At 41.5% G+C, this 288,358-nt stretch overlaps 11 protein-coding genes and 1 long non-coding RNA gene across 21 annotated transcripts; 4 read left to right on the top strand and 8 right to left on the bottom strand.

The window, feature by feature from the left end:
• Nucleotides 1-50,273: 50,273 nt before the first annotated feature.
• On the top strand, nt 50,274-65,425 carry LOC118362085 (guanylate cyclase soluble subunit alpha-1-like). Its single transcript, XM_035742290.2, has 8 exons — nt 50,274-50,711; nt 50,964-51,025; nt 51,392-51,486; nt 51,722-52,512; nt 54,995-55,480; nt 57,389-57,532; nt 61,869-62,023; nt 63,101-65,425. Exons 1-8 carry the CDS (start codon nt 50,469-50,471, stop codon nt 63,294-63,296), a joined length of 2,172 nt encoding a protein of 723 aa, XP_035598183.1. The 5' UTR covers nt 50,274-50,468; the 3' UTR covers nt 63,297-65,425.
• Nucleotides 65,426-74,431: 9,006 nt separating this feature from the next.
• Nucleotides 74,432-134,107, top strand: LOC118362896 (guanylate cyclase soluble subunit beta-1-like). Of its 2 annotated transcripts, none has more exons than XM_035743617.2 (13): nt 74,432-74,593; nt 74,921-74,994; nt 76,768-76,793; nt 77,037-77,155; nt 77,660-77,857; nt 79,517-79,747; nt 79,984-80,100; nt 80,299-80,432; nt 83,170-83,367; nt 94,707-94,944; nt 111,295-111,435; nt 130,439-130,593; nt 130,823-134,107. In XM_035743617.2, the coding sequence occupies exons 1-13, from the start codon at nt 74,591-74,593 to the stop codon at nt 130,953-130,955; spliced, it is 1,767 nt and encodes a 588-aa protein (XP_035599510.1). In that variant the 5' UTR covers nt 74,432-74,590; the 3' UTR covers nt 130,956-134,107. The 2 variants fall into 2 exon arrangements, with proteins under 2 accessions (XP_035599510.1, XP_035599509.1); XM_035743616.2 differs by having other exon boundaries at nt 76,768-76,868.
• Nucleotides 134,108-141,685: 7,578 nt separating this feature from the next.
• Nucleotides 141,686-143,708, top strand: LOC118362082 (fatty acid-binding protein, intestinal-like). Its single transcript, XM_035742289.2, has 4 exons — nt 141,686-141,853; nt 142,252-142,424; nt 143,000-143,107; nt 143,414-143,708. The coding sequence occupies exons 1-4, from the start codon at nt 141,787-141,789 to the stop codon at nt 143,462-143,464; spliced, it is 399 nt and encodes a 132-aa protein (XP_035598182.1). The 5' UTR covers nt 141,686-141,786; the 3' UTR covers nt 143,465-143,708.
• A 3,312-nt stretch (nt 143,709-147,020) lies between these two features.
• Nucleotides 147,021-194,428, bottom strand: LOC118362895 (inactive ubiquitin carboxyl-terminal hydrolase 53-like). The gene is made up of 19 exons (XM_035743615.2): nt 193,943-194,428; nt 188,225-188,415; nt 187,623-187,798; nt 187,264-187,356; nt 186,691-186,825; nt 184,806-184,919; nt 184,155-184,237; nt 173,766-173,871; nt 171,417-171,563; nt 170,005-170,154; nt 169,487-169,649; nt 165,467-165,577; nt 165,016-165,138; nt 162,669-163,482; nt 162,185-162,249; nt 156,244-156,322; nt 155,272-156,149; nt 154,888-154,976; nt 147,021-152,709 (listed from the first exon to the last, which is right to left on the bottom strand). Exons 2-18 carry the CDS (start codon nt 188,289-188,291, stop codon nt 154,900-154,902), a joined length of 3,381 nt encoding a protein of 1,126 aa, XP_035599508.1. The 5' UTR covers nt 188,292-188,415; nt 193,943-194,428; the 3' UTR covers nt 147,021-152,709; nt 154,888-154,899.
• Nucleotides 194,429-198,392: 3,964 nt separating this feature from the next.
• On the bottom strand, nt 198,393-207,040 carry LOC118361843 (myozenin-2-like). The gene is made up of 4 exons (XM_035742057.1): nt 207,035-207,040; nt 200,592-200,703; nt 199,010-199,196; nt 198,393-198,624 (listed from the first exon to the last, which is right to left on the bottom strand). Exons 1-4 carry the CDS (start codon nt 207,038-207,040, stop codon nt 198,393-198,395), a joined length of 537 nt encoding a protein of 178 aa, XP_035597950.1.
• On the bottom strand, nt 206,689-218,008 carry LOC118362893 (synaptopodin-2-like). 2 transcript variants are annotated; one of them, XM_035743613.2, is made up of 3 exons: nt 217,822-218,008; nt 212,012-214,162; nt 206,689-208,825 (listed from the first exon to the last, which is right to left on the bottom strand). In XM_035743613.2, exons 2-3 carry the CDS (start codon nt 213,797-213,799, stop codon nt 208,286-208,288), a joined length of 2,328 nt encoding a protein of 775 aa, XP_035599506.1. In that variant the 5' UTR covers nt 213,800-214,162; nt 217,822-218,008; the 3' UTR covers nt 206,689-208,285. The 2 variants fall into 2 exon arrangements, with proteins under 2 accessions (XP_035599506.1, XP_035599507.1); XM_035743614.2 differs by having other exon boundaries at nt 217,835-218,008.
• Nucleotides 218,009-228,927: 10,919 nt separating this feature from the next.
• On the top strand, nt 228,928-231,048 carry LOC118362081 (uncharacterized). Its single transcript, XR_004821144.2, has 6 exons — nt 228,928-229,038; nt 230,064-230,099; nt 230,222-230,257; nt 230,414-230,431; nt 230,550-230,603; nt 230,906-231,048. It is a non-coding gene; the product is annotated as an uncharacterized LOC118362081 (long non-coding RNA).
• A 76-nt stretch (nt 231,049-231,124) lies between these two features.
• On the bottom strand, nt 231,125-233,978 carry LOC118362080 (uncharacterized). Of its 3 annotated transcripts, XM_035742286.1 has the most exons (11): nt 233,901-233,978; nt 233,703-233,768; nt 233,566-233,610; nt 233,347-233,406; nt 232,783-233,025; nt 232,494-232,556; nt 232,082-232,207; nt 231,745-231,771; nt 231,540-231,623; nt 231,332-231,396; nt 231,125-231,199 (listed from the first exon to the last, which is right to left on the bottom strand). In XM_035742286.1, exons 2-10 carry the CDS (start codon nt 233,760-233,762, stop codon nt 231,361-231,363), a joined length of 744 nt encoding a protein of 247 aa, XP_035598179.1. In that variant the 5' UTR covers nt 233,763-233,768; nt 233,901-233,978; the 3' UTR covers nt 231,125-231,199; nt 231,332-231,360. The 3 variants fall into 3 exon arrangements, with proteins under 3 accessions (XP_035598179.1, XP_035598178.1, XP_035598181.1); XM_035742285.2 differs by lacking the exon at nt 231,125-231,199 and having other exon boundaries at nt 231,266-231,396; XM_035742288.2 differs by lacking the exon at nt 231,125-231,199 and having other exon boundaries at nt 231,266-231,396; nt 232,783-232,944.
• A 1,781-nt stretch (nt 233,979-235,759) lies between these two features.
• Nucleotides 235,760-238,477, bottom strand: LOC127913425 (collagen alpha-1(VIII) chain-like). Its single transcript, XM_052485365.1, has 7 exons — nt 238,333-238,477; nt 237,934-238,080; nt 237,638-237,700; nt 237,217-237,300; nt 237,035-237,085; nt 236,761-236,848; nt 235,760-236,654 (listed from the first exon to the last, which is right to left on the bottom strand). Exons 1-6 carry the CDS (start codon nt 238,342-238,344, stop codon nt 236,786-236,788), a joined length of 420 nt encoding a protein of 139 aa, XP_052341325.1. The 5' UTR covers nt 238,345-238,477; the 3' UTR covers nt 235,760-236,654; nt 236,761-236,785.
• Nucleotides 238,478-243,815: 5,338 nt separating this feature from the next.
• On the bottom strand, nt 243,816-249,912 carry LOC118362892 (uncharacterized). 5 transcript variants are annotated; one of them, XM_035743609.2, is made up of 9 exons: nt 249,771-249,912; nt 247,842-247,895; nt 247,529-247,564; nt 247,161-247,274; nt 246,364-246,543; nt 246,174-246,245; nt 245,935-246,009; nt 245,411-245,464; nt 243,816-244,345 (listed from the first exon to the last, which is right to left on the bottom strand). In XM_035743609.2, the coding sequence occupies exons 2-9, from the start codon at nt 247,884-247,886 to the stop codon at nt 244,223-244,225; spliced, it is 699 nt and encodes a 232-aa protein (XP_035599502.1). In that variant the 5' UTR covers nt 247,887-247,895; nt 249,771-249,912; the 3' UTR covers nt 243,816-244,222. The 5 variants fall into 5 exon arrangements, with proteins under 5 accessions (XP_035599502.1, XP_035599504.1, XP_035599505.1 ...); XM_035743611.2 differs by having other exon boundaries at nt 247,842-247,892; XM_035743612.2 differs by lacking the exon at nt 249,771-249,912 and adding an exon at nt 248,071-248,574 and having other exon boundaries at nt 246,424-246,543.
• On the bottom strand, nt 248,698-267,573 carry LOC118362891 (SPARC-like protein 1). Of its 2 annotated transcripts, none has more exons than XM_035743606.2 (11): nt 267,336-267,573; nt 257,488-257,543; nt 257,289-257,354; nt 255,938-257,119; nt 255,537-255,648; nt 254,918-255,039; nt 253,699-253,816; nt 253,327-253,463; nt 252,790-252,938; nt 251,308-251,456; nt 248,698-251,063 (listed from the first exon to the last, which is right to left on the bottom strand). In XM_035743606.2, exons 2-11 carry the CDS (start codon nt 257,539-257,541, stop codon nt 251,035-251,037), a joined length of 2,118 nt encoding a protein of 705 aa, XP_035599499.1. In that variant the 5' UTR covers nt 257,542-257,543; nt 267,336-267,573; the 3' UTR covers nt 248,698-251,034. The 2 variants fall into 2 exon arrangements, with proteins under 2 accessions (XP_035599499.1, XP_035599500.1); XM_035743607.2 differs by having other exon boundaries at nt 255,938-257,095.
• A 12,339-nt stretch (nt 267,574-279,912) lies between these two features.
• On the bottom strand, nt 279,913-283,705 carry LOC127913424 (glycoprotein hormones alpha chain 2-like). Its single transcript, XM_052485364.1, has 3 exons — nt 283,615-283,705; nt 280,184-280,359; nt 279,913-279,981 (listed from the first exon to the last, which is right to left on the bottom strand). The coding sequence occupies exons 1-3, from the start codon at nt 283,703-283,705 to the stop codon at nt 279,913-279,915; spliced, it is 336 nt and encodes a 111-aa protein (XP_052341324.1).
• Between the last annotated feature and the right edge of the window lie 4,653 nt (nt 283,706-288,358).

Raw genomic sequence — 288,358 nt, 5'->3', positions numbered from 1 at the left:
AGCTATGTCATGACTGTCCTGTGAGGATCCAAAAATCAGGTTTACAATGGATCAGCTTCTACCAGACCCGTCTCACCCACAGAGGTGTCTGGTAGAAGGAGGGATTGATGTGGGGGTTTTGGGACAACTCACGCCCGGTCGTGAACTGTATGCAGCAGATTGGTGATTGGAATGTGGCTTTATTACAGATACTTTTTGCCGCTGAAAAACTCTAATGTCCAAAAGTGAACACTGGATCAATATTCCTAACATCCGAATGTGTGGAATGATGAGAGGAAAACTAATGTCTATTTTGTGATGTCATTAAAAATGGTATAAAAATATTATAATGAAAATATTGTAACTTGAACAGTATACACACGGTTTATGTCAGGATTTCTTCCTGAAATATCAAAGATGATTAGAGTATTGTTTTTAAGTTAGGAATGTGATTTTAGATTTCTAACGAGATCATAGTTTTGATGATACTTTGCCCCAGTAAGTAGCCACCGCCAAGGGAGCTCAGAGAGCGTGTCAGCATGATGGAACAGCCCCTTTTTACCAGAGTGTATAAAGGATGAGTTGATAATTAACATATCAGACCCGAAGGACTCAAGCTGCAGCTTAGGCCTCCACAACCCTGAAAATCAACACGAGGTGAAGACGATAAAGTAGCCTCTCTAACAATCAATGTTATGGCTGAGTAGCTGTTCTAAAAACTGTATCTATGAAAGGGGATTTAAGTAGGACTATCCTGTTACTCTCTTCAAACCATCGTCGGCTACACTGCTCTCATTACCCCACTGGGATCATCGACACGGCTTATTAGCTGTCTTCAGAGGACCACTCTTCCAGAACGAGTGAATGTAAACACCACCCTGTTAGCTCTGCTTTAGACTACAGTACAAGGCATTGAAGCCATGGACAACTAAGAAGGACATTGTGACCTCTTGTGGACAATCAGAGCCTTACACTTAAGAGCTCGGTGGTAGGCCCAACGGAACCCTTTTCACAAAGGCCTGGGTCGATCCGAGATAAACAACGAAGGAAGACATTCAAACACGTATAGACATTCATTATTTCTTACCCCAAACGGGCGGCAGTTCAGGGGCAAAGTATTAGGATTACCGTGAGCGTAGTTACAAGTGTATAAGTGTTGTATCGCTTTCCTTCTCCCTTTCCCCTTCTCTACTCCTCCCTCTTTTGATAAGCAATCAGTCATGTTGTTGCTAGTCCGACAGGGACCTGTTTCCATCATATTAAGTTTCTAATCAATAACCTATACTGTGCGTATCCTGCGTTATTATTTAGTTAGTTAGTAAATAAATAATTAAATCAATTTGTGTGGTACGGAATGATCAGTAAAGCTGCCGTTTGTGCATATGCAAAGAGTATGCGACATTCATAATTTTGAGACTGATATGAGGTAATGATTAATAAATGACTTATCAATATACATCTTATGTATCATCTAGAGTTTATTCGGGAGATGGTAACTCGGTAAACAACTTCTTCCGTGGTGCCCCCAATCCTAATGAGTTAATTATTACATTATTAATTTAATCGAGTAACAATTAAACCTAGTTAGTTGTTTCGATACATAACAGTCATCAGATTAATATAAAAACACATGTAAACCGCCACTTTCTCAGATAGCTCCAGTCCTCCTGGGACTGACCCTTTAACAGTATTATTACCTTCATTAGTGCAAACCGTAGTGTAACGGCTGTTGTCGGGAGAAAGAGAGGACCAAGGTACAGCGTGGTAAGTATTCATTGTAATTTATTAAAGAATGAATACTTTTAAACAAAAACAATACACGACAAACGAACAGTCCTGAACGGTGCAACAAAACACAGAACAGAAAATAACTACCCATAGTGGGAACACAGGCTGTCTAAGTATAATTCTCAATCAGGAAAAACAATTGACAGCTGCCTCTGATTGAGAACTAAGGTCAGAACGTGACACGTAGCTAAATATTTTGCTAAGAAAATGAGTGTTTCTTATTAGGTGCCTTATTTCAGCCCGTTTGCCTCCGTTTGGTTTGTAGTGAATTCAACCCAGGTGTTTCACTGCTGAGCTGGGACAAATAGCTGGACCCTGTCCGAATACTCTTAAAATGCATCCTTCTTTCCTCTCTTCCTTGAAGTAACCACTGGGAATGCGTACAAAGCCGGGCAGTACAGACGCTCTCTCCAGGAGCCGGATTGAGAACGACTAGCCTAAGCCAGCTAGACAAGAACAAGTCGTAATCCTACCATGTCCACAAAGTGAGAGGGCTCAGAGGATCAGCTCTCCCCACTGCTGTAGCTCTCATCCGTCTCTGACCTGTGGCGGAGCTTCCTGACAGGCTTCTTGCCGTGTCTCATTAGGTACGGGTTTCAACCTTGGCTTAACAAAAGATAAAGTCAGGAATACCGGCACTGGAACCGGGACGGGTAGTGTGATGGGCATGGGTGTAACCTGGGCGTAGAGGTTCATGGGGACGGGGATGAACACGGGTACAGGGATGGGCACGGGAATGTACTCCCACTTTTAAAGTTGGCAGACTTTGCCAGATCATTAGCAAACTCTTAAAATCTCTGTTTTATGGTACATTTCTGTAATTTGCTTTCAAATTACAGTCACGAAACAAAGGCTTCCAAAATCCAACTGAATTATATGTCAGTCTAGATAAGAACACAACCTGGTAAACAGAGGATGTGAATGCCTTTAGTTTTGTCTGTATTTTGTGATTTTTTATTTTGCCTGCATATTGGAACACTATACTGTTGATGTAATGTATTGTAATGCACAGGTGTCAAAATCATTCCATGCAGGGCCGAGTGTCTGCAGGTTTTTGCTCCTCCCTTGTACTTGATTGATCAATTAACCCTATCAGCCCTGAGGCCCCAGCAAAAGTTGGCTTTCCATTTATCTGACTTTCATTTATCTGCATGTCCAGCCCCTATAATTAGCCTCACAATTAAGTGTTTTACCATTGTATTTGCAGGACAACCAGGGCTACAAGTAGAACACAAAACAATTCGACATAAACAGTTGCATTCATGAGTTTTATTGACAAATGTCAAAAGAAATAAATACGTCTCAGTGGCAAATGAATATCCAACTGTGTAGAGTTTGGAGTTGACAGAAACTATGTGACCTTATTACAGTATTATAGACACTTGTAAAAAGACCCGGCCCCGGTCCCCTTAAGGATCCACCTTTGTCTCACAAACGCTGCTCTAGTTCAGCCCCCATTAATCAGAGACAAACGAGCAAGGCACCCCCAACAACAACTGGTCATGCCCTGACCTTTTTATGTCTCTATTTTGTTTGGTCAGGGCACGAGTTGGGGTGGGCATTCTATGTTGTGTATTCTATGTGTTCTATTTCTGTGTGTTTGGCCGGGTGTGGTTCTCAATCAGAGGCAGCTGTCTATCGTTGTCTCTGATTGAGAACCATACTTAGGTAGCCTTTTCCCACCTGTGTGGTGGGTAGTTGTTTTCTGTTTTGTGTCTTTCTGCACCTGACAGGACTGTTTCGGTTATCATTCATTCTCTTTGTTATTTTTGTTATTTCAGTGTTCAGTTCTAATAAAGTATGAACACGTACCACGCTGCATTTTGGTCCTCTCCTTCCAACAGCCGTTACATGCCCCCCGGGCACCGATGATGTCGATTAAGGCAGCCTCACGTACCTCTCTGATTAAGAATTGGTATCTTTGGATGCAGAAGAAATAGACACTTCCAATGGTCAAACTCAGAAGTCTATAGTTCAAACACAAAATGTTTAAAAGGGGATATAAGTCCAAAATGCACCAGCATGACAGTGGAACTCATTGAGTTAAGGTCACTGATTAGTTAAGAACTCCCCTCACCTGAAATGAGTTTGACACCCCTGCATAATGTTACATGCCCGTTTGCTGCTACAGTTGAAGTCGGACGTTTACATACTGTCACGCCCTGGCCATAGAGAGGCTTTTTATTCTCTATTTTGGTTAGACCAGGGTGTGACTAGGATGGGCATTCTATGTCCTTTTTCCTATGTTTTGTATTTCTATGTCTTGGCCTGGTATGGTTCTCAATCAGGGACAGCTGTCTAGTGTTGTCTCTGATTGAGAACCTTACTTAGGTACCCTTTTCCCCCACCTGTTTTGTGGGAAGTTAACTTTGTCTTTGTTCAGGGCACATAACCCAAAGCTTCACGGTTTGCTTTGTTCTTTGTTTTGTTGGCGTCATTTTCAATAAAGAGAGAATGTACGCTTACCATGCTGCACCTTGGTCCAGTCCTTCAGCCAGCCGTGACACATACACTTAGGTTGGAGTGATTAAAACTTGTTTTTCAACCACTCCACAAATTTCTTGTTAACAAACCATAGTTTTGGCAAGACTGTTAAGACATCTACTTTGTGCATGACAGAAGTACATTTTTAAATATTGTTTACAGACAGATTATTTCACTTATAATTCACTGCATCACAATTCCAGTGGGTCAGAAGTTAACACACACTAAGTTGACTGTGGCTTTAAACAGCCTGGAAAATTCCAGAAATGGGTGTCATGACTTTAGAAGCTAATTGACATAATTTGAGTCAATTTGAGGTGTACCTATGGATGTATTCCAAGGCCTACCTTCAAACTCAGTGCCTATTTGCTTGACATCATGGGAAAATCTAAAGAAATCAGCCAAGACATCAGAAAAAAATTGTAGACCTCCACAAGTCTGGTTCATCCTTGGGAACAATTTCCAAACGCCTGATGGTACCATGTTCATCTGTACAAACAACAGTATGCAAGTATAAACACCATGGGACCACGCAGCCATCATACCGCTCAGGAAGGAGACACGTTCTGTCTCCTAGAGATGAACGTATTTGGTGCGAAAAGTGCAAATCAATCCCAGAATAACAGCAAAGATGATGCTGGAGGAAACAGTTACAAAAGTATCTATATCCACAGTAAAACGAGTCCTATATCAACATAACCTGAAAGGCGGCTCAGCAAGGAAGAAGCCACTGCTTCAAAACTGCGATTTAAAAAATCCAGACTACAGTTTGCAACTACACATGGGGACAAAGATCGTACTTTTTGGAGAAATGTCCTCTGGTCTGCCGAAACAAAATAGAACAGTTTGGCCATAATGATCATCGTTATGTTCGGAGGAAAAAGGGGGAGGCATGCAAGCCAAAGAACACCATCCCAACCTTGAAGCACGGGGGTGGCAGCATCATGTTGTGGGGGTTCTTTGCTGCAGGTAGGGACTGGTGCACTTCACAAAATAGATGGCATCATGAGAAAGGGAAATTATGTGGATATATTGAAGCAACATCTCAAGACATCAGTCAGGAAGTTAAAGCTTGGTCGCAAATGGGTCCTCCAAATGGATAATGACCCCAAGCATTACTTCCAAAGTTGTGGCAAAATGGCTTAAGGACAACAAAGTCAAGGTATTGGAGTGGCCATCACAACTCCCTGACCTCAATCCTACAGAAAAAAATGTGGGCATAACATATGTGGGCATAACTGAAAAAGCGTGTGCGAACAAGGAGGCCTTACAAACCTGACTCAGTTACACCAGCTCTGTCAGGAGGAATGGGTCAAAATTCACCCAACTTATTGTTGGAAGCTTGTGGAAGGCTACCCGAAATGTTTGACAATTTAAAGGCGATGCTACCAAATACTTATTGTATGTATGTAAACTTCTGACCCACTGGGAATGTGATGAAAGAAATAAAAGCTGAAATAAATCATCCTCTCTACTATTATTCTGACATTTCACAATTTAAAATAAAGTGGTGATCCTAACTGATCTAAAACAGGGAATTTTGTACTAGAATTAAATATCAGGAATTGTGAAAAACTGAATTTAAATGTGTTTGGCTAAGGTGTATGTAAACCTCCGACTTCAACTGTATATTGGCCAGGCTTCCTTTGGAAAATACATTTATAATCTCAATGGTAATTTATAAATAATAAATAGATAAAATAATAAATACATGAAGATAAGAAATTGTATGGCTCATTTAAATTTTGAGATAAGGATATATGGGATTCCTAAATAATTAGGAAATAAATAATACAATTTTGGAACCTTTGACCCGGTGGCCTCCCTGACTCTTCCTCGCTTTCATCTTGGCTCTGGTGATAGCCATCTTCATCATTATCTGCTCCTCTGCCAATGACGCCGTGCGGATGTCGCTGGAGCTCTTGGAGTTGATGCTAGATTCCTCCTTTGCACCGCTGTCCCCCTTCACCACCGACTAGACAGGTAAGTGAATATAGTTTAGAACTCCTACAAATATTATAACAGACCATGGTTAGACATGTTTTTGAAAGTGATTGCCACTAAGAACATGAATGATGAGGATCACATTTTATGTGACTACTGTTTGTTCTAAATCTGTACTGTATTGTATAAAAACAATTGGAATTTTAATGGACATCTTTAGGATTAAATCATAGATCTTTATTTCGAATTTCAAATAATGATGCTTCCTTGACATTGATTAGGCCTCAATCCCAAAGGACCCCAAGCCTGGGCAGTTGTATTGAGTGGCTAATGCCAAAGTGGCATAAAGTAGAATGACGAAGCCACACAGACTTTAAAAAAATATATACATATTTAACTAGGCCTACCCTAACGCCGCTGGGCCAATTGTGCGCCACCCAATGACGGCCAGATGTGAAACAGCCTGGAATCAAACCAGGGTCTGTAGTGACGCCTCTAGCACTGAGATGCAGTGCCTTTGACCGCTGCGCCACTCGGGAGTCCCTAATAATAAAGTACTCCTTGCCCTTTCGTTGTGACTTTACCTTGACCTGGGTAAAGGGATGGGAAAAAGTCAAGAGAAAGGGTAAAATACGACAGTGGGTTATTTTCATCAGACTGTCATTGACCATGCCTTTCTTACAGCCATTCACCAAATAGCCTCACCATTATCATGTCTACCTCTGATTTAATGGAAGATATGCTAGAAGACCAGCTGCTCCTGTCTTTGGCCTCAAAGCCATGACCCTTCTCCTCGGTCCTCGGTTGAGGTATCACCACCGGACCTCTCTGTACCACTACGTTGCTCTGTCTGTGGAGCCTCCGGCTGGATGTCTGGCTCCTTTCTAGCCTCAGAGCTTATTTCACTCTTTCTTTCGCTCTTTGCTGATGCTGTCAAAAAATCACCGTCGCTGTCGAAAAACGCGTGATTCACTTTCGCCCTCCAGTTCTTTGGGGCTGTACATAACAGGTGTCTTCCTTCAGCACTCTGGTCGAGAACTGAAGAGAGATAACGTTTTTTAAAATTTATTTTTATATTCGATATTCTCAGCTGGTTAATACTTCATTTAAATTCCAAAACGGTAGCCTATAGGTGACCCTTCAATCATCAATAATTTACATATTTAATCAAACCAGCATTAGCAATGTTTAGGCTATATGCATTGCATTTGTTGACAAACTAACTGCTTCTTACAATCTAGCTACCTACATAGTGTTAGCTACAGTAGCTAGCTAACTGTGAGTCTAAACCGAGTCTAAAAAGCACTTTTACAGTACCCAATGCCAAATGCATTTAGCTATTTTATTTGACCACAGGACAATGCATATTAAAGTAGCACTTAATTGCAGGTTTTATTGATCAAGTAAAACTTCCACATTTCTAATGGAAGAGCTAGTAAAACAGTCCATGGGTGTACGGTAACAAGATGTGGAAGTTCCTTGATATCACTAACGTTAGCTAGTTACTGTTAAGCTAGCTAACGTTAGTAGTTACCTAGCTAGTAGAAAGACACTTTTACAGTCAGCACCAAAAGTAACCAAGGCATTCTGGCAAAGTTATTTTATTTCACTACAAGACACTGTGTATAACACTTCAGTGTAGGCTTGATTGATGGGGAAAGCCAGTAGTAGCTTGCTAGCTCAAGTAAAACATCCACATCTCAAATGGAAGCGTTAGCTAGCATAAAGACAGACAGTTAACTTTATTGTAACGCTATCAAGTCAGTATCCTACAAAAGACCGTATCAAGTCAGCTGATCCTTGACCAGAAATATCTGCTAACGTCAGCCACCTAACTAGCTAGCTACAATAAAGCACACTGGCTATGTTTTATTTTACGACCTTGCCTGGCATGCACGCTAAATGTATGACTCGATACAAATCAGTTGCTTAACATTAATTAGCTAGCTTTGTTTTTTAGTCCATTCCATTATAACCAAGCAGTCTCCATGTAACGTTACTTTAAATGGCATATTGAAAGTAGTTTGCTAACGTTACATGAATCGACGCGATGCTAGCTAGACTAAATATGTGTGGGTTGAATAGCTACTGTAACTAAGCAACGTCTTCTTTTAGTGTAGCTTTCCGGTGTTGTGCCAAAAAAAACTCCCCCTGACAGAATCCCCCCCTTCGCGTGAACGCGCACGCACTCAATTATTCGAGACTTGCCTGCTAGTTGAGATTTCTGATCACGTTAGGCTGCGTTTCATTGGATTTTTTTTTATATCGGTTAATAATGACTGCAGCTTTCGGTTTGGCTATTTGTTTCAGGTGTATTAGTCTATAAATAAATGTTTTTGCCAAAATTGGTAATCTGTCCTATGTTTTATTCGACTAGTAGTTATGAAATGTTTATTGCTTGCCCACATTTTACTCCCTCCTCTATGATTAATATAACACACATTCATGAATTATTCATTTCGGTTGCCTATCCTGATGTGAAGTTTGTTCTATTGAAAGTACTCGACTCTGATGTGTGCCACAGAAAGTATTTGACTAGCCACAAAATTAAGGAAATTAGAAGTGGTGTGGGTTTCAGCGAAGGCCATTTTCTTGACTGCCGAACCCCCCCCTAGCATTTAAGAGCAGTTAGAGGCCATGGAAGGAGTGTTGTATCGCGTTGAAGCACGTTTGGTGGTTTGTTAACAGTGTCCAAAGAAGGGCCAGATGTATACAGAATAGTGTCGTCTGCATAGAGGTGGATCGAAGAATCACCCGCAGCAAGAGCAACATCATAAAGAGAAAAGAGTCGGCCTGAGAATTGAACCCTGTGGCACCCCATAGAGACTGTCAGAGGTCCGGACAACAGGCCCTCCAATTTGACACACTGAACTCTATCTGAGAAGTAGTTAGTGAACCAGGCGAGGCAGTCATTAGAGAAACAAAGGCTATTGAGTCTGCCGATACGGTGTTTGACAGAGTTGAAAGCCTTGGCCAGGTCGATGAAGACAGCTGCACAGTACGTTCTTTCATCAATGGCAGTTATGATATCGTTTAGGACCTTTAGTGTGGCTGAGGTGCGTCCGTGACCAGCTCGGAAACCGGAGTGCATAGCGGAGAAGGTACGGTGGGATTCGAAATGGTCAGTGATCTGTTTGTTCACTTGGCTTTCGAAGACTTTAGAAAGGCAGGGCAGGATGGATATAGGTCTGTACCAGTTTGGGTCTAGAGTGTCACACCCTTTGAAGAGGGGGATGACCGAGGCCACTTTCAAATCTTTAGGAATCTCAGACGATACAAAAGAGAGGTTGAATAGGCTAGTAATGGGCCAGTAATTTTAGCTGATTGGGGGTGGATCAAATTTTGAGCTGAACATCAGGTCTGGATTTAGGTGAAGGAGAAGCAGGGCGGGGGGGGCTTGGGCCAGTTGCTGCGGGGGGTAGCTGATGGCCGGGGTTGGGGTAGCCAGGTGGAAAGCATGGCCAGCCGTAGAGAAATGCTTCTTGAAATTCTCGATTATCATGGATTTACCAGTGGTGACAGTGTTTTCTAGCCTCAGTGCAGTGGACAGCTGGGAGGAGGTACTCTTATTCTCCATGGACTTTACAGTGTCTCAAAATTGTTTGGAAATAGTGCTGCAGGATGCAAATTTCTGTTTGATAAAGCTAGCCTTTGCTTTCCTACCTAACTGTGTGTATTGGTTCCTGACTTCACTGAAAAGTTGCATATCGCAGGGACTATTCGAAGCTAGTGCAGTACGCCACAGGGTGTTTTGTGCTGGTCAAGGGCAGTCAAGTCTGGAGTTAACCAACGGGTATATCTGTTCTTAGTTCTACATTTTTTGAAAGGGGCATGCTTATTTAAGATGGTGAGTAAAGCACTTTCAAAGAACAGCCAGGCATCCTCTACTGACGGGATGAGGTCAATATCCTTCCAGGATACCAGGTCGCACTAAGATTGGTGACACCTGGAGTGGGTGGAGACAGCACAAGGACAGGTGAAACAGATCAGGGTTTGACAGATGAGCTGTTCCAAGTTGTCAAATGAGGGTTTGTAAAGTCATGGAAATGTGTTTAATCATTTTTGTTCATGTAATTCATTAACACACTTTTTCACACTTTTAAATATTATCAATAACTTAAAAATTTATATATTAGCCATTACCGTAATGACCCTTTAGTGTTTGTCTGTGTCTGTGCTGCGTGTGTGCCACTGTGAGTGGGCCATTACCGGAGGAAAGAGAGCACGACATTTCAGCAGCAGGTATAAAATAATGCCAGACAACAGACAAACTAGATAGCCAAACCAAAACATACTTTGTAGCAGTTTCTCGCTAGTTAACTATAGCTAAAGCATTAGTGTCGTTGTTGCCTTTCCACCGGCACTGGAGATATATATTAACGCAACGTGCAACAACTTCCAAGATTTTGCTGAGTTACAGTTCATATAAGTAAATCAGTCAATTGAAATAAATTCATTAGGCCCTAATCTGTGGATTTCACATGACTGGGCAGGGGTGCATTCATGGGTGGGCCTGGGAGGTTATCGGCCCACCCGCTAGGGAGCCAGGCCCAGCCAATTAGAATTAGTTTTTCCCCACAAAAGGGCTTTATTTCAGACAGAAATACTGCTCATGGAATGGGATTAGACACAGCAGCCTTCCTGTGTCAATAATGCTTACTTTTTCATGTAGGCAATAATAATCATCATGAAATATTGGTTGAAAGTCATGGAGAAGTCATGGAAAATGTGTATAAATCCTTAACAGTAAATAATCAGAAGTCTCTATAGCATAATGTAATTTGTAAATTTTGGTGAACATAGTCTATTGCAATGGTTCCCATACTTTTTATTGTCTCGTACCCCCTCCAGCACCAGGGTCAGCGCCCTCTCAAATGCTGTTTTTTGCCATCATTGTAAGCCTGCCAAACAAACACTATACGATACATGTATTATACATAATAATGAGTGTGAGGTTTTGTCATATCCCGGCTAGAGCTCAAAGAGCTCTTATAGGAACAGGGCACAAATAATAATATAATAATAATAAATAATTTTGCTCTTTATTTAACCATCTTTTATATAAAACCTTGTAAATTTGAAAAGTATGAATAACTCACCACAGGATAAGGAGAAGGGTGGGCTAGAAAATATGCACATAACTGCAATGTTGGGTTGTATTGGAGAGAGTCTCAGTCTTAAATCATTTTCCACTCACAGTCTGTGCCATTTACATTACTTACATTACATATAAAACAAAACATAAAACAGTACATCATATAACATTACCACAACGCTACATATCCACAATACAAAATGTATCATACAACAATATTATAATGTGTGTGTGTAGAGTGCGTGTCCTAGCGTCTGTGCATGTGTTTGCACCTTTCTGTGTGTCTCTTCACAGTCCCTGCTGTTCCATAAAGTGTATTTTTACTTGCTTTTTAAATCAGATTCTACTGCTTGCATCAATTACCTTATGTTGAACGGAGTTCCATGTAGTCATGGCTCTATGTAGTACTGTGCGCCACCCATAGTCTGTTCTGGACATGGGGATTGTGAAGAGACCTCTGGTGACATGTCTTGTGGGGGTATGCATGTCCAAGCTGTGTGCTAGTAGTTTAAAAAAATAAAAAATATTTACCTTTATTTAACTAGGCCAGTCAGTTAAGATTTTGTATTCTTAATTATCACATTTGTCACAAGTTTATTTTGTTTGGAAATAAACATGTAAGTTCCATCAGAGGATATATTATTTTGTAGCCCCTAAGGTACTGTATGTACTTTGACATTGACAAAGAAAGTCCAAGACAGGAAACAGGAGACGAAGGGCTGTGAGACAGAGGTTTAATCCTAGACACATGAAAAGTGGGATGTATGTATACGTAGGGTGCGGGGCAACATAAGACTGACAGCAGAAGGGCTAAGGATTTTAGAGATTGGGAAAGGGCCGATGAAACGGAGGAACGTTTACGGGACTCCACCCGGAGGGGCAGGCCCTGAGTGGAAAGCCATACCCTATGCCCGAGCCGATAGCGTGAAGTAGGGGTCCGGTGGCGATCCGCCTGTCGTTGATACCTGGATGTGGTCTTGAGAAGAGCAGCCCAGACTCTTTTCCAGGTACGTCGACAATGGCAGACAAACTTCTGGGCAGAGGATATGCTGACTTCCTCTTTCTCAGGCACGAGCGGGGGATGATATCCCAAGGAACACTCGAACGGCGAGAGACCAGTGGCCGAGCAGGGAAGGGTGTTACGGGCGTATTCCACCCACACAAGTTGCTGGCTCCAGGTAGTGGGGTTGACGGAGACAAGACAATGAAGAGCCGTCTCCAGGTCATGGTTGGCCCGCTCCGACTGGCTGTTAGGGGTGTAGATGGGGGTATAGAACGCCTTCCAGAACCAGGACGAGAACTGAGGACCTCGATCGGAGACCATGTTGACCGGAAGTACATGGATCTGGAAGACGTGCTGCACCATGAGCTGATTTGTCTCCTTGGCTGAGGGTAACTTGGGAAGGGGAATAAAATGGGCGGCTTTAGAAAACCTATCCACCACCATCAGGATTGTGGTGTTGCCATCTGACGGAGGAAGATCAGTAACAAAGTCCAGGGATATATGGGACCAGGGGCGGTGATGAACAGAGAAGGGTTGAAGAATGCCAGCCGGAGCTTGGAGAGTCTTGTTTTGTGCACAGAGTGCAGGCGGCAACCGATGCGGAGACATCACGAAACATGGAAGACCACCAAATGCATCGTCGGATGAAATCCAGGGTCCGACGGGAGCCTGGATGGCAGGTCAGTCTCGAGGAATGTGCCCATTCCAGGACCGGGGAACGGGCAGAGTCCGGGACAAACAACTGCTTAGCCGGACCCCCCAGGAGCAGGCTCTCTATACCCCAGACGAGTGCAGCCGCTAGACAGGAGGTAGGAGGATGGTCTTAGGGTCAGACGGAGTAGCAGCAGGGCTATACAAATATGAGAGTGCATCAGGCTTCACATATTTGGACCATGGGCATTAGGAGAAAGTGAAATTGAAACGGGTGAATAACAGGGCCCAACGAGCCTGCCTAGAGTTGAGGCGCTTGGTGGTGCAGAGATATTCCAGGGTCTTATGGTCAGTCCACACTAAGAATGGGTGTTCTGCCCCTTCCAACCAGTGCTTCCACTCCTCCAACGCCATCTTTACGGCGAGGAGTTCTCGATTTTCCACATCATAGTTCCTCTCAGCAGGGATAAGACGATGGGAGATTACAAAAAGTGCAGGGGTGCAGCTTTTGGTCCTGGGCAGAACACTGGGACAGGACAGCCCCCACTCCGACATCTGAGGCATTGACCTCCACCACAAACTGACGGGACGGGAGGCTGTAGTGAATCGATGTTTGAGGTCCGGGAATGCCCGATCAGCTGCTGAAGACCTTGGGAGAGGTGAGTGCTGAGAGAGTGTTGTAACCCCGGATGAAGCGGAGGTAGAAGTTAGCAAATCCAAGGAAACGTTGCAGCTGCACTCTGGATGTGGGTTGAGGCCAATCCACCACTGCTCTCAACTTGTCTGGATCCATCTGTATATGTCCTGCATCGATGATGTATCCTAGGAAGGAGATGGTGGAGCGATGGAATTCACACTTCTCCACTTTAACGAAAAGCTGGTTCTCCACGAGACGCGGAAGGACCTCTCGGACATGGAGGACGTGCTCTTGAGCTGACCGGGAACGACAAGGGGCTCTGGATAGGTAAGGGGCTAGGTGGTGGTCGCCCATCCGCCTGGGCCCATCCCCTGGTGGGACTGCGAGTCAGGTTGGGACTCGCTGTGGAAGTCACCAGAAGGAGGCCACCAGGTGCACATGTTAAAGGCTTTCCTTACCATATCCAAACTAGATGGTAGGCTGTTAGGAATTTTATGAATAATGACTAAACAATGTGTACATTTAAATAGAACTATAACTAATTAAACTCTACTCTGTTTTACAATATCTGATTAATAATGTTAGTTCCTAAGAAATAGGTTATGTAGTATGGACAAGGGTTAATTGGAAATGATAACCATTGTGGAAGAAGGAATGCATGTGTGTGTGTCTAAAGTAAGCAAAGAGAATCCGACCCGATAACTCTGTGGACATAAAATAAGACAGCGAGAGCCCCTCCAGGTTTTCCGTATCTGGGGGGGACTGGAACTGTCAGCTAAGTGGTAATAAACTGTGGTAAGACTTCAGGAGATAATCCAGATATTGTGTGTAAGGTATGTGGGTTAGGGGGTTGGAATGGACTTCTGAAGCTGCTTTGCCTTTGTCGGAGAAAAGGAGGGACATCTAAAATGCATCTAGAATTCTATTGGACGAAATGTGAGGTATATAAACTAATGTACATGGTATTATGACCAGAGCTCTCGGGAAATAAACGGTACTGATTAATTTTAAGACTGGTCTCTGTCCATTGTATGCAAATAAGTATCTTACAAATTCTTAGAAACGGACAGAGTGTTTTAATTGAATCGGTTAATGAACATATAGGAAATAAATTCCTCTAACACGGGCGTTCCGAAGGTCCAACTTTGGGAAGATGGTCACTCCCTGAAGAGGTTCGAAAGCCGAGGAGATGAGTGGTAGAGGGTAACGTTTTTTTAAACCGTGATGTCATTAAGCCCCAGGTAGTCGATACACGGGCTCAGGTTTTTGTCCTTCTTCTCCTCAAAGAAGAACCCTGCACCTGCAGGAGAGGCAAATGGATGAATAATCCTTGCAGTGAGAGAGTCCTCAATGTACTCCTCCATAGCCTTGGTCTCCGGACCCGTCAGGGAGTAAAGCCACCCCAGAGGTGGTGTCGTGCCCGGGAAAAGGTAAATGGCGTAGTCGTAGGGTCGATGCGGAGGGAGAGACGTAGCATGGGCATTGTTGAATACCTCCCAGAGGTCCAGGTACTCCGCGGGAATGGCAGAGAGATCCGAGGCTTCTCCCAAGCTTGCAGGAAGACGTCCTGGGGCAGGCTGTGCCGACTTACACACCGCACATGGAAGAACGGGCTCCACCCTACGATAGAACCAGTAGCCCAGTCAATTAAGGGATTGTGCTTCTGGAGCCATGAATACCCCAAAGCCATTGGTCATTGGGGTGATTCTAATAGCAGGAACTGCATACACTCACTGTGATTTCCTGTTACTAGTAGGTTGATAGGAATCGTATTGCGGGTGACTCTGCCAAAAGTGAGCCCATCCAGCTGTCTGACGTCCATGGGAATGGAGAGGGGTTAAGAGATTCCCAGCTCCGACACCAACGTAGCGTCGATAAAGCTCTCATTGGCCCCAGGGTCAATGAGCACCCGGAGACATTTGGCCTTGTTACCCCACAACAGGGTAGCATGGAGAGGGGTACGAGTAATGGGAGTTTGGAAAATCTCTGTACTGCTCACTAGAGTACTCATACCTACTGATGAGCCTGGTCTTTTTAATGGACAGGTGGAAATATAATGGCCTGTAGTCCTGCAATACAGAAAGATCTTGGTGCTCAACCTGCGTAAACGTTGTAATATCTAATAATTTCACGACATACCCAATACACACAAATCTAAGTAATGGAATGGAATTAAGAATATATAAATATATGGACGAGCAATGTCAGAGTGGCATAGACTAAGATACAGTAGAATAGTACAGAATACAGCATATATATATATATATATGAGATGAGTATTGCAAGATATGTAAACATTATTGTGACATTAAAGTGACTAGTGTTCCATTTATTAAAGTGGCCAATGATTTCAGGTCTGTGTATATAGACCACAGCCTCTCTGTGCTAGTGATGGATGTTTAACAGTCTGATGGCCTTGAGATAGAAGTTGATTTATAGTCTCTGTGCCAGCTTTGCCCCTGAACTGACCTCGCCTTCTGGATGATAGCAGGGAGAACAGGCAGTGGCTCGGGTGGTTGTTGTCTTTGATGATCCTTTTGGCCTTCCTGTGACATCGAGAGCCCTGCGGTTGTGGGTGGTGATACAGCCTGACAGGATGCTCTCAATTGTGCATCTGTAAAAGTTTGTGAGGGTTTTAGGTGACAAGCCACATTTCTTCAGCCTCATGAGGTTGAAGAGGCACTGTTGCGCCTTCTTCACCACACTGTCTGTGTGGGTGATCCATTTCAGTTTGTCAATGATGTGTACGCCAAGGAACTTAAAACTTTCCACCTTCTCCACGGCTGTCCTGTCGATGTGGATAGGCGGTGCACCCTTGCTGTTTCCTAAATTCCATGAACATCTCCTTTGTTTTGTTGATGTTGAGTGAGAGATTATTTTCCTTGCACCACACTCCCAGAGCCCTCACCACCTCCCTGTAGGCTGTCTTGTTGTTGTTGGTAATCAAGCACACCATTGTTGTGTCACCTGCAAACTTGATGATTGAGTTGGAGGCGTGCTTGGCCATGCGGTCATTGGTGAACAGGGATTACAGGGGGAGGCTGAGCACACACCTTTGTGGGGCCCCAGTGTTGAGGGTCAGCGAAGTGGAGATGTTGTTTCCTACCTTCCCCACCTGGGGGTGGGCCATCAGAAAGTCCAGGACCCAATTGCACAGGGCAGGCTTCAGACCCAGGGCCTCCAGCTTGATGATGAGCTTCAAGGGTACTGCAAACTTTCTACTATTAAACTCGGACAAAACAGAGATGCTTGTTCTAGGTCCCAAGAAACAAAGAGATCTTCTGTTGAATCTGACAATTAATCTTAATGGTTGTACAGTCGTCAAAAATAAAACTGTGAAGGACCTCGGCGTTACTCAGGACCCTGATCTCTCCTTTGAAGAACATATCAAGACCATTTCGAGGACAGCTTTTTTCCATCTACGTAATATTGCAAAAATCAGAAACTTTCTGTCCAAAAATGATGCAGAAAAATTAATCCATGCTTTTGTCACTTCTAGGTTAGACTACTGCAATGTTCTACTTTCCGGCTACCCGGATAAAGCACTAAATAAACTTCAGTTAGTGCTAAATACGGCTGCTAGAATCCTGACTAGAACCAAAAAATTTGATCATATTACTCCAGTGCTAGCCTCTCTACACTGGCTTCCTGTCAAAGCAAGGGCTGATTTCAAGGTTTTACTGCTAACCTACAAAGCATTACATGGGCTTGCTCCTACCTATCTCTCTGATTTGGTCCTTCCGTACATACCTACACGTACGCTACGGTCGCAAGACGCAGGCCTCCTAATTGTCCCTAGAATTTCTAAGCAAACAGCTGGAGGCAGGGCTTTCTCCTATAGAGCTCCATTTTTATGGAACGGTCTGCCTACCCATGTCAGAGACGCAAACTCGGTCTCAACCTTTAAGTCTTTACTGAAGACTCATCTCTTCAGTGGGTCATATGATTGAGTGTAGTCTGGCCCAGGAGTGGGAAGGTGAACGGAAAGGCTCTGGAGCAACGAACCGCCCTTGCTGTCTCTGCCTGGCCGGTTCCCCTCTTTCCACTGGGATTCTCTGCCTCTAACCCTGTTACGGGGGCTGAGTCACTGGCTTGCTGGGGCTCTCTCGTGCCGTCCCTGGGGGGTGCGTCACCTGGGTGGGTTGATTCACTGTTGTGGTCATCCTGTCTGGGTGGCTGCCCCCTTGGGTTGTACCGTGGCGGGATCTTTGTGGGCTATACTCAGCCTTGTCTCAGGATGGTAAGTTGGTGGTTGAAGATATCCTCTAGTGGTGTGGGGATGTGCTTTGGCAAAGTGGGTGGGGTTATATCCTTCCTGTTTGGCCCTGTCCGGGGTGTCCTCGGATGGGGCCACAGTGTCTCCTGACCCTCCTGTCTCAGCCTCCAGTATTTATGCTGCAGTAGTTTATGTGTCAGGGGGCTGGGTCAGTTTGTTATATCTGGAGTACTTCTCCTGTCCTATTCGGTGTCCTGTGTGAATCTAAGTGTGCGTTCTCTAATTCTCTCCTTCTCTCTTTCTTTCTCTCTCTCGGAGGACCTGAGCCCTAGGACCATGTCCCAGGACTACCTGACATGAGGACTCCTTGCTGTCCCCAGTCCACCTGGCCATGCTCCTGCTCCAGTTTCAACCCTGAGCCCTAGGACCGTGCCCCAGGACTACCTGACATGAAGGCTCCTTGCTGTCCCCAGTCCACCTGACTCTGCTGCTCCAGTTTCAACTGTTCTGCCTTATTATTATTCGACCATGCTGGTCATTTATGAACATTTGAACATCTTGGTCATGTTCTGTTATAATGCCAGAAGAGGACTGGCTAGCCCGGTTCCTCTCTAGGTCCTCTTCTAGGGAGTTTTTCCTAGCCACCGTGCTTTTACACCTGCATTGTTTGCTGTTTGGGGTTTTAGGGCTGTTTCATATGTATGATTTGATTTGATTTATGGAACGGTCTGCCTACCCATGTCAGAGACGCAAACTTGCTCAACCTTTAAGTCTTTACTGAAGACTCATCATATGATTGAGTGTAGGGAGGAGTGGGAAGGTGAACGGAAAGGCTCTGGAGCAACGAACCGCCCTTGCTGTCTCTGCCTGGCCAGTTCCCCTCTTTCCACTGGGATTCTCTGCCTCTAACCCTATTACAGGGGCTGAGTCACTGGCTTACTGGGGCTCTCTCATGCCGTCCCTGCAGGGGGTGCGTCACCTGAGTGGGTTGATTCACTGTTGTGGTCATCCTGTCTGGGTGCCCCCTCCCTTGGGTTGTGCCGTGGCGGAGATCTTTGTGGGCTATACTCAGCCTTGTCTCAGGATGGTAAGTTGGTGGTTGAAGATATCCCTCTAGTGGTGTGGGGGCTGTGCTTTGGCAAAATGGGTGGGGTTATATCCTTCCTGTTTGGCCCTGTCCGGGGGTGTCCTCGGATGGGGCCACAGTGTCTGCTGAACCCTCCTGTCTCAGCCTCCAGTATTTATGCTGCAGTAGTTTGTGTCGGGGGGCTAGGGTCAGTTTGTTATATCTGGAGTACTTCTCCTGTCCTATTCGGTGTCCTGTGTGAATCTAAGTGTGTGTTCTCTAATTCTCTCCTTTCTTTCTCTCTCTCGGAGGACCTGAGCCCTAGGACCATGCCCCAGGACTACCTGACATGATGGCTCCTCGCTGTCCCCAGTCCACCTGGCCATGCTGCTGCTCCAGTTTCAACTGACCTGAGCCCTAGGACCATGCCCCAGGACGACCTGACATGATGACTCCTTGCTGTCCCCAGTCCACCTGGCCATGCTGCTGCTCCAGTTTCAACTGTTCTGCCTTACTATTATTTGACCATGCTGGTCATTTATGAACATCTTGGCCATGTTCTGTTATAATCTCCACCCGGCACAGCCAGAAGAGGACTGGCCACCCCACATATGCTCTCTCTAATTCTCTATTTCTTTCTCTCTCTCTCGGAGGACCTGAGCCCAAGGACCGTGCCCCAGGACGACCTGACATGATGACTCCTTGCTGTCCCCAGTCCACCTGACTGTGCTGCTGCTCCAGTTTCAACTGTTCTGCCTTGTTATTATTCGACCATGCTGGTCATTTATGAACATTTGAACATCTTGGCCATGTTCTGTTATAATCTCCACCCAGCACAGCCAGAAGAGGACTGGCCACCCCACATAGCCTGGTTCCTCTCTAGGTTTCTTCCTAGGTTTTGGCCTTTCTAGGGAGTTTTTCCTAGCCACCGTGCTTCTACACCTGCATTGCTTGCTGTTTGGGGTTTTAGGCTGGGTTTCTGTACAGCACTTTGAGATATCAGCTGATGTACGAAGGGCTATATAAATACAATTTGATTGATTGATTGATACTATGGTGTTGAATGCTGAGCAGTAGTCAATGAACAGCATTTTTACATAGGTATTCCTCTTGTCCAGACGGGATAGGGCAGAGGGCAGTGTGATGGCGATTGCATCGTCTGTGGACCTGATGTATCTCTGGAAGGCAAATCCTTGCTCAAATTTCATCTACCTTGTTGTCAAGAGACTGGACATTGGCGAGTAGTATACTCGGGAGCGGTGGGCGATGTGCACGTCTACGGAGCCTAACCAGGAGGCCGCTCCGTCTGCCTCTTCTGAACACGGTTGTTTTGGGTCAGCTTCTGGGATTAGGTCTATTGTCCTGGTTGGCGGTCCAAACAGAGGATTCGCTTCGGGAAAGTCATATTCCTGGTCATAATTAGAGGTTGACCGATTAATCGGCATGGCCGATTAATTAGGGCTGATTTCAAGTTTTCATAACAATCGGTAATCTGCATTTTTGGACACCGATTATGGCCGATTACATTGTAATCCACGAGGAGACAGCGTGGCAGGCTGACCACCTGTTATGCAAGTGCAGCAAGGAGCCAAGGTAAGTTGTTTGCTAGCATTAAACTTATCTTATAAAACACAATCAATCTTAACATAATAACTAGTTAACTACACATGGTTGATGATATTACTAGTTTAACTAGCTTGTCCTGCACTGCATATAATCAATGAGGTACCTGTTAATTTATCATCGAATCGCAGCCTACTTCGCCAAATGGGAAAGAAGCACAATTGTTGCACCAATGTACCTAACCATCAACATCAATGCCTTTCTTAAAATCAATACACAAGTGTTACGAATCCCTTTTGGCCCGACAGTCTAGGGGGGGGATGGTAATGAGACCCGTAACATAACTCATGCAAATTATAATTGTGACAAAGTAAAAGTGAGAACGAAATAACCACGACTACTGAAATCTACCATCAAACTCAGGGTTTATTAATAAACACACGGTAATGGGGGGAGCAGGAAAAGGGGCTGAGCTGGACCCAAGGAAAGAAACAATAAGTATTCAAAAACACCCCTAAGCTAGACTAGCCTACTTTAACAACAGCTAACTAACTAACCAAAAATACAGTGGGTGGTCCGCCCAGTTCTAACTAGTGTATTTAACAAAGTCTACCTCCGGGTAGTGTATGCCCATGGGCGACTTGTCTTGGTTTCCCCTTTTCCCACCAGCAAACAAACACAAACACCATAACCAAAAACAATACTCACAGGTGAGGACAAAGTGCTATGGAGGTGCTCAAACAAAAGAGAGGTTCATACACAAAGAGAGAGAAACACAGAGACCTATAGACATGGCATATACAGAGAGATTGAGCTCTAGAGCAAACAACTGACAGGGTTTTTAAACCAAGGGAAAGGAACTGTGATAGGGTAGGAAACAGGAGGAGGTGTGTCTTCTGATTGATTGGATTGGTGACTGATTGGGGAGTGATGATTTTCACCTGTGAGGGGAGAAGGAGAGAAAATAACACAGGATACACACACACACACACACACACACACACACACAGGATACACTCACAGGATACTGGTTTCCGTAACAACAAGGTTTTTTTTGGGGGGGGGGGGCTAGAGAGTGTGCTATGGAGTAGACGTGCTTTGCTAGAGCGCCGCTCTATTTTGAAACAAATTAGTATTTATCTTAACCTCTCACGACCAATAACTGCAAACAAATCTGACAAAGGGAAAAGTCACAAAAAAAGGGGGCGCTAAACAAGATAATTTGAATGAGATAGACAATGAACCAATTTCAACGTCACCGACTCACGAGGAGTTAGCTGAAGAGGCTTGCTTCCAAGAGTCCCCCACAGAGCCTACTCAAAGTGACATACTGGCTGCCATAAACTCACTAAGCAAGAAGGTGGACACAAGGTTGGCTGATATCTCAAAGAGTATTGGGACTTTGGCCGAAACTGTGAAGGCAACTAAGGGAAGGGTGCATGAGGTTGAGCAGACGACAGTCGATCACGAGGCCACGTTCAAAAATGACAACAAGGCCTCCTGGGTGGCGCAGTGGTTAAGGGCGCTGTACTGCAGCGCCAGCTGTGCCATCAGAGTCCCTGGGTTCGCGCCCAGGCTCTGTCGTAACCGACCGGGAGGGTCCATGGGACAACGCATAATTGGCCTAGCGTCGTCCGGGTTAGGGAGGGCTTGGTCGGTAGGGATGTCCTTGTCTCATTGCGCACCAGCAACTCCTGTGGCGGGCTGGGCGCAGTGAGCGCTAACCAAGGTTGCCAGGTACACAGTGTTTCCCCCGGGACATTGGTGCGGCTGGCTTCTGGGTTGGATGTGCGCTGTGTTAAGAAGCAGTACGGCTGGTTGGGTTGTGTATTGGACACATGACTTTCAACCTTCGTCTCTCCCGAGCCCGTACGGTAGTTGTAGCGATGAGACAAGATAGTAGCTACTACAAAAATTGGATACCACGAAATTGGGGAGAAAAAAAATAAATAAATAAATGAGAACAAAAAACCTGAAAGCCAGACTGGAAATGCTCGAGTCGCATTCAAGACGCCAGAACATCCGAATATGTGGGATCCATGAGGACACTGAGGGAAACCCACTGAATTTGTCTCGGAGCTGATACAGGCATTGCTGGGGAGTGAACACTTCAAAACGGCCATCCTGATCGACCGCGCACACAGATCTCAGGCAACGAAGCCGGCCAAGGGCGGGCAACCAAGGCCATTCATTGTACGGTTGCACTAAATCAAATCAAGTCAAATTAAACTATCCCCAGACCAGGGATCTCATCCTCAAGCTGGCTAGTCAAAAGTTCCCCCTGAACTACAACAGAGCCAGGGTGTCTTTCTACCCAGATCTGAGGAACCAACGGAAAGAGTATGATGAGGCACGCAACAAATGCAGGGCGGCCAACATCGGATATGGATTCCTCTTCCCAACCCGGTTTAAGGTGACAAGTTGAAGGATCAACACGTACGTTTGACAACCCAAAAGAGGCCGATCTGTTCTTGACAAGAAAGCTCCCTGGCTGAGGATACAGAACGTCTGTGTCAGCCGGCTAAATGACCAAATACAGGCCAGGAATGTGTTTGAATTTTCGGCCTATGTCTTTTCGATTAGAAGATCAGAAATTGGGACTTAATATGATAGGTGAGATGTTGTGGCTAATATATCATTGTTTAGCATATCATGTTTTAGCGCCACTCACCCCCTAACGTGAGAGTTCAGTGTTGTGTTATTTAATATTAGTTTATATGCGGAGCATCTATAGGCGACGAGTTAGTTCAAGCTGTATGTCTAGACACCCTAAGGTTTGTGTGTTAGCCAAGGAGTGCTTCGTTTGGGGAAGTCACTCAGAAAAGGGACGGGAGGGGGAACAAGAGACATTATTTTAAGAAACTAGATTCAATAGTAACTCCATTTTTATGGGATAACAAGGCAGCCAGAATTTCAAAGAAGCATTTATGCAAGTACAAGATAGAGGGGGGCTTTGGCCTTCCTCACTTTAAACTGTATTATTGGACTGCTAATCTGAACATTGTGTCTTTCTGGAGGGAAAGTTTACCTGCGATGAGACAGAATGATATGCCTTCAAGGCTTTTGATTGAGCAGGCCTCCTGTCATTGTTCCTCACGCCCTGCACTTGTTAATAGCAGATCATATGTGAAAAAAATCCAGTCAATTTTGACTCTAACCCAGTCATTTGTCATACGCTTAGGATCTGGAAACAGATTAGGTATTTTCTTAACATACCCACTGTATACATTCACAGCCCAATTTGCCTGAATCATGCTTTCCACCCTGCATTGGATGATGTGGTATTTTCACAGTGGAGGGAGAATGGGCTCACAACAATTGGTAATCTATACATAGATGGTCAGTTAGCTTCATTTCAACAATTACAAGGGAAAGTTCAACATGCCAACAACACATTTTTTCAGATACCTACAAATCAGGAATTCCATAAGGACACATATCCCACAGTATGGCATGAAGCCAAATAGTCCTACATTAGATAGCTTGATCCTTGTCAAACCCCATTCAAAAGGGTCGGTCTTTAGACTGTATGATGTGTTACAGGCCCACATAGAGGTATCTACAGACACCATTAAAAGGGCTTGGGAACAAGAACTTGGTTCAGAAATCTCAGATGAGAACTGGGTAGAAGCTCTCAGGAATATAAACCACAGTTCAGGGAATGCCAGACACAACCTTGTACAGTTTAAGGTTTTTTACAAAATTTGGCAGCCGATAGTGGATAAATGGTCTAGTCCCGCTTCATAACTGGGTTGACAATCTGCTGCTACTCTGTGCTGTACTCCACTCAATATTTATTTTTAACTTAACTACACTGCTTGTAATGACTATATGCTGTCTTCTTATACATGTACCACCTAATAGGATTTTGTATTATTTTGTGTATGTGTGAGTTAAGTTTTGTTTTGTCCTCTAAATTGGCCATCCCATTCAACAGTACAATGAATGTCATTGTTAGTATTGCTGTCTTTTTTATTAGATTTTTTATTGGAAAATAATAAACTGTCATGGCTTGGTCTTAGTATTTTGTGTTTTCTTTATTTATTTGGTCAGGCCAGGGTGTGACATGGGTTCTTGTGGTGTGTTTTTTGTCTTGGGGTTTTGTGGGGTGTCTACGTAGTCTATGGCTGCCTGAGGCGGTTCTCAATCAGAGTCAGGTGATTATCGTTGTCTCTGATTGGGAGCCATATTTAGGCAGCCATATTCTGTGAGTGTTTCGTGGGTGATTGTTCCTGTCTCTGTGTTTGCGTTTGCGTTTGTACCAGATAGGGCTGTTTCGGTTTTCGTTATTTCATTTTGTTATTTTTGTAGTTTCTGTATGTTTCGTTTTCCTTCATTAAAATATCATGAATCACCATCACGCTGCATTTTGGTCCGATCCTTGTTCTACCTCTTCATCAGAGGAGGAGATAGAAGAGAGCCATTACATAAACATATTACTTAAAATATATATTTTTAAAGTATATATTTTTAAAACTGCCTATTTAGTTAAAAGAAATTCATGTTAGCAGGCAATATTAACTAGGGAAATTGTGTCACTTCTCTTGCGTTCAGTGCAAGCAGAGTCAATGCAGCGGTTTGGGCCGCCTGACTAGTTGCGAACTGTGTGAAGACCATTTCTTCCGAACAAAGACCGCAATTAATTTGCCAGAATTCTACATAATTATGACATAACATTGAAGGTTGTGCAATGTAAAAGCAATATTTAGACTTAATTAAGGTTGCCACCCATTCGATAAAATATGGAGAGTTTCCGTATTTCACTGAAAGAATCAACGTTTTGTTTTTGAAATGATAGTTTCTGGATTTGTCCCTATGAAGGACCTAAGTCTCTTATTTCTGTGTGTTTATTGTATTATAATTAAGTCTATGATTTGATATTTGATATATCATTCTTACTGAGCGGTGGTAGGCAGCAGCAGGCTCGTAAGCATTCATTCAAACAGCACTTTCCTGCGTTTGCCAACAGCTCTTTGCAATGCTTGAAGGACAGCGCTGTTTATGACTTCCAGCCTATCAACTCTTGAGATTAGGCTGGCAATACTATAGTGCCTATTAGAACATCCAATAGTCAAAGGGAAATTAAATACAAATGGTATAGAGAGAAATAGTCCTATAATCCCTTTAATAACTACAACCTAAAAACTTCTTACCTGGGAATATTGAAGACTCATGTTAAAAGGAACCACCAGCTTTCATATGTTCTCATGTTCTGAGCAAGGACCTTAAACGTTAGCTTTTTTACATGGCACATATTGCACTTTTACTTTCTTCTCTAACACTGTGTTTTTGCATTATTTAAACCAAATTGAACATGTTTCATTATTTATTTGAGACTAAATAGATTATATTGATGTATTTTATTAAGTTAAAATTCAATTGTTCATTCATTAGAGAGCCTTTTTATGTCTCTATTTGGTCTGGTCAGGGTATGATTTGGGGTGGGCATTCTGTTTTTGTTTTCTATGATTTTGTATTTCTATGTTTTGGCCGGGCATGGTTTTCAATCAGGGACAGCTGTCTATCGTTGTCTCTGATTGGGAACCATACTTAGGTAGCCCTTTACCCTCCTTTCAGTGTGGGAAGTTAACTTTGTTTGTGGCAGTAATGCACTGTAAGCTTCACAGTTGTTTTTCCGTTTGTTGTTTTGTTGGCGTCATTTCTAAAAAATAAATAAATGTACGCTCACCACGCTGCACCTTGGTCTTCTTCCAGCAACGGCCATGACAATTCAGTACAGTTGTAATAGTCATTATTACAAACATATATATCAAAATCGGCCCATTAATCGGTATCTACTTTTTTTGGTCCTCCAATAATCGCTATCGGTATCGGTGTTGAAAAATCATATTCGGTCGACCTCTAGTCGTAATGTTGATAAGTTGATGTTTCTCTTATATTCAATAGTTCTTCCCGGCTGTATGTAATAAGACTTCAAATGTATTGGGGTAACAATGTAAGAAATAATACATAAAAAATAAATACTGTATGGTTTCCTAAGGACTCAAAGTGAGGCGACCATCTCTGTCAATGCCGCCTTGCTACGAGAAGTCTCCCGCTCTCGTCTGTATTCTTACTCTTTCACCTCAGCTAATACATTGTCAAACTTCCTCCCATGTTCTATTTTTTTATCATTTTGGGGGGCACAAAATGAAAAGGTTGGGAGAGTAACAGATGGAGAGAGAGGAAATAGAAAATACATACAGTGAGCTCGAAAAGAGAGTGACACATTTTTGTTGTTTTGGCTCTATACTCCAGCACTTTGGATTTTAAATGATACAATGACCATAATGTTAAAATGAACACTGTCAGGGGGTATTATCATCTATATCAGGTGAACCTTTTTGAAATTACAAACGCACAAATGTCATACCACCCAAAAATAATGACTTCTCCTGTTATTGTAATAGTGAGAGGTTAGCTTGTCTTGGGGGTTGGATATTTGTGCATCTGTAACTTTCTCACTCATCATTATTCACAATTAATTTGGACAATACGTAATCATGGTAGCATCCTCTGCAATGTAGAAGTGTTTAGAAACATATTCTATTCTTATTTACAATAAAAGTGACTCCAAAATGACACAATACATTATTTACCATTCATTTACAAAACAAACTGTAAAGGCATTCAAGTTTGTAGTCGCAAGCTTGATGTAATCATTGCGTGCTAGGGATATAGGACCAAATATTAAACTTTTGACTACTTTAACACATAAGTGAATTTGTCCCAATAATTTTGGTCCCTTAAAATGCAGGGACTGTGTACAAAAAGTGCTGGAACATATTTTTGGCCAGAACTGCTGAAAAGGAATGTCCAAACATGCTGGTATGCTGTCCTCACAGTTTTGCTTCAGGCCTGTATATGGCAGCCATACATACTGTACTAACCCAGGCAGAAGAAATGCACCCATGGTTTCAGATATGGTCTGCTACAGTAAAGCAGCTCAAGGAGCTTTCTAGTGATGAAGCTATGTAGAGTAACTACATATCTACGGCATTTGTACTTACGCTGCAGATGTGGTATAAAAATAAATTTAAAAAACATGACATTTCAGGATCATACACTATTGTTTACAGTGATAATAATATTTTGTTTATTTGATAGACCGATACAATATAAACATTGCTGAGCTTAAAATTCGAAATTATTTTAATTTATTGCATCACATTTTATGCCTCCTGATATTTTAATCTTCAAGTCAACAGCAGCAAGCACGTAGAGACACAATGTAATGATACTTTTTACCATTATTCCCAATGGGAATTCAATGTTTTAATTATTCCCAATGAAATGTATCGGTTATTACAAATATATAATTACCATTTTATCATGTTATTGTTTTAGTAAATACCTGGTCATTTATGTACAGTAAATGAAAGTGCTACTGGTTTTCCTATAGAATAGTCCCGTAAGTGAAAACCCCACCCATCTGGCACATCAGGCAGGCTCAAGAAAATTCTATTTCAACACAGGTCTGATCAGCAGAGGGCAGCTTTGCTGTGCTGATAGAACACAAGTCAATTTTTGGCTGGGACAAACTCTAGACAGTGTTTTGTAATATGGTGCAGTACATTCAACCCAATCAATTATTTATGCTTGGTGAAATAAATGAAAAACTGAAAGTCCTGGATGTCCTTAAAATGCAGAGAGTAGATTTTCTGCACTGCATTTTTTGGAAGTACCATTTGCACAGCAGTGTGTCCAGGGTGAAGGGAGTTGATTTAGAAATGGTTTAACTTGTAGCTTGACCCGTTCAGTGCTGAGGGTTAACCTGGCAGAGAAGTTGTTTGGTGCACAGAACAGGGCTGTCGATTCCTAAATGTGAGTGTGAACTCCCTCCGTCTGGGACATGCTGCAGTACAAATCAAAGATACTTGAAAGCACAGTGCAGGAGAGTCAGTACTGTGCATAGTGTTAGTAATGCACACTGACAATAAACTCTCTAAGAGATTGCCACCGACCTGTATTCATCTCTCAGATGGTAAACAATAAAATAAAAGTGGCTTAACCATACCAAAATAACCTTTGTCATTTAACATAGAGCCACCCCTCCCACCAAGCATCTACCCTGGCCTAACTCACAATGAGAGAGATGGAGGCAGATTGGAGTGGATTGACCAGAATAGCAATATTCATCCCCTCTCGATGAGCCAGCCTCACACATCATCACATCATTTCCCCAAACAATCCAGTTTAATTGCCATGTCACTGACTGTAGTCTCTGTGTAGTGCATAACAAACAGGTGCTCGAGTAGCCTGGGGACCAGAGTTGGATGCTTAACCCTGAACTGCTGTTGTGATTCATTTGGCACCACACCTTCTTAAAACTTTCCCTTATTGAAAGCCAATTATAAGACGAATTGCATGAGAGCTAAGATTATTTTCTGGCACCACGACAATCATGTCTGTGTTGCGTATGTATACAATGATCAGTAGCTTGTGAACTGGTTAGTTGTCAAAAAGGGACATTTCTCCGAAAAGTACGATCTTTGTCCCCATGTGCAGTTTCAAACCGTAGTCTGGCTTTTTAATAGCAGTTTTGGAGCAGTGGCTTCTTCCTTGCTGAGCAGCCTTTCAGGTTATGTCGATATAGGACTCGATTTACTGTGGATATAGATACTTTTGTACATTTGTCCTCCAGCATCTTCACAATGTCCTTTGCTGTTGTTCTGGGATTGATTTGCACTTTTTGCACCAAAGTACCTTCATCTCTAGGAGACAGAACGAGTCTCGTTCCTGAGCGGTATGACGGCTGCAATTCTTTTTCTGAGGTCTTGGGTGATTTCTTTGGATTTTCCCATGATGTCAAGTAAAGAGATACTGAGTTTGAAAGTAGGCCTTGAAATACATCCATTGGTACACCTCCAATTGACTCAAATGATGTCAATTAGCCTATCAGAAGATTCTAAAGCCATGACATCCTTTTCTGGAATTTTCCAAGCTGTCAAGTTAGTGTATGTAAACTTCTGACCCACTGGAATTGTGATACAGTGAATTATACGTGAAATAATCTGTCTGTAAACAATTGTTGGAAAAATTACTTGTGTCATGCACAAAGTAGATGTCCTATCTGACTTGCCAAAACTATAGTTTGTTCACAAAAACATTTCTGGAGTGGTTGAAAAACGAGTTTTAATGACTCCAACCTAAGTGTATGTACACTTCTGACTTCAACTGTAACTATCTGTGGGTACAACCAGACATGGGCTCACCTCAACATTAAAGAATGTGTTAGGTCTGAATGTATTTGAACAACAATCCATTTCAGTATCTGAGAATAACAAGTGTGGTAGTCTGTGTTAGAGCTATTGCAATGTCAATAATATTAGTGTGTTGCCAGCCACATACAACAGAGTTTGCTGAAACACTGAATATGTGAATGTTGTGTTCTTTCCAATGTACAGGTACCCGAAGAATTATCTTGACACAATCACACAGGACGAGACTGAACATCTGATTAAGAGGATTTCTTCTCATCACTGACAAACAATCGGTCAGAAGGTACAGGGGAGTTGGGGAGTATCTTGCTATTCCATCGGACAAAATGTATTTACTTTTTTTTGTTTCCGTACATAAAGAAGTTGTCCCTCAAACTCAACACAGGCCTGCCTGCATCTGCCGCCTGTGAACGTCTTTTCAGCTGTGCTGGAATACTCTACACTGCAAAGCGGGCCAGGATAGACTCAATTAAATGAGAAAATCAGCTCCTACTGAAACTGAATGGCAACTTCAGAGAGAAGTGAAGTGAGTTAAGTGTTCGATAGGTAGTTCCACAAAAAATATGCCTTTTGAACATTCATTTGAACCTTTGTGTATGTAAAGTTGAAGATTTAATATTAAAATCAGCTGTGCTGGATCTTATATTGTTGGTTATTTTCTGGTGTTTTATGGAACATTTACCCTGTCAAGCATTACATGAAAACAATATTACATATACAGTAGTATATAGAAAAGTACAATTTTTTGATATTCATTTGTTTGTGAAGCTTGCATCCAATTTGAACACCCTTTTCACATGAACTGCCATTCTTGTAAAAGGAGAAAAAAATAACCATCAAAATTGAAATAGCAAATTATTTTAGAAGTAGTAACATTTACTCTTGAGTACTTTTTAAATGTGCTACTTTTTACTTTTACTTTTAGTAGTTTTTTTTACACCTGTACTTTTACCTCTACTTGATTACAATTTCATTAAAGTAACAGTAGTTCTACTTCTACGTTCTAGTTCAACTTTCCACCCCTGTCTGTACTTGGCTTTACGATTTATATTTTTGACAACTTTTCACTACATTCCTAAAGAAAATGATACATTTTCCCTGACACCCAAAAGTACTCCTTACATTTTGAATACTTAGCAGGACATTGCCTAATTCACATACAAATGAAGAGAACATCCCTGGGCATCCCGACTGACCCTGATCTGGCAGACTCACTAAACACATGCTTTGTTTGTAAATTATGTCTGAGTGTTATGTCGGAGCATGCCCCTGGCTATCCGTAAATGTATTAAAAAAACAAAATGATGCCGCCTAGTTTGCTTTTTTATAAGGAATTTGACATTTTATACTTTTACTTTTAGTTATATTTGAGCAATTTCATTTACTTTCGATACTTAAGTATATTTTAAACCAAATACTTTTAGACTTTTACTCAAGTAGGGTTTTACATGACTTTCACTTTTATTTGAGTAATGTTCTATTAAGGTATATTTACTTTTACTCAAGTATGACAATTGGGTACTTTTCCACCACTGAAAACGCATTTGAGGAGAAGATTCTAGATTCCACCACTTGGATCTTTTCCTCAAATGTGTTTTCAGGAAGAGGCAATTAATCAAGGATTTGAGGAATCAAGAAACATTTGAGATTCACCCCATTTTAGTTTCCTCTCGATCAACTTATCCTCCCCCTATTGTCACTAAGAAAAACATGAAAACCTTATGTCAATTCATAACATGCATCTTGGTGTACTGTAAAAACATGCTATACATTCCCCTACAGTAGGTGGGTGAATAGGAATTCTCCTGAGGTAGGACTTCCCTCAGGGAAGATAAAAAATGTATATATAAAAGTCAATTTGTTGTACTTTTACCTTTGCGGTATCACATGAATAGTCTACTATAGCCTATGCCATTAACATCACAGAGGCCTCAAAAAAGCCTTTTGAGGACAGTCAGGGATTTGCTATAATCTTCCCCCTTAAACCAACCTGGTCTCAGAGCATTTCATCTGATTCTGTACGTGAAGTTAGATGGCTAAGTAGCTAACATTAGGTAGCTGGCTAGCTAATATTAGCTACTTAGCCATCTAACTTCACGCTAAAGTTGTCTGTGATGAGATTTGATGTCACAACCCTTGGGTTGCTAGACGTTTGTGTTATACACCTACCCAACCACCCTATTTTCATTTTTGCCTTAAGTAACCATCTGTCTTATGTAACCATACCAAACATAACATATCATACAAATGTTGTGTCCTGGATTTACATTTACAATGTTATGTCTAGTCTATGAGAGCAGGCTGCCTAAACAACAACCAAACCATGACCCTCAGTTTCCATTTGACACCATATGAAATCTTTTTTAACCTACTGATAACCTCCCAACATTATAGTGAATTTCCTTTATCGTCTACATCTTGTTTAATCTGGGATAGAATCCTTGAGGCGAAAGAAAACAGATGGCGCCACATTTTTTTCCAAAAGTTTTGTTGACTATTAATTAGGCCTACCCCCAACAGATGATGCTTTTAGTCCACAGACTCTCTCAATACAAATAATGCCTTGCATTTGATCAGGACAAGAAAGATAAGCCGTAAGATAGGGTTTCACAATGTAATTTATGCTCTTTTATTATCTTAATTAGTTGTGCTTTGAAGTCTTGGAATTGTTCTGTTTATGTACTTCAGTAAAGCTACAATATCTGGGGATCAGTGCAGATAGTTAGCCTGCGCCACCAGATTGTTTTAGGCCCCTGAGCTAAAGCTTATAGGGTATTAGCTCGGGGAGCTTACGCAAATCTTTGTCTCAGGCAAGGTTTCTCATCATCATTTACTCAACCACCTCCACTACACATACATGAGCACACCTAACAGGCTGAACTCTTAAATGCTCTACATATAAGGATTTGGAAACTAACAAAAGCAAAAATGGTATAATGAAATAGATGTCTGTCTTTGTTCATGAACATGTTAGCTAAAATACCCAGGAGGCTTTCTTTAATCTAAGGCACCATTGTTTCCAAAAATAGAGTGTGCAGCGTCAGCCAACAGATGCTTCAATAATTCAAATGGATCGTTTGGCTTATTTGGAGGCTTTGTGAGTGAAGTTGAATTAGAAAAAAAAGAGTCCCAAAAAAACGAGTTTCCCTGGCTTCTGTATCTGTTATGAGGAGAAACAAAGGATGCCGTCCAAATGCTTCCTTTCCCAAGGAGAGATGGGAAAACTTTAAAGTGCCGGCCCCTCCTTCCCTGCTTGTTTATTATTTAAACTCTGAAAAGTGTTTTAATGTCAGATTTTAAAATGGCTGCTCCAATGGAATTGTCTCTAGGCCATTTCACTCCAAGCTTCCACAGTGACTCATGAGCCACTGATGACAAGTATTTGCTATAATTGTGAAGATTTGACAGAGCAGGTAGTTTTCATTTTAAGAAAGAAGTCACCCTCCTTTTGTCACCAAATTACATTGACCTCCATGATTCCCTGGTCCAAGTCATCGATGGACCCTAAGAGTCTGCAAAACTAAAGCATGACTACATTGAGTAATGTCTATTCACTATTTAGCATGATCAATTAGTGCAAAATAATGAGAGCTGTATTGGACCACTGTCATCAAAATATTATGGGCCTTAACTTGTTGCTTTCTTCTATACAATTCAGTTCAATTCAATTCATAAAACATGTAGCCAAGATAGTCAACCCGGCAAAAAAAATCAGTTATTCTGGGAGTCAAAGGATCCACTGAGAACTTCTTACAAACTGAATTGTTTGCATTCATCAACGTAATTTAAATTACATATTTCTATATTACCTCTGAGGCCCGAGGTAAGTCTGGTAAAGATGTGGTAAAGATCCACATCATAGGATTCTAGTGCCATGCACAAGAGTCCTCACTTTTTTAAGAAAACCAATTCTACTTTCTGACAGCAATAAAGGTGTGGATTTTACCAAAGCTTGTGCTGATATAGGAGAAGCAGCATACCTACCTGTCTGATAAAAATGAATCTTTCTGGGTAAGATTAACAGTGAAGACTGGAGCAGTTAATCACAGACTCTAACCACATCTCCATTCACAGTTTTTATGTGAGAAAAGTCACTGTATAAAAAATATATTTTTTAATTACATTTTCCATTTCACCTTTATAAAAAATAATCATGACAGCTGTGATGGAAACAGGAATTTTCGCTACAGTTGAATAAATGCCGAAAGATCATTTGTTTGTCCGACATGGTGGGATCTTTTAGTGTCTGTAAAATATATTATGCAAGAAATGGTGGTGTAAACTCCTTTATATACAAATATTGATATTACAACCACCATATCAAAGTAAACTTGGAGTCACACGATGACATGGTGAGTGGTCTTCCCACTTGAGTAACTTTCTATTAAGGTATGTATACTTTTGATTATTGCATATTTTTATCAATTTCCCATTAGATGTGTAACCAGTAGGCCTAGTAAATGTGTCGTTAAACCCTGGAATTTGGTTACAGTTACAGGGATTTATTTTAATAATGCATGTATTACAGTCATTTACCATTCTCATTCTCGAATTTGAAACGGTGTTTGCAGAGTTCAAAACCTGCTACACTTGTGAGAAACAAATTTGTGTTTATTTCATAATCATCATTAAGGAGTTTTGTCAATGTCTTATGTTTGTATTTGTATTTACCAAGGCAGCTACCAAGGCAGCAGCTACTCTTCCTGGAATCCAGCAAAATTAAGGCAGTTATACCATTTTACAACGTTAAAAACATTCACAACAGATTTCACAACATATTAAGTCTGTTCCCTCAGGCCACTATTCTACAACCACATAATCAACACAACATTTTTAATGAATTTATTTGCAAATTATGGTGGAAAATAAGTATTTGGTCAATAAGAAAAGTTTAACATGGCATGTCGTTAGTAAAGATTGAAAAATGTAATGGGCGTAGACAGCTTGCCTGGGGAATTCCTGATTCTACCTGGATTATGTTGGAGAGGATTCCATTAAATACCATCCTCTGTGTTCTGTTAGACAGGCAACTCTTTATCCACAATGTAGCAGAGGGTGTAAAGCCATAACACATACGTCTTTCCAGCAGCGGACTATGATCGATAATATCAAAAGTCGCACTGAAGTCTTTAAAAAACAGCCCCCACAATATTTGTATCATCAATTTCTCTCAGCAAATCATCAGTCATTTGTGTAAGTGCTGTGCTTATTGAATGTCATTCCCTATAAGTGTGCTGAAAGTCCGGTGTCAATTTGTTTACTAAGGTTTACTAAGGGTTGGTAACAGGATGATTCATTGGCTATTTGAGCCAGTAAAGAGTGCTTTACTATTCTTAGGTAGAGGAATAACTTTTGCTACCCTCCAAGCCTGAGGGCAAACACTTTCTAGTATGCTTAAATTGAAGATATGGCAAATAGGAGTGGTAATATCATCCGCTAAGGAGTGAAGTGTTCCATGTGAGCAATGGCATGTGTGTGGTTTCTCTGTTCTGATAATGTTGAAAATGTTGAACCTAAGCACACCAACCTGCTGAATTGATACAATGTTGCACATCACTCGTGATAAATCAAGTCAAGACAGATATAGTTCCATGGCGTAGCAGTTGGACGTCTGTTTGTCTTGTCCTGTCCCATCCCATGTTTATATTGTTTTCTTCGTATATATTTCGTATATATTTTTAATCTCAATTTCCATCTACGGACTGAACATACTCTCACCCAATGTGGTACGGATCTGCTATTTTTTACACTTTAGAACCGGACCCCCCCATCAGGAGCTAGCCAGCTAACTAGCTACCAGCTAGTAGGCAGAACCTTTTACGACTAGGGGGCGATATTTACATTTTTGGATGAAAAACGTTCCCGTTTAACCTCTTCCTCCTACCCTCTAATTTTTCGAACATTCTGTTAAAAATCGCGCAACATTTCAGCGCCCTGCTACTCATGCCAGGAATATAGTATGTGCATATGATTAGTATGTGTGGATAGAAAACACTCAGACGTTTATAAAACTGGTTAAATCACGGCTGTGACTATTACAGAACGTGCGTTTCATTGAAAAGTGCAGGAAAATCTGATCACTGAAAGTGGAAAAATATATCCATCCGCCGCTTCAACCCATTGTTATGGGCGAAAGACATTAAATAGGGCTGATGTTGCAGTACCTACAGCTTCCACACGATGTCAACAGTCTTGTCATTTGCCAATTATTTGTTTCTTGGTCAAACGAACAAGAGACAGGCTTTTTCTTCACGTCTCCGACCGGATATTTTGGTTGAGAAATACACGGACAGTATTTCAAGACGGACCCCTATAGAAAACACTTCATCTCGTGATTAATTTGATCGCTTATTAACGTTTACTAATACCTAAAGTTGCATTACAAAAGTATTTCGAAGTGTTTTGTGAAAGTTTATCGTCGACTTTTTGAATTTTAAAAAATGACGTTACGTTATGAAACGCTATTTTTTTCATAGATCGATATCTAGGCTATATATGGACCGATTTAATCGAAAAAAAGACCCAATAGTGATTATGGGACATCTAGGAGTGCCAACAAAGAAGATGGTCAAAGGTAATGAATGTTTTATATTTTATTTGTGTGGTTTGTGTAGCGCCGACTATGCTAATTATTTTGTTTACGTCCCCTGCGGGTCTTTTGGGGTGTTACATGCTATCAGATAATAGCTTCTCATGCTTTCGCCGAAAAGCATTTAAGAAATCTGACTGGTTGCCTGAATTCACAACGAGTGTAGCTTTAATTCAATACCCTGCATGTGTATTTTAATGAACGTTTGAGTTTTAACTAATACTATTAGCATTTAGCGTAGCGCATTTGCATTTCCAGAGCTCTAGATGGGACGCCTGCGTGCCAGGTAGGAGCAAGAGGTTAAACAAGATATTTTGTCACGAAAAGATGCTCGAATATGCATATAATTGACAGCTTTGGATAGAAACCTCTCTGACGTTTCCAAAACTGCAAAGATATTATCTGTGAGTGCAACAGAACTGATGCTACAGGCGAAACCCAGATAAAAATACAATCAGGAAGTGCCGCACTTTTTGAAACCGCCTCATGCCAATGATATGGCTGTGAATGAGCTACGAATGAGCTTACGTTTTCTACATATTCCCCAAGGTGTCTACAGCATTGTGACGTCTTTTTACACATTTATTTTGAAGAATAGCCGTAAGGGACCACATTTAGCAATTGGTCACATGGTGTCTCCCGCAGAAAATCTTGCGTAAAATACTGAGGTAGCCATTTTTCCAATCGCTTCTTATGAGAAACCAATTGCCTCGACGGATATATTATCGAATATATATGTTAAAAACACCTCGAGGATTGATTCTAAACAGTGTTTGCCATGTTTCTGTCGATATTATGGAGCTAATTTGGAAAAAAGTTTGGCGTTGTAGTGATTACATTTTCCGGTCGATCTCTCAGCCAAGCATGATGAACAAACGGGAGCTATTTCACCTACAAAAAAAGGAACATTTGCTATCTAACTGGGAGTCTCCTGAGTGAAAACATCCAAAGTTCTTCAAAGGTAAATGATTTAATGTGATTGCTTTTCTTATTTTCGTGAAAATGTTGCCTGCAGCCAGCAGAGCCTAGCATAGTATTATGCCATGATAAACTTACACAAATGCTTGTCTAGCGTTGGCTGTAACGCATATTTTGAAAGTCTGAGATGACAGTGTGATTAACAAAAGGCTAAGCTGTGTCTCAATATATTTAATTTGTGATTTTCATGAATAGGAACATTTTCTAGGGGTATTTATGTCTGCTACGTTATGCTAATTAGTTTGAGGCTATGATTACGCTCCCAGATCCGGGATTGCTAGTCGCAAGAAGTTTTAACCACTGCTAGCGGTCATCACCGTTAACTCGGACATGAGCCAACCTCAGCCCGGTCAATTCCTGCCAGTCTGCACAGTGCGATATCAACCCAGAGCATATCGGACTGCTTTTTCTTTACCACATCTCCAGATTCGGGGTGGCAGGGTAGCCTAGTGGTTAGAGTGTTGGACTAGTAGCCAGAAGGTTGCAAGTTCAAACCCCCAAGCTGACAAGGTACAAATATGTCAATCTGCCCCTGAACAGGCAGTTAACCCACTGTTCCCACATCAAGCTCTGAACCTTTACACTGGATCATTGCAGCTGGCTAGCTTCTGTCTGAGTGGCTACCTGGCTAACGTCTCTGTCCCGAAGCAAGCACCAGTTAGCCTGGAGCTAGGCCCATCTCCCAGCTAGCTAAAGTGGTCCATCAGCCAATTATTGGGCTACAATACCTATTTTGCCAATTGGCCTGGACCCTTTTTACTGCCAACAAGGAGCCCCGCCGATCTATCACGACTGGTTTGCCGACGTAACTGTTCGAGGGGGTTTCAACAGGCTCTTCCATTGCGACATCCCTCGGAGGCCCATCTTCTAGCCTGCTAGCACCGGCCCGCTAGCTGTCTGAATCGCCGTGTCTCCAGCTCGCCTAGCTACTCACTGGACCCTATGATTACTCGGCTTCACATGCCTCTCCCTAATGTCAATATGCCTTGTCTATTGCTGTTTTGGTTAGTGATTATTGTCTTATTTCACTGTAGAGCCTCCAGCCCTGCTCAATATGCCTTAGCTAGCCCTTTTGTTCCACCCCTCACACATGCGGTGACCTCACCTGGCTTAAATGGTGCCTCTAGAAACAAAACTCTCTCATCTTCACTCAATGCCTAAGTTTACCTCCACTGTATTCACATCCTAACCTTGTCTGTACATTATGCCTTGAATTTATTCTTCTCTGCCCAGAAATCTGCTGCTTTTACTCTCTGTTCCGAACGCACTAGACGACCAGGTAGCCTTTAGCCTTTAGCTGTACCCTTATCCTACTCCTCCTCTGTTCCTTTGGTAGAGGTTAACCCAGGCCCCTAGCTCCACTCTCATTCCCCAGGCGCTCTCATTTGTTGACTTCTGTAACTGTAAAAGCCTTCATGCAAGTTAACATTAAAAAACATTAAAAACATTAAAAACCTCCTCCCTAAGTTTGTTATATTCACTGTTTTAGCACTCTCCGCCAACCCAGATGTCCTAGCTGTGTCTGAATCCACCTTTCCAGAAACAAGTCTCTCACCGTTGCTGCTTGTTATAGACCCCCGTCAGCCACCTGCTATGCCCTGGACACCTGCTATGCCCTGGACACCCGTCAGCCACCTGCTATGCCCTGTATAAAGTGTGCAAAATGGATGGTACATTTATAGAATGTACCATTCACCTTGACCCAGAGTTGGAGAGCATGGAGAATCTTTTTCGGTGGGTAGACCACAGGGGTTGCGTCTGGGTCAAGGTGAATGGTACATTCTCCTGGGAATAATCCTATTCCTGTAAAAACATCAGCAAACTCCTCCAGTACATTGTATGTCTCTACTGGTGCTGTCACTGATAAAACAAATATGTAATATTCATATGTGTAAACATACTGAATTGTAATTGGATACATTTTACCACCATATCATACTGTGCTATGATTGGTAAAGACCACCCAAATGGTTAGGTCAGCGATACGCAAACATGCCAGTTATAGCTAGCTAATAAAGAGCTACGTTAAGAAATATCCTGTAGTACTATATTGTATTATTTTGTACAAAGAGTGCAAAACAAGACATAGTGTCAGAATAAAAGGTCTTACAAGATGGATTTTTCTGGAGTTCCTTCACCTCGAATGGACTGGGAGTCTACAAACCTACCCGATGCATGGCGTAAGTACATGTGGAGCTAATGTCCACGGGTCCTCTGAAGGACAGAGGAGAAGAGGGAAAATGCAGCTACCTGCTCCTCTGGATCGGTGAAAAAGGGAGAGATATAAACAACAAATGGACACTGACCGTGGCTGAATCAAAGGTACTGAAAACATACTACGATCATTTTGAAGCATATGTGAATTGTTTACCCCCCATCTATCTTCAGAGTTTGTATTGTTAGATGACCTAAACTGGGACATGCTTAAGACCCCAGCCATCCTACAATCTAAGCTAGATGCCCTCAATCTCACTCAAATTATCAAGGAACCTACCAGGTACAACCCTAAATCCGTAACCATGGGCACCCTCTTAGATATCATCCTGACCAACTTGCCCTCTAAATACACCTATGCTGTCTTCCACCAGGATCTCAGCGATCATTGCCTCATTGCCTCATTGCCTGGTGCGTAATGGGTCCACTGTCGAACGCTATCTAAAACACTTCAGCGAGCAGACCCTTCTAATCGACCTGGCCCGGGTATCCTGGAAGGATATTGACCTCTTCCAGTCAGTAGAGGATGCCTGGTTGCTCTTTAAAAGTGCTTTCCTCACCATCTTAAATAAGCAGGCCCATTCAAAAACTTTTGAACTTAGAACATATGTAGCCCTTGGTTCACCCCAGACTTGACTGCCCTTGACCAGCACAAAAACATCCCGTGGAGTTCTGCATTAGCATCAAACAGCCCCTGTGATATGCAACCTTTCAGGGAAGTTAGGAACAAATATACTCAGTTAGGAAAGTTAAGGCTAGCTTTTTCAAACAGAAATGTGCATCCTGTAGTACTAACTCAAAAAAATTCTGGGACACTGTAAAGTCCATTGAGAATAAGAACACCTCCTCCCAGCTGTCCACTGCTCTGAGGCTAGGAAACACTGTCACCACCGATAAATACACTTTAATTGAGAATTTCAACAAGCATTTCTCTACTGCTGGCCAAGCTTTCCATCTGGCTACCCTGGTCAACAGCCTGGCACACTCCACAGCAATCCGCCAACACCCCCACCATTTCTCCTTCACCCAAAACCAGATAGCTGATGTTCTGAAAGAGCTGCAAAATCTGGACCCCTACAAATCATCCGGGCTAGACAATCTGGACCGTCTCTTTCTAAAATTATCTGCCGAAATTGTTGCAACCCCCGCTGCCACGGTCATCCCCCTCTTCAAAGGGGGTGACACTCTAGACCCAAACTGCTACAGACCTATATCTATCCTACCCTGTCTTTCTAAGGTCTTCAAAAGCCAAGTTAACAAACAGATCACCGACCATTTCGAATCCCATCGTACCTTCTCTGCTATGCTATCTGGTTTCAGAGCTGGTCATGGGTGCACCTCAGCCACGCTCAAGGTTCTAAATGACATCATAACATTACTGTGACATTACTGTGCAGCCATATTCATCGACATGGCCAAGGCTTTTGACTCTGTCAATCACCACATTCTTATTGGCAGACTCGACTGCCTTGGTTTCTCAAATGACTGCCTCGCCTGGTTTACCAACTACTTCTCAGACAGAGTTCAGTGTGTCAAATCGGAGGGCCTGTTGTCCAGACCTCTGGCAGTCTCTATGGGTGTGCCACAGGGTTAAATCCTCGGGCCGACTCTCTTCTCTGTATACATCAATGATGTTGCTCTTGCTGCTGGTGATTCTCTGATACACCTCTACGCAGACGACACAATTCTGTATACTTATGGCCCCTCATTGGACACTGTGTTAACTAACCTCCAGACTTCAATGCGAGCTTCAATGCCATACAACTCTCCTTCCGTGGCCTCCAACTTCTCTTGAATGCAAGTAAAACTAAATGCATGCTATTCAACCGATCACTGCCCGCACCTGCTCGCCAGTCCAGCATCACTACTCTGGACGGCTCTGACTTAGAATACGTGGACAACTACAAATACCTAGCTGTCTGGCTAGACTGTAAACTCTCCTTCCAGACTCACATTAGTATCTCCAATCCAAAATTAAATCTAGAATCAGCTTGCTATTTTGCAACAAAGCATCCTTCACTCATGCTGCCAAACATACCCTGGTAAAACTGACTACCCTACCGATCCTTGACTTCGGCGATGTCATTTACAAAATAGCTACCAGCACTCTACTCAGCAAACTGGATGTAGTCAGTGCCATCTGTTTTGTCACCAAAGCCCCATATACTACCCACCACTGCGACCTGTATGCTCTCATTGGCTGGCCCTCACTACATATTCATCACCAAACCCACTGGCTCCAGGTCATCTATAAGTCTATGCTAGGTAAAGCCCCGCCTTATCTCAGCTCACTGGTCACCATAGCAACACGCACCCATAGCACGCGCTCCAGCAGGTATATTTCACTGGTCATCCCCAAAGCCAACACTTACTTTGGCCGCCTTTCCATCCAGTTCTCTGCTGGCAATGACTGGAACAAATTGCAAAAATCGCTGAAGCTGGAGTCTTATATCTCCCTCTCTAACTTTAAGCATCATTACCGATCACTTTACCTGTACACAGCAAATCTGTAAATAGCACACCCAACTACCTCATCCCTATATTGTTACGTATCCTCTTGCTCTTTTGCACCCCAGTATCTCTACACATCTATCACTCCAGTGTTAATGCGAAATTGTAATTATTTCGCCTCTGTGGCCTATTTATTGCCTTACCTCCCTACTCGTCTACATTTGCACACACTGTACATAGATTTTTCTATTGTGTTATTGACTTTACCTTTGTTTATGTGTAACTCTGTGTTGTTGTTTTTGTTGCACTGCTTTGCTTTATCTTGGCCAAGTCGCAGTTGTAAATCAGAACTTGTTCTTACGTAACTAGCCTACCTGGTTAAATAAAGGTTAAATAAATAAAAAATATATATAAAAAATATAAAGGGAGGCAGACAAACGGAGCAGAGAGATTAATGTGATTGAAAGAAACTGTATTTTCATCAGGATATTTTTTACTGTTTTTTTTGTCGGCTTTAGGCCTTTGTATTTTATTTAGTTGATGATGGAAGTTATAGGCTGCTGCATTGGCCTGTAGGCTATCTCTGAGTTTCGTGCGCTAATTTCTTTAGCTGCCAATGGATCACAGTGTATGCTATCAATGTGTCCACATGGCGAAGGCTGGTGCTCTTGCATTAGTTGAACTTAACATTTCAGATTTTTTACAATTTAAATTCATATTTTTATGCCACGTGACAATAAAACGTTATTATTGAAATTAAGCTGTTCCACAAAAATGCGTATATAAAAATAGTCATAACTGGCACACAGATAGATCGAAATGGTAGGATAAATTGTACGTTTCCCTAAACTTGAAATGCATGAGCTGCCTATGGTCTTTATTATAACATCCACAGGAGGTCTCGTAAAAATAAAAAAAAGGCCCAAAACAATAGTAATCAAATCCCCATCCAACTGATTCCTTCTGGCGCCAGCACTGGTTTCAACATTGATTTTATATCATGAAAATTGTATGAAAACATTCAGGAGCATAGTATACTGGAAAAATAATATAAACAAATACTTTGCACTATATTGACCCTGATATTTGTTCTGTTTTTAGCGTTAAATCCTTTAGCCTGAAGGAATAGACTGGCACAGCACCGCAGAAAATAAGGTATTCGTTATTTCAAAATTGAGATGCAGAGCCAAAGCTGTATGGACATCGGTAAATGTTATTCCATATGGATGGTGTATAGCTATGGTGTTCAGCTGTGAATAATTGTGGACAAACACACACACACACACACACACACACACACACACACACACACACACACACACACACACACACACACACACACACACACACACACACACACACACACACACACACACACACACACACACACACACACACACACACACACCAAATTCCTAGCTGCAGTGTACAGAATCATATCCCTAAAATGTTGAGCCTAAATGAAGCAGGATAAATGCTGGAGAGACAGGGGATTCTGCCTTGGTGGTGTTCAGCACAAAATCTCCTATTTAGGGATTTGGTTGGCTCTTTCAGTCTAGGTCAAGGACTCTGAGAAATTGGCCCCCACACGGCATCCATTTTCTCTGACATCATCCGTATACTAATTGGGTCCATTCACCTGGAAACAATTCACTTCAGTCACCTCCTTCTTAAATCTGGGCAATTAGAAAGTATTCTTCGGTTGTTCTGATTGTGCTTAATCTTTCAAGTTCAATTTGGAAGCTGGAACATGGCATGACTTGGGCATACAGAGTGCAGGGGCCTTGGTACAGAACGGAAAAGGTTACCGTTCTGTTTGATCACAGGCCCAGTACACAACTGTGATATGCTCAGAACAAACCCTGGCATGGACAAGGACAGAATGACAGAACAGCGGCCAGCTGCTTTGATGAAACGTTCAGGTCAAGATAGCTATGTGGTTTTCAGAGTGACTCGGTTGTTGTGTCACAAGTTAAGATCTAATGGGTTTCTGTAGTTTTGTGATGGTTATTCACCATTGATGCCACTGAATGACCTTCACTGTAAAATCAATGTCTTTATGCACATAGGGAAAATGATATGCAGATTATTTGCTGAGGGAAACAGACATGCAAACGCTTATTCAAGCACAGACAGACAGACAGACAGACAGACAGACAGACAGACAGACAGACAGACAGACAGACAGACAGACAGACAGACAGACAGACAGACAGACAGACAGACAGACAGACAGAGACAGACAGACAGACAGAACACTCTCACTCATATTGCTGGAGTCTTAGGGGGAAAACTATTTCAGAGTAAGTGAGAGTGCTTTTTAAGTGACAATGCCAGGCTATTTCATTTTACATACATATAGCAATACCTCTGTGTTTTCTCAACACAAGCTTAATTTAGGGAGTCACCAGCAAAATCTAATCAGAGTTGGGAAGCACAATATTGAAGCCAGATACTTTCCTCAATCAATTCCATATTTTTCTTGTAAAGGAGAGGAGAGATTTGGCCCTACTAAACTCAAAAATCTATTCCAACTAATTTTGAATCATATTCACCTTCATGTGGCGGACTGAGTGCAGCAGCACACATGGATTTTCAAATTAAAGCTAGGATTGGTGAATTTCAACAAATATGTGCCACACAAACTTTGAGATTTAAAGAAAGGAAGTAAAACATTTTAGAATATCACAACTTTTCACAGCTGGCTTTATGTAAACACAAGTGTGTGAGTCAAGTAGCTGTTCTTTGGCTTTATTTGGACTATTCTACACTGCGGATATGTTTGTTTATCATCTTGACCATGTGCTAGCGTGGTAGGCTAGTCGACACATTGTTTGTTTTTGAGTGAGTGATGATTTTGACTCTGTAGTAGAGAAAGATATTTATGGGATCCCACAACATTCCACTGGTCAGTGTCCATTTTAGGAGGAGATGTTGTAAATACAGACTTAAGTTATGAAATACATGGAAAAGGTGGTTCGACAGTAAAGCAGTGATATAGTTTGACATTTTAAAATGTGAGAACTAATTTATGATTATTATTAGGTGGAGGCTGCGATTCCGTACACAACCCCTATTTTGCCCATGAAAACCTTTTCCCCAAAGCAAAAAATCTGTATCACATTCTGTGCATGCATTTCTTTACGCCTCGATCACACCAACAGCGTCATTGCAGTTTAGTACACCATAAGTACATTAATTTCCAATGGAAAGCTGCGTTTGCCTTGCAGCATTGGATTGCAGAGGCAGTGCAGTGCGTTCTGTGTGGTGTATACATTGTATTTGTTGAACATATGCGCAAACCTCTTGACCCGAAATGGTAGCAGAATGTGATGTTGACCTTTTGTTGCACACATATCCAGATGATGATGCATACCATTTTGTGCAATGACGCTGTTGGTGTGATCGAGGCGTTACCTCTACTTTACTCACATATTTTTATGGACACATTCCCTTCACATTCTTCAGTCTGTAAAGTAGGGAATACCATACATGTGCACAAGCTACGGACTTTTAGCTATAGAGAAGAGGCTTCCAGAGAATTCAGAACTGCAGCCCCATCGTTATTATCATTCAACCTTTATTTGACCAGTTTAGACTCTCAAATCTTACACAAAATAAGCATAACGTTAAGATGATAAGCATTTAGTTTGACATCAGTAATCTTAAAAGTATGGGCTTGTGACAGCATTGGTAAGGTAACCGTGGTATACAGTAAGTAAAATTGTGATTAAATTATTGAAGTTAAACTCTATTTTCAGGACCCCACAACCACTCATGTCTGCTGGAGTGTTTGAGTCTGGTAATGGTTGAAACAGTAGGACAAAGTCTACTCTGTGTAAACACACTGGACTGTGGTGTGGGCTACATTACATTTCTGATTCCTTAGCAACCTTCACATGCAGCACTATGGTATAAAAAGTATATTGACCAGTCCAGTTGGTCAAGCATGTGCAAGACGTATCAGTATTGGCTCTGTTCCAATAGCATAAGTGAACGAATCAATGTATTGGCCATGAAGTCCCGTTCACTGGAAACATGTAGAGCCAAGTCCTGGATTAAAAATCACTTTCAGTGGAGAACATACTTCTTACTCCAAGAGTAATCTGGTTCAGAAAATCAGCCTATAGTGTGTGGGAGTTTTTCGGCGAAAGCTGTGGGATTCTAGATCAGATTTTGGCCATGGAAGTGGACATGCAAGAAGGGCATATGATGAGGGGGAGGGGGCAGGCTTGGCTAGGGAGTCGAGGTGTGTGCGCGCGTGTGCGAGTACGCCTGTGACTTGGCAGTCTTGGCAGTGGAGATAAGAAGTGTGATTAGGATGGGGAGATGGTCTGAGGGGCTTTCCATTAGAAAATGGGGAGTTGTCACTGCGCTGCCAATACAAGTTGGCAGCATACACATGCAGAACACTAATGGTGACTAACACTTCATTATAGCCTACATACAGTGGGGCAAAAAAGTATTTAGTCAGCCACCAATTGTTCAAGTTCTCCAACTTAAAAAGATGAGAAAGGCCTGTAATTTTCATCATAGGTACACTTCAACTATGACAGACAAAATGGAGAAAAAAAATCCAGCAAATCACATTGTAAGATTTTCAAATGAATTTATTTGCATATTATGGTGGAAAATAAGTATTTGGTCAATAAGAAAAGTTTATCTCAATACTTTGTTATATACCCTTTGTTGGCAATGACAGAGGTCAAACGTTTTCGGTAAGTCTTCACAAGGTTTTCAAACACTGCTGCTGGTATTTTGGCCCATTCCTCCATGCAGATCTCCTCTAGAGCAGTGATGTTTTGGGGCTGTTGCTGGGTAACATGGACTTTCAACTCCCTCCAAAGATTTTCTATGGGGTTGAGATCTGGAGACTGTCTAGGCCACTCCAGGACCTTGAAATGCTTCTTACAAAGCCACTCCTTCGTTGCCCGGGCGGTGTGTTTGGGATCATTGTCATGCTGAAAGACCCAGCCACGTTTCATCTTCAATGCCCTTGCTGATGGAAGGAGGTTTTCACTCAACATCTCACGATACATGGCCCCATTCATTCTTTCCTTTACACGGATCATTCGTCCTGGTCCCTTTGCAGAAAAACAGCCCCAAAGCATGATGTTTCCACCCCCATGCTTCACAGTAGGTATGGTGTTCTTTGGATGCAACTCAGCATTCTTTGTCCTCCAAACACGACAAGTTTAGTTTTTACCAAAATGTTATATTTTGGTTTCATCTGACCATGTGACATTCTCCCAATCTTCTTCTGGATCATCCAAATGCTCTCTAGCAAACTTCAGACGGGCCTGGACATGTAATGGCTTAAGCAGGGGGACACATCTGACACTGCAGGATTTGAGTCCCTGGCGGCGTAGTGTGTTACTGATGGTAGGCTTTGTTACTTCGGTCTCAGCTCTCTGCAGGTCATTCACTAGGTCCCCCCGCGTGGTTCTGGAATTTTTGCTCACCATTCTTGTGATAATTTTGACCCCACTGGGTGAGATCTTGCGTGGAGCCCCAGATCGAGGGAGATTATCAGTGGTCTTGTATGTCTTCCATTTCCTAATAATAGCTCCCACAGTTGATTTCTTCAAAACAAGCTGCTTACCTATTGCAGATTCAGTCTTCCCAGCCTGGTGCAGGTCTACAATTTTGTTTCTGGTGTCCTTTAACAGCTCTTTGGTCTTGGCCATAGTGGAATTTGGAGTGTGACTGTTTGAGGTTGTGGACAGGTGTCTTTTATACTGGTAACAAGTTCAAACAGGTGCCATTAATACAGGTAACGAGTGGAGGACAGAGGAGCCTCTTAAAGAAGAAGTTACAGGTCTGTGAGAGCCAGAAATTTTGCTTGTTTGTAGGTGACCAAATACTTATTTTCCACCATAATTTGCAAATAAATTCATTAAAAATCCTACAATGTGATTTTCGGGATTTTTTCCCCCTCATTTTGTCTGTCATAGTTGAAGTGTACCTATGATGAAAATTACAGGCCTCTCATCTTTTTAAGTGGGAGAACTTGCACAATTGGTGGCTGACTAAATACTTTTTTGCCCCACTGTAGCTGGGCATTAACCCATGGGAGATACATTATTATTTATGTAATTATGTAAATATATTTGAACATGTCTTATGTGGCTCAGTTGGCAAAGCATGGTGCTTGTAGTTTTAGGATTGTGGGTTCAAATCCTGCTGGGGCCACCTGTATGAAAATGTATGCACATACTACTGTAAATTGCATAATTTTAATGCATCCACCCTAATTTGTCTCCAGGTGTGTCTTGTTTTGAGGGTTGGGATGCACCTGGAAACAATAATTAGGATGTGATGCACTATGTCAAAGTACTGTTAGTGCAGACAGGTACACTGTATTCAGACCCCTTTTTCCACATTTTGTAACATTACAGCCTTAATCTAAAATGGATTAAATACAATGTTTTCCTCATCAATCTACACGCAATAGCCCGTATTGACAAAGCGAAAACAGGTTTTTAGAAATTTTGGCAAAAGTGTTTTAAAAAAAAAAGTAAAACAGAAATACCTTATTTCCATAAGTATTCAGACCTTTTTCTATGAGACTCGAAAATTGAGCTCAGGTGCATTCTGTTTCCTTGACATGTTTCTACAACTTGATTGGAGTCCACTTATGGTAAATTCAATTGATTGGACATGATTTGGAAAGGCACACACCTGTCTATATAAGGACTCATAGTTGACAGTGCATGTCATGCCAAACACCAAGCCATGAGGTTGAAGGAATATTCCGTAAAGCTCCGAGACAAGATTGTGTCGAGTCACAGACCTGGGGAAGGGTACCAAAAAATATCTGCAGCATTGAAGGTCCCCAAGACCTAGGGTAAGTAATCCTTCTCACCCCCCTAAAAAGATTTAGATGCACTACTGTAAAGTGGCTGTTCCACTGGATGTCATAAGGTGTATGCACCAATTTGTAAGTCGCTCTGGATAAGAGCGTCTGCTAAATGACTTAAATGTAAATGTAAATGTAAACACAGTGGCCTCCATCCTTCTTAAATGGAAGGGGTTTGGAACCACCAAAACTCTTCCTACACTCTAAAACGAAAAGGTTCCTAGAGTATCCTTTAGGAGTTCTTCAAAATAAAACTGTGGGGGAACCTCTCTAAGTTCTCCGAAGTACCCTATAAAATGGTTCTTCAAAGGACCCCTTTCAATGGATCCTCGAATAACCTTTTGAAGAACCTTTTTGGGTACATTTTTAACTTCCCCTTCCCCTATGTTTTATAATAATACGCGTAACAATAACATCAATAACACAATATTTCAGTTGTCAGTGTTTATTATGATTTTAGTGGTAAAGCAGGATATAAAATTCCAACGGTGATAAACTCCCAACCGAGCCTACATCCAATGAGTAGATCCTCTGGCATGTTGATTTTGAAACCTTTTTTTATCAACGTATACATTTTTTGCAAATGTATGCCTTTATTACGATATTATTTATATTGCCTGAATACTCAACGATGATTAACACCACAGTTATGTGTGCTTCTGTCAAGGTTGTGGTCAAATGCATGTAAGTTAAAGTCCATTGAGCAATTGAACAAAAATCCAATTAATTTTGAAAATGTTCCTTATTGCAAAAGCATGTAACAGAATTTGCGTATTCCAGAACTGTAATTTGCATGTAAATAAACATAACCCTGTTTTATGTTTTTAATACTGCAGATAGAATGCTCTGAGTGCCAGAGATGGTACCATTCAGCTTGTCCCAGACAAAGAAGGACTTCAACAAAGGTAAAATAGAAAATTATTGGAAGGGGCCTCTTTGCTGTTAAATTAGAGACGTTTAAATACATTACTGTTGTACCTTGTAACTACTTTAAATGTGTAACTGCTGCACTAAAAATGCAAACAGTGATTTGGTATACAATTTAAGATTGTAAACCTTGTACAACTGTATGTAAACATTGTCTAACTTCAGATAGAGCAAATTGCACTTGAAATGAACATTTCTTTAAAGTTATTGCAAATAAATGCATATTTTCACTTTTTTTCTCAGACAATCACTGAATTAGATTTCTTCATCTTTAAATGCAATGTTTGAGATTTTATGTATTTCTGTCAAATCAAAACTGGAATTTCTATTCAAGGCAAAGGTTGTAAAAGTATACTAGACATTTATAGAATAAATCATATCTAGTTTGATGTTTATGTGACAAACGGTGAATTAGTTATTGATTTATACCGTCGTAGCAGCCTACAAGGTATTGCATACTGGTACATTTTTTAAGAGCTCAACCTACTCGCGCATCGATTGGCCAGGTGGACTCTTCTGTCGGTTTTCATTGGTTTGTGGAAATAGTATTTCACTCATGTTTTGCCATGTAATTTCCTATGAATATTGTGTGTGGTTGCTGGCGTAGGTGCAGATCATTTATAACATACGAAGTGTAGAAAGATAGTTGTCCAGACGAGAGGATGCGCATAAAATAATATATTTTTTCTCCTCGCTCCCTTGCGAATGCAATGATGTGGGAATGGAATTTCTAACTGAGACAGGAGTTGCGTGTCCAAAATGTAGACATTTGCATGTAATCAAGAGATGAGGATAAACCAAGAATGTTTTGCACAAAATTGAAAGACCTGAAAATCTCTGGAGAATGTCCATTCGCCGGTATTGGTCGTGTGGACGAACCCGGAGACTTTGAGGAACGTACAAGTGACCATACCGGGGATGTACTGGCAATTTCCAAGGATGTGTATGGACATGTATCGGAGGTGCTATCTCAAAGGAAGACAAGCAAGACTAGAGTCAATCTTCATTCATTAGGGGAGAGCATCCGCAAAGTAGCATGTCCCGAGGTAAATTGAGATTGTGCTACAATAAATCAATTTCTCAAAAATATCATCAGAATTGACTGTTGTGCACTGTTGTTGAGTGTCGTCTCAGAAGAGAGCAGTTTACACCGTGGAACATGTACAGTAACCTATCGGAACTAATCTCGAACCATATTATTTGTTTGCTGTTGTGTTAATGTGATTGCAATGGGCCAAACTATAAGATTTCTTATACACATATATTGTCAATAAACTTCTGGACTTGTTGTTTTCCAGTTTCAAAGACTGCATACTGCCTTTCTGCAAATGATGAAACAGCATACGTTAGACAAGAAATGGTAAGAACTAAGTCCAATAAATGCTGGCGAAATTAACGATTTAAACTATGCTGCCCTGATATTTAATTATTGTCAAAGGTCACGATGATAAGAAATGACAATGTTCAGTTGTGTTCAATCGAATGCGGCCAGCTATTAGTCTTATTGAATACCTATTGACTGCGTGCCATGCATGGATGCCCCATGCATAACGACCTGTATATGATCAATCAGCAAGATGGCTTTGAATAGTCAAAACTTTGGTTAAGAAACACAGTTTTTCATAACATACATGGGATTTCATGGAATTAGGATATCTAAACCCATTCATTCATGTGGTGAGTGCAGTGCTTACTAATATAACACTGATGTCATTTCTGTCCACAGCCCTTCCGTGTGTTATGCAGACATCTGTCAAGATAGGACCTTTGATCGACCAGAGCATTTACTGGAGATCATGAAGAATTATTCTCTCAAAACAGGTATTGTGAAGCTGATCAAATTCAAACAACACTGAACATGAGTTGCTTTTATTCCGTTGTGGGTGTTTTTAACGTCTGTTATATTCATGCCTCTGTGAAACAAAAGACACATTTGTACCTTGTGTGGACAATAGAAATATTATATTCTATTGTTTTCTATTCTAATCTACAGTATTGTATTTTATTTTTTTATTGTTATTCTATTCTATTACATTTGCTCTCCTTTTACGATCAGGTATTCGCATGGACGCTTTGAAAGTCTCCCTTGGCGAGGAGCTGTTCCAAACGTGCTTCGACGAGGACAGCCATATTCTGCAGGTGGTGGGGGGAACCCTCAGCGACTTCCTGAACAGCTTCAATGTCCTGTTGAAACAGGGCATCGTCCCAAACCCGCCAGAACCAGCCGCTCTGCAAGCCAACCTAGACAGAATAACAGATAATGTAAACAATGAATCAGCTTCGGTGCTGTGCCTGGACAAGGATCTGGGTCTGCACACCGTCTACTACTTCAACCCCGGGCAGACCACGGAGTTCTTCTTCCCTGGTGTCATCAAGGCGGCCGCCCGCCTGCTCTACGACACCACCGTGGAGGTGTTCATGGACATGGAGATGGAGATGGACCTTCAAGGAGGCACCAAGGAGAGCGTAGGCCCCTTGCAGTTCCAAGCTGGGCCCCGGCAGCCCAGCCTGCTCTACTCGGTGGTGGTGAAGGATGCCAAGAGCCTGAGCCCCAGTCCCATGAGGGCCACGTCGGTTGGGACCATGCCCACCTCGCTCTTCTCCTCCACCTTCCCTTTCCACCTCTTTCTGGATCAGGACCTGGGCCTGTTGCAAATCGGTGACGGCCTACGGAAGAGGCTTAGCCGGAAGGATGGCCTGAGACGGCCCGCTGCCTTCCAGGAGCACTTTGCCATCGTCACACCCCAGATCAGGTGCACCTTCCAAGGCATCTTGACAATGCTGAACACACAGTTCATCATTCGGATAAAGCACCAAGGGGGCTCCATGGCCGATGACACAGGGAGGGTAATGACCCTATTTTGACTGGATATCAGACCTGGGTTCAAATAGTATTTGAAGTCTTGAGTGATGCTTCATTGAGCTCGCCTGGTTCAATGGAACCAAGTGCAAACCCACCTATTCGGCAGTCCAGGCAGGCTCAAGCTAACCTAACATAGCAGCCATAGAAAAACGCCTGAGTGGAGGTCCCACTATTGTTTTTCAGTGGAAAGTTAGGTGGAAAATACTGTATCCCTTGAAACATCCACTTTCTGTTGACTCCGCAGAGTGGGCTCAAAGCAAACACTCAAAGTCTTTGATTTGCAAAACCATTTGAATTCAGGTCTGCTGGATATGACCCCTTGGAGTTGAGACGAATGCCTAACAAGGTATTGAAGGTTGTCTAAATGCAGGTTTGATGTTAAAAATAGCCCTTCAGAAAGGCAAAATGCCACGTTGTTAATTAGTATGTGCTAATTAGCGGAATGCTCCCTCTGAGGTAGAGAACAATATAAGCCCACGATGGAATTGGACAGCCGGGTCTCATAGACTAGACGTAACATAGTAAATATAAATCCGGGACACTAAAATTAATATGATATGGTACGTTTAGTATGGTTACATAAGACGCAAACATCTAGCATCCCAAAGGTTGCGAGTTCAAATCTCATCACAGACAACATTCGCTAAATAGCAACTTTTCAACTAGGTACTAATTTTAGCTACTTTGCAACTACTTAGAATATTAGCTAACACTTCCCCTAACCCTAACCTTAACCCTTTTATCTAACCATTTCTCTAACCATAATTATTATAGCTAACACTAACCTTAACCTTTTAACCTAACTCCTAAACGTAACTCTAACCTTAACCCCCTAACCCCTAGCCTAGTTAATGTTAGCCAGCCAGCAAATCTTAGCCACCTAGCTAGATTTCGTAACATGTCATACGTTTTGCAAATTCGTAACATATAGTACATTTTGCAAATTCGTAACAAAAAGGACATTTGCAAATTCGTAACATATAATATGAATTGTAATTCATAATATGTCATACAAAATGGGTGATGGACATCCACAAATGAATATATACCATACCAAACATAACATATTAAATGTGGCTTGGATTTACGTTCAGAATAATATGAAATGCTCTGAGACCAGGTTGAATTGGAGGCACTATGTCAAATCAGTTCACCCATCAAAGTCTCTCACGGGGATGCTGATATAATTGTGTAACAATCTCTATTTATGGTCAACTATTGAGAGCAGTAAAAAGAAAGTCAGGTCAGGTCAAAACATGTACAAAGTTAACTTTTCACGGGGTGGGAATCTCTGAAAGCTTCATAGTTATTTAACACTTTATTTCTTCCAGTGAGTCAGACCATTTGTAGAACTACAAAGAAAATCTGTCAACAGAAATAAATGAATTAGGTGTGACCATTCGCCTCATGCAGCGCGACACATGTCCTTTGCATAGAGTTGATCAGGCTGTTGATTTTGGGATTTTGATGTGCTGCTAGAGATTATTGTCTTGCTGGAAGATCCACTTGATCTTGTATTCTTAACAGTCCTCTGCCTCCTGGCAGAGGCAACCAGGTTTTTGGCTAAAATGTCCTGGTACTTGATAGTTCATGATGCCATTGACTTTGACAATGGCCCCAGAACTAGTGGAAGCAAAATATCCCCATAACATCAAAGATCCACCACAATATTTTACAGTAGGTATGAGGTTATTTTCTACAAATGATTCGTTCTTTTGATGCTAAACCCACCACTGGTGTGAGTGTCAAAATAGCTCTATTTTCATGTCATCTGACCATAGCACTGGTTCCAATTCAAGTGCCAATACTGGTTAGCAAAGCTATTTTTCTTCCATTGGTCCTTGAGCCCTTGTTAACTTTACCAAGTATCAGGACATTTTGACCTGGTTGCCTCTGTCAGGAGGCTGAAACTTGGCCACAAGTGGATCTTCCAGCACACATCAAAATCCACAAAGAAATGGTTAACTGACCACAAAATCAACATTTTGCAATGGCCATCTCAGTCTCCATACTTGAACCCCATTGAAAACCTGTGGTTTGAATTGAAGAGGGCATTGACTTGAATATATCAGTCCATAAGAGCAGCTGAAGGATATCAAGGATCTGGAAAGATTCTGTATGGAGGAATGGTCTAAGATCCCTTCCAGTGTGTTCTCCAGTCTCATAAAACATTTTAGATAAAAGCTCCGTGCCGTTATCCTCGCAAGGGGAGGGTGGTGGAGTTTTGAAAACAAGGGGTGCCAATATATATTTTTTAATAAATTGTTAAATAAAATCTCTTTCTCTGAACAATTGTATTTGAGAATACAATGTAGCTCAGTATTTGTATTATTTATTGTATACAGTCTTATTTGCTCATCTTTATCAAGTGTGCCAATAATTTTGGACATGACTGTGTATATACAATTTAGCATGGAGTACCCGGACAAAGCCATTTATCTCTTGTCTTGTTTCCCTCTCTTCTAGCTCATGGACCTGAAAGGCCAGATGATCTGCATCTCAGAGTCCAATGCCATCCTCTTCCTGGGCTCGCCGTGCGTAGACAAGCTGGAGGAGCTGACTGGCCGTGGCCTCTACCTGTCTGACATCCCCATCCACAACGCCCTGCGCGACGTGGTCCTGGTGGGCGAGCAGGCCAAGGCCCAGGATGGCTTGAAGAAGCGCCTAGGCAAGGCCAAGGCGGCCCTGGAGCACGCTCACCTCGCCCTGGAGGAAGAGAAGAAGAGGACGGTGGATCTGCTTTTCACTATTTTCCCGGGGACGGTGGCCCAGGAACTTTGGCAAGGCCACACGGTGGATGCCAGGGAGTTTGAGCATGTCACCATGCTGTTCTCGGACATCGTAGGCTTCACGGCCGTGTGCTCACGCTGCACGCCTATGCAGGTGGTCACCATGCTCAATGAGCTGTACACACGCTTTGACCACCACTGCGGGGAGCTGGATGTATACAAGGTGTGTTACAGCAAGGCCCAAGGAAACTCAGGGAACTTCTCAATCAAAATCAGATTTACCGGATACAACTAAACATTGTGGTTATGCTTTATTTTACAAAGTGCCTGGTAATTACTTGGAATGATGAAGGTGAAATTAAATTCATAACAATAACCACAGAATACATTTGTTTATGGGGATAGATTGAATTAATTGAAACACTACGCACCACCCACCATTTGGTACAATGTAGTGTGTGGAATTCCTCCCAATTAAGTACCAGAAAGTACCAGGTTATAATATAATTATTCAGTAAAACAGCAGTTAAAATGGAACAGCAAAAATTGCCTTACAGTGTAAGAAAGCAAGATTAGGTTTTTTATACAGCTAAAATTTACATTTTTGAGAAATGGACTCCAAATGTGCCCAAATGTTGCTATAGTCTTATTCCACAACCCCTGTTACCGGTTTTGGATTGAATGAATAAGGCCCTCTATATAATCTTATGTTAATATCAACAGTTTATTTTTAGAACAACAATTTATGTTGTTGACTACAGACCCTTGCTAGCATTCCCATATTATGTTGATCCCGTCATGAATACAGCTTAATTTGAATTAAATTAGCCATGGAGGTGTTAAGGTAAGATATGCTTCATGTTGCTCTTCGATAGCGTTTCATTAGAATGTGTTTACTGATATGAATCATTTGAGAGTGGAGGCTTGTCTACCTCATGCTTTTGCATAATTTAACAATAATTCATCAATGTATTAATATAGACAATACTCAACAGTTATGTCTTGACCAAAGCAATTTAGAGAGAATAATAGTTGTGTATTCTTAAGTCATCAATAATTAAAAGGTCTACTCCAAAATAAGAGTAGGATCCATATAAAACAGATACACAGGCTCCAAAAAGGGGAAAGATCATGGTTGTTTTTGACCTTGTCAGAATGAGACTTATGTGATTTAGGCACAAAAGTACTTTAAGTTCATGGTAGAAAAGTTATTTTTGTTGCGTTCTCTCATAGATTCCACAAGTATTGGACAAAAATGAAACAATTCCACCATTTTATTTGGGTTTATTATTTCTTAAAGAACAGACTGTACTTGTCTCATGGCCAAACTTGCTTGCTCTCAGTCAACTGTCTTGTAATCTGCGGGGAGTTTGGTTAATGTAATCAGTGTGTCACTGAAGTATAACAGAGGAGAGCAGCATATCTGACGGATCTTTCGTAAAGTACTGGGTAGTCAGAGGTTCCTTTAGGACCTCTGTTTCCATTCACGATCCAAAAATAGATTTTGTCTGCTTTCCAAATGGCACTCTATTCCCTTTATATTGCACTACAATTCACTGTATAGAATGCCATTTGGGACATCGACTTTTACCTCACGTTGTTCACCTCAACCACTACCACACAACTGTCGAGGGCTCTCCTGCTCCAGAGTAAAACATAAACACCTCCCAGAATAACTATTTTGATGCTAATTCACACGGATTAAATTGGCCCTGTTGTGTTTGTGTTCGAATGTGTCAACATCTCGACCCGTAGGGGAAGACTGTGTGACAAATTAAAATAGGTACAGTAGTTTTTGCTCACTTGATTTGACGTGTTTTCCATTACTTGTGCTTCTCATCAGGAGGTTATGAATTGGAATGGTCTAACGCACAAATCAAGAAATTAAGAGGGCTAAAAAAACAATCCTTCAACATAAAGTACGATGCATACACCATACAACTATTATTCTCTCTCAATACAGTCAATGTATAAATTAAGAACAGGGTCTGTAGACCATGGGGGCAGGTCTTAAATAAAAAAAAGTTTAATAGTATTAAACAAGATATGATACAAGTCTTGTGATGAAGTCAACTGTATGTCATGTAGTTTGCCTATGGGATATTAAACTATTCTATTCTACTGTATCTAGGTGGAGACTATCGGTGATGCGTACTGTGTGGCTGGTGGCTTGCACAAGGAGAGCGAGACTCACGCAGTGCAGATTGCCCTCATGGCGCTGAAGATGATGGAGCTGTCCGATGAGGTCAGGACGCCGACTGGTGAGCCAATCAAGGTGAGTGTTACGGCTTACCTTCTTCACAGTGTGAAACCATCAATGGAAAGCCCCTTTCAGAACAGCACTGAGCAGCACAGGAAGTTGCTTGAACACAAAACTGATTTTCAGGCTTTTCTACTGTTATGCCATTTGCTCAAAATGTAGACAAAGTTGTTCCCTGGTAGCTGGTTGTTATTTATATCAAGAATGACAATATTGTTCATCTGAAAGAGAGCAACTCTCCAGTTGGGCTGATCTATGACACGCTAGCACCTGCCCCATTAAGAGGGGAATGAGGCAACCTCAGAGAAATTTTATTCACACACACAGACAGAGATGTACATGGGGCTGAAGAATGGTAATGGTTCTGAAACAGGAGAACTAGAGGTTATGGGTACAATGTACACAATACAATAAGGGTTCCCAACATTTTCCCCTAGAGCCCCCCTTTTCACATTTGATTAGTTATTGTTTATTGAGATAGCCTATATTAAATACACCACCAGCTTTTATAATTGATTTTATTATTTTGGTTTGGCCGGCAGGGATGTCCTTGTCCCATTGCAGTGTACAGTGTTTCGATGAGACAAGACTGTAACTACCAATTGGATACCACGAAATCGGGGATAAAAAGGGGTAAAAAAATATGACTTCTCAAGCAAAGTCCAATTTCTTAGACTCCTCAACTTTAGAAGGTTGTAGCTCAGCTTCTGAATATCAGAGACATACAAAAGATATTCCATTGGCATCAGAGTTGTGTTTTCCTCTGGCATTTTACAGCTTGTTTCTTGCCTAAAACATCGCATATTTTTCATAATTTTAGATGATTATAAACAATCGCGAATTGGAAATGATTTGCTATTATTATCATTCATTATATAATTTTTTTACCTCCCACCAAATGTTGTGTCCCCCCCAGGTTGAGAACCCCTGCAATAAGTGATAGGACAAGTAGAGTAACAAGGTTATTAAGGGAGGGACTATATGAATATATATGCTACCTGCACATATTACAATACGGCTATACACGAAGGCAGCATATAACTACTATAAGAACAACAAGCAGGAATTATATACATCACAGTATATGCATGTCACTCTCACTTTGGCCATGCACACCAACCCACAAGTCCAGAGATACCGTAGGAATGAGTCCAGTTGTTGATGGGCAGAGACAGAGATGTTGCGGGAGACTGTGGATTGTGTTACCAGCAGAGTCAAGAGGATGGGCAGATGTCAGGCCGGCTTAGTAACCTCCCTAGCAAACTGACAGTGGCTCATCAACATCTCAAATTTGGAGATTACAATGAGAAAGCTGCAGCTGTTCCTGTCTTTCAGTATTTTGATATATTATTTGGCATTTGACATTACATTGAAAACTTAGAGGTAGTTGACCCCATCTTATGAATACATAGAACACAGATTATGGACCCAAAGAGTCAGTGATCCATGAATTGGATTCGTTCACTTTGCTACAGTTAATCATTAGCGTCATTGAACACAAAACAAGGGGTACACTACAAAGCAGGATCAAGGAGTTAGCCAGCTCTTTAGGAAATAAAAAATAAATATGCCATTTAGCAGACGCTTTTATCCAAAGCGACTTACAGTCATGTGTGCATACATTCTACGTATGGGTGGTCCCGGGAATTGAACCCACTACCCTGGCGTTACAAGCGCCATGCTCTACCAACTGAGCTAAGTTTAGCTTTCCTAATGAACTAGAAAATCAATAGTTATTTCTGGTTGTTTATCCAAAGTAGCTGGCTAACTCATAGATCCTGCTTTGTATTAGAGGGCGACCGATTAATCGGAATGGCCGATTAATCAGGGCCGATTTCAAGTTTTCATAACAATCGCAAATCGGTATTTTTGAATACCGATTTGGCCAATTTAAAAAAACATTTTTTTACACCTTTATTTCATCTTTATTTAACTAGGCAAGTCAGTTAAGAACACATTCTTATTTTCAATGACAGCCTAGGAATGATGGGTTAAGTACCTCGTTCAGGGGCAGAACGACAGATTTTTACCTTGTCAGCTCGGGGGATTCAATCTTGCAACCTTACAGTTAACTAGTCCAACGCTCTAACCACCCAATTACATTGCACTCCACGAGGAGCCTGCCTGTTAAGCGAATGCAGTAAGCCAAGGTAAGTTGCTAGCTAGCATTAAACGTATCTTATAAAAAACAATCAATCAATCATAAACATGGTTTATGATATTACTAGTTTATCTAGCGTGTCCTGCATTGCATATAATCAATGCCGTGTGTATCGTTGCTCCAATGTGTACCTAAACATAAACATCAATGCCTTTCTTAAAATCAATACACACAAGTATATATTTTTAAACCTGCATATTTAGCTAAAAGAAATCCAGGTTAGCAGGCAATATTAACCAGGTGAAATTGTGCCACTTCTCTTGCGTTCGTTGCATGCAGAGTCAGTGTATATGCAACAGTTTGGGCCGCCTAATTTGCCAGAATTATGACATAACATTCAAGGTTGTGCAATGTAACAGGAATATTTAGACTTATGGATGCCATCCGTTAGATAAAATACGGAACGGTTCCATATTTCACTGAAAGAATAAACGTCTTGTTTTCGAAATGATAGTTTCCAGATTTGACCATATTAATGACCTAAGGCTTGTATTTCTGTGTGTTATTATGTTATAATTAAGTCTATGATTTGAGTAGTCTGACTGAGCGATGGTAGGCACCAGCAGGCTCGGAAGCATTAATTCAAACAGCACTTTTGTGCGTTTTGCCAGCAGCTCTGCTGTTTATGACTTCAAGCCTATTAACTTCCGAGATTAGGCTGGTGTAACCGATGTGAAATGGCTAGCTAGTTAGCGTGGTGCGCGCTAATAGCGTTTCAAACGTCACTCGCTCTGAGACCTTGAAGTAGTTGTTCCGCTTGCTCTGCAAGGGCCGCGGCTTTTGTGGAGCGATGTGTAACGATACTTCGAGGGTGGCTGTTGTCGATGTGTTCCTGGTTCGAAAACAGGTAGGGGTGAGGAGAGGGATGGAAGCTATACTGTTACACTGGCAATAAATACTAAAGTGCCTATAAGAACATCCAATAGTCAAAGATGAATGAAATACAAATGGTATAGAGAGAAATAGTCCTATAATTCCTATAATAACGACAACCTAAAACTTACCTGGGAATATTGAAGACTCATATTAAAAGGAACCACCAGCTTTCATATGTTCTCATGTTCTGAGCAAGGCACTTAAACGTTAGCTTTCTTACATGGCACATATGGCACTTTTACTTTCTTCTCCAACACTTTGTTTTTGCATTATTTAAACCAAATTGAATATGTTTAATTATTTATTTGAGGCTAAATTGATTGTATTGGTGTATTATATTAAGTTAAAATAAGTGTTCATTCAGTATTGTTGTAATTGTCATTATTGCAAAAAAAACAAAAAACTGGCCGATTAATCAGTATCGGACTTTTTTGGTCCTCCAATAATCGGCATCGGCGTTGAAAAATCATAATCGGTCGACCTCTACTTTGTATACCCCTTTGGTTAGTATGCTCCAAAAAAGCAGGCCTAAATCACATTCAAGTAACTTCTAAAACACAACTTTGTGCCCTGGGTGGTCAAGTAGTCTAAGGCGCTGCCTCTCGAACACACATACAGAACACACACATATAACGCTGCAGGCATGGGTTCGAATCCAACGCTCTCTGCTGTCTGTCATGGGACTGCCCTACTCCTTCGGAGAGGATGTTAAACGGATATCTTGACTCTACCTACGGTCATTACAATTTCACTTGTCATTCCTAATTGGCATATGTCACTCCTCACCTCTACACCATGCTTTCTGATGTGTGCTGAGCCTTCCGGCACAAATGATTGCCTTGCATGACCAAAGTGGGTGCCACACATTGATGGTGGTGGATAAGGTGAGTTTACTCCCTACTATGAAAGCGCTTTGAGCATCTGGAAAATTGCTATATAAATTCAATCAATAAATCTAAATAATAATTTGGCAAAATAATCCATTCAGAAGTAGGACATGTGGATAAGGTTATTTCACATAAAGCATCACAGCAAGGGAAATGTTCTTGAATTATTATCACAAATTACATTTAAATTATATTTACTACGGTCAAAATGTGATTTCCCGAAAAGATATGAGTTGCAATGACTTGATTGTTTTTTAAAGAGTGTTATGGAAATCTTACTCTTCGAATATACAAATATTTATATTGGATTTTAGTTGATTTCACCTTATAGCTGTCACTTCAAAGGAAAACTTAATATAATCAATGAAGCTTTGATTTAATGTTGTAGTTTTTCCCCTCAGCACAAATTATATATTTTTATTTACAGATGCGAATTGGCCTGCACACTGGCTCAGTTCTGGCCGGTGTTGTTGGCGTGATGATGCCGCGCTACTGTCTGTTTGGCAACAACGTCACATTGGCAAATAAGTTTGAGTCCTGTAGCGTACCTGGAAGAATCAACGTTAGCCCCACAACCCACAGGTGACTTAAAACTTCTGCAATTCCAAAATATTTTATAGTTAATTTCACTGCCAGATCTCCGTAAGCTCAGCCACTAGCTAATGTTTTATATTTAAAAAACATTATATTTTGAAAAGTCTTGTGTTTACACTTTGCATTGATGATCACATGTATCCTTATGATGTGGTTATAATGCATCATTGGACTTGTCATTAGCATGTATGTATTTATAATGTATTATTTTAATGTCTCATTCATTTGAATCACACTGTATATCACAAAAGTCACACAGTAAATGATGTTTTGTGTGGTGCCCTTCAAATGACAAACTACCTGACTCACTGTGATAGTAAAAGATGCACTGGCATTCATCAGAAGATAGACCATTAAACCCTATGTTGGCTACAGGTCTTGCCTGAATCTGTACTATTTGGTCATAGAATTTGAACCCGAATTTGGCTGCCCAACATTTGTCATAGTCACTAAAGCCAAGGTCTTTACTACAAACATTATTGGATGTTCAGTGTGGTCTCTTTAGGGACACAGTTGAAAACAGTTTCACAAAACACTTGATTGGCCAGAAAGTTCACCCACCTGCATTCCCAAGTCTGAATCTGTCCCCGATTGAAAGGAAAGAATGAAAACCAGAAGGCGTATGGTTGTTCTCTCGGACTGTAATGGAATAGCCCTGGCATTGGGGCCTCTAAAAAGTGTGTCCAAACATTACCTGGGTATTTGTAACAAGATGTTATAGTGTAATTAGTGTAACTAGTGTAATTAGAGTGTAATTGGTTGATATGTTACTGTATATTTTTGGTAAGAAAGGCAAAACAACATTGTTCGTGTGTTTCAAGAGAACGTGTATAACTTCCTATCCAGTTGAGTTGCTTTTTGGTTTCAGACAGCAACTGTGTTATACAATACAGTCATACACACGTTCTCACAGTACAAGATAAATAGTTTATGTGGTCTTGCACAGGAAACAGGATCCAATGTTGATTGAATAGAGAGCCCCGTAGCCCCCATTTCTACCTGCAGCACACACTAAAACGTTATATTTACATTCATAATGGTTCATTTGTTATTTTGGGTTTCCAGATTGCTGAAAGATTGTCCAGAGTTCGTCTTCATTCCCCGGACCAGACAGGATCTTCCGCCAAACTTTCCACCGGATATTCCTGGTGTTTGTTACTTCTTGGAGGATTTTGATCAATGGTCGGGCAAAACCACAAGTGACTGTGAGACTGCTGAACCATGCTACAGCAATACTAACTTCATGGTTGAGAAAACATAGATAGATAATGAGACACAGCCACAACTGGGTTCAATTAATATTTGAAATCTTTGAGCGTTTGATTGAGCCTGCCTGGAGCGCCAAATTGGCAGAGTTTGCACTTTTAGCAATATTCCATTGGTTCCATCGTGCCATGCCAGCTCAATCGAGTAGAGTATTTGAAAGAAAACTAATATTTGTATCCAGGTCTAAATACAGCTAGCACCCGTTGCTGTAGATTTCTTTAGGGGATGTAGAAATGTTGATTATTCTCTTACAAAATCGCTAGATGTACATTTTGTGTGCTTTCACTGGTTTATTCACCTCACCAGATTCACATAATTTCTTAAACTGTAATTATACTACAACTGCCTATGTAACTACCATGTAAATACATACAGGTATTAATCACTATTTGGGACTTAAAGGGATAGTCACCCTAATTACAAAATTACATATTGGTTTCCTTACCCTATAATCTTTCAATTTTTTATTTAACCTTTATTTAACCAGGTAGGCAAGTTGAGAGCAAGTGCTCATTTACAATTGCGACCTGGCCAAGATAAAGCAAAGCAGTTCGACACATAGAACGACAGAGTTACACATGGAGTAAAACAAACATACAGTCAATAATACAGTATAAACACGTCTATATATGATGTGAGCAAATGAGGTGAGATAAGGGAGGTAAAGGCAAAAAAAGGCCATGGTGGCAAAGTAAATACAAAATAGCAAGTAAAACACTGGAATGGTAGATTTGCAGTGGAAGAATGTGCAAAATAGAAATAAAAATAATGGGGTGCAAAGGAGCAAAATAAATAAATAAATTAATTAATTAAATACAGCAGGGATAGAGGGTAGTTGTTTGAGCTAAATTATAGGTGGGCTATGTACAGGTGCAGTAATCTGTGAGATGCTCTGACAGTTGGTGCTTAAAGCTAGTGAGGGAGATAAGTGTTTCCAGTTTCAGGGATGTTTGTAGTTCGTTCCAGTCATTGGCAGCGAGAACTGTAAGGAGAGTCGGACAAAGAAAGAATTGGTTTTGGGGGTGACTAGAGAGATATACCTGCTGGAGCGTGTGCTACAGGTGGGAGATGCTATGGTGACCAGCGAGCTGAGATAAGGGGGGACTTTACCTAGCAGGGTCTTGTAGATGACATGGAGCCAGTGGGTTTGGCGACGAGTATGAAGCGAGGGCCAGCCAACGAGAGCGTACAGGTCGCAATGGTGGGTAGTATATGGGGCTTTGGTGACAAAACGGATGGCACTGTGATAGACTGCATCCAATTTGTTGAGTAGGGTATTGGAAACTATTTTGTAAATGACATTGCCGAAGTCGAGGTTTGGTAGGATGGTCAGTTTTACAAGGGTATGTTTGGCAGCATGAGTGAAGGATGCTTTGTTGCGAAAAAGGAAGCCAATTCTAGATTTAACTTTGGATTGGAGATGTTTGATATGGGTCTGGAAGGAGAGTTTACAGTCTAACCAGACACCTGGGTATTTGTAGTTGTCCACGTATTCTAAGTCAGAGCCGTCCAGAGTAGTGATGTTGGACAGGCGGGCAGGTGCAGGTAGCGATCGGTTGAAGAGCATGCATTTAGTTTTACTTGTATTTAAGAGCAATTGGAGGCCACGGAAGGAGAGTTGTATGGCATTGAAGCTTGCCTGGAGGGTTGTTAACACAGTGTCCAAAGAATGGCCAGAAGTATACAGAATGGTGTCATCTGCTTAGAGGTGGATCAGAGACTCACCAGCAGCAAGAGCGACATCATTGATGTATACAGAGAAGAGAGTCGGTCCAATAATTGAACCCTGTGGCACCCCCATAGAGACTGCCAGAGGTCCGGATAAGCAGTCTATGGACAAATTAAGAAAGCAATCCATGCTTTAATTTGGATTAACTGGTCTCCAAATGCAAGTCAATATCCTTGCATTTTTCGCCTCTCATCTTGTCCTTAGACTGCATACAGGCTAAGTGCCAAGGAAACCAATATGCAATTTTGGAATTTGGTTGAACTATCCCTTTAAAGAGAATTACATATTAACTAATGTCACGGCATGGCTAGAACACAATTAATTTGCTTCCATTCCAATTAATATTTACTACTGTGATTAGTTTTGTATTGTCCAAGCGACAATAAATATTGTGATTAACAGTTTTGTTCTACTACTCTGATGTTTGGAATATATTTTCAGTTTTCCTGCGAGCATAGTTATAGAACAGGTAACTGACCAAATAAAGGAAACACTAACATAAAATGCCTTAATAGGGCGTTGGACCACCACGAGCCAGAATATCGTCAGTGCACCTTGGCATGGATTATATAAGTGTCTGGAAACTATTGGAGGGATGCAACACCATTCTTTCATGATACATTTGATCATTTGATGTTTTGTTGAAGGTGGTGGAAAACGTTGTCTCGGGCGCCGCTCCAGAATCTCCCTTAAGTGTTCAATTGGGTTGAGATCCGGTGACTGAGCATATGGTTTACATAGTTTTCATGCTCATCAAACCATTCAGTGACTAGTCCTACCCTGTGAATGGAGGCATTGTCATCCTATGTGGCATAGCCATGGTAGCCAAAATAATGGCCTGCCCAGCATTTTTATACATGATCTTAAGCGTGATGGGATGTTAACTGCTTAACTAACTCAGGAACCACACTTGTGTGGAAGCAGCTGCTTTCAATATACTTTGTATCCCTTATTTACTCAAGTGTTTTCATTATTTTGGCAGTTACCTGTAGTTTGATATTACACTGCAACAATGTGAGGATCAAACATTTGCTCAAAGTTTGTTTTGTATTTTCACACAAAGGAAATTATGTTCAAAATTGCACTCTATTCCCTCTGGACCTCAAAGCCAGTTTTTTTCATTCTAACCCCTTTAATCAGGGACTGATATAGATCTGGGACACCAGGTGGGTGCAATTAATTATCTGCCTTAATTGACAGTGACCAGTTGTTGTTGGGGGTTAGCTGCCTTCCTTAAGGGCAGAACAGATTTTTCCACCTTGCCAGCTCAGGGATTCAAACCAGAGACCTTTCAGTTACTGGCCAATGGCTCCTAACTGCTAGGCTACCTGCCAGGCTACCTGCCACTAGTTGTACTCTACAATACATAGAGAACGAAATGTAATTTCAGACACAGACTTGATTGTGACAGATGTGATGGTAGGCCTAAAGGAGGAGATCAGATGCAATTAGGAAAGTGGAATGGGGTCAGGTAAGGAAGAAAACAACATTTATTTTATGTTTTATTATTACAATCATGTAGCCCTCTGTCATTATAGGCTGCACAACTGCACACAAAACATGGATCAGTAAACAGCAGGTAAAACTTGTCCACCTCTCAATATTTAAAAAAAAGCAACAGAAACACTGATTCTGTCCCTAACAGCACCCGATTACCTATATAGTGCACTAGTTTTGTGCAGTGTACTGAAAATACCAGGCCCATCCAAGTTGACCTGTGAGTCAAAACCAGTGCAACAGCACAGCAGCTTTGACTAAACAACGGCGATTGTGTTCTTTCTTTGTCCTTTTTGGAACATCTTAAGAGATTTACAATAGATCTAAAAACAGTAATAAATGCTTTTATTAGTGGACATTTGATCAAATGTTTGCTTCAAAGAGGACATGTGACATGATAAGTATAGGCTTATGTCTAAACATCAGACAAATATTTATTGAACCTTTAGACAAATATTTATTGAACTAGGCAAGTCCGTTAAGAACAAATTCCTATTTACAATGACGGCCTACCACGACCAAACCCAGACGACGCTGGGCCAATTGTGTGCCGCACTATGGGACTCCCAATCACGTCCGGATGTGATAGTCTGGATTCGAACCAGGGACTGTAGTGACGCCTCTAGCACTGAGATGGGCCCCCACTCGGGAGCCCAAAATATATAACATATACAGTACCAGTCAAAAGTTTGAACACACCTACTCAGTCAAGGGTTTTTCTATGTTTTTACTATTTTCTACATTGTAGAATAATGGTAAAGACATCAAAACTATGAAATAACACATATGGAATCATGTAGGAACCAAAAACGTGTCAAACAAATATAAAAATATTTGAGATTCTTCAAAGTAGCCACACATTGCCTTGATGACAGCTTTACACACTCTTGGCATTCTCTCAACCAGCTTCACCTGGAATGCTTTTCCAGCAGCCTTGAAGGAGTTCCCACATATGCTGAGCACTAGTTGTCTGCTTTTTCTTCACTCTGCGGTCCAACTCATCACAAACCATCTCAATTGGGTTGAGGTTGGGTGATTGTGGAGGCCAGGTCATCTTATTCAGCACTCATCACTCTCCTTCCTGGTCAAATAGCCCGTACACAGCCTGGAGGTGTGATGGGTCATTATCATGTGGAAAAACAAATGATAGTCCCATTAAGCGCAAACCGGATGGGATGGCGTACTGCTGCAGAATGCTGTGGTAGCCATGCTGGTTAAGTGTGCCTTGAATTCTAAATAAATCAAAGACAGTGTCACCACACCTACTCTGCATCTCACAAAGACGGTTGGAACCAAAAATCTAAAATTTAGATTAATCAGACCAAAGGATAGATTTCCACCGGTCAAATGTCCATGGCTCATGTTCTTTTGGCCAAAAGCAAGTCTCTTCTTCTTATTGGTGTCCTTTTTAGTAGTGGTTCCTTTTGCAGTAATTTGACCATGAAGGTCTGATTCCTCTGAACAGTTGATGTTGAGAAGTGTCTGTTACTTGAACGCTGCAATTTCCGAGGCTGGTAACTCGAATGAATGTATCCTCTGTAGCAGAGGTAACTCTAGGTTTTCCTTTTCTGTGACAGTCCTCATGAGAGCCAGTTTCATCATAGAGCTGGATGGTTATACGACTGCACTTGAAACTTTCAAAGTTCTTTACATTTTCCCGGATTGACTGACCTTCATGTCTTATAGTGATGATGGACTGTAATTTCTCTTTGCTTATTTGAGCTGTCTTGCAATAATATGGACGTTTACCAAATAGAGTTATCTTCTGTATACCACCCCTACCTTGTCACAACACAGCTGATTGGCTCAAATGCATTAAGGAAAGAAATTCCACAAATTAACTTTTAACAAGGCACACCTGTTAATTGAAATGCATTCCAGGTGACTACCTCATGAAGCTGGTTGAGAGAATGCCAGGAGTATGCAAAGCTGTCATCAAGGAAAAGGGAGGCTACTTTGAACAATCTCAAGCTTAACATATATTTTGATTTAAAACTTTTGGTTACTACACGATTCCATTTGTGTTATTTCATAGTTTTGATGTCTTCACTATTATTCTACAATGCAACAAAATTAAGAAAAACCCTTGCATGAGTAGGTGTGTCGAAACTTTTGACTGATACTGTACTTAAGTAGTTTCAGTTGAAGTCGAAAGTTTACACACACCTTAGCCAAATACATGTAAACTCAATTTTTCACAATTCTTGACATTTAATCCTAGTAAAAATTCCCTGTTTTAGGTCATAGCCACTCTCCCACGCCGAACAAGTATTAAAAGTATAAATCATTTTGAATTCAATTTAAGATGGTGCTGATAGAGATGGCAGCTTCGCTAATTGTCCTTAGGCAACTGTGCACTATTTTGTGTTATTTATTTATTATTTCTCATTGTTAGCCCAGAAAACCTTAAGTGTAATTACATACAGCCGGGAAGAACTATTGGATATCAGAGAGACGTCAATTTACCAGCAGTGCGACCAGGAATACGACTTTCCAAAAGCAAATCCTTTGTCTGCACCTCCCAGGGCATTTATAATGATTCCAGAGGCCGCCCCAAAACAACGCCGTCGGAAGAGAGGGTGCCGGAGCGGTCTTCTAGTGAGGCTTCGAATGTGCGCACACCACACACAGCTTCTGAGTATACTACTCGCAAATGTACAGTCCCTAGTTAACAAAGTTGACAGAATTAGGTCAAGAGTTGATTTCCAAAGAGATATCCGGGATTGTAACATACTCTGTTTCACGGAGACATGGCTAGCTGGGCACATGCTGTCGGAGTCCATACGGCCAACGGGATTTTCAGTGGGTGGGGGTGGGGGTGTATGTTTCATGATTAACGACTCATGGTGTAATTGTATCAACACAAGAACGCAAGTAATTTTGTTCACGTGACCTAGAATTCCTCACAAACAACTGCTGACCGTATTATCTCCCAAGAGAACTCCCCTCGGTTATCTTCACAGCCGTGTAGATCCCCCTGCAAGTGAATACCAAGATGGCCATCAAGGAACTTCACTGGACTTTATGCAAACTGGAAACCATATATCCTGAGGCTGCATTTATTGTAGCTGGGAATTTTAACAAAGCTAATCTGAGAACAAGGCTACCTACATTTTATCAGCATATCGATTGCAGTACACGAGCGAGTAACACACTCGACCACTGCTACTCTAACTTCCGCGGCACATACAAGGCCCTCCCCCGCCCTCCTTCTAGCAAATATGACCATGACTCCATCTTGTTGCTCCCCTCCTATAGGCAGAAACTAAAATAGGAAGTGCCCGTGCTTAGGTCTATCCAATGATGGTCTGACCAATCAGATTCCACGCGACCAGATTGCTTTGATCACGTGGACTGGGATATGTTCCGGGTAGCCTAGACAATAACATTGACGTATACGCTGACTTGGTGAGCGAGTTTACAAGGAGATGTTGTACCCACTGTGACTATTAAAACCTTCCCTAACCAGAAACCGTGGATTGATGGCAGCATTCATGCAAAACTGAAAGCACGTACCACCGCATTTAATCATGGCAAGGCAACTGGAAACATGACCGAATACAGTGTAGCTATTCCCTCCATAAGGCAAGCAAAGTGTCATTATAGGGACAAAGTGTTGCAATTGAGCGGCTAAAACATCTACTTTGTGCATGACACAAATCATTTTTCCAACAATTGTTTACAGACAGATTATTTCACTTATAACTCACTGTATCACAATTCCAGTGGGTCAGAAGTTTACATACACTAAGTTGACTGAGCATTTAAACATCTTGGAATATTCCAGAACATTATGGCTTTAGAAGCTTCTGATAGGCTAATTTCATGGACTACCTTCAAACTCAGTGTCTCTTTGCTTGGCATCATGGGAAAATTGAAAGAAATCAGCCAAGACCTCAGAATGTTTTTGTAGACCTCCACAAGTCTGGTTCATCCTTGGGAGCAATTTCCAAACACCTGAAGGTACCACGTTCATCTGTACAAACAATAGTAAGTATAAACACCATGGGACCATGCAGCATCATAACGCTCAGGAAGGAGAAGCTTACTTTAATGAGAAAAGTGAAAATCAATCCCAGAACAACAGCAAAGGACCTTGTAAAGATGCTGGAGGAAAAGGGTACAAAAGTATCTATATCCACAGTAAAATGAGTCCTATATCGACATAACCCGAAAGGCCGCTCAGCAAGGTAGAAGCCACTGCTCCAAAACCGCCATAACAAAGCCAGACTACGGTTTGCAATTGCACATGGAGGCAAAGATCATACTTTTTAGAGAAATATCCTCTGGTCTGATTAAACTGTTTGGCCATAATGACCATCGTTACGTTTGGAGGAAAAAGGGGGATGCTTGCAAGCTGAAGAACACCATCCCAACAGTGAAGCACGGGGGTGGCAGCATCATGTTGTGGGGCTGCTTTGCTGCAGGAGGGACTGGTGCACTTCACAAAATTGATGGCGTTATCAGAAAGGAAAATTATGTGGATATATTGAAGCAACATCTCTAGACATCAGTCAGGAAGTTAAAGCTTGGTCGTGAATGGGTATCCAAATGGATAATGACCCCAAGCATACTTCCAAAGTTGTGGCAAAATGGCTTAAGGACAACAAAGTCTAGGTATTGGAGTGACCATCACAAAGCCCTGACCTCAATCCTATAGAAAATTTGTGGGCAGAACTGAAAAAGCGTGTGCGAGCAAGGAGGCCTGCACACCCTGACCATAGTTTGCTTTGTATGTTTCTATGTTTTGTTTGGTCAGGGTGTGATCTGAGTGGGCATTCTATGTTACATATCTAGTTTGTCTATTTCTATGTTTGGCCTGATATGGTTCTCAATCAGAGGCAGGTGTTAGTCAGTCTCTGATTGGGAACCATATTTAGGTAGCCTGTTTAATGTTGGGTTTTGTGGGTGATTGTTCCTGTCTCTGTGTTTGCACCAGATAGGGCTGTTTTGGTTTTTCACATTTCTTGTTTTGTTAGTCTATTCATGTATAGTTTCTTTATTAAAGAACCATGAATAATAACCACGCTGTGTTTTGGTCCGCCTCTCCTTCGACTCAAGAAAACCGTTACAGACCCACTGGAAATGTGATGAAATAAATAAAAGCTTAAATATATCCTTCTCTCTACTATTATTCTGACATTTCACATTCTTAAAATAAAGCGGTGATCCTAACTGACCTAAGACAGGGACTTTTTACTAGGATTAAATGTCAGGAATTGTGAAAAACTGAGTTTAAATGTATTTGGCTACGGTGTATGTAAACTTCTGACTTCAACTGTATGTGGCAGGGTCTACAGACTATCACGGATTACAAAAAGAAAACCAGCCCCATTGCAGACATCAACATCTCCCAGACTAATTAAGCAACTTCTTTGCGTGCTTTGAGGACAATACAGTGCCACCAACACGGCCCGCTACCAAAGACAGTAGGCTCTCCTTCTCCGTGGCCGACGTGAATAAAACATTTAAACATGTTAACCCATGCAGACATATACGGACATATTCAATCAATCCCTATCCCAGTCTGCTGTCCCCACATGCTTCAAGATGGCCACCATTGTTCCTGTTCCCAAGAAAGCTAAGGTACCTGAACTAAATTACTATTGCCTCGCAGCACTCACTTCTGTCATCATGAAGTGCTTTGAGAGACTAGTCAAGGATCATATCACCTTCACTCTACCTGTTACCATAGACCCACTTCAATTTGCTTACCGCCCCAATAGGTCCACAGACGATGCAATCACCATCACACTACACACTGCCCTATCCCATCTGGACAAGAGGAATACCTATGTAAGAATGCTGTTCATTCACTACAGCTCAGCATTCAACACCATAGTACCCTCAACTCATCATTAAGCTTGAGACTCTGGCTCTCGACTCCGCCCTGTGCATTTGGGTCCTGGACTTCCTGATGGGCCGCCTCCATGTGGTGAAGGTAGGAAACAACATCTCCACTCCGCTGATCCTCAACACTGGGGCCCCACAAGGGTGCGTTCTCAGCCCTCTACTGTACTCCCTGTTCACCCACGACTGCGTGGCCATGCACACCTCCAACTCAATCATCAAGTTTGCAGACGACACTGCAGTGGCAGACTTGATTACTAACAACAACAAGACAGCCTACAGGGAGGAGGTGAGGGCACTCAGAGTGTGGTGTCAGGAAAATATCATCGCACTCAATATCAGCAAAACAAAAGAGATGATCATGGACTTCAGGAAACAGCAAAGGGAGCACCCCCCTATCCACATCGACGGGACATAAGTGGAGAAGGTGGAATGTTTTAAGTTCCTCTGTGTACATATCATCGACAAACTGAAATGGTCCACGAACAAACAGTGTGGTGAAGAAGGCGCAACAGCGCCTCTTCAACCTCAGGAGGCCGAAAAAATGTGGCTTGTCACCGAAAACCCTCACTAACTTTTACAGGTGCACAATTGAGAGCATCCTATCGGGCTGTGTCACCACCTTGTACGGCAACTGCACCCCCCCACAACCCCAAGGCTCTGCAGAGGGTGGTGCAGTCTGCACAACGCATCACCGGGGGCAAACTACCTGTCCTCCAGGACACCTGCAACACCTGATATCACAGGAAGGCAAAAAAGATAGTCAAGGACAATAACCACCCGAGCCACTACCTGTTCCAGAAGGTGAGGTCAGCACAGATGCATCAGAGCTGGGGCAGAGAGATTGAAAAATGGCTATCTCAAGGCCATCAGATTGTTAAACATCCACCACTAGCACAGAGAGGCGGCTGCCTACCTACAGACTTGATGTCATTGGCCACTTTAATACTAGTGACTTGTATAATGCCACTTTAAGAATGTTTACATATCTCGCATTACTCATCTCATATACTGTATCCTTCACTATCTATTGCATCTTAGCTGCTCTGTCACTGCTCATCCATATATTTTACACTGACATATTCTCATCCCATTCCTTTACTACATTGTGTCTATTAGGTTTTGTTGTGGAATTTGTTAGATATTAGGTTTTGTTGTGGAATTTGTTAGATATTAGGTTTTGTTGTGGAATTATTAGATATTACCTGTTTGGTACTGCTGCACTGTCGGATCTAGAAGCATAAACATTTCACTACACAATGTGTATGTGACCAATACAATTTGATTTGAATAGCCTGAATCCACAGAGCTCTTCTTGCAGGCTCTATTTCCCTACTTGGGAACATTGTGAACCGTAGGTCGGGATTTCTGACCTGGTTACATGTACATTGAACAACACAGTAGCTTTTCGGCATGTTTTGTTATTTCTGTATAACTATTAACCATTGTAAAAGAGTTGGCTCTTTTACAATTGGGGTCAATAAGAAAGAAAATGTGTTTAGTGGGTATGGATGAGGAGAATTCCTTATTACGTGATTCTCGAGTATACTGTGCATTATAGGGAAATAATGCACGCCCTATAATTCCCTGTAAGACAATCATAAACGAGTATTCAACAATGCCATGATATAGTTAAACAATAAGGTACCTCAGGGGTGTGGTATATTGCCAATATACCACGGCTAAGGGCTGTTCCTGCACGACGCAACACGGAGTGCCTGGATAAAGTTTTTAGCCGTGGTATATTGGCCATATATCGCAAACCCCCGAGGTGCCTTATAAACTGGTTACCAGCGTAATTAGAGCAGTAAAAATACATGTTTTGTCATACCTGTGGTATACGGCCTGATATACAGCCAATCAGCATTCAGGGCTCGAACCACCCAGTTTATAATCTATTCTACCTAGGATTTGTTTATATCATTTGATTGTGGCATTTAAATAGGTTGGTTTCGTTGTGTAGTCTTTATTTGACACTGTTTTCATAAACAACGCTGTCTTCAGCGAGCAACCCTCATTTCTTCCTCAGTGGTCAGTTGCCGAGTGAATATTTTTGTCCTTGAGCTCCCATTGGACACATTCGATGTCAATTTGATGAGGAATGTTTTCAAGAATGGAGCCGCAACGTAACATCTGCAAACTGTGAAGGTGCCGTGTTGATTTAGACATAACAGTTTACATTGATAAGGAATCGTGAAGAACTGGTCGTAGAAATGGTATGTAAACATCAACCTATTAGATTTCACGGCGACATTTGATTGCCATGGTTATTTTGATGTGTAGTGGTGCGTTTTCCCGTATGAGAACGAGCTATCAGCCTATGGCTACAATATCTGTTCACTGTAAATTAACACTGAAATTCGTGATGCGAGTGCGATTTTATCGTTCTAATATTCATGTTGCATTAATGAAAACATTATTTGCTGTTGAACAAGTCATTCCAATTTACAGTGGAATCATAACACTATCATCACTCTACATTTTTGACATACTTGTATTTTCTGATTTATGTTTCTCTATTTCTGTTTTATATCCGTTTTTAGTATGGTTTTGTCAATCACGCCTTGGAACTACTTGTATTACGAAATTATGGCGAAGACGTGTGGGAAGACATCAAGTGAGTTCAAAGATTTGTTTTGTATTTGTGATTGACACAGGGCATTTGCATACCATAATTCAAAGCAGAAAGTGAAAATAAAAACTAAATGTAGCCATGTTGCAAAATGCAAAACAAGGAATCAGCAGGTATGTTCAGTAGATAGATATGTTAGTAACACATTAAATTGCTCCTATAACTGTGTGAAGCAGCATTGTAGTAACACACTTTACACACATGAACGCATAGATTTTGTATTGTAGATATGTGGTAGGAGAGTAGCTTAGTGGCTTGAGGGCAGACAATGTGTTGTGAAAAGTTTTATGAAATGTACGATTTTAAATTGTAGATAACTGCCTTAAATGTTACTTAATAAATACAAATTACACTACTGCTTAAGTAATTACCATGTAATAACAATTGCTTACTTTACTTTTTAATTTAAGTTATTACACTTTAATTGTGTTTACTACATTGTCTTGACCACAACTTTATTTAACCTACCAATATGACATGGATAATAATGCAAAAATATGTCAATTAACCATATTATAGTATTGAAATCAATAATTTACATTTACATTTAAGTCATTTAGCAGACGCTCTTATCCAGAGCGACTTACAAATAATCTCCCCCTATTGCTAGACAGAGTGTATAACGAATGGCCATGTCAGGACCAGCAGATATAGTGGGCCTATCTAACTTATACCATGTGACCATAAATCACCATAGATCACCAGCAAACATAAAAGAAAACGATATATATAATTAATCAATTCATTATTAAATGACACCACTATTATGGGAAGGCGAGCCATATTTTTACTCATCATTTCATTTTCATTAGCTTTCTAATAGTGGTGATAAAGGGAGGTTGTTGCATTATGAAAACAAAGTGCTCAAATATTTGGCAAGATCCAAGTTTATTTTTCTTCCTCCGTCTTTGCTGTTCCAGGAGCCAGACTTTCATCCCATCCTATGCTATAAGAACAGAGGCACAGCTGCCTCTCCAAAAAAAAACGTGTTTTGAGGATTCTGGTCATTTTTATCGCCCAAAAACATTGTGCTGCAATATTTCTCAACCTTATCTTGGCTGACGTAATTCAACATTATTACATGCGTAAATATTCAAGCTAGGTTTTATTTTCAGATCTTGCATCACAGAGAAATTGAAAAAGTAATTCTTATTTTCACTACATTTTTATGTTTGTTCAGCAGATCACATGCTCAGAGAAAGTGGTTGCTAGCCAGCACAGCAAATCAGTATTGTTTTCTCAGATCAACTCGGTAATCAGGTCAAATAGACCTCATTAGGATATATAACAGGCTTATTTATTAGCATGCCAAATACATTTTCTCATTGTAACTTCTAAATATATATAATCCTACGATGCAGTTAGTGCTCAAAGGTAGATTAAGGGTACTCCAACATTCATGAAGGTGTCATGACGGTTTTCATAACGTTCTTATGAATGCCTTATGTATACCCCCATAAAGTAAAGTGATACTGATTGTTTTTGATTGGACCAAATAAGTATAGCTATCACTTTACTGAAGGACCCTTATGTATGATTCATTTAAGGCTTTTATAACAGCTATTTAAGATGTTATAACATCAGCCATAGGCATAAACAACGGCATACAATGTTATGAAGCTAGTTTTAATGGATACTATAGAGGACAAGCGAAATATGTTGTCGTATGCTCTTGTCAACTGCCTCTTTATTACATAGGTAATAATCACATGTTAATATGATATCTAATAATTGCATTTTCTTCTTTCCTGTTATCAGGAGGGAGGCACAACTCGATGTAGAGGGTCAGTTCCTTGTCAGAATCATATATGAAGATGCCAAAACATATGACCTTGTTGCTGCTGCAAGCAAAGTTCTCAGTATGTTTTTTAATCATGTTTTGAAATGCAAGATGCTTTACTTGAACCAGTTTATTCCTAACATAATTGTATGGCATCACTTTAAAATACGCTACCCTTTATAAAGGGTCACTTATTTTAAAGTGTTACCAATGGGACTGAGATGGTGTATTTTTTTTTATCTTGCAGAGATTGATGCAGGGTGTATCCTACAGATGTTTGGGAAGATGTTTTTTGAGTTTTGCCAAGAATCAGGGTATGACACCATCCTGCGTGTTTTAGGCTCCAATGTCCGTGAATTCTTGCAGGTAAGCACTCCAGTTCCCTTCTTAATATTTCTTCAGTGAACAGATACTCATGTAAAACAATGTCCTCTTCAATGTCATGAATGCTTCAACGTAAGTTAAATATGACCTATATTTCAATTGTACAGTGCCGAAACAATTCTGTGTCCGACCCCTCGTCTTTGAATATGGGGGAGTTGACCATGTAATTCAAATAGGACAGTGGCAGTTTGATTTGCCAAGACCGAACCCTCTATTTACAAATACAAAATGTAGGGCTTCACTTTGGGTTGGAATAGAGATAAAGGAGTGAGACTGGAGTTATGTAACCTTGTTCTGAAGGCCTGCTTTTGGCCTGCCTTGCCTGCTCCCAGATCAGTTTATGCTGTGTAGCCAACTCCTATGGTGTTTGGTATGACAATGACCACAGGAGTTGGCTATATAACGCAAACTGATATGGGACCAGTCTAAATGGAATCTTAATGGAGAGAAACTACTATTTCAATCATTTATGCAACCCCCATACAGAATCTGGATGCCCTCCACGACCACCTAGGTACCATCTACCCTGGGATGAGGGCTCCGTCCTTCCGCTGCACAGACGCGGAGAAGGGCAACAATCTGATCCTGCACTACTACTCGGAGAGGGAGGGGCTCCAGGACATTGTGATCGGCATCATCAAGACGGTGGCCCAACAGATCCACGGCACAGAAATAGAAATGAAGGTGTGCTGTTTAAAATAAAATAATAACTATTATTACTTAAAAGGATTGGACCCTTTAAAAAAAAGCCTAAAATGACATCTTGATGCCATTTGGAAGGAAACACTTTGAAGTTTGTAGAAATGTGAAATTAATGTAGAGACAAGCAGGTGTTCAAACTGTAGAAGCCATTTCCTACTTTTGAATTAAAAAATAGATTTTATCAAACAAAACTATGCTACATTTTATCTCTGGGACCCTCAGGATGACAAATCAGCATACGATTACTGAATGTAAGTACATTATTTACCTTCAGAGGTGAATGTATAAAACCAGTTGCTGTGATACAAGTTTGTTGTTGTGCACTCTTCTCAAACAATAGCATTTTTTTTACTTTAATAGCTACTGTAAATTGGGTAGTGCAGTTATATTAACAAGAATGTAAGCTTTCTGGCCATATAAGACATGTCTATGTCCTGGAAAGTTTGCGGTTACTTACGTCTTTCCAGTTAGCAACAACTGTCCCGGTATAGGGACACCAATCTCGTAGATCCTTAAGAAATGAAAGGGATAGTTCGGGATTTTGCCAATGAGGCCCCTTATCTACTTCCCCAGAGTCAGATGAACTCGTGGATACCATTTATATGTCTCTGTATTCAGTATGAAGGAAGTTAGAGGTGGTTTCGCGAGCCAATGCTAACTACTGCTAGACCTAACGCGGGCACTGTTTTTTGTGTGCCTTGGAAGTTATTTGGATTCTGTGCTGCTTGGGGTTCTTACCTTCAGTCCAAAATGGGACAGTGGCCGACTTTCAAATGCCCCTCTCCATTCAGGAGTTGTTTAGGTCTGAGCAACTGCTAGTGTTGGTCACTCAGTGGGCAGTTTTTGATCTGAGATGCTGGTGGGTCTCTGTTGACTTGGGTCAGATGTCTATGAAAGAGGCAGAATGTTAGTACACTCAGAAGGTGACGTAATACAACTACCAAGTAGCTAGTAGTTATAGTGTAAGATACGGTATTTTAAAGTGTCTAACCATTATTAGACTGATATAAGTATCATGATAGTTTTAAAGCTAGGAATATGTGAATAAGTTATGTACCTTCTTTATAGCATAGTAGTCCATGCAGAAAACACCAGGTGGAATTAGTATATACCATTGGTATAGACTTGGATAGTCCTCTCAAAAATCTTGTCTCTGAGCACATAGGTTACCTCCTCATTTTCAGAGAAAGCCAACTATACTTTCAATCCTAATCATATCGCAGAGATAGGTGTCCGTATGTATTTTTTATCTCCCAAGCTCGGCGTAAAATTAAATGGGGGAGCTGAATTGACAGACCCTGCAAATATGACACCAGATTTTCTGGAAGTGTTATTCATTGTTGCCACGGAAACCGTGTGCGTCAAGCCATTGACGTCAGTGTATAGACTAAAAAGGACTTGTTGTGGCCAGGCAGTAACCCTCACAAGAACATCACTGTGTTTAAAACCATCACACCTTAGATCACCTTAGACATTTACATAAAGACATACAGTATTTCGATGTCTATGCGTTTACCAATCACCCACCGGTGTCCCAATAAAGTAAAGCAGGATATAAACACAGGAAGCATAGCATGCACTCATTCTAATTTTATGTTTGCACCTTCCTCCCTTTTATGAAATCCATTCTTCCTTCACCAGGTGATCCAGCACAAGAGTGAGGAGTGTGACCACATCAAGTTCCTGATCGAGGAGAAGGACTCGGAGGAGGAGGCCTTCTATGAGGATCTGGACGGCTTCGAGGAGAACGGCACGCAGGAGACCCGGATCAGCCCCTACACCTTCTGCAAGGCCTTTCCCTTTCACCTCATGTTCGACAGGAACCTGATGCTTACTCAGTGCGGCAACGCTATCTTCCGTGTGCTGCCGCAGGTTTATGTCTATTTATCTATAGGACATTGAGATTTTATGTGTGTAAATAACTACTCTTATACTGCATTAATGACTGCATTATAACTCAGTAGGAGTGTGTATATAATGCACTGTAGATATGGGCTTCACAGGTAGCCTGCAGTTGTAATGCAAATATGTGGTTATAATCTATTGTAAGACTTGGCACAAGTATGTACGACCCCCCTTATGAAGTGTTTTGCTGTTGTATTCCTTAGCTCCAGCCAGGCATCTGTAACCTGCCCTCCGTGTTCTCTCTGGTGCGTCCACACATAGACTTCAGCTTCCAAGGCATGCTCTCCCACATCAACACTGTCTTCGTTCTGCGAAGCAAGGTATGCCAAGAATACTCACTACTGAAACTTTTTGCATTTTAATTTAATGTTAAAATTCCATCACAAAAAAAAATAGAGGAACAAGATAGAAAACTACATTTATATTTTCTGTGTGTCCTGGCTGCTTGTGTGTCCATGCGTGTGTGTCTGTGTGTGTCTCTGCCTGTGTGTGTGTGTGTGTAAATTATGTCTTTCCAGGAGGGCCTCTTGAACGTGGAGACTTCAGAGAACGAGGACGAGCTGACTGGTGCTGAGATCAGCTGCCTGAGGCTGAAGGGACAGATGATCTACCTACCCGAGGCGGAGAACATCCTCTTCCTCTGTTCTCCCAGGTTCTGCTGCTGTGATGTTAGACAAAAACAATGTGCTGTTCTAGGCTGCGTTCCAAATGGGCACATAAAGCGCTAGTCAGAAGTTGTGCACTATGTAGGGAATAAGATTCCATGTGCCCTGGTCAAAAGTAGTGGACTGTGTCAGGAATAGAGGGATGTATGTATTTGGGATGTAGTCCTAGACTTGGGGTGGATGGCTGGGCTGGATGGATGTCTCTTGGTTGGTGTGTGAAACCTAAATTGGATTCAAAACCACAGCTACTGTAGTGCAGCAGATGGTCTGGTCTTAAGGGGCCAATCTACAGTGGAAACAAAAGTCTAACCCCGCCTTTGCTTTGGTAAAAAGCTGAGGGATGGATTTAAAAATGGAACTAATCTCAGATTCAGACAGCTATGGCTGCAATGACTGCCCATCCATTATATAAAAATGATAGTTTTAACTATGTTTTGAGACTATACAGTGTTTGTTTACATTTAAAATGTTTAATAACATTGGAGTAAAACAAGGTTCTATTTGGGTTCTGACATGGTGTCACAGTTGAACTAAGCTCATTAGGATTTTAAGTGATATTCAAGAATCAGTGTATACATGCATACATACATACATACATACATACATACATACATACATACATACATACATACATACATACATACATACATACATACATACATACATACATACATACAGTTGAAGACGGAAGTTTACATACACCTTAGCCACAAGTTAGCCCATTCCTCCTGACAGAGCTAGTGTAACGGAGTCGAGTTTGTAGGCCTATTTGCTCGCACATAGTTTTTCAGTTCTGCCCTCAAATTTTGTATAGGATTGAGGTCAGGGCTTTGTGATGGCCACTCCAATACCACTCCAATACCTTGACTTTGTTGTCCTTAAGTCATTGTCCATTTGGAAGACCCATTTGCGACCAAGCTTTAACTTCCTGACTGATGTCTTGATGTTGCTTCAATATATTCACATAATTTTCCCTTCTCATGATGGCATCTATTTTGTGAAGTGCACCAGTCCCTCCTGCAGCAAAGCAGCCACACAACATGATGCTACCACCCTCGTGCTTCACTGTTGGGATGGTGTTCATCGGCTTGCAAGCCTCCCCCTTTTTCCTCCAAACATAACGATGGTCATTATGGCCAAACAGTTCTATTTCTTTTCATCAGACCAGAGGACAGAAAAGTACGATCTTTGTCCCCATGTGCAGTTGCAAGCCGTAGTCTGGCTTTTTTATGGCGATTTTGGAGCAGTGGCTTCTTCCTTGTTGAGCGGCATTTCAGGTTATAGGACTCGTTTTATTGTGGATATAGATCATTTTGTACCTGCTTCCTTCAGCATCTTCATAAGGTCCTTTGCTGTTGTTCTGGGATTGATTTGCACCTTTCTCACCAAAGGACATTCATCTCTAGGAGGCAGATCGTGTCTCCTCCCTGAGTGGCATGACGGCTGGGTGGTCCCATGATGTTTATACTTACGTACTATTGTTTGTACAGATGAACGGGGTACATTCAGGCATTTGGAAATTGCTCCCAAGGATGAACCAAACTTGTGGAAGTCTACAATTTTTGTTCTGAGATCTTGGCTGATTTATTTAGATTTTCCAATGATGTCAAGCAAAGAGGCACTGAGTTTGAAGGTAGGCCTTGAAATACATCCACAGGTACACCTCCAATTGACTCAAATTATGTCAATTAGCATAACATAAGCTTTTAAAGCCATAACATAATTTTCTGGAATTTTCCAAGCTGTTTAAAGGCACAGTCAACTTAGTGTATGTTAGTGTATAACTAGTGTATAATTAGTGTATAACTTCTGACCCACTGGAATTGTGATACAGTGAATTATAAGTGAAATATCTGTCTGTAAACAATTGTTGGAAAAATGACTTGTCATGCACGAAGTAGATGTCCTTACCGACTTGCCAAAACTATAGTTTGTTAACAAGAAATGTGTAGAGTGGTTGAAATGGACTCCAACTTAAGTGTATATAAACGTCTGATTTCAACTGTATATAGTCATTAGTTGGATGTAGCAGCTACAGATTGTTTAAAGGGACAATCTTTGGTAACACTTTACTTAAATCATCCATTTATATGTTGTCTTATAACCAGGCTTATGTCTCAAACTGTCCGTTACTGTATTTAGTTAACACATTTTCTGGTTGTAAAAGGCGGGTACTAGTCATGTACACAATTTCTAGTCCCAGAAGTGACTAAAAAGTGTAATTAGGATAACTTGAGTCATATAGTCAGTATTTTCCAAAAATAAAATGTCAGAGGGTTGGGTTTGATTTTAAGTTATGCCTACAAACACGTGGGTATTGGTTTGTAAATTTTCTCTTGGAATGCACACTGACCATGGTAAAGTTTGTTAGATGTTGGCTCTCTTTATGGGGCTAGTTAGGTACCGTCAATAAAGTGACATCATGTATATGGGACAATAAGTTCACATTGCAATAGTTCCACATTTTAGTGACATAAAAACCTCAAACCAACTATAAATTGTATGAATTCATGTAAAATATTGAAAGCATTTAATAAGAAAACTAAAAGGTGTGAAACAGATCAGGTTGTGACGCAGTCATTATAAAATGATCGTTATTAGTTTTTATAAGAGGGGCATACATGCTGATCATAATGCATTATGTTGTCCCTACTGAACACAGCCCCTGTTGAGTTGTGTTCAAGCACTGTTCAGTCTCTGATGCGTCACCAACACTGTGTTCAGTGTGATGAACCTGGATGACCTGACGCGGAGAGGCCTTTACCTGAGTGACATCCCGCTGCACGATGCCACACGTGACCTGGTGCTGCTGGGAGAACAGTTCCGTGAGGAGTACAAGCTGACTCAGGAACTGGAGATCCTAACTGACCGTCTGCAGCACACCCTTCGGGCCCTGGAGGACGAGAAGAAGAAGACGGACAGGTTCGTAGAGACTCCCAACCCATCGCCCTCACTGTTTGATAGACCTCCTTCACCCATTTACTTTTTTTGTTTTAATGTAAAGGGATGGTCCACTCCAAATAGAATTTCAGCAGTGTTGGAGTCTTTGGTATCGCTTTCTAAACTCCTGATATGCTCAGTAGTGCGGATTGCCTCAGAAGGAACATGTACCGTTCTTCCATTGAAAATCAGAAAAGGGGTGGCTTCCCTTGATCCTTGACCCTCATGAACATTAACATATTTTTATAAAATATACTACACTACATTATATCTCATGTAATGTCAATAACTCAGTCTTTCTATTTTATTGCAATATGCCAATGAATGTGTGCGGTACAACTCATATAAAATACCAGTCAAAAGTTAGGACGCCCACTCATTCAAGGGTTTTTCTTTATTTTCACAATTTTCTACATTGTTGAATAATAGTGAAGACATCAATACTATGAAATAACACAGTATGGAATCATGTAGTTACCAAAAAGTGTTTAAGGTTCTTCAAAGTAGCCAGCCTTTGCCTTGATGACAGCTTTGCACACTCTTGGAATTCTCTCAACCAGCTTCATGAGGTCATCACCCAGAATGCATTTCAATCAATAGGTGTGCCTTGTTAAAAGTACATTTGTGGAATTTCTTTCCTTCTTAATGAGTTTTAGACAATCACTTGTGTTGTGACAGGGTAGGGGTGGTATACAGAAGATAGCCCTATTTGGTAAGACCAAGTCCATATTAGAAGGCAAGAACAGCTCAAATAAGCAAAGAGAAATGACAGTCCATCACTTCTTTAAGACATGACGGTCAGTCAATCCGGAAAATGTCAAGAACTTTGAAAGTTTCTTTAAGTGCAGTCGTAAAAACCATCAAGCGCTATGATGAAATTGGCTCTCAAGAGGACCACCACAGGAAAGGAAGACAAAGAGTTACCTCTGCTGGGGAGGATACGTTTGAGTTGTCTGCGCCTCAGATTGCAGCCTGAATAAATGCTTCAGCATTCAAGTAACATCTCAACATCAACTGTTCAGAGAAGACTCCGTGAATCAGGCCTTAATGGTCAAATTGCTGCAAAGAAACCAGTACTAAAGGACACCAATAATAATAGCAAGTGATTTGCTTGGGCCAAGAAACAATGGACATTAGACTGGTGGAAATCTGTCCTTTGATCGGAGTCCAAATTTGTCTTTTTTGAGACACAGAGTAGGTGAACGGATGATCTCCGCATGCGTGGTTCCCACCATAAAGCATGGAGGTGGGGGTGCTTTGCTGGTGACACTGTCAGATTTATTTAGAATTCAAGGTACACTTAACCTGCATGGCTACCACAGGATTCTGCAGCGATATGCCATCCCATCTGGTTTGCACTTAGTCCGACTATCATTTGTTTTTCAATAGGACAATGACCCAAAACACACCTCCAGGCTGTGTAAGGGCTATTTGACCAAGAAGTATTGTCATCTACAAGACCCTGCTAGGTAAAGTCCCCCCTTATCTCAGCTCGCTGGTCACCATAGCATCACCCACCTGTAGCACGCGCTCCAGCAGGTATATCTCTCTAGTCACCCCCAAAACCAATTCTTTCTTTGGCCGCCTCTCCTTCCAGTTCTCTGCTGCCAATGACTGGAACAAACTACAAAAATCTCTGAAACTGGAAACACTTTTCTCCCTCACTAGCTTTAAGCACCAGCTGTCAGAGCAGCTCACAGATTACTGCACCTGTACATAGCCCACCTATAATTTAGCCCAAACCTCTTTCCCTACTGTATTTATTTTGCTCCTTTGCACCACATTATTTTTATTTCAACTTTGCACATTCTTCCACTGCAAATCTACCATTTCAGTGTTTTACTTGCTATATTGTATTTACTTTGCCACCATGGCCTTTTTTTGCCTTTAACTCCCTTCTCACCTCATTTGCTCACATCGTATATAGACTTGATTCTACTGTATTATTGACTGTATGTTTGTTTTTGTCACGATCGTCGTAGTAAGGAGACCAAGGCGCAGCGTGATATGAATACATGTTCTATATTTAATGAAGAAAGAACACTGAAACAAACTTACAAAACAACATGACACGATATAATCTAAATGTGCAGACACAGGCAACTAGACATAGACATAGATAATAAACCACGAAATACCCAAAGAAGATGGCTGTCTAAATATGGTTCCCAATCAGAGATAAACAGCTGCCTCTAATTGAGAACCAATCGAGTCAACCTTAGCCTACATAAACACCTAGATGGTAAACAATCCCATAAACCTTCAAAACCCCTAGACAGTCCAAAACACATACATCACCCATGTCACACCCTAACCTAACCAAAATATATAAAGAAAACAAAGAATACTCAGGTCAGGGCGTGACAGTTTTACTCCATGTGTAACTATGTGTCGTTGTATGTGTCGAACTGCTTTGCTTTATCTTGGCCAGGTCGCAATTGTAAATGAGAACTTGTTCTCAACTTGCCTACCTGGTTAAAAAAATAAGGAGAGTGATGGAATGCTGCATCAGAACCTGGCCTCCACAATCACCCGACCTCAACCCAATTGAGATGGTTTGGGATGAGTTGGACCAAAGAGTGAAGGAAAAGCAGCCAACAAGTGCTCAGCATGTGTAAACTCCAAGACTGTTGGAAAAGCATTCCAGGTGAAGTTGGTTGAGAGAATGCCAAGTGTGTGCAAAGCTGTCAAAGGCAAAGGGTGGCTACTTTAAAGAACCTAAAATATCTTGATTTGTTAACAATTTTTTGGTTACAACATGATTGCATATGTTTTATTTCATAGTTTGTCCTCACTATTATTGTACAATGTAAATAAAACATGCTTAATGAGTAGGTGTCCAAACGTTTGACTGATACTGTATGTAAAATCCGAAGTACAATTTTATCAAGCATTTAGGTAAAAACAAATGTACCCTATTCAAAATGTTATTGCCAAATTAGGTCTTCTCGGATCTTGAAATTGAATCCATAATTCTAATCTGACAACGACAGAACCCGCTCATAATAAAAATAATAATAAATCAATACGTATCCGAGGTGGACCAGATTCGACCCAATATGTCAGAATGGAGGGAGAATCGAATCCAAATGGGATAATGTCTATCGGACTCAAATGGATCCGAAAGAAATTCATTATTGATGTGCAAGCCAGTAGAATTGTTTTGACTTGTCTGGCAGGCAGTGAACGTTAACATATATCTAAAATAATTGAGTTATGGTGTATACAAGAACTTAGTATTTTCATAAATAACATCCCTAATTTAAAATGTCAAACACAAGCGAAGGGGTGTGTGACGAAGACGCACTATAGGAGCTTCTCTCTCCAGAATGCGCTTTCTGCTCCTGCCCGTTCATGCGCATTCATTGTTTCATTGTGTGAATTGTTTGTCCCTTTGTTAATGTTTATTTTGCTTGAGCACGCATAGAAGTACCTGGGCTGACGTGCACTAATATAGGCCTATAAAAAAGTTCCCATTTGGGAATGTCTGCTAGCATTTTTTGTTGTTGTCATGACCTCACACAACAGAGTTTTACATCCATTTCGAATGACAATAGTTCCCCACTGTATTTGAAAAATCTTTCTAACACTCTCCTTCCCGATAGGCCTAAGTAACCACTGCACCTCGGTGTGCTATAGCAACATATTGCTGATGCCATATCCCCAGAACTTCATAAAATAGGCTACCTGAACACACCTACCGTGTGCAAAATCCAGCATTTTCTATTCTGAGTTCATTGGTGTGGGAAACCGTGAGAGCCCAGTTGAAACAATGTTGCAAGTTTGCTATGGCAAGAGTTCAAGCCAGACAGGCAGAGCACTAACTGCAATGCGTAGCAAACATGATTTATGGAGGATATTTATTTTCCTCAGGATATGCTCTTCAAATATAATTTTACAATCTGGTCGGTATATCATATTTTTAGACAGATCCAAGGTCCGTGGCCACCAAGCATGATCCAATCTCAGTGGGTTAACTGCCTGTTCAGGGGCAGAACAACAGATTTGTACCTTGTCAGCTCAGGGGTTTGAACTTGCAACCTTCCGGTTACTAGTCCACCGCTCTAACCACTAGGCTACCCTGCCGCCCCAAGTTGAGATACTGGCGTGCAAAGGAGCAAGATAAATAAATAAATACAGTATGGGGATGAGGTAGATTTCATAGGCTATTTATAGATGAGCTATGTACAGGTGCAGTGATCTGTGAGCTGCTCTGACAGCTGGTGCTTAAAGCTTGTGGGGGAGATAAGAGTCTTCATGATTTTTGCAGTTCGTTCCAGTTATTGGCAGCAGAGAACTGGAAGGAGAGGCGGCCAAGGAAGAATTGGCTTTGGGGGTGACCAGTGAGATATACCTGCTGGAGCGCGTGCTGCTATTGTGACCAGTCAGCTGAGTTAAGGCGGGGATTTACCTAACAGAGACTTGTAGATGACCTGGAGCCAGTGGGTTTGGCAACGAGTATGAAGTGAGGGCGCCAAATTCAAAACAACAGAAATTCCATAATTAAAATTCCTCAAACATACATGTATCTAATACCGTTTTAAAGGTAGTCTTGTTGTTAATCCCACCACAGTGTCCGATTTCTAATATGCTTTTCAGCGAAAGCACCACAAACGATGATGTTAGGTCACCACGAAACCACAATAAAAACAGCCATTTTTCCAGACAACGAGAGGAGTCACAAAAAGCACAAATAGAGCTAAAATGAATCACTAACCTTTGATGATCTTCATCAGATGACACTCATAGGACTTCATGTTACACAATACATGTATGTTTTGTTTGATAAAGTTCATATTTATATCCAAAAATCTCAGTTTACATTGACGCGTTATGTTCAGTAATGTTTTGCTTCCAAAACATCCGGTGATTTTGCAGAGAGCCACATCAATTTACAGAAATACTCATCATAAATGTTGATGAAAATACAAGTGTTATGCATGGATTAAAGATATATACTTCTCCTTAATGCAACCGCTGTGTCAGATTTCATAAAAGCTTTCAGCGAAAGCACACCATGGAATAATCTTGAGTACATGGAATAATCTTGAGTACAGCGCTCAGCCACCAAAACAACCATACAGATACCAGCCATGTTGTGGAGTCAACAGAAGTCAGAAATAGCATTATAAATATTCACTTACCTTTTATGATCTTCATCGGAATGCACTCCCAGGAATCCCAGTTTTATCATAAATGTTCAATAATACTCCAACCGGAAAATTCCTTTGTCTTTAGAAATTAAAGGGAAGGCAGCTCGCTCTCACGTCCGTGCGCTTGATTTAGCTCATGGCATTCTGCCAGACCCCTTAGTCAAACAGCTCTTATTCACTCCCCCTTCACAGTAGAACCCTGAAACAAGGTTCTAAAGACTGTTGACATCTAGTGGAAGCTTTAGGAAGTGCAGTCGAACCAAATTTACAATATATCTTGGATAGGCCATTTCTTGAAAATCTACAAACCTCAGATTTCCCACTTCCTGGTGGATTATTTCTCAGGTTTTTGCCTGCCATATGAGTTCTGTTATACTCACAGACATCATCCAAACAGTTTTAGAAACTTCAGTGTGTTTTCTATCCAAATCTAATAATAATATGCATATCTTAGCATCTGGGCCTGAGTAGCAGGCCGTTTACTCTGGGCACCTTATTCATCCAAGCTACTCAATACTGCCCCCCAGCCCAAAGAAGTTAATGCTCCGCCTGTCTGCCTCTCTCCATCTGGCTTGAGATTTTGGTATAGCAAACTTGCAACATTGTTTCAACTGGGTGCTCACCATTTCCCACACCAATGAGCTCAGAACAGATACAGCTGTATTTGCTCAAGGGAGGTGTGTTCAGGTAGCCTATTTTATGACGTTTCCTCTGGAGATGTGATACACACTGGAAAGTATTGAGTGTGAATGACAAACTGGCGGCCTACCACACCTTGTTCAAAGGCACTTAAATCTTTTGTCTTGCCCATTCTGAATGTCACAAATACACAAACCATGTCTTAATTATCCTTATTTAACCTGTCTCCTCCTCTTCATCTAGACCAGCTATTCCCAAACTGGGGTACGTGCAATGCCATACGCCAAATAAAAATGTGATTCACATTTTCAAACAGTCCATTTAGATTTTCTAAATGTTTCACTGCCAAAAATAAAATTAGGCGCTAACATGTCTGACAATGAATGGGCAACATAAACCAAATTGAAACTGATAATTGTGCATGATTTCAACTGAATGATGAGGATGAAGAAGGTGATATTCCTCTGTCCTGCACGCGCACACACAGAAAAACACTTTGTTACCACTCATCAGTGTTACTTACTAAAACTGTTATTACACTAAGGTTTTAATTCTAAGATAAACTTAGACTACAATTAGGGTGTGGAAATGTTAAGATAATTTTGCTCTTACTGTAGTACTGTAGCCTACTCCTGACCGGTCACGTTGTACAGTGCCCGAGTCTAAGACACTGCATTGCTACAGATGCTGGCTGAAAACCTGTGTCGGACGCAACAGGGAAACCCATGAGGCGACGGTAGGCTTTTGGTTTCTCTCCCTCTAAAAACAGTAATAATTCTAAATAACAAACAGGCTTTATTTACAAATTAGTAACAATGTCTCACCTCAAGAATGGGCTTTTTCCTCGCACACTTTAGGTTATTTGAAAATGAAATCTCAGAATATATTTTTAAACAAGCCATAGAAAGTTGTTTGCAATTTCAGTTTTAGTCCACCAGAAAGATAGAACAAATATGGTGAACTAATATGCTAATTGATTAAAAATATCTATTGGAACCTTTAACAAGTGGAAAGGGGAAGAAGTATTATTATTATTAACCCTGTTTTTCGCAGGCTGTGAATTCTGCAAACATTTCTAGGATGGGCTATTAGCAGGACTATATATTGGTCATATTGATCATGGCTCTCGAGTGGCATAGTGGTCTAGGGCACTGCATCGCAGTGCAAGAGGCATCACTACAGTCCCTGGTTTGTATCACATCCAACTATGATTGGGAGTCCCATAGGGTGGCACGTTGTTGTTATTATTATTATTATTATTATATATATAAAAAAAACATACATATTCTCAAAGATCAGATTTGCCCTAATGAAAAATCCCCCTTAGATATTATATTTAGAATCCTCCAATCCTCTAATTGTAATTTATTTCACTGAATCTCCTTTGGGGTATTGGTTAGACTACAATAAGGGTGTGGAAATGTTATGCTCTTAGCACTGTAGCCTACTACCGACCGTCACGTACATATTTTCTGTTCCATCCTAACGGAAACCCTGAGGGTTTCATTTTTTCTTGGAATAGAAACATCATAATATTAATCAAATTAAGCTCAATTTCTTAAAATCAATCCCATATACTATGTTCTTACAAAAAAAAAACGTTTTAAGTTCTCTTGTACAGCCAGTATTGAAGGCTACCAAATGCTTCTCAAAGATGCACTCTGGTGGTCAAACTAGCACTAACTGGCATTAATGTTAACAATGGTTGACAATTAAATAACATGCCATAAAATTCTGCGGCGGTATGACGCAACTTTTAAAGCAAGAACCACTGTATGTGCAAAAGTTCTATCTCACAACTTGATGAAACCTTCACTCTTGCGTATACATTTATTTAGAAACAAGCGAGAATTAAGATGACTTAAGAGTAGTAAGACCTGTATAAAAGCAAAAGATAATATTAATAAGGGGCTAGAAGCGTATTTTTGGGTGGCTACCAAGTGGCAAGGACAGGCAAGCGCCATACTATTGTGGAGGACTTAATTCTTCCTGCTACGGCTGGGATAATGCTGGGGGAAAAGGCAAAAAAAACCGATACAGACAATGCCTTCATCAAACAACACTTTCACAACGCACGTTTTCAACAGATGTGGCACAGCTCCTGGTATATGTCCGTTACGTTTATGTGGGAGTCAATTAAGGGGGAGTCAATTAAGACATCCTCTTTGCAAACCAGGACAACAGGAGAGGATCTTTTTAAAGTACTGGACAGCTTTGTGACATCAAATGGACTTGTGGTCAAGATGTGTTGGTATTTGTACTGATTGCGCAAAAGCCATGACAGGGAGACATAGTGGAGTGGTAAAGCACATGCAAGCAGTTGCTCCCGACGCCACTTGGGTACACTGCAGCATCCACCGAGAGGCTCTTGCTGCCAAGGGAATGCCTGACAGCTTGAAAGCCATTTTGGACATGAGTGAAAGTGGTTCACTTTGTTAAAGGCCCCTGAACTCTCGAGTATTTTCTACATTATGCAATGATATGGGCAGCGACCATGTAACGCTTTTACAACATACAGAAGTGCGTTGGTTATCAAGGGGAAAAGTATTGACACGTTGTTTTTTAAATTGAGAGACCAGCTTAAAGTTCTTTACTGACCATAATTTTCATTTGTCTGACCGCTTGCATAATTACAAGTTTAACACACGACTGGCCTATCTGGGTGATGTTTTTTTGCGCCTAAATGATCTGAATCTAGGATTACAGGGACTCTCCGCCACTACAGTGGGGCAAAAAAGTATTTAGTCACCCACCAATTGTGCAAGTTCTCTCACTTAAAAATATGAGAGAGGCCTGTAATTTTCATCATAGGTACACTTCAACTATGACAGACAAAAAAAAAATCCAGAAAATCACATTGTAGGATTTTTAATGAATTTATTTGCAAATTATAGTGGAAAATAAGTATTTGGTCAATAACAAACGTTTATCTCAATACTTTGTTATATACCCTTTGTTGGCAATGACAGAGGTCGAACATTTTCTGTAAGTCTTCATAAGGTTTTCACACACTGTTGCTGGTATTTTGGCCCATTCCTCCATGCAGATCTCCTCTAGAGCAGTGATGTTTTGGGGCTGTCGCTGGGCACCACAGACTTTCAACTCCCTTCAAAGATTTTCTATGGGGTTGAGATCTGGAGACTGGCTAGGCCACTCCAGGACCTTGAAATGTTTCTTACGAAGCCACTCCTTCGTTGACCGGGCGGTGTGTTTGGGATCATTGTCATGCTGAAAGAGCCAGCCACGTTTCATCCTCAATGCCCTTTCTGATGGAAGGAGTTTTTCACTCAAAATCTCACGATACATGGCCGCATTCATTCTTTCCTTTACACGGATCAGTCGTCCTGGTCCCTTTGCAGAAAAACAGCCCCAAAGCATGATGTTTCCATCTCCAAGCTTCACAGTAGGTATAGTGTTCTTTGGATGCAACTCAGCATTCTTTGTCCTCCAAACACGACGAGTTGAGTTTTTACCAAAACTTTATATTTTGGTTTGATATGACCATATGACATTCTTCCAATCTTCTTCTGGATCATCCAAATGCTCTCTAGCAAACTTCAGACGGTTCTGGACATGTACTGGCTTAAGCAGGGGGACATGTCTGGCACTGCAGGAGTTGAGTCCTTGGCGGCGTAGTGTGTTAATGATGGTAGGCTTTGTTACTTTGGTCCCAGCTCTCTGCAGGTCATTCACTAGGTCTCCCGTGTGGTTCTGGGATTTTTGCTCACCGTTCTTGTGATCATTTTGACCCCACGGGGTGAGATCTTGCGTGGAGCCCCTAATCGAGGGTGATTATCAGTGGTCTTGTATATCTTCCATTTCCTAATAATTGGTCCCACAGTTGATTTCTTCAAAACAAGCTGATTACCTATTGCAGATTCAGCCTTCCCAGCCTGGTGCATGTCTACAATTTTGTTTCTGGTGTCCTTTGACAGCTCTTTGGTCTTGGCCATAGTGGAGTTTGGAGTGTGACTGTTTGAGGTTGTGGACAGGTGTCTTTTATACTGATAACAAGTTCAAACAGGTGCCATTAATACAGGTAACGAGTGGAGGACAGAGGAGCATCTCTTAAAGAAGAAGTTACAGGTCTGTGAGAGCCAGAAATCTTGCTTGTTTGTAGGTGACCAAATACTTATTTTCCACCATAATTTGCAAATAAATTCATTAAAAATCCTACAATGTGATTTTCTGGATTCTTTTTTTTCTCATTTTGTCTGTCATAGTTGAAGTGTACCTATGATGAAAATTACAGGCCTCTCTCATCTTTTTAAGTGGGAGAACTTGCACAATTGGTGGCTGACTAAATACTTTTTTGCCCCACTGTATATTCAATGTGCGGGACAAAATTGAGGCTGAGATTAAGAAGTTGGAGCTCTTCTGTTTGCATTAATAACGACAACACACAGGTCTTTCCATCATTGTATGATTTTTGTGTGTGCAAATGAACAAGTTTACAGACAATGTCAAATGTGATATAGCGAAGCACCTGAGGGAGCTGGGTGACCAGGTACTTTCCCGAAACGGATTTGTTATCCTTTTCATGCCCTGCCTCCAGTTCACTTACCGATATCTGAACAAGAGAGCCTCATCGAAATTGCAACAAGCAGTTCTGTGAAAATTCTATTTAAAATCAGAAGCCACTGACAGATTTCTGGATTGGGCTGCGCTTACAATTTCCTGCCTTGGCAAATTGTGTTGTTAAGACACAGATGCCCTTTGCAACCACGTACCTGTGTGAGAGTGTGGATTCCTGGCCCTCACTAGCATGAATACAAAATACAGGAACAGACTGTGTGTGGAAAGTGATTTAAGACTGAGACTCTCTCGTACAACACAACACAGCAGAGATATGTGCTTCCATTCAAGCACACCCTTCTCATTAACCTGAGGTGAGTTATTCAGTTTGATGAATAAATAAGGTTTTATATGTAAGATGGCTAAATAAAGAGAAAAATTATTGATTATTATTATTTGTGCCCTGGTCCTATAAGAGCTCTATCACTTCCCACGAGCCGGGTTGTAACACTCTTTTTTGTTTAATAAATGTATCGTATAGTGTGTGTGGCAAGCTTACAATGATGGCAAAAAACATTTGAGTGCACTGACCCTGGTGCTAGAGGGGGTACGCAGCTGGAGGTTTAATGTTTGAAGGGGTACGGGACTATAGAAAAGTTTGGGAACCACTGATCTAGACTGATTGAAGTGGATTTAACAAGTGACCTCAATAAGGGATCATAGCTTTCACCTGGTCAGTCTGTCATGGAAAGAGGAAACGGAATGTTTTGTACACTCAGTGTATAAGCCAGTTAGCAGACACTTTTATCCAAAATGATTTACAGTCATGCATGCATTTACCTATGGATGGCTCTGGGAATCAAACCCACAATCCTGGCATTGCAAATGCCATCCTCTGCCAACTGAGCCATACAGGACCACACTCAGTATCGTTTGGTGAAAAAAATGGGAATAAAAACATCTCCAGAAGACAAAATAATCTATACGAGACGTTTTCTTTTCACTTTTCTTTAGATTGCTCTACTCAGTCCTGCCACCGTCAGTGGCCAATGAGTTGCGCCACAAGCGTCCAGTCCCGGCCAAACGCTACGACAATGTGACCATCCTCTTCAGCGGCATTGTGGGATTCAATGCCTTCTGCAGCAAACACGCGTCAGCCGAGGGTGCCATCAAGATAGTCAACCTGCTCAACGACGTCTACACCCGATTTGACATCCTAACCGACTCGAGAAAGAACCCCTACGTGTACAAGGTTTGAAGGGATATTTTGTTTTTCTCTACTCTTATTTACAGATAAAATTAAAACATTGACACGTGCAACAGTCAGATGCACCATTGTTTGAATACTCCTTTCTGATTGGCTTGAAGGGCATTCTAGAGCATGCATTATTTAAGTAATAATGCCCTCAAGGCCGGTGTTTGGAGGATATATTGGCACGTACCAATATATCCTCAAACACAGGCTTCTAGGGCATTATCACTTTTATACAACGGGTTAGCAACATAATGAAAATGTCAATCATTATTTGAATAAGTTATTTGATTAATTTATTAATACCATTTCATCCTTCTACAAGATATAGTCCCGACCACAAATCTAGGTTTGCTACCCAAGCCGGCTGCCAGAGATGCAACCCAGTCGTTCAGTCTTTTTGTTCTGTCTATGGACCCGACCCAGTCATTAGTTCTAAATGTTCCATTGTCATACTGGCTGGCAACGTTCTTATCCCTTGCTTGCGAGCTAGCCAACTACAGCTAACTTACAGTCACGTCAAACACTGCAGCCAGAATAACAGCAGCAGCGGCATTTGCATTTGTTGAAGCTGTTTTCTAGTGAAATGTATTTGGACACATCCATAACAATGAGCTAATGAGGCGTGATTTCACCTGGCATAGAAAATATGCTCTCGTTCAGAGGAGCTGAACAACGAAGCTGGAAAGACTGCAAACTAGCTGCCCTTCGATTAGTTGTACCTTTTTTGAATTGAAATGTCTTTGTATATATCCATAAAAATTATGCCAGCTGATTCATGATTTCAGCAGGCTGAGAAACGCTGCCTGCCTTTGTCTCGTCTTGACACGTTCATTACTATGGGACAGTAGGAGATCGAATTTGAATATTGAAACAATGTTGCAAATGTCGGAGACATATACAACAAGGTTTATACAAATCTCCGCTGTTAAAAACTAAATGTTATTCTAAAAGAAGTGTGAGAATGCTTTTTATAGTGGAGATCAAGTTTATAATGTTGGGGGGGTGGGTTGAAACAGAATTTTGCATTACTGCTATTGGCCAATAGAAACACATTTAATTACAGATTCACTACATGGAACAACAAATAGTCCCCCCAAAAATCTAAATAAATGTTTTTCTGAAGTGTCTGTCCTATATCTGAAAGAGCAGGAAACTATATTTAAAAAACATTTGACATGCGTCTATACCAGACATGGGCAAACTACGGCCCGCGGGCCACATACGGCCCGTTAGGCTTTTTAATCCGGCCCGCCGAACTTCTCCAAATTATAGTAAAAACCTCCTTTTTTCCCCTTTCCCTGCAATGCCCACGTTTCCCCAATAGATGGCACACTCAAAACACATTGACCGTTGTTGGAGTGGCGCGTATTTCTCTTTATTTCACTTTAATTTTCACTTCGTTTCACGTCACCATTAAGCCCTTCTGTGAAAATGAGCGGACCAAAGAGAAGGAAAGTGGACAGCGAATGCCGAGTGTTTAATAAGGAGTGGACAACAAAATACTTCTTCACTGAAGTCCGATCAACGGCTGTATGTCTGATATGCCAAGAAGCTGTTGCGGTTTTCAAAGAGTACAATATCAGCCGTCACTTTGCCACGAAGCATGCAAACTATGCTAGCAAGCAGTCAACACAAGAACGGGCGGCTACTGCTCAGAGGTTGGCAGCTAATTTACAGAGTCAACAGAACTTTTTTCACCGACAAACTGCAATTCAAGAGTCAAGTACCAAGGCAAGTTATTTGCTGGCATTCAAATTAACATTTGAGAAACCAAGGCTGTCGAGTCTGCCGATGAGGATGTGGTGATTGACAGAGTCGAAAGCCTTGGCCAGATCAATGAATACAGCTGCACAGTAATGTTTCTTATCCATGGCGGTTAAGATATTGTTTAGGACCTTGAGCGTGGCTGAGGTGCACCCATGACCAGCTGACTGGTTTTGGGAGAAGGAGAAATGGGGAAGGCTTGGAGGAGTTGCTGTGGGGGGTGCAGTACTGTTGCCCGGGGTAGGGGTAGCCAGGTGGAAAGCATGGCCAGCCGTAGAAAAATGCTTATTGAAATTCTCAATTATAGTGGATTTATCAGTGTGACAGTGTTTCCTATCTTCAGTGCAGTGGGCAGCTGGGAGGAGGTGTTCTTTTTCTCCATGGACTTTACAGTGTCCCAGAACTTTTTTGAGTTAGTATTGCAGGATGCAAATTTCTGCTTGAAAAAGCTAGCCTTGGCTTTTCTAACTGCCTGTGTATAATGGTTTCTAGCTTCCCTGAAAAGCTGCATATGACGGGGGCTGTTCGATGCTAATGCAGAAGGCCATAGGATGTTTTTGTGTTGGTTAAGGGCAGTCAGGTCTGGGGAGTACCAAGGGCTATATCTGTTCCTGGTTCTAAATTTCTTGAATGGGGCATGCATATTTAAGATAGTTAGGAAGGCATTTTAAAAAAATAACCAGGCATCCTCTGCTGACGGGATGAGATCAATATCCTTCCATGATACCCCGGCCAGGTCGATTAGAAAGGCCTGCTCGCTGAAGTGTTCCAGGGAGCGTTTGACAGTGATGAGTGGAGGTCGTTTGACCGCTGACCCATTACGGATTCAGGCAATGAGGCAGTGATCAATGAGATCTTGGTTGAAGACAGCAGAGGTGTATTTAGAGGGGAAGTTGGTTAGGATGATATATATGAGGGTGCCTGTGTTTACGGCTTTGGGGAGGTACCTGGGAGGTTCATTGATAATTTGTTTGAGATTGAGGGCATCAAGCTTAGATTGTAGGATGGCTGGGGTGTTAAGTATGTTCCAGTTTAGGTCGCCTAGCAGCACAAGCTCTGAAGATAGATGGGGGGAAATCAGTTCACATATGGTGTCCAGAGCACAGCTGGGGTGGTCTATAGCAGGCGGCAACGGTGAGAGACTTGTTTTTAGAGTGGTGGATTTTTAAAAGTACAAGTTCAAATTGTTTGGGTACAGACCTGGAAAGTAGGACAGAACTCTGCAGACTATCTTTGCAGTGGATTGCAACACTGCCCCCTTTGGCAGTTCTATCTTGTCTGAAAATGTTGTAGTTTGGGATGAAAATCTCAGAATTTTTTGGTGGTCTTCCAAAGCCAGGATTCAGACACAGCTAGACCATTCGGGTTGGCAGAGTGTGCTAAAGCAGTGACAAACCTAGGGAGGAGGCTTCTAATGTTAACATGCATGAAACCAAGGCTATTACGGTTACAGAAGTCATCAAAAGATAATAATCATAATAAAATAATAATAAAATTGTCTGATAGGTCTATACAGATAGCAGCCGATAAGACAGCTAACGATTAGCGGACCGCAGTTGGGCGTTCAGCTCCCTCGGGCAGATAATGTCGGTAATCCAGTTGTGAAAGCCCGGTGGGGCTCCACGTTGGCAGTAAAACGGGTCCGGATAGGTAATTGTAGCCCAGGGGTGACTGATGGAGCTCTTCAGCTGGCTAGCTCCGGTATAATTTATGTTTGCTCCGGAATCGACGTAAGCCGATAGTCACACGGATAGCAGCTAGCTAGCTGCGAGATCCAGGTATAAATGTCCAGAGCTTGCAGTTGAACATGGAGAGAAAAATAGGTCCGGTATGTTCTGGTCCGAGCAGTGCCGTACAAAACTGCCGATAGATTTTCAAGCTAAAGGATAGCTGATGACCACAAACCATGTTTAGCTGAATACTAACGATTAGCCAGTAAAGAAGCTAACTAGCTTCTGGCTAGCTTCTGATTAGCTTCTGGTTAGCTTCAGGCTAGCTTCTGGCCGACTTCTGGCTAGCTTCTGCTTGTTAACAAACTATAGTTTTGACAAGTCGGTTAGGACATCTACTTTGTGCATGACACAAGTAATTTTTCCAACAATTGTTTGCAGACAGATTACTTCACTTATAATTCAATGTATCACAATTCCAGTGGGTCAGAAGTTTACATACACTAAGTTGACTGTGCCTTTAAACAGCTTGGAAATTCCAGAAAATTATGTCATGGCTTTAAAAGCTTATGTTATGCTAATTGACATAATTTGAGTCAAATGGAGGTGTACCTGTGGATGTATTTCAAGGCCTACCTCCAAACTCAGTGCCTCTTTTGCTTGACATCATGGGAAAATCTAAAGAAATCCGCCAAGAATAGTAGACCTCCACAAGTCTGGTTCATCCTTGGGAGCAATTTCCAAATGCCCGAAGGTACCACGTTCATCTGTACAAACAATAGTAAGCAAGTATAAATACCATGGGACCACACAGCCGTCATACCCCTCAAGAAGAAGACGCGTTCTGTCTCCTAGAGATGAACGTACTTTGGTGCGAAAAGTGCAAATCAATCCCAGAACAACAGCAAAGGACCTTGTGAAGATTCAGGAGGAAACAGGTACAAAAGTATCTATATCCACAGGAAAATTAGTCCTATAACCTGAAAGGCCTCTCAGCAAGGAAGAAGCCACTGCTCCAAAACCGCCATAAAAAAAGCCAGACTACAGTTTGCAACTACACATGGGCACAAAGATCATACTTTTTGGAGAAATGTCCTCTGGTCTGATGAAACAACAATAGAACTGTTTGGCCATAATGGCCATCGTTATGTTTGGAGGAAAAAGGGGGAGACTTGCAAGCTGAAGAACACCATCCGAACCATGAAGCACGGGGGTGGCAGCATCATGTTGTGGGGCTGCTTTTCTGCAGGAGGGACTGGTGCAGTCAGGAAGTTAAAGTTGAGTCGCAAATGGTTCTTCCAAATGGACAATGTGCGAGCAAGGAGACCTACAAACCTGACTCAGTTAAACCAGCTCTGTCAGGAAGAATGGGCCAAAATTCACCCAATTTATTGTGGGAAGCTTGTGGAAGACTACCCAATATGTTTGACCCAAGTTAAACAATTTAAAGGCAATCCTACCAAATACTAATTTGAGTATATGTAAACCTCTGTCCCACTGGGAATGTGATGAAAGAAATAGAAGGTGAAATAAATAAATAAATAAATCACTCTACTATTATTCTGACATTTTCACATTCTTAAAATAAAAGTGGTGATCCTAACTGGAATTTTTACTAGGATTAAATGTCAGGAATTGTGAAAAACTGAGTTTAAATGTATTTGGCTACAGTGTATGTAAACTTCCGACCTCAACTGTATACATTTTTTTACTGGTACCAGGGACCTTCAGACGAGTCTTGTGTACGTCCTAGAGAACAACATTGTGTTTGAGAGTCTCAGCTTTCCACTGAGGTGTCATTTTAGTGTGTAGCCCAAACCATTCAGATGCTACAGACGTTTGTGTGAGAATACTGATTTTTGGGATGTCTTATGGTCTGATAAACACTGTCTAGCTCTGTCACTTTTCACCCCAGATGTGGAAGAGCAATATTGGCAAATGTTGTGGATTGAGACGCAGCCCATGAGAGAAAAAAAAGGTCTCATGCTTAAACAGAAGGATTGTGATGGAGTTTGTTTAATGTTAATTCGATTTCGGCGTAGCAAGGAAATTGTAGGCTAAGGGTTAAATTACTACTAAACAATGTACATTTTTTGAATGTCAAGACTTTACAGTATAAAAGCCAAGCTGTTTGAAAAATGGTATGTTCTATAAACATTTACATTAAAGATATGCTTTCATTATGTAAATCAAGTCAATTGTAAGCTTCAGTTTGTTGCAGAATGATTGGTTGAGATTAATCGGAATCTCATCTAAATCTTTGGTATACAGTATTATATAAACTAAAAAGGGCAATCTGCAGTTCTGCATCCATTTTTAGATTGTATTAAATGGTATATACACCCATTGATTCTTGAAGAATTTAACTTACCTCTGTCGTACCCCATTAGAATCCAAAATATAAGCTTGTTTTACTCCTTTGTTTACAAACAATGTAAATGTAGGAAAAATACTGTATAGCGTTAAAACATGGGTAAAACTATAATGTTGCTATAATGGATAGTCAGTCCTTGTATCCATAGCCCTGTCCATGAGTTTGAAAGTGGTTGCATTTCTCCAGCCCCACCCCTTGCTCCTTTAATAGATAATCAATTCAAACCTTTTTGAATGTCGTATTGTCACAAGTGTGATGCACTGTAGAATTGATTCATTTGGATGTTTCTCTATTCAATAGCCTCACTGGGTAAACTTGTTATCGAGCAAGATTTTATATTCGTCATCACTAGGGCACTTTAGGCTTTCAGACAAGAATGCACTTTAAGAAGTCAAACAAACCTTACTACATCCAAGGGAAGGACTTCAGCACTGGGTCACCAAAATAAGTCAAATGTACACTACCATCCTTAATGACTAGGTGGTCCAAGTTGTTAACTGGCTCTGAAGAGCCTTGATTGTCTATAAACTGGCATAAGTGTTTCAACTGCAGGGCATTTGTTAAAATAACTGCCATTATCATGGTCCGCTCCTGAAGGGGTCTGAGTTGGGCTAGATGAGGCCAAAAGGGTAGTGTCTTAAAGAAATACTACTGCAAATTGCACTATCATGATAGTTTTTGCTCTGTACTTGTAGTATCTTAAGAGGCTTCTTAGATTGACGCCGGACATGTAAGTACGTTTTAGTATTTAATGGTAACTTAGAATAACATTCCCTAATACACCTGGCGTAAACTTTGGGGTTCTCTCAAGCATGGTTATATGGCAGACAGAAAACGGCTACCGATAGCGGAACGCAAACCCCCGCCTTGAGTCAATACTGGCAACTATTGGTAAACAATTATACCAGGTTACTACATTCCACTCTTTAAAGCTAATAACATAATTCCTTTCTGAGCTAAAGCTGCCAATTTTCTCATAACAAATCACATGCTATTTTTACATGTTTTCCCGAACATGATCTCCCTTAGGATCTGAAATAGTCTGGCGGACGTCTCTCTAATAGAGCGTCTCTGAGGTGGTGTAGCTAGTGTCACCAGCACTTGAAGATGGGTGAAAAGGGCTGACGTTACATGCTGAATTCCATTTTGTTTCATGAAACAGTGCTTGTGAAACAAGTAGCATTGTCGCTAACCAACATGAGGCAATCCCATGACACTGAAGCTTTGTCTCAACTTCTCAACCGTAGCCTGTGATGTCGACGTGTTCATGGGGTAGACATCCATCCACTTTGATTCTTATTCAATCAGCACAAGAAACATTTTTCTTAGGAAAGGTCCAGCGTAGTCCACATTTTCCCGGCCATTTCCATGGATGTAATGGCACGGTGGAGGGGGTGACTTCCTGTTACTCTGACAATCTGCACACCGGCTAACCTCATTTTCCACATCCTGGACCATCTTTGGCCACCAGACGTAGGACCTCGCTAGGCCTTTCATTCTCAACATACCTGAAAGCGACTGGTGCAACAACTTCAGTAGTATACCCCACTCTTGTGGTGGGATAACTATTCTTGAAGCCCACAGAACACACCCCTCTCAAATACTAAAGGCCAAGCGGCGAGCGTAGTAAGGCATGATCTGAGGCTCTGTCACGTTAGGCCATGCTTTCAGGAGAAATTCATGCACTTGTGATAATTTCACATCCTTTGAAGTCCATTTCCTGATTTGTGCTGTGTTCACGGTTGGATCTTCTAACACGTTGATCATCAAGACTTGGTAAATTTCTCCTTCCTGAGCGACGCTTTCTGGAATAGGCAGCCTACTCAGAGCATCAGCATTCCCATGGTATCTACTTGGCTTGTAAATTATTCTGTACTCGTAGGCCCTGAGCCACACAGCCCAATGTTGAACTCTTGGAGAGACCATCTGTGGTACTGGCTTTTGTTCATGGAACAGAGAGATCAGAGGCTTATGGTCGGTCACAATAGTGAATGTTGTCCCGTATAAGTACTTGTGGGATCTCTGTATTCTGAATATGACAGCCAGTCCTTCCATGTCCAGCTGGGAGTAGTTTTTCTCCGCTGGCGACAATGTTATTGACATGAACCTGATTGGTGCAGAGAAACCTTTCTCCATCCAGTGTGATAGCTCCGCACCCACACCATACGATGAGTCGTCGCATGATAAGATCTCTGTCTGCTGAGTAGTGCACCAGCACTTCTGCTGATTGCAGTAATACCTTTGACTTTGCAAAAGCTTCTTCCTGTATTTCTGACCATTTCCAGGTCACACCCTTCCATAACAGTTGATTCAGTGGAGCTATAGAGGGTAGAGAGGTTAGGGAGCAAGCGATTGTAATAGCTCAGTAAGCCTAGTTAGGCTTTCAGCTCCGTAACGCTTGTCAGAGCTGGAGCTTCCATGACAGCCCTCACTTTAGCTTTGACTGTGTGTAACCCCTTGGCGTCCACCTTGTGACCCAGGTACTGCACTTCATCAGCTAACAGTGTATACTTGCTCCTCTTCAGCCGGAGAACAGCCTCCTCCATCCTCAAAACTTCACCCAAGTTACTGAGATGCTCCTCCTACGTGACAAGAATGTTGAGGTAAACTGCTACCTTGGGTATCTCCTGCAGAACTCCCTCCATGGTTCTTGGGAAGATAGCTGGTGCGGAAGCCCCCGAAAAGGTAAACATTTATAGGTAAACATCCCTCTGTGGGTGTTTATGGTGACACTTCATCCATTAGCACTTGCTGATATGTGTGACTCGTGTCCAGTTGTGAACTGTTGCCCTCCGGTTAACATTGAAAGCAAATCCTCCACTTTGGGTATAGGTTACTGCTCCAGTGATGACACTATTTAGTCTGCTTGTAATCACAGCATAATCTGATTGAACCATCTGGTTTGAGTATGGGAACAACTGGTGCTGCCCACGCAGAAATTGATAGTAATAATTATATCCTCTGCTAAGTGTCTGTCAATTTCCACATCCATTTTAGGCTTCATGGCATATGGAACTGATCTTGGCCTATATAATCTGGGAGTAGCATCTGCAGCAACATGAATGGTAGCTTGGACAACTTTCAATATCCATAGCTCTTCTTTGAAAACACACTCATGATTTGAAAGCACCTGAAGCAGTGTCAATGTCTCTGTGGTGACATGTTTGATTTCATCCCAGTTCAATTGTATTTCCTCAAACCACTCTCACTAGTTCGCTGGAGCCAGTACCTTCCACTAGTAAGAGGCAGACTTTTCTTTTGTCCATGATATTCCACTCGAACATCAGCAACTCCAATCACAGTGGTCTTCTCTCCTGTGTACGTTTTGAGTTTAACGGGGGTCTCTCGGTTTACACAGAATCCAAACCGGTTGCGCGCGTGCGCCATCGTGCGCAAATGTATTTTGTCCCCCTACACCAAACGCGATCACGACACGCAGGTTAAAATATCAAAACAAACTCTGAACTAATGACATTAATTTGGGGACAGGTCGAAATGCATTAAACATGTATGGCAATTTAGCTAGTTAGCTTGCACTTGCTAGCTATTTTGGCCTATTGAGCTAGCTTGCTGTTGCTAGCTAATTTGACCTGGGATATAAACATTAAGTCTACCCCCTACTTTTTCGAACATTCTGTTAAAAATCGCGCAACATTTCAGCGTCCTGCTACTCATGCCAGGAATATAGTATATGCATATGATTAGTATGTGTGGATAGAAAACACTCTGACGTTTCTAAAACTGGTTAAATCACGGCTGTGACTATAACAGAACGTGCGTTTCATCGAAAAGCACAAGAAAAACTGATCACTGAAAACTGGAAAACATATCAATGCGCCACTTGCATGTATTGTCTATTAGAAAGCAAATTAAATGGGGCTGAGATTGCAAGTCCTACAGCTTCCACAGGATGTCGCCAGTCTTGTCAATTGCCTGCGCTTTGTTTCTTGGTCAAAGGAGTAAGAGAGATCCCATTCCTTCCGGTCTCCGACAGGATGTTTTGGATGACACATTTCCGGACATGATTTCAAGACGTGGAGCTATTGAATACACATCGCCCCGTGATCAATTTGATAGATTATTAACGTTTACTAATACCTAAAGTTGGATTACAAAAGTATTTCGAAGTGTTTTGTGAAAGTTTATCGTCTACTTTTTTAATTTTAAAAAATGACGTTGCGTTTTAAAAAGCTGTTTTTTCCTTGATCACACACTTTCCATAGATCGATATTTAGGGTATATATGGACCGATTTAATCTAAAAAAAAGACCCAATAGTGATGTTTATGGGACATCTAGGAGTGCCAACAAAGAAGATCGTCAAAGGTAATGAATGTTTTATATTTTATTTCTGCGTTTTGTGTAGCGCCGGCTATGCTAATTATTTTGTTCACGTCCCCTTCGGGTATTTCGGGGTGTTGCATGCTATCAGATAATAGCTTCTCATGCTTTCGCCGAAAAGCATTTTAAAAATCTGACTTGTTGGCTGGATTCACAACGAGTGTAGCTTTAATTCAGTACCCTGCATGTGTGTTTTAATGAACGTTTGAGTTTTAACGAGTGCTATTAGCATTTAGCGTAGCGCATTTGCATTTCCAGATGGCTAGATGGGACGCATGCGTGTCGGGTCGACGTAAGAGGTTAACTGATATGAACAAGGTCCTCTACTCCGACAATCCACACATAAAACGGCCAACCGAATCGTTTCCAGTCATCTCTCGTCCTTCCAGGCCTTTTCATATTTTAACTTATATGGTGATTGCCATCTACACTTTAATAGTATTACCACTACAACCGGCAAAACACTTTGTCTTTCAATCACCACGTGGGTATAACCAATGAGGAGATGGAACGTGGGTACCTGCTTCTATAAACCAATGAGGAGATGGGAGAGGCAGGACTTGCAGCACGATCTGTGACACAAATCGAACTGACTTATATTTTAACGCTTGGCAACGCAGATGCTCGTTGGCGCGCACGAGCAGTGTGGGTTAAAATTAAATAACATGTATGTTTAAATTTATTTTGAAAAGCTCATGCATGTGACGCGAGTGGTGTAGTCAGCCTAGAGTAAACTACCTGAGGCTTTCTCAATCATGGTTATATATGATAGCGGAAAGCAAACCCTCGTCTTGAGTCAATGCTGCCATCTATTGGTAAACATAAATATACCAGGTTACTACAGTACTGAAAGGGCTTCATCTTGACAACTTGACTATTGACATACACACTTGAGGATTGCATTAACAGTGGACTCACTAAAATATTACAATAATGAGTGTAATATTATTTTAAGCACCTCACATTCCTTTAACACAAATACACACAAATACCCTCTAACATACTGTTTGCCAAAATAAGGAAACACCAACATAAAGTGTTTTAATAGGGTGTTGGGCCGCCACGAGATGCCAAACAGCTTCAATGCACTTTGGCATAGATTCTACATGTGTCTGGAATTCTATTGGGGGGATGCGACACTATTCTTCCATGAGAAATTCCATGATTTGAAACGCTGTCTCAGGCACCACTCCAGAATCTCCCATAAGTGGTTTATTGGTTTTGAGAGATATATACAGTGCCTTCAGAAAGTATTCACACCCCTTAACTTTTTCCACACTTTGTTATTTTACAGCCTGAATTTGAATTGGATTCGATTTAGATTTTTTTTGTCACTGGCCTGCACGCAATACCCCATAATGTCAAGTTGAAATTATGTTTTTTGAACTTTTTACAAATGAATTAAAAATGAAAATCTGAAATGTCTTGCGTCAATAAATATTCAACTCATTTGTAAAGGCACGCCTAAATAAGTTCAGGAGTAAACATTTACTTAGCAAGTCACATAAGTTGCATGGACTCACTAAGTGTGCAATAATAGTGTTTAACATGATTTTTGAATGACTGCTTCGTCTATGTAGCCCAGACATACAATTATCTGTAAGGTCCCTCAGTCGAGCAGTGAATTTCAGCCACAAAGTCCAGGGCCTCTCAATGCCTCTCAAAGAAGGGGACCTATTGGTAGATGGGTAAAACATAAAGCAGACATGGAATATTCCTTTGAGCATGGTGAAGTTATTAATTATACATTTGATGGTGTATCAATACACCCAGTCTACAAAAATACACACGTTCTTCCTAACCTCGCTGGTATTTCACAATGACGCCAATGGTTATTTTAAAACAGTTAGAGATGAATGATTGTGATATGAGAACTGAGGATGGATCAACAGCATTGTAGTTACCTCACAGTACTAACCTAAATGACAGAGTGAAAAGAAGGAAGCCTGTACAGAATAAAAATATTCCAATATATGCATCCTGTTTGCAACAAGGCACTTAAGTAGTACTTCTAAAAATGTGGCAAAGAAATTAACTTTTTGTCCTGAATACAGAGTGGTTATCTTTGGTGCAAATCCGGCACAACACATCACTGTGTACCAGTCTTTATATTTTCAAGCATGGTGGTGGCTGCATCATGTTATGGGTATCCTTGTCATTGTCTGCCATGTTCTACCAACTGAACCCATTCCAAAGACTAGCACAGTTCTGAGATCAGATAGTTCTAGTTCCTCAATGTTTTTTATTGAGTTACATGAACTTGAAATAGTCTATCCGACTCTCATTCCATCGCTTACGGCCATACCAGCCTGAATAAGGACTGGGCAGTTTTTCATGATAAACAATAAATGGAATGGAGCTGAACACAGGCAAAATCACTCTCCTTGGTCAAATAGCCCTTACACAGCCTGGAGGTGTGTTGGGTGATTGTCCTGTTGAAAACAAATGATAGTCCAACTAAGCGCAAATGATGGTTAAGTGTGCCTTGAATTCTAAATAAATCACAGACCAGTGTCACGAGCAAAGCAACCCCACACATCACACTTGCTCCTTGCTTCACGGTGGAAACCACAGATGCGGAGATCATCCGTTCACCTACTCTGCATCTCACACAGATACGGCGGATGGAACCAAACGTTTTACATTTGGACTCATCAGACAAATTTCCACTGGTCTAATGTCCACTGCTTGTGTTTCTTGGCCCAAGCAAGTCTCTTCTTCTTATTGGTGTCCTTTTAGTAGTGGTTTCTTTGCAGCAAATCAACCATTAAGGCCTGATTCACGTGGTCTCCTCTGAATAGTTGATGTTGATAAGAGTCTGTTACTTGAACTCTGTGACGCATTTATTTGGGCTGCAATCTGAGGCTGGTAACTCTAATGAACTTAACTTCTGCAGCAGAGGTAACTCTGGGTCTTCCTTTCCTGTGGCAGTCCTCTTGAGAGCCAGTTTCATCAGAGAGCTTGATGGTTTTTGCGACTGCACTTGAAGAAACTTTCAAAGTTCTTGACATTTTCCGTATTGACTGACCTTCATGTCTTAAAGCAATGATGGCCTGTCGTTTCTCTTTGCTTATTTGAGCTTTTCTTGCTATAATATGGACTTGGTCTTTTACTAAAAAGGGCTATCTTCTGTATACCCCCCCTACCTTGTCACAACACAACTGATTGGCTCAAACACATTAAGAAGGAAAGAAGTTCCACAAATGAACTTTTAACAAGGCACACCTGTTCACTGAAATGCATTCCAGGTGACTACTGGAATGAAGCTGGTTGAGAGAATGCCAAGAGTGTGCAACGCTGTCATCAAGGCAAAGGGTGGCTATTTGAAGAATCTCAAATATAAAATATATTTGGATTTGTTTAACACTTTTTTTGGTTATTACATGATTTCATAGAAAATAGTAAAAAAATAAAGAATAACACTGGAAGGAGTAGGTGTGTCCAAAGTTTTGACTGGTACAGTATGTATGTATGTATGTATGTATGTATGTATGTATGTATGTATGTATGTATGTATGTATGTATGTATGTATGTATGTATGTATGTATGTATGTATGTATGTATGTATGTATGTATGTGGGTAGGTAGGTAGGTAGGTAGGTAGGTAGGTAGGTAGGTAGGTAGGTAGGTAGGTAGGTAGGTAGGTGTGTGTGTGTGTGTGTGTGTGTGTGTGTGTGTGTGTGTGTGTGTGTGTGTGTGTGTGTGTGTGTGTGTGTGTGTGTGTGTGTGTGTGTGTGTGTGTGTGTGTGTGTGTGTGTGTGTGTGTGTGTGTGTGTGTGTGTGTGTGTGTGTGTGTGTGTGTGTGTATGTATGTACACACAGTGCATTCAGAAAGTATTCAGACACCTTTTTTTTTACACATTTTGCTGTTAGCCTTATTCTAAAATGGATTAAATAATTTTATTCATCAATCTACACACCATACCCCATAATGACAAAGCAAAAACACGTTTTTAGAAATTCTTGCAAATGTTTGAAACATAAAAAACAGATACCTTATTTAGATAAGTATTCATACCCTTTGCTATGAGACTCGAAATTGAGCATAGGTGCATCCTGTTACCATTGATCATCCTTGAGATGTTTCTCAAACTTGGAGTGGAGTCCGCCTGTGGTAAATTCAAATGGTTGGACATGATTTGGAAAGACACACACACCTGTCTATATACGGTCCCACAGTTGACAGTGCATGTCAGAGCAAAAACCAAGCCATGAGGTCAAAGGAATTGTCCATAGAGGTCTGAGACAGGATTGTGTCGAGGCACAGATCTGGTGGGGGGAAAAAAATTGCAATTGGGGGAGAAGGTGCCTTGGTCAGGGAGGTGACCAAGAACCCTATGGTCACTCTGAAAGAGCTCCAGTTTCTCTTTGGAGATGGGAGAACCTTCCTGAAGGACAACCATCTCTGCAGCACTCCACCAATAAGACCTTTATGGTAGTGGCCAGACTGAAGCCACTCCTCAGTAAAAGGCACATGACAGCCCGCTTGGAGTTTTCCAAAAGGCACCTGAAGGACTCTCAGATTCTCTGATCCGATGAAACCAAGATTGAACGCTTTGGCCTGAACGCCAAGCATCACGTCTGGAGAAAACCTTACACCATCCCTATGGTGAAGAATAGTGGTTGCAGCATCATGCCCTGGGGATGTTTTTCAGCAGGAGGGACCGGGAGACTACTCAGGATCGAGCGAAAGATGAACAGAGAAAAGTACAGGGAGATCTTTGATGAAAGCCTGCTCCAGAGTACTCAGGACCTCAGACTGGGGTTAATGTTCACCTTCCAAAGGGACAATGGCCCTAAGCACACAGCCAAGACAACGCAGGAGTGGCTTCAGGACAAGTCTCTGAATGTCATTGAGTAGTCCAGCCAGAGCCCGGACTTGAATCCAATTGAACATCTCTCGAAACACCTGAAAATAGCTGTGCAACGATGCTCCCCATCCATCCTGACAGAGCTTGAGAGGATCTGCAGAGAAGAATGGAAGAAAGTCCCCAAATACAGGTGTGCCAAGCTTGTAGCGTTATACCCAAGAAGACTCGAGGTTGTAATCACTGCCAAAGGTGCTTCAACAAAGTCCTGAGTAAAGGGGCTGAATACTTATGTAAATTTCATATTTCCGTATTATTATTTTTTTTATTTGCTTTGTCATTATGCGGTATTGTGTGTAGATTGATAAAAACATGTATTTAATCCATTTTAGAATAAGGCTGTAACGTAACAAAATGTGGAAAAGGTCAAGGGGTTTGAATACTTTCCAAATGCAATGTATACAGTACCAGTAAAAAGTTTGGACACCTTCCAGGATTATTAATTTTTTTAAACTATTTTCTACATTGTAGAATAATAGTGAAGACATCAAAACTATGAAATAACACATGGGAATCATGTAGTAACTACGTCACGTAGCCTAGTAGTTAGAGTGTTGGGCCAGTAACTGAAAGGTTGCTGGATTGAATCCCTGAGCTGACAAGGTAAAAATAGGTTGTTCTTCCCCTGAACAAGGCACTGTTCCCCGGTAGGCTGTCATTGCAAATAAAAATGTGTTAACTGACTTCCTTTTTTAATTTAAATCATAGTTTTGATGTCTTCACTATTATTCTATAATGTAGAAAATAGTATAAATTAAAACCCTTGAATGAATAGGTGTATCCAAACTTGAGTGTGTGTGTATATATATATAAAACACACACCCTTTAACCCCCTATGCTTCTTTGAGATCTCTCTTTCATTGTCACTGAGATGTATTATTCCAACCATGGTAGCCAGAATAATGGGTAACTAGGCATTTTATACATGACCCTAAGGATGTTTTAATTGCTTAATTTAGTCAGGAACACTTCCTTTCAATATACAGGTACTATGTATCATTTACTCAAGTGTTTCCTGTATATCCCAACCTGTATATCCCAATGGATTGGTTAGATATTTATGTTATGGTTTGTGGCCCCAAGTGGCACTTTATAGTTTGATGAACCATTGAAAGCCAAAGATCCTTTTCATCCTAAGGATTTAAAGGGGAAATAATATTGTGTGATATCAAGATCTGCATCTACCTATAGATGGAAACTGAGTGATATAAAGTATTACAAATGACAGTTTTCTAGACCTCACGTCCCTTTAACATATAACGACTTACGTCACACAGCATTTTCTGATATAATGTTCTGCCTAGCGACCAAAACGTCTCTCTTTCTACAGGTGGAGACAGTGGGTGATAAGTACATGACGGTCAGTGGGCTGCCAGAACCATGTACCCACCACGCTCAGTCTATCTGCCACCTGGCCCTGGACATGATGGAAATTGCTGGACAGGTCAAAGTGGATGAAGAACCAGTACAGGTGAGGATGGGATATGTTTCCTTTTTCCAACATTTTTACCAGAATCAATTGAGAAAGGCAGCAAATGTGAAATGCTGGTGCTGGCTGAACCATTTCATCAGCCTTGTCTAGAAACAACCCCTAGGCCCTAGCACAAGGGCCACATGGGGATTTCAAAATTCAACTGAGGGCCACAGTTTTTGGGGGACCAATTTGTTTGTTAAAATCAATTTTGGTGCCAGAAAAAGGTTTTATTTCAAAGTATACAGTGCCTTCAGAAAGTATTCAGACTCCTTTACTTTTTCCTCATTTATTAGGTTACAGCCTTATTCTAAAATTGATTAAATCAGTTTTCCCCTAATCAATCTACACACAATACCCCATAAAGACAAAGCAAAAACAGGAATTTTAGAAATGTTTGCAAATTAAAAACAGAAATAGCACATTTGGAATTTTTCCTATTTTGTTGCCTTACAACATGGAATTAAAATTGATTTTGGGGGGGTTTGTATCATTTGCAACATATTTTTATTGTGAAACAAACAAGAAATGAGACAAAAAAACAAACACTTGACCGTGCATAACTATTCACCCCCTCAAAGTCAATACTTTGTAGAGCCACCTTTTGCAGCAATTACAGCTGCAAGTCTCTTGGTGTATGTCTCTATAAGCTTGGCACATATATATGCCATTTAGCAGACGCTTTTATCCAAAGCGACTTACAGTCATGTGTGCATACATTCTACGTATGGGTGGTCCCGGGGATCGAACCCACTACCCTGGCGTTACAAGCGCCATGCTCTACCAACTGAGCTACAGAAGGACCATCTAGCCACTGGGATTTTTGCCCATTCTTCAAGGCAAAACATCTCCAGTGCCTTTAAGTTGACCGAATACAAATATGACCGAATACAATTCCCTCCGCAAGGCAATCAAACAAGCTAAGCGTCAGTATAGAGACAAAGTAGAGTCGCAATTCAACGGCTCAGACACAAGAGGTATGTGGCAGGGTCTACAGTCAATCACGGATTACAAAAAGAAAACCAGCCCCGTCACGGACCAGGATGTCTTGCTCCCAGGCAGACTAAATCACTTTTTTGCCCGCTTTGAGGACAATACAGTGCCACCGATACAGCCCGCTACCAAACCCTGCGGCCAACGTGAGTAAAACATTTAAACGTGTTAACCCTCGCAAAGCTGCCGGCCCAGACGGCATCCCTAGCCATGTCCTCGGAACATGCGCAAACCAGCTGACTGGTGTGTTTACGGGTATATTCAATCAATTCTTATCCCAGTCTGCTGTTCCCACATGCTTCAAGAGGGCCACAATTGTTAGAGCGTTGGACTTGTAACTGAAAGGTTGCAAGATCGAATTCCCAAGCAGACTAGGTAAAAAATCTGTCGTTCTGACCCTGAACAAGGCAGTTAACCCACTGTTCCTAGGCCGTCATTGAAAATAAGAATTTGTTCTTAACTGACTTGCCTAGTTATATAAAGGTAAAAAATAAATAATCCTGTTCCCAAGAAAGTTAAGGTAACTGAGCTAAATTACTATCGCCTCCCCGTAGCTCTCACTTCCATCATCATTAAATGCTTTGAGAGACTAGTCAAGGACCATATCACCTTCACCCTACCTGACACCCTAGACCCACTCCAATTTGCTTACCACCCCAATAGGTCCACAGACGACGCAATCACACTGCACACTGCCCTAACCCATCTGGACGAGAGGGATACTTATGTAAGAATGCTATTTATCGACTACAGCTCAGTATTTAACACCATAGTACCCTCAACTCGTCATTAAGCTGGGTCTCGACCCTGGATAGTGCATCTGGGTACTGGAATTCCTGACGGGCCACCCCCAGGTGGTGAGGGTAGGAAACATCTCCATCCCACTGATCATCAACACTGGGCCCGCACAAGGGTGGCGGAAGGGACTTCTTTAAGCAATGGCTTTTTTCTGGCCACTCTTCCGTAAAGCCCAGCTCTGTGGAGTGTACTGTTTAAAGTGGTCCTATGGACAGATACTCCGATCTCCCCTGTGGAGCTTTGCAGCCTCTTCAAGGTTATCTTTGGTCACTTTGTTGGCTCTCTGATTGATTGATGCCCTCCTTGCCTGGTCCGTGAGTTTTGGTGGGCGGCCCTCTCTTGGCATGTTTGTTGTGGTGCCAAATTCATTCATTTTTTAATAATGGATTTAATGGTGCTCTGTGGGATGTTCAAAGTTTCTGATATTTTTTTATATCTCAACCCTGATCTGTACTTCTCCACAACGTTGTCCCTGACCTGTTTGGAGAGCTCCTTGGTCTTCATGGTGCCGCTTTCTTGGTGGTGACCCTTGCTTAGTGTTGTTGCAGACTCTTGGGGCCTTTCAGAACAGGTGTGTATATATATACTGCTATCATGTGACAGATCATATGACACTTAGATTGCACACAGGTGGACTTTATTTAACTAATTATGTGACTTTTTATGTGACCAGGTCTTATTTAAACAAGTTATTGTTTTCTTTTCACTTCTCCAATTTGGACTATTTTGTGTATGTCCGTTACATAAAATCCAAATTAAAATCCATTTCAATTACAGGTTGTAATGCAGCAAAATAGGGAAAAAGCCAAGGGGGATGAATACTTTTGCAAGGCACTGTATATTTGGGAGTGTCTCCCATTCTTCTCTGCAGATCCTCTCAAGCTTTGTCAAGTTGGATGGGGAGTGTTGCTGCACAGCTATTTTCTGGTCTCTCCAGAGCTGTTTGATTGGGTTCAATCCAGACTCTTGCGGGGCCACTTAAGGACATTCAGAGACTTGTCCCGAGCCCACTCCTGCATTGTCTAGGCTGTGTGTTTAGGGTCGTTGTCCTGTTGAAAGGTGAACCTTCGCCCCAGTCTGAGGTCCTGAGTGCTCTATAGCAGATTTTCATCAAGGATCTCTCTGCACTTTGCTTCGTTCATCTTTCCCTCGATCCTGCCTAGTATCCCAGTCCCTTCCGCCAAAAACATCCCCACAACATGATGCTGCCACCACCATGCATCACGATAGAGATGGTTCTAGGTTTCCTCCAGACGTGACTCTTGGCATTCAGGCCAAAGAGTTCAATTTTGGTTTCTTCAGACCAAAGAATCTTGTTTCTCATGGTCTGTGAGTCTTTAGGTGCCTTTTGGCAAAATCCAAGCGGGTTGTTATGTGCCTTTTACTGAGGAGTGGCTTCCGTCTTGCCACTACCATAAAGGCCTGATAGGTGAATTGCTGCACAGATGATTGTCCTTCAGGAAGGTTCTCCCATCGCCACAGAGGAGCTCTGTCAGAGGGACCATAGGGTTCTTGGTCACCTCCATGACCAAGGCCCTTCTCCCCCGATTGCCCAGTTTGACCGGGCGGCTAGATTTAGGAAGAGTCTTGGTGGTTCCAAATTTCTTCCATTGAAGTATGATGGAGGCCACTGTGTTCTTGGGGACCTTCAATGTGGCATAATTATTTTGCTACCCTTCCCCAGATCTGTTCCTCGACACAATCCTGTCTCTGACCTCTACGGACAATTCCTTCAACCTCATGGCTTGGTTTTTGCTCTGACATGCACTGTCAACTGCGGGACCTCGTACAGACAGGTGTTCTTTTTCTAAATTAAGTCCAATCAATTGAATTTACCACAGGTTGACTCCTATTAAGTTGTAGAAACATCTCATTGATGATCAATGCAAACAGGATGGACCTGAGCTCAATTGTGAGTCTCATAGCATAGGGTCTGAATAGTTATGTAAATAATGTCATTTAATTTTTTTTAATACATTTGTAAAAACCTGTTTTTGCTTTGACCTTATGGGGCATTGTGTGTAGATTTCTGAGGACTGAAAGAAATTAAAGAAAATGTGGAAAAAGTCAAGGTGTTAGAACTTTACTTATTCTACTTGGGAAGGCAGATAAAGTATATATTTTTTGTTATTTTTTTAACAAGAACAAACAACACTTTGCATGTGAACACTCTGAATCCTAAATCAATACGCCACATTCTTGACATATGTCACTTTGTTTTGAGCCGACTTCACCGTGGGCTTTTTATTATTTTTTTGTATTTTTTCACCTTTATTTAACCAGGTAGGCTAGTTGAGAAGAAGTTCTCATTTGCAACTGCGACCTGGCCAAGATAAAGCGTAGCAATTCGACACATACAACAACACAGAGTTACACATGGAATAAACAAAACATACAGTCAATAATACAGTAGAACAAAAGAAAACAAAAAGTCTATATACAGTGAGTGCAAATGAGGTAAGTTAAGGAAATAAATGGGCCATGGTGGCGAAGTAATTACAATATAGCAATTAAACACTGGAATGGTAGATCGGCAGAAGATGAATGTGCAGGTAGAGATACTGGGGTGCAAAGGAGCAAAATAAATAAGTAAATAAATACCAGTATGGGGATGAGGTAGGTAGATAGATGGGCTGTTTACAGATAGGCTAAGTACAGGTGCAGTGATCTGTAAACTGCTCTGACAGCTGGTGCTTAAAGCTAGTGAGGGAGATGTGAGTCTCCAGCTTCAGAGATTTTTGCAATTCGTTCCAGTCATGGGCAGCAGAGAACTGGAAGGAAAGACGACCAAAGGAGGAATTGGCTTTGGGGGTGACCAGTGAGATATACCTGCCAGTGAGCTGAGATAAGGCGGGACTTTACCTAGCAGAGACTTGTAGATAACCTGTAGCCAGTGGGTTTGGTGACGAGTATGAAGCGAGGGCCAACCAACGAGAACGTACAGGTCGCAATGGTGGGTAGTGTATGGGGCTTTGGTGACGAAATGGATGGCACTGTGATAGACTGCATCCAGTTTGTTGAGTAGAGTGTTTGAGGCTATTTTATAGATGACATCACTGAAGTCGAGGATCGGTAGGATGGTCAGTTTTATGAGGGTATGTTTGGCAGCATGAGTGAAGGATGCTATGTTGCAATATAGGAAGCCGATTCTAGGTTTAATTTTGGATTGGAGATGCTTAATGTGAGTCTAGAAGGAGAGTTTACAGTCTAACCAGACACCAGGTATTTGTAGTTGTCCACGTATTCTAAGTCAGAGCCGTCCAAAGTAGTGATGCTGGACCGGCAAGCAGGTGCGGGCAGCGATCGATTGAAAATCATGCATTTAGTTTTACTTGCGTTTAAGAGCAGTTGGAGGCCACGGAAGGATAGTTGTAGGCATTGAAGCTCGTCTGGAGGTTAGTTAACACAGTGTCCAAGGAGGGGCCAGAAGTATACAGAATGGTGTCGTCTGCGTAGAGGTGGATCAGAGAATCACCAGCAGCAAGAGCAACATCATTGATGTATACAGAAAAGAGAGTCGGCCCGAGAATTTAACCCTGTGGCACACCCATAGAAACTGTCAGAAGTCCAGACAACAGGCCCTCCGATTTGACACACAAAAACTCTATCAGAGAAGTAGTTGGTAAACCAGGCGAGGCAATCATTTGAGAAACCAAGGCTGTCGAGTCTGCCAATAAGGATGTTGTGATTGACAGAGTCGAAAGCCTTGGCCAGGTCGATGAATATGGCTGCACAGTAATGTCTCTTACCGATGGTGGTTATGATGTCGTTTAGAACCTTGAGCGTAGCTGAGGTGCACCCATGACCAGCTCTGAAACCAGATTGCATAGCGGAGAAGGTATGGTGGGATTCGAAATGGTCAGTAATCTGTTTGTTAACTTGGCTTTCGAAGACCTTAGAAAGACAGGGTAGGATAGATATAGGTCTGAAGCAGTTTGGGTCTCACCCTTTGAAGAGGGGGATGACCGTGGCAGCTTTCCAATCTTTGGGAATCTCAGACGATACGAAAGAGAGGTTGAACAGGCTAGTAATAGGGGTTGCAACTATTTCGGCAGATCATTTCAGAAAGAGAGGGTCCAGATTGTCTAGCCCGGCTGATTTGGAGGGGTCCAGATTTTTCAGCTCTTTCAGAACATTGGCTATCTGGATTTGGGTAAAGGAGAAATGGTGGAGGATTTGGCGGGTTGCTGTGGAGGGTGCCGGGCAGTTGACCGGGGTAGGGGTAGCCATGTGGAAAGCATGGCCAGCCATAGAGAAATGCTTATTGAAATTCTCAATTACAGTGGATTTATCGGTGGTGACAGTGTTTTTTAGCCTCAGAGCAGTGGGCAGCTGGGAGGAGGTGCTCTTATTCTCTATGGACCAGAACCTTTTTGAGTTAGTACTACAGGATGCAAATTTCTGTTTGAAAAAGCTTGCCTTAGCTTTTCTAACTGCCTGTGTATATTTGTTCCTAACTTCCCTGAAAAGTTGCATATCACTGGGGCTATTCGATGCTAATGCAGAACTCCACAGAATGTTTTTGTGCTGGTCAAGGGCAGACAGGTCTGGCGTGAACCAAGGACTATATCTATTTCTAGTTCTACATTTTTTGAGAGTGGCATGCTTATTTAAGATGGTGAGGAAGGCACTTTTAAAGAACAGCCAGGCATCATCTACTGACGGGATGAGGTCAATGTCATTCCAGGATACCCCGACCAGGGCGATTAAGGCCAGGTCGATTTTGCAGAAGTGTTTCAGGGAGCGTTTGACAGTGATGCGGGGTGGTCGTTTGGTCGCAGACCCATTACGGGTGCAGGAAATGTGGCAGTGATCGCTGAGATCTTGATTGAAAACAGCAGAGGTGTATTCGAAGGGCGAATTAGTTAGGATGACATCTATGAGGGTGCCCGTGTTTACTGATTTGGGGTGGTACCTGGTAGGTTCATTGATAATTTGTGTGAGATTGAGGGCATCAAGCTTAGTTTGTAGGATAGCCGGGGTGTTAAGCATGTCCCAGTTTAGGTCACCAAGTAGCACGAGCTCAGAAGATAGATGGGGGAAATCAGTTCACATATGGTATCGAGGGCACAGCTGGGGGCAGAGGGAGGTCTATAGCAAGCGGCAACAGTGAGAGACTTGTTTCTGGAAAGGTGCATTTTTAGAAGTAGAAGCTCAAATTGTTTGGGTACAGACTTAGAAAGTAATACAGAACTCTGCAGGCTATCTTTGCAATAGATTGCAACACCGCCCCCTTTGGTAGTTCTATCTTGGCGGAAAACGTTATAGTTAGCAATGGAGATTTCAAGGTTTTTGGTGGTTTTCCTAAGCCAGGATTCAGACACGGCTAAGACATCTGGGTTGGCAGAGTGTGCTAAAGCAGTGAGTAAAACAAACTTAGAGAGTAGGCTTCTAATGTTAACATGCATGAAACCAAGGCTATTATGTTTACAGAAGTCAACAAATGAGAGCACCTGGGGGGTGGGAGTGGAGCTAGGCACTGCAGGACCTGGATTAACCTCCACATCACCAGAGGAACAGAGGAGAAGTAGGATAAGGGTACGGCTAAAGACTATACGAACTGGCCGTCTAGCACGTTCAGAACAGAGAGTAAAAGGAGCAGGTTTCTGGGCACGATAGCATAGATTCAAGGCATAATGTACAGCCAAAGGTAAGGTAGGATGTGAGTACATTGGAGGTAAACCTAGGCATTGAGTGATGAAGAGAGAGATATAGTCTCTAGAGATGTTTAAACCAGGTGATGTCATCGCAAATGTAGGAGGTGGAACAACATGGTTGGTTGAGGCATATTGAGCAGGGCTCGAGGCTCTACAGTGAAATAAGACAGTAATCACTAACCAGGACAGTAATGGAGAAGGCATATTGATAAAATAACACGTCCGTTATGCTCTGGTTAGAGTCACGTTGTTCGAACTGGCGAGAGCTTTCCGAGCTGAATTTTAGCTGATGACCGCTGGCAATGGTTTGCTGACTGATATCTGGTAGTTAGCTGGCTAGCTTCAGTTGAGGGATTCCAGATCCCAAGTAAATATAAATACTTTAGGAAAAAAAAGCAAATCCACGCCACATTGGGTGAGGCGGGTTGCAGGAGAGTATTTAGATGATGAGGTTTAGCAAATTATTTTAAAGGATATGCGACAAAAAATATGTAAAACGATATACACAAGGGATAAAACAGGACAAAAACGTCTGACTGCTACGCCATCTTGGATTAACATCTTGGCCTGGGAGGCCACCTGGTTTTCAAAGCAATCACTTTTCTCCCAGTGCAATCTCCACCCACCCGGGCCAGCTTAATTGAATACCCTCATTGTAATGTTGCTGTAGCCCTCAGTTCCAGGAATAGGCATATAGGTGGTTGATAGAGCACATGAGGGCCACATCCTAATTCACTTATGGTGTGCACTTGCCAACTCCTCATCATGGGAGTTAGCAAGTACACACTTCGGGCAAAGGGAGGAGAATCGGGACACAACTCAACAACATGACAGCAACAAGCCCAACTAACATGCATCACTTGCGGTACGGTTTTGGAAGCATAAGGACCTTATCTTTCATATCAGCAAAAGATCATTTTCAAAAAACAAAAGGTAAAATTGATACACACCTTTTATAGGGCTAGGGTTAGTGTTCTCACACGGCAACATCTCCATGTTACAGCACGTGTTTACGGAAGAAGCAAGACAGAGGGACAACCTATATAGCATCCTCCGAACACCTGTGGGGTCCTATGTGGCTCAGTTGGTAGAGCATGGCGCTTGTAACGCCAGGGTAGTGGGTTCGATTCCCGGGACCACCCATACGTAGAATGTATGCACACATGACTGTAAGTCGCTTTGGATAAAAGCGTCAGCTAAATGGCATATATTACTATTACTATTGTGTGTAATCGTAGAACCGCACCAGAAACGTGTTGTCACTGAAAATGACTGTTGACTGTACCTGTGATAGTCGGTTAAAACAGTGTAAAGTAACTATATTTAGCATTTGGGAAATTATTTTGATGTGATATGAAAGTTAAGGGCCTTATCTTTCTAGAACCGTATCGGAATTGATAATCATTTTGTTCAGATGGAGTATAAGGCTGTTTTGGCTGCCAGAGCCAGGTACTAATGAAAATAACATACAATAACATACATGAACTGAATATAACAAACATGAGCTGCTACTTTAATAATGGGAATTGATGGGAAATGATGTAAATATATCACTAGCCACTTTAAACAATGCTACCTTATATAATGTTACTTACCCTACATTATTCATCTCATATGCATACGTATATACTGTACTCTACATCATCGACTGCATCCTTATGTAATACATGTATCACTAGCCACTTTAACTATGCCACTTTGTTTACTTTGTCTACATACTCATCTCATATGTATATACTGTACTCTATATCATCTACTGCATCCTTATGTAATACATGTATCACTAGCCACTTTAACTATGCCACTTTGTTTACTTTGTCTACATACTCATCTCATATGTATATACTGTACTCGATACCATCTACTGTATGCTGCTCTGTACCATCACTCATTCATATATCCTTATGTACATATTCCTTATCCCCTTACACTGTGTATAAGACAGTAGTTTTGGAATTGTTAGTTAGATTACTTGTTGGTTATCACTGCATTGTCGGAACTAGAAGCACAAGCATTTCGCTACACTCGCATTAACATCTGCTAACCATGTGTATGTGACAAATCAAATTAGATTTGATTTGATATTTGGACAATCAAATAAAATGTATTTATATAGCCCTTCATACATCAGCTGATATCTCAAAGTGCTGTACAGAAACCCAGCCTAAAACCCCAAACAGCAAGCAATGCAGGTGTTGAAGCACGTTGGCTAGGAAAAACTCCCTAGAAAGGCCAAAACCTAGGAAGAAACCTAGAGAGGAACCAGGCTATGAGGGGTGGCCAGTCCTCTTCTGACTGTGCCGTGTGGAGATTATAACAGAACATGGCCAAGATGTTCAAATGTTCATAGATGACCAGCATGGTCAAATAATAGGTCTGGGACAGGTAGCACGTCCGGTGAACAGGTCAGGATTCCATAGCCGCAGGCAGAACAGTTGAAACTGGAGCAGCAGCACGGCCAGTTGGACTGGGGACAGCAAGGAGTCATCATGCCAGGTAGTCCTGAGGCATGGTTCTACGGCTCAGGTTCTCCAAGAGAGAAAGAAAGGGAGAATTAGAGAGAGCATACTTAAATTTGCACAGGACACCGGATAAGACAGGAGAATTACTCCAGATATAACAAACTGACACTAGCCCCCCGACACATAAACTACTGCAGCATAAATACTGGAGGCTGAGACAGGAGGGGTCAGGAGACACTGTGGCCCCATCCGATGATACCCCCAGGCAGGGCCAAACAGGAAGGATATAACCCCACCCACTTTGCCAAAGCACAGCCCCCACACCACTAGAGGGATATCTTCAACCACCAACTTACCATCCTGAGACAAGGCTGAGTATTGCCCACAAAGATCTCCGCCACGGCACAACCCAAGGGGGGGCGCCAACCCAGACAGGAAGATCACATCAGTGACTCAACCCACTCAAGTGACGCACCCCTCTTAGGGACGGCATGAAAGAGCACCAGTAAGCCAGTGACTCAGCCCCTGTAATAGGGTTAGAGGCAGAGAATCCCAGTGGAAAGAGGGGAACAGGCCAGGCAGAGACAGCAAGGGTGGTTCGTTGCTCCAGAGCCCTTCCGTCCACCTTCACACTCCTGGGCCAGACTACTCTCAATCATATGACCCACTGAAGAGATGAGTCTTCAGTAAAGACTTAAAGGTTGAGACCGAGTTTGCGTCTCTCACATGGGTAGGCAGACCATTCCATAAAAATGGAGCTCTATAGGAGAAAGCCCTGCCTCCAGCTGTTTGCTTAGAAATTCTAGGAACAATTAGGAGGCCTGCGTCTTGTGACCGTAGCATACGTGTAGGTATGTACGGCAGGACCAAATCAGAGAGATAGGTAGGAGCAAGCCCATGTAATGCTTTGTAGGTTAGCAGTAAAACCTTGAAATCAGCCCTTGCCTTGACAGGAAGCCAGTGTAGGGAGGCCAGTACTGGAGTAATATGATCCAATTTTTTGGTTCTAGTCAGGATTCTAACAGCCGTATTTAGCACTAACTGAAGTTTATTTAGTGCTTTATCCGGGTAGCCGGAAAGTAGAGCATTGCAGTAGTCTAACCTAGAAGTAACAAAAGCATGGGTTAATTTTTCTGCATCATTTTTGGAAAGTTTCTGATTTTTGCAATGTTACGTAGATGGAAAAAAGCTGTCCTTGAAACAGTCTTGATATGTTCGTCAAAAGAGAGATCAGGGTCCAGAGTAACGCCGAGGTCCTTCACAGTTTTTTTTTGGACTGTACACCCATTAAGAGTAATTGTCAGATTCAACAGAAGATCTCTTTGTTTCTTGGGACCTAGAACAAGCATCTCTGTTTTGTCCGAGTTTAAAAGTAGAAAGTTTGCAGCCATCCACTTCCTTATGTCTGAAACACAGGCTTCTAGCGAGGGCAATTTTGGGGCTTCACCATGACAGTGAGAAATATTTTATTTTTTGGGCTCTCTACTCCAGCACTTTGGATTTAAATGATACAATGACTATGAGGTTAAAGTGCAGACTGTTAGCTTTAATGTGAGGGTCATTTCATTCATAATGGGTGAACCGTTTAGCAATTACTGCACTTTTTGTATATATTGCCTCCATTTTATGGGACCAAAAGTATTGGGATAACTTCAATTATGTGTATTAAAGTAGTTCCAAGTTTTCTTTTTGGTTTCATATTCCTAACACGCAATGATTACATCAAACTTGTGACTCTACAAACTTGTTGAATGTATTTGCTGTTTGTTTTGGTTGTGTTTCAGATCATTTTGTGCTCAATAGAATTGAATGGTAAATTATGTATTGTCACTTTGGAGTCACTTTCATTGTAAATAATAATAGAAAAGGTTTCTAAACACTTTCTAAGCACACATGAATGTGGATGCTACCATGATTATGGATAGTCCTGAGTGAATCATGAATAATGATGAGTGAGAAAGTTAGATGCAAAAAGATCATACCCCTAAGACATACAATAACAGGGGGGATAGTTTTTATTGGGTGGTATGATATTTGTGCGTCTAATTTTCTCAGTTGTACTACCATTGTTAATTTTCGTATCATACTAGCTAATACAATGAGAAAACAATCATTTTTGGGGGGCCATTACCATGGTACTGGTGCAAATACCATGGTATCTTCCTGGTAGTGACCAAAAAACATGCTTGTTTTTTCATTGTATTAGCTAGTATGATACAAAAATTAACAATGGTAGTACAATGGAGACAACAAATGTAGTGCACTCTCTTCAACGTTGGGACCTGAATAGGTCATGGTGAGAAGAATGAATGTATTCTGAAACCTTGAAGATTTAAGATAATGAGTTCTTTCTTCAATACAGTTTTCAGTTTAAATCAAATCAAATCAAATTGTATTTGTCACATACACATGGTTAGCAGATGTTAATGCGAGTGTAGCGAAATGCTTGTGCTTCTAGTTCCGACAATGCAGTAATAACCAACAAGTAATCTAACTAACAATTCCAAAACTACTGTCTTATACACAGTGTAAGGGGAAAAATAATATGTACATAAAGATATATGAATGAGTGATGGTACAGAGCAGCATAGGCAAGATACAGTAGATGGTATCGAGTACAGTATATAAATATGAGATGAGTATGTAAACAAAGTGGCATAGTTAAAGTGGCTAGTAATACATGTATTACTTAAGGATGCAGTAGATGATATAGAGTACAGTATATACGTATGCATATGAGATGAATAATGTAGGGTATGTAACATTATATTAGGTAGCATTATATTAGCAAGGACGTCGTAGAAAACCCCCAGAGGCAACATACTGATCAAGTGCTCTCATTCAACTGACTATGCTACTCTTGTGCATTTTTAAGTAGCCAACATACTGTACCAAAAAATATTTGTAAAATGGGATTATCATCTTATAAATACATTTTCATTTAATTCTCCACATATTCCTAAAAAGAGCACGTTACAATGTTTCCCTTTATTTACACTCTGTGTGAACATTAATTGTCGCCATGACGGCAGGTAACCTAGTGGTTATAGCATTGGGCCAGTAACTGAAAGATTGCTTGAGCAAATCCCTGAGCTGACAAGGTAAAATCTGTCATTCTGCCCCTGAACAAGGCAATTATCCCACTGTTCCTAGGCCATCATTGTAAATAAGAATTTGTTCTTAACTGACTTGCCTAGTTAAATAAAAATAAATAAAAAAAGACTACGACAGGCTGTCTTGACTGGCCCTAACTTTAGCTGACATTAGCGTCTATGCTAATGGTATTTTCTATATTTATTAAACTATAAAAACATTATAAAATAACAATTATATCATTACAATCCGCTTAACTTGGGGTTTCATATCCTATGCTTTATAACTCGCTCACCGTGATGATAATGTTTAAAATAATTTGTTTATCTGGTGCTTCTCTCTTCAGTTTTCTGTTTGCTTTCTCATTCAACTGACTCACTGACTAGGTAGGCTAGCACGAGAGTGCGTGAAGCAACCAATAGAGCGGGCCGAAACAAGCTACAGTTGTCAGCGCTACAGTTGTAATGTGGAAATGTGCAAGTTTGTAGATGCATGTCTATGCTTGGTTTTGTTAGTCCTGTTAATAAGAAAGTGAGATAAGTCAAAGGTAAGGCAAGATACTTGATATCACAAATTATAAACCCAGGAAATATAATCATATTTCATTCACGAAATATGTATCATATTACATTAAACAAATTCTAAGAATATTGAGATATATTGTCTCTTATTTAATCATCTCTATTTTATCGTCCCGTCTCAGAAATGAGTGAATGATTTGTTTTACCCCCTAGTATTTTTAAGCATCAAGTATTTGTCAACTCTTCTTCAAAAAAGCCACTGTCAACGTAAGACATTGTAAGAGTTGTAACTTTGATGTTAAAACGGCAGACTTTTTTGTTTAACTGACAGATTGAGTTTGTTATTGTATCAGTGACTCTTGGAGACCTAGCATTGGAAAATCACATCTGGCTAACAAAACATTGTTTATCAGACACATGGCATGGGGTGAAGAGGATCCCAGTTTGTCAGTGGAAACAACCTCCAATCATCTCACTGCCCCAGGTTAAAAATAGGTCTCTGTTGCACTTTATCCTAAACATTTAGTGTTCAGCAAGTGTTCTGTTCTCACTGTTCGAGCACCGAAGGTCCTGAACCCATAAGGGACACGAATAGAGAGTCTGCGACGTTCAAGAGAACGTCTATATATATATATGCCATTTAGCAGACACTTTTATTCAAAGCGACTTACAGTCATGTGTGCATACATTCTACGTATGGGTGGTCCCGGGAATCGAACCCACTACCCTGGCGTTACAAGCGCCATGCTCTACCAACTGAACCAACTGAACAATTCCAATCATGGCAGCAGTTATTGAAGGTATGTCTACTACAAACAGGAATTTGAGAGTCCAACAATGACTGCATATTGCAAAACACTGCTCGCCTGTAGCAACTTCCCCAAAAAACAATCAATTCGAAGTGGCTAGAATATTCACTGTAGACAGTTATAACAGTCTTCATCTATCATGTTCTCTCTTTTTTTTCATGAGCTCATCTGCATAGGCACACAGAGCCAGTGCCACTTTTAAACGGTGTAAAGACTTATTTGTGAAATTAAATGGATCTTTGCACAATAAGGGGTGGAAGGGGCTAACACAGCCATATTAATATACTAATATACTCAGACCATGGCAAGTTGACTGACACACTCAATTCTTAATTCTATGGGCACAGTCCCATCAGGGCCGGATTACCTAATGGGCACGCAGGGCAGATAGCATTTGAACACATCAGTTTAGGGCCCCTGGAGGTTGGGCCACACCCACCCCAGATAGAAAATGAACATGTCGGTTGGGGGCCCCCCCAGAGAGCATATGAACACGTCATTAGCCATGGCAAAATGTCTGGAATTGCAGGAAATTATCTTTTAAAACTGCAGAATATGTATAGAATGACATTAGCTATACAACTACAAATTATTCTCTGCATCATAGCAAGTGTGTAGAATTAGCTCCTCCCTCAAAAAACATTTGCCCACTAAAAGTAGGTGCCCCGAGGCCCCAGATGTGGTAGCCTGGCCCTGAGTCCCATAGAGCTGTGGAGAACTATAAAGATCCTGAGAAAGCTTGACCTTGTAACACCTCCAAACTAATGTGCCAAAAACATGTTCACAGTTGTGATGGTGAAAACAGATGAAGAACTGTAGCGGATGTTTGGAAACCCTTCACATGCCTGCTGCTGTCCCAGTCCACCCATGGGAATGGCCCACAGAGCCATGGCAGAGAATTCATGTGGACTACGCTGGTCCTTTTGAAAAGCACGTGTTCCTGTTTATAGTTGATGCACATTCCAAATGGCCAGAGGTGTTTTGCACGGACTCCTCCACCTCAGCTCAGATGATAGAGTGTCTCAGAACTATGTTTGCACGCTTCGAATTGCCACTGCAGCTGGTAAGTGACAACGAACAAGCTTTTGTAAGTGACGAGTTAACAAGATTCATGTCACTAAATGGAATCAAACACTCAACCTCAGCTCCGTACCACCCTGCCACCAATGGGCTGGCAGAACGCTTTGTGCAAACCCTAAAGCAAGGACTCCGTGCAGCAAAACGAGACGAAGGGACTTTGCAAACAAAACTGGCCAAGTACCTGGCCTCCTACCAAAATACCCCACATGCCACGACAAATGAAAGCCCAGCCGCACTGATGTTCGGGAGGCCTCTCCGCACACAGCTGGACATCATGAAGTCAAACAGGCGCAATGAAGTGCCGAACAAACAAGCCAAGATGCTCTCCCGTGGCCAGGAGGACAGGAAGTGATGGTGCGAGACGACAGAATGGGACCCAGACCTTACCAGGTTCAAGTGAGCCCAGACATAATGTGGCGGCGTCACATTAACCAAATGCATTCCACAGAAAACAGCACAACAATTGAGAGAGAACAGGCACAGAGAGCTCCTGAGAGTGACACACAGGGAACTGTAGAGGACGGTGGGGCAGTAGAGAGACCCCAGGCTGAAAGAAGGGAACGTGTTGATGAAGGTGCTGCTATAGCAGAAGCTATAATGGATCAAGAACACACTGAGGATGTTCAGGAGCCTCCAGACAATCCTAGGCGCTACCCAGAACGAAGGCACCGTCCACCAGACAGACTGGACTTGTAAACAAACAAACAAAAACTAACTCTTCAAATCAAAAGATGCAAAATAACTACAACGAGTTCTGGGAAATGATGTGGTTTGGTAAAAGTAACTCTGATTGTATAAGAGAAGGAATGTTATGTTCTGTTAATTACTGATGTCACCTTTAAGAATGGAGCAAGACCATACAGGATCTTAAAGACCAGGTTTGCGTCTGAAGCTATCCAGACTAAATAAATGATGTTTGTAAATTATATGACAATGGAGGTAACTGTTTGGTTTCTTATCAAAATTCTTAAGTGTTTGTTTGTAGAATGATTAAATTGGTTTCAGACTAGTAGCTCCTGCTTGTGACCAGCATGTGAGGCAATATCTCAGATGTGAGAAGATCATAGCATGCATATATAGTTTGGTGGCCTCCAGAGGAAGGAAAGGTCTTATAAACCTAAAGTTGGATAATCCAAACCTAACCGTTATTCTGCCCTTGAATTGCATTCCCATGCAAATCTAGACAGATAGCTAACAACTAAGTATTAAATAAAACTCCCAAGGCGTGACTTTTCTTGAATTAATATATTGAAAACATTTATGTTGTGAAAAAACAAATATTTTCAGGGCTGAAGTGTGACAAGAAATAACTGCACTGAAAGACCTGCACCATAGCGTTGTTTTTAGCTGCTTCTATGCGTGCAGAACGAATCATCCCCATTAACAAGAAAAGCTCATTGGGAAGAATCAATGGATTTCTTAGAGAAGTACATACAAACAGTCTTGTCTATATATAAATGGAGGCAAGAATTAGTCATCCATTTAGAAACATGTACCATAGCTTCAGTTAACTTGTTGACAACCAATTGTTTATTTTTTGAGTATACATACAGAACTGTATTGTCTGCATACATCTGCATGTTGACTTGTGGGCAAGCAAGTGGGAGATAGATGGTAAACAGAAGGGGGCCTAATATTGACCCTTGTGGGACCCCAATGTTATAGTAAAGAGAGTCTGACTAAGTGTCCCCCAAACGAACCCTTTGACTTTGTTTGCCAGATGGGAATACATCCAACTAATGACTTCAGGTGGACACATTAAGGGAGGATAGTTTGGATAGGAGGACCTCATGATTCACAGTATCAAAGGCCTTTTTAAGATCCAAAAAGACTGCGCTGACTTCACCACCTATGTCCAGTTTAGATTTAATGCACTCCATAAAATAGCAATTGTCTGTTTCAGTAGAATGGTTAGTTCTGAATCCAAATTGCATTTGATGTATGGAGTTGCCCTGAATGAGGTGATCAGTCAGATGACCAGCCATCCATCTTTCAGCTACTTTTGATAGCCCTGGAAGAATGCTTATAAGTCTGTAATTTTCCACCAGTGTTGGGTCACCAGCTTTTAAAACAGGTGTCACTGCAGCAGACTTCCAAGCATTGGGGAAGAACATATTTGATGGACAGATTAACTAGATGTACATTGGGGGCAATCAAAGAATATGTTTGTCTCTTCAGGAATACATTGTCGAGACCAAATACATATTTTGTTCCAGAGCTCCTGAAGAAGCTAATAATACTGTCCACTGCTGACGCTGACATTTCGGGAATTCTGAATATTGGTTTATTATTATCTATGGGAGTGATAACTGTGACCTTGGTTGAAAATCTTTGAGCCAGTTTGAGTCAGGTTGAAATAATCTGATCTGAGTTTTTTCCTGCAAGTTTTGTTTCCCCAGTTTATATTGACATCGCTCTTGAAGATAATCTCCTTCTTATGATCACATTCTTTAAGCAAGGCATTTAGATGGTCTTAAAACAAGATATCAGATGTTGATGGTCGATATAATCCAATAATAGTGAGAGACATTCAGAGGAAGACATTCAGCCCCATACATTCAATGTCATTGATAATATGATACGATTGCATTTAAAGTTATCTTTCATATACATAAGCAATCCACCCTGTCTGCCCTCTCCCCTGTCCCTCCTGAATATGAAATGTCCAGGGACATTAATAAAGGCAGAAATAGGAGAATATTTCTTCAGCCATGTCTCAGAGAAACAGGAAAAAAATCTAGATTAGAGTCGTTCAATAAATGTTTTACCTGTTCACTCTTAGAAATAATTCTATGAATATTCAGAAGACCTCCCAATATTCCTCTAGGCTTGGAACGAGGGTCCCAGAGCATTTTAGCCCGATTAACAGTTTTTAAAAAGTTTCATAGTACAATTTTTTTCTATAAAAAAAAAGCCATGTTAGCGACAGAGGTTATGCTCACATACACAGAATGTCCTTCTCTGAACCAGACAATATAGGTTGCTCAAATATACATTATTTCAATCCTTCATCAATGATTTCGGTCTGGATGGCTAATTAGCGGGACTTTTCTCTACTTCTCTACATCCTCCATATCAGCCTTTTTTTCTGCAGGTGACCTAACTCCAGACTTGGTACCCTGGGCCGCTTGGGTGTATGTTGATTCCGGATTGTTTGAATGAAGGCCAGCATTGATGTTTGGCTGCCTTCTATTGTACTCCCCAAAGAGTTGCGCTGTCTTCGAAGTCCCTTATTAACCTCAAGATTTTCTATTGGGTCATGATTGTTACTGGTCTCAGTAGCTACTTTCCCAGCTTAATTTTTTTTTAGCAATTTTCCTTATTTTTCTCGGAATGAGAGGTCACTGTTGCAGACTCTGGCTCACCAGGTACCAACTCCAATGTTTCATTCACTCTGTCTTTCTCCTTGGGAGACGAGGAATTATCTTCTTCAACCTCAGTCTCACTGAGATCAGTCATTCAGCTGAGATATGTGATCCGTCTGCCCTACTCATGGGGACAGGATTGTTGTCCTGCACATAGTGTTACTTACTCGACCGTGGCTCTATATGGGAAACCCTGTTTTCTTGAGCATCCTCTTCTCTCCCTAGATAACCATTGGGATCCACACAGGAGAGGTGGTAACTGGGGTCATAGGTCAAAGGATGCCCCGCTACTGCCTGTTTGGAAATACTGTCAACCTCACCAGTCGTACAGAAACCACAGGAGAGAAGGGAAAAATCAACATTTCAGAATATACTTACAGGTAAGGAAAATAACGGCTTTATTTAGATGAATGAGACATTGCTGTGAAGTGCTGAACCATCCTTTGTAAGATTGTGCATGGCATGTTATATTACTGTTGCTGACACCTGTATGTGTGTGTCTTGGCGGTTGGGCTAAAGGGGGAAAAAAACACCTTCTTTTGAAGCAGCCTTTGGGAACAACATATTGTTGAATTCTGTGAAAATGTGGGAAATACATTTTGATTTCAGGTGTTTGCAGTCAGCAGAGAATGCTGACCCCCAGTTTCGTTTGGAGTACCGAGGACCCATCACCATGAAAGGCAAGAAGGAGCCCATGAATGTGTACTTTCTGTCGCGCGAAAGTACTGAACACATAGTTTGATCATAAAAGCATTCCCCTTTCCCCAGTGGGCAAAATGCATAAAGGTGTAATTTTGGGGTTCTACTTTGGTTTTATGGGTTGAAGAGATGTCAGATAAACAAATTAGAACCAAGAGAATATGTCCTTTTCTGGTCGCTAAAAAGAGATGTTAAAAAAAAAAACGTTTTTACAATCAAGCATAAAACCGGACCATGACGTACACCTGAACAGTTTTGCTCACTGGGTCACTTGTCAGTTTCAGGAAGCTGCTCTATCTGAAGACATAACAATTTTACCATCTAGAAATATACCTTGTTCTCTCCTTCACCAACAGTTATTCTTATTGTTGGTATGTACAGTTGAAGTTGGAAGTTTACATACACTTAGGTTGGAGTAATTAAAACTAGTTTTTCAACCAGTCCACACATTTCTTGTTAACAAACTATAGTTTTGGCAAGTCAGTTAGTACATCTACTTTGTGTATGACACAAGTAAAATTTTCAACAATTGTTATTTCACTTATAATTCACTGTATCACAATTCCAGTGGGTCAGAAGTTGACATACACTACGTTGACTGTGCCTTTAAACAGCTTGGAAAATTCCAGAAAATTATGGCTTTATAAGCTTCTGATAGGCCAATTGACATCATTTGAGTCAATTGGAGGTGTACCTGTGGATGTATTTCAAGTCCTACCTTCAAACTCAGTGCCTCTTTGCTTGACATCATGGGAAAATGGGAAAATCCAAATAAATCAGCCAATCAGAAAAAATGTAGACATCCACAAATCTGGTTCATCCTTGGGAGCAATTTCCAAATGCCTGTACAAACATTAGTACTCAAGTATAAACACCATGAGACATTCTGTCTCCAAGAGATGACTATCGTTATGTTTGGAGGAAAAAGGGGGAGGCTTGCAAGCCGATGAACACCATCCCAACTCTGAAGCACGGGGTGGCAGCATCATGTTGTGGGGGTGGACTGCAGGAGGGACTGGTGTACTTCACAAACTAAATGGCATCATGAGGTAGGAAAATTATGTGGATATATTGAAGCAACATCTCAAGACATCAGTCAGGAAGTTACAGCATGGTCACAAATGGGTCTTACAAATGGACAATGACCCCAAGCATTTAATTTTTCTTTTTTTTTACCTTTATTTAAACAGGCAAGTCAGTTAAGAACATATTCTTATTTTCAATGACGGCCTGGGAACAGCACCTGTTCAGGGGCAGAACGACAGATTTGTACCTTGTCAGCTCGGGGGTTTGAACTCACAACCTTCCAGTTACTAGTCCAACGCTCTAACCACTAGGCTACGCTGCCGCCCCATAATTCCAAAGCTGTGGCAAAATGGCTTAAGGACAACAAAGTCAAGGTATTGGAGTGGTCATCACAAAGCCCTGACCTCAACCCTGTAGAAAAAGCGTGTGCGAGCAAGGAGGCCTACAAACCTGACTCAGTTATACCAGCTCTGTCCGTATTAAGAGGAATGGGCCAAAATTCACCCACTTTATTGTGGGAAGCTTGTGGAAGGCTACCTGGAACGTTTGACCCAAGTTAAACAATTTAAAGGCAATGCTACCAAAACCTAATTGAGTGTATGTAAACTTCTGACCCACTGGGAATGTGATGAATGAATGAAATAAAAGCTGATATAAATAATTCTCTCTACTATCTGACATTTCACATTCTTAAAATAAAGTGCTGATCCTAACTGACCTAAGACAGGGGATTTTTAATAGGATTAAATGTCAGGAATTGTGAAAAACTGAGTTTAAATGCATTTGGCTAAGGTGTATGTGAACTACCAACTTCAACTGTATGTTTGTTTCAAGTGACAAATGAGTTACATTCATAGGTTTAATTTAGTGTGATATGACACAGATGAAGAACCTTTTTTATGGATATACTGTAGGTACGGGCAGGTATTGAAATACAATGTCATGTATTTTTTTTCTCTATCCATTCCAGCATTTGAAGTAGTATTTTACACTCAAAGTATTCTGTTTTCTATGTATTTATTGACTGATGTTGTATCTGTGCACTGATTGTATTTGTTATTTTCATTTGTGGTGTAACATACATGTATAGGCCAAAATGTATAGTCCAAATCATAATCTCAGCTGTGAATTCCATATTCTGAACACTGAACTTTTGGTATTATGTATTAAACACATTAAATATTTCACTTAACCGTCCAAATATATTTGAACACCAATATGCAGTGTTGTGTAGTTGTGAACTACACGTAGTTCAACAAGTAATTCGACTACATTTTGCAGTAGCTTGGTGGTAGTTGAACTAAATTAAAATCTAGGTAGTGTTTTCAGTAGTTAATGACATTCTTTGCCATGTAGTGGTGTAGCTAACTGCTAGAAGCAAACACTACTCTTTTTGCAAAAATAAAATAAAATATGGGGGAGGTAGGCAAACATTTACTTTCTTTTTCAGACCTCAGACCTGCCTAATTCTCACTTGAAACATAGTTTTTGTGTTTAATAGGCTAAATTACATACTCTGTTAACATATGACCCCAATGTGATCTGTTCATGCAATTTGTAATCTATGACATTTCAGACTTGCGTATCGTAATTTTCACGATTTGGATGTAGAAAACTACTTTTTCAAAGTGACTTGGGCTCCCGAGTGGCGCAACGGTCTAAGGCACTGCATCTCAGTGCTAGAGGCTTCATTACAGACCTTGGTTTGATTCCAGGCTGTACCACAACTGGCCGTGATTGGGAGTCCCATAGGCGGCGCACAATTGGCCCAGGTTCGGGTTTGGCTGGGGTATGCCATCATTGTAAATAAGAATTTGTTCTTATCTGACTTGCCTCGTTAAAAGTTAAGTACTAGATTTGTGCTAGACGTGTGCTCCTAGATTTTTCTCAAGGGTAGATTTAGTGTAGCTTAACTTCTTCCAGTGTGAAGTAATTGGTAGCTTGGTAAACTACTGTCTATTTTCAGAGTAGCTTCACTAACACTGTCAATATGTTGTTCTGTAAGTGTAACATTTATTTTGAACTACACTCACCCAAAATATCTTGTTAATGTGAAAGTGCGTCACAACGTGGATACTAATTGTGCAGGAGAAGACTATTGTTTTTACACAAATTAATTCACTGGTTGTTTCATTTATGATTTTTGTTGAATAAAAAGAGGCTACCAGAGCTGTGGTATTGTTTATTTGAGCAGAGGAATTAGAAAACAGTTCACGCATTTTGAACAAAGTCACTGTTTGCAACTGAAATAGTCAACCTTGCAGAAGCAGAGGAAGTCATTCTTGGTTAATGCGCTCTCAAGTGGCCAGTTGTAGAACTGTTGATACTGACAGATCAGAGCCTTGGCAAGGCTCCATAGCTTTAATTTGTGTTCTGTTGAAATAACAGAGTACACAAAGGAAAGAAATGTTTAGCACCATGTGTCCTACGCTCCCTCCCTCCCACCCACCCACCTTCCCAAATGGTCCTCAATGATTTTAGTTTCTTCCTATCCCAGTATTGAGGTACACATCATATAGATATCTCAATCATTCAATCAAATGTATTTATAAAGCCCTTCTTACATCAGCTGATGTCACAGAGTGTTGTACAGAAACCCAGCCTAAAACCCCAAACAGCAAGCAATGCAGGTCTAGAAGCACGGTGGCTAGGAAAAACTACCTAGAAAGGCTAGAACAGGCTATAAGGGGTGGCCAGTCCTATTCTGGCTGTGCCGGGTGGAGATTATAACAGAACATGGCCAAGATGTTCAAATGTTCATAGATGACCAGCAGGATCAAATATCTACACTACCTTCAACAGTGAAGAGGCGACTCTGGGATGGCCTTCTAGGCAGAGTTGCAAAGAAAAAGAACACAGACACTGGACCGAGGAACTCTGCCTTACAAGGCCAGCATCCCGGAGTCGCCTCTTCACTGTTGACGTTGAGACCGGTGTTTTGCGGGTACTGTTTAATGAGGCTGCCAGTTGAGGATTTGTGAGGTGTCTGTTTCTCAAACTAGACCCTCAATTGTACTTGTCCTCTTGCTCAGTTGTGCACCGTGGCCTCCCTTCTCCTCTTTATATTCTGGTTAGCGCCAGTTTGGGCTGCTCTGTGAAGGGAGTAGTACACAGTGTGGTAAAAGATCTTCAGTTTCTTGGCAATTTCTCGCATGGAATAGCCTTCATTTCTCAGAACAAGAATAGACTGACGAGTTTCAGAAGAAAGGTATTTGTTTCTGGCCATTTTGAGCCTGTAATCGAACCCACAAATGCTGATGCTCCAGATACTCAACTAGTCTAAAGAAGGCCAGTTTTATTGCTAACATAATTACAAAAGGGTTTTCTAATGATCAATTAGCCTTTTAAAATGATCAGCTTGGATTAGCTAACACAACTTGCCATTGGAATAGGGAGTGATGGTTGCTGATACGGGCCTCTGTATGCCTATGTAGATATTCCATAATAAATTGTCCGTTTCCAGCTAAAATACTCAATTACAACATTAACAATGTCTACACTGTATTTCTGATCAATTTGATGTTATTTTAACGGACAGAAAATTAGCTTTTCTTTCAAAAAGAAGGACATTTCTAAGTGACCCCAAACCTTTGAACGATAGTGTACACACGTCAATACAAATGAAAACTCAGGTACGTAATCAATCAGACAACAACATAAATTAAAGCTTGCCATGTCCTATAAAATAAATCAAATAAAATGTTATTGGTCACGTACACACATTCGGCAGATGTTATCGCGGGCAAAGTGAAATGCTTATGTCTCTAGCTCCAACAGTGCTGTCACGTGTGCTCCCTCTCCGGCCTCTAGGTCACCAGGCTGCTCATTCAGGCGCACACGTCACCAATGTTACGCGCATAATGACACTCACCTTGAATCCATCACCTCCGTGATTACCTGCCCTTTATATGTCGCTCCCTTTGGTTTCTTCCCCAGTCGTCATTGTTCCTGTTTCATGTCGGTGTGTTGTTTGTGTCTCTTGTTTTGTTCATTTATTAATTAAATGTATTCACTCCCTGAACTTGCTTCCCGACTCTCAGCGTACATCGTTACAAGTGCAGTAATACCTAACAATACACACAAATTCCCAAAATGATCAAAACAATTATGAGGATGTGGATTTGCCTATTGTGATTTTGATTATCTCCAAAGTGAGACTTTGTAACATGCTAATAACCCATTGATTGTAAAATGGTGAGTTTCGCCTTTTCCGGTGTTCCATGTTTCTGGCAACCAGACAGACATATCCCAGGCATTTGATTCTGCCTTTTCTATTCCTGAACTACCAGAATTGTCCCAAAGATAGCTATCAGTGAGTCATGATTTATACAGTAAATACCTGTGCTATATGGGATAGTGCATAAACAATACCATCCAAACAGTCTGCTATATGTGCAAACCAAAATATATGTTCATGAGTTGCAGCGGTATGCTGGCATCTTCCACATTAAGGGGTCAACTTGGGAGTAGAATTTAGCCAGTTTGGCATTAGTATAATGACTTCTTTGTATCACTTTGAAGTGTGTATGAACTTCCCTGGTACAGTGCATTTTTGTTATGTTTCAACCTTATTCTACAATCTTGGCACACCTGTATTTGTGGAGTTTCTCCCATTCTTCTCTGCAAACCCTCTCAAGCTCTGTCAGGTCGGAATGAGGGAGCGTCACTGCACAGCTATTTTCAGGTCTCTCCAGAGATGTTTGATTGGGTTCAAGTCCAGGCTCTCGCTGGGCCACTCAAGGACATTCAGAGACGTGTCCAGAAGCCACTCCTGCATTGTCTTGGCTGTGTGCTTAGGGTCATTCTCCTGTTGGAAGGTAAATTATCACCCCAGTCTGAGGTCCTGAGCGCTCTGGAGCAGGTTTTCATCAAGGATCTCTCTGTACTTTGCTCCGTTCATCTTTCCCTCGATCCTGACTAGTCTCCTAGTCCCTGCGGCTGAAAAACATCCCCACTGCATGATGCTACCACCACCATGCTTCACCGTAGGGATGGTGCCAGGTTTCCTCCAGACGTGACACTTGGCATTCTGGCCAAAGAGTTCAGTCTTGGTTTCATCAGACCAGAGAATCTTGTTTCTCATGGTCTGAGAGTCCTTTAGGTGCCTTTTGCCAAGTTCCAAGTGGGCTGTCATGTGCCTTTTACTGAGGAGTGGCTTCCGTCTGGCCACTCTACTATAAAGACCTGATTTGTGGAGTGCTGCAGAGATGGTTGTCCTTCTGGAATGTTCTTCCATCTCCACAGAGGAACTCTGAAGCTCTGTCAGAATGTCACCTCCCTGACCAAGGCCTCTCCCCCCAATTTCTCACTTCCTAGAGCAGCTAGCTCTAGGAAGAGTCTTAGTGGTTCCAAACTTCTTCCTTTTAAGGAATGAAGGAGGCCACTGTGTTTGGGATCCTTCAATGCTGAAGACATTTTTTGGTACCCTTCCCCAGATCTCGACACAATCCTGTCTCGGAATTCTACAGACAATTCCTTCAACCTCATGGCTTGTTTTTTGCTCTGACATGCACTGTCAACTGTGAGACCTTATATAGACAGGTGTGTCCCTTTCCAAATCCAATGTCCAATCAATTGAATTTACCACAGGTGGACTCCAATCAAGTTGTAGAAACATTTCAAGGTTGATCAGTGGAAACAGGATGCACCTGAGCTCAATTTTGAGTCTCATAGTAAAGGGTCTGAACTTATGTAATTAAGTTTTTTTTCTCTCTCTTTTTTTTCGGTGCAATAAATAAATAAATACTTATTTCGCTTTGTTATTACGGGGTATTGTGTGTAGATTGATGAGGAAGACATGTACCTTAATCCATTAGAATAAGGCTTTCAAAGGGTCTGAATACTTTCCGAATGCACAGGGAGGCCTTTATGAAATGAGTCACATATTTTTGCCCTCCTGATGTGTGACTCAGGTTGTGACCCTGAAGTTGAGTCTCTGGTGTTATCCATCAGCACCAAAGATAACCTGAGGGGTCTCTCAGTCTGTCATATTGCTTAGCCTTTAGATAAGCAACACCAAATAGGATGGCAGATATTATACTTTTATAGTGTAACTCAGGCCATGATTTAATCCGATCGTTCCTTGTCAACAATGAACCCTTAAGGCAATGTTCCCGCGTTTGCAGAGACAAAATTCACTGCCAATTCTGCATATGTTGGCTCAATCGGAAATTACCTTTCAAATTGTGCATTGTCGAAAAAGCGCAATCGGGTCGGTCTTAGTATTTTCTCCATTCACCATCTCCTGTAACCGATATATCTCAATAAGCAACTAAATTAAATAAAAAAAATAGTAAAATGTTTTAAACCAGATGTGCACATTTATCAGCTTTACAAACATTCATATGAAGTATTATTGTGTTTCAATGTTTCAATTCCCCTTTAATGTGCTGTGATTCACAATTTATAAAAGCACTCACACTTCTGAGTTATCTCGTTGCAGGTTTTCATGGGAATAATTCGATAACTTCAAAGAAAATAAAAACCAGCACGCTGTTCTTGCTAGTGTGACTTATTCATTCAAGCTTAGACTACGTGGCGTACTCTTGGCCTTTCTTCTGAGCTTTTTATGTGTCGCGCTCAAATGCAATTGGATGCTTGATATCGAAATCATTATTAAAATGATTTACACATAATCAATATGGCCTTTCCATATTGATGCCTATCACTACTACTGAGTATAATGCTGTTAATGATTAACCTCCCACATCTACGTTGTTGAGTAATGTTCCCTTGATTGATTACATCACCACAGCTAAAATAGAAAGGTATCTTCCAAAAACAGCTTCTTTGAGGTGTATGTAAAGGTCATGTGAAGTTTGCTAATTTCAAACGGTGTCCAGAAGGATCTCTTAGGATGACAGTTGTGTCATGTCTGCATATTGTATAGTACTCGTTAATTCATTCATTTCGAGACTTCTGGACTAAATCAGTGTGTACCATGGTGAATATGGTACAATTCTTTATTGGAAAGAACCTGACATACTGTAGGTAGCATACACGTTTGAAATGGTGAGAGACAGGGAATCATTTTTTCTATCTATTAACCTATATTTTCATTTTAAAGAAAGCTACACAAATTTGTAGAAATGGACAGTAAGAAACACAGCAACCCAGTGCCACACAAACATCAATCTATTCATTACAGCCAATGTTCTCCTACACGGCAGATTATTTCCCCCATTGGCTCTTATTGTGGCAGACCACCTAAACTGAGGGCATCTTACCAGAAAAGATCATCTGCTATTCTCCTATAGGAAAGTAAAGACGTCACAAGAAGTCATCTGTTAGGGCCAACACTATCCCTGTGCAATATTAACTGACAGCTACAAAGGTCATCATTTTTTAGGTGAAGTAGTGGGAAGATTATTAAGGTTAAAGTCTTAATAGAATCAAACCTTATCAGAGATGCAGATGATTAAAAAATATTTTCACTGAGGTCAATGTCTGTGGGTTGTAATTTCAGTAGGATAACCACTTAGCGGAGGTAGCTAAATTGTGGTTATCTGTACATTAATGTTATGACCCCTTTCACATACAACAAGGAGATCCATTGAGAAAGCATTTTAGTTATATAGAGTCATCATATATTTAGTCCATGGACTAAATAGGGACATTTGATCTGCAGGCAGGATGACACTACATACAATCCAAACCAAAGAGACAATATAAACTATACATCATGTAAAATAAATAAACAATATATATATACAGCACATTGCTATTGAAAAAATATACATGATTAGGAAGAAATAGTAAAAATATCAAATTAAATCATTTGAGGTGATTGGTTTAAGGTTTACTTGATTGAAAAAACACATTTATAAAGGTGTTTAAATGTAGTTTATGAACTGTTATTTATTAGTTTATGGATGAAATACTTATACATTCATGTTTTAAGTGTAACCAAAATATGGCCATATAACCACAAAATCTGGTCACAATGTGGTCACAGTGGACTGATAAAAGACACATTTTAATGCCAAGTATAGGTATGGCAAATTTTGATCAGATTATGGTGATTGGATCATCTTGACCGGATGACGACAACCACACACGTGAGCACCAGGTACAAACAGGGCTTTTAGTTTGTACGTGGCCATGAATCTCATCCAACTCCAGATAGAGTTGATGTGAGTAGTGGGAAGGAATGAACTCATCAATCTTTCACCTACCTTTCACCTACATTCTTGTGCTGTCCATTTCCTGAAAAGTTTCCATTGTGGAGATACAAGGTTTTCTTACAAATAAACAACAGAAGCCAGCTGAGTGAATTAGTCTCTCTTTAAAATGTCTGTCTTCCAAATATCATCTGGTGGGTGATGACACAGTGGCCATTTTTGCACCAGGAAGTTCGCCACACAACAGCTAACAAACACACAAATGCAATACACATGTTTATTACCACTCCCAAAATAAGAACTGCTTTAGTATTTAAATTGTGTGATTGTTAGATGAGTGGTGAAGTTTCTGAGTGGTGATCTTTCTGGTGCAAAAATGACTGCAGTGGCATCACCCACCAGATGAGATTTGAAAGAGAGTAATGTGAAAGTGGCTGCAGCAGGGAGCAAGTTGGGGGATACTGTGATAAGATCCAGAGGCCCATTGTGAGGCCCCTTTTTTTAAGGTATCTGTGACCAACAGATGCATATCTGTATTCCCAGCCATGTGAAATCCATAGATTAGGGTCTAATGAGTTTATTTCAATTAACTGATTCCTTCATTTGAACGGTCATTCAGTAAAATCTTTGAAATTGTTTCAAGTTACGTTTATATTTCTGTTCAGTTGTCACAGCCGTCGAAAGAAGTAGACCAAAGTGCAGCGTGGTGAGCGTACATTTTCCTTTTATTTAAAATGTTGCCAACAAAACAACAAACATAGAAACAACCGTGAAGCTTACAGGGCTATAGTGCCACTAACAAAAGTCAACTACCCACACTGAAAGGAGGGGGGAAAAAAGGGCTACCTAAGTATGATTCCCAATCAGAGACAATGATAGACAGCTGTCCCTGATTGAGAATCATACCCGGCCAAAACATAGAAATAAAGAAACATAGAAAACAAAACATAGAATGCCCACCCCACATCACACCCTGACCTACCAAATAGAGAAACATAGTGACATCAGTATATAATGACATACATATAACCAAAGATAAAATTATATGACTCGTTTCTGAAAGTTAGTCCCACACATTTTCAATTTTCAATTGCTCACCTCTCACTTTAGACCCCTTTCAGCACAAATAACCAACCGACCCTAAAAGTGTGTGAGAGAGAGAGTAGGAGAGAGAAAGAGAGAGAGAGAGAGAGAGAGAGAGAGAGAGAGAGAGAGAGAGAGAGAGAGAGAGAGAGAGAGAGAGAGAGAGAGAGAGAGAGAGAGAGAGAGAGAGGGAGAACGGGGCAGGGGAGGGGCAATATCTCCTAAAGAGAGCGAGAGAGAGAGAAAATGGGGTTAGGAGACATAATTTTAACTAATAATTGATGTTTGTTTTTCAGAGGCTGTGATCAGACGATTCCAAGGTACCACCAAGGGGCAGCTTGGGACAGTAATACATTGTTAAATTGCTGAGCTCCGCTACTACCACTACTACACTACTACTACCACTACTACACTACTACTACTACTACTACTACTACTACTACTACTTGTCTACTACTACTACTACTGCCACTACTTGTCTTACTACCACTACTACACTATGAGCTTTACACAGCCACATCAGCATATGAGATAGGGGAGAGTGATAAGAGAGTGAGCTAACACGGGACATGGTTTAAAAGGCCAGGTGGTAGGCTAAGGCAGGTCACTCCTTAGAGTAGAGCCAGTCCAACCCTTCCAGCAACCATGACCTACAACGGCACTTGGAAAGTAGACCGCAGCGAGAACTATGAGAAATTCATGGAGCAGATGGGTAAGAGATTGATCGTTTTTGGAAAATTTGTTTTGGGGGAAAGACTTTTGGGCACAAATGGCACAAATGCATTTGAAAGCAAAGACAAGTAGGCCTACAAAATGTATACATGAACAGGCATACAAAGTGCATTTAAGAAATAATGCAAATAATGTCAATTCACGTTTTCTACCACAGGCAAATTCAGTGTTTGTATAAAAGCTATTTTTAATGCATTAAATGCCTTTAGATTAGAGGACTGTGTGTGCACCTTGCACCTAAGGCACTGTCAAATGAATGCATCATCTCTAGCCAGGCGCTGCACTGTTGTACATGCAGATGAAATATCTTGTATAGTTGTTTGCGCATGGTTCAATGAGATTTGGTGTTGGACACGTGGATTGTGTGTCTGTTCACAGAAGTCAACATGGTCAAGAGGAAGCTGGCCGCTCACGATAACCTCAAGATCATCCTTGAACAAACTGGAGACAAGTTTGTCGTGAAGGAGTCCAGTACTTTCCGCACGCTGGATTTGGAATTTACCCTGGGAGTCACCTTTGAGTATGCCCTTGCAGATGGGACAATGATATCAGTAAGCAATGCATTTATACAGTATTATATAGTATTATGTTATTGCTGCCATACAGACAATAGCTGTGGAAGAGCCTAGGCATAGTTGTTATGTTGAAGCATAGTGTATTCCCAGGATAATAAATTAGTAACAATATAATTGAATGGGTGCATACCACAATTCCACATATTTTATTCCTATCTGTTATTTCCAATCACAAAAGTTTATTGCATTATTTTTCTGTGCTCAAAAGCTATTGAGAAGCTATTCAGTACTTGATAATGAATTGCGAAGTACAAGGCAATTATTCTTACTCAATGAAACAGTTCAGTACCATTGGCTATGTTCCAATGTGTCCACACTAGGATACCGGATAGAACACATTCACAATCCATTTCTTTATTGTGTACAGTATACTATTGTGCATATAAAGTATAACCACAGGCCTGATGAAGTGTAAAACCTTTCAGCAACTAGATGAATATGATATGATCTTTTGAGATGTGCAGCATGACTGCAACAACGATTACCTGGAATGTTGCCACTTGATTCTTGGACCATTATCATGATGAATTATTTGACCTTTCACCCCTCAGGGTTCATGGGGCATGGAAGGAGACATGATGAAAGGTACATTCACCAGAAAGGACAATGGAAAGGTGCTGACAACTACTAGAGCCATTGTTGGAGAGGAACTTGTACAGGTTAGTTACCCTCTCTGGAAAATGTTTTACACACCCTTAATGAAAACCTCCATAAAACTTATGTACACTTTTGAAGAAGAAAACAGGCAGCAGACCTTGGCCAAAGTACAAATCAAATGCTTGAAAGTACCCATGTTGGGACTATTCTATTGGTTCAATTGTACATGGCAAACCAAATCAAGTGCAGCATTTGACAGAAGTGTTTGTCATGGATATGAATTTGAACCAGGTCTGGTTGTAAGATATTTTTGTTGTCATAAAATATATATATATATATACTGTATATATATACTCTTCCTCCAACAGAGTTACAGCTACGATGGAGTCGAAGCCCAGAGATTTTTCAAGAGGGGTTAGAGGAAACCGATCAACCAATCCAACCGCTAAGAACAAGAAGTGTTACCTTCAAATCCAGAATGATACCATTGTGACACTGAACATTTTACAACCTTTCCTAAGCCATTGGACCACTTCAGGTCTTTGTAACACCAACATAATTATTAGCTGTACAAAAGTAACTATTTGTAATAGAAATGTATAAAGCATGTTTGATTTGCACTTCAAGTTTTGATATTTTAAGAAGTAAACACGTTTAATTATTTATGGAGTCATTTTCTGAATTTCTCAATGTGCACATAATGTATACAGATATTTATGAATATTCACAATTTAGATGAGTACAAGCACAGTACTGCAATACGCTATTGCCAATGACTGACTCACTGTTGGCAATCATCAATGGAAATCAAGTGACTTCATAAACCAGAGGCATACAAAACACGTTTAGTGATTGCATAATTTAAAGTTTATTAAACAATGAATAAATATAAATGCATAGGCATCTCCAAAAATATAAAGTGTGCACAGTCAGCTCTACTGTACATGTTTATTTATAAATGGAACCTGTTCAACTTTCTCATGGAAAAAAAATGCAAAGGCACTCCAGATAGCAGAGCAATATATACGAAGTCCATACTCCCAAAAATAGCCTGTGAGAAGCAAGACTTACATAAATGAATAATAAACTGTATAATACATTAATCATTTAATGTAAAGCATTGAAATAACCAACTTTACAACAAGCAAATAAAAACACTACCAGTGAGAACTGGGGACACATTTTCATGTTGAGCTACATTAAAAAATATAAATGGGGATTCAAACAGTATTTCAACAGCCCAGGAACATTAGTGAACAAATACTATGACATCCATTTTTATTGGAAGGTCCCAGTTTGTTGAGTCTTACCCCAAATTATTTGAAAGCAAAAATGTCAATAATTATTTTACCATTACAAAATGTTTATTTTACTAGAAGTAATGGCAAAACCGTGAATTTCAAAGCAGCATGCATTTAAATGACAGTACACAATTGGATTATGAGTCAAATAAATAGCATAATCCATAAAGAAAAATAAATGTTGTTTTGCTAACTGAAAAATGACAGCCAAGATGCTAAGTATTCAATAGCTTTTTTCTCGTTAAGATTTTTGCCCATAGACGCTGCACTACATTTTATGCCGATGAGTCAACATGTAGGACCTGAAACGTGAACAATTCTAATATCAGGAATATTGACTTGCATTGAATTTGTGCCATACATGCTAAAAAGTTTGGAGACAGTGGCCAGTTAAACAAAACCAAAGCATGGATTGCTGTCTTACCTTGTCCATAGACTGCATAGACCAACATGTAATTTTGTAATTTGGGTGAACTATCCCTGTAAATTATTTTACTGAAAGTACCAGGGTACTCTGGGACGTGGGGCAAGATTCAGACTCAAGTTTTGTTAATGCTTCTGCCCAACCATGCAATTGCTGTATCTGTTATTTGCACATATTGCAAATGGATAGAGGAACATTGCAATTAAAATAAATCATTATGTTCATATTTTTTTTTTTTGGGGGGGGGGTTATCATTTAATTTACACAACATGCCTACCACTTTGAAAATACAATATATTTGTTATTGTGAAACAAACAAGAAATGAGACAAAAAAATGGAAAACTTGAGTGTGCATAACTATTCACCTCCCCAAAGTGAATTCTTTGGGGGGAGGTGAAAAAAAAAGTTGAACCTCCGTCCCAGTCTCAAATCTCTGGCAGACTGAGACAGGTTTCTCTCAAGAATTTCCCTGTATTTAACGCCATCCATCATTCCTTCAATTCTGACCAGTTTCCCAGTTCCTGCCGATGAAAAACATCCCCACAGCATGATGCTGCCACCACCATGCTTCACTGTGGGGATAGGGTTCTCGGGGTGATGAGAGGTGTTGGGTTTATGCCAGACATAGCGTTTTCCTTGATGGCCAAAAAGCTTCGTTTTAGTCTCATCTGACCAGCGTACCTTCTTCCATGTGTTCGGGGAGTCTCCCACATGCCTTTTGGCGAACACCAAATGTGTTTGCTTATTTATTTCTTTAATGGCTTTTTTCTTCTTCTGGCCACTCTTTTGTAAAGCGCAGCCCTGTGGAGTGTACGGCTTAAAGTGGTCTTATGGACAGATACTCCAATCTCCCCTGTGGAGCTTTGCAGCTCCTTCTGGGTTATCTTTGGTCTCTTTGTTGCCTCTCTGATAAATGCTCTCCTTGCCTGGCCCATGATTTTTGTGGGCGGTCCTCTTGGCAGGTTTGTTGTGGTGCCATAATCTTTCCAATTTTTAATAATGAATTTAATGGTGCTCCGTGGGAAGTTCAATGTTTCGTATATTTTTTTATAACCCAACCCTGATCTGCACTTCTCCACAATGTTGTCCCTAACCTGTTTGGAGAGCTCCTTGGTCTTTATGGTGCTGCTTGCTTGGTGGTGCCCCTTGCTTAGTGGTGTTGCGAACTCTGGGGCCTTTCAGAACGGGCGTAGAAATATATATATATATATATATATATATATATATATATATATATACACACTGAGATCATGTGACAGATCATGTGACACTTAAATAAAGTTCACCTGTAGACAGTTTAACTAATTATGTGACTTCTGAAGGTAATTGGTTGCACCAGATCTTATTTAGGGGCTTCATTGCAAAGGGGGTGAATACATACGCACGCACCACTTTTCCGTTTTTTTATTTTTTGAAACAAGTAATTATTTTCATTTCACTTTACCAATTTGAACTATTTTGTGTATGTCCATTACATGAAATACAAATAAAAATATATTTAAATTATAGTTTGTTATGCAACAAAATAGGAAAAACGCCAAGGTGATGAATGCTTTTGCAAGGCACTGTACGTATCCCCAGTTAACCGCAAGTGGTTTTGTCCATTGATGACTTAAATACCATAAAACCACGATGTAGCTCTGTTGCATTTTTTTTTTACAACAGGCAATGGAGTTGAGATATCTGGAATGTGCCATTTTCCTCTCACAAAGAAGCACTTTGCATGAGCGAACGACCTATAACATTTTCAATATGTAATGGCAAGTGATCCAAGGCAATGTCCAAATGCTGCAAAATTGCAACATAAATCATGAGCTGCAGTGTTCAGAAATCCCCATGGATAAAGTACCATCCCACCTATATAAAATAAGCAAAAGTGTCACTCTGTGGGAAGAAAATGTCACCCATAAAGTGTTAAACTATGAAGTGTTAAAGGTTCAATGCAGCCACTCAATATCAACGAGTTTCTGTGATTGTTCTCAATTAAAATGGTCAAAAAGAAACAAAAATAGCTTGTTAGGAAATAGCAATTTCTCAAGCAAGACATTTCCTAGGACTGTCTGGAAGTGTTTGACTGGGGAGGGGAAAACTACAAAAACTACAAAATTATGTTTCTGCTGTTAATGGCATAGAGATTTGGAACTCTCTTTCTTATTGGTCTAAAAACTAATTTACCGCATGGGGACGTCACCATGGAAGGCCAAAACTCCCTCTCACCAAAACTTTGAGAAATTTCAAACAGCTCAAAACAGCTCTTACACTATAATTATCACAATTTTACAGTATTATTCCAACCTCATAGTTTGGAAATATATATAGAACACGGGAAAAATCTACACTGGGCCTTTTATCACCAAAACTGAAGCCATTTCCCATTGGGTTATTTACCTAACATGTAGGCGGGTAGCCTAGTGGTTAGAGCATTGGTCCAGTAACCAAAAGGTTGCTGGATCGAGTCCCCGAGCTGACAAGGTACAAATCTGTCATTCTGCTCCTGTACAAGACAGTTAACCCACTGTTCTCCAGTAGGCTGAATTTGTCCTTAACTGACTTAAGACTACTTAAAAAATAAATAATGTATTCCTATTTTCCAATCACAATGTGAAATATCAAAATGATTTATGTAAAAAAAAAACATGAAAATAAGTAGAAGTTATTGTTCCTGGTTTTTGACAGGAAATGACCCGACTTATACAATGAAAACGGTATAAAATGAATTCTAATGTGAATGATATTTGTTTGGCTTCATTCAAAAACATCTAGAGGACAACTTGCTATCATCTTTATCAAAATTGTAATAAATTGCACCTTAAATTGCGATACTATGGGTCTCATTGACAAAAACATATTGACACAATCATGCTCGCATAGTGTCCCACACCTTGGCCCGGATTGAATCTGATCGCAGGTTATAGGCATTGACAAAAACATATTGACACCATCATGCTTGCATACATTAGTATTCCACACCTTGGGACACTATGCTAATATTCAGATTGAGACAACATTATCAGCACTTACCGTGAATAGGATCTCCGTGAATGTGGGAACATTGCCTTTAAAAGCTACAATGTCTATAACCCGTGATCATATTGAATCCCTACCGTTATCTTCACTGAATAAACAAATAATAATAATGACAACTTAAAAGGTTATTTTCACTGTTTTCAGACTCTATTTTTTCCACTTACTCTGAAAGTAGTCTACAGAGCCAGATAAACTGTCACCCACAGCTTTGATTTGTTTAAATAGCCACTACTAACAATGGGAGTGATAGGGGCAAGCTCACCATGTTCAACATTGCACGACAAAATCAACTTAAATACCTTCAAATCAGTGGTGTGAAGGTGAATGGCAAGGCACTGGAGTGACAAACCACCTTTGCTGTCTTTGCCTAGCTGGTTCCCTCTCTCCACTGGTATTCTCTTTGATCCAATTACTGGGGCTAAGTCACTGACTTCCCATGCCGTCCCTAGGAGGGGTCTAGCTTTTTTCACTATTCTCGACGTCATCTTCGTGTCCGTTTTTGCACCCCTTGGGCTCGTGCGGTGGGGGAGATATTTTCGGACTATACTCCGCCTTGTCTCAGGGTAGAAAGTCGGTGGTTTGTTTATATCCCTCTGGTGGTGTGGGGGCTTTGGTAAAGTGGGTGGGGTTATATCCTGCCTCGTTGGCCCTGTCCGGGGGTTTCGTCGAACAGGGCCCCCGACCCCCCCGTCTCAGTCTCCAGTATCTATGCTGCAATAGTCTATGTGCCGGGGGGCTAGGGTCAGTCTGTCCTATCTGGTGTAATTCTCCTGTCTTATCAGGTGTCCTGTGTGATTTTAAGTATGCTTCCTCTAATTCTCAAATCTCTCTCTCGCTTTCTCCCCTCCCAGAGAACCTGAGCCCTAGGACCATGCCTCAGAACTAACTGACCTGGCGACTCCTGGCTGTCCCCATCCCCAGTCCACCTGGTTGTGCTGCTGATCAAGTTTCTGCTGTTCTGCCTGGAACCCTGACCTGTTTATCGAACCGGTTACCTTATGCCGGATCTACTCTTTCAACAATCTCGACCTGTGAATGCTCGGGCATGAAAAGCCAACTGAGATTTACTCCTGAGGTGCTGACCTGTTGCATCCTCTATGACCACTGTGATTAATGTTTGACCCTGCTGGTTATTTATGAACGTTTTAACATCTTGAAGAACAATCTGGCCTTAAAGGCCATGTATTCTTATAATCTCCACCCGGCACATTCAGAAGAGCACTGGCCACCCCTCAAAGCCTGGTTCCTCTTCTTCCTAGGTTCATGCTTTTACATCAGCATTGCTTGCTTTTGGGGTTTTAGGCTGGGTTTCTGTATACACACTGTGACATCTGCTGATGTAAAAAGGGCTTTATAAATACACTGCTCAAAAAAATAAAGGGAACACTAAAATAACACATCCTAGATCTGAATGAATGAAATATTATTATTAAATACTTTTTTCTTTACATAGTTGAATGTGCTGACAACAAAATCACACAAAAATTATCAGTGGAAATCAAATTTATCACCAATTTACGCAGACGACACCATTCTATATACTTTCGGCCCGTCATTGGACACTGTGCTATCTAACCTCCAAACGAGCTTCAATGCCATACAACACTCCTTCCGTGGCCTCCAACTGCTCTTAAACCCTAGTAAAACCAAATGCATGCTTTTCAACCGATCGCTGCCTGCACCCGCATGCCCGACTAGCATCACCACCCTGGATGGTTCCGACCTTGAATATGTGGACATCTATAAGTACCTAGGTGTCTGGCTAGACTGCAAACTCTCGTTCTAGACTCATATCAAACATCTCCAATCGAAAATCAAATCAAGAGTCGGCATTCTATTCCGCAACAAAGCCTCCTTCACTCACGCCGCCAAGCTTACCCTAGTAAAACTGACTATCCTACCGATCCTCGACTTCGGCGATGTCATCTACAAAATTGCTTCCAACACTCTACTCAGCAAACTGTATGCAGTTTATCACAGTGTCATCCGTTTTGTCACTAAAGCACCTTATACCACCCACCACTGCGACTTGTATGCTCTAGTCGGCTGGCCCTCGCTACATATTCGTCGCCAGACCCACTGGCACCAGGTCATCTACAAGTCCATGCTAGGTAAAGCTCCGCCTTATCTCAGTTCACTGGTCATGATGGCAACACCCATCCGTAGCACGCGCTCCAGCAGGTGTATCTCACTGATCATCCCTAAAGCCAACACCTCATTTGGCCGCCTTTCGTTCCAGTACTCTGCTGCCTGTGACTGGAACGAATTGCAAAAATCGCTGAAGTTGGAGAATTTTATCTCCCTCACCAACTTCAAACATCAGCTATCTGAGCAGCTAACCAATCGCTGCAGCTGTACATAGTCTATTGGTAAATAGCCCACCCATTTTCACCTACCTCATCCCCATACTGTTTTTATTTATTTACTTTTCTGCTCTTTTGCACACCAATATCTCTACCTGTACATGACCATCTGATCATTTATCACTCCAGTGTTAATCTGCAAAATTGTAATTATTCGCCTACCTCCTCATGCCTTTTGCACACATTGTATATAGACTCCCCTTTTTTTCTACTGTGTTATTGACTTGTTAATTGTTTACTCCATGTGTAACTTTGTGTTGTCTGTTCACACTGCTATGCTTTATCTTGGCCAGGTCGCAGTTGCAAATGAGAACTTGTTCTCAACTAGCCTACCTGGTTAAATAAAGGTGAAATAAAAAATAAATAAAAATAAAAACAAGTCAAAATGAGGCTCAGTAGTGTGTGTGGCCTCCACATGCGTGTATGACCTCCCTACAATGCCTTGGCATGCTCCTGATGAGGTGGCGGATGGTCTCCTGAGGGATCTCCTCCCAGACCTGGCTAAAGCATCCGCCAACTCCTGGACAGTCTGTGATGCAACGTGGCGTTGGTGGATGGTGCGAGACATGATGTCCCAGATGTGCTCAATTGGATTCAGGTCTGGGGAACGGGCGGGCCAGTCCATAGCATCAATGCCTTCCTCTTGCAGGAACTGCTGATACACTCCAGCCACATGAGGTCGAGCATTGTCTTGTATTAGGAGGAACCCAGGGCCAACCGCACCAGCATATGGTCTCACAAGGGATCTCATCTCGGTACCTAATGGCAGTCAGGCTACCTCTGGCGAGCACATGGAGGGCTGTGCGGCCCCCCAATGAAATGCCACCCCACACCATGACTGACCCACCGCCAAACCGGTCATGCTGGAGGATGTTGCAGGCAGCAAAACGTTCTCCACGGCGTCTCCAGACTCTGTCACATCTGTCACGTGCTCAGTGTGAACCTGCTTTCATCTGTGAAGAGCACAGGGTGCCAGTGGCGAATTTGCCAATCTTGGTGTTCTCTGGCAAATGCCAAACGTCCTGCACGGTGTTGGGCTGTAAGCACAACCCCCACCTGTGGCCCTCATACCACCCTCATGGAGTCTGTTTCTGATCATTTGAGCAGACACATGCACATTTGTGGCCTGCTGGAGGTCATTTTGCAGGGCTCTGGCAGTGCTCCTCCTGCTCCTCCTTGCACAAAGGCTGAGGTAGCGGTCCTGCTGCTGGGTTGTTGCCCTCCTACGGCCTCCTCCACGTCTCCTGATGTACTGGCCTGTCTCCTGGTAGCGCCTCCATGCTCTGGATACTACGCTGAGAGACCGAGCAAACCTTCTTGCCACAGCTCGCATTGCCATCCTGGATGAGCTGCACTACCTGAGCCACTTGTGTGGGTTGTAGACTCAGTCTCATGCTACCACTAGAGTGAAAGCACCGCCACCATTCAAAAGTGACCAAAACATCAGCCAGGAAGCATAGGAACTGAGAAGTGGTCTGTGGTCACCACCTGCAGAACCACTCCTTTATTGGGGGTGTCTTGTTAATTGCCTATAATTTCCACCTGTTGTCTATTCCATTTGGCACAACAGCATGTGAAATGTATTGTCAATCAGTGTTGCTTCCTAAGTGGACAGTTTGATTTCACAGAAGTGTGATTGACTTGGAGTTACATTGTGTTGTTTAAGTGTTCCCTTTATTTTTTAGAGCAGTGGATAATTGATTGATTGATGTTACTTAGAGGTGATTTTGCCACAGATTCTGAACATAGTGAGCTTTCCCCTATCATTCCTTTTACTTTTTGGTTGGCAGTGGCTAAAGTTGGTCAAGTTAGCAGTGGTTGAAATAAATGTCTCTCCATGCATGTACTTTTTATGTCTCTCATGGCCTATAAAGTACATGCATGGTACTGTACGTGGACAAATGGAGGCAGGTCCCCCAAAAAGTGAAGATATAATTGAAGTAGACCCAATAACATAAACCAATTGGAATTTGTCGGTTGGATACAAATGTAAAGTATGCCATGCGCATGCTCATACTCTACACATCACTATTGTTACCTCTTTATAAGTCCTCATGCAGGTTGGCTAACATTGTAACAGTTGTCTATTCAGCAGGATAACAAGTATGCAAACACAATGTTAGTGTTTGTATTCTGTGATTGCTGAATTTGGTGGTCATATTCGGAAATAAAATTTGTGTTGGCCACACAATCAGGGATGCACATTACCTTAAACCAAAAGATACACCTCTTGATCCCAGAGGTCAATGTCACACTGTAGCAAGTGTATATTCAACAGGTTATCATTATATTCTACTGTAATATGCCTTGGACTGCCCTTTCCAACTTCCAACTCTTCTATCAACATACATAAACATTTTTCTCTCTGACAGTGGACTATCAAACTATCTTTACTTCAAAATACATATAAGTACTTCTGTAACCCCACAGTGCATCAGTGATTTGGCATTTGACACTGATTTCAATTGAAGTTCTAGGAGCAACACCTTTCCAGTCAGCAGACTCTTTGGCATCCAGTTCAATAGATTATTTTCCATGGACATCAGACCTATGAGTAAGAAGAGGACATTAGATTACTATGATATGGATCATACTGTATGTGTACGCCATGAATACATCCATGAGTACATTTCCAAGAAAGAAATGCCATTTAGCAGACACTTTTATCCAAAGCATACGTAAATTGTTTATGGGTTAATTGCCTTGCTCAGGAGTAGAAGGACAGATGTTTAGCTTGGCAGCTCGGGATTTGTATAGCAACCATTCATTACTGGCCCAACGCTCTAACCACTAGGCCCACTGTCCTGTGTTCAAAGCACAATGCTCTACCAGCTAAGCTACAGAGGCCCACATTACCAATGTGCTATAGAGCTTGTTACTAAAAACATTTCTGGTCCTTATACACTTCTTGTACTGCAGACTTGGGTAAAATATATAATGTAAAATATTTTCAAATACATGGGAGTTTCATTTCATTTGGTTGAGTACAATGAAACCAACACAACAGTAAAAGAAGTGCACCACGCAAACTAAATATTTCTGATGAACATATATTTTAAAGTATTCAACCTATGTATTTGACCCAAGTCTGGTTTATTGGTTGTGCATTTTTCAGCTCTTGTTTTTGCTTGTTTAAGTTGACATTTTAGTCATTTAGCAGACACCTTTATTCAGAGCAGCTTAGTTAGTGCATTTCTTAAAGGCCCAATGCAGCTGTTAATTTATCAATATCAAATCGTTTCTGGGTAACAATTAAGTACCGTACTGTAATAGATTTCCATTAAAATGGGAAACAATTGCTTTTTAGTATAAAAAAAACCTTCTGAAACTAAACATTTGCTCGGTCTGGGAGTGGTCTGAGTGGGGAGGGGGAAACTGAAAACTGGCTGTCACTGGCACAGAGGTTTGGGACTTTCTTTGTTATTGGTCAATTAATCCATTTACCGCATGGTGATGTCACCATGGAAAGCCGACATTCCCGCCCATGCAAACCTGCTGATAATACGGTAATGTGTCGATTGTATTTTCAACCAGCAACTATCAGATACAGTGCGGGTAGTCTGTGCGGGTAGGCTAGTCTACATGATGAGATTATTATATATAAGAGCGAGAATATTTGTATTTGTCAAATGGCAGTCAAGCATCGATCATCATGTCACCAGCATAAGACCTTCGATATATATCGGAAAGGAGCATCAAGATCAATGTGTACTTTCACCACCATGTGAAGTTCATCATCACTTATCACCTGTAGCCTAATGAACTTCATGGTTTTCCAAGCCATAGTGGGAGGACCACACACCATATCATCTTGTGACTCCGAGTTTACTTCCATATGATGGCTATTATATCAATACATGTCTATAAAGGCGTTTCCACCACCATTTCTCGCATGATACATTTTACAGACAAAACAATTCCCAGGTCGAACAAACTGTCACACCCTGACCATAGTTTGCTTTGTATGTTTCTATGTTTTGTTTGGTCAGGGTGTGATCTGAGTGGGCATTCTATGTTACATGTCTAGTTTGTCTATTTCTATATTTGTCCTGATATGGTTCTCAATCAGAGGCAGGTGATAGTCATTGTCTCTGATTGGGAACCATATTTAGGTAGCCTGTTTGGTGTTGGGTTTTGGTGGGTGATTGTTCCTGTCTCTGTGTTTGCACCAGATAGGGCTGTTTTGGGTTTTCACGTTTCTTGTTTTGTTAGTTTGTTCATGTGTAGAGCCTTTATTAAAGAACCATGAATAGAAACCACGCTGCATTTTGGTCTGCCACCGTTACACAAACAAATGATCTATCGGCATTTATAAAATTGTATTGAAACGGTTTCCATCACAGCTGGCATGTTTAAAAAAAAATACGCTATCACTTTAGTCGCATAAAAACGGTGGATGGAAACATGGTTACTGTCAGCAAATATTTCCTCAATAAGTAGCAAAGTCAGTGCATGTCCTGAGTAGTGGTAATGAACAGCTTAAATCCTGGTATACAGATTAATATATATTTTTACTGCATTAAATTAAAATACGAAATGTCATGCATTATTATCTCCAGGGAAATTAAATGATTTGGTACCTTCTCTCACTGATTTTGACTCAGGCGAGTGCAGCATGCCGTGCAGTAATGTTTGTACAAAATAAACTGCATCTGTATTCATAGAAGGACCTGGTAGCGGAGCCATTAAAAAAAAGTGCTGAAAAGAGGAACTGTGTATCACTTACCAGGTAATACCATCACAAATAGCCACGCTCATCCAGTGCTCTGGCTGTCACTGGGTTCCATTTTGCAGTGGGCTTATTGCAGTTATGGCCTGTTTTCGAGGAAAAAAATAAAACAATATAGATGAAGATGAACTCAATGCAAAAACACATGACATTTTAATTTTATTTTTTTTATTTTTTTTACAGATGACGTCAAAGCAAATTTTGGGCAGATGCCAGCATTTAAAATATTTGGATGCTTTAATATTTATGCTTCATTACAGTTGTAATTTTACTGTTGAGACCACTTGTACAGTATGAGGAGAACATGTCGTTTTGGAACAGTGTACTGTACATGAATGTCCGTAGGTGATTTTACAAGCCGCTGTGACTGTACAAGCTTACCTGCATCAGGCCGGGTTTTGGGTGGGTCTAGCATGGAGTGTGTGTTTGCGGGGTGCAGGTGGTGGCTGGGATGTTCTCGGGGCTCCGTCGGTGCTCGTGGCACGATAGCCGAGAGTAGGAGGGGTCGCTGGTGATGGTACTTAAGTCTGTATGTGTCCGTCATGCAATTGTCCACGCTGAAGTACGTGGTGAGGGAAACCCCTTGGGCTGCCGCTGACTCGGCTCCAGGTGGCCTGCAGATGGGCAGCCTCTCCTCACTTTCGCCCGACGACGGGTTACTCCTCTCTGGGTCCGAGCCCGACTTGGAGCTGGCACCCGACGAGGGCCTCTGCAGAGGGCCATTGGATTCCGACCTCCGGTTGGGACTAGGGGTATGTGAGGCCGAGGTGGGCCGGACGCTGGGCCGGGGGCTGGTCTGGGAGGGCTCCTGGAGTAGCCTGGGATGGAAGCAGTGGCGGCCAACATCCCCCTGGTGAGGGGAAGCTCGCTGGGCGGCTTTGGGGTGAGGTAGTGGTGGCGTGATGGGCTGATGTTGGGATGAGGGCTCTTCCAGTTCGATAAGGGGGGGTTGGTGGAAGGCCAGGTGGTGGGGAGGACAGGGCAACTCGGACAGAAGGGGCTTGCTGTTGCTGGAGCGGTAGGCACTGTCCTCTGGTTCTGAGAGATTCCCAGTCAGGTTGTCGGAGTTGTTCCACTCCGAGCTGCTGGGTTCACCCAAGCGCCGCAGGGCGGGGCTATCGCCATGGTGACCACCTCTGTTGTTGTTACTCATCTCTGGCGATTCCATCATGTGACTGCTCCTGTTGTCTGAGGAGCTGGCGTCCCTCTCCAGACCAGCTCCTTTCTTAGAACTACAGGGGCTGTATCTACATTTCTGTCTGTAGAATAGAACACAATATACTTTCTAAATGCACAAAATATGGATGTACACATTGACAATTAACGACATTAAACATATCAACATAACATTACCTTGAACTTGGACTACTTTTCAGGAGATGTGAAACTTGATGGTCACAATTCTTTCCCTGAGTTGTCAGTTGATGTTTACCTAGAAGAAAAATAGACAAAGCTGAAATTAACACACTCACTGCTTAGGACAAAATGAAAATGAAACCCCAAAATGATGCAATCACCAACATTTTATGGTGTTATTTATTTACATTATTTGTAAAGTATGGATAGTTTTTCCCCACGATAAATCTTGATATTTTGTCCAGAAGGGAAAAGTAATACAACTTGGGGGTGATTCCATTGAATAAATGACATCAACAGTTAATCAGGTCTATTTATTCATGATTTATAAATTAGGAATAAGTATTTGACATTTTCATTTTAACCACCATTTTCTAGAGACACAAAGAAAATAACACCTAATCGCAGAGAAGAGAAAAAAACGAACAGAGCAACACACAGGAGAGACATTAGAGCAGGAGAAAGAAAGAAAGAAAGAAAGAAAGAAAGAAAGAAAGAAAGAAAGAAAGAAAGAAAGAAGAGAGAGGGATGGACAAGCAGGTAGACACAGACACAGAGACAGAGAGAAAGAGAGCAAGAGAAATAGGGAAGGGCCTATCTTCAGGGAGATAGCCTATTTGTCTCACAGTGCCAGTGAGTTGGGGGAGTAAAAGCAGTTCTGTTTTTCTGACGCACGATGGCACCACAGGGTTGATCTCCACCGCCATTGACCCTGCTGCTGGATTGACCAATCGGCAGACGGTCAGCACGGCAGGAGGCAGTATGCATGCTAAATTCATCCACTTTAAAAATAGAAGCGTCATTTTTTTTCCCTTCCTGCCTCTGAGGTCCATGCAAGGATAAAAGCTGTGGGAGTCGGTTTGGCTCTAGATTCACACAGGTTGACTGTAGAAGGAAGCATTGCTATAAGTTAACATATTCAGGTGAAGGGATAAAACATGTTCAACTCTATGCTCTTGCATAAAACTATGAAAGAGTGTTTGCAGCCAACACTCGATCACATGAAAATGTAAAAAAGGGGCCAGCACTTGATTCAGTTGCAATAAAAGCTTTGAATAGCTTAGCTTTTATATATTTTACGGGGAACATATCCTACTGGAGAACACAGCGCTCTACACACAAGCTAACATATTAACAACAATGACTAAGGCGGAAACAGTCAAGTCCAGCTGCGGCATCTGAACAAGCATTCGGGGATTACTGTCAGATTAATGAATGTGGAGGGGCTTAATGGGTGAACAGGTTAAATCAACTTTTTGGCATTCTAGAGACCAACAGTCAACCAGCGCACAATCCAAATTGACATTGTGTACATTTACTCACTCATACGGTGTTTAAAATGTTTATTTTTATGTGACTAAAATGTCCTCTTTAGCCTCTGAACACTTGACAAAAATGCCATACTCTGGCCCCTCAAATACACATAAGATACAATGGCATAGAATATCATATTTTTCATCAAATACACATAGGATCAAATGTGAATAGAAGGTCATCTTTTCCCTCAAATTCACATAGGATTTGTGCATCCTGTCAAAAGATGTTGCGAGCACAGAATCTACAAATCTAGAATATAGCTATCAAGGCAGACCACAACAAACTCCCTCTAGGAAACAAAGTCAATAGGGTCGAGCCTAGGCAAGGTTTAATAAGATCTCCCTCTCAACATGACAACAACAAATGATCAAGTCAGGATGTTACTGTATTTTTATATTTTGCCTACCCTCATTCTCAGTGTGGAAAATAGTCAGAGACCTACAGTACAACACAACACATATCCTACTGTACACTACACATGTCTGAGAGATTTTGACGTGTTACTTACAGTACTGCTATTTACAGTAGCAACAGTAGGCCATTTGTTAGCTCGGCTCAAAATCTATTTCCACACTAGGTTTAATTAGCGTTTTCTTCTCGGATATCGTCATGTATTTTAAATAGCTAGTGCAGATTAGAACGTAAGAGATTTGAAGGGCTTGATTTTGCATAACTCACCAGGGCTCTGACAATCATGACAAAGGTCCTTTGTGTTTAGGGCCTATTACCCCCATATCCAGTTGGCCATAATCTAGCACCATTAAGTCAGGGGATCAAAATGAACAGTCCCTTAATCTGCTTTTCCTTCTTTTTTAAAGCCTATGTTTCCCTGAAACGTTGGTATGGGGGAGGGGAAGATAATACTCTTTTCAAAACACTGAGGATTTTGTCGTTGCTCAGATGTATATACAAAGTCGTCTTATAATACAGTTTGAACATTTTATCAAGGGTTGCACTATGATAGTGTGATGAAAATGAAGTATAACATTTCGATCACAATAGATAGAAGATACATTATGTACTGTATTGATTTAGAACTATTACTATGATTTTGCAGGTATAACGCTAAACCTTTGTAAGAATAACACCATTTTTCAAGTGTTCTGAGAGATTTGGTGTTATGAACTCTTTAGGGACAGTTTGACATATGAAAGAAATATATTGCACACCCTCCACCTCAAATCAAAAAATAATGATTACCACCATAAATAACAATAACTGTAGCAACCCTGTGTTTATTAACGTGGATATCAACTTCAGAAAGTTGAGGGTTTGCCGACCACCGCGGACGGACAGGCTCACTCTCCCTGCCTGTATCATTACACTACGACCAGAGCCGGCTGCAGACAACGATCAGCTAGGGGGAAATCGTATTTTCCACATGGTGATGCTATATTTATAATTATAGTAAATATATGCAATTCATTTTCCATCAACAGGTTTCTTACGCCAATGCACCACACACAACCAATAAGCAACATATAACTGCATACTGATTACCGACTTTGAGCGCTTATCATCGTGGTTTGAGTCTTCAACACCAGAACCAAGAAGAGTATGTCAGTCTGGACAAAACCGAAATTACATCCCTCCCTACTCAGTATTGAAGGCTTGGTTTGACAATCTCCAAATGTCATGAAACCTTTGTGTGTTTTGTAACAGAAGTCTCTTTATATTAATCAAATGACTGTTAATCAAGGAACCTACCAGGTACAACCCTAAATCTGTAAACTTGGGCACCCTCAAAGATATCATCCTGACCAACTTGCCCTCTAAATACACCTCTGCTGTCTTCAACTAGGATCTCACCGATCACTGCCTGCGTCCGTAAGGGGCCCTCGGTCAAATGACCACCCCTCATCACTGTCAACACTCCCTAAAACACTTCTGCAAGCAGGCTGTTATAGCAGCAAAAGGGGGACCAACTCCATATTAATGCCTATGATTTTGGAATGAGATGTTTGATGAGCAGGTGTCCACATACCCTTGATCATGTAGTGTAACATTCTGATAACCATGTTTCTTAGGAGGGAATTTAAGTACTTCAGCGTAACGTTTCCTAAAGGTTTCCTCATGGTTCCATTTAAAGTAATGTTCTCAGAATGTTCAGAGAACATTAAGAAACAACGTACTTCTGTGTGAATTTCAGTACTCCAGGATAATGTTTTCTGCAGGTTTCCTCATGGTTCTATATTAAGTCATGTTTTCAGAACATTAAGAAAACTTTCCATAAAAAACACAAGAAAGTATTACTAACGTTCAAAGAGCGTTCTAAGAATGTAATTTAAAAATAGATGCAGTGCCTTGAGAAAGTATTCACACCCCTGGGCTTTTTCAAAATGTTGTTGTATTACAGCCTGAATTTAAAATGGATTAAATTGAGTTTGTTTGACATAGGCCTACTACACACAAAATAACACACATAATGTCAAAGTGGAACTATGTTTTTAGAAATGTTTACAAATTCATAACATATTCAAAGCTAAAATGTCTTGAGTCAATAAGTATTCAACCTCTTTATTATGATAAGCCTAAATATGTTCAGGAGTAGACATTTTCTTAATGCAAAAGCAGCAGCTACTCTTCCCGGGGTCCACACAAAACATGACACATAATACAGTCAATGGGGTGTGAATACTTTCTCAAGGCACTGTATCTATTTTTAAATAACATTCTTAGAACGTTCTTTGTTTTAAAGCGGACATTGAATATCCCTATGACAATGGTGACGTTATTTATTACACTTTGGATGGTGTATAAATATACCCAGTCACTACAAAGATACAGGTGACCTTCCTAACTCAGTTGCTGGAGAGGAAGGACTTTCACCAAGAGGCCAAGGGTGACTTTAAAACAGTTACAGTTTAATGGATGTGATCAGAGAAAACTGAGGATGGAACAACATTGTAGTTACTCCACAATAATAACCTACATGAGGTTTATATCGAATATAATAATAAAAATATGCATCCTGTTGCAATAATGCACTAAAGTAAAACTGCAAAAAAATGTGGCAAAGAAATTAACTTCCTGTCCTGAATACAAAGAATTATGTTTGGGGAAACTCCAACAGAACATATCACTGAGTACCGCTCTTCATATTTTCAAACATGATGGTGGCTGCATCATGTTATGGGTATGCTTGTCATGGGAATGGACTAGGGAGGTTTTTAGGATAAAAATAAATGGAATAGAGCTAAGCATAGGCAAAATCCTAGAAGAAAACCTGGTTCAGTCTGCTTTCCAACAGACAGCGGGAGACAAATACACCTTTCAGTAGGACAACAATTTAAGGCCAAATATACACTGGAGATGCTTACCAAGACGACATTGAATGTTCCTGAGTGGCCTAGTTACAGTTGTGACTTAAATTGTCTTGATGGCAAGATTTGAAAATTGCTGTGGAAAAAGTGGAATGTGGATGTGGAAAAAGTAAAGGGGTGTGCATTTTTTCCTGAGGGCACATTCTCAACATCAAGAAAACATTCTCTATCCACTATCTTGTTTTAAAATATATATATATATTTAACCAGGCAAGTCAGTTAAGAACAAATTCTTACTTACAATGATGGCCTAGGAACAGTGGGTTAACTGCTTTGTTCAGGGGCAGAACGACAGATTTGTACCTTGTCAGCTCGGGATTCAATTTAGCAACCTTTCTGTTACTGGCCCAACGCTCTAACTACTAGGCTACCTGCCGCCCCGTATGCCTTATTTAGGGCTTGTTTCCTTTCAAATGGGGTCTGTTTGAATTGACTAAAATGAACAGCTTGGTATGAGTAAAAAAAACAAACGATGCATGCTAGCTCCATCCTGGTGGCAAAGTGGACTACTTCCTTGGATAGAGAACATAAGGAAATGAATATAATGTGTACCATCTGTGCTTGGAGAGTTCAAAACAGTTAGCCTAATGTAGCAGTGTTATTAAACGTCTTATTGGAACATGTTCTCAGATCATTATTTAATGAGCTTCAAATCATCTATAATTGCTGTTCTCACAACGTTAATAATAAAACAAACAGATGAGGAAATATAGGAAATATAGGAAATTGGCTATATGGAATTCATGAAAACCTGCAAAATGGTGAATGTAAATCAGGGGAAAAAATGTACTACCCTCCCCTTTGCCCAATAAAAAAAAACACACAACCCTCCCCAAAGCAAAACAAAAGTTAGGCAACCTTCCCGTTTTGGAGCAGCCCTCCCACCCTAGTACATTTTCAAACTGTCCTTTAGAGAGAACATGACTCAGTTTCAGTTTAAACTATAAACAATGAACCTTCACTAAACATACTGTACTACAGCTGTAGGATATTCATTGACTAGTATTGTCGCAGCAAAAATAATCCTGCAGAATGTTGCGGGATCGGTGGTTAGGCTATATTAGTGGTTAGGCTATTAGCCGGCCAAAATTAGGCTTCATGAAAAGTGAAGTACTGTTAATATAACCATGTGTTTTTGCGTGTTTTCAGTGAATTTATGTAAATCATGAAACCCATCTGCATTTCCCACTGTGCAGAAAAATTCTCAGTTACAAAAGAGTGATCAAATTAAGATCATACATCTGTACAACTTATATATATTAAACACACATGCTCGAAAGCGCAGAACATCCACTTACCTGGATGCAAAGGGGAGCGTACCGCATCAGGTTTTGAATCGCACCTGTTTGGGTGAAGCTGACCCCTGCAAAAAAAAAAAAAGAAGATTTAAACTCTGAAACAACTCTGCCAAAATGGACTTCAGAGAGTAAGATCATTGTGTTTCACCCAAGAGACTAAGTTTATGATGGACATTGTGGTACAACTATCCTTGTGTGACATTTTTAAAGTGTTAAATTCATTGTATTATTGTCTGGAAACACATGGGTCCCCTGAAAAGACAAAACATCTATATAAACAAATATAAGGCATGTTTATTAGGTGTCAACACATGAACTCGATTAAACTTAACAACATTACAGTCACTTAATACAAGATTTGAATGTAAACAAAGTCCACCTTTGTGAATGCACACCTGGCATTAATCTATGCTCCTAGATTTCAGCTCAGCAGGCTAAAGCCAGGTCTCTAGAGCTGGGTTTAAACCCCAGTCTGCCATCATACCTCGGAGACTGCACCTCTGGTGTCAACCGCTGCTCCTTCCCGGCAAAGCTGTCCACCCCTGGCGAGTCAGGGTTGGTGGAGCCGCTGCTCAGCCGGTCGCTGCTCTCGTATCCCGACTCAGTTCTCTGGATGGTCCAGGTGTCGCTGCGCAACAGGGCTTTGGCCCCGCCCTTGGCCCTAGTCCCGCTGCTTCCATCCCCTCCACCGCCCTGGTCGCCGTGCCCACTTGCCCTGCCCTCCGATTCGAGGGAGCTGTGGCTCTCTGTCTCTTGCCGCTGCTCGTCCTCGTAAATTGTCATCAAGCACTTCTGCTGCTTGCACACTTCCCTCATCCTGAGACGGTCCCGTTCCCTCTCTTTATCCTTTTCCCGCTCTTTTTCCCAGTCCCGGTTGTCCTGTTCGCTGCCATGCGGGATCTCCTGATAGGAGGGTTTAGCGAGCCGGAGGCTACCACCACCGCCATAGTGCTGCTGTTGTTGTCGCCGTTCAAGGTCGTTCAAGACGCTGTCCACATTCAGAACTTCCCGGATTGGCCTCCAGGAGGGCTTGGCTTTGTTATGGCCCGCTCCCAACCTGCTGCCTTTATCCCACGCGTCCTGGCTGCCGTCATGTTCTTGGTGACCAGGGGAGGTTTCCTGTCTCCAACTGTGTCCGCCAAGGGCACCGGACTGAGAGCGTGGGTCTGGGTCCTGGGAAGCTCTGCTCTGGTGGGAGGATGACAACTTGTCAGCCCGGGCTCCACTGCCGCCTCGCAACCTCTGGTCAGCGTGCTGCCTCTGCCCGCCCTCAGGTGGGGATCTGGCATAGGACATTTCTAAACAGGAAGTGACATACAGATGTAGGATCTTAATGTGTGCCAGTTTGCAACAGCAGGACAATAATCCTGCAGCAACATGAAATGTGAATTATTATGTGGATTATAATTAATGGACATTTTTGTAGGGGTTGTTACATTAGGGCAGATCAAGTCTGAAATTTCAAAGTGGAAATTACAAACTTTAGAAATTCTAAACCTCAAATACACTACACATTTACATTTTCCTAGATTGCTCGAAAGTTCTCCTGCAACAGGTTGATCAAATTAAGATCCTACATATGTAAGAAACAGCATGCACCAATTTGTAAGTCGCTCTGGATAAGAGCGTATGCTAAATGACTTAAATGTAAATGTAAATGTAGTGTGCCAAGCATGCATATTGTACTTGTGTAGCATCGTAAAATGTATTTAGGCCTACAATCTACGTATAAACTTATTCTAGGTGGTTTTTAAATATATTTCTCAGGATTGGATAAATGTTGAACAATGAATGGCTCGATTGAGAGAAGATAATCTCCTGCACTTGGTCCAAGGTTTATATCGTAAAAGTTGAAGATATTTGATATAGGATACAATGCCTTCCAACATCGTCCAGATATTCCAAAAGACAATATTACATAATCTTTCTCTGTATATTCTGTTTTAGGTGGAATTTTGGGTAGAAAAATCTGATTGGAGAGGGCACTTTTGGGACAAATGTCACATGGTCTTCTGGAAAACACTGGCAAAATGCAAAGCACATTGTTTAGCTTCATCAGAAAACTTACCTCTGAACTGAAAATGTAAGAATAATAAAGTATACTAAAATTTAGAAAAGCAGGTCACACAAATAATAAAACCTAGGATTAGAACTACACAAAAAAACTGAAGCACTCTGGAACCAATTATTTCCATCTTACATGGTTCTATTTGCCCTGAGACAACTTTATCTGTGTAGAACAGATGGTATGCTATTTTCTTGGAGATTGGCCAGTCCTGTAAAACATTTCCTGACTCCATATTGCTACCCTTAGTTTGCCCTTTGGTTTGGGGCCACATCTAAAAAAACAATGCACCAAAACATTATCCAAGTGACCCTTCAGGCAATCTATTGGATGTGCACCGCATCATATCACATCATAGTCAATACTATGTGTCTATAAACAATGTGAAAAATCATCCAACCAATCTTGAGGAGAAAACCCTTGTATCTTAATAATCTACAATCAGGTTAACACAGTCATTGATACATACATTGATTTTGGTTGTAGCACTGGTTGGTTGAATAGTTCACTCATCACACACAACATTAAGTTTGTGGTAGTCAATGACAAGTAACTGCCTCTGATTCAATGAATAGTAATTTCAATTTTTGTGCAAGTTATTTCTATCTGCCACTGTAAGCTAAAACTGTTTTGACAAAAAGAGTATGGACACAATATACTGGTTCTTACACATGTCATCAGCGCTTGTCATGGTTTTTCAAGGTACCCCTCAAAGTACAGTAAAATGTTACCTTATGAGTATAACAATCACTGTAGTGCACTTTACCTTTGTGTGGATCTGGTTTTCGACGGCCTCTTTCGCCCTCCTTCTTTATCCCTTCTACAACCCTCTGGGAAGTCTCCTTGTAAGGAACCCGGGATTTGTTGGGACTACAAGGTGGGCCTTTCACTATGGATATCAGGATTGGGACGACACATGAGTTACAACACAAGCTCATTTGATTTGATTTATTTTACAATTTAAAAACACAATTCAACCATACGATGTGGATACAATGCATTTAAAATCATATAATATAACACAAATTTTTTTTATTATGTTTTGAGTTTTAAAAAAAAATCTTAGTTGTCTTCCTCTGCCAAAAGCCAAGTCTGGGTCATGTTCTGCACAGCACCCCGAAGTACAACGTTTTGAAATGGAAAACGAAAATGAGGTTCAATATGCTTCCAAGCATTTTCTACAGTTCTGTGCCTACTGGCCTCAACCCGGATCTTACCTCTTTTGTAGCCTGAGGTGGAGGGTGGAAGTAGCATCTGCTTATAGGGCCCCTGGTTGGAGCGGAATGGGCCTGCATTCTCCCGGATGGCATCCAACTTCTTCATCCCTACTGCAGAAGCAGAACATCGGATAGGCATTCAGTGAAATGAGGAGAGAGCTAATGGCCACGTTCCAGGCTGACTACATTTCAGATGCATGCAAGATCTCAGAACGCTTGGATGGGTGTTTAACATGTCAGCTATCCCCATCATATGATATAGCAATTTGATGCTTAACTGCGCAGTGAATGACGTGGCACACAACCATTTGTTGTTGTAATGCAACATCTGCAATGCAGTTGGTCTGGAACGCAAACTATGTGTATGAATGCCTTTGTTCAAGCCCTACACTAACCCAGCTGATTGACTTTCTCAACAGTTAGCAGAATAAAGTATGTTAAAGTAGGACTAGAATAAAATCCTGCAGTGGTGGCCAACTGCACAGGAGGAGAGCTGGCCACAGCTGCTGTAAGATAAAATGCAACATTGGACAATGCATTTAAAAAAAACATTATCACAAAGTTGCACTTTTTCCACAAGTGTTTTCCTTTGGTTGTTTTTCTACGACACATGACATGACCCAGCTCAGTAGTTGGCCTGTCACAAAACTGTGTCTATCCTTGCCAAAGGTGTTCTGCCTCACTTAAACAGCAACTGGCATTAGTTTACTCCATTCTTGGTAGCATCTAGCCAGCCCATGTTGCATACCAATTCTCTACCCTGCTGCTTTGTGTGTACACATTTTCACTTGCCTTCACGGGTTTTTATTTATTTTTATTTTTTTATTTCACCTTTATTTAACCAGGTAGGCTAGTTGAGAACAAGTTCTCATTTGCAACTGCGACCTTAAAGCATAGCAGTGTGAACAGACAACAGAGTTACACATGGAGTAAACAATTAGCAAGTCAATAACACAGTAGAAAAAAATGGGCAGTCTATATACAATGTGTGCAAAAGGCATGAGGAGGTAGGCGAATAATACAATTTTGCAGATTAACACTGGAGTGATAAATGATCAGATGGGCATGTACAGGTAGAGATATTGGTGTGCAAAAGAGCAGAAAAGTAAATAAATAAAAACAGTATAAAAACAGTATGGGAATGAGGTAGGTGAAAAAGGGTGAGCTATTTACCTATAGACTATGTACAGCTGCAGCGATCGGTTAGCTGCTCGGATAGCTGATGTTTGAAGTTGGTGAGGGAGATAAAAGTCTCCAACTTCAGCGATTTTTGCAATTCGTTCCAGTCCCAGGCAGCAGAGTACTGGAACGAAAGGCGGCCAAATGAGGTGTTGGCTTTAGGGATGATCAGTGAGATACACCTGCTGGAGCGCGTGCTACGGATGGGTGTTGCCATCGTGACCAGTGAACTGAGATAAGGCGGAGCTTTACCTAGCATGGACTTGTAAATGACCTGGAGCCAGTGGGTCTGGCGACGAATATGTAGTGAGGGCCAGCCGACTAGAGCATACAAGTCGCAGTGGTGGGTGGTATAAGGTGCTTTAGTGACAAAACGGATGGCACTGTGATAGACTGCATCCAGTTTGCTGATAGAGTGTTGGAAGCCATTTTGTAGATGACATCGCCGAAGTCGAGGATCGGTTTTTACTAGGTAAGCTTGGCAGCGTGAGTGAAGGAGGCTTTGTTTAGAAAGCCGACTCTGGATTTGATTTTTGATTGGAGATGTTTGATGTGAGTCTGGAAGGAGAGTTTTCTAGCCAGACACCTAGGTACTTATAGATGTCCACATTTCAAGGTTGGAACCATCCAGGTTTAAAAGGAGGAGACTGGTGCAAAGAATACGGTGGATGCTCCCATGGCTCTGGAGCCACATCAGGCCCTCAAAATGCTTTCTTGTAAGGCCCAGACTAATATCTGATTCCTATTGGAACCAGGTGTGATGGAAGACAAGACAAAACCAATGGAAAATGAAAAATGGATCAACAATTGTCACACTGACCATTATTTGGGTTGTTTGTTTCTATGTTTTGTTTGGTCAGGGTGTGATATGAGTGGGCATTCTATGTTACATGTCTAGTTAGTCTGTTTCTATGTGTTTTGGCCTGATATTGTTCTCAATCAGTGGCAGGTGTTTGTCGTTGTCTCTGATTGGGAACCATATTTAGGTAGGTGTTTTAGGTTTTTCGTCATCCATTAACTATGCATTCACACCACGCTGCGCTTTGGTCTCCTCCATACGACGATCGTGACAGCGATGGCTAGAAGGTCGGTGACGACCGCCGAACACTGCCTGAACAAGGAGAGGGAACAACTTCGGCGGAAGTCGTGACACCCTCAAAACAATTTTCTTGCTTTTGGAATCAACGCACGTGCACAATTAGGTAAATTATTTCATAAGCTTTTTAGATCATGCTTTTAAATGCATGGGGAGGAGCGTCCACTTTGTGAGTGCACACTTCTGGAGAAAAGTAGAGAATTCGGACACCTAACCAGTGTTACAGCATACCAGCTACTCTTCATCAGTAGTCATCAAATCAAATGTTATTGGTCACATAAACATGTATAGCAGATGTTATTGCGGGAGTCGTCAAATGCATGCGTGACTACAGTATATAGGGCAACCAGTGAGGTTTGATTGTCCCATCACCCACAAATTTCATTTTTGCTTTACTTTGTCACAGGTGCAGCAATATGACTGAAATATTGCAGTCTTTGTTTACTTTACAAAATTAGCTAAATATGGCATGGTAACAGTGTATTTCTATTAGATTGGATTTCAACATGAAACAAGTATTTATGTAGTCTGTGGCGAGCCCACAATTTACGTTTTCCTGACCAGACAATCTGCAAATCGGGAAAAGGTTATTCTCAGACAAGAGCACTGCTAAGGCCGGTTAACAATGTCTGAAAAAACTATCAACAGCATTGATAATCTGGCCAATACTGCCCAAAAGCATCCTCACAAATATCTGTCCTTATATAAACCAATAATCCACATCAAACAATAACGCAACATAATTACTTACGCTTATCCACATAACAATACAAATCAAATCCCATTCCAAAAGAGATGACCAGATACAACGCCCAGGCTAAAAGGTCCGTTTCAAAGGGCAGGGCACCATTTCCGAAAGCAAACGCATATTAGAGAATGGGAACAAACGCGGGATGGGAGATCACGGGAGGGAGTGAAAGCTACCAAGCGCACTTGACCCGGGGAGCAGGGATAGCAGGGAGAGCAGGGATTAGGCAGGGAGGCGGGTGGTAATCTGCATGTCACAGAGGCATCGTCCTCGTATCAAGTTCAACTCTGCACACGACAAGGGAGGACAATCGCAACACCCATCGCTTCCCCAGGGGAGTGCTTTTAAAAACAATGCCAGGCGCCATCACATTAAAAGGATGTTTTTTTCTCGATGACAGTGTTCGTTGTGTACTGTAGGCCTCTGTATTACGCATGTAGTAGAAGCAGAATAGTACATATTCTCTTTCCACAGCTACAATATTTGAGGGAAAATGTATTGTGGGTGTTGGATGTGTGATCTAGATAGAACCTTGTGTATGGGCAAGGCCATTTAGGAAAGACACTGAGCTAGCCACAGGACAATTGTGAAACGAAGTCTTACAATGCCTTATGATCACATCAAATGCCTTAAGTAAAGTTTTACCAACATTTTTGCACCAGGTTAGTTAAGTGAATGTTTAACGACCCTTCACCTACCACGCCCCACACCTCCCATAAAGGTCTGCTACACTGGAAACTTACATTTTGGCTGAACGTGAGACACTCATTACTTTCAATATAACCTCGAACCTACAAAACTTTCCATGACATTATGCTCTAGTTCTATTTTCAAGAATTTGAAGTGCGGCACAAGGCCAAAAACTCTTTATAAAGTGTCTCACACTCTGCTCACGATGGGAAAAGTAACGAGTCCAGGGTAGCAGCTAAAAATCAACTGTTTTTGTGACGACTCATTGTGACACACATGTAAACCAACCGTTAAGGTTTCGTCTTACCTGGCACTTTGGCGTGGGCTTTGAAGCGGGGACACATAATCGTTTGTCTTGGCGCATCCTCGCTGGAGACTGGGGTCCCCTCCAGGTTAGTGTAGAACAGGAGCAGTGGCTGGAAATGTCCCCGGATGCATTTAGAGGCCACGTCTTTCCACTTGGATCCGATCTAAGAAGAACACAAAAATAACGTAAAAGTGAAAATGTTTTAATGTGTGACTGACATGTTTGAGACTAAACGCTAGCAACTAGTATGTTGCCAACACCAAATGAATGGAAAAGATAAGCACCGAATAAGATCTGGATATGATTTGGTCCTTAATGTTCCGATTCATTTGATGTGGCTGGATCTACTGAATTGATGGCCTGGGACTTATCTCCACATGAGAACACTTTTGAGGTGGTTTTCAAAGTTTTGACAAGAATTCTGCAACATCTGCACAAATAGATCATCTATGAGATATTAGAAGCATTTTTCTCAATTCATTTGAAACAGACACCAACACGTTCATTTGAACACTCACCTCTTTCACGGTGGCGTCATCAAAAAATATCCATTTTGAGGACTTGCTGTGATAAGCGAACGCAGAGTAATGTTTGCTGGAGAAACAAATCATTCCCACGAGATGTAACTCACTCCTTTTGGCGTTCTCATCAGTGACCCGGTAGAACAGCTGAAATATGACATACATGAAAGATGGCATACCGATGATCAATTAGGATAGGACTCTTCAACCAACATTGACATTTGCTTAATACTCAAGCAACCCTAATACGCATGCCAGATCTCACAAGACCTTGATAGGATTTAGCCAGACTGGAATGTGAACATAATCATTGGACAATCATGTTGTCTCTTTGACATTTACATTTACATTTAAGTCATTTAGCAGACGCTCTTATCCAGAGCGACTTACAAATTGGTGTGAGCCATTTCCCATTTGAAATGTGTGTTCATAATCTTGTTCTTTGATCATACTTCATAATATGTGGCCCTAAATAACTATGCATTTAAATGGTAGTTACAAAGGCAGGTACAGTGTAATTACAATGACATATTGCTGCATACTACTAACAATTGTTATACCTGATTGTGGCAAGGATTTACGAATAATATCAAGGTCACATTTTACAATAAGTGTCCTTAATACATACAGTATGTATTTACATGGTACTTACATAGGCAGGTGCAGTCAGTGTAATTACACCTAAAGTTCCACTATACATGTAATTACACAGTAATAACTGTAGTAACATTGTAGTGCTGTCAGCTTTTTCATATTTTGTAATATCTCATATACATGCAAACGTTTGATTTAGAGTTTTTTTGTTTTCTTTCATGATAAGATCTTTTAAGATTTTTAAGTTGTTTTCCTCAAAATGGAGGCGTAGCTACTTTATTTTAGCGGTTAAAAGGGGAAACAGGAAATCTTACAGATGAAACTGTATATCCTGTATCATGTATACTGAAGATTTGCCTCTGGGGTGCGTTTAAAACCAAAAGGGTCCACTGAAATGGGATAAAAAAACTGCAGAAATGACATAAAATGGACACCCACGTAAGAGTAAAAAATATTCTAAAATGAAGGACTGTGTGGTTGAATGGGATTGGGGTGCTGTGTGATTCAGTTGGTAGATCATGGCACTTGCAATGCCTGGGGTTTGTGGGTTCGATTGGAAATGGGGCCACCCATACAAAAATGTGTGCTGCATGACTAAGTTGCTTTGGATAAAAGTCTGCTAAATGGTATATATATATATATATATATATATATATATACTTAGTATTATTGTTGTTATCTTACTCTGTATTATTATTCAAATAAATGTATTAATATTACATAATCATGTATATGAACCATACAGTCAACCCTCAAGCCAAATTTGAGGTAAACAATTAGCGACTAAACTTCCATTGTGCATCTTTAACTCTTACCCCCGAGAGGTTGAGATGTGGACCCAGTGACCTCACCACGTCCTCTGTAAGGTCAGACTGTTCTGCGTCCCACACAAAGCCAATGGTGACGATCTCTGGGTGGTTCATGAGAACCCGACGGATCTTGATGCTCTGGCCACAGTTGCTCTGCAAAGACGATGAGAAACGATCATCCAGGAGAGATAATTAAAGGCAGAAATCTACATATAAATCTATGTATTTTATTCCAGCAACCTTGTCAACTTTGCCATAAAACATGTTGCAACATATAGGAATCATAAATTATAATATATACAGAACTATAGTAGTCCTTTATAATAACTCCACGGAATAAAGCATTTATAATGGATTAGTAAATAGTTTATTAATTTATTAATGATTACTTCCACATTTGTAAATGTTAGTAACCTAGTGAGTCATACATTTATGAACAACTTCTAAAGTATTTAATAACGATGAATAAGATTCCAGAATATAAGTCCTCATAAACCATCTACTAATCATTAGTTAAGTATTTTTGTGCAGCCTCATCTAAAGTGTGGGCTATATATACTTTATAAATGTTTTGAGTGACCAGTGTAATTTATCACAGGATATGCCATTGGTGGATATTCCTTAAGGTATCAAAATGGCCGATTAAAATAGATCAATGGTTAAACAATAAGCACACAACACAGAGGATCCTTAAGAAATATTGATTTTTTTTCTTCGAAAACACTCAAACTGTTGTAATACTGTGATGTGTATCTTCATACAAAGTCTATGCTGAGAAAAATAAGGAAAATGCTAATATATGCACATACGGTGCCTTTGGAAAGTATTCACTGTCTGACTTTTTCCACAATTTGTTACAATACAGCCTTATTCTAAAATGTATTAAATATATTTTTAAAATCCTCAGCAATCTACACACAATACCTCATAATGACAAAGCGAGAACACGTTTAGAATTGTTTGTAAATGTTTTAAAAATAAAAAACAGAAATACCTTATTTACATAAGTATTCAGACCCTTCGCTATGAGATTCAAATTGAGCTCAGGTGCATCCTGTTTCCATTGGTCATCCTTGAGATGTTTCTACAACTTAATTGGAGTCCACCTGTGGTAAACTCAATTGATTGGACATGATTTTGTCTGTATAAGGTCCCACAGTTGACATTGCATGTCCGAGCACGACAAAACGTGCCTGGAAACAGCCCTTAGCCGTGGTACATTGGCCATACATCATAAACCCCCTGAGGTGTGCCTTATTGCTATAATAAACCCATTACTAATGTAAATTAGAGCAGTAAAAATAAATGTTTTGTCATACCCATGGTATACAGTCTGATATACCATGTCAGCCAATCAGCACTCAGGGCTCAAACCACTCAGTTTATAATGATCAATAAACTATTTACTCATCCTTTATAATTATTATTTACACGTTGTTAGTTATTCTTAATGTTGTTAATATGAAAAATGTAATACAACTTTCATTACATAAAATACAAAATAGCTTTAATATCTATCTTTAATAATCCTGCGTGATAAGATTTTTTGATCCAGGAACAGTAGAAAGGGTTAATGGAACAAAGCACTTTCACCAGGGCTGACGCACATTGAAGTGGTAGACCGGTGCTAGCCAATCGAGATGAGAGAGCAACAGTGGATAAGCCATAACTGCTATTTATATCCCTAACACTAGTCTGGCTGCCTCTCCTTCAGGCCTGTTCCATCATAAAGTCACAAAGCAGAATGCAGAGAGAAGAAATCAGCTCGATGCGGGTTTGAATTAAATACTGTCTGGATCTGCATTCACTTGCTTTGGGATACTGCAGGTACAGTAGCTATAATATATTGTTCTGATGGTCATACGTTAAGGTTCAGTTCAATAAAACAGTATTGTAGTATTTACAGAGTAACACTTAATGTGAAGATGTGTCCTATAGTTAATCAATCACAGAATGTTTTTGATACTGATAGAATAGCTGGTAGAATCCATTCATCGCTAGATCCTTTCTGTATTCAGAAGATGGACCGTGATTTATAAACAAATAACATCATGAACATTGCTACAGTTATGGACTTTCACAGTTCAAAAAGCACAATCTCCATCCACTACATAATTGACTAACAGAGTGATTTGATTGGACAAGGAGTTCTATTTTGGTCAAAGATTACATAAAAAATCCATTGGAGTCATGTACTGCTAGAAGCTGGGATGACAGCACATTGCACTCACATTGTTCAGCACCAACTTTCTGGCTGCATAGGTAACAGCATGGCCACATGTCTATCAAAACCAAATACATCACATTGGATATTAGACATCAAACTGTGGTTCATAATGAAAATGAGCAACATACCGGACAGTTACGTAGGTCATCGATGGTGTTTGCCGCCTGCAGCAATTCCCCGAACATGTCCGACCGAATCCTGTCGTTCTGCCCCAAGACGCGGTCCACCTGTTGGCTGGGACACAGAGGGGGCAGGATATGAGGGGTGTCCTTCTGCACTGTAAATCACATAAGCCTTATCCAAACCTAACAGAAAGTGTATGTTGTGATCGCTTAGCAGGCTAGCACGGTCACACTTTACAGCACAGTTACAGTAAAGTTATTACACTGTACTGACACACTGTACTTACCCACAAGTTATACAGTTATAATAGCATTGTAGCGTAAAGTCTTACCTACCCCTAGCACATTATGCAGTTGTGGGACGACCTATTAGAGCAGTAGGTCTATCTACAACTAGCTGTGCATACACACCTGGTACAAGGCATTCACATAGGTTATTGCCTTATAGTTATCATAGAATGATGCCTATGCACTGTAATATAAAATGTCAAATCAAATGTTATTTGTCGCATGCCTCGTATAACAACAGGTGTAGACTAAACAGTGAAATGCTTAAGTACAGGTTTTTCTCAACAATGCAGAGAGAAAAATATAGAAACATAATAACACAAGGAATAGATACATAATGAGAAACGATAACTTGCTAGACACTGAGTGTACAAAACACAAAACATTAGGAACACCTGCACTTTCCATGACATAGACTTACAGGCGAACCCAGGTGAAAGCTATCATCCCTTGATTGATATCACCTGTTAAAAAACTTCTTAGGGCTGTGTCATGATGTTGGCCTCTTTGGGTATAGCAACCCCATCCCCCTCTCCCTGCCTCGCCCCCCCTTGCCTCCTTCAACTAGGCTGCTGTGGTCAGAGGTTGTAAATTCCTGAGAAGACCCCCTCATGGACACACAGTAGAGGGAGGGTAGATTTTCATGGATAACAAAGGAAATCCTTCCACCTCACAGAACTTGAGGAACGACAACCGCCGAAACATCCATTCTATAACGAATGTCACTCTGAACAATCCCCTCTAACCATAACCGAGAGAGGGAGAGAGACGGACTATTCTACAAAAGACACACACTTTTCACCAGCGGTCAAGACGACACACTGAGCGTAAATATATATATTGATTGCAGTTGTTCCTGAATGAGTGAGCGTTCAAGTTTAAACGATTAGCATTTCAATCGTTATAATTATGACTCTGTAGTGACTTCTTAGTCGACCCCCACTTCCCCTTTGGTCTAACAAGCCGCCATGCCGGTTTAGCCCACTTCTATCATTACATTTACCTTGTTTGTTTGTTTGTTTATGCATTTCTGTGAATTACTTAGTTAGTAATAAATAAATGATTTAAGACAATTGATGTATGGATGACTCATAGTGAAGACTATGTTCGTGCAAATAACCAACAATTTACAACGTTTGGAATGAGACTAACGTGAGGTAAAGTAAATAATTCATTAATTCGAAGACTAATTGATCAGATAAAATATCTGAAAAGTTATTTTAGGAAATTATAACTTTGTAATCTGAATATTTTACCTTGGTGCCCTGACTTCCTAGTTAATTATTTACGTGATTAATCAGTTGATCGCGTAGTAACTAATTACAGTCTTCAGTAGTAACTATCAGTCTTCAGTTAATGATAGTAAAGACACGACAGCTGCAATCCTGTTAACGGGATAATATGACAACAGCCAGTGAAAGTGCAGGACGCCAAATTCAAAACAACAGAAATCCCATAATTAAAATTCCTCAAACATACATGTATCTTATACCGTTTTAAAGGTAATCTTGTTGTTAATCCCACCATAGTGTCCGATTGTCACGATCGTCGTAGTGAGGAGACCAAAGCGCAGTGTGGTGTGAATACATACTTTTAATGAATGACGAAAAAACACGAAGTACACTAAACAAACAAACAGAATAACAAAACGAACGTGACCGCTATCGAAACTGAGTGCTAACATGTAACATCACATAGACAATAACCCACGAACCACAATACAAAACAGGCTTCCTAAATATGGTTCCCAATCTGAGACAACGACAAACACCTGCCACTGATTGAGAACCATATCAGGCCAAAACACATAGAAACAGACTAACTAGACATGCAACATAGAATGCCCTCTCATATCACACCCTGACCAAACAAAACATAGAAACAAACAACTCAAATAATGGTCAGAGTGTGACACCGATTTCAAATAGGCTTTACAGCGAAAGCACCACAAATGATTATGTTAGGTCACCACCAAGCCAAAGAAACTCTGCCATTTTTCCAGCCAAAGAGAGGAGTCACAAAAAGCACAAATAGAGATAAAATGAATCACTAACCTTTGATGATCGTCATCAGATGACACTCATAGGACTTCATGTTACACAATACATGTATGTTTTGTTTGATAAAGTTCATATGTATATAAAACAATCTGAGTTTACATTGGCGCGTTACGTTCACTAGTTCCAAAAACATCCAGTGATTTTGCATAGCCACATCGATTGAACATAAATACTCATCATAAATGTAGATGATAGTACAAGTTATACACATGGAATTATAGATATACCTTTCCTTAATGCAACCGATGTCTTTACGGAAAAAGCAAACCATGCAAAAATCTGAGATGGCGCTCAGAAAATAAATACAATTTTCCGCCATGTTGGAGTTAACAGAAACCAGAAATCACATTATAAATATTCCCTTACCTTTGATGATCTTCATCAGAATGCACTCCCAGGAATCCTAGTTCCACAATAAATGCTTGATTTGTTCGATAATGTCCATTATTTATGTCCAAGTAGCTACTTTTGTTAGCGCGTTAGGTACACATATCAAAACGCTCGCGCAGGTCCAGTATAACTTCGGACAAAAACTTCAAAAAGTTATATTACAGGTCAAAGAAACACTTCAAACTAAGTATAGAATCAATTTTTAGGGTGTTGTCATCATAAATCTTCAATATAGTTCCAACCGGAGAATTCCTTTGTGTCTAGAGAAGCAATGGAACGCAGGTCGATATCATATGGAATGCGCATGACTAGGAAATGGCTCTCTGCCAGTAACCTGACTCATTCAGCTCTTATTCAAGCCCACAACACAGTAGAAGCCTCATTCAAGTTTCTAAAGACGGTTGACATCTAGTGGAAGCCCCAGGAAGTGCAACTTCATCCATATCCCACTGTGAGTTCAATAGGGCCTGGGTTGAAAATCGACCAACCTCAGATTTCTCACTTGCTGTTTTGATGTCTTCTCAGGTTTTTGCCTGCCATATGAGTTCTGTTATACTCACAGACATCATTCAAACAGTTTTAGAAACTTCAGAGTGTTTTCTATGCAATACTAATAATGATATGCATATATTAGCAACTGAGACTGAGGAGCAGGCTGTTTACTCTGGGCACCTTTCATCCAAGCTACTGCCCCTGCAGCCATAAGAAGTGAAATCCACTTCAATCAGTGTAGATGAAGGGGAAGGGGGGACAGGTTAAGTAATGATTTTTAAGCCATGAGGAAATTGAGACATGGATTGTGTATGTGTGCCATTCAGATGGAGAATGGGCAAGACAAAATATTTAAGTGCCTTTGAACGAGGTATGGTAGTAGTTGCCAGGCACATCTGTTTGAGTGTGTCAAGAACTGAAATGCTGCTGGGTGTTCCACACTCAACAGTGTCCCTCCCGTCTGTATCAAGAATGGTCCACCAACCAAAGGATATCCATGCAACTTGACACAATTGTGGGATGCATTGGAGTCAACATGGGCCAGCATCCCTGTGGACCGCTTTCGACACCTTGTTGTCCATGCCCTGACAAATTGAGGCTGTCGATGTGCATGGGGTATGAGGTAATTTAAGTAGATGCACTATATATACAAAAGTATGTGAACACCTCTTCAAATTACTGGATTCGGCTATTTCAGCCACACCTGTTGCTGACAGGCGTAGAAAGTCGAGCACACTGCCATGCAATCTCCATAGACAAACATTGTCAGTACTAGTCTTACTGAAGAGCTTAGTGACTTTCAACATGGTACCGTCATAGGATGTCACCTTTCCAGCAAGTCACTTAGTCAAATTTCTGCCCTGCTAGAGCTGCCCCGTTCAACTGTAGGTGCTGTTATTGTGAAGTGGAAAAGTCTAGGAGCAACAACGGCTCAGCCGCAGTGTTAGGTCACACAAGCTCACAGAACGGGACCGCCGATTAGTGAAGCACATAGCTACCAAGTTCCAAACTGCCTCTGGAAGCAACGGATGCTCAAGAACTGTTCGCCGGGAGCTTCATGAAATGGGTTCCCATGGCCGAGCAGCCTAAGATCACTATGCGCAATGTCAAGTGTCGGCTGGAATGGTGTATATGTCACACCCTGACCATAGTTTGCTTTGTATGTTTCTATGTTTTGTTTGGTCAGGGTGTGATCTGAGTGGGAATTCTATGTTGTGTGTCTAGTTTGTCTGTTTCTGTGTTTGGCCTGATATGGTTCTCAATCAGAAGGTGTTAGTCATTGTCTCTGATTGGGATACATATTTAGGTAGCCTGTTTGGTGTTGGGTTTTGTGGGTGATTGTCTCCTGTGTCAGTGTTTGTGCCACACGGGACTGTTTCGGGTTGACACGTTTGTTGTTTTTGTAGTTTATGCATGTATAGTTTTCTTATTAAAAACAAACATGAATTTCAACCACGCTGCATTTTGGTCCTCCTCTCCTTCGACGGAAGAATCCCGTTACAGTATAGCTCGCCGCCATTGGACTCTGGAGCATTGGAAATGTGTTCTCTGGAGCAATGCTTCACCATCTGGCATTCCAAATGACAAATCTGGTTTTGGCGGATGCCAGGAGAACGCTACCTGCCCCAATGCACTGTGTCAATTGTAAAGTTTGGTGGAGAAGGAATAATGGTTGTGGATGTTTTTCATGGTTCGGGCTAGGCCCCTTATTTCACACAATGACATTCTAGACCTGGCCTGGGCAATTATTTTCCATGGAGGGCCACATTAGAATATATCATTGCAGACCAGAATCATTTTACAGAATTATACATCATGTATAATATGACTGTGTTGACAGATATATCTACTGTAAATCACGTCCAGATATGCTACTTATTTAACTTATTTAACTTTAATAAATAATAATAATAATAATAATAAACCATAAATAAATCACGTACATGCTCTCCTTTTGGTAGGTATTTTCATTATTAAACATGCAATGAACTACACGGGGGGAAAAGTACACTGTGCATTCAGCACCACGGATAGAACTCTTGTTAATGGGTTGCACAATAACACAAGAGAGAGAGAGAGAGAGCTCAACATTACCTTTAAATTACTCAATCAGTGTGAAGAGTGAAGTCCCTGATGGGCATTGACTAGAGCAGTTTCTGACGTCGCAATGCGCAGAATTGCTGAGAGGTGAGAGTCAGTAAGAGATGATCTGTCCCTTGACATCACATCGTTATTATTCACATGCGCCGAAAACAACAGATGTAGTAGACCTTACAGTGAAATGCTTACTTATGAGCCCCTAACCAACAATGCAGTTTTAAAAAATATAGATAAGAATAAGAAATAAAAGTAACAAGTAATTAAAGAGCAGTGGTAAAATAACAATAGCGAGACTATATACAGGGGGTACCGGTACAGAGTCAATGTGCGGGGGCACCGGTTAGTTGAGGTAATATGTACATGTAGACAGAGTTATTAAAGTGACTATGAACACGTGATAACAACAGAGAGAGGCAGCGGTGTAAAAGAGAGAGGGGCCGGGGGGTTGCAACGCAAAAAGTCTGGGCAGCCATTTCATTAGGTGTTCAGGAGTCTTATGGCTTGGGGGTAGAAGCTGTTTAGAAGCCTCTTGGACCTAGACTTGGCGCTCCGGTACCACTTGCCGTGCAGTAGCAGAGAGAGCAGTCTATATGACTAGCGTGGCTGGAGTCTTTGACAATTTTTACGCTGAGCTGTAGTCTGAATGAATAGCATTCTCACATGTGTGTGTTCCTTTTGTCCAGGTGGGAAAGGGCAGTGTGGAGTGCAATTGAGATTGCATCATCTGTGAATCTGTTGGGGTGGTATGCAAATTAGAGTGAGTCTAGGGTTTCTAGGATAATGGTGTTGATGTGAGCCATGACCAACCTTTCAAAGTACTTCATGGCTACAGACGTGAGTGCTAAGGTAGTCATTTAGGCAGGTTACCTTAGTGTTCTTGGACACAGGCACTATGGTGATCTGCTTGGTATTACAGACTCGGACAGGGAGAGGATGAAAATGTCAGTGAAGACACTTGCCAGCTGGTCAGTGCATGCTTGCAGTACACGTCCTTGTAATCTGTCCGTTGAAATCTGTCCGTTGACCTGTTTATAGGTCTTACTCACATCGACTGCGGAGAGCGTCGTCACACAGTCTTCCGGAACAGCTGGTGCTCTCATGCACATTTCAGTGTTATTTGCCTCGAAGCAAGCATAGAAGTAGTTTAGCTCGTCTGGTAGGCTCATGTCACTGGGCAGCTCTCGGCTGTGCTTCACTTTGTAGTCAGTTAGGGTTTTCAAGCCCTGCCACATCCAATGAGCATCAGAGCCGGTGTAGTACAATTTGATCTTGGTCCTGTATTGACGCTTTGCCTGTATGATGGTTCATCGGAGGGCATAGCAGGATTTCTTATAATCTTCCAGGTTAGAGTCCCGCTCCTTGAAAGCGGAAGCTCTAGCCTTTAGCTCAGTGCGGATGTTGCCTGTAAACCATGGCTTCTGGTTGGGGTATGTATGTACGGTCACTGTGGGGATGATGTCATCGTTGCACTTATTGATGAAGACAATGACTGATGTGGTGTACTCAATGCCATCGGAGGAAACCATTAACATATTCCAGTCTGTGCTAGCAACACAGTCCTGTATCTTAGCATCTGCTTCATCTGACCACTTTTTTATTGATCTATTTTATTGCTTCCTGCTTTAATTTTTGCTTGTAAGCTGGAATCCGGAGGATAGAATTATGGTCAGATTTGCCAAATGGAAGGTGAAGGAGAGCTTTGTATGTATCTCTGTGTGTGGAGTAAAGGTGGTCTAGAGTTTTTTTCTTCTGGTTGCACATTTAACATGCTGATAGAAATTTGGTAAAATTGATATAAGTTTCCCTGCATTAAAGTACCCGGCTACTAGGAGCACCACCTCTGGGTGAGCGTTTTCTTATTTGCTTTTGGCGGAATACAGCTCATTCAATGGTGGCTTAGTGCCATCTTCTGACTGTGGTGGTTTGTAAACAGCTACAAAAAATACAGATAAACTCTCTAGGTAGATAGTGTGGGGTCTACAGCTTATCATGAGATACTCTACCTCGAGCAACAGCTCGATACTTCCTTAGATATTGTGCACCGGCTGTTATTTACAAAAATACATAGTCTGCCGCACCCTTGTCTAACCAGATGCCGCTGTTCTCTCCTGCCGATGTGGCGTATAACCAGCCTGCTGTATGTTGATAGTGTCGTCGTTCAGCCATGACTCCGTGAAGCATAAGGTATTACAGTTTTGACTTGTTATACTTCATCACTAAAAATGTCTGTACACATACATAGGTTGATCCAAACAGTACTTACATCTTCTGAGCATGACTCCTAATCTTTGGAGTTTTGTTTTCATCGAGATATGCATATAACCTCGTCAGTCACATTGTTTTGAATAGTTCTCTAATCACTGCATCAGACTGAAAATCGATAAGCTCAAGTTGCATGTCAGTGGGAGCGTTATCCACATTGGAGATGAAAGGAGAGGAAACCAACTGCATGTCATTTTCCAACACTTTGAAATCCTCAAAACGACAAGATAACTCACTGTTCAAAGCACGCAGCAGCGATGTATTCTTCTCCCGCTGGTCATCTGATAGCGAACAGACTAGTAGTGTCGGAAGGTGGGTGAGATTGTTGGCTTCTATTTGGCGGGTTGGGAGGACTAATTTTCGCTTGAAGGCTTTGATACATCTGATGTGAAAAAAAGGGCCTTCGCTTGTAGTTTGGAATTCAGTTTGTTCATGACGGCCACAATGTCCCCGGTGAAGGCAAAATCAGCCAACCATTTTTCACTTGCAGTTGAGGGATATCCACATATTTTCCTTTCATTTGCAAAAACTTCAGGTCCCACACCCTTTAAGCACCTTCCCCAAACTCAGCCATCTCAGGTTTGTGTTGTAGGGGAGATCTGCATGATCCGACTGTCTCTTCCAACAGTGACAAGAACTGCCTGTGGTTTAACGATTTTGCTCTTCTGAAGTTTAGTGACTGTATCCACCTTAGTGACTGTATCCACAACATGGCTCATTTTCAGAACACATTTACAGAGTACCTCCTGATGAATAATGCAATACAGGAAAATAATTTTCTGATCTGGGTTCAGCTCAGCTACTTGATCTTGTACGCCAACGTTTTTCCCTGTCAAGTTTGGGCACCCATCAGTGGTCACACTGGAAAACTTTTCAGAACTCAGTCCCGGCTTTGCCACACTTATTAACCTCCTCCAAAAAATCTTTCCCTGTGTTTGTGCTCTTCATTGACTGCACTGAAGCAAGCTCCTCTGTAATTTAAAAGTCTGGGGTTATGCCTCATAAGAATATCAACTGCTCTCATCCACGGCGAAGGAGAAATAGGTGCCAATTCATACCCCTGCAACTGTTGTTCCATATTCTTTGTGATGTCCTCAACACGCCATATCTTCTTGACAGAGAAACATTTTCAAACTCTTTCTTGTCGGGGCAAAGTATTGCTGCAGAGTCAATTAAACATTATTTAATAAATTCACCCTAGGCTAAATGGCTTGCTATGCTTAGAAATTTTGTGAGACGGTACATACTGTAGCTAGTTCTCTCAATTACGTTGTTTGCTGAATGCAGTTTTGTGAAATCCTTGCTGCTTTTGCAACTGAGAAAGCAACTCTTTCGATGCACTTGCCCTCTGCTCAGAAGACATATTCCTATATTTCTCTGCATGCTTCGTCTGGAAGTGTCAGAACAAATTGTGGTCTTTCAAGACAGCGATGCTCACACTAAGCACACAGCTTTCCCTTGATACCTCAATAAAGAAATATTTTCATGTCGACTCTTGCTGTAGGTGTTCATTCATTGTCTACTTTCCTTCTTTTTTTTATCTTTGAAAAACACATTTTGGGCAATTTATAGCTAGCTACTATTTGTAACTGTGACGTGTGTGTCAGAATGTCAGTCACTGTCTGTCCTCGTGCAGTTGTTAATTATACGAGCCTTCAAAATAAATGTCCCACAAGCGGTGGGAGTTAAATCATTACACAAAGGTGGGTATTCATTTGGGCTTTTAATTTGAATAACAAATACGTTTTTCAAAACTTTACTATCGCAAATTCTTTATGTGATCTGAGCATTATTCCGTGGGCCATATTGAATCAGGTTGCGGGCCCGGGCCGCCCTTTGCCCTGTTCTAGACGATTCTGTGCTTCCAATTTTGTGGCAAAGGGAAAGCCCTTTCCTGTTTCAGCATGACAATACTCCAGTACATGCAGTACATGCAGGCAAGAGCGTAGGTAAAATGTATTCAATAGGATTGGTTGCTGGGAAAGTTTAACCGAAAACTATTTTTGCATTCGTTTTCAAATATATTTTTAAATCATTTGTCATATAGTTTTGCTCTCGCTTTAAAATGATACGTTTTAGGGTTTTGCTTTTGATGTCTTATTTTTCTTGACAATTCTATACGTTTTGCTTTCAATTGTTTGGTTTTTGATTTCAACATCCATTGTTTCACCCGTTCTCGAAAATGTAATGTTTACATTCTCAACTTTATTTTTCATGTTCACAACTTATTTGATTTTGAATTCAATACATATGGCGTGAAATTGACCCCATACACAACCCTCCCCCTCTCATCTTACCCGAAGCTGCCGTCCGTTCTTGACGATGCATGGAAAAGCCAGCAAGGTTTATATTATCCAAGTTCTTGTTCAGTCACGACTTCAACAAACATAGGATATTACAGTTCTTCAGGTTCCGTTGATAGGAGAGTCTCGAACGGAGCTCGTCCAGTTTGTTCTCTAGTGATTGTACGTTCGCCAAAAAAACATTGGACAATCGCCTCTTTCGAGTCCCGGGGACCAGGGCCTGGTCCGGGGTAACATAACGTCCAGAACTGCCGACTCGTTGAAGTAGAAATCTTCATCTAAATTGAGGTTAGTGATGGCTGTTCTGATGTCCAGAAGCTGTTTTCGGTCACAGGAAATGATGGTGGAAATAAGTTAAGATCAGCGTAAAAAAATACACAATATCAGGAGCCCGTAAGACGGCAGCTATACACTTCAGCGCCATCTCACCAGAAAATCCCCTTTTGGCTCACAACAAAGATTTAGTTCTGTTTGTCAAGTTTCTTAGAGGAAGTACTTACCATAGGGCTGTGGTGGAGACATAATGCACTAGCTCTGTGAAAGGAAGGGGGTCCGAGGAGGCGCCACAACTACGACATACAAACTGCAGGGGGAGAAAATCAAAGTTGCATTTCAAATTAAAATAACAGAATAACTAACAGAAAGTTGAAATTGGAAATCTGATGATATGTGTATTGGCTTTCGGGTCAAATATATTTTGGCAAAATCGAATTTATGCTGTATGTATGCTTTTATTTATGCATTTATATGTCTTTCTTAGGTGGCGCAAGAATTCCCCTACGGGGACAATAAAGATCTATTGAATTGACTTGGTTTTACAATCTTTTTGCTGTTAGTATGTCACTATTGGGTAACACTTTACTTAGGGCATACAGTTATAGTGTATTATTACTTGTTACAAGCATGTATAAGTCCTTAGAAATGCTTTAGAAATGAACTTATAAAATGGTACGTCTTTTTATATGGAAATGTATCAAATGGCTGAACATGGCTGTTTCATTATAAGAAGATAACACATTATAAACACTTCATAGATACTGATGGCTTATAATGCATTATGAACGTATCATGATGCATTATACCTGTATCCCTCTATATGTATCTCGTTTTCCCTCTTTCTAATCAACAGTGGATTAAATAAATCACATTACCTGTTCATAAAGTATCATGGCAAACTTCTGGTGGGTAATGCAGGACTTGGATGTGCAGGCCTCAGTCGCCGTGTCAGAAACTATGTGCAGGTGAATCCTCTCCAGAATGTTCTCCTTGTGCACCAAGAATGAAACAAAGTGAGGTCAGACACCTGAAGTAACTGTTTTCCATTACATCCTTAGCATCTGTAGCCCAAACTATCCTGATACACATATCTGTGAGCCGAAACATAACAGTGTACACTGAGTGTACAAAACGTTAAGAACACCTTTCTAATATTGAGTTGCACTTGTAGTCCATGCCTCAATTTGTCGGAGCATGGACTATAAGGTGTCGAAAGCACTCCACAGATATGATGGTCCATGTTGACTCCAATGCTTCCACAGTTGTGTCAAGTTGGCTGGATGTCCTTTGGGTGGTGGACCATTCTTGATACACGCAGCAAAGTGTTGAGCATGGAAAAACTCAGCAGCGTTGCACTCAAACCGGTGTGCCTGGCACCTAGTACCATACCCCGTTGAAAGGCACTTTAATCTTTTGTCTTTGTCATTCACCCTCTGAATGGCACACATCTGTCTATAATAAAGCACAGCTCTGCCATCTTAACAACACTATCAACAAGGCAGGTCCTACAGGCCCTAGTTTTGTCACACCTGGACTACTGTTCAGTTGTGTGGTCAGGTGCCACAAAGAGGGACTTTGGCTCAGAACAGGGCTGCACGGCTGGCCCTTAAATGTACACGGTGAGCTAACATTAATGATATGCATGTCAATCTCTCCTGGCTCAAAGTGGGGGAAAGATTGACTTCATCACTACTTATTTTTGTAAGAGGTGTTGACAAGCTGAATGCACCGAGTTGTTTAAACTACTAGCACAAAGCTCGGACACCGATGCATATCCCACGTGAAGTCTCTTCACAATTCCAGAACAGATTGGGAGGTGCACAGTACTACATAAAGCCATGACTACATGGAACTCTATTCCACATCAGGTAACTGATGCAAGCAGTAGAATCAAATTTAAAAACCAGATAAAAAAAAAACATTTTATGGAACAGCGGGTAGTGTGAAGAAACACACATGTACAGACAAACGTATATGCACACAGGCACGAGCACACACATGCCACACACGTACATTGTAATATTGTTGTATGCGTTATATATACCCCTTTGCAGCAGCTAATGGGGTTCCCTAACAAGTACAAATACATACACAATCCATGTCTCAATTGTCTCAAGGTTTAAAAATCCTTCTTTAACCTGTCTCCTCCCCTTTATCTACACTGATTGAAGTGGTGACATCAATAATGGGTCATAGCTTTCACCTGGATTCACCTGGTCCGTCTATGTCATGGAAAGACCAAATCAAATGCTCAAAATTATAAACAGATTTTTACAGCACATGAGAAATGTAGTCTTGTCTTACCCTGGCGTCTTCCTGACTTCCATTTTGGTTGAATAGGGTTATTATGGTCTTCAGCTACTGTAAGATGGTACCATTGGACAGCGCTAGGAATCCCCAAATATCTCAGTTGAAGGTATAACCTTGTGTGTGCTAAGCAGAAAATACCCTCTGATCTCCAAGCTTCTGTTCCTTTAGCTCAGTGTTTCCCAAACCTCTCCTTAAAGTACTCCCAGCCGTTTCCACTTATTTGATTTATTCCAGAACTAGCACAGCTGACTTAGCTGGTTAAGTGACTAGATGAATCAGGTGTATTTGTATTGGGTTAGGGTTGCAAAATTACTTTTGGGAAAGTTACTGGAATTTAGCAAATTTAAGGGGTACCAACGGGGAGTTTTGGGAAACTGCTTAAGTTCAATAAAAAAGGCTGATATGACATCTCGATCGCTAAAAAGGAAAGTGCTACGGTTCTAGACTTACAAAGCACTCTGCAGCGTCGTCCATGTGGCCAAGTTGGAAACGCTGCTCGTCCTTAAAGGTTTCTGCGAGGGCGTGACGCAGGCTATCCGAAGGCAACGCTCGCTCTTGGCTTTCCTGGAACTGGCTGAAAATACTCTGCGGGGGGAAAAAGCGTTGTGGAGAATTGAGGGGAGGGGGTTACTGTAAGTGGCCTTCATGATCAGGTCTCTAAGAGCTGGTTTCCTGAACCCAGGTCAGTCCAGGACTAAAAACAATTGTCAATGCAGTCCAGGATTAGACTGAATTCTAGGTCCAGGAACTCTGCCCACTGGGCACAGACGTCAATTCAACGTATATTCCACGTTGATTCAACATTATTTCATTGACATGACGTGGAAACAATATTGATTCAACCAGTGTGTTTAAAAGATCTTCAAATATCAATGGCTATTTTTGTTTAAATAGAAACTAAATAACTATTCTACATTTTTTATGAGTGGTACGGTGAACTTGGACATCTTGTGAATCTCTTGAATGAGTAATTAAACTAGGTGTAAGATGTACAGTATTGTGATGATGATATTATATACAAACCTTTAAAGCGCAAAAAATGCAGGCATCCCCTAGACAAAAATGACCAGGAAGCTGTCTCAAACTCCTCCTGAAAATGTCCAACTGCCATAACACCTGTTCAGGTGAAATGACAGCATTGCACTGATCATATTCAAATCACAGGTATATGTGTATTAATCCAACAACATCTGTAACATAAAATGTTATGACTGTTTTAGTCCTACATTACGTTCTACATGAAAAGTAGAACTAAATCCTACATAGAAAAAAGCATGGAAATCTTAATTTTAGTAGTAATCTTGCCCCTTAGATTATTTCCTACGGAAGACTATGTTTACACTATTGCATAAACCTGCATATTGACACGTTTTAGCACTCACCTGTACGGCACTGTTGAGGAAGCAGCTATTCTGGCCTGGTTCGTTCAGCAGGCCTTTGGTTAGAGCCAGAGACAACATGCTCCCAGGCTGATAGGATTTCCCCAGACCCCCACCACCACCAACAGCTCCAGGCTTTTTGAAGAGCTTGACCCATGCCAGAGAGTTAGAGCCTGCCACTGGGGAGAGAGCAGTCACCAGCTGTTGTTATGCTCTAATGGGAATTGGATATACAAGTGTGGCTCCTAGACCAGAAGTTTAAGACTGCTGTTATGAGATATATCCATAGAGAACACTAATCATACAATACAATACCTTGTTTTACCAGGTAAGTTGACTGAAAACACATTCTCATTTACAGCAATGACCTGGGGAATAGTTACAGGAGAGAGGAGGGGGGATGAATGAGCCAATTGTAAGCTGGGGGTGATTAGGTGACCGTGATGGTATGAGGGCCAGATTGGGAATTTACTGTACATCCTGAGGGGTAAGTCCTTATGTGTCCATGCACATCTTAGAGAGTGAATAGCACTTGGCCACTGGTTATGATCAGACATTGGGTTAGGTAGGATTTAGTGACCTGTGTGATGGGAGCTGTTGTTTACCTTCTCCGGAGAGTAGGGGAGGCTTGCCAAAGCTGGACATACTGGGAAGAGGGAGCTCGCAGGCCATGGGACCAATCCATTACATCCCTGCCTCGCACTTCCAAAAAGATCCACTGAAGTCATTCCCAGGCTCATCCATAGGGAAGCTTTTGAATGGCACTATTGGACATTGAATGACAATGGGACCAAGTCTAAAGAGAGGAAAAGAGATGGGACAAATCATTGGCTTTAAAAAAAACTTTGGGCAACGACGGCACAATCAGCACAAACCGTCATTCTGTTACCAAACTTTGCATCGGCACTGCGGGGATTGTTAAAAGTATTAAATGTGCATTTAGTTGTGTGGTTTAACTTTGCAATCATTGTTTTTTGTTTGACATACATTTTAAAGTGAGTTGCCCTACTGCTTTCAAAGGTTGATCAAATTCAATACCAGTGAGTTACCACTTAAGTTAACATGTATCTAACTTGAATATTTTCCGTGTGTGCATTTTCAAATCGTTTTTTTTTATTAACATATTAGGGGCAGATACAAATTAACAGTTGAAACAGTTTTTCAATAAAACACATCACAGTACAAGCCTATTGTCAACACTATATGTGATACAGTTTCCTGAGTTCCCATGGCTGGTGCTTGTTCCCCCTCTGGCCCCCCCCATAAAAATACATCTTAAAATTGCGCCTGCTATTATGTTGCGTTACTGCCATTGTTTTATCCCATGCCTTCATACATTGTTTATGACTTTCTCAAAGTCTTATGATTTTATTTTGCATACATCTAAATAGAATCTAGATGATGATTGTTATATAAGTGACCATAGAGACTAGGCCTACGGTTGCAATAGCTTCTCTGTGTTGTGATTGACTTGAGCTGGGTGGACAACGTTACAATCGTATAGGCTACTTGGGCACAGATTCAACAGCCAGTTTACAGGCATTTGCTGCTTTTCAAGTCACGGGTTGTCGCAGCACTGAAAAATACAGTACCCCCTGGCATTTCATCACATTATTTAATCACATTAGGACTGTGTGAAAGTCTGGATACTCCCCATACCAAAACAGCACATATAGCTAGCTAGCTAACTAGGCCAATGAGGCTCCCTGCAGGGTTGGGGTCAATTTGAATGGAAGTCAGTCGATTCTGGAAGTAAACTGACATTCCAATCCAATAATTGAAAAAAGGGCATCTATTTACAATGACTTCTCAATAAACTGAAAAGTAGAAGGTACACTACATGACCAGAAGTAGGTGGACACCTGCTCGTCGAACATCACGGGCATCAATATGGAGTTGGTGCCCCCTTTGCTACTATAACAGCCTCCACTCTTCTGGAAAGGCTTTCCAATAGATGTTGGAACATTGCTGCGGGGGACTTGCTTCCATTCAGCCACAAGATAATTAGTGAGGTCGGGCACTGATGTTGGGCGATAAGGTCTGGATCGCAGTCAGCATTCCAATTCATCCCAAAGGTGTTCGGTGTGGTTGAGGTCAGGGCTCTGTGCAGGCCAGTCAAGTTCTTCCACACCAATCTCAACAAAACATTTCTGTATGGACCTCGCTTTGTGCACAGGGGCATTGTCATACATCATAAAATGGGAAAGGGCCCTCCCCAAACTGTTGCCAAAAAGTTGGAAGCACAGGATCGTCTAGAACGTCATTGTATGCTGTAGCCTTAAAATTTCCCTTCACTGGAACTTAAGGGGTCTAGCCCGAACCATGAAAAACAAACTTTACAGTTGGCACTATGCATTCAGGCAGGTAGCGTTCTCCTGGCATCCGCCAAACCCAGATTCATCCGTCAGACTGCCAGATGGTGAAGCGTGATTCATCACTCCAGAGAACGCATCTCCACTGCTCCAGAGTCCAATGGCTATACACCACTCATGCGCATGGTGATCTTAGGTTATGTGCGGCTGCTCGGCCATGGAAACTCATTTCATGAAGCTCCCGATGAACAGTTCTTGTGCTGACGTTGCTTCCAGAGGCAATTTGGAACTCGGTAGTGAGTGTTGCAACCGAGGACAGACGATTTTTAAACGCATTAGCACTCGGAGGGCCCATTCTGTGAGCTTGTGTGGCCTACCACTTTTCTGCTGAGCCGTTGTTGCTCCTAGATGTTTCCTCTTCACAATAACAGCAATTACAGTTGACCGAGGCAGCTCTAGCAGGGCAGGAATTTGACGAACTGACTTGTTGGAAAGGTGGCATCCTGTGACTGTGCCACGTTGAAAGTCACTGAGCTCTTCAGTAAGGCCATTCTACTGCCAATGTTTGTTTATGGGGATTGCATCGCTGTCTGCTAGATTTGATACATCTGTCAGCAACAGGTGTGGCTGAAATACATGAATTGACTAATTTGAAGGGTTGTCCACATACTTTTGTATATATAGTGTATACATTTCAAAAATTGTTCAATGTTTTTATGTTTTATTTAAATCACTTTCGGAATTGACTGCCTTCAATTCAAATGGACCAAAACCCGGTTTCTCTGCACCCTGAAACATTACAGACAGGACAGGTTACTGATATTGTTGCTGAACTGTGATGCTGCCGAGTCATGATGCTTTCCTGGAATCCACATAATTAATTCCATATGAAGTAGGATTAGGCATCAACCCAAGTAATATACCTGATATCCTACTGGTAGGTAAACCAGAAGCACATTATAAAGCATCAGGTTACTCTTATAGGAGTGTAATAACACTGTAGTTACAATTGATTCTATATTGAACTCCATCTCTATCCCTGCGTGATTGTAAAGCATGACTAAAACAATATGTTATTACGATGTTATTGTAGTAAGTACAATAATACACAGGTATAAGTGCAAATTAAAGAAAAATGTTACTGGTAAACTTTTCTCATCCTCTTCTCTAAGAGTTGGCTATGGGCTACTGTACATAACACATAATAGTTTATATTCTATAATATTTGCTGGGTCCAAACGGCCACAATTTCCTTGAAAGATGGTTATTCTCCTCCTGTCTGACAATATAAAATTGAAGTTGGAATTTACATTTAAACTCAACTGACATTTAATCCGAGTAAAAAGTCCCTGTCTTAGGTCAATTATTTTAAGAATGTGAAATGTGAGAATAATGGTAGAGAGAATGATTTATTTCAGCTTTTATTTACTTCATCGCATTCCCAGTGGGTCAGAAGTTTACATACACTCAATGAGTATTTGTTAGCATTGCCTTTAAATTGTTTAACTTGCGTCAAACGTTTCGGCTAGCCTTCCACATGCTTCCCACAATAAGTTGTGTGAATTTTTGCCCATTCCTCCTGACAGAGCTAGTGTAACTGAGTCAGGTTTGTAGGCCTCCTTGCTCACACATGATTTTTCAGTTCTGCCCACACATTTTATATAGGTTTGAGGTCAAGGCTTTGTGATGGCCACTCCAATACCTTGACTTTGTGGTCCTTAAGCCATTTTGCCACAGCTTTGGAAGTACGCTTGGGGTCATTGTCGATTTGGAAGACACATTTGTGACCAAGCTTTAACTTCCTGAATGATGTCTTCAGATGCTGCTTAAATATATCCACATCATTTTTGTGAAGTGCACCAGTCTCTCCTGCAGCGACGCACCCCAAAACAATTTGCTGCCACCCCCGTGCTTCACTGTTGGGATGGTGTTCAGTGGCTTACAAGCCTCCCCCTTTTTCCTCCAAACATAACGATGGTCATTATGGCCAAACAGATCTATTTTTGTTTCATCAGACCAGAGGACATTTATCCTAAACTAACGATATTTGTCCCCATGTGCAGTTGAAAACCGTAGTCTGGATTTTTTATGGCGGTTTTGGGGCAGTAGCTTCTTCCTTGCTGATCGGTCTTTCAAGTAATGTTGATATTGGACTCGTTTTACTGTGGATATAGACACTTTTGTACCTGTTTCCTCCAGCATCTTCACAAGGTGCTTTGCTGTTGTTCTGGGATTGATTTGCACCTTTTGCACCAAAGTACGTTCATCTCTAGGAGACAGAACGCGTCTCCTTCCTGATCGGTATGACAGCTGTTTGGTCCCATGGTGTTTATACTTGCGTACTATTGTTTGTACAGATAAACGTGGTACCTTCAGGCATTCAGGAAATTCAGGAAATTGCTCCAAAGGATGAACCAGACTTGTGGAGGTCTATTTTTTTCTGAAGTCTTGGCTGATTTCTTTTGATTTTCCCATGATGTCAAGCAAAGAGGCACTGAGTTTGAAGGTAGGCCTTGAAATACATCCACAGGTACACCTCCAACTGACTCAAACGATGTCAATTAGCCTATCAGAAGCTTCTAAAGTCATGACATCATTTTCTGGAATTTGACTGTGCCTGTCAACTTAGTATGTAAACTTCTGACCCACTGGAATTGTGATACAGTGAATTATAAGTGAAATAATACGTCTGTAAACAATTGTTTGAAAAATTACTTGTGTCAAGCACAAAGTAGATGTCCTAACCAACTTGCCAAAACTATAGTTTGTTAACAAGAAATTTGTGGGGAGGTTGAAAAACAAGTTTTAATGACTCCAACCTAAGTGTATGTAAACCTCCGACTTCAACTGTAGTCAGATCTCAGATGTGCCATGGAAACTATGAGCAGGAAGTAGTGTAACTCCCATTAATACTGTAGCTGTGTCCCAAATGGCACCCTATTCCCTTTGAAGTGCTCGACTTTTTACCAGGACCCATAGGGCACTATATGGGGATTAGGGTGCCATTTGGGATGCAACCAATACCTCCTAATAATAGTAATGTGTTAAACAAGAAGCCCTGTATTAAGACAAGTAAATCCCAACCCAAAGTGCTCTACAAAGCTACTTCAGAGATCATACAAGAGCCAGAAGCAATAGCTCCATCTTTCCATCTGATTAGTGGGTGGAATTCTAGCCACATTGCCTCATAACTACCTAGACGTAGGGGCTAGATGATGTTTGTTTCTGGATAGGGCTGCTGCTTGGTTTTAAAAAGCTATAGTCTTGTCCAGAAACAACCTGTTAGGCAGATCTGAATGGTTTGGATAAGAATAAGCAACATGACAGAACATCCCACCTACCGATACATTCATTTATGTTATGCATGAAATGAGATGTGTTTTCACATATCCTTTCACATTCTGTTTGCCATCACGAACTTCAGCATAATATCTGACTGCACCTGTAGCTGACCCATGTTTGTCATTACTTCTACTATTTGCAAGTGAGATGTTTTTGCTTGAAACAATCACATATTTACAAAATGTACAAAATGTTTACTGTATACACTGCCTTCAATTCGAATTGAGCCTAAACCTGGTATCCAGGCAATTGTATCCAGCCCACGTTGTGACCAAAAAGTGGTATACATATAAACCTGAATAATCACAAGCAGACATTAACAAATATGATTACATTTGCTTATCTGCACATGTGGTGTATTCTTCAAATAGAAAAAAGATCCGTATCATAGCCCTATAATTATAACCTAAAACTTCAATGATTTAATTTAGCCTATAATTCGCCATCCATTGTATTATTCTAAATAGCGAGGGGTTTACACGAACATGAGGGGTATTTTCTACCATGCATAAGGCTACTTCAGATGCCATTGCATATCGTGCAATTTACACCTGTTAGGACGCATGCGTGTTATGGGGGAACGGGGTTATTTACCGCAACTCGCATCACGGCATCAAAGAAAAACATACCCGTTAGATAAAAATGTTATAACACACATGCAATACTCACTGTATCTCGTGGATAATATTTGGCCGATATAAAATATCTCCCAAAACAGCTAGGCTGTCAACATTAGATTCCCACAAGTTGTGTCACCTACAAACCGTTGAAGCAAAAATTACTGCAATAGACTACCCGGACTCGCTCGTGGATAATGTCAGGCAGTACTGGTGGATGGAATCTGTGGGCAAATGCAGTATTAAGGTCTGCATAGCTACAATAAATTGCAACGCCAGTGCAGTGATACAATACCAACCGGCATTTTAACCGTCATACCCGAATACGTTTTGTCTATTGTCTTATTCTAGCCTGATAATGTCCTTGCTGTTTTTACGTTTTCGGTTCAATAGCGGAAATAATTTCTGGAAATAAATCCAGTAGTGGTCTATGCATGAATGTCATCCGCAGATTAGTGATGCTTCGAGAGTAGCGAGGTCAAAATCCGCCCCGAGTGTACAGTAGCCTACTGCAATTCACAAAGAGATATCTCGGCCGCATGAGTGCACTTGATGGCAAATCGCTTGTCTCGCAGAGCAGACACAAGCATTCGGCGTTTGGTATGTCCCATTTGAGGTGAGAGTAGAACTCACATGACTCTCAAAAACACTGTTTCGCTATCAGGCTGACTGCAGCATGTCACGTTGTAATTGTCGAGGCTTTCTATATTAAGCTTTGATGTTTGCAATTATGAAATACAATTATCTAAAGACCATTTTCCTCGAGATAAAAAACATTCAGGGGGAAATAAAGTCCATGTCTATAGCTCGGTATCCATCCAATCGGAGACAGATTTGCATGCGAATAATTCTAAAATACGCATAAATAATATGCACACTTGTTGATAAAAGTTCAATGTGCTTCCAACACATTTTCAACTCTACAGATAGTTTTGTCACAAAACTGTTGCATAAAATAGCAAATGCGCCTACTCTGGGTTTGGCACTTGCACTCCAGCCAACAGTTTACAAATACAGTGCAGGTAGACTATGCGGGATGGCTAATCTACATGATCAGATTATTATGGATAAAATCAAGAATATTTTATTTGTCAAATGGCAGTCAAGCTTCGATCATAATGTCACCAGAATAAGACCCTCGGTATTTTATTGGATAGCAGGATCACACTCATCACGTGCACTTTCCTGTGAAGTTCGTCACATTTTATTTCATCTGTAGACTAATGAACTGCATGGTTTCCCAAGTGGTAGTGGGAGGACCACACACCATATCATCATGACTCCAAATGTACTTTTATATATGATGGTTATTATACCAATATTTACCCATAAAGACGTTTCCACCGCCATTTCCAGCATAATTAATTGTACCTACACAAAAATATCACATGTCTTACGAGCAAAAATTCCTGTTTTTGTCAAAACTGTCATTATTATTTTTTAAATAAGATATGACTTTATTTGCATAAAAACTGTGGATGAAAACGTGCTTAGTATCTAGGTTTTCATCCAATTGGCAACAGATTTTCATGCTAATATTCTAAAATGTTCCCACCAGTGGTGTATTTCCACCAAACTGACTTGTTGAGGATAAAAATCAGTGCGTGATGACGTAGTGAACACAACATGTATTATTTAGCTTTGGTTCTCAACTCTATCGATTGTCACAAAAACAAAAAAATTACATTTTTTTTTAAATGATAATTATTTTTTTGCAGTGTTATTTTTTGTTGTTGCTGCTTTAGTTGAGAAATTTAGAGTGAGAGAGACAGAGGGGAAGTACAGTTCAGAAACTTCCATATTGGGGATTCAATCCTGTGTTGACCAGTCAATAGAGTAGACCAACCTCCAGCACTCCTAAACAATACAATTAAATTGAATAAAATGGCATATGCAGGCCCATGGCCTATATTTCAGTCCGCTATCCACAACTCAGGAAGCACCGTTGCATTTGTTGTGACTAGTACGCCTATGCTAATTTCCCACAAAAATGCACGGTGCAGGACCACTGATCGGGAACATGTCTTCCTTCCCATTAGATCTTGAAACGTGGCAGATTATAATTATATTTGACAGGCTCTCAAGTTGAAATCAATGTTTGAAATGTTTAAAACGATTTCTAGCCCAAATTGTGTAACTCTCTTTATGTGCATTTTCCCCTCATTTTTAAGCTTCTTGTTCAGCCTTGGGAGGCAAGGGAGAGGAGCTCTTGTCCAACTTTTGATCGTTTCAAGTAATGATTTGTGTTCGAAAGTATTTCTTATTAAATGAGATCTACGGCAGCTGTAGTGATATCATACCATCATGAAATACAATCAATGTTCAATATTTTTCTGGGTATAGCTAAACGAATGAATGGAATCCAATGGGATGCTAATATTAGCAATATGCTGACATGACCTACTGAAACAGCTGATTCCATGGACTCCTTTTGAGAAGAAAAACCCACAATAACCACGTTTCCATCCACAGTTTTTATGGTAGTAAAGTCATATCGCATAAGAACAAATTACGATAGCTGTGATGGAAACAGGAAGTCTCGGCGTAATTTTATAAGTGCTGACAGATCATTTGGTTGTTCAACATGGTGGGATCTTTTTGTGTCGGTAAAATGTTGGTGGAAACGCCTTTTATGTGTAAATTTTGATATAATAACAATCATACGAAAAATACATTTTGAGTCACACAATGATAATGAGTCTGGGCCTCACACTACGACTTGGGATGCTACGCAGTTTATTAGGCTACAGATTAAATCAATTATGACGAACTTCATAGGATGGTGAAAGTGCACAGTGATGAGCTTGATGCTGCTTTCCAATAAATATTGAAGGTCTTATTCTGGTGACATGATGATCGATGCTTGACTGCCACTTGACAAATCAAAATATACTCACTCTTATCCATAATAATCTCATCATGTAGACTAGCCAGCCTGCACAGCATACCCACACCACATATGCGAGCTGTTGGCTAGAGCACAGGTGCCAAGACCAGAGGAGGCACATTTGGTATTTAATGCAACAGTTTGTGACAAAACTATTGGTGGAGTTGAAAATGCAATGGAAAATGACATTGTGCAGTTAATGCTAACAACATTGCTATGGATAAAGCTATTTGCCAATTCAACCCAATCCAACTCTCCAGGTGTCACCCATCTTCCCCTTTATCGCCTGCATATTTATACCTGTGTTCTCTGTTTGTCTGTTGCCAGTTCTTCTTGTTTGTCAAGTCAACCAGCGTTTTTGTGTCTCAGCACCTGCTTTTTCCAGTCTCTCTTTTTCTTGGCCTCCTGGTTTTGACCATTGGCTGTCCTGACTCTGAGCCCGCCTGCTTGACCACTCTGCCTGCCCGTGAGCCTGCCTGCCAACCTGTACCTTTGCCCCATTATTAAACCATTGTTAATTCGACATTGTCTGCATCTGGGTCTTACCTTAATACCTGATTGTGTGTGTGTGTGTGTGTGTGTGTGTGTGTGTGTGTGTGTGTGTGTGTGTGTGTGTGTGTGTGTGTGTGTGTGTGTGTGTGTGTGTGTGTGTGTGTGTGTGTGTGTGTGTGTGTGTGTGTGTGTGTGTGTGTTGATCAGACATCATCAACTGTTGTTGGTATATGGTTGTTGGTCTGTAGTTGGTCATACAGTTCCTGGGTAGTACCCTGAACTAACTAAGAATTGTCCTATCTTTAAAAAAAATATTTGAATTCAGGGAATTGGTACGAAGTCAGTGAAACTATTTTCCGACTCAATTTGGTATGTGTTGGTTCTTTAATGTTAGCATACTGTAACTCAGTATTGTTTTTTCTTCCGATAGGTACAGTACATATGACGTTGCTTAAGCAATACTTTCATAATGAATGATGTATTGTTACTAATTAACAAATAGCATGTACACTGTAGCCCACTTACTTTTCTTTTCATTTGCAGGAATTGTGTGTTTCAAGTCAAAGTACTGTACATAACAAGTTCATTTGTTCCACATATCCAAACCACACATTGATTTACATAAGCCAATTAATTATACAATGTCATGAAAAGAGATATACATTTTTATTTGCACATCGATAAGCCCATTCTAAAAGATTAATAGGCAACATGTCTACATAATTAAAGACAAAGATACTTTTGTATCTGATATCCAATATAAGCCAAAAGATGTATTGAAGTTTCAATGTATTACTCGTATTTTTTCTCTTAGACATTTCAATAACATTTCTGCCATGTGTGCTATTTATTTACACGTTATTCTCTGAATAGACAATGCAAAACTAACCATCAGTAGCATTACTCATGCAAATGGCACAGAATTGAAACAGGACAGCAGGGAACCCCTATTTGAAACCATCAGTTTGTCGTCGGTTGCACATATTCAATAATCATGATTTAGGCTTCAGCTCCGACTCCTATATCACAGATCAGGCTGTAAGGTTAGAGGTACCAGCAGTGGATCTTGTTGGACCGGTGCTCTCTTGTATTTCCAGGAATTTATGGGTCATTTAAAGGTCATCTAGAGGTCATCGGACTCAGGGATGGGCGTAGGTTCCAGAGGCACGGTGGGCAGGATCAGTGGGATGCCGTCGGTTATCCATCCCTGGGCGACCCTGTTGAACGTGGGCCGTTTCACCCCTGGGTCCTGGAGCTCAGAGTAGTTGGGGAGGTTCAGGTCGATCTCGGGGAGCTTGAACGTGATCCCACTGCTCTGGGGGGCTTTGTCGAAACCACCAAACGTTGTGGCCACCCTGGAAATCAGATGTAGAGATACAAGAGTGAATGCAAAATCAAAATGAAGATCTTTAAAGATGTGACGGTTGCATAGAATATAGAAAGCTGGCTTTTTATGGAGCGTTACAGGAGCGTATCCATGTAACAGTGAATCCGAACTGTTTTTATAAGAAAACCATTTAATTCCATTGAAATGTTTGCAAAATCAATGTCATTATAAGTACTGAGGATCCGATCTACTGAGAGTACTATCCCAACCTTGAAATGTAATGTGCATACTTAACTCAAAGTCTGCCATTGAGAGAAGTGCATGGCTGATGCAGTATGTTCAAGTAGCTCGGAAATCTTTGGCTTACGTTGTTGAATAGCAGTTGTCTGAAAACTCTCCTCAGAACACTTCACCTGTTAAAGCTCTTGTATTCAGGAGCCTCTGGTCTGGGCTCAGGGACAGGCATCCTGATATTGAGGGTCGCGGCCAGGTTGGGGGTGTCGTTAATGATAGCCTGCTCCCAAGGGGAGTGGTAGGACTTGGGTATTGCTGTAGAGTTGAACGTCTCTGCAGGGACATCCTTCAAGGGGCCTCCATATCCTGAGATACATGCCAAGAAGATATGATCATAAGACCAACAGTGCAGTGTATAGACACTCACTTATCCTATCAACACATTAGTATATCTGTGCGGTTGGACTTTAGTGCGATACATGATTACTGGCAATTTCTTGCTTGTCGTCCTTGCACAAGAAATGTGAAAAAGTACTAGGGCATTGAGCCTGTATTTTGTCCAGACTAGGGTTCCCCAACTGGCGTCCCGCCAAGTTTTTTTTGTGTTGAATTTTCATTGCTGGACATAAAAGACTGTACAAACACCAGGAAATCAGCTCCAAGTGATTGTAATTTTAGAAATCTGTTCCCAAGCATTATAGAGAGGCACGGGATCATATACAAATGTAAGCAAGGCTGGAATGATTATGTTTTAGTCAAACATTATATCTGTTTGGGGTTCGTGCAGTCAATTTGCAGTCCACAAATGATTTGTAATTCTGTTCCGGCCCCCCGACCATCCGCTCCAGGAAAAAAAAATCAGCTCACGGCTGAATCTAGTTGATGATCCCTGATGTAGACAGAGCAAGGTAACAAACACGACACTTTAGTCATTCCGTTGTTCCCACCTGTTCCTCCATGCTAATTTCATCAAGACATAACACAATTTTTTTTTTAACCATTTTTTGTTTAGTATTACCTGTTTTTTATTGCTTGTAAAACAAAATAGGTGTCACAATGACTGTGGCGGTGCTGTTTTATAAATAGCCACTATAATCTAATAACAGTATAAACTAGAGCAGTGAAAACGGTGATGTAGACGCAACACTGGCAGATTGAGACAATTTGGTCCATCATGAGCTCATGTCTTAAAATAGTGCACACCATAAGTGTGCGTTCATCCTTTGTGTGAAAAGCGGGTTGGTCCAGTTGACATGGGTTGACACCATGCTTGGTCACATCAGATTCTACAAGAGTGTTCTGTTTGTATCTCCTGCTGACAATTGAATGCAGGGAAAGGAAATGCTTCTCATGTATCCTGCTTAAAGGCCAGAGGTCTGCTGAGTCACTATGGGGAATTAGACTGGTCCTTAGAGGTAACATGAACATCTAAATAGGGCCTTAAAAATGCATTCACAACCCCTTCATAAGCAGTACATAAGCAGTTCATAAATGTTCATGTCAACAATTGCAAGAAATAGCATACATATCCATTTCTAGTTGTTGAAAAGCGACATTTACTTATGAATGCAGTATGCATGAGTTATGAATGTGTTATGAAGTCCTTATGTAGGATCCCTTCAAGTGAAGCGTTACTCATGCTTAACACTACGTAATAATGAAATAAAGATATTTTAATAAGCCCTTATTATTCCCTTAAACTATATTATTCCGCCTTATAAGCATTCATAGATTTTGAATATTGATGTGGTAGCTACATACCTGGTGCAATGCTTTCTGAATTTGAAGGGTTTCCTGGGGCGGGTGTGTAAAGAAGTGTTTTTGATCCCTCTTTGTTTTCGGCACTGTCTACATTCTCAGCTGGCAGATCCCTCTGGAAAAAAATGGAAAGTATTTTGTTATCAGCAAAGCTTTACCCTTTTGCTCAGTTCTGAACCTATCTCATTTATTCATTTGGGGATTAGCTGCAATGAATTGTTCACTTTGAGTAAATGAGGCCCATCGATCACAGGTTTTACGACTATGTTAACTTAGCACACCAAGCTAAAGCTTGGGCATAACATCAAAGCAGGATCAGCTACCACCAAAATGCCCATCAAAAAAGTTGAAATAGCAACTAATGCATGTTTGTTTGCAATGTTGAGAATTGATGTGCAATGTTGAGAACATGGCATCTCGCGTCTTGTGACGGCCGGCCGCCCAACAACCTGCCCGCTCGACCCTATCCCCTCCTCTCTTCTCCAGACCATTTCCGGAGACCTTCTCCCTTACCTCACCTCGCTCATCAACTCATCCCTGACCGCTGGCTACGTCCCTTCCGTCTTCAAGAGAGCGAGAGTTGCACCCCTTCTGAAAAAACCTACACTCGATCCCTCCGATGTCAACAACTACAGACCAGTATCCCTTCTTTCTTTTCTCTCCAAAACTCTTGAACGTGCCGTCCTTGGCCAGCTCTCCCGCTATCTCTCTCAGAATGACATTCTTGATCCAAATCAGTCAGGTTTCAAGACTAGTCATTCAACTGAGACTGCTCTTCTTTGTATCACGGAGGCGCTCCGCACTGCTAAAGCTAACTCTCTCTCCTCTGCTCTCATCCTTCTAGACCTATCGGCTGCCTTCGATACTGTGAACCATCAGATCCTTCTCTCCACCCTCTCCGAGTTGAGCATCTCCGGCGCGGCCCACGCTTGGATTGCGTCCTACCTGACAGGTCGCTCCTACCAGGTGGCGTGGCGAGAATCTGTCTCCTCACCACGCGCTCTCACCACTGGTGTCCCCCAGGGCTCTGTTCTAGGCCCTCTCCTATTCTCGCTATACACCAAGTCACTTGGCTCTGTCATAACCTCACATGGTCTCCCTATCATTGCTATGCAGATGACACACAATTAATCTTCTCCTTTCCCCTTCTGATGACCAGGTGGCGAATCACATCTCTGCATGTCTGGCAGACATATCAGTGTGGATGACGGATCACCACCTCAAGCTGAACCTCGGCAAGACGGAGCTGCTCTTCCTCCCGGGAAGGACTGCCCGTTCCATGATTTCGCCATCACGGTTGACAACTCCATTGTGTCCTCCTCCCAGAGCGCTAAGAACCTTGGCGTGATCCTGGACAACACCCTGTCGTTCTCAACTAACATCAAGGCGGTGGCCCGTTCCTGTAGGTTCATGCTCTACAACATCCGCAGAGTACGACCCTGCCTCACACAGGAAGCGGCGCAGGTCCTAATCCAGGCACTTGTCATCTCCCGTCTGGATTACTGCAACTCGCTGTTGGCTGGACTCCCTGCCTGTGCCATTAAACCCCTACAACTCATCCAGAACGCCGCAGCCTGTCTGGTGTTCAACCTTCCCAAGTTCTCTCACGTCACCCCGCTCCTCCGCTCTCTCCACTGGCTTCCAGTTGAAGCTCGCATCCGCTACAAGACCATGGTGCTTGCCTACGGAGCTGTGAGGGGAACGGCACCTCAGTACCTCCAGGCTCTGATCAGGCCCTACACCCAAACAAGGGCACTGCGTTCATCCACCTCTGGCCTGCTCGCCTCCCTACCACTGAGGAAGTACAGTTCCCGCTCAGCCCAGTCAAAACTGTTCGCTGCTCTGGCTCCCCAATGGTGGAACACACTCCCTCACGACGCCAGGACAGCGGAGTCAATCACCACCTTCCGGAGACACCTGAAACCCCACCTCTTTAAGGAATACCTAGGATAGGATAAAGTAATCCTTCTCACCCCCCTTAAAAGATTTAGATGCACTATTGTAAAGTGGCTGTTCCACTGGATGTCATAAGGTGAATGCACCAATTTGTAAGTCGCTCTGGATAAGAGCGTCTGCTAAATGACTTAAATGTAAATGTAAATGTAATAGCACTTTATGTGCAATGTTGCTCAATTTGAACAGTTGCCAAAAGTAAAAGCAGCCATTTGCAACCAGACCCCCCATAGTTGATACACAATCACAATACTAAATATTTACATGTAACAAATCATTTTTGTCATTTAGCAGCGCTACAGTATACCCCCTGTGGACTGGCATCTAACCAATGTACACATGAACATATAATGCATATAATTCAGAAAGTATTCATACCTTTGACTTATTCCACATTTTGTTATGTTATAGCCTGGATTCAAAGTTGATTAAATATATATTTTTCTCACACATCTACACACACTATCCTATAATGACAAAGTTAAAATATGGTTGTAGAAGTTTTTGGCACATTCATTGTAATTTAAATTCAGAAATATCTCACTTACATAAGTATTCACACCACTGTCAATACATATACCTTTGGCAGCGATTACAGCTGTGAGTCTTTCGGGGTAAGTCTCTATGAGCTTTGCACACCTGGATTGTACAATATAGTTGTTGATCATTGCTAGACAGCCATTTTTAAGTCTTGCCATAGATCTTCATGCTAATTCAAATCAAAACTGTAACTTGGCCAATCAGGAATATCGAATGCTGTCTTGGTAAGCAACTCCAGTGTATATTTGACCTTGTGTTTTAGGTTATTGTCCTGCTGAAAGGTGAATTTGTCTCCCATTGTCTGCTGGAAAGCAGACTGAACCAGGTTTTCCTCTAGGATTTTTCCTGTGCTTAGCCCTATTCTGTTTATTTTTATCTTAAAAAACTCCCTAGTCCATGTCGATGACAAGCATGCACATAACATGATGCAGACACCACCATGCTTGTGTGGACACTTATACCTAAACCCCCGGCACTTATACCTAAACCCATGTCGCCTATACCTACATCTCCCAATGCCTTATGCCATAGTTTTAACATCTCAATTGTCAGTAGAAACCACATTTGTTTAAGCATGTCAGCCATATCAGCTATGTTTTTTTAAAGGCAGCATATGAGGCTGAATGAACTGTTTTGCTGCCAGACAAGGCTCCGCTGATAGCCAGGTGTAGCGGTTGTAACGATTCACTCCAAGATGTTGAAAAGAAAGCTCTGCTGTTGGGACAGCTTTGTGTAGGTCCTAAAGGTTTGTGTAGACCATTTGTCACCATTAGAGTGCAATCCATGTATTGTTTAGTGTTGTGTTGTGTAGTGGCTTTGCTGGCATGCATCTAAAAAAAATTGGGGAGTTTCCCCCACCAAGATTTACATGTTAAAATCGCCACTGTAGAGAAACCTATTTTTAACACTGTATTGTAGCAACCAAGCAAACAACTTAGCGGGAGTAATGTTACAGAAATGACTGTATGTTCATGGGGCTTCTAAGATAAGTGCTGTCAGGATTAGAGGTTGACCAATTATGATTTTTTAATGCCGATACCGATAATTGGACGATTTTTAAAATGTATTTGTAATAATTACAATGACAACAATACTGAGTGAACAATAAAAATCTATTTAAAATAAAATAAATAATGAAACATTTTCAATTTGGTGTAAATAATGCAGTAACAAAGTGTTGGAGAAGAAAGTAAAAGTGCAATAAGTGCCATGTAAAAAAGCTAACGTTTTAGTTCCTTGCTCAGAACATGAGAACATATGAAAGCTGGTGGTTCCTTTTAACATGAGATTTCAATATTCCAAGGTAAGTGGTTTTAGGTTGTAGTTAATATAGTATTTATAGGACTATTTCTCTAAATACCATTTGTATTTCCTATTCCTTTTACTATTCTTATAGGCACTTTAGTATTGCCAGTGTAACAGTATAGCTTCCGTCCCTCTCCTCGCCCCTACCTGGGCTCGAACCAGGAACACATCGACAACAGCCACCCTCGAAGCAGCGTTACCAATGCAGAGCAAAGGGAACAACTACTCCAAGTCTCAGAGCGAGTGACGTTTGAAACGCTATTAGCGTGCACCCCGCTAACTAGCTAGCCATTTCACATCGGTTACACCCGCCTAATCTCAGGGGTTGATTGGCTTGAAGTCATAAACAGCTCAATGCTTGAAGCACAGTGAAGAGCTGCTGGCAAAATGCATGGAAGTGCTGTTTGAATGAATGCTTATGAGCGTGCTGCTGCCTACCACCACTGTGTCAGACTGCTCTATCAAATATCAAATCATAGACTTAACTATAACATAATAACACACAGAAATACGAGCCTTTGGTCATTAATATGGTCGAATCCGGAAACGATCATTTTGAAAACAAAACGTTTATTATTATCGCATATACCCTGACTCTGCGTGCAATGAACACAAGAGAAGTGACACAATTTCACCTGGTCAATATTGCCTGCTAACCTGGATTTCTTTAAGCTAAATATGCAGGTTTAAAAATATATACTTCTGTGTATTGATTTTAAGAAAGGCATTGGTGTTTATGGTTAGGTACATGTTGGAGCAATGACAGTCCTTTTTCCACGAATGTGCACCGCATCGATTATATGCAATGCAGGAAATGCTAGATAAACTAGTAATATCATCAACCATGTGTAGTTAACTAGTGATTATGATTGATTGATTGATGGTTTTTATAAGATAAGTTTAATGCTAGCTAGCAACTTACCTTGGCTTCTTACTGCATTTGCGTAACAGGCAGGCAGCTCGTGGAGTGCAATGTAAAGCAGGTGGTTAGAGCATTGGACTAGTTAACTGTAAGGTTGCAAGATTGAATCCCGAGCTGACAAGGTAAAAATATGTTATTCTGCCCCTGAACAAGGTAGTTAACCCACCGTTCCTAGGCCGTCATTGAAAATAAGAACGTGTTCTTAACTGACTTGCCTAGTTAAATAAAGGTGTAAAAAATAAATAAATATATATATATATATATATATATATATATATATATATTTACTTATTTTTATGAAGACTTGAAATCGGCCCTAATTAATCGGCCATTCCGATTAATCGGTCGACCTCTAGTCAAGATACTAAATAATTTATCTTCATAGTGCTGCCAAGAAACAAACTTACTGCTTGAATTGTCTAACTACTTCTGAAATGATTGGTTCTTCTCGTGTTATTCAATCCTAATACAGACTTGTTGTCAGCTATCGGGGGGATTTGTGTCAATAGATTTTAATATGAAAACATTCAGTGTAAAAATGAAACTACAAAAGTACACTGAACAAAAATATAAACGCAACACGTAAAGTGCTGGTTCCATGCTTCATGAGCTGAAATAAAAGATCCCAGAAATGTTCCGTACGTACAAAAATCATATTGATCTCAAATTGTGTGCACTAATTTGTTTACATCGCTGTTAGTGAACATTTTAGCCTCAAAATAATCCATCCACAGGTGTGGCATATCAAAAAGCTGATTAAACAACATGATCATTACGCAGGTTCACCTTGTGCTGGGGACAATAAAAGGCCACTCTAAAATGTGCAGTTTTGTCACACAACACAATGCCACAGATCTCTCAAGTTTTGGGGGAGTGTGCAATTGGCATGCTGACTGCAGGAATGTCCACCAGAGCTGTTGCCAGAGAATTATATGTTTATTTCTCTACCATAAGCTGCCTCCAAAGTTGGTCTTTCTGTCTGTAATAAAGCCCTTTTGTGGTGAAAAACTCATTCTGATTGGTGGGCCTATGGGTGGGCCTATGCGCTCCCAGGCCCAGTCACGTGAAATCCATAGATTAGGGCCTAATTTATTTATTTAAATAGACACATTTCCTTATATGAACTGTCCCAGAAATTTTTTTGAAATTGATGCATGTTGCGTTTATATGTTTTATCACTATAGAATAAAATGGTTAGGGTGTCATTTGGCTCTCTTCACACCTAACAAAAATGTATGACAGTGAGACTCAGTTTTGAGCTTTTTCTCATATTTAAAATTGTAACTTTCTCTTTTCGACATCATTTACATTGTGTAAAGTCGTTTTCACATACAATTTTATTTGAGTATGAATCGTCTCCCACTGTTCATCTCCCACTAGTCATCTCCCAATAGCTCAGTCTGTGATTATGTAACCATCACTTTGGTTACTATTCCCTGGATGGACCTGTGGAGATGCTTTGTGACAGATGTCAAAGCAATAACCTGACATGTTAGCAAAACAAACACTTTAGCTGCAGTGGAGTGTACACTTTATAAAAGTACTCTCTCTACTAACTCTCCACATTCCACTCCATTTCTATACACGTATCTAATATATTCATATATGTGTTATTGGTATTCAGCAATCGTTTGTTTCTCAACGAATTCAGGATACCAAACATTTTGAATGGATAAAAAAAAAGTCCAATGTGTAAGAAACATTTCACAAATCCTGCATATCTTACATACATGTTCGTTAAATTAAACGTCAGAGGCCCGGCGCACTCGACAACGTGAACGTTTTATTGGAAGAGTGCAATATTTATCTTCAGTGCTGCAACAAATGAACGACACAATCAAGTGATAAAAGTGACAATATCTTGAACACATTCACAGTCCATATGAAAGTGTAACACATTTCACATGCCTTTCACAGAAGGTGCCAAACCAATCACAGAAACGTCAACCTCTTCAATGACGTGGTCTTGAACATAGTGTGTGACTATGTTTGGCAAACTGACTGAATTATATGAATAAAAACACTGTTCATTTGATATATTTCAGCAATAAAATCAGACATTTGAATGATTATTTTAAGACATTTCTAAGTTTCCTTCATTTTCATAGTAACATAAGGGATTGTCTGAACGTGAACATGAATATTGATTGTTTTCATCAGCATGTGCACTTGGTACTTGCTATCTAACCTGCTACACATGCTATTGTGCATATTACACAAACCATCAAGGAACCCTAGCAATACATTTGAAATCCAGTTCACTGTATTTCTATTTTTAGATGTTACCGCTTACATCACGTACTGTTACAGTACTCAATACATTTTCCAATTTAGTTTTCATACTATGTGGAAAATAAAACATGTAAGGTTCATATAGGTTCAACACATCTAACTTTCCTTTCCCGGCCATCTGTCATTTTCTCACTCATCACCTTGCACACCTCTTACTTTTAGAGGTAAATCAATGTAAAACACATGCAAATAAATAATAGGCCTATCATGTATCCATTTCTACAAATGCATAAAACTTGTTTTGAATTTGAACTTTTCTGGTACAGAACATCCAATGGAACATACATTAGAACATATTATACATGTGTGTGAATGCACTTCACTGATCAGAATTATAGTAGAGAATGAGATACTAATTATTTGCCCCCCTGTGGCCACGGGACAGTACTTTTTTCCAGAAATGAAAACCTTTAAAGCTAGAATCCATAGTGGTGAAACTGCCACGTCCGTTTGCAATTTTGCAACAACTACATTAAACACTGTTTTTGCGTTCATGACACTATACCCCTCTTAAAAAAAGGAAACACTACGTTGATTCAATTGTTAATTATAATATGCTGGCCCTATTGATTACATATGTACATCCAATTACATTTTCTACGTTTGTTCTTACAGTGTTTTTTTGCAGTGCGGTGTTTTCTTGTGTATGTCATCTAGCTGAGGATGTACAGATAGCTGTGCGAGATTACCTTCTCATAGTTGTGCGTGGCAAGGTAGCGTAGAGGGACTGACACGGGTGGCCTGGGCCTCGACCCATATGTCCAACGGTAGCACTCACCCATGACCACAGTGGCTGGGCCTGTCTGAAGGGAGGCCCGTAAACAGGGGCAGAGGTCAAACTCATAGACCTTGTATGCATTGCTGGGGGTGGAGCATGATAGTAACCACCACTGACACTGGGGGCGTCCAATGACACCTTGCGCTTCCGTTCATCCGGAGGTTCCGGAAGAGATCGTTGGTTGGCGGCGGAGTTGACTTTAGTGGAGATGGACTGAGGGAAGTTCTGGAATCGGAAGGCATCGTCCACCAGACCCAGGGGGCTCCGGGAGGCAGCCTCCCAAGTGCCGGGGGGCTTGAGTGTGACTTTTTCCTGCAAGGAGGTCTGTCTCCCGAGAGATGGATGGAACACAGGGGTGGTCACAGGGGACATAGATGACTGTGAGGGCATGTAGGACATGGAGCAGATCCGTCTGGGTAGGGACAGAGAGTAGCTTCTGCCAAGACCCTGGGAGAAAAGGACATTGTACTTGATTGATGTGAATCTGCTATTATAAAGCATACTGTACACACTGGGGCTCAGGGTCGAAATATAAAATACCAAAAGTAATGTAATGCACATGTATTCATGAGGCACTAAATAAATGTGTTCATGACACTGTATCCCTCTATTTCCACACACACACACACACACACACACACACACACACACACACACACACACACACACACACACACACACACACACACACACACACACACACACACACACACACACACACACACAGTGTCAGAGGGCATTGCCTCCCGTGAAAGAGCAGGATATCCACTTTCAATCTCTTCACATGGACACAGGCCAATTCTACTAAACTGGGTGTTCATCGCCATCCATGACCTTTTCCCATGATTATTGCTATTTGTTTCACAACATAGAAGTCATATCACTCTCTCATACAGTAGCATTGTGGCCTGGAGATGAATGCCTATAAACAATCACAGTAGTGAACAGGCCCTCAAACCTGATGATGCATTATCACTGCACATTTTGTTCAGTGTTCATGTTCCAAACATAGCTGGGTGACGTAATGGGGTCGTTTCTCCTTAAAATACATGAGTCCCCTTGGCTAATTAAGACCAATGGCTGGGAAGAGGGTTTGTTTTCAGCACTTACCTTTGGCAGGGGTTGATCTTATCGGGTCTCTGCTTAGCAGAGCTAACTTTTTGAAAGGGATAGCATGTTTTAAAGATGATGAGTCTGAGCTATATTTGGAAACGGTGAGCCCTTTGCTCATAGCAGGTCTCCATGCAAACTTTGGGTTTCAGCAAATACCTGTTTAGTGGACAGTAACACATTGCCTTAGTAACACATTGCCTTAACAAGTCATTGAAAACATAAACCTGCAAAAGTGTCTTAAACAGGTGGAAAGGACTTTATCATGATTGTTTTTAACCAGACATTGCTTAAGCTACCATGAATTGGCAACATTAGCAAATACATAGGCAACATTAAAATAGAAGAGGTATTACAATATGAGTGTGTGGTACAATAATTCAAGCGTGATGCATTCATAAAAGAAAACGTTGCAAGAGTCCATGCAGTAGTAATGAAATATAAAAACATACACAGGGAAAGGGAGATATTTAATAGCAAGATTGTGCTACGAAACGTGCAATATACAATGGAACACATAAAAGAGGAACAATAAACGTAACAAAGGACAGAAAAGGTCAAGTCAGCAATCTCATTGGAAATTACAAAAGATTATCTGTAACATATATATCAATTAACCTGAACATAAAACATGTTTGATTAAGTGTTCAAATGAATATGTTGATAAAAACCACTAAGTGACTGGCCATAATTGACAATAAAATACAAAATTCCACATTGTCAACGACACAAAGATGTAGTGGGGGCTTTAAAAATATAATTAGGAAAAGCTTTGAGCTGTATCACACTATTAAATATGCTTTGGAATGAGACTGAAGGAATTGTAAGAGGTCTGCATCCAAATATACTATATCCAAATATAGTGCCTATTATTATATCTCTTCTAATCATAGTCATCATAAAAGTATGAACAAACCCCCCTGTTTTTATGTTAGGCACTATCATTGCTATCATTTTGCATACATTTTGACTAGCCTCCAACCTACCCACACTGTTTAACATTTCCATTACTGTTGCAATAATGATAATGGTGGTGTCATGTGGTCATGACACCACTGGTGAATACAGGCTACCCTAAACATAAATTAATTTACACAAAAAAAAGGCGAGGCAAGGCACCATAGACAAACTAGAAATGTTTCCTCTTTTCAGCTGCACACACAACTGATCACAATTTCCTGAGAATACTCAACACGACGTATCCCTAGTGGGACCAAAACTTCAGCCAAGGAGGGGACTTTTTTGTTGAATTCTTCCTCTTATGCCTAATGGGTATAGAACTTTCCCCTGCTAGTATCTGTATCTTCACTAATGATCTAGCGCTGCAGACAACAATATAGCAGCTACCCCGACTTGCTAAACTGTGTATCAATAGATAGCACAATTAGCTAACTAGCTTCATTGGCAAACACTACATTGGTATTAGCAGTAGCTAACATTAGCTTCATTCACAGCTTCATTAACAACACCTGCAATAGTCTCTCATTCTCAATAGTTTCTCATTCTGAAACACTCATGTACAGCTAGTCTCTAATTTCATTGTTTTACAAGCTATGAAGCAAACAGATTATTGAAGTTGAAGTGGGGCGTTAACTCAAGCAAAAGAGGTAGATCGAGGCAGGGTGGCAGAGTGGCCAATTAATGATAACAACCATATGCAGTGATACCTACTGAAATATTTTATCTGTATAAAAGCACTGGTATAACACAGGTTGTTGGTCTGGAAAATGACTTCCATAAGACAAAGACAGAGGCATTTGTTTTCTCATGTTAATTTACTATACATCTAAATGTTCTGCAATTTGTAAAAAAAAAATGTGTAAAGCTAGAGAGAGGAACATAATGAAAATGCATTCATTGGTTTCCCTTGTTGACCTGTCATGCATAATGTATATTCTTTAAATATTGAATTAATTGTTTAGTTTTACTGTTCTAAGTTGTCATGTAAAATGTTTTGTGATGGATTTGCATACGTATGTATAGTAGAAAGTAAGAAGATATAGGGTGACAGTTTGACACTGCAACAATGCAGAGATATTACCAAAAATAAGTATATTATTTGAAATACTTGGCAGGACACATCTAATTTAATTTAAACCATTTTAAATAAATGGTGCTTTAGAAATGGTAAGAAATGGTGTATCATCTCTGCATGTTCTGCAACATCAAAGATGGGGCAGTGGGTTGGGACTAATGTTGCAGAATGACATGCCTCCACTGTTTGCTTGTTACCCCTTGCTTTTTGGCAGAAAATGTAGGCCGAGGAGCCATTTGAATGGTACCTCTAGAGAGGACATCAGCATCAAAGGGTATAGAAGACATAGATTCTGAGTTGACACTGAGAGATAGCTGATGGGGAGTGCTTGTGGGTATAGGGCAGTGGGTGCTTGGAGCTTGGGTAGCTTTTTTGGAGATATCATGCAGAGCAGGTGAAGCATTATGCTTCCAGTACAGTTGCTTGCTAAATGGGAGTGGTTCACTTGACTGTGTAGATTGACAGCCGAAGGGGTATAGGACACTCACCGATCTAGTAGACTTAGCAGGAGCTATGGGCTTGCATGGTTGGTTTGCTGGGGGAAGATCATGGGCAGCGTAAAGAGAAATGCCAAAGGCAGGTCTAGGGCTGACAACAGGGGCAGGTTTAGGGCTCAATGGTGGGTTTGACTCAGGGGTTGGGATGGAAGCCATTTTGAGGCTAGGTCTAAGGCCTTCAGCCTCAGTGCCTACGTTATATCTAAAGAGTGATGAGTCCAGCTGGTAAGGCTGATGTTTCAAGACATCTAGGGCATCCAGGTGCTTGTGGGGTGGAGGTTTTGTTTTCGCCTTGGTCTTTGGCTTGATTTTTGGACTTGTTGAAGGTGGCTGCTTAGCTCCTGCAGGGGGATAGCAAGGAGCATGACGGGGATTGTATGACAAAGGAGATGGGGCTCGGACGTTGGATGAGTATCTCCAAGCACCTGGAAAGGAGGTGGTGGGGGAAGGAGACTTTGCTTTGTTGGCCTGAACTGTTTCGGCGTCCACCACATATTTCTCCATACGGGTCTTCCTCTTGGCAAAGAGTTCGGCACCTCTTCCCCTCAGAGTTGGACCATTTATGGCTGGACTTACATGGCCCTCAGAGATGTGACCCATTGGAGATGTAGACGGAGCCTTGGCTGCGTGGCTGTAAGAGATCTCTTGTTGGGGTGGGCAAGATTCCACCGAAGGATTTGGGGACTTATTCTTTGAGACTGTGGGTTGGCGAGGTGCCGTGTGATTTGGGTTTGGGGCCTGAATACTCACTGGGGACCGCGATGGCTGTGGACTCCAGCTATTCATGGTTGGCTGAAGTTGAGAGGGTGATGTTGAGTTGGCTGGTGCCCCGGTGCTCATTGGTGGCTGCGGTCGTGCCTGAGTTTGGGGTGGTTCACGGAGGTTCACCATTTGCTGAGGCAAAAGCCAGTCTTGTTGTTTGAAGTATTGCTGAGGAGGAGCCCCCACTGGACTTGGGAAAGATGCTGGGATTGGACTCCTTGCCGGGTGAAGTAGCACATTTGAAGAACTCTCCTTCAGCCATGGTGGACAGGCTGGGTTGATGCTAGGCTTTGGTGCAACAGGTGGGGGATACTTGTGCTTGACTGTTCGGTGTTGCATAAAGTTGCATGCCTCAGCACCAAGACTAAAGTAGTCTTCCTCTTCTCCTGACTCAATGTATGATCTTCTTTCCCCTCTGTTTTGAATATAGGCATTGGATGCTTGATCAGAGGATGCTCTATTAGCACGTCTTCTTTTTGAGTCTAGTAGGATGCCAGTCTTGATTGCTGGTACAGATATGCGTTCATCACGCGACGCTATGAAGTCCCCAGTTGGGGACCAGACCTGTGGAACTGTGTGTATAGGGACTGATACCTTGAATTTGAGTTCATGATGCTTCACTGGACTAGTGACACCACTAAGAGGAGAAAATGGGATAGGCACTCTGTTATGGGATCCCAAGAAGGGCTTCGCTGTTCTGTTGGGCACAAGAGGCTTTGGTATGGCACTAGATAGGTGGTTGGGCAGTCTGTTCATCATGTGAGCACATTGTTGCACCTCCTGTTGGTTTTCTTTGCACTGCAGTTGTTGATTGCCATGAGCATGATTGGATTGCACGTAAGTTTCATCCATTTTGTAAGACTTGTGCAGTTCTGTGTCTTCAAGCTCTACAATACCCTCGCCCGGTAAGCCTTTGCACCGCATTTCCTCGTGCTCTAAGGCAATCTCATCCATCCTCTGGCGGCGCTGCGCAAACATTGCCACGCCCTTGCCTCTTGTCTCTGGCAGTCGCTCCATCTCTTCCAGCTGCTGGAATATGTTGGCTATTCCAAGGTTCTCCTAGTTTAAATTGACGTCTCGTTCTTGTACATTCATTGAGTAGTCTTCTTCAAGTTCTGAATAATCTTCAGTGGTCAAAGGAAACCTGACCGTTTTGCCGTCTTCACGTTCTATGTCTTCGTCGCTTTTGTCGTCAAACTGGTGCCAACCTGTCCCGTAGCTGACAAGTGTATAATTCTTAACCCTTTGCCGCTGTTTCTTGAACATCAACACCCCTCTGTTTCTGGGATTTGGTGCATCGGTCAACAGCAAAGCAATGCTTTTAGACTTGGCTTCCTTCACCTGCCTTTCTGACTGACTGGCTCTTGCTCTGTCTGGGCCCTGGAGGGGAGATATGAGGAGAGAGGACAGAGATAAAAAGAGAGACAATTTATCAATGCAATGTAAGTACATAAACTATTATTTTTTGCTACCTCAGAATGATGCATATGTAATGTCAGGAGGTATCACATGAAGTACCCCACATAAAGGACATTACAAGAGCACTGTCTACCCATTTCAAATGATCTGTCTCCTGAGAATGTCATCAACCGATTACTTTTAGGGTGTAGCTTTCTCAATTGCCATTTAAGATACAGTACATTCGGAATGTATTCAGACCCCTTCACTTTTTCCGCATTTTGTTACGTTACAGCCTTATTCACATAAGACCCCATAACGACAAAGCAAAAACTGTGTTTTAGACATTTTTGCAAATCTATTACAAATAAAATACTGAATATCACATTTAAATATATATTCAGACCCTTTACTCAGTACTTTGTTGAAGCACCTTTGGCAGTAATTACAGCCTTGAGTCTTCTTAGGTATAATGCTACAAGCTTGGCACACTTTCTTCTCTGCAGATCCTCTCAAGCTCTGTCAGGTTGGATGGGGAACGTCGCTGCACAGCTATTTTCAGGTGTCTCCAGAGATGTTGGATGTGACAATTGGCATTCAGGCCAAAGAGTTCAATCTTGATTTCATCAGACCAGAGAATCTTGTTTCTCATGGTCTGAGAGTCCTTTAGGTGCCTTTTGGCAAACTCCAAGCAGACTTTCATGTGCCTTTTACTTGGGAGTGGCATCCGTCTGGCAGAGCTGCAGAGATGGTTGTCCTTCATGAAGGTTCTCCCATCTCCACAGAGAAGCTCTGTCAGAGTGACCATCGGGTTCTTGGTCACCTCCCTGACCAAGGCCCTTCTCCCCTGATTGTTCAGTTTGGCTGTGCGGCCAGGTCTAGGAAGAGTCTTGGTGGTTCCAAACTTCTTCCATTTAAGAATGATGGAGGTCACTGTTTTCTTGGGGACCTTCAATGCTGCAGACATTTTTTGGTACCCTTCCCCCGATCTGTTCCTCGACACAATCCTGTCTCGGAGCTCTACGGACAATTCTTTCGAACTCATGTCTAGGTTTTTGCTCTGACATGCACTGTCAACTTTGGGACCTTATATAGACAGGTGCGTGCCTTTCCAAATCATGTCCAATCAATTTACCACTGTTGGACTCCAATCAAGGAAACAGCAAACGGTCTGAATACTTATGCAAAAATGTCTAAAAACCTGTTTTCGCTTTGTCATTATGGTGGATTGTGTGTAGATTGATGAGGAAAAACAATAATTGAATCAATTTTATAATAAGGCTGTAACGTAACAAAGTAAAGGGGTCTGAATACTTTCCGAATACATTGTACATGGGGTTAGCTGCAGAATATAATGGATATCGAATAGAAATATCTATTCAACTTAGTTGCTTCTGACTTGATGACCTCAGCACCTATGGTAAATCTAGCTTTTTTTTTGTCTTGAATTGAATTGAATTGGTATGTTTATAAATATCATGCTAATATCATGACAGCCTACATGATTCATGAGGAAAGGAATTTGGAGACAGACAACTTTGGAAGTCACTTTCCAAACAACGAGTTCCATTATTTCATTATGTATTACAAATCATTCAAACATTAATGGCCAATATTTTAGAATAACCTTTTTCTTCATAATATTTAGACCTAACTCCAAAATAAAGGAAAAAATAGAGAGCCAGAGATTTGAAGTTTAATTCCAGACCTATTTATTATCTTGTTACGATGGCTGATGACAAATGGCTCGTATTGTATTATAGCAAACACTTCAATTTACTTGAAGCTTCCACCCTAAGGTCTACAGAACACTGTCGTCTATTGATGTGATGGATGTCATGTAAACTGACTACACAGTTGAAGAAAAACCCATTATAGCTACCTAGCCAATTACATGTGGCTTATAGAAAGACCGACCCTGTGCAGTCTAGTAATACTTTTAAATAGTCATATTATAAGTAGAAAACTAATACAAATAATAGAAATATGATACTTTTTAAGTTCGATTTTAGTCCGTTGACATTTTGAATTTATTTTATTTTATCCGAAGAGCTGTAAAGTTTTTAGTGTCCACTAGAGGATGTTAATATATGTATTTTTGCTGACAGATATATCCAATTTACATATTAGGATTTGCAACATTAGACAACAGACACAACCTGTAAATATTACAACTTTCATCTTTACATTAAAATAATACGTTACTTACTATACTCCTACATTGTCGCCAATGAATACTTTAAATGTTGAAAGGGATGTTCAGTATTATACTATACAGTAACTAAAAATCTATGGAAGTAATGGCAGCATGCATGCAGTGCCTGTTAAAATGTTCACAGCCAAATCAACTTTAATCAACGTAGTTATTTGGTTTAAAGTTACTTAAAGGTGATCCCGTTTTTTTAACATGCACCACATGCCCCCATCACTCCCATTGTTTTCAGCTAGCGCTGGCTAAAGTTAGCTGACGTTTAAAGAAAACCGAACCAAGGATTCATGTTTCTGTCCTGGGCTATAGACTACTTTCAGGATGAGGAACCATCTAACGTTACATTTTAAAATACTTCTCCTTTAACTCTTCAAATAAGTTACTGTTAAATGTCTTGAAGCACCAATTTATGTTTGGTCAATCTGATTTATCCATGTTTTTCTGTTATCGTCCATCTGCCAGTGTTGTAGACTGAATGAACTCAAATGATTAATTGCATTTGATATAGTTGAGGCTTTACTTGGAGGATTAAACTAAAAAGAATAACAATGTATAAACACATAATGACACTTTGTATTAATTTAAAATAATATTTATCAAAACATCTGACCCCATTTAAAAAGTCAAATTTAATAATAAATATAGAGTTTGCATGGTCTTTGCAACAAACTGTTTGCTTTGTGCATATAACATTGACAGCAAATCCAATGAGGGTAAACATTCACCAAAGTCGGACAGATACTTCTAATGTGCTTTAATTTCAGTATCGCCTGGACCTGCACACTCTGCAACTGTGTACTTTTATTTTTAGGTCCACATTGCAAGATGCAATAAAAAAGCACTCATTTTAGAGCTAACTTAGGGGGGTCTCTGTGGCAAGGAAAGTGAGGAGCTAAATTTCCATTACACAGTCAAGGCTAATGGTTTGAAAAAGGGATCGGGTGTCAAGCCAGGATGACACATGGTGGTGTCCGTCAAATTCCCTTCTGCCAGTCTCATCAGAGGCATGGTCGTATTTTATTCTGATCCACTCAGACTATTAAATGCACAGGAGAGTCAGCCTGTATGCCCACTTCCAATAAGCACACATCCCAGCAGTCATGCCCTTTCGTCCAAATTCAAACATTGCATCATTATCTATTTTGCTTTATAAACGTCACTGTACTTTGTGGCAGCAATAACAGTAGTTCCTTTACAATACAAATAACATGATTTAAGTGACAACAAGCCAATTATATTTGACATGCCTTTTCTTTTCAAATTGTTGTATTAAAATAACATTTCTAACATTGTTTTATTTCATTATAAGCCAAATGCAACACAGAGAAAATGACCACATAGTTTTGAGTTGCACAGATTTACATTGGTACTCGATCTACAGTAAATGAATGACGGGGTGGAGGGAGGAGGGAGGAGGAGGGTGGCTACTTACGTGCGTGCCTCACCCTGTGTCTGCTGGGACTGGGGAGATCTCTCTCAGACGCAGAGTCCCACTCCTCTGCCTGCTCAGCACCCTGCGCTGAAATTCCAAAGGATAGATAAGCAGGTGGTGTTTCGCGGTGCCCTCCTTCTTCCGGAGACTCAACACTCCCATTCCCCCTGGCCCCAGTCCCAGAGCCCAGCCTCCTGTCGTCCCCCCTGGGTTGCCCATGGGTAAGAGTTAGGGTCATCTAACTCTGGCCAATGGAGGAAGAGGAGGTGGACCGTTGGAATGATATTTGACACAAGTTGGGGTTCGGGGCGGGGGCTTGTGGGGTCTTTGGGGGAGTCGGTGAAGGGGTGCTTGAGTAGACTTCGGCTTAGGAGACCTCGGATTCTGCCGGGTTGACGCTACATGGCCCCTGTGATAAAGTGTCTATTTCTTGGCTTCTGCTGGGGCTCAGTCCCCTGACCGGGCTACATTCTTCCGGGCTGTAGTCGGAGGGTGGTCTCTGATGTTCCACCATGGCTTTCTTGGTGTAAGGTTCAGGGCTCTACAGAATGGGGGGACTCAACCTGTCTAATGTGGGTGTGCTGGAGATCTATGGGGAGCTCTGTATCACTCTGCCTTTCTTCATTGTAGGATCCATCCCGGGACTCTGAGATGTAAAGGTCGTCAGAGGAGTGGCAGTACTCAGAGACTGACCAAGCATCCATGACAATGATCTCCTGGTCCTCTGTTTCTGACTCCACGTCTTGCATGTTACAGACACAGATAGGGTCCTGGAAGTGACAAATGCAACATTTAGAACAAGAGAGGAGACGAGAGAGCATGAAAAATAAGAAGAAAGGGAACTTCCACTAAGAAATTGATCATGAATACATTATTAAGTTTTCAGTATTATTGTCAACAAAATCACCTTGCAGCTGTAAACAAAAAGCAGCAAAGCAATGTGATACAATTTGAACACGCACACAGACACATGCACACACATGCACATGCATCCACGTACATGAGCATGCATGCACGTACATGCACGCACGCACACATCATCATCATTGTCAATTCTGATGAGAGAACAGTGCCTGTGTTTCTTTAACTATATCAAGCTGTCAAGTTAATATTTTATGTTTCAATTCAATTTGGCGATAATCAGGTAGCTAATGACACCAAATAACAGCAACTACAGTTATAACTTGTGCAGCCGGTTTAGCCACATATTTCACAAGGAATATGTTCACATATTTCACAAGTTTGCAATCCAGCTACTGTGTGATCAATGCATTCCTTATCCCCAATAGGAAGTCGCAGTGGCTTGCACTGCCACCACTCTAAATGGAATGGTATGCAATATCACACTGGAAACAGCATTCACATCCAAGGCTGTTTTCCAAGCTATGATTTATACAAAGAGAGTTTTTCCCCCTCCTCTATACAAACATATCACTCGGCTCTGCGGATCTGGAGTGCTGGCATTTCCATTTAAGAACTCAATCCTAGATGTGTTTGATTAAACGTTGCCAAAGAAAACTCTCAAAGTCAACTAGAAACAAAGCCACTGCTACTTAATTACAGTTAAGGGTAGCACTTTATCTGGCACTACTGTTGCTAAGGAAGCTCTTTCTTTTTTCTTTTTTATTAAGGGAACTCTTTCTTTCATAATGCCGCACAGTCAAATGGCATAGTAAAAGTGTCATATGTTAGAAATGCATGTGCAAATAACACTTCTAATTTCCCATAACCCGAAAACAGCTATACCACAAATTACCTCAAAACAACCCCTACATGTTAGAAACTACCCAAAACAGTTACTACAAACAACTTCAATACCAGAGAAGACCCCAAAATACTCGAAACCAAAGATAACAGACACCCCAGACGACCTCAAACATCCCAAAAATACCAGCTACTCCAAGCTCTTTTGGGTGTTTTGGGGTATGCTGTGTTATTTTTTGCATATTTTTGTGGTAGCTGTTTTGAGTAGTGTCTGGTATGGGGTTGTTTGGAGTTAGCTGTGGTAATTTGGGTTAAATAGTAGTAGTAGGACCTACTTAAAATAGTAGGACCTACTGAAGTATATTTGAACAATTACATTTACTTTTGATACTTATTTAGCACCAAATACCTTTAGATCTTTACTCAAGTAGAATTTTATTGGGTGACTTTCACTTTTACTTGAGTCATTTTCTATGACAATTGGATACCTTTTCTACCAGGTTGCCATAGATTCTGATTCAAAAACACATTGAGTGAGCTCTCTTTCTAGAGCATGAAATTCACTTCTTATTCAGAATTTAACAGAGGTTAAAGGGACATTTTGCTCCAAAATCTAATTTAGTCCAATGTTTTCAGAACTCAAAAGTAGTCTAATGTCAAAATGAATCCATGTCCAGTTATAGAGTTGTCAGAAGTTTGCATACACTTATGTTGGAGTCATTAAAACTTGTTTTTCAACCACTCCACAAATGTATTGATAACAAACTATAGTTTTGGCAAGTCGGTTAGGACATCTACTTTGTGAATGACGCAAGTAATTTTTCCAACAATTGTTTACAGACAGATTATTTCACTTATAATTCACTGTATCACAATTCCAGTGGGTCAGAACGTTAAATACACTAAGATGATTGTGCCTTTGAGCTTGGGAAATTCCAGAAAATTATGTAATGGTTTTAGAAGCTTCTGATAGGCTAATTGACATAATTTGAGTCAATTGGAGGTGTAGCTGTGGATGTATTTCAAGGCTTAGCTTCAAACTCAGTGCCTCTTTGCTTGACATAATGGCAAAATCAAAAGCAATCAGCAAAGACCTCAGAAAAAAATTGTAGACCTCCACAAGTCTGGTTCATCCTTGGGATGACGGTACCACGTTCATCTGTACGAACAATAGTAGGCAAGTATAAACACCACGGGACCTCGCAGCTGTCATCCCGCTCAGGAAGGAGATGCATTCTGTCTCCTTGATATGAGCATAAAAGTGCAAATCAATCCCAGAACAACAGCAAAAGACCTTGTGAAGATGCTGGAGAAAACAGGTACAAAAGTATCTATATCCACAGTAAAACAAGTCCTATGTCGACATAACCTGAAAGGCCGCTCAGCAAGGAAGAAGCCACTAATCCAAAACCGCCATAGACTGCAGTTTTCAACTGCACATGAGGACATTGATCATACTTTTTGGAGAAATGTCTTCTGGTCTGAAGAAGACAAAAATAGAACAGTTTGGCCATAATGACCATGCTGCAGGAGGGACTGGTGCACTTCACAAAATAGATGGCTTCACGAGGATAGAAAATTATGTGGATATATTGAAGCAACATCTCAAGACATCAGTCAGGAAGTTAAAGCTTGGTGGCAAATGGGTCTTCCAAATGGACAATGACCCTAAGCATACTTCCACATTTGTGGCAAAATGGCTTAAAGACAACAAAGTCAAGGTATTGGAGTGGTCATCACAAAGCCCTGACCTCAATTTTATAGAAGCTTTGTGGGCGTAACTGAAAAAGCATGTGCGAGCAAGGAGGCCTACAAACCTGACTCAGTTACACCAGCTCTGTCTAGAGGAATGGGTCAATATTCACCCAACTTATTGTGTGAAGCTTGTGGAAGGCTACCTGAAATGTTTGACCCAAGTTAAACAATTTAAAGGCAATGCTACCAACTTCTAATTGAGTGTACATCTGACCCACTGGGAATGTGATGAAAGAAATTTAAAGCTGAAATAAATCATTCTCTCTACTATTATTCTGACGTTTCACATTCTTAAACTAAAGTGGTGATACTAACTGACCTAAGACAGGGCATTGTTACTAGGATTAAATGTCAGGATTTGTGAAAAACTGAGTTAAAATGTATTTGGCTAAGCTGTATGTAAACTTCCGACTTTTATGCCAAAATCCAAAATGAATGGTAAATATAAGTACTATATAATTTGCAGATGTGCTTATATTTTCCATTAATTTGCATTTAAGACATCATTTGGATATACATGACATATGGCCGGAGATGTGGACTCTTCTTTAAGATATGTTGTACTATATCGCATTAACTGGGACTAACAGACTCCATTTAAAGGTCTCCAAAGCTAGTCAGTCACCTATTAATTAATCTTGGTTACCAATAAGTAAAATATCCGCAAAATTGTCACTTCCTACATGTGAACCTGCCCACGAGAGATGAGTCACCCCTAAACGCTGGTACTTTGAAATAAAGCATATTTTTGTATTTCCGAAGAAGTGCTTATTCTTCACAGCCATGCTTTGATATTTAAGTCTTCAAGCCAGAAGCCAGCCTGAAGCTAGCCTGAAGCTAGCCTGAAGCCAGCCAGAAGCCAGCCTGAAGCTAGCCTGAAGCCAGCCAAAAGCTATCCAGAAGCCAGCCTGAAGCTAGCCTGAAGCCAGCCAGAAGCCAGCCAAAAGCTAGCCATTTTACTGGCTAACGTTAGTATTCAGCTAACCACGGTTTGTGGTCATCAGCTATCCTTTAGCTCAAAAAGCTATCGCCAGTTTTGTACAACGTGACTCAGACCAGAACATACTGGACCTATTTTTTTCTCCATATTCCCGGATTTCAACCGCAAGCTCTGGACATTTACACCTGGATCTCGCAGCTAGCTAGCTGCTATCTGTGTGACTATTGGCTTACGTCGATCCCGGAGCAAACATCAATTATTCCAGAGCGAGCCAGCTGAAGAGTTCCATCAGCCACTCCTGGGCTACAATCACCTATCCGGACCCGTTTTACTGCCGATGTGGAGCCCCACCGGGCCTTCACGACTGGAATACCGACGTTATCTGCCCGAGGGAGTTATCCAACTGGTCACCCCGTCGCAACGTTACCTGAACGCCCATCTGCGGCCCGCTAATCGTTAGCTGTCTTATCGGCTGCTATCTGAATCGGTCTATCGGACAATTTTTCTTGGGTCACTATAACTATATCTATATTGCAAATTGGATTGATCCCCTCTACCACACGGAACCCCACTAATCTATCGACAGAAACGCATATGGTGGATAAAAACAGACCTCCATCCTATGCTAGCTTGCAACCGATGGCCTGGCTAGCTGTCTGTATCGCCGTTACCCCAACCAACCTCACTACTCACTGGACCCCAATGATCACTCGACTAAGCATGCTTCTCCTTAATGTCAATATGCCTTGTCCATTGCTGTTCTGGTTAGTGTTTAATGGCTTATTTCACTGTAGAGCCTCTAGCCCTGCTCATTATACCTTATCCAACCTTTCTGTTCCACCACCCACATAGGCGATGCCATCACCTGGTTTCAATGATGTTTCTAGAGACAATATCTCTCTCATCATCACTCAATACCTAGGTTAACCTCCACTGTATTCACATCCTACCATACCTTTGTCTGTATATTATACCTTGAAGCTATTTTATCGCCCCCAGAAACCTCCTTTTACTCTCTGTTCCGGACGTTCTAGACGACCAATTCTCATAGCTTTTAGCCGTACCCTTATCCTACTCCTCCTCTGTTCCTCTGGTGATGTAGAGGTGAATCCAGGCCCTGCAGTGCCTAGCTCCACTCCTATTCCCCAGGTGCTGTCTTTTGATGACTTCTGTAACCGTAATAGCCATGGTTTCATGCATGTTAACATTAGAAGTCTCCTCCCTAAGTTTGTTTTATTCACTGCTTTAGCACACTCTGCCAACCCGGATGTTCTAGGCGTGTCTGAATGCTGGCTTAGGGAGACCACCAAAAATTCTGAAATCTCCATCCCTAACTACAATATTTTCAGACAAGATAGAACGGCCAAAGGGGGCGGTGTTGCAATCTACTGCAGAGATAACCTGCAGAGTTCTGTCCTACTATCCAGGTCTGTACACAAACAATTTGAACTTCTACTTTTAAAAATCCACCTCTCTAAAAACAAGTCTCTCACCGTCGCTGCCTTCTATACACCACCCTCTACCCCCAGCTGTGCTCTGGACACCATATGTGAACTGATTGCCCCCCATCTATCTTCAGAGCTCGTGCTGCTAGGCGACCTAACTGGAACATGCTTAACACCCCAGCCATCCTACAATCTAAGGTTGATGCCCTCAATCTCACACAAATGAACAATGAACCTAACAGGTACCATCCCAAAGCCGCAAACACGGGCAGCCTCATAGATATAATCCTAACCAACTTGCCCTCTAAATACACCTCTGCTGTTTTAAACCAAGATCTCAGCGATCACTGCCTCATCCTATGGCGTTCTGTATTAGCATTGAAAAGCCCCTGTGATATGCAGCTTTTCAGGGAAGCTAGAAACCAATATACACAGGCAGTTAGAAAAGCCAAGGATAGCTTTTTCAAGCAGAAATTTGCTTCCTGCAACACAAACTCAAAGAAGTTCTGGGACACTGTAAAGTTCATGGAGAATACGAACACCTCCTCCTAGCTGCCCACTTCACTGAGGATAGGAAACACTGTCACCACCGTTAAATCCACTATAATTGAGAATTTCAAAAAGCATTTTTCTACGGCTGGCCATGCTTTCCACCTGGCTACCCCTACACTGATCAACAGCACTGCACTCCCCACAGCAACTCGCCCAAGCCTTCCCCATTTCTCCTTCTCCCAAATCCGGTCAACTGATGTTCTGAAAGAGCTGCAAAATCTGGACCCCTACAAATCAGTCAGGCTAGACAATCTGGACCCTTTCTTTCTAAAATTACCTGCTGAAATTGTTGCAAACCCTATTACTAGCCTGTTCAACCTCGCTTTTGTGTTGTCTGAGATTCCCAAAGATTGGAAAGCAGCTGCTTTCTTCCCCCTCTTCAAAGGGGGGACACTTTTGACCCAAACTGCTACGGACCTACATCTATTCTACCTTGCCTTTCTAAGGTTTTCGAAAGCCAAGTCAACAAACAGATTACGAATCCCACCATACCTTCTCCGCTATGCAATATGGTTTCAGAGCTGGTCATGGGTGCACCTCAGCCACGCTCAAGGTCCTAAAAGATATCTTAACCGCCATTGATAAGAAACAATACTGTGCAGCTGTATTCATTGACCAGGCCAAGGCATTCAACTCTGTCAATCTCCACATCCTCATCGGCAGACTCGATAGCCTTGGTTTCTCAAATGATTGCCTTGCCTGGTTCACCAACTACTTTTCTGATAAAGTTCAGTGTGTCAAATCGGAGGGCCTGTTGTCCGGGCCTCTGGCAGTCTCTATGGGGGTGCCACAGGGTTCAATTCTTGGACCGACTCTATACATCTATGATGATGCTCTTGCTGCTGGTGAGTTTCTGATCCACCTCTACGCAGACGAAACCATTGTGTATACTACTGGCCCTTCTTTGGACACAACCCTCCAGAAAAGTTTCTATGCCATACAACTCTCCTTCCGTGGCCTCCAATTGCTCTTAAATACAAGTAAAATTAAATGCATGCTCTTCAACCGATCGCTGCCTGCACCTGCCCGCCCGTCCAACATCACTACTCTGGACGGTTCTGACTTAGAATATGTGGACAACTACAAATACCTAGATGTCTGGTTAGAATGTAAACTCTCCTTCCAGACTCACATCAAACATCTCCAATCCAAAGTTAAATCTAGAATTGGCTTCCTATTTCGCAACAAAGCATCCTTCACTCATGCTGCCAAACATACTGACCATCCGACCGATCCTCGACTTCGGCAATGTCATTTACAAAATAGCCTCCAATACCCTACTCACTAAATTGGATGCAGTCTATCACAGTGCCATCCATTTTGTCACCAAAGCCCCATATACTACCCACCACTGCGACCTGTACGCTCTCGTTGGCTGGCCCTCGCTTCATACTCGTCACCAAACCCACTGGCTCCACGTCATCTACAAGACCTTGCTAGGTAAAGTCCCCCCTTATCTAGGCTCGCTGGTCACCATAGCAGCACCCACCTGTAGCACGTGCTCCGGAAGGTATATCTCTCTGGTCACCACCAAAACCAATTCTTCCTTTGGCCTCCTCTCCTTCCAGTTCTCTGCTGCCAATGACTGGAATGAACTACAAAAATCTCTGAAAACTGGAAACACTTATCTCCCTCACTAGCTTTAAGCACCAGCTGTCAGAGCAGCTCACAGATTACTGCACCTGTACATAGCCCATTTATAATTTAGCCCAAACATCTACCTCTCCCCCTACTGTATTTATTTATTTTGTACCTTTGCACCCATTATTTCTATCTCTACTTTGCACATTCTTCCACTGCAAATCTACCATTCCAGTGTTTTACTTGCTATATTGTATTTACTTTGCCACCATGGCCTTTTTTTTTGCCTTTACCTCCCTTATCTCACCTAATTTGCTCACATTGTATATAGACTTATTTTTCTACTGTATTATTGACTGTATGTTTGTTTTACTCCATGTGTAACTCTGTGTTGTACAGTATGTGTCGAACTGCTTTGCTTTATCTTGGCCAGGTCGCAATTGTAAATGAGAACTTGTTCTCAACTTTCCTACCTGGTTAAAAGGTGAAACATTGCTAAGATGATCTATGACAATGTTTCTCAGGAGTGGGTCAAAGGACCTGTCTTTCTTTTCCATGGAGGGATGAACAGGGGCGCATTCAGCAAGACACAACATTTTGTAACATTCAGATAGAAATATGCCATGTGGCACAAACAAGCCTCTCTGACATGTAGAATAAGGAATCACTTTGGCTCTATTCATTTGTATCTTCACCATTTGACAACGTTTGGCCACTGAACAGGACCATGGAGCTAATTAGGTGCACATGGCTACAGTCCAAGACCACAACAGTGAAAAAAAGAATGCAGCTCAATGGAATAAGAAACGCTTTTCATACATACAGCTTATGTGCTATGAAGATGACACAATACGGCATGGCCAGTAACACATGAACCTACTCTCAAACATAAGGCCTACTGTACACACAGTAACTGTGTCATTACAACAACAATGTCAAAACAGATTTGATAAACATTCATTTCAGCTGTTGACCTTTTTTTTTATCAGTAATTTGTTCTTATATGGGTTAATTACAAAAATGTTTGTTGTCTTTTGTATTGTTATTGTATCATTGTTGTTTTGAATAGTTAATTTTTTTGTGGGATCGTAACAGTTAATTAATAGGGATCCAAATACACAAATAAACTGATATTAAACTGTAACACCTAATTTTATACCTTGAAATACCTACAGGTTTTTTTGGACAATTTGTATCTATTATGTGTGATACGAATTTACTGACTCTTTTTTTTTTTAACGTTGTACATTTGCTCCCTCTAGCTGTCATGATCGAAAGTCACATAATTCATGCTTCCCTTAGTGTACTGTACTCATTGACACATATGAAAGATATCTCTACTTATAGTCATAGTTTTATTTGATACATTTTTTTACTTAAAACATCGAGGTGAACATAGAGGTGAATTCAATTCACTGTTTTCACTGTTTAATTTAGAGCAATATGACTGTAAAGTACAGGTACAATTGAATCCATATACACTATATGCCATTTGTTATGAACCTTTGGTTGGTGATTACCCTGTAGCAGAGTCGCAATGTTTGTCAGAGTGCTATTGAGAAGAATGGAGTTCTATCAATGCTTAGATATATTTGGAACACATTTATTTGTATGTTGAGTGTATAAGAAAAAGCGGAATTTGACTCCAAAACATAACTTTTCAGATCTCAAAAGTAGTTTAAAGTATATATAATTTGAAGGAGTTCCCACAAATGCTGAGTACTTGTTGGCTGCTTTTGCTTCACTCTGTGGTCCAACTCATCCCAAACCATCTCAATTCAGGTGATAGTAGAGGCCAGGTCATCTGATGCAGCACTCAATCACTCTCCTTCGTGGTCAAATAGCCCTTACACAGCCTGGAGGTGTGTTGGGTCATTGTCCTCTTGAAAAACAAATGACAGTTCCACTAATCCCAAACCAGATGGGATGGTGTATTGCTGCAGAATGCTGTGGTAGCCATTCTGGTTAAGTGTGCCTTAAAATCGAAATAAATCCCCAACAGCGTCACCAGAAAAGCACCCCCACATCATCACACCTCCTCCTCCATGTTTCACGGGGGGAACCACAAATCTGTTCATCAGTTAACCACCGCCACGCTAGAAGAAGGAGGCAAAAAGAAGGCTAATCAAAACTAATGTAGTTACTGGAGTCTCAATTGTGTACACTGTACACAATAACTATACATAGTTTATTTGAGTAGTTAATCATAAGTTTTTTTATAATTGTGTATAGCAAGGGCCAAGCAGATACTGATACCATATCAAATCAAATGTATTTATATAGCCCTATGTACATCAGCTGATATCTCAAAGTGCTGTACAGAAACCCAGCCTAAAACCCCAAACAGCAAGCAATGCAGGTGTAGAAGCACGGTGGCTAGGAAAAACTCCCTAGAAAGGCCAAAACTTAGGAAGAAACCTAGAGAGGAACCAGGCTATGAGGGGTGGCCAGTCCTCTTCAGGCTCTGCCAGGTGGAGATTATAACAGAACATGGCCAAGATGTTCAAATGTTCATAAATTACCAGCATGGTCAAATAATAATAATCACAGTAGTTGTCGAGGGTGCAGCAAGTCAGCACCACAGGAGTAAATATCAGTTGGCTTTTCATATCTCTACTGCTCCTGCTGTCTCTAGAGAGTTGAAAACAGCGGGTCTGGGGCAGACATTTTAAATCAAATTATACTACATTTTGGTTAAGTGTGAATTTCTTGAAAGAACTTGAAAAGCAGTCAATATTTTTTATGTGTCCCTAGTTTTGATAGTTTGGATACCCATACTCATCTGGTTTCCAGGTAAGTGTCTTATGAACTTTTAAAACTTCTTCGGGATTGGTGTCCCGTCCACAGGATGGTTGTGCTAACGTAGGCTAATGCGATTAGCATGAGGTTGTAAGTAACAAGAACATTTCCCAGGACATAGACATATCTGATTGTTACGGATACAAGTATCCTGTGTGTGTATCCTGTGTGTGTGTTTCTTTTCTCTCCTTCTCCCCTCACAGGTGAAAATCATCACTCCCCAATCAGTCACCAATCCAATCATCAATCAGAAGACACACCTCCTCCTGTTTCCTACCCTATCACAGTTCCTTTCCCTTGGTTTAAAAACCCTGTCAGTTGTTTACTCTAGATCTCAATCTCTCTGTAAATGCCATGTTTTAAGTTCTCTGTGTTTCACTCTCTTGTTGTGTATTAACCTCTCTTTTGTTTGAGCACCTCCATAGCACTTTGTCCTCACCTGTGAGTATTGTTTTTGGTTATGGTATTTGTGTTTGATTGCTGGTGGGAAAAGGGGAAACCAAGACAAGTTGCCCATGGGCATACACTACCCGTAGGTAGACTTTGTTAAATACACTAGTTAGAACTGGGCGGACCACCCACTGTATTTTTATTTAGTTAGCTGTTAAAGTAGGCTAGTCTAGCTTAGGGGTGTTTTTGAATACTTATTGTTTCTTTCCTTGGGTCCAGCTCAGCCCCTTTTCCTGCTCCCCCCATTACTGTGTGTTTATTAATAAACTCTTGAGTTTGATGGTAGATTTCAGTAGTCGTGGTTATTTCGTTCTCACTTTCACTTTGTCACAATTATAATTTGCATTAGTTATGCTACGGGTCTCACTACCATCCCCCCCTAGACTGGGACAAAAGGGATTCGTAACACTGATATTGGCAGAAAGCTTCATTTCTTGTTAATCTAACTGCACTGTCCAATTTGCAGTCCCTATTACAATGAAAGAATACCATGATATTGTTTGAGGAGAGTGCACAATTTTGAACATGAAGAGTTATAAATAAACAAATTAGGCACATATGGGCAGTCTTGATAAAACATTTTGACAGAAATGCAATGGTTCATTGGATCAGTTTAAAACTTTGTACATACACTGCTCCCATCTAGTGGCCAACATTTAAATTGCACCTGGGCTGGAATAATATACATTATGGCCTTTCTCTTGCATTTCAAAGATGATGGTACAAGAGAAATACAAAAGAACAGTTGGTTTTCTTTGTATTATCTTTTACCAGATCTACTGTGGTTATTTTTCTACATTCCTTTCACATTTCCAAAAACTGCAAAGTGTTTCCTTTCAAATGGTACCAAGAATATGCATATGCATGCTTCAGGATTTGGGTATGTCATTTTAGGCCAACATTTTAAAAAATGGGCGGATCCTTAAGAGGTGAAAATATTTACAATGCTGAACAAACAGAACAAGTTGATTTTAAAATTAGACTAATAACAAATGTTTTATTTGTCTCAATTCCAGCCTTACCTGAAGCTCATCTACAACCCCTCAGCTACAGTATGTAAACATTTATGTTTTAACATGATCAAAATATCACAATGTTAACAGAATATTTTGTCAGCGTTTTTTATAATTACATTTACAAATGTTTAAATGTTTATCTGTTATTTTCCCTGCAGACAAACATCTAATTTGAATATGTGATAACAACACTTGTAAGTATCTCATTCAGATTTTAATTTTTCCTTTCAGCTTTAGTGTCATAAATAAATATTGTCAAATGTAACAATATTGCTTATTTGTCAATCAAATGACACTCACAATACCATCTAAAACATGCATTATTATAATCTTTCAACCTATACCCAAAGCTCCCATCATTCATGAAGGTAAGAAATTACTAATAACAATGCTATATTCTTCCTAATATGATGTGTTGTATCTGTATTCTTACAGTACACTAATATATTTCCTACTTGAACCATGTTATGACTGATATATCTGCAGGCTGAGGAGACGGGACTTGGGAGGGGGAAGGAAAGTTATATGGCGGTGTGGAAGGTGAGGCTATCCTGACTAGTCAAGCACTTTGGCTTCAAGTACTTCTTTCTCCCTGTTTATAGGGAGAAGAAGCCCAAGGCTTGCATCTGGATTGGATTGAGATGACAAATTTACATATCTTTCTGGAGTACATTAAACTTTAAAGATGAACAATGGATTTTTAGTTGCTAATATTCTTCCTAAATACCAAATCAATTTCTTAACTCATGAGACCACAAGTTTTAGGCTAACAATATATGATTTTACTCGTTGGTATGGGTATGCAGTGAGGTCGTTTCAGGATGATATTTCTGTCTATTCAGGGGACCCCTTTTGGCTCAAGAGCACACCAGTGGCAAGTTGTGTGACCTCTTTAGATCATCTTTATATCTATACAGTACATGGCAGGTGTTGGTGTCCAATTACATCACAGAAGTAACCACCTTCTCAATCAATTGCTATCTAACATTCATTAAAACGTCCACCATGCAAACTAAGAGCTTGTTTTTGTGTGCATACAAAGTACAATTGACAACTGGGACTTTGCTTGATAATGGATTTATTTGACAATAGAAAATGTAACTGAAAACAGATCTTAAATATTGTTGTGTCGATCCCTGAGAATTAAACAGAAATGAAACACTTAAATGGAAGTACAGTATATTCCTGATATGAATACATTTCAGATTTTCAGTTAAATGTCTCCTTCCCATATTAAAAACCTGGAAATGGCCCTAATGTTACCCTACCTCAATTTTCCTTGCCCCCACATACAATTCTATTGCTCAAACAGGAATGAGAAGTTGGGACGACCCTGTAAAAAATGTTTAGCATGATGACATGATAACAAGAACAATGTTTCATAGCTTATGTTAAAAATCTATATAGACAATGTATACATACTATAATATATTATATTAGTATTGTTAGTTATAGTATAAGAAGTAGAGGTCATACCTCGTCTATGCCAGGGTCAACTGTGTCTCCACGGTGATCTGGTGGAGGGTTGGCAGCCTCTGTCTGGAATCTTTTAGGCCATGTCTATCAACACAAATACAGTTGGATATCATACAGCAGTCTCCATCAGCAGCCCTCACATAGAGGCCACATTAATGTTATCCGTCCATACATGATTCAAACACAGTAGTAAGAGAGGACTTACCTTTCCTGGTGCCTGAGGTTGAGCAGCCTGTTGCAATTTTGAAAGGGAAAATAATAGCAATTAAGATACTCTGTCTGGCCTATAAAATGATTGTTAGTTTAAAATGAAACAAATTATGAAATGACGACGTACTATCGGTTCATTGTCTCTAATTTCCTTTTGAGAATATTTGACCACACTTCAAACTGCCACAGTCAACTTTCGTATTCTCCTGGAACCGTGCCGCTTATGCATAGTTTAATTGGAGCGTCTCACACTCTGCAAAGGTCATGCATCTAGTGTAGCAGGCCAGTATCATGGGAAGGGAGAGCACAACGATCTAATGACCACTCCTCACCTGTAGTGGGAACTGTGGTTTCTGAGGGGTCTTCTCCGAGTTCTGCTGGTTCTGCCCGTTCACCTGGTTGTTCTGGTTAGGCTGGGGGTAGTTGGGGTAACCATAAGACGTGTAGTAGGGGTTGCCCTAGGGAAGATACACTTGTGAAAGTTAAGAGTCGTAAACGATCAAAAAGTGTGTTTTGCATCATGTTATTCAAAACGCATCATCATTTAGCTTTTTAAGTGCTTTACCTTAAACTTGACATACACACTTTGTGGGGACCATATCAACAGTGGACTAACACAATTCAACAAAAAATGGGGGGTAAAGTGATCCTTTAATATGAATAAAGAGTATATATAATTTCTTACAGTGAATACCAGATGCACATTGAGGAACAAATCACATCGAAAGAGAAACTCCACTGTACCTGCATTCTTGGTTGCTGGGGAAATGAAAAGGATGGGTAGTACTGAGGAAACTGGGGAACCCCCTTCAGGAAAATATCAAAGAAATACAACTTCAATCAATACTGGAAATTACCTGACACGTGGTATTTCATTGAATTACATTTGTATAAAAACAGACAAACTGACTTCAGGAAATAAACATGTCTATTCATTAGTAAAAGCTGGGAAGCCTTTTGTCATTGGTATCCATCGAATACATTGGTATTTCAATGAATTTGTGTATAAACATACATAGACTAACTGATCTACCTGTGCAGGGTTTTGAGGTTGCTGGTGGTTAATTTGGATATTTTGGTTGTTGGGGTCCTGGGGGGCCCCAGGATGCTCCTGTTGGGCATTGGTGTACAGCACGGGGGGCAGCTGGTTCCCCTGTGTAGGGAACATCTTCTGGGGGCCGAAAGGGCCTCCCACCTGGGGGTTAAAGTTCACCATCTGGGGGAGACCCAGTTCAGGTTGCTGCTGGATCACGTACTGGGGCATGAACGGAGACGCCTGAGCAAACAAGGTTGGGTAAAGAAATCTGTCTCTGACCTAAGATCATGTCAAAGCTTTGCTGACCGAAGTTGTTCAAGTGGTGATGAGCAATTGAATGAACAATTCAGCTGATGTGCCAAAGCTGAAAATTAGTGTAGTTCAAGGTGTAGTGGGAATGGAAGCTGCTTCTGAAATACATTACTGGAGACCATTTTGAACTATTATGCTGTCTACAAATGTGGCTAATGATATCAATCTTTTTGTTCTACAGTATGTCTTTAGCATTGTCATGGCTAATGATTTCTATCTCGATTGAGTTCGATTGGATTGGTTCAGTACCTGCATTTGTGTTTGCCCAAAGCCTACACCTGTCAGGGTCAGTCCATTGAATCGCAAGATCTGTAAAGGATGGGTGAGCAGTCAGAAAATGTTTTTGACAAACATTACTCTACATTGCATTGTAATTTACGAAACATCGATTTTAAAAGGTAAAAATCATGACCTACAAATGCAATGTCAAGAGTTGCAGACAAAAACATATGGGGCAATTCATTGTACCTCATTGCTGTTACTTGCGAGGATTCCAATTTGCTGTTGATATAACTTTAAAAAAGCAACAAAAACAGATTGTTATGATTCATTTTTAAGTGTAGCGCTATAAATGACGGAATGTTCAAGTAACGTGTGAAACTCACAGGAAGTGAAAGGCTAGCACCAAAAAGGCAGACCAAAACAGTTACAGTCTGCAGCTTCATGATGTCCTACAAAAAAGACAGAACAGATGTTGTTGATATCTGACATTTCAATACATGTTACCATCTTGAGCATATTGTACGTGATACAAACTTATTTTTAACTGTTTTTGTTGACACAAAAGCAAGTGACAGTGTTACCTTATCAGAGAACGCCAGCTCAGTCAGTCTTCCTTTTTTCCTGTGTGTTCTTTATATCTCCGTGCAGCCTACTGTGTCTCTCCTACTTTTAAACTATCTTCCCATTTGAGCTGTCATGTCCTAGACACACACAGACTATGGTTAATGACGCATAGGCTCTTTGAGATGACATCACTCTCAGACTCAGACAGTTACGGTGCAGGTATATGCAGCTGTATCATTATGGACTGACCATAAGTCAAAATGAATCTCATGGCTGGCCATTATCTATCAGGGGTGTCATACTCCATTTCTCATGTTGTCTAATATGTTGACTCTACAGTATGTGACACATACTAGGTGGATAACAGTCAACTCTTCTCCCATTATTCCAATGGGTATTCTGCCCCTACAGTATGTTCACAATATATACATCATCTCCTATTATACTTCACTTTCCCTATATTAGCCAAAAGACCCTTGAACTCAATGCCTATTATGTAAACGATGAATCTACATTTTTTTGTAAACCTTTCAGAGAGACCTGTGATTATAATGTGTCATTGAAAGAGAGTTTGCTGCAGGTAGTCAAGAGTTTTCAGACAGATGATTTGTCTATGGACTGGTGTGGGGTTGATCTGTGTAAATGGAAGTATTTTGATTGACATTTTCAGTGTTGATTGTGTCCTGTAAATAAGGTATTATAGGCAGGTAGCTGTAAGGCTGCTGAACTGGCAACAGGAGGGCTGCTGGTTTTAGATCCTAACCGCCATCATTTGGTTAGGATAAAAGCAATCTCTAAAAGAGATTGAGGAAGTGTGAGACGTGCCATCTACAGGAGAACACTTGCCCTTGTTCTTCATCAGGCCCAGTTCCCCTCAGTTTTAGTTCTATGTCCCTATATAAAAATAGCCAAAAAAGTTACAATGATTAAGTGACAGGTTGGTGCAAAATCTGTACCAGCTAATCTGCCACTGCCAAAGTACCCAAACAAAGCCAAAAGATGAAGGAGAGTGATGAGCAGCAGCTGCAGCATCAAATCTCCAGCTAGCTTCGCAGGCAGAGCCTACCCACCCTTCCACAAGCACTGCCAGGATATTGGCTCCACAGCCCCCTCCACCTCTGACTGTTCCTGACAATCTTGGAACAGAGGAGCCAGCCCAGGTTAATCTGGAATACAACCCTAGCCGCAGGTTCTGTCCAAAAGCTCTCATTAAATTGCATTTGGTTCATAGGAAGAGTTTCTGGAATACTGGGTTACTGCAGAATTCAATGTAAATCCAATGCAAGATCCCAAATGATGGCTATTCGGATCTCCATTCGCCTGTTGTTTACTGTGTTTGGTTACTGTTAATGTAATTAGTCTAAATATAGATTGTGTCTTGTCTTTATCCATCTGATATTTTCTCTACCAGGCCTACTTGGTACAGTTGTTTTGTTCTGCTCTCATTCATTTGTTCGTATTTGCAGTTTAGCAGTATTCTAAGCCAAACTGTTATTAAGTATTTGTGTTTGCATGCATAAATAACTAGGCTACTACTTTCAGCATTTGGCTTGCATTATCTTGGTAAGACAGCTGCGTGTATGGCTGAATTCACATAGGTTGTTTGTAATAGGTGAATGACCCTATCTATCGTGTAGCCTATATTCATTACCAAAGTGTAAGTGCTTTAGTGTGTAGGGCGCTGTCCATTGTGCTGATACAGTGCAGTGGGGACAGGCTACAGATTTTGCACCTTCCTGTCACTTCAAAATAACTCATTCAATGGTCTCGGAGTCTTAGCATTTGAACTTTGTTTATTGTGGTATAGCGTGATATAAGCAGAATTCAATATAATTCCATTGCAAGAACCCCCCCAAAATTGTGCCTCCTCCCCAATTTCAACTGCTCCCTTAGTCACTTTTTCATGGCACTGCGTCTGTTCTTCATAGAGCCCTGGAGTCACTTGGAGCCTGTCTATGTACTTCTTCACCAACAGTTTCTGCACTTTCTCCGGTCCTCACAAATGATTAAACGTCTGGTTTCCTGGACAGAAATTCAACCTAGTCCTGGACTAGAAGGCATACTCAGTGGAGATTCTCCATCGAAAGTGCTTCTTATGGAGTAAAGTGGGCTCATAATATGCATTTCATTCTGCCACTAGATGACAATATAGGCCAAAATTAGATTCTAGAAATCCTGGCAACATGCCATACATTTGCATGATAAACATGGAAGGGACAAAAATCAACCCCTTTCATGGGGTGGAAAACCATTTCAAACCAAACAAGCAAACAACTTTTATGAAGGCTAATAATCATGTTTATTGATATTCGAACAAATATACATGGACAGAGGCAGGTAGCCTAGTGGTTAGAGTGTTGGGCCAGTAACCGAAAGGTTTCTAGATCGAATCCCTGAGCTGATAAGGTTAAAAAAATCTATCGTTCTGCCCCTGAACAAGGCAATTAACCCACTGTTCCTAAGTCGTCATCGTAAATAAGAACTTGTTCTTAACTAACTGGCATAAGATCTGAATGTATACAATGTTAGAAGACATTATACGTTGTCATTTAGCAGATGCTCTTATCCAGAGCGATTAACAGGAGAAACTAGGGTTAAGTGTCTTGCTCAAGGGCACATCGACCGATTTTTTTTTTTTTTTTTTTTCTTTTTCACCAAGTTGGCTCAGGAATTCGAACCAGGAACCGTTCGGTTAATGGCCGCAAGCTCTTAACTTAAAGCGCTGTGGACAATTTGGTGAAATTCCCGTGTCCATGTTCTAGAGCAGACACCTGTAAATAAATGACCAAAGATAGTTATTGTTTATCATTTTTTTCAATAATGAGATATTGCACAATACCACAAATGTAAGCAGACTGTTTGTATTTGGATGTATACCTTGCTCCAATCCAATTTGTCCACTCTAAACTTGAATATTGTCTAAACAAGTAGTTGGGGATGGAGTTGTGGTTGTCTCAGTTGAAATCTGAATGAGAAAAGATAGCCAACAAGTATAAATACAAATCATTAAAACCCTTCTGATAAACAGGAGCTATCTTGTCGTTTATAAGTTCATAACACATTCATAACCCATACATAACACATTCATAAGCAGTAGTTAAGCATTTCATAACTAATGTATGTATCAGATTAAATGTGCATAATTCTCTACCTGAATGTCCAAATCAGGTTTCATGGTGTGCGCCCTCCTTATCAGAAAGCGCTAAAGGTGAAAATCGTATGAACGTACGCATATTAGCTAGATTCCTTTCCTTACACAGAGTTAATTACATATTGAGATACACTATTGACCATGAGGCACGTGCACTGTACAGTCAGCGACCAGTACTGTACCTTGAATCTTCTCACTGGCTCTGCTTGTGGAGGACCCTGCTGTGACTGCTGCATCAAGGGAATCCCACCTGCACCTTGGACTCCCTAACCAGAAGGAAGAGTTATTATTATATATATACATTTATTATAAATTGTAAATGATGGAATGGTCAAAATGTTCAAAAAAAATGTATTCATGTATTTTCCTGGTATGTAATACCCTCTCGCCCTCCGGTGATCATGTCGCATTCACGTCAAGTCGGAAACTCAGGACCTCCGAGTTAAAATTAACATAAGTTATTTGCGTAGAGCTTCCTATTGGTTAATTCCGATACCTCCCAAGTAGGAAACTCACATTCCAACTCTTCCGCCTACGTTAGCAAATTTGAAATGTCAGCATAAATAACACAGCATACGTTTGAATACATAGAGTCGACTATACCATGACTTGCTGTTGTGGAGGATTCAATCCTGTCATTTGAGGGACGCCCATGTAGTAAGGCAGCTGTTTAAGGGAGAAGTGACATATTAATTACTGCAAAGCCTTTCCCATGGTTTCTTCTCATATAATACCATAATAACATCAAAAGACAAAAACATCATGTGCAATATAAACATGCAGGTCAAAAATGTGCACAATGTATTTTCCATTTTTAGAACTCCTAAAATGTTAAAATAACAGAAAATAATATATGTAGCAGAATAAGAGTATGAAAGTGTATTTATTTCGGGTCATACCCCATTAGCTGGTGGGCCAGGATACTGGTACTGCCCAGGGAAGTTAGGGAACGGTTGAGGCTGCTGCATTCCGACATTTGGGAATCCATAGGGACCAGCGGGGACAGCTTGGGGCTGCATGACATAAGTGGGGACACCTGGAACCATCTGTATGAGTGAGGGGAGAAAGTCGTGCCAAATTATTGAGCACTTAGATAAAAATATTGTTTTCCCTCATCTGTCCCTAATACACAATTGACTGTCTGTTGAATAAACTGTTATGTGAAATTATTTATAAAAAGGTGTATAAGTAGTTTAAAAACAGTTACCTATTTGTTTATCCACCTGTAGTGAACAGTTACTGTATAATACATTTCTTGAAATAGAATGAAAATGCAAACAGAGATATTGATGACTGACCTGGGCAAACATAGGCTGCCCAATCAACCCAGTGCCACCAGTGAGGCCAGGGTTCAGGCCCCCCAACACCAGTCCAGGGTTAACCCCAGACACAACTCCACCATTTAGACCTCCCAGCAGCCTCAGCTTCTGAGAAACGGCAAAGATAGATATGATATGACCTTTAATTCTAACAAACAGCTTCTTCTGAAGTGTGCTCTTATTCAATACTTCCCATCAACCTAATAGCATTGGATTGGTGAAGGATAAATATGTTTTTAGTGTCCAGCATCCTACCTTGCCAGCATTGACCTAAAAAGAGATCATTGAGAAAAAAAATATTGGCTGAGTCATTGTGAACGCTACCATTAGATGTTGTACATTGTTGTGTGATGATAATGTGATATACTCACATTGAAGATGGTGGCCATGAAGGCTACAAAAAGAAGAACCTTCATTTTGCAATCTGGAATCTTGACAGACCACAAACGTGATTACTGTTGCTAAGCTACTGTACTATATACATTATATAGATTATTTGCTGCTACAAAATTATCGAATCATATATAATGTTTGAATATGAAGGCAAAAATACAGACCTTAAGGTTGTGAAAATTGTTTCGTTTCAGGTGCTGTCCTCCAAGCAGTATTCTCAGTTGCCCTCTGACATTTGAACATAGCCTTTTATTGACGTTTGATCTTCTAAAGTAACCAATTAGAACAGAGGCCAGAAATGAGAAATCTTCATGTTGGTCACCTAATGCACATAATAACAGAAGGGACCAAATTAAAATGAAGCCAAAGGCATTGTGTGGTTTTAATCTTCAATGACACCAATACCTCGTCCCCAAAATTAGATCATTGTCCATTTTTCCAAATATTACTAAGTGACCACCAGTGACCGCAGTAGGACCGTGAAAGGTCACAAACAGATTAATCAACCAGGTTGTAATCCTGGAGCCCTGTGACCTAAGTAAAGCATGAAATCCACATGGGTAAAGAATCTAAGAATGAAAATCAACATAATATGTTTGTAGATTGCTTCTGTATACATTTACCTATATGTACTATCACAATTGTTGTGGTTTTAACAAATAATGTACTCATGTACTTATGTACACCCTTAAGCAGGGTAAATGCATACTGTACTTATTGCTTCCTAAAGAGATTGTGAACGGACTTGTGACATTGTTAAACCTTAAACTGCCTATTTTCTTTCACATGCTGTAACAGCCATACACATGTTCACAGGACCCATGCTTAGTTACGACACTTCTCCATTGTGATTGGATAGGAAGGGTGTCATGCAGCTCATAGGTTGTCTGAGATTGGTGTATCCGACTACAGTATTATAGGTAAATACCACCTAGGTGAGTCTGCGGCTGTATTGTGGTAATAGAATCTCATGTCGTTTGTGAAGTATGAGACCAAATGCTCCCACTTTGTTTTTTAATTATATGTTACGACTAATGACTCATCCTTTTTGGTTATACACACACATTGAAAAACAGTTAGACTATTGTCCAAAATATTATAGAATATAATACGTTTTTTGATTAAAAAAATGTCCCATAGTATGGTTCAATCCATAATGGCTTGTGTTTGTCTTGAACATCTTACTGAAAATGTGAAACATTTTAGTGACATATTTGTGGGTTCATGAATGAATGGGCAGGGAAAGTTCATAATGCAGTATGTGAACTTCACTGTCGTAAGAAAGCATGTGCAGCTTGTTCATTGCATAGGAGTAATATTCTATGAAATCAGTGATCATTTTAAAAATTTTGCACAAGGAGAGTTTTTAAAGATATTTAAGTGCCACGAAACTGTTTGAATTAGAGCACTCAAAACATAATGTGAGAAAATGCTTAGGAAGCAAGAGGGTAAAATTGACTGGTCACTTGTGCTGGAAGGTATACGGGTAGACAGTGCCTGTGAAGCCTTTGAAGTCAGTAGTGATGTTGGACGGGCGGGCAGGTGCAGGCAGCGATTGGTTGAAGAGCATGCATTTAGTTTTACTTGTATTTAAGAGCAATTGGAGGCCACAGAAGGATAGTTGCATGGCACTGAAGCTCATCTGAAGGGTTGTTAACACAATGTCCAAAGAAGGGCCAGATGTATTCAGAATGGTGTCGTCTGCTTAGAGGTGGATCAGAGACTCAAGAGCAAGAGCGACATCATTGATGGACACAGAGAAGAGAGTCGGTCCAAGAATTGAACCCTGTGGCACCCCCATAGAGACTGCCAGAGGCCCGGACAACAGGCCCTCCGACTTGACACACTGAATTCTATCAGAGAAGTAGTTGGTGAACCAGGCGAGGCAATCATTTGAGAAACCAAGGCTATTGAGTCTGCCGATGAGGATGTGGTGATTGACAGAGTCGAAACCCTTGGCCAGGTCAATGAATAAGGCTGCACAATATTGTTTCTTATCGATGGCAGTTAAGATATCGTTTAGGACCTTGAGCGTGGCTGAGGTGCACCCATGACCAGCTCTGAAACCAGATTGCATAGCGGAGAAGGTATGGGATTCGAAATGGTCGGTAATCTGTTTGTTGACTTAGCTTTCGAAGACCTTAGAAAGGCAGGGTAGGATAGATATAGGTCTGTAGCAGTTTGGGTCAAGAGTGTCCCCCCCTTTGAAGAGGGGGATGACCGCAGCTGCTTTCCAATCTTTGGGAATCCCAGACGACACGAAAGAGAGGTTGAACAGGCTAGTAATAGGGGTTGCAACAATTTCTGCAGATAATTTTAGAAAGAAAGGGTCCAGATTGTCTTGCCCGGCTGATTTGTAGGGATCCAGATTTTTCAGCTCTTTCAGAACATCAGCTGACTGGATTTGGGAGAAGGAGAAATGGGGAAGGCTTTGGCGAGTTGATGTGGGGGTGCAGTGCTGTTGACCGGGGTAGGGGTAGCCAGGTGGAAAGCATGGCCAGCCGTAGAAAAATGCTTATTGAAATTCTCAGCCAAACTCTTTTTCTTTTGCAAAGGTAGCAACAGCCAAATTAGCCAGTATGCTAGCAGAGCTTGAATGCTCCAAAGCCACAAGCCTGGATAATATTCCTGCAAGGATTCTTAGAGATTCTGCTGAGCAAATTACCCTTGTATTAGGCATATCACTAATCTCTTTCTTGAACAATACCTCTGTATAAGAAGAGGATAATGTCACGCCCTGAGCCCTTGGCTCTCTATGGTGTTGTAGGTCAGAGCGTGATTCGGGGGTATTCTATACTTTTCATTTCTATGTTGGTGCTCTTGGTATGGTTCCCAATAAGAGGCAGCTGATGTTTGTTGTCTCATACTTAAGTTCTCCATTGTTCCCACCTGGGTTGTAGGATATTGTTTGTGTTAGTGTGTTTAGCACTACGGCTTTCACAGTCATATTATGTTTGTTTATGGTTTTGGTAGTTCCACTTTGGATGTGGAACACTAAAGATGTGGAACTCAAATAACGCTGCACCTTGGTACGTCCTTGTTAACGACCGTGACAGATAAAGTCTGACCCTGGGAATTATAGGCCCATCTTCAGTATAACATCAAAGATCCTGTAGAGAGTTGTACATGAGCAAATGCATGAATATGTCAACAAAGTCTAACCTTTGATTTTCAGTAAGGGTTTAGAAAAACATACTCATGTCTGCTTTACTTACTATCGCTGCACTTAAGTAAAACTGAGGCAATTCTTTTTTTGGTCCAGACCTTGTGTACGTCCTCTGGAGACAGAGTGGATATAGCGGGTGAGGTGCTGACTACCAGAACCTGTGTTAGCTATCTGGGATGCATCCTTGATGGAAACTTTGGGGCATGGTCACTAAAGTGTTAGGGAAGGTTAATGCCAGGACCATATTTTTTGCTAGAACGTTCAAGCTGCTTGATAATGACTCCATTTTGACTACACTAGTACTTCCTGGTTTGAGGGCTTATCTAAGCTTTTGAAGGGGAAGCTCCAGATAGCCCAGAATAAGCTGATCAGGATACAAAGTAACTGCAATGATGAGATAGACGTTGATCTTGTTTGTTTTTGTGTTTAATTATCTCTCTGCCATACTGTGATCAACCATGTTCGATCTTGCCTAGCTTAGAGAAATTAAGGCTGGCTATAACCAGAATAGAAAGAGTGGGAGGCCCCGGTTCACAACTGAGAAAGAGGGGAAGTACATTAGTGTCTAGTTTGAAAAATAGATGCTTCACAAGTCCTCAAATGGCAGCTTCATTAAATAGTACCCGTAAAACACCAGTCTCAACTTCAACAGTGAAGAGGTGACTCCGGGATGCTGGTGTTCTTTTGCCCATCCTAATCTTTTCTTTTCATTGGCCAGTCTGAGATATGGCTTTTTCTTTGCAACTCTGCCTATATGGCCAACATCTCGGAGTCGCCTCTTCACTGTTGACGTTGAGACTGGTGTCCTCTTGCTCAGTTGTGAACCGGGGTCTCCCACTCTTTCTATTCTGGTTAGGGCCAGTTTGTGCTGTTCTGTGAAGGGAGTAGTACACAGCGTTGTACGAGATCTTCAGTTTCTTGGCAATTTCTCACATGGAATAGACTTCATTTCTCAGAACAAGAATAGTTTCAGAAGAAAGGTATTTGTTTCTGGCCATTTTGAGCCTGTAATCGAACCCACAAATGCTGATGCTCCAGATACTCAACTAGTCTAAAGAAGGCTAGTTTTGTTGTTTCTTTAATCAGAAACACAGTTTTCAGCTGTGCTAACATAATCACAAAAGTGTTTTCTAATGATCAATTAGCCTTTTAGAATGATAAACTTGGATTAGCTAACCCAATGTGCCATTGGAACACAGGAGTGATGGTTCCATAAAACATTTGCCGTTTCCAGCTACAATTGTCATTTACAACATTAACATGTCTACACTGTATTTCTGATCAAGTTGATGTTTTTTTTAATGGACATTTTTTTTTTTGCTTTTCTTTCAAATACAAGGACATTTCTAAGTGATCCCAAACTTTTGAACGGCAGTGTACATGTTCAAAAAAGGGAGAAATATTTGTATCAGGGTCCACCTGACATTTTAATACTCTTCTCTTAGTCATTCCACCCATACGTAGAATGTATGCACACATGACTGTAAGTCGCTTTGGATAAAAGCGTCTGCTAAATGGCATATATTATTATTATTATATTCTGATCTATACAATATATTTCTACATATAGAATATATTTCTATCCATCTGAATGTTCTGTAAAGTTGTTACCCTCATCAACCAGGGATCTATGATGCCAGTCTTGTGTTGCCCCCGCTGTTGTGTTGGCATTTAGTGAGAATTTGGTTTAGACAACAGTGGTGTTTCATTCAGCTATCAATTAGTCTTAGGGAATTTCCTCTCCAACACCAAATTAACAATACCTATCTAGATCTCTCCCATATTCCCATGAAAGCAGTTTCTTCTGGTCAATGGTCACTTATGTGTGTAATTATCAATCACAATAGTTTAATAGGGAATGAATAGCAATTAGATTGCAGGACATAGATAGATAGAACCTGCAAAGATTGACATCCATTTAATAAATGTATTCAAAGACATCAGCTGTGATAGCATCATTTCCAGTATATTGGGAACGCCGTTACAAAACATGTATATGGACACACAGTTCAGATACAGTCAGACCGTCTGTTAATCTAGTTTTAGTTTTTGTCAAAGGAGACTGGAATAACACTTTTCTTTCATCAAGTTTATTCAGAGATATATTTTGAAGTAAGGGGGGGGAGGCAAACAAGAAGGCAACACAGCAAGTTAAAGTAGCGCACCCAGGAATTGAACCCCCGCCTGTGGAGGTCATTTGTCATCTGGAATTGGCAGCTTGACGAGATTCTGGTATTTGATATTACAGGTTATATAGTTAATTTTGGGTTGCACAATTCTGTTAACTTTCCCACTTTCCACACATCCCAGTTACCAGAATTTTGCAACCCGAGTTAGAATGCTGTCCAGGTTTGAGATGCTCAGCCTCACTTCAGCATTCACTGGTGAGTCAGAGCCAGAGGATTCTTCCACCTCTCCAGTAGTCACCTTCGTCTGATGGGCAGAATGGAACATGATAGAAGCATTATTAGCTACGTTGTACATTTGTTATTGTTACCTCAAGTGTTATATTAACAACAAATGTATTGCTACAACCTTCGTTTATTAGTGACGTATTTAAATGCATGTTTCATGAAAATACATGTTTCTTGAAGTACACCTTGGACAAGTAAGCCTTGTCTGAGCCGTAACAGCCCATAGGGGTATGAGACTACAGTATGTCTTGATTCCGTAGCATGAGGCAGCTTGATGTACAAGACGCTAGTTGTCGCAAGGCCTTACCCGCAATACATCTCCTTAATGCTGAGTGCCAAGAAGAGAGGCATCAGTTCCCATTTTTAGAGTCTTTGGTATGACTTGACTGTGGGTTGGACACCCACCCTTCCAATCTCAGAGTGGACACTCTAATCGAAGACAGTATAGATTAAAGATGGGCAGATACTGTTTTTCCATTAGGCAATGTCATGGCGACTTTGGCTAGCTAAACTCATGTTCAGAAACAGGTAATCGGGTCTAACAGCCTTCTGCAGTCGAACTGTGCATGTCCAGGCCATCAAATCAAAGGCACTCCTTCATTTATAAAGTTATTTTTGACAAAAAAAAATGAAAGTGTCTATTTGTCACTTCCACTAGGTTGGAGTTATAACATGTTCAACTACTTAAGAAATTGGCTCGAATCTAGGTTGTCCTTTACATTAATAGAAAATTAGCGATGGAAACATTTTTTACAACTTCTCTCATTGACTTCTCAAACCCCAAACCCCGCTCTGGTCTGCTTGGTCTGTTTCGCAAGCGTTCCCGGATGACACGCGATGTTGCGCCTCTGGATTTAGAAACTCTGTGCTCTAACCACAAGGCCACTGAGTTGCCTCATGTTTCACGAGAAAACGTCATTAAAACGTGAACAATGGATAAAGGTTCATTTGAGAGATGCCGTGGTAATTTGGAAATGAGTCATCTTTATTTGAGGGCAATTCTTTCAAATACATGATGAGGGTTATAAGGGCAATCACACTGTCAGAAATGAAGTTAGGAGGAGGAATAACTGTGAGAATATACCAGTGGAGTATTTGTTCTTGTTGATGTGGCCATTCCATGGAAAGGGACAGAATGCTGTGAAAGGGATTTAAAATGAGAGAGCAGGTGAAACACTTGCAAAAGTATATCAAGGTCCATAATACATTTCTTTGTGACTGCGATGTAGTCTGTGCAATCTACAGTTGTGAGCACTAAAACCTTTTTATAATCTGGTGCCACAGTACATGTTTTTGTGACAAACTAATACTATACTTATGCCAAACTACTGTGTATTATTGGATACTACAGTAGTTGTTCCTGCCAAAGCCAGCACCTGGATCTAGGCGCGCTCCTGTGCACAGGATTTTATATGGATGTATTGCTAGGATATGTTAGGGCCGTGTTGCACGCACTTGCATTGTGGCAATTGTTCTACTAATACCACAGAACAACCCAATCATAATCACCGGATACTTAAGCCATCTCCGCTTAGCACAGTCAACCTGGGGAACTTTTTAGTGCCCTCAACTGTATGACTAACAAGTAGAGGTGGCCCATCATGTTACCTTGACTCTAGCTTTGCCTGCCTTCCCTCCAGCAGCTGGCTGCTGGATGTTGATTCCTCCACCCACAGGAATAATCTGACAGGAGAGATTATGAGGAGAGGATGAGAGAGCCTGAATCACCATCATGGGTCATTGACATCAAGGTATGAACACTGTTAAATGGGATTTATTTGGTGCATTGAGATATCTAGGTGTACGACACTATAAGACATACTACTGATACAACAGCAATGATATACCTGCATCAACATTGAAGCCTGGGGGCCTCCGATGCCATTTGCCTGTGGCAGAACTGCAAATAATGGTACAACCTGTAAAGATATGTTTACACAGTCACACTGTAACACAGATTATTTTCAATAGAAACTCCTGATATCTCTAGGCTTCTGGTAAATGTTAGAGAAGCGAATTTGGACAAAGGAGACAAACCCCATTGGCTAGTTGAGGAAGCTGTCCCTGTTGTAGTGGCATGCCATTGGCTGCTCCCACCTGTTCTACAGGAAGTGCCCCACCCTGCTGAAGAGCACCAATGGGGACCAGCTGGGGCATGGCAGCCTGACCAAGTGCACCCGATTGTTGAATAAGTAATGATCCACCAACTGGTACTACCTGTTTTGCCAATAAGAATAGTTTACACCAGGAGAAACAGTTTATATTAGAAATATGACATGTTAGAGAGGTAGCCCATAGTACAGATGCTGGTTCAAAAGTTACTTTTTAAAATGCCTGTACTGCAGCACCAGTGCATCGTCTATATGACTCTCTAGTAAGTTTGCTTGCAATCATCTAACAAAAACCTATGTAATTAAATATATAAGTTATATTTCTGAAATATACCACTGATGGTGTAGTTATATTCACTTTGCAGTTTAAAAAAAACTTGTTGTTGATTCTTCACAAAAAAAACAGTTTTATATCTTTATGTTTTGAAGCCTGAAATCTGGCAAAAGGTCGCAAAGTTCAAGGGGCCGAATACTTTCGCAAGGCACTGTATCTCTGAAATATGCCACTGATGGTGTTGTTATATTCACTGTGCTGCAGCGTTCAGTGAGGATTCACCTGGACCTAAATGAGACAATAATCCACCTGTGTGTAATCATAAATGCACCTGCACTGAAGTCTCAGAGGTCCCGTTAAAAGCGCAGAAGCATCATGAAGAACAAGGAACACACCAGGCAGGTCAGGACAATTTTTAACCACCCACACTGTATCTGTGCCACACGTACCTGTGCCAGAAAGGGTCGCCCATTTAAGGCAAGCCCATTCATAACCCCTGGGTTAACGGCATTACCGACAATGCCTCCATTCACAACTCCTCCATTGCCACCACCACCACCACCCTGGAGAGTAATGCACATTATCCTATTACCTAGCTCATAATGCCTTAACTTCTCTCACTGAGTCATACTGTCCACACTATTTCTTTATACTGTACATGTATTGATACATTTCTGTGTATTATATTGTATTTATGTATAACATTATTGTAAAAGATACTCTCAGTGATTGTAAAGAAGCTCAGAAAGTAAATGTATATTAAGACAATTTTATCAACAATATCTTATTGTTAAGATGTTTAAGAAACACACAATACCTCACCACTACCTGAAGACTGTCCTCCAGCCGCCACCTACAAATGAAACCAGGAAAGAACAGTGGACGCTATCAGACCTGGGTCTCAAATTCTTGAAAAATAATTTCAAATACTTTGTGCCTGTTTGAGCTTGCCTACATGTAGTTAAAATAACTTTAAAAAGTCCCAAAACTGGAAACCCTGAATCTGAATGTGCCAAATCTGGCACTACTAGCAAACGCTCAATGTATTCGAAAGGATTTCCAAGTATTTGAACCCAGGTCTGGATGCTATGGTAGCTACAGTATTGAATAAATATTTAAATGTGTCTTACCAGGAGAGCCATTGTCTGAAAGATGATCCACAGCATACAAAACATGTTGCTCTGCTTTACCAAACAAAAAAGAAAGTCAGAAAAGCATCTCATTGTTGGAAACATATAACCGAAAGGAGCAATAACCCTGTGTCATGAATTTTCAATCAATACAAAATCAATACTTGAAATGTGATTAAATTGCATGAAGGCTGTTCCATGGAAATGGTTAAGTTGTCATCTGTCATACCTCTGTGAATGATGGCAGTTTTTCAGCTCACAAAGACACTTCTGAAGATGACATGTTGTTTCTAGTTTTGCTCTTATAAAGAGCCACTTCCTCCATGTCCACTGGTAACAGTCCAATCAGAATACAGCTCTAAATGTTGATCTCACAATTGTGGCTTGCTGACCCAAAGAGGGCCTTATTCAAAATCACATGGATTGCAAAACCCAGACCAAGAATCTGAACCATATTATCATATTACAATTATGTCCTTATTATAAGCCTTTGTTGGATGAGTCAACTGTTCACCTGTGGTGGCTGTGTAAAATAGATGCCGGTTATTATTTTCATTTAAACTAAAAGAGACAAAGCATCACCACTGACGTGAAAGTGACATCACCAACCACAACTTATTACAGTTACTTCCCTATTATGTCATTGTACAGTACAAATGATCAAATAAGAATATAAAGAAGGCTTGAGTGTAATTCAGTGTAACCTAAAAACTAAATACTGGAGTAGTTTCTCTTCATTGTATAAATTTATCATAGTGCATGAAATAACTTTATTGATGACATTTTCCTCGTGGGGGGGGATCAATAAAGTTACATTCAATTCAATTGTGCATGAAGTAAAACAATCAAACAGGAATGTGATGAGATCCGATGAGGTCAACATTACTTTTATTAGAATGGTTAGTGAAGTAGCAATATCAGGCAAGACATAAAAAACAGTTACAGCATTCAACTCTTAGTAATTCTGTCAACATCATATGTTCTACTACATTTCCTGCCATTAAAATGTCTCCTTTTGACATAGAAATAAATACTCTATTCAAGCTCAATTTATTGTGAGAGTCAATACTAAATGGTTTCCATACAAAAAATGCACCCGCATAAAACTATAGCTTTTTTTTAATGTTTAAAATAAATACTGTAATATTTTGGCCAAAAAGTAAAGTGATTTGTTTCACCTGCATAGAAGTCCATTTTTGTTTTGTTTATTGTCATCTACAAAAAGCACTCGTAAACTTTCCCCCTCTTGGAATGTGTTCATAACACTGATATAATTGTTTAAAAAATACAATCTCATCACCTACTCTACTAATACCACTATCAGCTATACAGTATCTACATACAGTATCACAGAACATCCACATATTTATAGATCCAAATTTGCTTTACCTTGGTGTGATTTAATGACCAGACATCTTTTTTTTTTTTTACATTTTCACCTAAAATTACATCGAACTGCCTGTAGCTCAGGACCTGAAGCAAGGATATGCATATTCTTGATTCCATTTGAAAGGAAACACTTTGAAGTTTGTGGAAATGTGAAATTAGTGTAGGAGAATATAACACATGAGATCTGGTAAATAATACAAAGAAAAAGCATATTTTTTTCATCATCTTTGAAATGCAAGAGCAAGGCCACAATGTATTATTCCAGTTTAGGCACAATTTAGATGTTGGCCACTAGATGGCAGCAGTGTATGTGCAACGTTTTAGACTGATCCAAAGAACCATTGCATTTCAATTCAAAATGTTGTATCAAGTCTGCCCAAATGTGCCTAATTGGTTTACATTTTCTAATTCATAACTCTGCACTCTCCTCAAACAATAGCATGGCAGTATTTCACTGTAATAGCTACACTGTGTGGTGGATGAATCAGAATTAGTTGGGTAACAGATAATAAAGATATCTTATCTGCATAATATGCTTACTTGTTATTAGAATGTTTCCCTTCGGACTCTGGTGTTGGCAGTTGCACTTCTTCCCTCTGCTGGGTTTCAGACAACTGGGGCCCAGAGAGGGGAGAAGTCAGGCTTGTCTTTCACATGTCCCTGGTGCTATGCAGAATATCAGAAAGGGAAGAGGACAGGAGGGAACATTGTCTTCATATGTGAATGTATCTGTTAAACCATGTGAAGGGATGGTGTGATTAATGGGGAACCAATTACTGGTTTCCACAATGTCTGTGTGCCAGTCACTCCCTCCTTCGGCCTTGGGGGATGTGTCTGGTAGTGTCTAGAGTTGACAATTGATTTATGCCATTGGATGAGTTGGTGTTTTTGTGCTAGGAGTAACAGGAACAAGATAGCAACCTCATCTTAGGTGCCAAACTGAACAATAATTTATAGCGAATGTTATCTGGCTACGGGATACTCCTTTCTCATTTATAAAGTCTCACTTTGTGAACAGTTCCTAATATCTGTGGTTTGTTATGTCGACAAGGGGGTGGATCTTTGCTATAAAAAAATCTCAGTAGCCATTGTGTTGCCACTCTCAACGGATCATTAGAAATGGTGAATCGTTGAAGGTCATTGCTGTTGCAAAGCTCTTATTATTAAAGATTTAGTTTAAGTATAACTCTGACTTATGTGATAAGTTTGTCTACTCATTTGATAGGAAAGAAATGATCCACCACAACTGTAATAAGACAACATGAACTATCCTCCTCCATCTGACATAAGACATGGAAGGACAGTGGTCCATCCTCACTTGTACTTTTGAGTCAATTGTACTTTGCAGTAGCATGGTGGAACCGGCCGGATTACTGCACATATACATCTGGGCTTTCTCCAATAGATGGGAGTTTTGGACAAACCAAGAAATTACTGGTCAAATCAGCATCCTCTCAGAAAACCCGCCCCCAAAATACTGTGCTTTGAATTAGGTCGTCCTCTGATTGGTTAAAGGTGATCTCATCACTGACAAGTTAGTTTTGAATAATGCCTCTCATTACAGACATAGGCTCAAACAGTTTCAATAAGGAGCAATGCCAGACTGATATGTGAAGTTAAATAAAATGGTGAACACAGAGATCAGGCTGGTTCCACCGGGCTAACTTTACAGAACATCCCAAAAACATACAATTGAAATCAACACAAGTGACTCTCCAATTAAGGTATGTGGTTCTGCCATGATTGAAGGTTATTTTGTTAAATGCTTATTTAAGCTGGTTGCTTGATGAGGTACTGATTGGACTCAGAAGAGCAGGTTGACATCCATGTCCTCTGCAGAGGGGGGAAATGGAAAATCACAAGAGATGACATCTTTACAAGAGTTCACAATGCAGGGTCATACTATCAAATGTGTGAAAGCACATGACCATGGTCCTTCTGTAAGCTACAGTAATGCAGCATTCATTCATTCACTCACATGTAACTACTACAACTATCACAACATTGCCAATGTCACGCAAGCCTCATTCTTTGGTCAATGAATTGCTTTCACTTTGTATAAGACTGCCACTCTTACCATCCTTAATGCCGAAGCAGTGGGTCCACTCCCTGAAGGACACATGTTTGTCTTTGTCTGCGTCACACTCCTGGAAGAAGCGGGAGGTACAATGCTCCATGGGGACTAACGGGACCCTCAGGGGGGCCAGCTCAGAGTGGGACAGAAACCTGGATAGGAACACCAGTGTCATGTTCATAAGCCTATGCAATGGAGAACGTTTTTAAACATTTTGCAACAGAAAACTAAAATGAGTGTCTCTAATTGTGCATTACTGGCACCTAGTTCACCAACAAACTAACATGGTCCAAGCACACCAAGACAGTCACGAAGAGGGCACGACAAATCCTATTCCCCCTAAGAGGACTGGCATGGGTCCTCAGATCCTCAAGGGTTTTACAGCTGCACCATTGAGAGCATCCTGACGAGTTGCATCACTGCCTGGTATGGCAACTGCTCGGCCTCCGACCACAATACACTACAGAGGGTAGTGCGTATGGCCCAGTACATCACCGGGGCCAGGCTCCCTGCCATCCAGCACCTCTATACCAGGTGGTGTCAGAGGAAGGCCCTAAAAATGGTCAAAGACTCCAGCCACCCTAGTCATAGACTGTTCTCTCTGCTTCTGCACGGCAAGCGGTACCGGAGCGCCAAGTCTAGGTCCAAGAGGCTTCTGCACAGCTTCTACCCCCAAGCCATAAGACTCCGGAACATCTAATCAAATTGCTTCCCAGACTATTTGCATTGGCCCTCCTTTCACGCTGCTACTCTCTGTTATTATCGATGCATAGTCACTTTAATAACTCTACCTACATGTACATATTACCTCAATTACCTCAACACCGGTGCCTCTGCACATTGACTCTGTACCGGTACCCCCCTGTATATGTCCCCACTATTGTTATTTACTGCTGCTCTTTAATGATTTGTTATTCTTATCTCTTACTTTCTTCATTTCTTCTTATAACTGCATTGTTGTTTAAGGGCTTGTAGGTAAGCATTTCACTGTACCTGATGTATTAGTCGCATGTGACAAATACAATTTGATTTGATTTTGAAATAGTGCTTACCCGTTTCACTCCATTTTATTCCATTGGGGGTTGAATATGGGGGAGTCTGACCCCAAAACTGGAACCGATTCACACACAGTCTGAACTGGATTTACCCAAAGGGACTTAATCTCATATTAGATTCAGAACCACCCATGTATCTGATTCACAATGAGAACCGTAATCAGAGAACCGAACCATAATGTCTTGTGTAGATGAACAGCTACAAGTGAAGCTATTCACTCTTGAATCATATCAAAGACATATAGCTACACTTCTTTAATATTGGCCTGCTGCACTAGGCGTGTAACTTTTTACAGACGCTCACATTAATTTCAATGAAAGCTTGGTGTAAGCAAGAGGCTCTTGCTTCTCAGTGTAAAATTACGCTCTGGTTCTTTTTCATGATTATGACATCAACAAACAAATACGTCTTTCTCCTGAAGTACTGTACCTGTCAGAAGGGTGCTGGTCCATCTGAGCAAACTGCCAGTGCACGGGATAGATGTACATGTTGTAGTTCTTCTCAAAGTCCTGGGCCAGCAACTCAATGGGGTGGTTGCCGGGATGGAGGCGCCTCTCACTCTCGTGGATCTTTCTCACCTGGGAGATTGACATCATCATTTATGGTCACACATGAATATTAAAGTAGTATTGAATTGAATATGAATATGTGATAACAAGAAAATCAGTTGTGAGGTGCTGGTGATTTTATATCTTTGAGATGTATACTATCAATCACTAAGAATGCAGTTGGTTAAACTTCATAAAGCCCCTTTTTATGAATATAAATTATTTAGAAAATATAAATAATTAAACTACTATAACCCCTTTTATAGACGGTATGTCTAATGTAAAGTGTTACCCTCGTATTTTAAGCTTATAGTTAAGTGTGTCCATAAGAGTTTTTTCAAATCTATGGATCCAATGATATTCAATTAAATAAAAATGTATAAAAATGAAATCCAAATAAAAAAAGATGTTTACTCACTCTGATGCGTTGCTTGGGGGTGAGGAAGCCAGGGGACATGGAGTCATGCTCATAGAGATGCAGCAAGACGTTCTTCAGCCAGTCGCGCATACGCAGAGGAAACTGGACCAGTTCGCCAGTCATACACGGTGCTATGACTAACAGAGAGAGTAAGGTAGGGGAAGAAAGAGAGAGAGTGAGAAAGAGAGGAGAGGAAGAGACAAGGTAAGATGAGGGAATTATATAGAGTGTGAGAAACAAACGAGAGAGAGAAATAAAAATACAGGGAGTAGAAGAAATTGACAAAAATGTGTTATACTTTATGCAGTTATTTCATGTTAGTTACTGTATTGGTCAGAAACTGTAGAGGTGGTCTGACTATAGCTGTCTTACATTTGCAGACTCCAGTGTAGTCCAGGTGAAGTATATGGCCTCTCTTGGTGCCTTCCAGGTTGCACTTGGTGGCAAAGAACTCACAGGGTGTGTAGGTGACATTGTCACTTCCACATACCTGCATGAAAGACAAATGACTTCATGAGTTATGGATTTAACAAAGTACATGCTTCAGATAAAGATATTGTAGTGATCCTGCTCTTGGTAAGCAACGAAGCATCACATATTTCCAATATAGTCAACTCTATCGGAACTGAGGCTAGTGCACCTGTCTTAGGAACAGAGGTCTGCAGATACAATTCTAGACAGAACCAACAGCTCCCCAATGTTGCTAGAATATCATGTCAGGGTTGTACCTACCATTGCCAGATTCGTGGCATGTTTCCTTCAAGTTTCCTCGAAATACAGATGTAGGATCAGAATACTTATCCAAATCTGAACTTTTATAGAGGCATAGTTCTGTGGTACCGATCTTATCAATTGCCACAGTTATCTCTGGAACTTTCATTGCGCACACCTGTCCCCTGTTCCCACTGATTGTATTTGTATATATGTGCCCTTTGTTCACCATAGTGGGGTCGATAATTGTTATAATGTCCGTTTTGTGCGTGCGAGTACCTGTGCTGTGTGTTTTGGGCTTTCGTGCCCTTGTGGATTGCGCAGATGATTACGGGTCTAGTCCCGTGTGATAATCATTGTGCGTTAGTGTTATTTATTTTAGGTACTCCTCGCTCTTTTTGGGGGGTTTCAACCCTGTGTTTTTGTTACGTGTTTGTTTGGTCTTCGTCCCCGTGCCTTTACACCACACGCTGTGATTTGCATTCCCGAGCCTGTCTCCCGACTCTCTTCATACCAACGTGACATCAATTTCCATGGCCTGACCCTAATAGCAACTTTTCCCAAATGTTTTTAAAGGAACTCCTTTCGTATTGTTTATGTTTATTCGACAGGATAGAGAGAACGTGCTAGAGCAGTGGGTCAGGTTCAACCCATGCTCGCAGCAGTACATACGGTATAGTATTGTGTTTATAAGCATGGATATCGACTCTGCCGCTCAAGCATGGTTTTGGGGCACAGTCGATAGCGTGCTGGACATCGGGCTAGAAGGTCGAGGGTTTGAGACCTGCTCCCTGCCTGTTTCATTACAGTATGATTCAGAGGCAACGATTTAAAACTCTGAAACGCACCCGGCACCCCAATGACCACTGTTCATACTCACATGATCATAGTTAGTGACACTCTGTGGGCAGGCAGAAGGCTCATGACACACACACACAGGCTTCTTCTCCTTGTTGAGTTTACAGGTCTTTCCATGTTTACAACGGAAGTTCTCACAAGGGTCTGAAAGAGAAAAAAGTATATACCTAAACACACTCATGCCCTATAATTTTATATCAGTGGAACATTGATGTGAACATTGATGTTTATTTTCTGCTAGATTCACTAAGTCATTGTATTTATACTTTGTTCATGTGTTATTAATGTTTTAATCATGTCTTAATTATGATTCACAAGTATGTACTTTCCATTGGTTATAGATGTCAATGGAAACCCCAGCACTAACACCACAGCCATTAGCCCCCTGCATTCCATTGCCATTTGAGTTTGTACAGTGCTCGAATTCAACATGAGCTCGCTCATTGACCCCTTAATCCAGCGGAGACGAGAGGGAGTTTGTTTTGGTAGCGTGGCACTATTCTTCTGGGAGTGTTAGTGAAAAGGCCCAGTCAGCAGATTCCTGGTGTGTGTGTGTGTGTGTGTGTGTGTGTGTGTGTGTGTGTGTGTGTGTGTGTGTGTGTGTGTGTGTGCGTGTGCGCCTTGCTGAGATTTACACTTACCGGCAGCGGATGCTTGGGGTCTGTATAGGCTAGCCGCCAAAGAGGGCCTGGTGCTGGGGTAGAGGTCCACTGTCGCCCTGATCTGGACCGGGTTCATTCCCACCAGAGGAGCCTGGGTAGGAAACAGAAGGTGACATCTCAATAGAGGTCAACAAACCACCCACAGATGTTAATAGATAAGATGTGGGCTGCATTTTAAATTACACCCTATTTCCTATATTGTATAGTACACACATTTTGGGAAGCTCTGGGAATAGAGTAGATCCATGGATCACCGGTTTAATTTCAAATAGGTCACCTGCAGAAAAGGGCCTAGCTTTATATAGAGGTTACATGGTTCAATGTCGGTTGAAGTTTTAGGATGACATTATAGCTAATGGGCGATATGTGATGAGTGTTACCCATGTCCCTGCTCTTCTCCTCTTGGGCTTGTATACAGCACTGTCGGTGGTGCGGTAGTGCTCCTTCACGCCCTCATCCCCCTGGTGGTCTGGGACTCCCTCTCCTGGTGGGGCCTCATCCCTCTGTAGGGGGTGCTTCCTCACTCTCTGGTTCTTCCTCTGCTTCCTGGCTTTGCCTCTGGTGTGACTGGCACTCTCGTTTATGTTCTTCTCCTCCTTCTCTTCTCCCCCTTCTACTGAAAGATGTGTATCATCAAGATCCACAATGTTCTTTGTCTCTTGGAGTTCTGTGTCTGCGTCTTTTTTATTGGTCCCCTTTTCTTGGGTATTGTACTTGTACTGGCCGAGCACTTCCTGGCTCTCAGTGAACTCGGCGTCTTGTATGTCTGGCTGGGACTCATAGTCATCAGTGGCAGTGGGGATTTCATCATCCTTGCTAGCTTGTTCTTCTTTCTCCTCCACCTCGGCCTCCACGTTCTTATTTGAAAGGAACTGGGCGTCTTCGGCGAGGGGTTTCCCTTCCTCAAGCTCGGTTTCAAGAGGCTCTGTGTTGTCGCTGTCGCTGGCGTAGTCCAGATCCTCTGGAATCTCAGGCTCGGTGTTGCTGTCCGTCTCTTCAACTTGAACCTCTTCCTCTACTCCTCTGTCCCCGACCACATGTTCCTCCTCGTCGTCTTTCTCTCTCTTCTCCTCATCCTCAACTGACTCCTCCTCATCCGCCATCGCCTTCACCTTTTCCGCCTCTTTCTCTGCCTCCACATGCACCTCCTCCTCCACCTCTACCACCTCCTCATCTTCCTCCTCCTTTTCCAAGTCTCCCACCTCTTCTTCTCCCTCCTCCTCCTCCTCCTCCTCCTCCTCCTCCTCTTCAGACTGTGTCTCCTCAGACTCTATATTTCCCTCCTCCTCCTCCACCTCTTCTTCCTCTGACTCCCCATGGAGGAGGTCCACCAGTGCCTTATCTCTCAGCAGGACGGGGGTGCTCCTCTCACCACTGTCGGACACTTCAAACACCCCTCCCTCATTGGAGTGACCCACATTAACATTAGCATTGTCCTCATAGCTTATGTCCTCGTCCTCCTGCTCCTGACTACTAGACTCAAAGGTCATGAAGGTCGGCAGGACCTCCCCCTCATTGACCTCATCTGGAACAGTGTCCTTGGAAAACGAAATGAAAAGTTTCTGGAAAAACATTTTGTAAATATAACAAAAGATATAGCTTCTGGACAAACTTTTGCCATTCATATAATTAAAGGTAAAGTTTCTGGACAATCCTTGTCAATGTGTTTTATTTGTATTGGGGTTTATTTACAGTATGGAACCTATTTAAAATACAGGAGTTGGAGTTTACCTTCTGTTTAGCTATGTGTGAGGACTTGGACAAAGCTTCATGTTTGTCGTGAGGTTTGCCTTTGACCTTGGGAATAGCAAATAATTCTTTATAAAACATCATTAGACTTGTGGTTATTCAACAGGGCTACAATGATTGGCATCATACATTTTTATTAAAAAGCTGTTCATAAAGTAAGAGTGGATTTATCAGTACTTACAGACACAGCAAATGCTGAGGCCAATAGCCAAAGGAATATTAAACGGGTCTTCATACCTATAACGACATCAAATTAAATGGAATATATTATTTATTAGTATATATAATTGAGTATAAAGTTTAAAAGACCAGTGCAGTCAAAATCATTTTTCCCTTTGTTTTGTATCATATGAATACCACGAGTGGGATGTTTTATTGCTCAATCTAATTTGAGCTGATTTAATATTTTCAATAGGCCTAACGGACGCATGCTCAAACTTGTGCACTTTTAATTGACTGAAATTATTGAGATATCAAAGTGTCACAAACAAAATAATTTAACAATAGGCCAGGTGATCTTTTTTTCATATGCAAATAGACATTTTCGGGAAGTGCTTAAGGCTTGCCATTCCATGACAACAGCATTTATTTTTCAACAATGCTTTGAAGTAATGGGGCTTATCAGTCCTTTACAACAAAAATATACACAGAGTAGGCTAATAAGTCCTTCGTTTTTGGGTCATGTTCAGTTAAAAATATTTTTCTAATCAATATTATATCAAAAGTCATATTCTTGAAGATCAAGGGGTATGTATTTAATCAACTGAAATGACTAGAAATCTGACAGATGTAGTTTTTTAACATAAAGATATAGCCCAAACGTATTATTATCTGTATTGAAGTAGAAAGCAATGGGTTAGAAATATACCTAACCCATAAAGTAAAATGCATCATCCATTCTTGGCCAGCTAAACTCTAACATTGATTTATCCTGCAATAGATGTTGTTCACTTGGTAATATTCCTTTGTGTCTTCTACTAATACCTCTTAATAGGAAAGTAATCAGATTATGTTACTGAGTTTGGGTAATCCAAAAATGACATTACTGATACAAGTTTGGACAGGTAACTAGTAACTTTAATGATTTCTATTTAGAAAGTAACCTATCAAACCCTGTGGTTCAACACAACTATGGAGAATTCAAATCAAGAATTCAAGCCGGCCCCAATGGATACCAACTGAAATGGCCCAGACCTCCACCCGCAAGGTAGTCTGGGTATTATGCACACTGTGCGCTGCCTTAATGACCCTCTCCTGTCCCAGCTGTAAACACACTGTGGGCTACACTGGGAGAAGTGACATCCAAGCTATAAAACCTCACAAATGTGTGTGGTGATGCCCAACTTGCCGCAGCGCAAATATCCCCTACAGTCAATCCTTTAAAAAGAGCCCAAGATGCTGCCAAACCCATGGTCGAGTGGGCAGGTACACCGCTAAATAACCCTTACCACTTGCTGCTGTATGCCAGGGAGATAGCCTTCACAAGCCAGTAGGCGAGACGTTGCTTAAATAGCGCCCTGCTACGAGCTGGATTAGCTAAACAGACAAAAAGATGGTCACATAACCGGTTATCTCGAGTCTGCTCAAAGTGCGTGCAGAAAGCTAGTACTGGATAGGGCATGAAACCTCTGTTGCTCTACAGAAGCAAAAGGAGGAGGTGAAAAATAAAATAAGCTCAAAGGCTAAAGCCATGTAAGTCATAACCATGAAGGCCACATTAGGACACAACATCACCTTAGAGTTGCCAGGGGTGAACAGGAACGCTGTACGGAAAAGGCGTGGAGGCCCCCAACACATTTAGCCGAGGCCAAAGCCATGAGCAGAGATCTCTTACAGGAGAGGATCTTCAGATCCACCAACTCCAGAGGCTCAAAGGGGGCAGCACACAATGCCTCCAAAACCAGAGCTAAATTCCATGTGGGCCCAATAGGTACAGCAGACCACCAGACCACTGGTGCGCAATAACTTTTGTTTTCTTGCGTTGCGTAAAGATCTACATCGGCCCTGCCTAACCTCTCCCATATCTGGGCAGCCACCCAGGGGTGTAGCCTCCACTGACCAGCACATACCAGCCCATCAAACGTGGGAGGAGGTGCATGAACGCCAATTACATCCTCTGAAGCTCCAGGTAATTGAAATGTTGGGCAATCTGTCCACCATCCATAACCCCGATTTGAGTAGCTATCACACAGTGTGCCCCACACTTAGAGGAACACGTCTATTATGACCACCTTGCGGAATAACACCGGTCCCATGAGCGCCCCTTGCAACAGTACCCCACTGGGCCAGTGCCTGCAGGCATGCCGGGGACAACCGGAGCGACCGGTTAAGGTGGCAGAAGATAGCTCTATTTACCAAGTCCATATTATGCAAGAAAAGCTGAAATAAGCAAAGAGAAACAATAGTCCATCATTACTTTAAGATATGTCAATATGGAATATTTCAAGAACTTTTAATGATTCATTTTATTTAGAATTCAAGGCACACTTAACCAGCATGGCTACCACAGCGTTCTGCAGCAATACGCCATCCCATCTAGTTTGGGCTTAGTGCAACAATCATTTGTTTTCAACAGGACAATGACCCAACACACCTCCAGGCTGAACAAGAAGGAAAGTGATGGAGTGCTGCATCAGATGACCTGGCCTCCACAAACCCCCGACCTCAACCAAATTGAGATGGTTGGGATGAGTCGGATCGCAGAGTGAAGAAAATGTAGCCAACAAGTGCTCAGCATATGTGGGAACTCCTTCAAGACTGTTGGAAAAGCTTTCCAGTTGAAGCTGGTTGAGAGAATGCCAAGAGTGTGCAAATCTGCCATCAAGGCAAAGGGTGGCTATTTGAAGAATCTCAAACAAAAGGACCATTTGTGATGTTTATGGGACATATTGGAGTGCTAACAGAAGATGCTCTTTAAAGATAAGGCATGAATTATATTGTTATTTCTAACATTGATTTTTGTGTCGCACCTGGCGGGATGAAATATGATTATCTGTGTTTGTTTGATGAGGTGCTGTCCTCAGATAATCGCATGGTTTGCTTTTGCCGTACAGCCTTTTAAAAATTTGACACCGTGGCTGATTTGACACCAAAAAGCTATATTTTTGTCTCATCAGACCACATGACCTTCTCCCATTCCTCCTCTGGATCATCCAGATGGTCATTGGCAAACTTCAGACGGTCCTGGACATGCGCTGGCTTGAGCAGGGGGACCTTGCGTGCGCTGCAAGATTTTAATCCATGACGGCGTAGTGTGTTACTAATGGTTTTCTTTGAGACTGTGCTTCCAGCTCTCTTCAGGTCATTTTCGAGGTCCTGACGTGTAGTTCTGGGCTGATCCCTCACCTTCCTCATAATCATTGATGCCCCACGAGGCGAGATCTTGCATGGAGCCCCAGACTGAGGGTGATTGACCGTCATCTTGAACTTCTTAAATTTTCTAATAATTGCGCCAACAGTTGTTACCTTCTCACCAAGCTGCTTGTCTATTGTCCTGTAGCTCATCCCAGCCTTGTGCAGGTCTACAATTTTACCCCTGATGTCCTTACACAGCTCTCTGGTCTTGGCCATTGTGGAGAGGTTGGAGTTTGTTTGATTGAGTGTGTGGACAGGTGTCTTTTATACAGGTAACGAGTTCAAACAGGTGTAGTTAATACTGGTAATGAGTGGAGAACAGGAGGGCTTCTTAAAGAAAAACTAACAGGTCTGTGAGAGCCGGAATTCTTACTGGTTGGTAGGTGATCAAATACCTATGTCATGCAAGAAAATGCAAATTAATTTTTGTTTTAGATTCAGTCTCTCAGAGTTGAAGTGTACTTATGATAAAAATGACAGACCTCTACATGCTTTGTAAGTAGGAAAACCTGCAAAATTGGCAGTGTATCAAATACTTGTTCTCCCAACTGTAGGTATTCCTCTTGTCCAGTGCGATGGCGATTGCATCGTCTGTGAATCTATTGGGGCGGTAAGCAAATTGAAGTAGGTCTAGGGTGTCAGGTCAGGTAAGGTAAAGTAAGGTAGAGGTGATATTATCCTTAACTAGACTCTCAAAGCACATCAGGATGACAGAAGAGAGTGCTCGGAGTGATGGTCATTGAGTTCAGCTACCTTTGCTTTCTTGGGTACAGGAACAATGGTGGCCAATGGTGGCAAGTGGGGACAGCAGACTAAGATAGTAAGAGATTGAATATGTCCGTTAACACTCCAGCCAGCTGGTCTGCGCATGCTCTGAAGACGCGGCTAGGGATGCCGTCTGGGTCGGCAGCCTTGCAAGGGTTAACACTCTTAAATGTCTTACTCACATTGGCCATAGAGAAGGAGAGCCCACAGTCACTGGTAGCAGGCCTCGTCGGTGGTACTGTGTTATCCTCAAAGCAGGCAAAGAAAGTGTTTATAGCTTGTCCGGAAGCAAGACTTCTTGTCCCCGACGTGGCTGGTTTTCCCTTTGTAGTCCGCAATTGTCTGTAGATCCTGACACATACATCTCATGTCTGAGCCATTAAATTGCGACTCCACTTTGTCTCTATACTCTATACGTTTTTCCTGTTTGCCTTATGGAGGGAATATCTACACTGTTTGTATTCGGCCATATTCCCAATCACCTTGCCATTGTTAAATGCGGTGGTTCACACTTTCAGTTTTGCGTGAATGCTGCCATCAATGCACAGTTTCTGGATGGGGTAGGTTTTAATAGTCACAGGTTCTAATAGTCACGGTCAATATATCCGTGTATTTGTCAATGTTATTCTCAGAGGCTACCCGGAACATATCCCAGTCCACATGATCAAAACAATCTTGAAGATTGGATTGCAATTGGTCAGATCAGCATTGAATAGTCCTTAGCACAGGTACTTCCTGTTTGAGTTTCTGCCTATAGGAAGGGAGGCGCAAAATGGAGTCGTGATCAGGTTTGCCGAAGGGAGGGCAGGGAAGGGCCTTGTAGGCATTTCAAAGCTGAGTAGCAGTGGTCTAATATTTTCCCAGAGCAAGTGCTACAGCCAATGTGTTGGTAGAACTTCGGTAGTGTTTTCCTCAAATTTGCTTGGTTAAAATCCCTAGCTACAATAAATGTGGCCTCATGATACGTAGTTTCTAGTTTACATAAAGTCCAGCGAATTTCTTTGAGGGCCATCGTGGTATCGGCTTGAGGGGGAATATACACTGCTGTGACTATAACCGAAGAGAAAATTCTCTTGGGATGCAATACGGTCATTTGATTGTAAGGTATTCTACGTTGGGTGAACAAAAGGATGTGAGTTTCTGTATGTTATCACAATCACACCATGAGTGGTTAATCATGAAACATACACCCCCGCCTTTCATCTTCCCAGAGAGTTATTTATTCCTATTTGCGCAATATACTGAGAACCCAGCTGGCTGTATGGACAAAGACAGTATATACCGAGAGAGCCATGTTTCCGTGACACAGAGTATGTTACAATCCCTGATGTCTCTCTGGATGGAGATTCTTGCCCTGAGCTCGTCTACTTTATTATCCAGAAACTGAACATTAATGAGTAATATACTCGGATGTGGAGAATGGTGTGAGGACCTCCTGAGTCGGACTAGAAGTTCACTCCGAATCCTTCTTCTCTGCCGGCGGTGATTTGGATCAGCCTCTGGAATCAGTTCAATTGCCCTGGGGGGTACGAACAAAGGATCCAATTCGGGAAAGTCGTATTCCCGGTCGTAATACTGTTGAGTTACCGCCGCTCTGATATCCAAAAGTTATTTCCGGCTGTATGTAATAACACAAAAAATGTCCTGAGTTAATAACGTAAGAAATAACACACACAAAGATAAATACTGCAAAGTTGCTTAGGAGCTAGAGGCAGAGCTGCCCTATCTGTCGACACCATCTTGCAGCCTGTATCCTGACTGCATCCTCACATGATCTAGGGTAACACTGTGCATGGTCGGAGCAGGCAGTGAGTCTCCCGTAAAGTGTCATCTGAGGGGGCATAATGCCCTCTCGTGGACTGGGATGGGTTGGTTATTTTTTATTTCTACCACTCTCGACAACTGTGTGTCTAAGTGGGTCAGCCTGCTTATTTGGTAGGGCTCCGCCTGTCTCCTTTCGGGGAGGTTCTCCACAGTCAGCCCCGAAAGACCTCAGAGTGAGAAAACCACGCTGCGCCTCTTCCTGCTTCTTTTTAGCCTCAAACTGGGCCGGAGAAATCTTCTCATCAAAGTACATCTATCTGTCACTCTCTGGCACCTCCGAGAGAGTCAGCTAAAGATGACACTTTCCCACCACAATAGCTCCCATACTTTCCCTGAGCAACAGAACAGTGCACCAGGACATGAGTAGAATGAAATGTGTGGGGCTACCTGGCAGTCAAAGTTGCGTCCTACTCTGCCAGCAGCTCAGTCTGGTAGAACTGTAGAATAGTGACGGACGAAAGGGAATGTGGCATGGACCAGGTTGTTGCCACTTCCTTGCCGAAAACCGGAAAAAGAGGCAGGTGGTGCTTGACTGCGGCAATCATAGGGGGCGGGTACGTGGAAGATTTCTTCAGCGGGAAGGATGGTCACTTCTGCGGGGAAGGACGATCACTAGCGTGAGGAGGTAGCTGCCCCGGAATTAAGTCCTCAACCAAGATCCCCCCTGAGCCCGCCAGAGACAACATGTCATCATCCGAACTTGGGCCCAGTGAATCTCTGTGGGAGACCGAATCAGCCAGTTCACTATTCCCCTGCTGGGAGGCTATTTCTATTTACTTTGACCACAAACCCCAAAACCCTCCCCACATCCTGCAACTTGGCAAGTACCGGCATCCAGCAGAGGAAGGTTGCCAATGTTAACCCCAAGCTTTCTCAAGAATGCTATATGTCTTTCTAAGGAGTTTGCATGCAGCCGCTGGACTGGTTTTGAAAGAGTGCCCCCTGAGCGTGTTCCAAGCCGAACAAAAAAAATCATGAGTATCTATGGGAGAAATACTACAACCGCATAACTGGAGACATTGTCGCGAACCTGAACCCAGCTTAGCCTTCATCGTCTCGGTCAAAATGTTTTGCCGTCTTACTCATTGCTGAATCATGTTGAAAAATAACGCATTTTTTGTGACAAGACAACTCTGAGAACAAATACATACCCCAGCACACAACGAGTGAACACGACAGTTTAGTTGGCACAAAGTCAGATAATCTCATGTTCCGGTATTTTTTATTTTTTTTGCAGAAGCCTGAATTGTTCCTGCTCATATCGAGGTGAAGAGTGAAAGAATTGCAGAAATGAATTTGAGGCCTCAGGGTTATCGTTATCGCATGTAAAAGGTTATCGTTTTCAGAAAGGCACAGATTTCATTAGCCTTGTCAGGCATGATTCCAGTTCTTCAATCGAAGTCGCAAAAGGGAGTTGTGTTGTACCGAGAGTGCAGACTGAAAGGGAACCCTTCCTCTCCTGACACATTGCTAGCAAAATTCTTGCTTGAGAAATACTTTTTTTGTTATTTTATATGAAAAACTATTACAGTAAGGTACTTCATATTTACCAAGAAATGTTTTGATAATGAGATAAAAACAGATGTATTGGGCCTTAAAAGAGGCAAAGTGCAATTAGTACATACAGTTGAAGTCGGAAGTTTACATACCTTAGCCAAGTACATTCAAACTCAGTCTTTCACAATTCCTGACATTTAATCCTAGTAAAAATTCTGTTTAGGTCAGTTAGGATCACCACTTTATTTTAAGAATGTGAAATGTCATAATAATAGTAGAGAGAATGATTTATTTCAGCTTTTATTTCTTTCATCACATTCCTAGTGGGTCAGAAGTTTACATACACATACACTCAATTAGTATTTGGTAGCATTGCCTTTAAAAAGTTTAACTTCAGGTAGCCTTCCACATGCTTCCCACAATAAGTTGGGTGAGTTTTGGATAATTCCTCCTGACAGAGCTGGTGTAACTGAGTCAAGTTTGTAGGCCTCTTTGCTCACACACGCATTTTCAGTTCTGTCCACACATTTTCTATAGGATTGAGGTCAGGGCTTTGTGATGGCCACTCCAATACCTTGACTTTGTTGTCCTTAAGCCATTTTGCCACAACTTTGGAAGTATGCTTGGGGTCATTGTCCATTTGGAAGACCCATTTGCGACCATGCATTAACTTCCTGACTGATGTCTTGAGATCTTGCTTCAGTATATCCTCATATTTTTCTATCCTCATGATGCCATCTATTTTGTGAAGTGCACCAATCCCTCCTGCAGCAAAGCACCCCCACAACATGATGCTGCCACCCCTATGCTTCACGGATGGGATGGTGTTCTTCGGCAAACAGTTCTATTTTTGTTTCATCAGACCAGAGGACATTACTCCAAAAAGTACAATCTTTGTGCCCATGTGCAATTGCAAACCGTAGTCAGGCATTTTTATGGTGGTTTTGGAGCAGTGGCTTCTTCCTTGCTGAGCGGCCTTTCAGGTTATGTCGATATAGGACTTGTTTTACTGTGGTTATAGTTTCTTTTGTACCTGTTTCCTCCAGCATCTTCACAAGGTCCTTTGCTAAGGATCTGGGATTGATTTGCACTTTTCGCACCAAAGTACGTTAATCTCTAGGAGACAGAACGCTTCTCCTACCTGAGCGGAATGATGGCTGCGTGGTCCCATGGTGTTTATACTTGCTCACTATTGTTTGTATAGAAGAACGTGGTACCTTCAGGCGTTTGGAAATTACTCCCAAGGTTGAACCAGACTTGTGGAGGTCTACAATTTTTTTCTGAGGTCCTCACTGATTTCTTTTGATTTTCCCATGATTTCAAGCAAAGAGCACTGAGTTTGAAGGTAGGCTTTGAAATACATCCACAGGTACACATCATTTTCTAGAATGTTCCAAGCTGTTTTAAAGGCACAGTCAGCTTAGTGTATGTAAACTTCTGACCCACTGGAATTGTGATACAGTGAATTATAAGTGAAATAATCTGTCTGTAAACAATTGTTGGAAAGATGACTTGTCTTGCACAAAGTAGATGTCCTTACCGACTTGCCAAAACTATAGTTTGTTAAGAAGAAATGTGTGGAGTGGTTGAAAAACAAGTTGGACAAACCATTTTCCCCAACTCTAGAACATTTAAATCTTGACCCCCCTCCCACGCCTCCTCTCGGTTGCCATAGTGTGAAGCTCTCCCTTCAGAGATGCGCCAGTCTCTCAAAAGCCACATTGAGAGTTCAGAAGACGCTAAAGCAAACACCAGAAGCCACTAGATAGAGAATAGAGTCGTTTGAATCCACAAACTTTTTTGTCTCTGGGTTTGGAGAGTTTGGGGGGGAATGACAAAAATGATAAATCACTTGGAAAAGATTCAAACGGGATGATTCTGTTTTAGCCATTAAATATAAAATATCCAGTGTAATATAAATATCACGTAAATGTTGTCTTTGTTGGTTTTACTAGCTACATAAGGTAATGGGATTACACTTTGGTCAAACTTTGTGGAGATTTTAATTTTTTTTTTAACCCAGTAATTACATGAAATGCTCTCTAAAGCATGAGGGGGTATTGCATGCTAAAAATGATAAATCACTTGGAAAAGATTGAAAAGGGATGATTCTGTTTTAGCCTAATGGTATAAATATCACGTGAATGTTGTCTTTGTCGATTTTACTAGCTACATAAGGTAATGGGATTACTCTTTGGTCAAACTTTGTAGTGTTTTTAAAGTTTTTTTTACCCAGTAATTTAATGAAAGGCTCTCTAAAGCATGCATGCTAATGTAAAATCATAAAGGAAAAAACGGAGTTGTAGACGTCTGAAACATCCATAACACCTAATACAATCCTGCAGATGCACCCTATGCAACACAATGGGGCCAAAAATGACGCATCTGAGCAGATTGACTGAGCAGTAAACATAACACAAAATCACTCTTCTCATTGCAATACATAACCACCCCAGTATCAATTTCCTCAGTAAGACAATAAATACATTTAGAGGGTTTAGTTTTGCGACGACAAAATATCTCTTCAAGGAATTTCAAATGATCATTTCAAGTGGATGTAGCTAAGAGAGAAGAAGACAAAGTTGTTACCTGATGTTGGCAGCTGCAAGGAGAGGTCTGAGACTGGGTCACACAGACGCAAACACACATACACACACAATGTACTATCTCACCCAAGACAGTGCACACAGTGCACACACCACACCTCGTCTTTCGTGCCTTCTGTGTCAAAGGAAACAGTGGACCACAGCAAAGGAGACGGTCAACTGAGTATAGCCAAGCAGGGAAGCGAGAGAGAGAGCTTATTCAATCAAACCCGTATGGCGGAATATTACACGCAAGCTCTTATTTCCTATGGTCAACTAAAATCACCCAAAATGGTTTACAATCACAAGAATGGATGAGACACTGACGCGTAAACCACAGGAGGCCGGTGGCACCTTAAAAGGGGAGACGGGCTCATAGTAATGTCTGGAATGGAATCAATGGAATGGTATTGGACACATCAAACAGATGGTTCCCATGTGTTTGATCCACTACTTAACCAAAAGTATGTGGACACCTGCTCGTCGAACATCTCATTCCAAAATAATCGGCATTAATATGGAGTTGATCCCCCGATTGCTGCTATAACAGCCTCCACTCTTCTGAGAAGGCTTTCCACTAGATGTTGGAACATTGCTATGGGGATTTCCTTCCATTTAGCCACTAGAGCATTAGTGAGGTCGGGCACTGATGTTGGGCGATTAGGCCTGGCTCACAGTCGGTGTTCCAATTCATCCCAAAGGTGGTCGATGGAATCATCTAGAATGTCATTGTACACTGTAGCGTTAAGATGTCCCTTCACTGGAACTAAGAGGCCCAGCCCAAACCATGAAAAACAGCCCCATACCATTATTCCTCCTCCACCAAACTTTACAGTTGACACCATGCATTGGGGCAGGTAGCATTCTCCTGGCATCCGCCAGACCCAGATTTTTCCGTTGGACTGCCATATGCTGAAGTGTGATTCATCACTCCAGAGTTCGTGTTTTCACTGCATCGTGCATGGTGATTTTAGGCTTGTGCTGCTGCTCTGCCATGGAAACCCATTTCATGAAGCTCCCGACTAACAGTTATTGTGCTGATGTTGCTTCCAGAGGTGTTTGGAACTCAGTGGTGAGTGTTGCAACAGAGGACAGACGATTTTTACGTGCTAATCGCTTCAGCACTCCGCAGTCCTGCTCTGTATGCTTGTGTGACCTACTACTTCGTGGCTGAGCTGTTATTGCCCCTAGACGTTTCCACTTCACAATAACAGCACTTATATTTGACCTGGGCAGCTCTAGCAGAGAAGAAACTTGACCAACTCACTTGACCAACTGAAAGGTGGCCTCCTATGACAGTACCAGGTTGAAAGTTATTGAGCTTTTCAGTAAGGCAATTCTACTGTCAATGTTTGTCTACGGACTTTTCATGGCTGTGTGCTCACTTTTATAACCTGTCTGCAACTGGTGTGGCTGAAATAGCCAAATCCACTGATTTGAAAGGGGAGCCAGATACTTTGCTATATATAGTGTACCTTTCCATTCACTCCATTCCAGCTATTATTATGAGTCATCCTCCCCTCAGCAGCCTCCTGTGGTGTGAACACACATAAGCATTGTGTTATGTAGTAGGTGGGTAAGAGGGGAAGGCCACAGTCAGGACCAAGTTAATGTAGGGGATTACCGGGACTGAAGTCCCTCTGCCCAGGAGGCAGCAACAAATATATATACACAGTATATATTATATATGTACTGCAACTGCCAACCACAGAAGAACTCAGGAGCCCAATCTCAATGAGTGTTGACAGCCTGTTGCTGCCTGCTGCTGCTCTGCGAATCATCAGATGGGGGAAGGAGAGGAGTTAGGGGGCCCACGTGGGTAACTGGGGGTCCTGCCTTGATTGGGTAACTTATTAATAAAAAGTAAGAAAATAACTGCAAAATAAGTACATGTGACTGGTCAATTGTGTGAGTCATGTGTCATTCATAATCCAATCAGAAAGCATAAAATAAAACAACAGCACGAGCAACAACTTAAACAAACAATACTGACTGGTTATTTTTTATTTTTCTGCTCAACACAAAGGCACGACAACCAAAATGCCTGCAATCAAGCATATGAAAGATCAACCCATTGGCGGAGTGGGTGCCTTGAGCTGCACATACTTTGAATTTGGTTGGGGTAAATACTGTAAACTGCTGCCTAGAGACAGATTCACGCTTGTGCAGTCAATATTTAACTTGCTCCAAATCCACTTGGCAATGGCAGATTGTTTACATCAGGTTTACAACCAAATAAAAATAGTTGAATTGAAATCCACAAAACTCTTTCTGGTAAGATGTGGTCTGCCCATGCACAAGCCACAAAAGCATTATGACTCAATTATGCCAATGTTAGTCAGTCTCTTCTAAACTCAGCAAAAAAATAAACGTTCTCTCACTGTGAACTGCGTTTATTTTCAGCAAACTTAACTTGTAAATATTTTTATGAGCATAACCAGATTCAACAACTGAGACATAAACTGAACAAGTTCCACAGACATGTGACTATCAGAAATTGAATAATGTGTCCTTGAACAAAGGGTGAGGAGGGGGGGGGGGTCCAAAAGTAACAGTCACTAGCTGGTGTGGCCACCAGCTGCATTAAGAACTGCAGTGGATCTCCTCCGCATGGACTGCACCAGATTTGCCCGTTCTTGCTGTGAAATGTTACCCCACTCTTCCACCAAGGCAGCTGCAAGTTCCCGGACATTTCTGTGGGGAATGGCCCTAGCCCTCACCCTCCAATCCAACAGGTCACAGACGTGCTCAAAGCTCAGTCTGATGATGCTGTAATACACTGCCCCAGACCATGACGGACCCTCCAAATCGATCCCGCTCCAGAGTACAGGCCTCGGTGTAACGCTAATTTCTTTGACGATAAACTCGAATCTGACCATCGCCCCTAGTGAGAAAACAACGTGACTCGTCAGTGAAGAGCACTTTTTGCCAGTCCTGTCTGGTCCAGCGACAGTGGGTTTGTGCCTATAGGCAATGTTGTTCCGGTGATGCCTGATGAGGACCTGCCTTACAACAGGCCTACAAGCCCTCAGTCCAGCCTTTCTCAGCCTCTTGCGGACAGTCTGAGCACTGATGGAGGGATTGTGCATTCCTGGTGTAACTCGGCCAGTTTTTGTTGCCATCCTGTACCTGTCCCGCATGTGTGATGTTCGGATGTACCGATCCTGTGCAGGTGTTGGTACATGTGGTCTGCCACTGCGAGGACGATCAGCTGTCCGTCCGGTCTCCTTGTAGTGCTGTCTTAGGCGTCTCACAGTACGGACATTGCAATTTATTGCCCTGGCCACATCTGCAGTCCTCATGCCTCCTTGCAGCATACCTAAGACACGTACACAGATGAGCAGGGACCCTGGTTTCTTTTGGTGTTTTTCAGAGTCAGTAGAAAGGCCTAAGTTTTCATAACTGTGACCTTAATTGCCTACCGTCTGTAAGTTGTTAATGTCTTCGACCGTTCCACAGGTGCATGTTCATTCATTGTTTAGGGTTCATTGAACGAGCATGGGAAACACTGTTTAAACCATTTACAATGAAGATCTGTGAAGTTATTTGGATTTTTACTAATTATCTTTGAAAGACAGGGTCCTGAAAAAAGGGATGTTTCTTTTTTTGCTGAGTTTAGAAGTGTCTGAGGTAGAAAATCGCACTCTGGTCTTGCATAACAAGGCTCTAATGCACTATAGCCAAATGGATAAACTTGAGATGACTTTTCAGCGTAACTTGTGGAACACGATACTCCAACATTTTAAGAATACAAGCATTTCACTTCAGGCAGTCCAACTGGACCTCTCGAACGCTGTTCATTTGGTGGTCTCAAGATATTTTGTTGCCGGGCTCCGGGATGGATCCGTTTGATAGCTTTGAGGCAAAAGGAATACTCCCAGCCTGTGTAGTGATTCGGTCTCAAAAGTAGGCCAAGCAAGTACCGGCAAACCCCTCAAAGGATTGAGAGGACCCAGCAACCCAGTTAGCAGACACCTGGTTTTCTATCCAGTTACAGTTATGTACAATAAAAAATATTACATGACATTACATTTCAAAACACTTTTTACAACACATTAAGTGTGTGCCACTACTCTACCACCACATATCTGCAATACAAAATCCATGTGTACGTGTGTGTAGCATCAAATATCAAATCAAATAAAAGTTTATTTGTCACGTGCGCTGAATACAACAGGTTACAGTGAAATGCTTACTTACAGGCTCTAACCAATAGTGCAAAAAGGTATTAGGTGAACAATAGGTAGGTAAAGAAATAGAACAACAGTAAAAAGACAGGCTATATACAGTAGTGAGGCTATAAAAGTAGCGAGGCTACATACTGACACCGGTTAGTCAGGCTGATTGAGGTAGTATGTACATGTAGATATGGTTAAAGTGACTATGCATATATGATGAACAGAGAGTAGCAGTAGCATAAAAGAGGGGTTGGCGGGTGGTGGGTGGGACACAATGCAGATAGCCCGGTTAGCCACTGTGCGGGAGCACTGGTTGGTCGGCCCAATTGAGGTAGTACATGAATGTATGTAAATTAATGTATGGTTAAAGTGACTATGCAAATATGATAAACAGAGAGTAGCAGCAGCGTAAAAGGAGGGGTTGGGGTGGGGAGGGAACACTTAATGCAAATAGTCCGGGTAGCCATTTGATTACCTGTTGAGGAGTCTTATGGCTTGGGGGTAAAAACTGTTGAGAAGCCTTTTTGTCTTTGACTTGGCACTCCGGTACCACTTGCCATGCGGTAGTAGAGAGAACAGTCTATGACTGGGGTGGCTGGGGTCTTTGTGTATGTGTATGTGTACAGTGGGGAGAACATGTCACGTTATGACCTTTAGTGCTTTTGTTATGTCTTTGTTTTAGTATGGTCAGGGCGTGAGTTGGGTGGGTTGTCTATGTTCCTTTTTCTATGATTTGAGATTTCTGTGTTTGGCCTAGTGTGGTTTTCAATCAGAGGCAGCTGTCATTCGTTGTCCCTGATTGAGAACCATACTTAGGTAGCCTGGTTTCACTTTTGAGTTGTGGGTGATTGTTTCCTGTGTCTGTGTTTGTACCATACGGGAGGGACTGTTTCGATTTTCGTTTGTTCATTCACGTTGTTATTTTGTATTTTTGTAGTGCTCAGTTTTATATATTAAAATGGACACTTACCACGCTGCACATTGGTCCGACTTCTCTTACTCCTCGTCAGAAGAAGAGGACAATCGTTACAGAACAAGTATTTGATACACTGCCGATTTTGCAGGTTTTTCTACTTACAAAGCATGTAGAGGTCTCTAAAACAAAAATCCAGAAAATCACATTGTATGATTTTTAAGTAATTAATTTGCATTTTCTTGCATGACATAGGTATTTGATCACCTTCCAACCAGTAAGAATTCCGGCTCTCACAGACCTGTTAGTATTTCTTTAAGCCCCCCTGTTCTCCACTCATTACCTGTATTAACTGCACCTGTTTGAACTCGTTACCTGTATAAAAGACACCTGTCCATACACTCAATCAAACAGACTCTAACCTCTCCACAATGGCCAAGACCAGAGAGCTGTGTAGGGACATCAGGGATAAAAATTTAGACCTGCACAAGGCTGGGATGAGCTACAGGACAATAGACAAGCAGCTTGGTGAGAAGGTAACAACTGTTGGCGCAATTATTAGAAAATGGAAGAAGTTCAAGATGACGGTCAATCATCATCGGTCTGGGGCTCCATCTATGATCTCACCTCATGGGGCATCAATGATCATGAGGAAGGTGAGGGATCAGCCCAGAACTACACGGCAGGACCTAGTCAATGACCGGAAGAGAGCTGGGAGCAACGTCTAAAAAAAAAACATGAGTAACACACTACGCCGTCATGGATTAAAATCCTACAGAGCGCGCAAGGTCCCCCTGCTCAAGCTAGCGCATGTCCAGGCCCGTCTGAAGTTTGCCAATGACCATCTGGATGATCCAGAGGAGGAATGGGAGAAGGTCATGTGGTCTGATGAGACAAAAATAAAAGAAAATGTCCTGCCCAGATTTATATATCTGTTTCAATCTCTCCCTATCCCTTAAAATGTCCTGCCCAGATTTATATATCTGTTTCAATCTCTCCCTATCCCTGTTCCCGTAGCATTTTTTTCCTCTCTCGACAAGCTGACCAGACGGTTTATCTGTCACGGCAAAACCCATAGGGTTGGCCTGGATAACCTGAACCTTGATTACGGTCAAGGGGGCTTAAACCTCCCCAATTTTATAATGTGCTACTGGGCTGCACAGTCTAGGTTTCTGGCTCAGAGGTTTGACAATGGTCCCTCTCCCTCATGGTTGAACATTGAAAAGCTTGAGGTAAATGATAACACTGGGGCAGAATTGTTTTATAAATGGGACAGAAAATCTATAAAAACCATCACAGACAACTCTTTAATCATACATTCTGTCCTGGCATGGTGCAAACTACATGAGCTGTTCGGAGGAGGGGGATTCCTTTCCCCTAAAACCCCTTTATGGAACAATATATTGATTCCTATGTTTCTCCAGAATAGTAACTTTAGACCATGGTCTGATAAGGGGATCACTCTTCTGGAACATTGTCATGAGGAGGGAGTTCTTATGTCTTTTGATCAGCTGAAACAGAAATACCACTTGCCTAACAGGGACTTCTTTAGCTACCTACAAATATGAAACTTTATTAGGGTGACTCTCAAGGGACAATGGAACCTACTTAAGATGTCACCTACTGAACAACTCTGCCACGCAGACCAACGACTGTCCAAGACCATTTCCCGTGTATACGATGCTCTTATGTCAGGACTAACACTGCCTGGGCTAGATAAACCCCGACTTAGATGGGAAAAAGATCTGGGTCTTGATCTTGATGAGGATCTATGGAGTGACCTATGCAGGGATGGTATTACATCCACATTGAACTCCAGATAAAGACTGATCCAGTTTAATTTCCTCCATCAGCTCTATATCACCCCATCTAGACTGCACAATTTCAACCCTGATATCTCCTCCCTATGTTTTAGATGTGGCTCAGATGAAGGAACATTCCTCCATTCCACTTGGCAGTGTTCAAAACTACACGGTTTCTGGCAGGGGTTATGCGATACCATATCCTCAATTCACGGGGTTGCATTCCCTTTAGACCCGGAGGTCTGTCTACTGGGCAACTTTACTAACAACAATCTTAGGCAAAGCCATACTATAAAGCTAACAGAAATATTGCTAGCGATTGCCAAGAAATGTATTGCCTTGAAATGGAAATTGGATTCCTCCCTGCCAGTTGCAATGTGGCTTTCGGAAGTTAATAGTTGTATCCCTTTGGAGAAAATCACTTACTGCTTGAGGAATAAGTTAAAGACATTTTACAGAATTTGGCAACCTTTTATTGACTATATGGAGAATCTCCCCCCACATCTCATTGATTGAATCTCTATATAATCCTCACCTAATATTTCACACGTAATGTATAATATGTACCAATGTCTCATTATGATTATTTTTTTCTTATTGTATGTTTGTATATATAATTATAATTATAATTATTTTTTGTTACGCTCATCTGTTACTGTTACTTTGTCCTATCATTGTCTAATATCTTTTCAATTTTGTTTTGAATGTTCTTAACTGGAAAATGCAAATATATATATATCTTTTTAAAGACAGCTCGGTGCATTCAGCATGTCAACACTTCTTAGAAAAACACTAAACGATTTGTATCCAATTCCCCGGCTGGAGGATTACATTGATCAGTTTGGGAAAGCTCAGTATGTCTCAAAGTCTTATTTGCTGAAGGGATACTGGCAGGTATCCCAGTCAGAACATGCAAAGGAAGTATCTGCCTTTGTGACACCAAGAGGGTTTGTATCGGTGTCTGGTTCTTCCGTTTGGGATGAAAAATGCCCTAGCCACATTCCAACGTTTGATGAATACTGTGACGGCAGAGTTGAGCAATGTGGTCACTTACATTGACAAAGTGCTATAGTGTACAGCGACTCATGAGCAGAGCATGTGGACCATACATGTGGATTGTTCCAGTGTTTGGAGGGGTCCGGGTTGGTGGTAAACTTATCCAAGTGTGAAATTGCACAGGCCCAAGGTGACCTTTTTGGGTCATGTGGTGGGGTTGCAGAAGGTGAAGCCAAGGGCAGCCAAGATCCAGATTGACTTGCCGGTGCCACGGATACGGAAGCAATTGTTGAGAGTTCTGAGAATGAGTGGGTTCTATAAGATATGTTTTCTATACTCTGCAGCGGTGACTGAACACCTGACAAATTGAAAAAAGGGGCCAGGCTTTGCTGGACAGAGCAGTGTCAGCAGGCACTGGAACAGGTCATGGCCATCTTATCATGGGAGCCGGTGTATGGGGTGCCAGATTTCACAGTACCATTCAAGCTGTTTGCTGTTGCATGTGATGTGGGGGGTAGGGGATGTGTTGCTGAAGAAAGACTCGTCTGGATTCGAAAAGGTTATTAGCAGTGGTTACCAATCAGTCGAGTGCGATCGACTGGTCGCCTTTCCTCGTCGATCGCCAAACATTTCTGTAAAAAGCCCAACAATAAAGCCGGGTGTTCCTATTTTTGTATTTGTTTCTGGCTGTAGGAGCATTTGATTCAGCAGAGAAGATACTCCACATGTTGTGGTTCGTCGCCGCCTCAGACTCGCTCCCCACATTGTCTGGTCGGCTATGAGGTGAGCTTCGAGTCAAGGCAGACAACCCCACACACACACAATAACACACCACTCCAACGAGGGACGACAAGCAGAGGGTGCTGTGAGTGGAATTAATTACTCTCACCCCATGACCAGTAGCAGCTACCCTCCTGTACATGATGAGAGAGAAACCTGTTCTTCTTCCAAAATAGTCATAACGTGCCTGAAGCTGATAGGAAAGGAAACTGAGGAGTTGACACGGGAGATACGGGAGCTATCGGAAGAGCTTAATTCAACCGCTTCAATGGATCCCCAACAGTCACTACCCAGGCTGACCCGCAACAGTGAGGATGGAGCCTCACCTTCATCGGTTGCCAACTCACTGGCCCACCATAGCAGGCGCACCTCCACTAGAGATTGTCATCATCAAAGTCAGCTTGAGCGGGCACAGCTGGTGACAACCAGAGATGATAAACTGCAGTCACAAAGGTAGATAGAGCAGCTCATTGAAAACCTTGGGATCAGAGGGCTCTCCTTCTCAGGCCAGTCATCGTCATCATCTACTCAGTCAACCCCTCGCCGTCGAGAGCCATCGCACCAGCGAGACCGGTCTTCATCTCATTGCAGGACTCGTAGCCCTACAGCACCGCTGACAAGGTCAAATCTGTTGTTCCGCCCCTGAACAAGGCAGTTAACCCACTGTTCCCTGGTAGGCCCTCATTATAAATAAGAATTTCCTCGCTGCACCAGAGTCCATTAGAGCTGGAGACGGTGCCCCTCCTGGTCGCAATAGGGACACAGCTCCATCTGTCTCCAGCGACGTTCCTCTGCCGCAGGGAGGTGTGTGACCCTTATCTCCATGGGTTCAACTCTGCCCCAGGATGGACAACGGAGGAGGGTGAGGAGAGCGCCGGCGCTCCCAAAGAAGGTTTTCCAAACAGATGGCCATTGCAATGAGCGCGTTCAGGGAAAGGTTGTCGTCTCTGCACGCCAACTCCTCGCACAGTCCTCTTTCGGAATAGGGTGTGTAGCGCCAGTTCATTCCATCCGCTGGAGGCTGCCATGGTCCGGAAAGTGAGGGCATACTCCGCAGCGGTCTGGGCACCCTGCCCGAGTTGGAGTAGTCGCTCACCTCCCTCTCTGCACTCAGAGGATGGTCGAACAGTGCCCTGAAGAGAGCCATGAACCCCTCGTAGGAACCTAGCTCTTCCTCTCCTCTCTCCCAGAGAGCCATAGCCCACTCCAACGTCCGCCCAGTCAGCAGGGAATTGATCGTGCAACCATGGACCTCTCACTGGTGGGGGCTCCTGTCTGATGAGCGAAATAGAGGGATCACTGGAGTAGGAAGCCACAGCATTTGGAAAGAGTCCCGTCATACTTGTCCGGTAGGGACAGTTGGGAATCACTGACCTGGACGGACTGGTAGGCTGGGGTACTGGCTCACTAGGATAACTCGTGGTAGAAGGCCCTCCGCTAGTTGTAGGTGAATCTTCTCGGGTGATATCGAGACGATATGGAGGTGGAGGACCTCATCCATAGCCGCACCCAGTTACGCCAGCTGATCGTGATGTTGGCGGATTAGGTGTCCTTGTTCAGGGACCATCTGAGAGATGTCCTTGTCTTCTGCTGCTTCTACTCTTTTGAAGAGGCAGTGTTCTTTACCACATACGCAGGGAGTCAGGAAACAGGTGCAGAAGCTGAGTTTAATAATAATAATCATGAAGATAATACAAAACAGGAGAAGCGTACTGAACGTAACCAAAACCAACACTGCCTGATGACTGAGGCTTACTGTGGGCAATATGAAGGGGGAGTACGTGGGTTACATGTCACACCGGAGCTGTCCACCTGAATCTCCGGGAAGCAAACACGCTGTCCCCCAGGTACACCCACATCCAACACCGACCTCCCATTAATACTTTCACGTCAACGCACACACTTAGTCAGGTTACCGGACAACTAGGCAAGCCTACACTGGAGTATGCTTCAGGGGTCCTTCAAATTTAAACTGTGGGGTATCCTCTATAAGTTCTTAGGAAAAAAATGGTTATTCAAAGAACCCCTCTTAATGGCTCCTCGAAGAACCTTTTGAAGAACCTTTTTGGGTACATTTTTTAACTCCCCCCTCCCTTATTATTAATAATATTCATAACAATAACAACAATGTCACAATATTTCAGTTGTCAGTGTTTATTATGATATTAGTGGCAAAGTGTCACGCCTTGGTCTTAGTATTTTGTGTTTTCTTGTCTCTGTGTAGTTTCACCAGATAGGCTGTAATTAGGTTTCACGTTCCGTTTTGTATTTGTATCAGTTATTTCATGTACCGCGATTCATTCATTAAAGACATGAGTAACCACCACGCTGCATTTCGTTCCGACTCTCTTTCGACAAACGAAGAACGCCGTTACACAAAGGGAAATGTAAAAATCCAAATATGAGGTAAACTCCCAGCCGAGGCCCAAGTCCAATGGATATATCCTTTTGCTTGTTCATGTCAATGTGTTGATGTTCTCCGTATCCATAGCCAGAATGATTTTGCAGTGATGGTGATCAAACAGGTTTCCTGTTATATTCATCAGAGGTGTAGGGAGGGGGAAGTGTGTGAATGAAAAAACTGCAATTACACAGATGTACAAATGTGAATGAATGTAAGGGTGCATGCTGGTGGTAGGTTGTGTGCTGGTGACAGGGAAGTCAGGCGCAGGAGATCAAACTTATAAAACGGAGCAGTTTAATAAGTGCTCAAAAACTCAGAAAACCAAAATAAACCAAATATAACAAGTGGGTACAAAACCCGTCGAATTATAACATATAATAGCTCATTTAGCGAGGATGAAATGTTGATGTCGCCACTTTGCACCACTAGATGTCCATCTGTATCAAGTTTTTCAGTCACCAAAAAAGTAAGTGGTCAGCTAAGAAAGTTTCCTTTTACATCCCATTTCATATAATTAAGCAATTAGTTTTGTGCGATTAATTCTTACAATAAGATAACTGTTTCCAAAAGGATTTGGTGACATGTTAATGTAAAATGTTTAATTATGTTGTTTACCGAAGAGACCAACAACAACATAAAATGTGTGAGCTGTATTATAACACTCATATTATAAGCATTGAAGAATGTACTATCGACATTCAGAAAGAAAACAATAAGAAAACAATAAACTTAAAGTAAATTCGTCCAACATTTTCTGTGTGACCAAAATGTACCTTTCAGTCGTTCATACATTCCTATTTTTTGTTAAGACAAGGATACCAAAAGCATAAAAAATTCTGAACCATTTTGTTTTCTGTGTGCCAACAGCCCGATTTGCCACTCACAACCAGTGCAGGCCAGTGGTGGGAGAAATGAGGAGGACAGGCTCATGGCTGGAATGATGATCTGTGAATGTCCAATGTGTATTTACTGTATTTCTTTGAAGAAGTCTGTAAGGCGGAGGAGGAAGAAGAAGAAAGACTGTGTGTGTGCGTGCCTGTGTGTGTGTGTGTGTGTGTGTGTGTGTGTGTGTGTGTGTGTGTGTGTGTGTGTGTGTGTGTGTGTGTGTGTGTGTGTGTGTGTGTGTGTGTGTGTGTGTGTGTGTGTGTGTGTGTGTGTGTGTGTGTGTGTGTATTCAGCATTCGGCACCAATACATTAAGCGAGTTGCCTGGGAGGAAGTGAAGCAATTATGTTAATTGGCATTTTAATCCGTATTCAATTCATACAATAAATTCTACATTTAATTAACAGAGTACAGGAATACAGCTTTATATCATTGCAACCATAAGAGCACTATAAATATTATCCGCAGAATTGTACCTTTTGTGGATCACAATGATTTCCTAATATGGGATTTCTCTTAAAACACAAGGAACTTCAGTAATAAGTAGCGCAAAATATATAAACTGTTGCCAAACTTTTACTTCTACGACAAGGAGATTTCCAGCCCTTACAGACAGTTTATGATTTATGGTAACAACAGGTGCTGCAGTGACACTGTGTGATTCGTCACCGGTAAGCCATCCTTGGTGGTGACCTGAGAGAGGAGAACGAGAGAAAGAATCAAGTGAAAGATGGATGGTTTAAAATAAAAACATTCAGGATAATTCGAGTTGTTGTTAAATTCTACGTTTAGATATCATGTGCATTATACTAGGAATGTCGTTGTGTCAGATGATCAAACTGTGTAGCAGAGAATATCAATCCCAACTACCTTAATAGCTAAATATTTGTCTTACCCTTTCCCCTTCTTTTGCAATGCAGCATGTGGCTTCAGAGGTGATGTTCTTGGGGACCAGCATGGTTTGCTTTGACCGTAGTGGGGTTGGAGAAGCTCTGGAGAAGCAGCAACCTGTACACTGCATGATGTTGGGGAATATTGTGTTCGGTTTCAGTGTGCATTCCTCACAACCCACTGTGAAGATAATGAAGACATAAATTAATTGAGAATCTATTGAATAGTATGATCTCTCCTCTCTGCACAGACCATACAAACGCTCCACACCGCGTGGCCGCGGCCACCCTAATCTGGTGGTCCCAGCGCGCACGACCCACGTGGAGTTCCAGGTCTCCGGTAGCCTCTGGAACTGCCGATCTGCGGCCAACAAGGCAGAGTTCATCTCAGCCTATGCCTCCCTCCAGTCCCTCGACTTCTTGGCACTGACAGAAACATGGATCACCACAGATAACACTGCTACTCCTACTGCTCCAAGAGCTTCTGGTCAGCGGGTGGTGGCACCGGGATCCTCATCTCTCCCAAGTGGTCATTCTCTCTTTCTCCCCTTACCCATCTGTCTATCGCCTCCTTTGAATTTCATGCTGTCACAGTTACCAGCCCTTTCAAGCTTAACATCCTTATCATTTATCGCCCTCCAGGTCCCCTCGGAGAGTTCATCAATGAGCTTGATGTCTTGTTAAGCTCCTTTCCTGAGGACGGCTCACCTCTCACACTTCTGGGCGACTTTAACCTCCCCACGTCTACCTTTGACTCATTCCTCTCTGCCTCCTTCTTTCCACTCCTCTCCTCTTTGACCTCACCCTCTCACCTCCCCCTACTCACAAGGCAGGCAATAAGCTCGACCTCATCTTTACTAGATGCTGTTCTTCCACTAACCTCATTGCAACTCCCTCCAAGTCTCCGACCACTACCTTGTATCCTTTTCCCTCTCGCTCTCATCCAACACTTCCCACACTGCCCCTACTCGGATGGTATCGCGCCGTCCCAACCTTCGCTCTCTCTCCCCGCTACTCTCTCCTCTTCCATCCTATCATCTCTTCCCTCTGCTCAAACCTTCTCCAACCTATCTCCTGATTCTGCCTCCTCAACCCTCCTCTCCTCCCTTTCTGCATCCTTTGACTCTCTATGTCCCCTATCTTCCAGGCCGGCTCGGTCCTCCCCTCCCGCTCCGTGGCTCGACGACTCATTGCGAGCTCACAGAACAGGGCTCCGGGCAGCCGAGCGGAAATGGAGGAAAACTCGCCTCCCTGCGGACCTGGCATCCTTTCACTCCCTCCTCTCTACATTTTCCTCCTCTGTCTCTGCTGCTAAAGCCACTTTCTACCACTCTAAATTCCAAGCATCTGCCTCTAACCCTAGGAAGCTCTTTGCCACCTTCTCCTCCCTCCTGAATCCTCCCCCTCCCTCTCTGCAGATGACTTCGTCAACCATTTTGAAAAGAAGGTCGACGACATCCGATCCTCGTTTGCTAAGTCAAACGACACCGCTGGTTCTGCTCACACTGCCCTACCCTGTGCGCTGACCTCTTTCTCCCCTCTCTCTCCAGATGAAATCTCGCGTCTTGTGACGGCCGGCCGCCCAACAACCTGCCCGCTCGACCCTATCCCCTCCTCTCTTCTCCAGACCATTTCCGGAGACCTTCTCCCTTACCTCACCTCGCTCATCAACTCATCCCTGACCGCTGGCTACGTCCCTTCCGTCTTCAAGAGAGCGAGAGTTGCACCCCTTCTGAAAAAACCTACACTCGATCCCTCCGATGTCAACAACTACAGACCAGTATCCCTTCTTTCTTTTCTCTCCAAAACTCTTGAACGTGCCGTCCTTGGCTAGCTCTCCCGCTATCTCTCTCAGAATGACCTTCTTGATCCAAATCAGTCAGGTTTCAAGACTAGTCATTCAACTGAGACTGCTCTTCTCTGTATCACGGAGGCGCTCCGCACTGCTAAAGCTAACTCTCTCTCCTCTGCTCTCATCCTTCTAGACCTATCGGCTGCCTTCGATACTGTGAACCATCAGATCCTCCTCTCCACCCTCTCCGAGTTGGGCATCTCCGGCGCGGCCCACGCTTGGATTGCGTCCTACCTGACAGGTCGCTCCTACCAGGTGGCGTGGCGAGAATCTGTCTCCTCACCACGCGCTCTCACCACTGGTGTCCCCCAGGGCTCTGTTCTAGGCCCTCTCCTATTCTCGCTATACACCAAGTCACTTGGCTCTGTCATAACCTCACATGGTCTCTCCTATCATTGCTATGCAGACGACACACAATTAATCTTCTCCTTTCCCCCTTCTGATGACCAGGTGGCGAATCGCATCTCTGCATGTCTGGCAGACATATCAGTGTGGATGACGGATCACCACCTCAAGCTGAACCTCGGCAAGACGGAGCTGCTCTTCCTCCCGGGGAAGGACTGCCCGTTCCATGATCTCGCCATCACGGTTGACAACTCCATTGTGTCCTCCTCCCAGAGCGCTAAGAACCTTGGCGTGATCCTGGACAACACCCTGTCGTTCTCAACTAACATCAAGGCGGTGGCCCGTTCCTGTAGGTTCATGCTCTACAACATCCGCAGAGTACGACCCTGCCTCACACAGGAAGCGGCGCAGGTCCTAATCCAGGCACTTGTCATCTCCCGTCTGGATTACTGCAACTCGCTGTTGGCTGGGCTCCCTGCCTGTGCCATTAAACCCCTACAACCCATCCAGAACGCTGCAGCCCGTCTGGTGTTCAACCTTCCCAAGTTCTCTCACGTCACCCCGCTCCTCCGCTCTCTCCACTGGCTTCCAGTTGAAGCTCGCATCCGCTACAAGACCATGGTGCTTGCCTACGGAGCTGTGAGGGGAACGGCACCTCAGTACCTCCAGGCTCTGATCAGGCCCTACACCCAAACAAGGGCACTGCGTTCATCCACCTCTGGCCTGCTCGCCTCCCTACCACTGAGGAAGTACAGTTCCCGCTCAGCCCAGTCAAAACTGTTCGCTGCTCTGGCTCCCCAATGGTGGAACACACTCCCTCACGACGCCAGGACAGCGGAGTCAATCACCACCTTCCGGAGACACCTGAAACCCCACCTCTTTAAGGAATACCTAGGATAGGATAAAGTAATCCTTCTCAACCCCCCTAAAAGATTTAGATGCACTATTGTAAAGTGGCTGTTCCACTGGATGTCATAAGGTGAATGCACCAATTTGTAAGTCGCTCTGGATAAGAGCGTCTGCTAAATGACTTAAATGTAAATGTAATTTTAAGCTGCACCATGCATCACCAATGTGTGGCTCTCTTCCTTGTGGCTCTCTTCCACAGTTTGGGAATAAGGAGGTAATATAGCAATTTATATTCTCTCGCTATAATGACAACAGAACAACTCACTGGTCATTGTGTTTCCAGAACACATAAACCATCAACAAAAATAGTTATTGTAACGTAAAACTTACTGTTTGTCTTGTCGCTGCTTGGGTAAGAGTCTGCGATGAATAGAAGTATGGACAGGATGAGGGATACTCCAGTTGATTTCAACAAGCACATTTTAGTGACAGGTGGCAATATCCTGACAGGAAATATTAACAAAATCATTCAAAACCAGCCTTATTCATCTCAAAAGTTGAAAACTAATGAACACAAAAATCAGCAGTGAAACACTACATTGGATACACAACATAGTGAATGGAAAAAGCATTACCTGTGTATGTTTCTCTTGGTGGAAGCTTGTTCAGTGTTCAGTGTAGACCCTACTTCTTCAGTGTAGACACCCCTTCAAATTAGTGGAATCGGCTATTTCAGCTACACCCGTTGCTGACAGATGTATAAAATCGAGCACACCTCCATGCAATCTCCATAGACAAACATTGGCAGTAGAATGACCTTACTGAAGAACTCAGTGACTTTCAACATGGCACCATCATAGGATGCCACCTTTCCAAAAAGTCAGTTTGTCAAATTTCTACCCTGCTAGAGCTGCTCCGGTCAACTGTAAGTGCTGTTATTGTGAAGTGGAATTGTCTAGGAGCTCACAGAACAGGACCAACGAGCGCTGAAGCGAGTAGCGCGTAAAAATCATCTGTCCTCAGTTGCAACACTCACTACCATGTTTCAAACTGCCCCTGGAAGCAACGTTAATACAAAAACTGTTCGTTGGGAGCTTCATGAAATGGGTTTCCATGGCCGAGCTGCCTCACACAATGTCAAGCGTCGGCTGGAGCAGTGTAAAGTTTACCGCTATTGGACTCTGGAGCAGTGGAAACACGTTCTCTGGAGTGATGAATCACGCTTCACCGTCTGGTTTGGTGAATTCCAGGAGAACGCTACCTGCCCCAATGCATAGTGCCAAGTGTAAAGTTTGGTGGAGAAGGAATAATGGTCTGGGGCTGTTTTACATGGTTCGGGCTTGGCCCCTTATTTCCTGTGAAGGGAAATCTTAAAGCTACAGCATACAATGACATTCTAGAAAATTCTGTGCTTCCAACTTTGTGGGAATAGTTTCCTGTTTCAGCATGACAGTGCCTCTGTGCAGAAAGTGAGGTCCATACAGAAATGGTTTGTTGAGATCTGTGTGGAAGATCTTGACTGGCCTAGACAGAGCCCTGACCTCAGCCCCATTGATCACCTTTGGGATGAATTGGAACACCGACTGCGAACCAGGTCTAATTGACCAACATCAGTGACCGACCTCACTAATGCTCTTATGGCTGAATGGAAGAAAGTTAGCGCAGCAATGTTCCAACATCTAGTGGAAAGCTTTTGCAGAGGAGTGGAGGCTGTTTTATCATCAAAGGAGGACCAACTCCATACTAATGCTCATGATTTTGGAATGAGATGTCTGATGAGCAGGTGTCCAGGTACTGTATTTACCTCAGAGATGCGTTTCAATGATATGTTTATATTCCTGTAATAACATTAATGAGTCAGTGTATCTTCAATTAAATTAGATGTATGCTAATGAATGTGTACTCTAAATGAAATGTGCACCATGTGGAAATCGCTCCGCCATTTTCTGTTTGCTATGATTCTGACAGTTGGCCTAATTTCAGTTTATGTGACAAAACAAGCAAGTACAGTGTAGAGAATTATAACATTTACCCGGTACAGTTGAAATTGGGATTCATCTGTGAAAAGCACACTTCTCCAGCATGCCAGGGGTAATTTAACGTGAGCATTTGTCCACTGAAGTTGGTTACGATGCCGAACTGCAGTCAGGTCAAGGCCATGGTGAGGACGGCGAGTTTGCAGATGAGCTTCCCTGAGATGGTTTCTGACAGTTTGTGCAGAAAATCTTTGATTGTGCAAACTCACAGCTTCATCAGCTGTCCGGGTAGCTGGTCTCAGACGAATATGGGTTTGGTGAATGCCAGGAGAACGCTATCTTCCCCAATGCATAGTGCCAAGTGTAAAGTTTGGTGGATGAGGAATAATGGTCTGGGGCTCCATCAGGTGGATGGATTATCTTGGCAAAGGAGAAACGCTCACTAACAGGGATGTAAACAAATGTGAGCACCAAATATTTGAGAAATACGTTTTTTGGGCGTATGGGATCTTTTATTTTAGCTCATAAACATGGGACCAACACTTTATACATGATAAGGGACACACTCTACACACACACACACATGGATGTTGTATTGTAAATATGTAAATATGGCCTGAGGGAACACACTAAGTGTATTGGGTAAAGTGTTATGAAATGTAATGTCATGTAAGATTTGAAACTGTATATAACTTAATGTTGCTGGACCCCAGAAAGAGTAGCTGCCGCCTTGGCAGCAGCTAATGGGGATCCTTAATAAATATAAATACGAAATACAAATACATGTTGCGTTTATATTTTTGTTCAGTGTAAGAACAGCTACAACATAATATATTTTCATCCTTCCGTTCACCTGTGTTTTAAAATTTCTCGACCTTGGTTGCATTGGAGACTAGGCCCTGGCAGATGTAACTCAATATGCATGGAGGATGGCACATGAAATCGCAGAGATTTAAAGGCTTATGGTGCAACCGTGTCATGAGCCATAACTTCTTCAATCCTGCACTCTTACTGTCATTGTATTTCTCCACTCAAAATGGCAATTGTATAGCCTACTGTAAAACATTAAGACTAATTGCTAAGGTGTTTTATTATTGATGTTTTCATGAACAAGACGAAAGGTGAAAACCAGCTAAATGCATAGCACAGTACATTTTTTGTTATTGTAACATTCAATGATGTAGTGGTAAATAATTATGTGGGTCGACACTGATTGCCAGTGTGAGTAAAGTAGCACTCCCTTTACTTTCAATGCATTTTTCTACAAAAGGTGGGTAAACGCTTATGCAAAACAAGCATTACACTACACCCGCAATAACATCTGCTAATCACGTGTATGTGACCAATAAAATTTTATTTGATTAGAAAAGATGTGCATGAACAGCGTTTGTGTGTGTTTACCCTCCACTACACTACTGGTAACATTCTGTAAATTATCTGTTATTTACTCTTCTCTAAAACCGCTCTGGATAAAGGCAATCTACAATTTTCTCAGTACAAATTAAAATCGCTTTTATTCCCCAAAACTTTTAACATTTTCAATGGTATAGCATAGCATCTTCAATACATTGTTTACAGCCCGATTAACAATCAGTCCAGACATAGCCATTGAAAGCAGTCCTAGAGCAACATTGGTGTGACACGGCAGGAACTGAGGTTGCACAGGGTCCCTGAGGAGCTTCACTTGTGGTACAAGGTCCAGGCCGCGATGAAGATCCTGTAGTTGAAAATGAAGATGAGGCCATTGGGATGTAGAAGACCATAATGGTGGAGAAGATGGTGTGGACGATGTGGTCATGCTCTTGGAATCATGTGTGGTGTGTGTGCATTTGGTATCCGGCACCAATGCACTTTCACAAAAAGTGTGGTGAAGCTGAGTTGGCTGGGAGGAAGTGAGGCGATCATGTCAAGTGAGGGTTCTGGTTACTACATAGCCGTGTCTGTCTCCTCGACTCACCACATCCACTTAATCCCGCTCATATTGTCTCAACATCCAGTGGGATAGTAGTGCCTGGTGTTCCAAACTACTACTGTACACAGTACATGGACCATTGGCAGATTTGGGTTTACAGCTAGAAGCATCTGATTCTGGTGGAACTGGGGAAAAAGTAAAGGACCGTGGCTGATTTCAACACAAACGCAATACACAGGTTTAACACAGGATTTATACAGTGGAGTGTGTATTGTTGTAGTATATAGAGTGAATGTAGCTATAGTGTATAAAATCTATATGAAAAAACTGCATGTGGAAAATGAATTGCACTGCCTAAGAGACTGTTGGCTCAAGATGGCACCGGAGGAGGTGGCTGCCGTTTTACCGTCTCCTAACCAATTGTGCTATTATGTAGGTTTTTTCGCGTTGTTTGTAAATTATTTTGTACGTAATGTTTCTGCAACCGTATCTTACAGCAGAAAAGAGCTTCTGGATATCAGGACAGCGATCACTCACCTCGGATTAGACAAAGATTTTTTTCAACAACAAGCAGGACTCACACGATATTCTCCAAACACCCCACAGGGCAGACATCCCAATTATTCGCAAAAGGAAGCGACGCAGAGGACTAAGAGCCGGATGCCTCGTCCGGACCTGCAGAAGGCGAGTAGGAAAGCTGCCGCAACACTGGAGCTCCCCAGGGGTGCGTGCTCAGTCCCCTCCTGTACTCCCTGTTCACCCACAACTGCATGGCCAGGCATGACTACAATACCATTGCAGACGACACAACAGTGGTAGGCCTGATCACCGACAACGACGAGACAGCCTATAGGGAGGAGGTCAGAGACCTGGCCGGGTGGTACCAGAATAACAACCTATCCCTCAACGTAACCAAGACTAAGGAAATTATTGTGGACTACAGGAAAAGGAGCACCGAGCGTGCCTCCATTCTCATCGACGGGGCTGTAGTGAAGCAGGTTGAGAGCTTCAAGTTCCTTGGTGTCCACATCAACAACAACCTAGAATGGTCCAAACACACCAAGACAGCCGTGAAGAGGGCACAACAAAGCCTATTCCCCCTCAGGAAACAAAAAAGATTTGGCATGGGTCCTGAGATCCTCAAAAGGTTCTACATCTGCAACATCGAGAGCATCCTGACCGGTTGCATCACTGCCTGGTACAGCAATTGCTCGGCCTCCGACCGTACATCACTGGGGCAAAGCTG

The sequence above is a fragment of the Oncorhynchus keta genome, chromosome 29 (assembly GCF_023373465.1).
Source record: "Oncorhynchus keta strain PuntledgeMale-10-30-2019 chromosome 29, Oket_V2, whole genome shotgun sequence".
Taxonomy (NCBI): Eukaryota; Metazoa; Chordata; class Actinopteri; order Salmoniformes; family Salmonidae; genus Oncorhynchus; species Oncorhynchus keta.
Note: the sequence above shows the minus strand (reverse complement) of the source record. Positions and strands in the feature narration are given on the sequence as shown.

Excerpts from the sequence above, each read along its gene's own strand:
- LOC118362085 (XM_035742290.2), top strand. The coding sequence starts at position 50,469 with ATGTTTTGCACAAAATTGAAAGACCTGAAAATCTCTGGAGAATGTCCA. Across the intron at positions 50,712-50,963 it reads GCAAAGTAGCATGTCCCGAG|TTTCAAAGACTGCATACTGC; the intron begins GTAAATTGAGAT and ends GTTGTTTTCCAG. Across the intron at positions 62,024-63,100 it reads GTTAGCCCCACAACCCACAG|ATTGCTGAAAGATTGTCCAG; the intron begins GTGACTTAAAAC and ends TTGGGTTTCCAG.
- LOC118362896 (XM_035743616.2), top strand. Across the intron at positions 76,869-77,036 it reads TGCTGCAAGCAAAGTTCTCA|AGATTGATGCAGGGTGTATC; the intron begins GTATGTTTTTTA and ends TTTATCTTGCAG. Across the intron at positions 83,368-94,706 it reads GAGAAGAAGAAGACGGACAG|ATTGCTCTACTCAGTCCTGC; the intron begins GTTCGTAGAGAC and ends ACTTTTCTTTAG.
- LOC118362082 (XM_035742289.2), top strand. The coding sequence starts at position 141,787 with ATGACCTACAACGGCACTTGGAAAGTAGACCGCAGCGAGAACTATGAG. Across the intron at positions 142,425-142,999 it reads CAGATGGGACAATGATATCA|GGTTCATGGGGCATGGAAGG; the intron begins GTAAGCAATGCA and ends TTCACCCCTCAG. Across the intron at positions 143,108-143,413 it reads TTGGAGAGGAACTTGTACAG|AGTTACAGCTACGATGGAGT; the intron begins GTTAGTTACCCT and ends TTCCTCCAACAG.
- LOC118362895 (XM_035743615.2), bottom strand. The coding sequence starts at position 188,291 with ATGGCCTGCGAGCTCCCTCTTCCCAGTATGTCCAGCTTTGGCAAGCCT. Across the intron at positions 170,155-171,416 it reads CACATCTCAACCTCTCGGGG|CTGTTCTACCGGGTCACTGA; the intron begins GTAAGAGTTAAA and ends GTCATATTTCAG. Across the intron at positions 169,650-170,004 it reads ATGACGCCACCGTGAAAGAG|ATCGGATCCAAGTGGAAAGA; the intron begins GTGAGTGTTCAA and ends TGTTCTTCTTAG.
- LOC118361843 (XM_035742057.1), bottom strand. Across the intron at positions 199,197-200,591 it reads TTCAGAAAGCATTGCACCAG|GATATGGAGGCCCCTTGAAG; the intron begins GTATGTAGCTAC and ends CATGTATCTCAG. Across the intron at positions 198,625-199,009 it reads GAATACAAGAGCTTTAACAG|GGTGGCCACAACGTTTGGTG; the intron begins GTGAAGTGTTCT and ends TCTGATTTCCAG.
- LOC118362893 (XM_035743613.2), bottom strand. The coding sequence starts at position 213,799 with ATGGAGCGACTGCCAGAGACAAGAGGCAAGGGCGTGGCAATGTTTGCG. Across the intron at positions 208,826-212,011 it reads CTGCTAAGTCTACTAGATCG|GGTCTTGGCAGAAGCTACTC; the intron begins GTGAGTGTCCTA and ends CTTTTCTCCCAG.
- LOC118362080 (XM_035742286.1), bottom strand. The coding sequence starts at position 233,762 with ATGAAGCTGCAGACTGTAACTGTTTTGGTCTGCCTTTTTGGTGCTAGC. Across the intron at positions 232,557-232,782 it reads AACCTCAAAACCCTGCACAG|GGGGTTCCCCAGTTTCCTCA; the intron begins GTAGATCAGTTA and ends ATTTTCCTGAAG. Across the intron at positions 231,772-232,081 it reads AACCACAGTTCCCACTACAG|GCTGCTCAACCTCAGGCACC; the intron begins GTGAGGAGTGGT and ends AAATTGCAACAG.
- LOC127913425 (XM_052485365.1), bottom strand. Across the intron at positions 237,086-237,216 it reads AGCCAGTGAGAAGATTCAAG|CGCTTTCTGATAAGGAGGGC; the intron begins GTACAGTACTGG and ends TTTCACCTTTAG. Across the intron at positions 236,849-237,034 it reads AACCTGATTTGGACATTCAG|ATTTCAACTGAGACAACCAC; the intron begins GTAGAGAATTAT and ends TTTCTCATTCAG.
- LOC118362892 (XM_035743609.2), bottom strand. The coding sequence starts at position 247,886 with ATGTTTTGTATGCTGTGGATCATCTTTCAGACAATGGCTCTCCTG. Across the intron at positions 246,544-247,160 it reads GGCGACCCTTTCTGGCACAG|GTAGTACCAGTTGGTGGATC; the intron begins GTACGTGTGGCA and ends TTGGCAAAACAG. Across the intron at positions 246,246-246,363 it reads TTCCTCAACTAGCCAATGGG|GTTGTACCATTATTTGCAGT; the intron begins GTTTGTCTCCTT and ends ATATCTTTACAG.
- LOC118362891 (XM_035743606.2), bottom strand. The coding sequence starts at position 257,541 with ATGAAGACCCGTTTAATATTCCTTTGGCTATTGGCCTCAGCATTTGCT. Across the intron at positions 257,120-257,288 it reads CACACATAGCTAAACAGAAG|AAACTTTTCATTTCGTTTTC; the intron begins GTAAACTCCAAC and ends ATGTTTTTCCAG. Across the intron at positions 255,040-255,536 it reads ACCCCAAGCATCCGCTGCCG|ACCCTTGTGAGAACTTCCGT; the intron begins GTAAGTGTAAAT and ends TTTCTCTTTCAG.
- LOC127913424 (XM_052485364.1), bottom strand. The coding sequence starts at position 283,705 with ATGTGCTTGTTGAAATCAACTGGAGTATCCCTCATCCTGTCCATACTT. Across the intron at positions 280,360-283,614 it reads AAGCAGCGACAAGACAAACA|TGGGTTGTGAGGAATGCACA; the intron begins GTAAGTTTTACG and ends TTATCTTCACAG. Across the intron at positions 279,982-280,183 it reads TTGCAAAAGAAGGGGAAAGG|GTCACCACCAAGGATGGCTT; the intron begins GTAAGACAAATA and ends CTCCTCTCTCAG.